Genomic DNA, 288,358 nt, shown 5'->3' with positions numbered 1-288,358 from the left:
GTTTTCATATATCTATATATGACTTGATTTCTTCATGTAAAGTTGTCTATATGTTTAGTCCATTTATTAATTGGGGGAATGGCTCTTATTCTTATAAATATGACAAAAATTTCAATATATTTTAGATTTGAGGGACTGCATATTTTATATGCATGTTTTCCCAATTTTCTGCTTTCCTTCTAATCTTGACAACATTTGTTTTATTTGTACAAAATCTTTTCAAATTGATGTACTCAAAATTATTCATTTTATATTTCACAATGCTCTCTATCTTTTCTTGATTCAAATTCCTCTCCTTTCCATAAATCTGAAAGGTAATATGTTTCACATCCCTAAAGGTCTTGAGCACAGGCTTAGTGGTCATGTGTCAGGGACATTGCTGAAGGAATTTCTCAATAAGATAGCCTCTGAGGGCCATTTAAGTTCTGAGATTCTATGAGGAGAAGGTCTCTCTTCCTTAAAGAGGAGGAAAGGCATCTGGGGAAGAGTCACACAGGATCATTCCAACCTTTCCTGAGTTGAAGTTAAAGCCTCCATTTTGTGAGATTCCCCACTTTCTTTGTCAGAATGTGACTAATGGTGATTTCATGCGCTGTTCTCACTATGACATTAGAGGATATTTATAAGTCACAAATGAACCTCAGCTCTGTGAGAAAATGGTGAGAGGGAGGCTCACAGGGTTACATCTTGTATAGTCCTGATTTCTACATACTCCAAGATCCCTAAGCTAGATGTTAGTGTATCCAAAATGGCACATCCACTCATTCATTGAAGAACTTAAGCCCCTTTCTTCAATCCCCTAAATGAAGACTGGGGAGGTGCTGTGTTGGTACTCTGATGACCCCATCCTTGATGATCTCTCCACCAGTGAGGAACCACATTCTCTGACCATCTCTAATAACACTTCTTTCTGCATGTTCTAGGCTAGACAAAGCATCAACATCTGTAGCTTCCCTGGGATCCACAAAGAGGGGAACTTCCACAGGTAGGAATATGGTACCTTTAATACCTTGAAGAGTGATCACTATGACACCTCCCTTAAGGAGCATCCTGCCCCAAAGCTGGGGAGAAAATGCTTTCTAAAAGAGGAAACCATCTCTAGATCTTTTACAAAATCCAATTGTTCAAAAAACTATTCACATACCAAGACAAGGGCAAGGTAAGTTGAGGCCATTTGATTTGTCACAGGAACTGGGGAAATTTCTATTCCCTGTCAATTAATTCAGTTAAACTCAGGAAGCATTTATTTGTCACCTCCTGTGTTCCAGACACTATTCTGAGTGCTCAAGACTCAAAGCCAAAAAGAAAAATTCTTGTCCTCCAGGGACTCGTGTTCTGCTTGGGTAAAGACAAAATAACTATATACAAAATAAAGAAAAAGTGAAAGCAAAGTAATTTCAAGGGGATAGTAATAAGAGAGAACAAACAACTAGAGAGATCAGGGAAGAGCTCAGAGCTGTGCTTTCAAAGAGGCTAAGGACTCTATGAAGCCAAAGGAAAGAGTTAAGAGAATGCCTAGTCAGAACAATATCTTTGGGAGCTTGTCCTCATATCCCTCTCTAAAGGTGAAGAATGTTACAGCCCAGAGCATCCCTGGCAGGAATCTACAGACCTGACAAACTATAGTAACAAGGACCCTTCCCCTCAAGCCCTACTCCCTCCTAAGGTGGCTGACTTTTACCTTTCATTGCTCCAGACTGAGTCCCCATCCAGTGACACTGCCTTTCACACTGTTGTTGGAACCCTTCCTGTGCCAATTAATTACATTCTGGTCTCCTCAGGAGTTTTCATTAATCATGATTTTTTTTTCACCAACTCCTGTGCGGAGCACATATGCCCCCATCAACTTCTCTGGATCCACAGTCATTCTCCAGCACCACACCTATAGGGCACCAGCATTTCTGATTGATTCCCTCAAGATTTTGGAGAAAAGATCTGGGGTTGGGAAGCCAAGAAAGGGGGAGTTAGGGAAAGGAAAAGGCATTAGTGGGACCATGGTGCTGAATTTTCCTTCCAGAAAGGAATAAAAATAGAATTCACATGATAGTCCTGGATATGCCTACTGATGTTCCAGAGGTTCCATCATGGAATTCCTCTCCTTCTCTTATTGGCCAGAACCTGGAGCCTTTCTCACTGAACTTCACCATCACCAAACTACTTCACATAGAAAACATGGGGCAAAACGTGGATCCCACAAATACAACACAGAAAGTCCCACAGAACTTGGTGAGTCTCCCCAATTCCTACCTGCACAGCTGCCTTCCCCTTTCCTTAAACTTTTCACCTGTGTAGACCTCCTTTCTTTGCCAGTTTACTCCCTTGTTCAAGTAAAGCAGAAATTGGCAACTTCTACTCTGGTACAAAGTGATTGCCTGGAGGTGAGACTCCAGAGCTATAGGAGGGAAATTGGAGTGTATCCCTTGACCATCCTTCAGGAGCACCTCCCCCCAACTCTCAACAAAGGTGGCTTCTTCTTGAGCACCATTCCCAAATTCCCAGATTGCTTTATTCCAGTCTCTTTTGGGCATGGCTTATCAAGTTCTTACCCTCATTTTACAATTGAAATATGATTTCCCTTCGTAATTATTCCTTAGAAGAAGAGATCTCTCTTAAATAAGCTGTTAGGGGCATCTAGGTGGCTCGGGGCATAGAGGGCCAGACCTAGAAATAAAAGAACCTGGACTCAAATCTGGTCTCAAACACTTCCTAGTTGTGTGACCCTGGACAAGTCACTTGGCCCCCATTGCTTAACTCTTACTGCTCTTCTGCCTTGGAACCAATACTTAGTATTGATTCTAAGACAAAAAGTAAAGGTTTAAAAATAATGATTTCCCCTATAAGGTTCTCTGACATCCAACCTTGTACTACAATTCTTATTAATATGTCTTTTCCCAAACCAAAGAAGGATCCTAAACCCTGGATAAGGCTAGTCTCTACCTCAATGGTGAGCAATAAATCAATAAGCATTTACTTATTAAGCAATTGCTATGTGCCAGGCACAGGGCTAGGCCATTTGGGATACAAACATAAAGAAGGTAACCAATTCTTAACTTATTTTTTAACCCTTACCTCCACTTTTATAGTCAATAGCATGCATTGGTTTCAAGACAAAGGAGCAGTGAGGGCTAGGTAATGGCAGTATAATGACTTGGCCAAGGTCACAATGTGTGACAAAGGTTTTGCACTCAAGGAAGAGTGGCAGGCTGAAGGGCTGCTGAATCTTTCTCTCCAATGGAGGTGCCCCAGGAGGTCTGGAATCTTGAGAAGCAAGAAGATTCTGACTGGGGTTCATTTAGGTCTCTCTATGTTGAGAAAACAAGGAGAGGGGGCTGGCCAAGGCACTCTCCTGAGGAGGTACTCACCTTTTTCCTCTCCTGGTGACTGGACATCCTCCCCCCCACCAATTCCCAACTGAAGCGACAGCTGAAGAAGACATTGAGCCTCTGTTGGTGCCCTGGGTCTGAACTGGGGCCAGTGGGCCAAGACCAGGGCCAGCCAAACCTGAATCTCTCTCAGGGAGCCCATGGCTGCCAAAGCCTGGATTCCCCAACTCGAGGGGCGGGGGGACAAAGGGTAGCTAGAGTAGGGACACCTCCCCCTCTTTCCTCACAAGCCCTTTCCTGCAAGTCATTCCTTAGTGTTTTCCCCAGCTGACTTAGTTCATAATAAAGTTGTCTTTTCCCCAAAGTGACTCAAGTGTGAGTGGGTCAGCTTGAGGAGGAGCGTAATCTCCCTGAGAAGAAACCTTTAGGCACTAGTAGTGGAGGAAGTCAAGGGCCAGTTTAGGGAAGCAGCCATAGCTGAGGAGGGAAGGCTGAAGGGGCAAACAATTCACTGCCTCTCTCCTCTCTCTGGACCAGCTGCCTTTCCTGGACCCTACTTTGAGGAGGAAGATATCCATTCCTCCTCTATCCCTTTTTTTTTTTTTAAACCCTTACCTTCCATCTTGGAGTCAATATTGTGTATTGGCTTCAAGGCAAAAGAATGGTAAGGACTAGGCAATGGGGATTAAATGACTTGCCCAGGGTCACACAGCTGGGAAGTGTCTGAGGCCAGATTTGAACCTAGGGCCTCCCGTCTCTGGACCTGGCTCTCAATCCACTGAGCCCCCCAGCTGTCCCCCTCTATCCCTTTTACCACCAATTAATTCCTCCATTAGAATAGCTAGGAAGTGTCTGAGGTCAGATTTGAACCCAGGACCTCCTGTCTCTAGCCCTGGCTTTTTAAATTTATTTATTTGGAATAGTTTTCCTTGGTTACATGATTCATATTGTTTCCCTCCCCCCTCCCTGAGCTGATGAACAATTCCACTGGGTTAATTCTTAACTCATGAGAAGCTCCCATTTGAAGGGAAAAGATAACAAAAAATATGTTTATGCACACATACCATAAATATAAAGTTCATAAATACAAATATGTTTAAGTAGTTTAAATATAAGATAGTTTGGGAGAAAAAGCTCTAGCAGTGGATCGTGAAAGACTTTTTACAGAAGATGATAAGTAGTTTAAATATAAGATAGTTTGGGAGACATGGAAATGGGAGATAGAATGTTGTATGGGAAAAAAGAAAAGGCTGGTTTGACCAAACTTTAGATTTCTTGAGTGGGGTTGAAAGAAAGCTTGGTGAAAGAGTATAAATAGCTTTAAAAGCTAAACTGAGTTGATATTTAATCCTAGAGGATAAACTAGGCAATTGGGACTATCACTGAAGTAGGGGAATTGCATGACCAGATCTGGGTTTAAGGAAAATGACTGGAGCAGTTAGGTATCACAGTGGGTAGAACACCAGACCTGGAGTCAGAAGGACCTGGGTTCAAATTTGACCTCAGACATTTTCTAGCTATGTGACTCTGGGCAAATCATTTAACCTCATTTTCCTAGACTGCCTTTCTGACTTAAAGTTGCTATTAAAACAGAAAATAAGGGGATTTTTAAAGAAAACTAAGAGCAGTGAATATAATGGAGTGGAGTGGGGAGAGACTGGATGTAGACAGACCAATTAGGAGGTCTTTGCAATAATAATCTAAGTGTGTGGGTATGGACTATGACAGAAGTTGGTGATTAGAGGGGACAAGGTTAGTTGAACACTGAAAAGACAGAAAAGAGAAGACGTACCAACTAATTGGATATGTAGGGCAAGGGAAAGTTAGGAGTCCAGGATGATGCATATATTACAAACTCAGGAGCCTGGAAAGATGCAATGCCTTTGATGGAAGCAAGGAAATTTGAAAGAGCATCACTTAAAGGTCAGAGCCCATTTTCTACCATCTCTCCTGTCACAATCCCTGAATTGGAATTTTTCTCCTGTCATTCCTATTCAGTTTCAGATCCTGACCACACCCAAATGCCTATCTTATTTTTTTATCCCTTGCTGGTCTAACAGCACCAGACAGGGTGTACCTGTACTGACTTCACAAGGGACCCTATGCCTCCTAGGCTTTAGTTTGCTGCCATCTAGTGGCCACCACAAAATTCTATCCTTGGTCCTGCACTGATCAACATGTTTAGCAATGACTTAGCTGCAGCATAAGATTAGATGACACCAGTTGGAAGGGATGTATACCTGATGTGTTGGACAGAATCCAGATCCAGAAATCAGTGAGCCCACTAAAGGTGACCAACCTTTAGACCAAGACTTGCAATATTCAAGTTGTCTGAAAGGGAAGGATTAGAATGGAAACGACCATTTATTAAGCACCTAATATGTGTCAAGCATTGTGCTAAGCTCTTTACAAATATTATCATGTCGGATCCTCACAACAACCCTGTGGAGTAAGCGCTTGTCTTCATTTTGCAGGTGAATATACAGAAGCTGATATAAGTTTAGTGACTTGTTCAGGGTCAAACAGCTGACAAGTATCTGAGGACAGATTTGGAATCATATCTTCTAGAACTGAGGGTCCAGTTATGTATCTGCTTGCTTCAGTTTCCTCATCTTTAAAATGAGCTGGAGAAGGAAATAGCAAACCACTCTAATATCTTTGCCAAGAAAATCTACACAGGGGTGGTCCATGGTGTCTGGAGTTGTCACTCACTTTAGTAAGTGACTTGGGAACTCCCTTAGTGTTAAGTAAGGGTGTTTAAGTTTTTGGTTGATTAATTTTTAAATTACTGATTGATAGACAAAGAAAATTTGATTCACTCTTCATAACTTCTCAGAGTCCAAGAAGGGAAGCTAGGAAGGATTCTGGATCTCACTTATCTTAGCTTTCTTCTTAGTGTGCTTATCTCTCCTTATAAACCACGAGGCTTCTAGGACAGACACTGAATGGGTTTGTCTTCCTGTTTCCAAGCATGGGAAAGAGGCAAGTGTAGGTTGATTCAGCTACCTCATCTCTTGTCCCCATCCTGAATTCCCATGTCACAAATTTACTCTTATCTACCAGAACTGTTCAAATCAGAGACTTAAGGGGTAAATGGGAGACGTTTCCTCAGTGAACAGCCCTCCCCCAACCCACAGGTGTTTAGGAAGGAAAAACCGACTCCTTATTCCAATTGTTCTCTTGAGGTCCTTGAGTTTTCTTTCTTTTCCTATTAAGATATTAGTTCCTAGATGTCAGAAACATCTCCGGCCCTCTCCTGTCCCAAACTCTTCATTTTTCTCCCTGTCCTCTTGCATGCAATGACCCCAGACTGTGACCTTTTACTCTGAACGTCATCATCACTAATCTACCCTACATGCAGATATGGGAAATACAGACTCCATCCAGTTTAACTACAGAGAAGAAGTCTTCCAATGACTGGTGATATTTTTCACTTCCTACTCCATATCTTCATTCCTTAACCATCCCTTACTTATCTGAACATTCTCTAATCATATTCTTCCTTTGTAAGCTGGGCCCTTGTTCAGTAATAGCAACACTGGATCATACTACACTGGACGTGGACTGATCTCTCTGAGGTAAGGACCCAGATCTGATAGTGGGGGATTTGGGAGACTTCTCCCCTGTGTTCCCCAGGAGATACTGGGACTTCCAATTAAGTTTTCTTCCCTCCCTGCTTCTCTTTGGGTTCCAGCTCCTCTATTGTCTAATTTCCAAAATGTTGTAATCTCCATCCTCTGGTCTAAGGTTTTCAGGAACATTATTTCTCTTGTAGGTTCCTGTGTAGAATAAGGTCCCTCTTGCCAGGAGAGTTCTCTGCTTTGGGAACCTGTGGTAACCCCCCCCCCCCCCCGCCCTCATAGCTAGTGAGAGTTTATCAGTCATCCTAATCAATTGCACTTTTTTAAGTTGTCTCAGGCATACCATCCAATCGTCTCTAGTTTTTATGACATGGTGTTATTTCATGGTTTGGTGACATAACAACAAGGGAAATATACTAGTGATGCACTGAAGCTTTCTTTTCTCCAGAAGAAAGGATTTCTGCCAGCTTTCTCCATACCAGTCTCAGTGCTGTGTCACCATCAACGTGCTTTTTCTGAGACCTGTAAAGGATGTGTTAGCAACTAGAGCGTATACAATATATACACAAAAGATAAGCCCTACAAGCCCAGTCTTGGACAGAGAGAGGATTTACCAGGAATTAAGGAACTAGATTCATGGCCTCATTTGGCTGGGACCTTATACTTTGGACCAAGACAGTCTCTGCTTCTATGGTAAACAGTCACTCATTCCAATGACCAAGTTTGGGCCATTTTTACTCAGAACTCAGATTTTTGTTATCACTCTGGGTCTTTCTTCCCTTTCAACCAATTCCAATGGTCCCTTATTATGGAGACTTGATGACAGTATTCTTGCTTCAGGTGGGGCTAGATCTGGATAACTAGGAGATTCTCAGAGGTTTTCAGTTGGATGGAGTTAGCAAACTGCTGTTCAGCTCTACTGAAGTGAGTCCTAGTTCTAATTAGGTGACACCCTCAGGCATATCTTCACTCCCCACTCTGGTGGAATCTTCAAATCAAAATTAATCCAAATTTGTTTTAATTCTTAAAACTAATCTTTGCTGTGCAGATATTTGGGGAAGAAAGCCTTTCTCAAGCAAAAGTATCATCACTTCCCAAAAGTGATGGGGAATTGATGCTCCATGCTTGGCTGGGATTGCTGCTTCCCTAGACCTGTATCCCCCCCCCCAAGAACAAAAAGCACATCCCCTACACATAATATATACTCTCTATCTCTTGGAATCTATTGAAGAATACTTGCTGGCAAGATAGATCAGCAAGGCCATACCACTGCTGGGTTTAAATAATAATGGAAAAGCCTTGAACAAAAATATTTATAGCCACGCTTTGTGGTGGCAAAAAAAAAATTGGACAATGATGCCCTTCGATAGGAGAATGGCTGAACAATTTGTGGTATGTGTTGGTGATGGAATACTATTGTGCTCAAAGGAATAATGAACTGGAGGGATTCCATGTGAACTGGAACAACCTCCAGGAATTAATTCAGAGTGAAAAGAGCAGAACCAGGAGAACATTATACACAGAGACGGATACACGGTGGTATAATTGAATGTAATGGACTTCTCTACTAGCAGCAATGCAATGATCCAGGACAATTCTGAGGGACTTATGAGAAAGAATGTGTCAACATGGATTTTTGGATGACTCAGTTTACCTCTGCACTTTGGGAAACCCCAGTACTAAGCACATCTATTTTGTTTGAAAGTTAAGCACCTGTTTGTGTTTTGAAAAGTTTCTCTATTGGGTTAGTTTCCTCTCAGGAAGCCCAGTTTGACCTTTGCTTTTAATTTCTTACAGCTGACCATTCCTTAATACCATAGCTATTGACTACAAAGAGATTTACACACCTATTTGTGGTTAATTTTTATAGGCTTCCCAAAAGGTATAAAGAGACTCTCAGGTTCAGTATCTCTTTGGAGATGACAATAAGCACAGTGTTCTCTCTCAGGATGGAGAAAGCATCTAGCATGGTGTCTTCTCCCAGGGAGGAGTTGGTACTTAGCACAGGACCTTTGGTTTTGTATGGTGTTTAGAGTTTGACTCTGTAATGACCAAATGATAAGCCTACCCTTTTTCCTGATTAAATAATGGGTTTTTCTAACTACTTGGAAGTTCTGTATTTATTTCCAAGTTAACAAATGCTACCCACATTCAGAGAAAGAACTGTGGGAGCAGAAACACAGAAGAAAAACAACTGCTTGATCACAGGGTCAATGGGGATATGACTGGGGATGTAGACTAAACAATCACCCTAGTGCAATTATCAATAATATGGAAATAGATCTTGATCAATGACACATAAAACCCAGTGGAATTGCTCGTTGGCTACCAGAGTGGGTTGGGAGGAGGGGAGGGAAAGAACATGAATCATGTAACCATGGAAAAATATTCTAAATTTAAAAAAAAAGATAAGTTGGCAAGTAATAAATGATCAGTGTGAAGAATTCAGAGACGTGTGAAGTTGTAAAAAACGGATGTTCAGTGAAATAAGCCGAACCAGAAAAATAATGTACACAATGACTGCAGCATTGTAAATGAAAAGAACAAAAAAGAAATTGACCACCATCAAATTGTAATGATCAAGATTTGCCCCAGAGGAGACTTGAGATGGGGGAATATTGAATATGCTTTCAGATGAGGTCACTATGCCAACTGGTTTTACTAAATGGATTTCTTTAATCCTTATTGTTACAAAGACTCTCTGGGAAGGGGAGGAGAAGGCTATATTCAGAAATAAATGTTATATAAAAATAAAAAGGCATGCAGAAAGTTTGAACAGAATCTTAAAACAATTTTTTTAATTAGTAAGCCAGAAGGACAAACTCCTATCTCCAGTCCTTCATCTCCAATATCTTGGTTTCTGAAGAGGCTGGTTAAGTACCCATTCTTCAGACTCAGGATGCAAGTGGGGTTTCTTTCTTTGACCACAATTTCCTAAAGAAAGCATGCTGAAGGGGAGTGTGCTAGATTTAGAATCAGAAGATTTCAGTTTAAATCCTGGTTCTGCCTCCAGTGGCATGATCTGAGAAAATGCCCTTCCATTGGCCTCAATTCCTTCATTGTAAAATGAGAAGGTTTGACCAGAAACTCTCTAAAGCCCAGCCTTTCTCTCAATCTGATGATCCTGTGAAATGTTCTTCCCTCCAATCAAACTCTAGGTTATTTTAGAGTACCCCTGGATAAGGGGAATACCAGCTTCACTTCAAGATCGTCAACCACTATCTTATCAAACTTGAACCCACATTCGCAGAGTACCAAGCACTGCAGAGCAAAATAGATTGCTATGACTATCCCCAACTCATTCAAGTTTCTGATTGGATAATCTTTAGTTGTCATCACTTAAGCAGAAAGAAAAGGAAGGGAAAATGGAACATAGTAGCTGGGAAATTAGAACTATGTGAATAGAATCATTATGTACAGGTTTAGCCACATTTCTTCTCTCCTTAAAACTCTCTAGTGCATTCCTATAAGAGTAAAGCTCAAGCCCTTTCACAATCTAGTACCACTCAACATTTCTGGTTTTCTCTAGACACTACACACCAGCCAAACTGGACTACTCTCTGACCCACTTTAATATATGTTCTCTTCCACCTCTAGTTTTTTGTTGTTGTTTTTTTTTATTCATGTTGATCCCTAAGTAATTCTAGTAATTCTCCTTCACATGCTGAATTCCTAACCCACCTTTAAACTCTTCTGTGGGTGTCAGGTTGGAGACTGAGAGTTAGCCTACTAGGGAGACTAGCAGTTAAAGAGAAAGAGTGATATAAGGAGGAGGACAGGAAAGGTGGGGAGGGCCAGCATGCCTGAGAAGGACCAAGCAGAAGAACCACAGCACCAAAACTGGAGGCTATGATCTTTGTTTATTGTGACAAAAGGAAAGACTTTTATAGAGAGTAGAACACTAAGCATAATAACATTCTTGGGGGGTGTTACTTTCCCACAGGATAATGTTTATAAAAATGATGTCACAGAAGAATATTGTCAGGGTTGCTATTACAGATGTAAGCAAGTTGAGCTAATTTATTCTATGTAACTTAGGGAAAAGAAGGTTTGGTATTTTCAGTCATATTACAAAGACTTATTTGCTCTTCAGAGTGAGGGAGGCTCAGGGTTTAATGATTACCTTTAGCTAAGAGTAGCAGTGCATTTGGGTGAGAGATGGGGACTTTGCAAGCAATCTCAGACAAGCATGACTACCTTGCTCAGTGGGCCTGATCTGTCCTGAGCTCCTCCACACTCTTCCTCAAATGCTACATCCTCCAGGAAGCTTTGTTGATTTCCCTACCCTGGACTGGTAGCTCTATCTCATAATAACAATAATCCCTGTGGGTATTCACATATCATTTTGCTGGTGCCTCTTCTATCATATAATAAAGTTTTAAGAGTCCTCTGTGTGTCTGACTTATTCTCTTACTCGACTGTAAGTATAATTAATTTTGTATTTTATTCAAACCCTGCATTTCTCCCAATCTAAATACAACTCTCCACAAGCTATAGATAATTAACACTGTTTGAATGGATATATATTTGACCATTATAAAAGAAGGTCTGTGGCCAAGAAAATGATATCTAATGTCCATACTTCCATTATCTGGACGAATATCTTTCCATCCTTTGCTCAAAACTTCTAGAAGGCATTACAAACCTGGAACTCTAGCTGGGGCCACATCTCCAATGCCATTGGAGATTTTTATGACTATCTACATTGTCTGGGCACCTGAGAAATCCTCTGAATCTCTGCACTGATACCTCCCCTCTCCCTCACACACACAAACACCCACACATGAATACAAGCAGTATGGGGTCAGGAGAGGTAGATGGGGGACAGAGAACCAGTCTCAGAAAGCCTCAGAAAAACCTTTGAGAAAGGAGGAGACAGAGACAGAATTATCAAGCTGTAATAAATCTTGAATCCTCAAAGGCCATCTATTTACCTCTAAAGGAATTGAGGCTGACTGAAATCAAGATACTTGCCCAAAGTTTTGCAGCTACTGTCAAGAGGCAAGATTTGAACCAGGTCTTCTGCCATGAAACCTAAAGCCAAGCCTGCCTTTCTGCTATGCCATCGTGGGACTAGATAATCAATGAGGGCCCTTTCAACTCAAAATCTGTGCTCCTACAATCCTAAATTATTCCGACCATGAGAATTTCAGAGTGGTGTGGGGCCAAGGAGACCTTGTTTGTATCAGTATTTAGATTATATCCCATAAAGAACTGCATCCTGGGCCAGATCTAGTACTTGTCCTGGCTGTGATAACTTCCCCTTAAGTAATTCTGCCCACTCCTTCTACCTACTCTGAGTTTTTGGACTGTCCTAGGGAAAAGAGAGAGCAGTCAGTATAGCTAGCATCATTTTAAGACCTTATGAATAGAAAACTAGTCCCTCAAACTAGGGGAGATAGAGATTTCTGTGCCCTCTGCCCCAGTTGGAACCCATCTGAAAAGCTGGGCCCAGTTCCAGTCACATTTTAGGACAGACAGAAGAAGGTCTAGGAAAAAGAAGGGAACTCTAAACATTGTTGTATGAGAACAAGTTGAAACAAGTCAATAGGTAATTTCCCTTATTGAGTTACATATGCATTGTGGGTCTTCAGACAAAGGCCAGATGACCTCTTGTTAGAGATGTTGTTGAAGGTAACAGGTTGGCCTAGATGGTCACTGAGTTTTCTGCCAATCCTGAGATTCTGTGATTCTGCAGCTTCAATATATAGGACAACAATCCCTCAGTGCTGAAATGTCATCATGGGACAAAGCAAGAAGCTTTGAACCATGGGATTCCAATAAAGAAAACTAGAATGAATGTGGAGCAATTGCACAGCAGATTTCCACTTAACGTGAGAATATTCTTAAAATCAGAGCTGCTGGTGGTTGAGCAGAAGAGAGGATAAACAACCTATCAGAGATACTATAGGAGAGTGTTTTCCTTGCTAGAGAGATTAGATTAGATGTATACATATCCCTTAGTGTCAAGCAGAGAACTTGGCACATAGTAGGTATCGAATAAATGCTAGTTGATTAATCAATTGATCTCTGAGGTTTTGTGGAATTCTTTCACTCTGCCTTCCTGAACTTCCTAGGCAGAAAACTTGCCTAACTCACCCCAAGACTGTTGACTTTGTAGACAAAGGCCACAGTGGAATAAGTCATTGGGTCTCTATCTTTACCAGGCCCCTGGACAAACATCTTATACTCTTGATCCACAGGAAAGGTTCTGTGTTGGTACCTACAACTGCAGCTTCTCCTTCAACTTAACACCATCAAACAAATGTTTCTGGACAGGACCCAGAATGTCACAAGATGAATGACCTCCAGGTGATGAGTAAGGGAGGATACCAATGGCTGAGTGATCTGGTAGGAAGGGGAAGGGACTAGAAAGGGAGGGGAAGATGCAAAAAGGATAGGAAAGAGTTTGGAAGGGGGCTCATGGTGAGCAGAAGCAGAAGAAAACACTTGGAGAGTTTATACCTTAGGAAGTTGGGGTAAAATTAAAAAATAGTGTTTAACTTGGAAGTTCCTTAAAATACAGGGCATAATATGGCTGAAATAAGAAGACACATAGGACCTAGAAATTTAAAACTGAGAGAGACTTTAGAACAGAGAATGTCAGAGGCAGTGGGGTGGGGGGAGGTATCGAATACCCCCATTTGGGTGTCTGCCATAATATCAGAAATAGGAGAGTCTTTAGAAAATAGAATATCAGAGCTAGGGTCAGGGGGGCCTTTTGAGCACAGAATGTCCAAGCTGCAAAAGCCCTTAGAATGCTGAATGTCAGAGCTGGGGGAGGATCTTTTATGAACAGAATATCAGAACTAGGAGGGCTTTTAACACAGAGAATGTCCAAGATTGAGTAGTCTTAGCACATAAAATGTAGAATGCTAGAATGGGAAAGAGCCTGTCTCAACCCTTTAATTTTGTAGTTGAGCAAACTGATTCAGCAAGAAGACAGAGCTTGTGCTTAGTCACAGTTAGTGTCAGAGTTCAGAAGAACCAGTTAGACTTCCAGACCACATTATTCAACTCCCCCAGGCCCAAACAAGGAACTGACCTGAATATCTGTTCAGGGCAAAACCTTATCACTTTTCCACACACCTGTTGAGAATGAGTCCCAGCAACAAAGGCTCCCCTGGAGCCAGTGGGGGCTCCCAAAGGGCCACAGACCACAATAACTAGTGATCATCTACACTTCAGGCTTTCCTCCACCCCAGTTTTATCTGTTCTTTTGTTGATGTTCATGCTAATGTATAACTGAAAATCTGTTACCCTAAAAAAGAATTACATTTCTCAAGGGCCCACTGACTTCCTGCCATTATGTACTTCCTGTAGACAGAGGATATTAGCAAGTGGGCAGTCCTCTTGGGTCTCTTTCTTGGGCTTGCAGCCAGCATGGTGGCAGTGGTAAACTAAGCTTAGGGATTTTGAAATGGCTAATCAGCTGTGGGCATGTGGTCTTTATTTTGTATCCCCTTTATTCCTTGATTTCTAATGATCATTAATAAATCTCCTAAAAATATAATACTTTTATTATTGTGACGAATTTTAATTTTTACAGTTTTTGGCAACCAGAAGGGGTGAGAAAAACTCCCAAATTTTAAAAAAAAATAGCCTAGATAAATTTTAAGTCACTTTTCTCCTGCAAAGGCTCTTTACCCACCCACCCACCCTCTCTTTGGAGGTGCTGCCTTTTTCTTTCCCTACTTTTTTCCAGGTTGCCCTCCCTACTGGCCAGGCTATTTTTAGCCAGGGGACTCTTGGCAAAGAAGAGATAAGCCACTTCTCTTGCCCATCTGCTTGAGCCCATGTTCCTCAGCTCCTCACTGCTGCCTCTGAGACATTGCTATTGCTGATACTGCCTGCTCCTGCTTCTGAATCCTCCTCCTCCTGATCTCTGGCCTCAGCCCAACCCAGCCCCAGTCCTATTGGGTTGCTGGTGTCTGCAGCTATGTCTTCAGAATCACAAACTAGCTGGTAAAAACTGGGGTGTATTTTCCTTAGGCAACGATTAGCCTCCTAACTCCCTCTCCACAGGGCTGGGGAAAGTAGCATTTTACTTCAGGGGGGTAGGGAAGAAGGGAGTTACTCTTTCAAACAGGAAGCAAATTACAAGCATTGTATATATACTCTTTGAAAGAGCAATACCTTGCCTATTTCAAACAGCTTCTACCATTCATGAATGCACTGATCTTTTCACTTATCTTGCCTGACATTCAGGGGAGAAATTCATCTCCCTACAACCCTTTGCCACTTGGGCCTGCCCAGTCTCTAAGATTCATCCAGTTTAAGATTCCTCAAACTCATGTTCTCCTTCAATATGAAAAATCCCACAGTTCTGACAAAAGGAATCTGGACGAATAGAGAAAGGAACTTTAAAGAGACTGGAGGTGGAAATTTTAAGCCCTTACAGACTCCATTTTTTTTAATGAAAGTCTCTGTATCTTATTGTATTTTGTTGATTGTCTGCTTTAAGATTTAATTTTGTTGTTTTAAGTTCATATATTAATGTATTCAATACTATTCTGTTACATTGAATCATTTTAATCTACTGTATTTTAACTACTGTTATTATAAGGACTGATTTGTGATCCATATATATTTTACCTGTGGGTGATAACCTGAGAAGGAGAAAGGAGACTGAAGGAAATAGGTGAATAATAAAGACTCAGACACAAAAAGTTAAAACACATGGGGAGTGGCATGAGACTATTTCCCATGGACAAGTACTTAATGGGAAATATGAGGAATAAGAAAACACGTGGGGAGTAACAACTCCTGAATGCCTCCTATGGACAAGAGTGTCCAAAGATTAATAGGAAGCATGGGAGCATCAGCATTGTGAGGAAAGAGAGGACAGGAGAAATAAGATAGGGCAGAGCAATCAGAAGATCCAGGGATGTAAGAGAGAGATTCGCACTTGTTCCCCAGTATTTATTGGAGGTTTTAGGAATGTGGATTGGGAGGTGATCAATGAATATGTAACATGGCATAGGTTTTAACATTGGTTGATTTGACAATGATGAGATCAAAGAGGTGGAGATTAACCTGACATGCGCCTTGTAAAGGAATGTGGTCTGACAAGATGTGAGCTAGGACCCTGTGGCCGCTCAGGAATTCTCTTGCCCTTTGGACTGTAACTTCTATACAATGATCATTAACTGATCTGACCATGTGTCTGGTAAATGAATATATAGGATACAATATCAATACATCAACCATACTTCTAAGATGCTAACATGCCTGGTATGCTGCAGTTATATACTGTTACCTTTCCCCTATAACTATACTGAACAAATATTATAGAATAAGTCCCTAAAAAATAGCTTTTTCTTCCATTTTGGCTTTGAAAATTGCCACATAGATGATGGATGGACTTCATCAAAACTGGTTACAACTGTATAGCAACCTTTGGAAAATTTAATGAGCTAAATATCTCAAATTGATTTTAAGGGGTCTTTAGACATGATTAGTTTGTTTGGTTTTTTCAACAACTCTGACTGATCATTTTGCCTGCCACTGAGTTATTTGTAAAAAGAGGTAAGGTACATTTTAGTAGCTGAAGTGAAGTACAATTATAATCCCCACCTCCTACATTTATAAAAATGCAAATGGATGGGAAATAACAGTCTCATATCAAAGAAGCTGGAAAGTTGATCCTAGGGCATGGTACCCCTAGATGACTCCCAAGAGGAAGCATCTCTCAATTGTAACTCTTCAGCTCACCTTCCACCAAATGATCTAGATTCTTGGTGACATTTTTAGACCCAACATAAACAGTATAGATGTTTGGGTTTTTCTAGACTCCTCTGCCACATTTTTGTAATGATGGCAGTAACAGATTTTTTAAAAAATATCTCAGTCAAGGTTGAAACATTTCCACACCTGAAAAAATTGTGACAAGTATCCATTAGCTTTAAATGTCATACAGCAGATTCATATAAAATATGATAGTGGGTTTGTTTGCTATTGTGATTATTATTGTGACTATTATAAATTTGGTGATAGTGATACTTTCTGAATGTTCATTACCTGTTGTATTACTGTTCTTTATTTTTTTTAAAATGTTACTGAGCAGCTGAGTGGCTCAGTGGTTTGAGAGTCAGGCCTAGAGATGGGAGGTCCTAGATTCAAATCTGGCCTCAGATACTTCCCAGCTCCATGACCCTGGGCAAGTCACTTAACCCCCATTGCCTAGCCCCTGCACAGCATTGACCCCAAGACAGAAGGTAAGGGCTTTAAAAAAATGTTACTTCATGAAAATCATTTGTTTGCACTCACAGTGGATTATGGCCAGGTTTGAAGGAGGACATGGATTTCATTTTTTGGGTGAGAAATCTTTGTATTATACCTTTCCTTAGCTGACAGTGTGTCAATGATTATAAGCTATATATTTTTTGATTTTTAAAACTTTAATTAGTGTTTTTACTTGCATTTGCAATATACTATTTCAGGGTTTTTTTCTCTTTTTGTATTTGAAGTACATGTCAACAGTATTGAGATTTTTCCTTAACTTTTTTGATTTTGTAGTAATATAAGTTTAAAATACATTTGCCCTAAAGTCAATACATACCCAAGAAGCTTTAAACTTGTAAAGATTAAAACTAATATTCAATACTCCAAGTATTATTTTAATTCTATTTATTAAAATCCACTTAGAGCAGAGAGAAATTAAAAACAACCAGAGAAATTTAAAAAAAAAACAGAAAAGGCAAATGCTATTCCCTCTTTCCTGCTGATACCAGCCCAAGAGACTGTGTGGGTGAAAATGGAAACTCCAAATTTCATCCATGTAAAAAGACACACAAATAGGAAAAGGAAAAGGAAATGTAGTCTCTAGGGTTCAAGATTCTAAATCAATACATTTTCCCCTGTGATCCTTTGGGAGACCAGTCTCCCCAATGGATCATGAAAACATAACTAACTTATAACTTTAACTAGAGATATATACAAATATTACAGTTTTTAAAGGGAAATTACAATAATTTAGGGAAGTAATGCAAATTTGGTAAAGCAAAGAGGGGTAGGAGTTAAGCTGGAGTGGTTAAAAGAGGGACAGGACCCTTCCAGCCAAGGCAAAGATCCTGGTGGAGCCTAGGAGGCAATCAGCTGTCCAGCGGGGAAAGGAATTTCCCTTCTACATTGACTGGGGAAAGGGAAGCTTATACTCACCAACCAGAACAGGGATCAGGGCAGCAGAAGCAGCACCGGGATGGGCCCAGAGTGCCACGGCTGAGGTAGCAATTTGAGGTGGGGGGGAGGAGTGGGCCTGGCACTTAGCCAGGGTTTGGCCAAGCTATGGGCAGGAATGGCCAATCAGGCTGATTGGGCTGCTCTCCAGACCGTGGACAGGGGAGTGGCTTCTCCACCAACTTCCGTAAATTAAGGCAGCTGGACCAATAGGAGAGCAACAGGCAGGCTGGAGTGTAAAATACTCACAGATCCCAGAGGCTCGGAAAGTGGAAAGAGGAATGAGCCACAGCTGGGCGCCTGGAGTGGGAGTTTGAAAACTCCCGGCAGAAAAGCAGCTTTTGGTTGCAAACCAGTAGCAGTTTTAAAGCACAGGGTTCCTTGGGTGCAGCTGGGCTGGCAGCTTTAAAAAAAAAAACAACAGTTCAGAGTTCTAAAGTCCCTTCATAGAGTTGCCAAAAATGTAAAGATTAAAATTAATATTCAATACTCCAGGTATTATTTAATACTATTTATTAAAATTCACTTAGAGCAGAGAGAAATTAAAAACAATAAGAGAATTTTTTTAAAAAACAGAAAAAAGCCAAAAGCCACTCCCTCCTTCACGCTAAAACCAGTCCAAGAGACCACGTGGGCTGAAATGGAAACTCCACACTCCATCCACATAAGGAGACTCACAAACAGGAAAAGGAAAAGGGGATTGTGGGAAATGCAATTTCTAGGGTTCACGGTTCTAAATCAATAGACTATAAAAATGATGCCATTGATTTTTTTAAATGGGACTTTGCTTAATGATTCTGTCTGATTCCAGAAGAAGAGAATATAAAAAGAGCCATTATATAGTGCCAAGGAGCACAAGGTCAAAAAGGACCAAACAAATTGTGGAAAGGAAACAAGAAATAAGTTCTGAACTTTCTGCCACTGTGTTGGAACAAACAACAGTGGGAATATCAAGAGAGAAGAAATTTCAAGACTGACAGTTGGTGGGGGAAGGGGCAACTAGGAGTGGCAATTGGGTCTTGTGACTAGTACTTCCTTCCTGCTGGCTTTACTTCCTTCCTAGTGTTGGAGGTGAGAGGAGTGTTGACTTTCCAGTCTGGATTAGGAGTGCCTCTACTCAGTTCAGCCAGAAGACACAGGCCCAACCAGCTCTGAAAGTTAGAACTGTTCTTGTTGCTTTCTGTCTACTGCTAAGATTCTGAAATTGACAAAACTAGCACAGAGGATGGGAGTGGGAGAAACCCTCCACCAGCCTGTGAGGCCTGACCTCAGCTCTGAAGCTGAGAGAAACTCTAATCTTATTTAGGGACATCCCTCACCCCTTTTTCCTGATATCTCTCCAATCCAAACTGGTTATCAAACTTTATCTTATTTTAATTCACAGTCAGATAAGTGGACTATCTTTTCTGGGGCATAGAGGGAGCTGAACATCAGTTCAGTCATTCAAAGACAAATGTTCCTTAGCAGACCCCTGCTGCTGCCTCTCGGTAGGGGGCATCACTCATCTTTGCCTCACCAGATGCAATATTCCCTCTCTCCCTTAAACTCCTCCATTCCCTGCTACAACCTTCCTTATCCCCTGTTTTTACAATTCCCCATCTTTCCCAATAAATATTACACAATCCAGGTAGGATTGATGAACTTCTAAGCCAATACAAAAGGACTTGAACCTAGTGTGAAACTCAAGGTTGCAACACTTGACATATGTTAAGATCTTATATCCACACTCTTTGTGAAATACTCATAGACAAGTACCAAAGTTTGGCTATCATTTGGGCTTCCCCTATCTCTGAGAATGACAAAAAAAATAAGACCAGGGAATGACACTTCCCTATCACACAAAAATTTAGTCCTTTTTTCTCTCTTATAATATGGCAACTTCCTGTAGTCTTGACTGCAAATGGGTAAGTGAAATATTACTGAATTTTGTCCTACAGACTTGTGGGACAGAAATCATTTTAATTGCGCCCTGATTCAAAGACCTGTTATAGGTTTATTTTCTTTTACTTAGGATGTTTACACATAAAAACTTTGATATTCTATAGTTCATCCACAAATTATTTTCTCTTTTATTTAGATTTTATGTTTTTTGATTTCTCTTGTCAATTGATTCATATACCTCATAACTCAGTCATTCATTCCTAAGTGATTCCTGTGTTTTTCAACACACTCTTCATGGTGGAATGTATTATTATTATTCTCAATTGTAAAGTTTAAATTCTTTTTGAGAACAATTTTAGGATAAGAAACATGCTACCTCTCCAAATCCAGAAAGTGAACTGTTTGGAGAAGGCACTACGAAGATGCCTCCACAGACCACACACTGAACCAGAAGATCCAGAGTGAACTTTGGGATGTGGTGATTTGAACTGTTTGGGGTTGAATGCATTTGTTTTGTATGTATACTCTTATGCCGAAGGGGACTGCCCCCTAACTGGCTTTTTGTCAATGCGCCTAGCAATTATTGGTTTTGTTCTCTTTTCCTCTAATCCTCAAATTATTGTAATTTAAAAGTTGATTATATTTACAAGATCCATTGGAGAGACTAGTCTTCCTTGGATTTCAGGGGGAGAAAGTATAATTGAAAATCTGTTACCCTAAAAAAAACTACATTTCCCAGGAGCCCATCTGTCATTGCATACTTCCTGTAGACAGAGGATATTAGCAACTGGGCGGTGCTCTTGGGTCTCTTTCTTGGACTTGAAGCCAGCATGGTGGCAGTGGTAAGCTAAGCTTGGGGATTTTGAAATGGCTAATCAGCCATGGGCATGTGGTCTTTATTTTGTATTCTCTTTATTCCTTAATTTCTAATGATCATTTAGTAAATCTCCTAAAAATAAAATACTTTTATTATTGAGACTAATTTTAATTTTTATACTTCCTTCAATTAGAAAACATTTACTAAGGGGGGCAGCTGGGTGGCTCAGTGGATTGAGAGTCAGGCCTAGAGATGGGAGGTCCTAGGTTCAAATCTGGCCTCAGACACTTCCCAGCTGTGTGACCCTGGGCAAATCACTTGACCCCCATTGCCTAGCCCTTACCACTCTTCTGCCTTGGAGCCAATACACAGTATTGACCCCAAGATGGAAGGTAAGGGTTAAAAAAAAAAACATTTACTAAGTATATTAAATGAGATTATATTTGTAAAGTACTTGGTACAGTGCCCAGCTCATAAAAGATATTTTAACAAATGCTCATTCTTTTCCTCCCCTTTCCTTTCCTCTGTCTCCTCTTCTCCCCTCTCTAATCTGATATAGGTTGACAGTGGGCAGTAAGGGGTCCAGGACCAGAACCCTTATGCTCTGAACTCTTACATTTCTCACTAGTTAGCACTGGTTAAACATCAACTGCAAAACCTGTAGTTTCAGCATTAAACAAGCATGAATTGTAGATATCCACACTGTGTACTGGATCTGTAATATTCAATTCTAGGTATCAGCTTTGTACCTACTCTGTTTTATCCATTGCTCATATTATTCTTAGAAATAATTAATTACCTATAGTGGTCCTCCAATGTACCGCATCCTCCCACCCCATGTTCCTACTCTAGAAGGTCAACAAGTCCTCTCCCATGTTGGCAAATGATGACAAGGTGGACAACGGAGGAACATGAAATCTGTGCACTGCAGACTCTGGCATTTCAGAAGAATCCCCCAACCTTTCACGTGTTTTTTACTCCCTGTGGCAACAAACCCCAAAACATACCTCCACCTGAATTTTGAAAGGGAGATGCTAAGCTACCAGACCCCAATAAATATGCCAAACCTGATCCATAGAGTGTGGAAGCTGCTACCTCATGGTGGAAGCTACCACTCTACAGAGAAGCTATTACTCCATTCTATCTGCTCCAAAGAGGCTACTCCACTACTCTCTGGGTTTGTCCATCAGCACTAAGGCTACCTGATTAGCCTCCAAACTATTCCACCAGCTATTAGGCTATTATACCACTAAAACATTTCTTAACCAAATGAAATTAATTTCTTACTTCTGGATTAAATGGAGTTTGAGTCTCCTATTCTTGGGGCAAGACCCTGCTATAAACTGGGATGTGCTTCTCCCCCATCAAATCCTCTCCTCTCTTCCCCTCTCCTCTCCTCCCCTCCCTTACCCTGCCCTTACCTCTCCTCTCCTCCAAACAACTGAGATGAGTTGAGGTTGGGTCTGTGATTTCATACATGAACTTACACTCAGTGAAAAAGCTCCTTCTTTCAATGCAGATCTGAAACCCTCTTAAAACTTATGGTCTTGAAGATTAGCCTGTGTATAATACAGACTATTTCATTATAAATGTTTTAGACTTGAGCATAATGAAGAGCTCTATAAGGTCCTGGGATAATGGCCATTCCTGGCCTGGGAAATTCAGAGGAAGCAGAAGTGATTAGGGCTTTGTAACCTTGTTTGCATGTTATATCTAGGGACTAATCCTGTTGCAAATTTCTATAGTTCATTCAAATACAGAAGGTATCCTGGGGGAAAAATCACCATAAGACAAGGCTTCAAAGGGATAGCAGAGTGGTCTCTAGGGCATATTTGATGAAGAATTCTTACTGCAACTTAGCTTTTCCACATGTAAAATGAGGGGAACTGAACTCTAAGTGACCTTCCACCTCTGGTTATCTGTGGTTCTAAATCACCAGAGTTTTCCTGGGAGTGGTTGAGTACTTCTTGGCCTCATGGAATGGACACTGGTGCCATCTATCTTAGAAGATCAGGATGGAGATAGGAGACTGGCCTATATGATGTCTCTCGAACCTTTCCCAACTCAGGCCTTTGTCATCATCATCTTTTTCTTTGTTCTTTCCCCAGAACTCAAACCAGTCCTCCCATTGTCCTCAGCCAAGCCACTGACTGACCTCGGGCCCCAACACTTCCAGTTGAACTTCACTATCACCAACCTACTCTTTTCCCAGGATTTGACATGTCCTGCCTCAGCCAAGAATCAGGAGAGCAAAGATGGAATTGAGGATGTAGTAAGGTTCTAGTCCTATCCATTGGACTTCTTAAGAGAATTATCATGACCCAAGTGGAGATCTCTAAGCATGTCCTTCACTATCCTTTTCCCTGGAGTGTGGACCACCACCAGGAGCTTTAGTGGAGTCTTGGACAGTCTCCAGCCACTATGTTTCCTGGAGAATAAATGGGAAAGTTTTCTGTCTAAAGACTCTTCAAGAGGATAGGGTCAGGAGAGCAATAGAAAAAGCCTATGCAGGGAGGAAGTAGGGAGGATTTCAAAACTGAGTTTATTTATTTTTGCTGACTCTATGGTTTCATTGTCATAAAACTATCTCAGTGAAGTTATTTCTTCAACCAAAGCAACTCAATTCTGAATCTGGAACTTATAGGGAGCTTATCTGTTAAGTGAAGCAGCTAGAGTAACCAGCAAGGTGGCATTGAGAATGCAGTGAGGTTCTAGTCCCTTCCACTTGACTTCTTATGGGAGTCATGGCCATCACCCTTAAGAAGTCCTAAGTTTGAATCCTGTCCAAGATACTTGCTACCTCTGTGATCCCTGGCAAACTGCATAAGCCCACTAGCTTCAGTTTTTTTCTTCTGTAGAATGAGGGAGTTTGATTTTGATGTCCTTGGAGGTCTCTTCCAGCTCTAAATTTAGGATATTATGACTAGCCTAGCACCACATAACCAGCACAGTCATAGAGGGGATTCAAACCCAGATCTTCCTGGAGCCAAGATATGCTATATTACCTCTAAGGAGATTACCTAAGTAGGCAAAAAGAGAGCAGAAAGGGGACTCAAGGAAAGAGATCGATTCAAAGGATAGGATGAAGACCTTGAAATAATGAGACCCTATTTAGACCAACATATGACAGAAGAAGGCACTAAGCCTCAAAAAGATAAAATATCAAAGGATACAAAAAAGGAGTTTTCAAAAGAAATCAAAGCTATTGAGTCACATAAAAATGCTTTAAGTCTACTGATTAGAGAAATGCATACTAGAACAACTTTTGAGATACCACTTCACACCTGTCAGATTGGTTAACATGACATGACAGAAAAGGAAAATGACAAATGTTGGAGGGGGTGTGCAAAAATTGGGCCACTACTGTACTGTTTATGGCATTGTGAATTAGTCCAACCATTCTGGAAAACAATTTGAAACTATCCCAAAGGACTATAGCTTCCCTTTGACCCAGCAATGCCACTACTAGGTCTTTATCTCAAAGAGACCAAAGAAAAAGGAAAAGGGACTATTTGTACAAAAATACTTATAGCAGTTCTTTTTGTGGTGGCAAAGAATTGGAAATTGAAGTGATGCTCATCAATTGGGGAATGGCTGAAAAAGTTGTGGTATGTGGTATGTGGTATGATTGTGATGGAATACTATTGTGCTTTAAGAAATGATAAGCAGGATGCTTTCAGAAAATCCTGGAAAGATTTATATGAACTCATACAAAGTGAAATGAGCAGAACCAGGAGAACATTATACATAGTAACAGCAATATTGAAAAGATAATCAACTGTGAATAACTTAGCTAATCTGACCATTACAATGATTCAAGACAATTCTGAAGAATTTATGATAAAAATATCCACCTCCAGAGAGAGAACTGATCAACACTAAATATAAATTGAATTATACTTTTAAAACTTTATTTTTCTTGTTTAACTTTGTGTTTTCTTTTGCAACCTAGCTAATATGAAAATATATTTTGCATAACTCCATATATAAAATCAATATCAAATTCCTTGCCTTCTCAAGGAATGGGAAGTGGCAGCAGGAAGGGAAAGAATTTGGAACTCAAAACATTTTTTAAATGATTGTTAAATTTTTGTACATATAATTGGGAAATCTTTAATGAAATAAACTAATTTTTTTAAAGATTATGTTCTCATTGGCAAGTTCCCTATAATACCCACAAATGAAGAAGCTGAGGCTCAGAAAGATTAAATGCCTTGCTCATGGTCACACAACTAGTATATGTTGGAGGCAATATTTAAACTCGGGACTCTCCTGGATCTATATAGTAGTAACTGGCTTTTCTATGACACTTTTAAGTTAGTAAAACACTTTATATATCTAGTCCTATTTAAACCTCTCAATAAAACTGTGAGATAGGCACAACAGGTATAATTGGCCCTCTTTTATGTATGAGAAAACTAAAACTCACATCATTATGTCTACCCTCTGCCAAGTCCTTTTATGATATATGATTAAAGAGTAGAACTGGTTCTGGGTCCTTGAAGGATATACTGTCAGAATTCCAAATCTATCAGGGTCTATCAGATTGGAAAGGTGTCAAACATGTCTGTGGAAATGAATTATGATTTCTTTCCAAGAACTACTTCATAAGGAAATACTCATTGCAGCCAGTAGGCTGGCTACTTGGCCATGAATTCTTCAGTCAGTGGCAACCCACTAAAACAAAAACAACAATAGCAATAATGTCTAACATTTATGTAATGTCTTAAGATTTGCAGAACACTTTACAAATATTATCTCATTTTATCCTTATAACAACTCTGAGAACTAAGGGCTAGTATTCTCTCCATTTTACCTAAGACGGGCAAAGTGTGACTTGCCCAGGATCACATAGCTACTGTCTGAGGCCAGATTTGAACTCAGGTTTTCCTGCCTCCAAGTCTGACACTCAATCCACTGCATTAGCTTCAGTCTTCTGAAATGGCTATAGTATTGTGTCAGAAAAGTGGACAGAGAATACTAAAAATCACAGCAATTTTTAGATAACCTATAAATATTAATTTTCTCATTTATTAGAGCTCTAAATATAGAATTCTTATACAGTAACCAAAGAGTAGATGTACAAATAGGAAAATGGACTCATATTAATCTTCCCATTTCTCCCTATAAATAAAACTTCAAAGGAAACTAAAACAAAAGGAGGTGGGAGTTAAATGGAAGATTGACTCATAGAATCTCCTTAGAGAAGAAAATCAAGAAGCTGGTGCAGTTGTTTTTGTTATGAGAGAGTGAACAGGAACTAAAAATATCATTCTGCAGGATTCTTGGTCATGTACTCTTGCAGTATCATGATGAGCATTTACAAGACCACCATGAAGGCAACTGCAATTTATAGGCCAATATCTATTATCAAGGGAGAGCAATTCTATGAAGAACACAATTTGGAAGAACAAAAGAGTGCCACAAAGACCTTCCTCCAACAGGTGTTTCTCTTGCATATGATAAGATCATAGAAGATTCTCAAAAGCTGTAACCATAGCAATAATTTTGCTCAATGACCCTGTGACTATTAATAAGTAAGACATAAATTGGCCAGAGATATTTGTGGGAACTTGTGCCTCTAGTAATGTAGCCTTTTGTGTTAATGGTTAAACATTTTCTGTTTTTCTTTTAAAATCTTTCCTAATCTGTCCCTTTCCTGCTTTTCTATGCTTACACCTTACTCCCTCCCCTCTGTGTACTCTGCAATATGGTGACACCAATGGTCTTGTTCTTTGAACAAGACATTCCATCTTCCGGTTCTGGATATTGTCACTGACTGTTCCTCATACATGGAATTCTCTCCCTCCTCACCTCTATTCTTGGCTTCCTTCAACAAATCTCAACTCCATTCCTTCCTTCCACAAGAAGCCTCCCCTAGTCCTCCTTAGCCTTCTGCCTTGCCTCTGAGATTCCTCCCAATTTCTACTCTCTTTCTTGTCTGAGCATAACTGTGTGTATGTAGTTCACACACACACACACACACACACACACACGCATGCGCGCTGAGCTTCTTGAGAGCAGGGACTGTCTTTTGCCTTTCCTTGTATCTTCCTTTTGCTTACGTAATGGAGGTTAATTGACCTGATTGATCCTTATGTCTCTAGTGCTTATCACAGTGCCCAGCACACAATAGGCAATTCGTAAGTGCTTGTTGGCTTGACATCTGCAATACTTTGTTCTGTTCTTGGCATCATATTTCAGGAAAGACAATGATAAATCTAGGACAGCCCAGAGGAAGACTACTAGATCATGAGGAAATTCACATCATGTACATAGGAATTATTAATTGAAGGAATTGGAGATGTTTAGCTTAGAGAAGACTAAGAAGAGAACCTGATAAACCATCTTTGAGTGTTTAAAGGATAGTCATGAAGGAAACTGAGGAAAAGAATAAGTATTTACACTGTGCTAAGCACTTTACATATATTATCTCATATGCTCCTCACAACAAACCTGGAAGGTAGGTGCTATTATTATACCCATTTTGTTGAGGAAATGGAGGGAAATGAGGTTAAATGACTTACCCAGGATCACACAGCTACTAGTAAGTGTGTGAGGGCAAATATGAACTGAGGTCTTTTGACTCCAGGCCCTATGTACTGTACCCCCAGCTGCCTCCTGGGAAATTAAATTCATTTTGATTGAGGCAGCTTTAGATTTGACACAAGAAAATGTTTCCAAACACCTAAAACTGACCTAAAGTGGAATAGTTTTCCTTGGAAGGCAATAAGTTCCCCGGAACTAGATATCTCCAAGGAACAGTCAGATGATCACATGTTGGGAATATTATACAAGAAATTCCCAGTTAGGTATAGGTTCTATCACTTTTCATAGCGCTCAGAACCTTTAGATTGTGTGATACTTCTACTGTGCCCAAAAAAGAGGATGGGAACATGCAATTAATCAGAAAAAGAAAGGAGGAAGAGGATTGATCAAAAAATTTAAATTAACAAACATTTATTTTAAGTACTTTTTCTGTGCCAAACACTAGATGGCCTCAGTCCTCTTGTCCTTTTTAGAATCGGAATCATTCTCTATACTGTGGTCGACAGCATCCACTTCCACTTGTTCATAGCTCTAATTATTTAGAGCTTTTCTTTTTTTTTTTTAATCCCTTGCCCTGTCTTAGTAACCACTCAATGACTATGCTATGCAATTGAGGTTAAGTGACTTGCCCAGGGTCACATGGCTAGGAAGTGGCTGAGGCTAGATTTGAATCCAGGTTCTTCTAGCTCCAGACTCTGATTCTCTATCCACTATGCTACCTAGCTTCCCCTAGAGTTTTTTTCTAATATTGAGTCTCAATCTGTTTCCCAATAACTTCCAATCATTGCTCCGTTCTAAAGCAAAAATAAATAAATTAATGAATAAATAAATAAAATTTAAATCACCTTCTGGCATATGACTACTTTTAAAATGTTTTTTAAAAGCTGTCCTTTTCCCTCACTTTCCACTCAAAAAAAAAAAAAATCCTCATCTTGTCTCCAAATTAACATCCTCAGTTCCTTCAAATGATCCTTGCATGGCATAGGCTTCAGTACCCTGCCATTTAGGTTACCCTCCTCTGGACCCGCTCAACCTTGACAGTGTCCTTCTTAAAATCTAAATTAGACAAAGTTCACCATATGGATTCCAACTAAGACAGACAATGACAGCAGGCACAATGTCAAAACTAGGTGGAAATGTTCCTTGGTTTTTATTAGAGAAATTTTGCTGTATTTTTTCCATTCTCATCCTGGGGACACCCAATGTCACTGTAGCCTTTCTAGTCCTGAATGCAATGACTGATGCCTTTATTGGCAACTGGGAGCCCTTCTGCTCTTAGGGCTCTTGAAGTCAATCTTGGAACTTATCTGCCCCTTTTCTGCCCACGACAAACAATCAATAATAATAATAATAATAATAGCTCACATTTACATAGTGCTTTTAAGCTTTGCAAAGTGCTTTAACTATTCTATCTCTATTGGACCTTGTAACAACCCTGTGAGGTAGATACTAATATTTCTTCCATTTTATATATAAGGAACCTGAGACAGATAGAGGTCAGTCAACCTAGTCAGGGTCCCCACACAGCTAGTAAATGTCTGGAGTTAGATTTGAATGCATGTAAGGCTTAAATTTAGATTTTTTACTAAATATGAGAGTTATAAAGTAACATTGTCATTGACGATTTTTAAATATTATAGTTTAAGTCAAAATTACTTTTAGCAGCTTTTATTTACAAAGAGGTAGAAGGAGCGAAAGTGTAAAATGTAGATAAAGAGACAGATTCCCAACAAGCCTACCAGCCCTTCTTCAATGAAGTCTGGCTCAGTCCTGGCAGGGATTTCCCCAAGTCGGATCGACAGGTAGATTTCCTGGTAATCCTTAGCCAGAAGTACAGGTAGTGTCTTCAGCCAGAGTTCCACCAACAAAGCCTCCTCCAAAGCCAAGGCAAGGATCTCAGGCACTCACTCTGACACACTGGGAAAGGAATCTCAGCCACTCAATCCAGATGCCAGGAAAGGAATGGTCCCCCAGACCATGTTGGTCTCTTTTTATACCCCTATTTCCACATCACTTCCTGTCTCTCCTCCTCTTCACAGAAACCAATTGCAGCCTTTCAATTTGTCTAGCACTGCACAATTGGGAGTGGGGGGATGCAGTAGTCTTTGGAGGTGTGAGCTTACTCTAATAAGTGGCTTGTGAACTCTCATACTCAATGGTAGGTAGGGGTACTTTAAGTTCTTGATTTGATTAGCTAGAAATAGACAAGGGGAGAATTAATCCTATCTCCACATGCATGTCTTCCTAACTCCAGGTCCAGAGCACACCATCTAGCTGCCTATAAAGATCTTTCTTCAATTCATTCATATATCTCTTCCACATCATTTATAAAAATATTAAGTAGAATCACAGACTCATACAACTGCATAGTTAGAAAGGATCTCAGAGGTCATCTAGTCCAAAAGCATCTCAGCATCCAGTCATGGCCTGAAAACTGTCAGTGATGGAAAAGTCACTCAAGCCTGAAGCAGTTCATTCCACATTTGGCCCTTTTAAATTGTTAGGAAGATTTTCCTTATTTTGAGATAAATTCTGCCTCTGTTCAACCTCCTCTAGATTATTACCTTATTGCTCCTAGTTCTGTTCTTTGGGACCAAGCAAAACTGTTAGATAGCATCCTATTGCTGGAAAAAAAAAACTTGGAAACACTATAATTCAATTTCCTTATTTTCTAGATCAACCAATTAACAAGTAGTTGAGTACTTCCTATTTTCCAGCACTGTGCTAAGCACTAGTAATAGAAATAAAAGAAAAGCAGTCACTAACCTCAAGTAGCTTATATTCTAATAGGTGAAATAACATAAAAGATATAGGTATGTACAAAATACATACAAAATAGATACAAAGAAGCCTTAGAGTAGAAAGCTCTAGCAACTGAGAGAGAGGGAGACCAGGAAAGACTCCTTGCAGATAACAGCATTTGAGTTGAGTCTTGAAGAAAGCCAGAGATTCTTTTTTTTTTCATTTTGCTAAGTTACTTTTATTTTTTTTATTTAAATTAATTAATTTACTTATTTAGTCAATTTAGAACATTATTCCTTGGTTACAAGAATCATATTCCTTCCCTTCCTTCCCACCCCCCCACCCTTCCTGGAACTGATGCGCAATTCCACTGTATATTACAAGTGTCCTTGATCAAAACCTATTTCCATGTTGTGATGTTTGCACTAGAATGTTCATTTAGTCTATATCCCCAATATATCCCCCTTGACCCTGTTACAAGGGAATCACTTTAAAAGACTGATATATATTAATTTAAGGTCGCCAAGGAATCAGCTATGTAATTCCTAAATGAAAAACTCAAGTCAGCCGTCAGCCTTTTTTGGAGTTTAATTACAATAGGAGCAAGAAAGGAATTAGAGATATATATAGAGAGAGAAAGGGGAGAGAAGGGAATAGGGCTTAAATACCCCTTCTGTTTAGGCTGGGCCAAAAGGCCCAAGCCCTTAGATAGCTGGGGCAAAGAAAAGAGATCAGTCCCTTTCACTCACGTGTCCAAAATGGAGAAACAGTCTCAGAGGCCCCCACCTTCAGCTTCCTTCAGAGCAAGCTTCCTCAGAGCCCAGGAACCACACCAACCAAAAAAAAAAATCCTCTCCCTGTCTCCAGACCCTCCTATCTTTAAGGACACCATCCAAGTTGCCTCCCCTCAGTCCTCACATCTACCAATCACTCTTCATCAATTTCCCTGTCAATGGAGGCTCTCGCTTAACCCAGGACCGCCCAGAGGTTTCTGGCTTTTGCACATGTCTGTTGAAGGTCATATTTTCAAATGATTAAATCTATACTCCTTTGCTACAGCCCTTTCTAAATCCTGTTAACTTGAGTATGGTAGAGATTGGAATAATTAAATTTTGATCTAGGCTGCAGCCCTTACTCAATCCTATTAGGACTGAATAGGGTGGAGTATCTCCATTGTATCAATTCTAAAATCAATCAAGACTCAAAGAAATTCCTGTTCTATGCTCAAGCATAGGTCAAAGTCCTTTCCATTGTTCAGCAAAGGGTTTCTGTCCTAAAGTAATCTTAAGAAGGGAAGAGAAGGAACCTCCCATGCCAATGGAGTTCCCATTCCAATAGACTATCAGTAAGAAATTTTCCAAGTATGAAATATCCCAATGGTGAAATTTCCAACATTTATAAGTCTAAGGAATTTTGAGGTTTACAATCCCCCCTGATGATCATTGGGAGACTAGTCTCCCCATTGATCATTTAATATAATCATTTTGTAGTTCTAAATTCACTTCTAACTAAAGATATACACAATATTCAATTTCTAAGAGAAATTAGAATAGTGAGAGAGGAAATAGAAAAGAAAAGAAAGCAAAACCAATGTTTGCTAGGCGCATTGACAGAAAGCCAAATTAGGGGCAGTCCCTTTTGGCATAAATGTTACAATAAATGTTCAATCAAAAGTTCAGTCCAATCAATCACATCCAAAGTTCATTCTTGATCTTCTTGATGAAGTGTAGGTTTTTGGCATCTTTCTGCAACAGTTCATTCTCTGGATATAAAAGTTTCAAGCTTCTTTCTTGAAGATCTTTTCTCGAACAAAATCAAAATCTTTGAAAATTTTTATAACAGTAAAATCTTAAACAAAAGTCTTGGATTTTTATAAAAATAAAATCTCAAACAAAAAAATTCAAAAATTCTTAGATTTTAAATTAAAATACAATCCCCCCTGAAGTAAGTATTTAAAAAAAAATTATCAAGTTTAGCTCAGAATGCAATGTTCAGTTATGGGGGTGTATGTGTCAATTATCAAAAGAATAGAAAAATAATCAAAAACATAAGAAAAATTCAAAATAGACCTTGTATAGGTCCAGTTTAAAGTAATTTCTATCCCACAAGTATGTAGGACAGAATGCAGTAATATTTCACTTAGCCATTTGTAGCCAAGACTACAGGAAGTTGCCATAATATAAGAAGAAAAGAATTAGAATTCTATTTTGATGGGGAAATGTCATTCCCTTGTCTGATTTTTTTCCTTCAGAGATATAGGGAGCCAGCATGATAGTCAAGCTTTGTACTTGTTTGAGTATTTCGAAAAGAGTGTAGATACAAGGAAGTCCTACGACTTAAACATAAGTTAAGCATCGCAACCTCGAGTCTCACTTTAATATTTCTTGTGTGCTCTATTGGCACTATTCAGGTTTAGTCTGTGCTCCTTGTTTTTATCCCTTTTCCTGGAATCAGACACAAACATAATCACAGTCCTATAATATTTTATCAATAAATGGCAGGTTCCCATAGTTTAAAGCTTTTAGGCATATATTGATATTATAGCAAGAGTATATATATTAACTTGTATTACTGCAGGGAAAAAATATTAATATTAATTATGTGTACCTTCAGTACAAAAAATGAGAAAAAAAATCAAATATTCTGATAAAAAATAAAAGAAAAGAAATAAGAAAAAATAAGGGAAAAAAATCAGTAATTCAATATATTCTTGAAAAAAAAACATCCATTTGTCTATGGATTATTATCTCCAATTCATATGATAAGATAGAGTCACAATTCATATGATAGGATAGAGTTAATCAGTCTCAGCAGAAGATGCTTTCTTCACATGTGAGCAGTGAATCCAAGAGTCTCTTTCTCCAATCTTTATAGATGTTGGAGTAGTTAATAATATTTGGAATGGTCCTTCCCATGAAGGTTGAGTTGCTCCAGTTCGCTTGAAATTCTTGATATAAACTTTATCTCCTGGGTTCAGGCCATGCAGAGAAAAGTCTAATGGTCCAGCTTGTACTGCAGCTCCGGATTCATGAAGTTCACGTAGTTTGTGCTGTAACTCCTGTATATAGGAAGCAATAGTAATATCTCCCCCTAATAGCGATGTATAAGCCGGGGAGAAAGGCTTAGCCTGTATAGGCGGATGTCCAAAAGGCATCTCAAATGGTGAAATATGTAAGTCTCCTCTAGGTCTGCTTCTAAGATAAAATAGGGCCAGAGGGAGAATTTCAGGCCATTTTAAATGGGTCTCAGTGCATAATTTGCCAATCATAGTCTTAAGTTCTTTATTCATCTTTCCTACTATTTGGAGAGGAGAAAAAAAACTGAAAAAGGTTAATTAATATCAACAAAATCAATACAATCTAAGAATCATCTTTATTATACTGGGAAGTTCCCTGGGCACCCTCCTGAAGGGCACCTCTCTGAGGATCATTAGCACCTCGAGTAATTTTTGGACGAGCGCCATTTCTCATATATTGTTGAGTATTATCATTAAAATTTTCTTCAATTTGAGCATTGTCATTAATTTCCCAATTCCTATTTCTATAATTCTGGTTTCTAAAGTTCTTATTTCTATATTCATTATAGTTATTTCCATAGTCATTATTATAATTTCTAGAATTCTGGTTTCTATAACCATTATCATCATTTCTATAGTTATTATTTCTAAAACCATTATTAAACTGTGTATTCCTTCCAAACATCTTAAGAAAGGTTCTACATTCCATCATTTTGTGGCCCTTCTTCTCACAGAAGTGGCAAGTAATGGATTGATAATTGGATTTCTGGAGAGGGGCAATTGTCGTTGGTTCATTATCATGCCCACTTTCTAATTTAGTTATCCTATCTATTACACATCTTATTTTTTTCTTCATTTCCTCCATGTCATCATTATTCTCTTTCTCCTTTTCTTCGTTTCCCTTAAAAACATATATAGCTGTTTTTCGCAATTCTTCAAGGTCCATATCTGACCATCTTGGGCATTGTGTTTTAAAATAATTTTTAATTACTTTGCAAGAATTATTTACAAAGATTCTTCTAACTTGTCTTAAACTATTCTCTTTATTTAAGTCCCAATCTAAGTATCTGTCCCCAAACTCGATAATTCTGTCCATAAATCTGGAGGGTGTTTCATTTTCCTTTTGCTTAATTTTTTCCAGTTCCATCCACTTATCTGTACTGTCCGCACATTCCTTCATGGCCGTGAGGATGGCCTCTCTACAACGGTATAGTTGTAGATAGTCCTCAGGATTATTATAGTCCCATTCGGGATCCTGAGATGGCCAATGTGCTGCATTACGCCCCCGGGTTTTGTTGACATGAGCAATTATTTTATTTTTTTCACGTTCACTTAAAAAAGCCTGTAGTAAGCTCTCAACGTCCTTGTAAGACGGATTATATTGAAAAAATATGTCTCCCATCTTTTTTGTTACTAGAAAAGGATCTTGTTCATATGTGGGGATATTTCGTGTAAATTCATTTATTTCTTGGGGAGTAAACGGTATCCTATGTCTTAAAGTCACCACATCCCCATTTCGTCCTATTTCAGGTACTTCTCTTAGAGGAAACAGGCCTCTAGTTGAATTTTGCACCTGTGGGTCAGTTTGACAAGGACAGGTTTCTCTAGGAGGACAAGATCTCCCTTGCATTGGAATTTGGTTTTCTGTAGGAGAAGGAACATGAGAAGCTGGGATTGCAGGGGAAGGGTTTTGGGGATTAAATTCAGACAAGATTTGCACTGCACGAGAGAAGCAGTCTGTTAACTGGGCTATAGGGAAGGTGTTTTCCATCTCTATTTCAGGGAAGGAAATTTCCTCATTCAAAGGTTCAGAAACAGGTCTGTTTCTGGTAGAGTGGGTGTTTGCCCATTGATCCTGTAAGAAACATTTTAGATCTTCTAATTGGGCTTGCATTTTTTCCTCAATTTTTCCTATTTTATCTTCCATATCTCCCATTTTATCCTCAATATTTCCTATTTTATTCTCAATATTTCCTATTTTATCCTCAAGTTTTTCTATTTTATTCTCAATATTTCCTATTTTATCCTCAATTTTTTCTATTGTATCCTCAATTTTTTCTATTGTATCCTCAATTTTTTCTATTTTATCCTCAATATTTTCTATTTTATCCTCAATATTTTCTATTTTATCCTCATTTTTTTCTATTTTATCCTCAACATTTTCTATTTTATCCTCATTTTGTTTTATTTTATCCTCATTTTGTTTTATTTTATCCTCATTTTGTTTTATTTTATCCTCATTTTGTTTTATTTTATCCTCAATATTTTTTATTTTTTCATCTCTAAATATAGTATTGAGGAGTACAAAAATGACAGTACCTATTAATATAAAAATTTGGAGGTATCCTTCATTCCTCAATGCCCCTACTTCTTCAGCTGCCATATAATTGTCAAAGAATGTAGTACTCATTTTTATATGTATATTTTGTAATTTCACAAAATACGTGGGGAGCAGGGCAAAGCAACAAACTTTCCACAGGGTTTTTTTTTTTTAATCCAGGAAGTTGTTCCTTAAGGGAAAGGATATTTAGAAACAGTTCTTCCAGCCAGGACTTTAGAGTCCTGTTGCTGAGATTTAAAAACAGCTGTTTTCTGTCTATCAGAGTCACACAGCTGGGAAGTATCTGAGGTCCGATTTGAACCCAGGACCTTCTGCCTCTAGGGCTGGCTCTCAATCCGCTGAGCTACCCAGCTGTCCCTTAAGATTAAAGGGAAGAAAAAGAAAAAACTGCTGATTCCAATTTAACTTAAGGAGAAAAGAGAAAAAGTTTTTTATAATCACGTGTTCTAGCAGCTGTGTCTTTAAGCCAAGTTTTTTTTTTTTTTTTTTAAAGGACTAAGTGGTGAAACAGTATAGTAAAAAGGCAAGGAAAAAGTTTTATTGAGAGGATTCTTTAGACTCCCGTGTGGTCAGCCACAATGTTACAAGGGAATCACTTTAAAAGACTGATATATATTAATTTAAGGTCGCCAAGGAATCAGCTATGTAATTCCTAAATGAAAAACTCAAGTCAGCCGTCAGCTTTTTTTGGAGTTTAATTACAATAGGAGCAAGAAAGGAATTAGAGATATATATAGAGAGAGAAAGGGGAGAGAAGGGAATAGGGCTTAAATACCCCTTCTGTTTAGGCTGGGCCAAAAGGCCCAAGCCCTTAGATAGCTGGGGCAAAGAAAAGAGATCAGTCCCTTTCACTCACGTGTCCAAAATGGAGAAACAGTCTCAGAGGCCCCCACCTTCAGCTTCCTTCAGAGCAAGCTTCCTCAGAGCCCAGGAACCACACCGACCAAAAAAAAAATCCTCTCCCTGTCTCCAGACCCTCCTATCTTTAAGGACACCATCCAAGTTGCCTCCCCTCAGTCCTCACATCTACCAATCACTCTTCATCAATTTCCCTGTCAATGGAGGCTCTCGCTTAACCCAGGACCGCCCAGAGGTTTCTGGCTTTTGCACATGTCTGTTGAAGGTCATATTTTCAAATGATTAAATCTATACTCCTTTGCTACAGCCCTTTCTAAATCCTGTTAACTTGAGTATGGTAGAGATTGGAATAATTAAATTTTGATCTAGGCTGCAGCCCTTACTCAATCCTATTAGGACTGAATAGGGTGGAGTATCTCCATTGTATCAATTCTAAAATCAATCAAGACTCAAAGAAATTCCTGTTCTATGCTCAAGCATAGGTCAAAGTCCTTTCCATTGTTCAGCAAAGGGTTTCTGTCCTAAAGTAATCTTAAGAAGGGAAGAGAAGGAACCTCCCATGCCAATGGAGTTCCCATTCCAATAGACTATCAGTAAGAAATTTTCCAAGTATGAAATATCCCAATGGTGAAATTTCCAACATTTATAAGTCTAAGGAATTTTGAGGTTTACAACCCACAGAATCAAGCAGTTATTTTTCTTTTGTGTTTCTATTCCCACTATTTTTCCTCTGAATGTGGATAGTGTTCTTTCTCATAGATCCCTCCAAGTTGTTCAGGATCACTGCATTGCCACTAATGGAGAAGTCCATTACATTCTATTGTACCACAGTGTATCAGTCTCTGTGTACAATGTTCTCCTGGTTCAGCTCCTTTCACCCTGCATCACTTCCTGGAGGTCGTTCCAGTCTCCATGGAATTCCTCCAGTTTATTATTCCTTTTAGCACAATAGTATTCCATCACCAACATATACCACATTTTGTTCAGCCAATCCCCAATCGAAGGGCATCCCATTTTCCAATTTTTTGCCACCATAAAGAGAGCAGTTATGAATATTCTTGTACAAGTCTTTTTCCTTATTATCTCTTTGGGGTACAAACCCAGCAGTGCTATGGCTGGATCAAAGGGCAGACAGTCTTTTAGTGCCCTTTGGGCAAAGCCAGAAATTCTAAAGGTGAAGATGACTAGAAAGGCCACTCCAGACATGAGGGATGGCTAGTACAAAGATATGGAGGCCCAGAGAGAAGAGATTTTTCTAAAGTTACATGATATTTTTCAAGTTTTATTAATTCAAATGAATTTTATTATATTTTAACAACTTCAAAAAGTAACTCCTTGGGCATTTGATTGGTTGGGCATTGAATAAATAAATTATTTAGGTAATACTATCCTTTCATATTGACATAGCCCAGTCATGAGCAATAAATTTCTCCCCAAATTAAAAAAATGTTTTCTATAATTTTATTCATATAATTCCTTTCTGTAAATATCTTTATTATTTATTCATAACATAATTTTCATTTTGAATTTTGAGTTCCAAATTTCATTCTCCCTCTCATATCTTCCCCTACCCCATGAGAAGGGAAGTAATATAATATCAATTATATATTTTAAATCATGCAAAACAAATGTCAATATTAGCCATATTTATTTTTTAAAAATAAAAAATAAAAAGAGAAAATTGTACTTCAATTTGTACTCAGATATTCTCAGTTCTTTCTCTGGAGAGGGATAGCATTTTTTTTCATTATGAGTTCTTCTGAACTGTCTTGGATCACTATCTCTGAGAATAGGGAAGCCTTTCATAGTTAGCCATTATTACAATATTGCTATTATTGTGCATAATGATCTCCCAATTATTCTTACTTCATTTTGCATTAGTTCATATGTCTTGCTATGTTTTCCTGAAATCACCTTCCCTTGTAATTTTCCATAGCTCAGTAGTACTCCATGACAATCCTATAACACAACTTCAGCCATTCCCCAACTGATGAACATCCCCTCAATTTCTAATTCTTTGTCCCTTCAAAAAGAGCTGTCATAAATATTTTTGTACAAATAGATCCTTTTCCTTCTCCTTTTATTTCCTTGGAATACAGACCTAGAAGTAGTATTGATAGGTCCAAGAGAATGAATAGTTTTATTGCTTTTGAAGAGTATAGTTCCAAATAGCTCTCCAGAATGGTTGGAATAGTTCACAATGCCACTGACAATATATTAGTGTCCCAATTTTTCCACATCCTCTCTAGCATTTATCATTTTCCTTTCCTATCAGTTGGCCTATCTAATATATGTGTGGTGGTATTTCAAAGTTGTTTTAATTTGTATTTCTCCAATAGTGATTTAGGGCATTTTTTCATGTGACTATCTATAGTTTTATTTCTTTTTCTTGTGTGAGGAAAGTTCTCCCCTCTGGGTAACACAACTGGCACACAGCTTCATGAGTGTACATGAGTCTACATAAGTTTGCATCACTTAGCATGGGTCATGGGACTGTGGTTGATCCCAGAAATTATTCTGAACTTTATCCAGATATAAAAAAAGAAATAAAAACAATGATCCAGGAAGTGTTATCTCTCTATCTCAGGTGCTAGGGCCAAGGAGCTGCTGTGTGACCAGGCAGAGACCACCCACATGGCTAGCTAGAATAGGCTTTCTCTCTCTCTCTCTCTCTCTCTCTCTCTCTCTCTCTCTCTCTCTCTCTCTCTATGCCTTTACCTTTCCAAGTGATATTAATAAAACCTTATGAAAAATAAGGACTAGAGTCCTAAATTTATTTCTTACATTCTGAAAACTTCCTGTTCATCTCCTTTGACTATTTATCAACTAGGAATGACTCTTACTTTTATGAATTTGACTCAATTCTATACTCAGTATGTATTTAAGAAATGAGAACTTTGTCAGAGAAACTCTATGTAAAACTCCATGATATTACTTCACTGACTATAGTACCTTTTAGTAAAAAATTAGTTTCTCTAATTCTTTCTCTTCATTTGGGTCTATTTTTGCTTTGTCTGAGATTATGATTCCTACCTCTGCATATTAGATTCTGCTTAACTTTTTATTTTGATGCTGTGTGTCTCTGTTTCAACTGTGTCTCTTATAAACAACATATTGTTGGATTTTGATTTCTAATCCATTCTTCTACCTGCTTCCATTTTATGAGTGATTTCATCCTGTTCACATTCAAAGTTATAATGATTAACTGTATATTTCCTCCATTCCATTTTTTTGTTTGTTTCTTCTCTCTCTCTTATCCTGTCCCTTCTCAAAAATCTATTTTACTTCTGGTCACTGCCTCCTTAATTTGTTCTCCTTTTTATCATTCCACCTAACACCCACCAATCTCTTATCCCCTTTCCCTACTATATCCCTATTGGGAAAGTTAAATTTCTATACACAATGGATATATACTCTTCCCTCTTTGCGCCAATTATGATAAGAGTGAGATTCAAGCATTGCCCAACTTTCTATACTCCTCTCTACTATAAAAGCTCTTCCTTGAGCATCACTTTTATGTGAGAAAATGTTCATCATTCTTCCTCTCCTTTCCCCTTCTTCCACCTAATCCTTTTTTCTCACCCTTTAATTTTTTTTATCATGATCATTCCAACATAATAGACTTGCACCTTTGCTCTCTGTATATGTAAACTCCTTTAACTGCCCTAATACTGATTAAGGTTTTAGGAGTTATATGTATCATCTTGCCATAAAGATACTTAAATAGTTGACTTCATTGAGATCCTTATGATTGCTCTTGGGGTTTTGTTTGAATGTCAGATTTTCTATTCAGCTCTGGTCTTTTCATCAGAAATTCTTGAAAGTCCTCTATTTCATTAAATATCCATTTTCCCCTGGAACAATTATACTCACTTTTGCTGTATAGATCATTCTTGATTATAATCCTTTTTCCTTTGCCTTCCACAGTGTCCAATTGTAAGCTATTTAGTCCTTTATTTTGGAAACTGCTAAATCTTTTGCGATCCTGACTCTGGTTCCACAATGTTTGGATTGTTGCTTCCTGGATGTTTGTGGTATTTTCTCCTTGATCTGAGAGCTCTGGAATTTGACTATAATATTGCTGAGAGTTTTCATTTTATAATCTCCTTTCTATTTCTATTTTGCCCTCTGAATCTAAGATATTGAGGCAGTTTCATGTGATAATTTCTTAAAGTATGCTATCAAGGTTCTTTTGTTGATCATGGCTCTCAGTCTAATAATTCTTAAATTCTCCCTCCTTGATCTATTTTCCATGTCAATTGTTTTTCTAATAAGTTATTTCACATTTTCTTTTATTTTTCTATTCTTTTGACTTTGTTTTATTATTTCTTGATGTCTCATGAAGTCATTAGCTTCCACTTGCCCATTTCTAATTTTTAAGAAGTTCATTTCTTCAGTGAATATTTGTGCCTCTATACCATTAGGCCAATTCTATTTTTATGGTGTTATTTTTTTTCAGTATATTTTTGTGCTTCTTTTACCAACCTGCTAATTCTCTTTGCATAGTTTTCTTGCACCACTCTCATTTCCTTTCCCAATATTTTCTCTACCATTCTTATCTCTTTAACTTTTCTAAGAATTCTTGTGGAGTTTGGATCCATTTTTCTTTGAGGCCTTACTTGTAACTTTTCACATTGTTATCTTCTTCTGAGTTTTCTTACCTGCTGTTAGAGTAGCTTTTATGGTCAAATTCTTTATTGTTGTTGTTTACTAAATTTTTCATCCTATTTCTTGTGTGTGTGTGTGTGTGTGTGTGTGTGTGTGTGTGTGTGTATGTGTGTGTGTGTGTGTGTGTGTCAAAGTTGGGTTCTACTCACCTGAGGGTGGGAAGGCAATGTACCAAGATTCAGGATTTTGTTTTTTGTGCTACTGTTCTCAAGGATGGTTCTAGAGGTCTACAAGTTTTTGGTATTTCCAAGATGGTGTGACACTGAAGGAAGTATAGTCAATGCTCTTCTGGTCTGCACTCTGATATTTACCCAAGAAGGGTCCCTTGCCCCTGGAGTCATGAATGCAAGTGCTTTGTTTACTCTGAAACTATGACCAGGGTCCTTGGTTCCTTGTAATCAACCCCAAGTTCTTCTCTCTGGCCTGGAACTGTGATTCAGAACTGCATATAAAGAAAAGAGTTGCCAATTAATATTAGCTGTACACAATGCCAAAAAAAAGTTCTCATAATCTCTTTCTGACCAATCATCCAACCCCTTACCATTTCTTGACTGATAGACTTCAAAGCTGCTACTGTTGCTATTGGCATTATTTCTGCTTCCACACATGTGAGCTCTGAACAGACTTACCCTGGTGTCACAAACTTCTTCTGCTGACCTCCTAAGTTTTATTGGGCCAAAAAATATCTTGCCCTGAATTTTTATTGGCTTTGTTGCTCCAATTTGAAGCATTATTTTAAAATTGTTTGGAGGGTAATATTGAGAGAGTACAGACAGCTTGCCTCTAATTCATTATCATGACTGTTGAGAAATACATAAATGACAATTATAACTGTGGGTGTGAATTAATACATGAAATGTAAGAAGACAGAAGAGTGGATTAGAAACAATAATTCAACAATATGTTTTTTATTATAAACATTCATAAAATGGAAAGATACATACAAAGTTAAAATAAGGGCCTAGTACCAAATCTGTTATTCTTCAGCTGAAGTAAAAATGGTTAGGTAGTAGTCATAATCTAAGGCAAAGCAATAGCAAAAATTAGACATAATTAAAATAAACAAGGAAACATATTTTGCTAAAAGGTACCATAGATTATGAATGAATATAAATACAAAAGATATATGTACCAAATGGCATAAAATATAAATGCTTTAAAGGAAAAGTTAAACGAATTAGATATAAATAGAAAGTGAATCTCTAATAATAGAACACTTTAATCTACCCCCTCAGGTCTTGATAAATCAAACCATAATGTCAACAATAACAACAAATGAATAAGATTTTTTAAAACATATATTACAGCTCTCTAGATATATATATATATATATATATATATATATATATATATATATATAACGAGAATTGAAAAGAATATGCCTATCTCATCTATGGATGGTACATTCATGAAAATGGCCCCATATTAGAGAATTAAAAACCTCACAAACAAATTCAGAAAAGGAGAAATATTAGATGCATCTTTTACAGACCATAATGTAATCAACAAAGATACAGGATATAAAATAAACTCATGTAAATCATCAGCATTTCTATGCCTTACCAACAAAAGATATGAATAGTGTTGTTACTTTTTTCTTCATGATTCCAAATTGATATCTAAAATGAATGTAAGAATTTATAGATCCACCAACAGTGTTTTAGCTTATATATTTTCCTACAACTTCTCCAAAATTGACTGTTCTGTCATTTTTGTCATTCATCTCTACTAATTGGCATTATATAAAGTGAAACCTCAAATTTGTTTTAATTCACATTTTTCTCACTATTGATGACTTTGTGACAAGGAAATCACTTTAAAAGACTGATATATATTAATTTAAGGTCGCCAAGGAATTCAGCTATGCAATTCCTAAATGAAAACTCAAGTCAGCCGTCAACCTTTTATAGAGTTTAATTACAAACAGGAGGAAGAAAGGAATTAGAGATAGAGAGAGAGGGGAAGAGAGAAAGGGGAGAGAAGGGAATAGGGCTTAAATACCCCTTCTGTTTAGGCTGGGCCAAAAGGCCCAAGCCCTTAGATAGCTGAGGCAAAGAAAAGAGATCAGTCCCTATCACTCACGTGACCAAAATGGAGAAACAGTCTCAGGGGCCTCCACCTCCAGCTTCCTTCAGAGCAAGCTTCTCAGAGCACCTCTCCAACCACTCAGAGCCAAAACTCTCCAACCAACCACCTTAGTCCTCAGACCCCTCTATCTTTAAGGAAACCATCCAATTTCCCTCCCCTCAGTTCTCACATCTACCAATCACTGTCCATGTCTTCCCTGTGCCAATGGTGGCTCTAGCTTAACCCAGGACCGCCCAGAGGTCTGTGGCTTTGCACATGTCTGTTGAAGGTCATATTCTCAAATAATTAAATTTTGATCTATGCTGCAGCCCTTCCTAAATCCTGTTAGGACTGAGTAGGGTGGAAATTGTATTTTCCAAAACCTGGTTCTGTCATTCCAAGTATCTCTATTGTATCAATTCTAAAATCAATCATGACTCAAAGAAATTCCTGTTCTATGCTTAAGCATAGGTCAAAGCCCTTTCCACTGTTTAGCAAAAGGTTTCTGTCCTAAAGTAATCTTAAGAAGGGAGGAGGAGGAACCTCCCATGCCAATGGGGTTCACATTCCAATACACTATCAGTAAGAAATTTTCCAAGTATGAAATTTCCCAATGGTGAAATTTCCAACATTTATAAGTCTAAGAAATTTTAAGGTTTACAACTTAGAACTGTTCTTTATATGGTAATTTATAGTTGGCTATTCATATTTTGAAAACCATTTCTTTACTTTGACCAACTTACAGATAATTACTATCCCCATTTTCTAGATGAGGAGCTTGGGTTCAGAAAGATAAAATGACTTGACCATAGTCACGGAGCTACTGAGTCTCTAAAGTATGTAGGCTTTACCTGAGATCAAGTTCAACAGTTTCCACTATACCACACTCTCTCCAATTTTTTAAAATAGCCTTTTATTTGGAAACTTTTTATTTTATTATTTATTTATTTTTAAATTGTTATTTTTAAAGTTTGGAGTTCCAAATTTTCTCCCCTCCTCTCACACTTCCTCCACCTATTCAGGAGACAAGAAGAGTGACATCAGTAATATAGGTGAAATTATGTAAAACATTTCCATGTTAGTTATGTTAACAAAAGATAAAAAAGCAAGTAAAAGAAAGTGATTGAATTATGCTTCAATTTGCATTCAGACAACATCAGATCATTCTCTGGAGGAGGAAAACATTTTTTATCATAAGTCCCTCAGAATTGTCTTAGACCTTTGTATTTTTCAGAGTAGCTAAGTTATTTGTGTTGACAATTATACAATTTTGATATTACTGTCTACAATGTTCTCCTGGTTCTACTCATTTCATTTTACATTAGTTCATATAAGTCCCCCTGGGTTTTTCCAAAAACATACTGCTTATGATTTTCTATAACACAATAATATTCCATCACAACCATATGTACCATAACATGTTCAGTCATTCCCTAGTTGATGGGCATCCCTTCAGTTTCCAATTCTTTGTCACCACAAAAAGATCTGCTATAAATATTTTTGAGCATATATATCCTTTTCTTTTTTCTTTTGCCTCTTTGGGGCATAGATCTAATAGTAGTATTTCCAGGTCAAAGAATAAGCAGAGCTTTATATTTCTTTAATTATAGTTCCAAATTGCTTCCCAGAATGGTAGATCAATTCATAATTTCACGAATAGTGCATTAGTATCCCAATTTTTCACATCCCTTTTAATGCTCATCATTTTCCTTATCTGTCTTATTAGCTAATCTGATTAGTATGAAGTTGTACCTCAAAGTTGTTTTCATTTCTGTAATCAATAGTGATTTAGAACATTTTTATATGGCCATAGTTTTTATTTCTTCTTTTGAAAGCTACCTGTCAAAGAATAGGTTAAGTTGAGAAAAGCCTGGAAAGACTTCTATAAACTGATGCAAAGTGAGGTGAACAGAACCAGAAGAACAATATATAAGATAACAAAAATATATGATGTTGACAACTTTGTTTTCTGGAGCCCCCAAATTTACTTTTGTCTCTTGGGAACTTGCCTTCAGGGAATTCTCAGACTGATCTTTGTCTTAGGCTAAACAATAGGCCATCAAGCATTCATTTAGCACCCTGAATAGGAGTGATAGAAATATTTAAACCATTAGTACCTTTTTTGCTTTCTTAGCCTATTCTAAGTCACTCCTGATTCAATTAACCCTTAAGATGTTGATAACTTAAAGACTTGCCTCAGGCTTGGTTGGGCATAAACTTTTGATTTCACTCTGAACTTCATCATATCAGGGGCTGATCAAACTCTATATATCCAGGCTTAGGCACAAGTTTTTGGTCTCACTGTGTACTTGATCCAATCAGGCACACAGTTGATTGCCCTGTCCTGGAGCCCTGCCCAAAACCCCTGGAAAAAAGATCCAGACCCCCTCCTTGGGTCAACCAAATACCCCAAGCTGGGGTCTATGTCCTCAGACTGGGATTCCTGCCCTCCTTTGAGCCCACACAGATGAGTCCACTTCAGCACAAACTGCCCTGGGATAGGGTTCCATATTTCACCAAAGGTTTAAAATCTGTGGGTATGGGTTGGTTTGGATCTCTATTTGCCAAGGCAGGGTCTCAGAGTCTGAATGCTGACTAGGATTTATATTCTGAACCTTGGAAAGCAGATGTGGGGTGGGGATGTGTGACTTACTCTTGACTTGGTCTTCACTCCTTGCTATAATCTTGCTCACTGTGCTCCCCTCTCATCCCAGTGCCCCCAAATATTCTCTGCCTTCCTTCTACATATTTCTTTTCTTGAAAGTTGTTTTTGTCTTTCTCTTTGTTGGTTCTTTCATTCCTGTATTCATGCTGTAGGAATTTTTTTAATATTGATTGGAAGAGATTCTGATGGTGACCTTGATCTGCTCTGCCTTACTCCATTATCTTGGCTCCCTAAGGCACTTATCTTAGCTCCCTAAGTCACTCCCTGGTATTTTAGCTTCTAGCTACCACCTCTTTCCCAGACCTCCTTATAACCAAGTCATTGGTATATAAGACCCCAAGTTCTTCAGGTCATTGGAAAATCTCCTTTCAAGGTTCTTTCTCTGAGAGACATTATTTTCCAGCGTGCCAGAGCTTAGCTCTGTGTGGTATCTTGAGCATTACTCTGTGTAGGGCTAATAGAGTATTGTCTTCCTTGTCCTGATTAAAGTCTTGTTCTTTCTAACTACTTTTGTGGTTCCATGTTTTTCAAGGTTGACAATAATCAATTGTAAAAGACTAAACATTATCAGTAAAGCAAGCCTCCAAAATAACCACAAGGGATTCATGATGAAAATTCTATCCACAGTCAAAAAGAAACTGTTGGAGTCTGAGTGCAGATCAAAGCATACCACCTTCCAGTATATTTCCTCCACGAGATTTCTATTATATGTGTAATGAGGTAGAAAGAGAAAAAATCTGAATTGTTTCTACATGCAACTGAAAGAGGAAAAAAATAAAGCACTGTTATAACCTATATCAGACTATTTACTACTTGGGGAAGGGAAGAAGGGAGAGAGAAAATCTGAATCTTAAAATGTCAGAAAACAATTGTCAACAATTGTTTCTACATATAACTGAAAAAAAAATTTCTGTTCATATCTTTTGATCATTGATCAAATGGAAAATGACTCACAGTCTTATGCATTTAACTCATTCTCTATATCTTTAAGAAATGAGTCCTTTATTAAATAATTTTGCTATAAATTTTTTCTCCATTTTCCTATTTCCTTTATAAAGGGTGAAATTATGGTAGAGACTGAAAAAAATCTAAATTTAAGTGGTTGCCAAGGGAAATCCCAAACAATAAAATACCCAAGTAAGCTGCCAAATTTTATGGTGATTTAATTACAACAGGAGGAAGAAAATATTAGAGGGAGAGAGAGAGAAGGAGAGAAGGAAAGGAGTTTAACTCAAAAACCACTCTGGTTCATGCTGAGCCAAAGCAGGAGTTTAAGGCCCTGGAGAGCCAAGGCAGAGAAAGAGGTCAGTCCTTATCACTCATGTGACCAGTCTGAAGGAAAGCTGTCTGTGGGGCTCCTCCAAGATCAAGCTCCAGGATCGAACTGAACTCTAGCCCTCTCCACAGGAAGTCAAGAGAACTCCAGAGGCTGTTCTCTACCTCACTTCCTGAATCTCACATGTGCCAATGGTGGCTCAAGCTTGACTTGGGACAGCCCAGAGGTCTGTCCTTTTTTTTTTTTTTTGCACATGTCTGTTGAAGGCCATTTTCTCAGATAATTAAATCTTGAGTTTGATGCAGATCTTTCTAATATTGTTAAACTAAGAAGGGAGGAGAAATGTAGTTTCCAAGACCTGATTCTGTTATTCTAAGTATCTCTATTGTTATTGATCAGGAAATAGCTAAATCAGATCTTCTAAAGAATGATCTGATTAGGGTGGAATAGTTTTGAAATTCACACCTTCTAATCTTGGTTGCATTGGTTTGTTTGTGCAAAACTTTTAACATTTAAAATAATCAAAATTATACATTTTACTTTCTGTGATCCTCTCTATTTCTTGTTTGGTTATAAATTATTCCATTATCCAAAGATCTGATGGGCAAAATTTTACATGTTCCTCTAATTTTCTTGTGATGTTACCTTTTTGTCTAAATCATGTACCTTATATTTGAATATAGTTGATACTGGTTTATCCCTAGTTTCTGCCAAGCTACTTTCCAGATTTCCTAGAAGTTTTTGTTAAAGAGCAAGAAACCTTGGATCCTTGGGTTTATTAAACACTAGATTGCTATGAGTATTTACTACTACTATGTATCATGTTCCTAATCTATTCCATTGCTCTGTTTCTTAGTTGATATCAGATTGTTTTGATGATTACCACTTTGTAATACAGTTTTGTAGCCCCCATTAATTAAAATAGGCCCCAATAAAATCAGAGCTATCAGCCAGCTAGAGCCAGGCATGCAGCCTTCTCCTCCACATGAGAAAACCCCCTCCAGAAACACTGTATGTGCATCCAAGATAATAAAAATACAGGAGTTCTACAAAAAGAACAGTATTGGGTCATACAAAGATATGTCAACATGTGATTTATTATCCTATAGAAAACACTGTTTAGACCCATTAAGGAAATCTACATCCATTGTTTCTTTCCATCTTATAAATCATTGCCAATCACTGTTCCTGCAAAAAGGCTTACCTAATCTCTTAGACTACATAATATTCCCTATAAATTGTGCATCCCACCTCATTAAAACTTCATCATTGCCCAGGAAGAGGATATCTGTGAATCTGATCTGTAAGTCTAGGGGGATGATCCTCCAATAATCCCAAAAATCATTTCTTTAACCCCAGTTCAAGGACCAACAAGCTGTTTGTAGAGCTGACCTTGACACAGTTTGAGATATGATACTGCTAAACTTACTTCCTTTACATTTTTTCCATTGATTCCTTCGGGATTTTTTAGTTTTTGTTCTTCCAAATTGATGTGGGTTCATGCAGAGAAAGAACTGTGGGAGTAGAAACACAAAAGAAAAACATATGATTGATCACATGGTTCAATGGGTATATGACTGGGGATTTTGACTTTAAATGATCACTCTATTGCAAATATTAATAGTATGGAAATAGGTTTTGAACAATGGTACAAGTATAACCTAGTAGAATTGCTCTATTAGGGTTTATTATGGTATCTTGTGGGGCAGAGTGTCCCGATGGAATCTCAACAGAGACAAGGGGTGAGAGTTAATGAAGAGTTGAAAGGATGCCACCTATCACCAGCATGCTTCCAACAATCTAGATTTATTCCACCATGCTTCCCCTCCAACAGGCTTGCTTCTTCCTAAACTAGAAGCAGACCCTATTTTATCTCTTTTTTTTTTTCCTGTGGAAATGGAGCTTAGCTCATTAAAGGAATCAAACAGTCAACAAATATAGTTTTGAATAGAGCCTGGCCTCTGGAGCCAGGGAGGAGATTTCTCTCTGCCTTCACATCATTATACTCAAGATTACTCTTTCTCACAGTTGTGCCCTTTTCATGACCTTTTACAAGAGAAGAGGGGAAAGTGTTTGAGGGAATTTAACCCCATTGGTCCCCACAGTCCCATTGCTCATCAGCTCAGGGAGGAGGGAGGGGATAGGGGAGGGAAAGAACATGAATCATGTAACCATTGAAAAATATTCCTAATTAATTAATTTTTTAAATTAACATGGGTTACCTTGTAGGCAAGTTGGTAGATGGATGTTGATAGTTTACTATAAGGATGTAGGCAGGAGCTTTGTAAGTGGCCAATCAGTGTAGACATGGCAAACTAGGGACATTGTCACTTTTGGAGTCTGTAGAGAATCAGGTAAAAGTAACCTAAAGTTACCCCAAGGTATTTTACATAATGTTATTATCCCATTTGTATTGCAATTGATGAAACAAGGTGAACCATGGGTAAGGCCATACAGATCAAGGTGAGTTATGGGTAAAGTCACATCAGTTCCTTTGGGATGGCAGGGAAACAACCTCCCAAATAAATGGACCTGGGTTTTTCTTCTCTCTCCCTCCCCTATCTCCCAAACTACTATTGGACTCGGAAAAAAAATAACAACTCAAATGGGTTGTTTTTTAACAAATGGCAATAAGTGAGATGAAAGTAGAAAGCCACAAGGTGGGAGACCAGCTCTGCTCCCTGCAGTCAGACTTAATTCTGGTCTATACTTAATTCAGCTGAAGATTCATTATAGCTAAATTTGGTTCTTTTTCATTATTGAAAATTGAAAAAATCAAGACTAGAAAGTATGTGATAATTGTTTTGGTTAATTTGGCTATATTGTTATTGTAGAAAAAATCTTTGTCTTGTATCCTTGAATTAGTGTTCATAGATTTTGTTACCATGAAAAGATTTCTAAAAGGGAAAATGCAGCCAGCCAGGAAAAAAAATGGCTAAAAATCTGCAGCCAAAGAGCTAATATGCTGGGAAAAAATAATGAAGTTTCATACTTAAGGGTTAGGGTTATCCTATTGAACAGACCTAACTCTCATCTAAGTCTTTCAGTTGTAGAGATTGATTGCCCCATTGTTTTAGCACAAAGAAGAAAAGCTAGTTTGGAATAATCCCAGAATAAGGAAAAAAAGATAGGTAATCACAGTGAAGAAAAAAAAAATACAAGCAGTTTGCAGTTGAAATTTATCTAGTGCTTAAGCCTTCCTTGACCATTGTAAAAAATTAAAATTGGTTTTGCCAATAGATGTAAGTATAAAAATGGGTTTTACAAATATGAGTTAAAAGATAAGATTGTGGTTGCAGTTTATAAAATTAACTCTTAATTTAGCCACTCTTAACAATTTAGTTTCATAAAAGTATAGTAAAAGAGAGAAATGTAGGAAGGAAGTATAAAGTATTGCCTAGCTAGATACCCTATAATTTCTGTCTGAAGAAGTCCAACTCATCACCTGGCAAGAGCTCCCTCGAGTCCCAATATCCACATGGAGTCATAGTAGTCTCTTAAGCCAAAGTCCTGGCAGTATCTTCAGCAAGGGTGTCTTCAGCAAGGGTTCCACCAATGCAAGCCTCTTCCTTTGGCTCCAGTCAGTCACCCAACAAGCCTCCAGCACATAAAGCTCCAGAATCCTCCTTCAGGAGAGTCTGCTCGACAAAAAGCCAAGGAATGAAGGAACGACCTCAATCTTCTCAGTCTCACCATTTATAGTCCTTTTCCCACATCACTTCTTGTCTCTCCCACTTCACAGGAACCAATTACAGCCCCCCAATTTGCCTAGCACTTCCCAAGGGGGAAGCAGTGCTTGAAGCCTTTCTAGTAAGTGATTTGTGAACTCTGTTACCTAGTGACCTAACAAGTGCGAAGTAGGAGCACTTCAAATTCTTGATTGATTAAATTAAAGGTTACTGTTTGATTACATCAAAAATAAACTAAGAGAATCTAATTCTCTCTTCACACCATGAAAAGAGAAAGGACTGTTACCTTAAAAATTGTAAAAATGTACAATATAAAGTAATTTAAAGATGTAACTTTACTTTATGTCAAGTATTGTATTGTATTGACTATATGTCAAGTATTGTAGCAATTCTAAGATGCAGTTAGTCTTAATTTATAAGCATGGAACTGAAGTCTGCCTTGCTCTCCTTGCCCTGCACCCAACCACACACCTTAATTCCACCTTTTTCTGGTATTAAAAGAGAGGGAATACACTGGAAACCTTGGTGTCTTGAATCTTGGAGTAAGAGAATAGAGACAATTTTCACCTGTTAGAAGTCTATAAGATATAACATAAATGTGAGAAGGCTACCAGGCCATCTCAGGGCTGCTGTAGCTGATCCCATCCAAAAAATGTCTGATTTTTGCAAGCCTGTTTCTGAACTACTAAGAGAGGAAAATAATATTTTTCCCGAAATAGAGACAGAAAACCCCTCTCCTATATCTTAGGTGCAGAACCACCTCTCTTGTGCTATGCAACTCTTTGCTAACTTTACCTCCCCTAATCCTTCTCCTGATGTCCCATCTTCTCCTGTCCCTTCTCCCACTCCATGACCAAACCCAGTCCTGAGGAAATCTCTTCCTCCTTCCAGACCTGTTCCTAACCATACTGCCTTGGTCTCCCCACAGTGAACTTCTAAGAAATCACAACCATTACCCAATTTCTATAAAGTCTTTTTGCCCTTTAGGCCAAAAATAGAGCACAACAGGGATGTGATAACCCTAAGACACCATATACCTTTCACTCCTCAAGATATAAAGAAATTTACATGCAATATTCCTAGTCATGAAGAGCCATTTTTGGTAACAAAAAGATGGCCAACATATTTTTTCAATATAATCCATCTTATAAAGATGTTGAAATTTTGCTCCAGGTTTTTCTAATGGAACATGAGAAAAATAAGATCATCTCTCATGTTAATAAAGTCTGAGGGTGCAATGCAGCACACTGGACATCTCAAGATCCTGAATGGAATTATAACAACACTGAGGACTATTTGCAATTATATTGTTGTAAGGAGGCCATTCTAACAGCAGTGCAAGAATGCTTCAAAAAGGGGGCAGCTGGGTAGCTCAGTGGATTGAGAACCAGGCCTAGAGAGGGGAGGTCCTAGGTTCAAATCTGGCCTCAGCCACTTCCTAGCTGTATGACCCTGGGCAAATCACTTGACCCCCACTGCCTAGCCCTTACCTCTCTTCTGCCTTGGAGACAATACACAGTATTGACTCCAAGACAGAAGGTAAGGGTTAAAAAAAAAAAGAATGCTCCAAAAATACAGATGCACGGACCAAATTTGAAAGCCTTAAACAATCCAATGATGAGACACGCTCAAAATTCATGGATAGGTTCATTGAGCTTAGGGGTTAATACCTAGACTTTGATCTTTCTAAAGAAAGGGATATTAGGCAAATAAGGCGACAAATTGTCAATAACTCTTGCAAAGTGGTCCAGGATTACTTTAAAATGTGTTGCAGAAGGTGGCCTGAGATGGATCTTGACAACTTGAGGAGAACTGCTGTTTATGTCTCTAAAGACCATAAAGAAAAACAGGAAGAGACTAATGATTTCATGGAAACAATTCAGAAGGAACTAAAATCTTTAAATGATTGGATTGATAAATAGGACAAAGGGCATGATACTCAACCAATAGCACTTTCCCCTCTCCAAGAATTTAACTATCAATCCCTTACCCACCACTTCTGTGAGAAGAAGGGCTACATAATGATAAACTGTAGGATTTGTTCCAGGCAATCAGAAATAAATAATAACTATAGAAACAATTATAGAAGTAATCATTATAATAATGATTTTATGAATCACAACTTTAGGACTAATAACAATTCTAGGAATATAAATCAGGCAAATTATAACTCAAACCAACTGACCCCAACAGTATATCCTAAGTGGACCTCGTCCACAAAATACTCAGGGGGCTACTGCCCCTCCATGTGGGGCAGAAGGTGGTGCCCCTTAGACTCTATTGTTTTTGTTGATGTTAACCCTTTTAAGTTTTGTCTCCCCTCCCAATAGTTGCAAAGAAGAAGAAATAGGTTTTGAATACAGAGCCTGTCTACCCTCTTACTATCTTTATTTGTACCATCCTACTTGTCACATTGCAAACTAATCCATAAACATGTACACAATCTTTAGAGACTTTAATAACCTAAATACTAATTGATTTTAAGAGGTTTTCATAGCCCCACTTCCTCTGACTGCTTGATTTGATTTACATGTAATAAGATATAAGGGTTCATTTGGTAACAGAAGTAAAGGACTGTAGCAATATTTGTACTCCCCACCTCTGATTTCATAAGAAATGTAATGGATGAGACATATAGAGTGTCAGTGTCATAGGGGGCATGATACCCCTGGATAACTCCCAAGAGGGAGCATTTCCCATGAAGTCTAATTGCTTCTGGATAATATTTTGGACCCAAAAGGGTGTTTTTATCAGCAGTACAGAGGTTTGTGTTTTGGAATTGATTGAAACCTATCTCCTCTAAGGTTGTAAGGTTTGCTAGATGTAAAAGAACTTGTAGCATGCATTTGTCATGCAGCAACTCATGTGAGTGATAGTACCTTCTCTTGATAATGAATAATTGCTTGTACTGATTGTATTTTACTATTGATTGTGATAAGACTTCCCTATTGATTGATCTGTAATATTTTGTTACACTTTATTTGGTTAATCCTTGTACTTGAACAAATTGCCCTTGTAGGACAACACATATACTACCTCAAAAAAAAAAAAGAAAGAAAATCTATATTAGTGACCTATATTGACCTGATGTACCTTTTGTGCCTTTTAGAATTTTTTTTTTATTTTCTTGAATGTACTATTGCTTTATCTACCTCATTTGCATTCACACTATGAGTTATGGCAAGTTAAAGAAGAAATGAATCTTTTTTTTTTTTGAAAGTAGCCTCTATACTTTACCTCTGTGATTGTGAAATATATACATATTTAACATTCTTGTTTTTCTTCCTACATATGCCATACAGTATGTGACTTTTTTCTCTCATTTTTTTGCATTTGAAGCACATGTGATCAGTATTGAAAATATTTTCTTTTAGTTATTTTTTAGTTTTGCAATATAATAAGCTAAGATGTCCATTTGCTTAGCCATTTATTGATAAATGTTATGGGACTGTGATTAATGTTTGTATCTGATTGTAGGAAATGAGATTTTAAAAGGAGATTAAAAAAAGACTTCAACTACAGTGCCATAGAAGTACATACTTAACATGAATAGTGTCAAAAAAGAGCACACAGGTGAAAAAAAGAAACCAATCCAGGACTTGAACCTAGTGTGAGACTCATGTTTTTCGGTACTTGACATATGTTAAGATGCAGGACTCCTTGTACCACACTCCTTGTGAAATACTTTCTATCAAAGTACCTAACAATTGGCTATTCTGGCTCCCCTATCCCTGAGAAATCACAAAAGATCAGCCCAGGGAATGACACTTTCCTTTTGCACAAAATCTAGTTCTTTTTTCGCTCTTATAGTATGAAAACTTCCTGTAGTCCTAGCTTATAATGGGTAAGTGCAATATTACTTCATTTTTGTCCTACAGATTTATGGGACAGAAATTTATTTTAATTGAACCCTAATCTAATACAAGGGTTGTGAATTTATTCTTGTTTATATACATAGACTTTTGATATTTTTATTCTAATTTCAAATTTTTTATTTCTCCCAAAGTTTAATTTTTTTTCTTCTATTTATTTTTCTTGTTATTTTCTTGTTATATTTTTGGTTTTTCTTTTGATAATTGACTCATACACCCCATAACTCAACCATATTTTCTGAGTTGATCTAGGTGTTGGTCAACACCCTCCTCAGGGGGGATGGTATATATTTTTATAAAATCCACAATTTAAATTTTTGTTTTAGAAAATTTTCAGGGAAAGAAGGTTGCTAACTCCTTGAATTCAGAGAATGAATTGTTTAGATAAATATGCCTGCAGAAATCTACACTGCATCAAGAAGATCCAGAATGAACTTCTAGGAGCAACTGATTGAACTGCAGGGGATTGAACATTTATTTTTAATGTACACTCTTATGCCAAAGGGGACTGCCCCCTAATTTTTTTTTTGTCAATGCACCTAGTGTAAAGGGTAAAATGTAGGGGTTATTGACTGAATATATTATACTAGTTGTCGCCAGGGATTAATTCAATTCCAATAAATTACTCAAGTCAGTTGGGGATTTTTATGGTGGTTTTAATTACAATAGAAGGGAAAAAATGAGAAGAGAGGAAAGGGAATTTGGACTTCTCTGGTAAGCCAGATAGGAGTTGGAGGTCAAGGCAAGGAGGAAAGGAGGAATCAGTCACCTCACCAAGGATGCTCAGGGAAGATGCTTCACCTAACCCACACTACAGAGCTTCTTCCAGTCACCTCACTGCAAGCTGCAAATGCCAAACCACCAAGACACCAAGCATATCGCCATGAGTTCCCAACATGGAAAAAAGACCAACGTCTCCACCAGAGAGCAAAAGCCAGCAAGAGAGATGCTGGAGAGAGGAAATAATGCGAAATATATAGACCATTCTTTACATCACTTCCTGCGTCTCACATGTACCAATGTTAGCTTAAGCTTGACTTAGGACAGCCCAGGGGATCTGTCAGTTGTTTCTTATTTGTCATTTGCTAGCACATGCAGTCATAGGCCATCCTCCTCAACACTTCACCCTTAAGTAGGGGTGTATACATTTCTGGTTACTAGAATTTCCAAACACTAAGCCAGGTTAAGTAAAACTAAAATCTACACTGGCAAGCATTGATTTTGCTTTCTCTCTCTTTTATTTCCCTCTCATCTCTAAGTATTATAGTTTCCACTTAGAAGGTACAATATTGTATACATCTGTAGTTAGAAAATGTTTAGGGGTACAAGATGATTATGTCAAATTATCATTTGGGGAGACTAATCTCCCCAAATGATCACAGGGGGAATTGTGAATATGGGATTAACTCTCCCCTGCCTATTGTTAGATTTAATCGCCAGAAGCATATACACCCCACTTACACTTGATCAGGGGAGGTCTGTGACCCACATGTGCAATAGTGGATGATGAATCAGAATCAACTGACTTCCCCCAGGGAAGTCCTAAGCAAAGCTTTAGCTGTAATTGGTATACATTAAATGGAAGGAAGTCACAAGAAGTAATGAAAAGGAATGATCTTTTAAAATGCCAAGAACTTCCTGTGAAGAGGTCTTTCACCTTGAACTTGATTTTGAAGGAGCTCCATCTTGGAACCTTGGATTGCTCTTGGATTTTTCCCTTAGAACTACCACATGGGAGAGTGAAAAAGCATGACTCCTTTCCTGGATTTTCTGAAGGGACTAGCCTCAGGAGAGACCTCCCCTCTTGAAAGAGGATTTATGCATCCCCAGGTCCTCAGCTCAAGGCTGAGGCCCCTCCAGCTAAGAACTAATTAGCCCTGCCGGAGCTGAGTCAGGGGTCAGAAGAAAATACTTAATATGTTAGGTTAAATATCTTACCCTATCCTCTCTGATTTTCTTACTTTCATTCTTTCTATATTTTATAAATAAATTGCTAAAAAAATAATTTAGAATTGGTCAAATTCCTGGCGACCTTACTCTTAAATAATCTAGTCCAGCTCTTTATATTCTGGCCCTTACACAAGGAATTCTGCTGGGTTATACATGTATCATTGTTCAAAACCTATCTCCATGTTATTCATATTTGCAATAGGGTGATTTAACATCAAAACCTTAATCATCTCCCCATCAAACTACATGATCAATCATGTTTTTCTTCTGCATTTCTATCCCCACTCTTCTTTCTCCGGATGTGGATAGCATTCTTTCTTATAAATTCCTCTGGATTGATTGGGTCATTGCATTGCTGCTAGTAGAGAAGTCCATTACATTCAATTGTGCCACAGTGTATCAGTCTCTGTGTACAATGTTCTCCTGGTTCTGCTCCTTTAACTCTGCATTAATTCCTAAAGGTCTTTCCAGTTCACATAGAAATCCTCCAGTTCATTATTCCTTTCAGCACAATAATATTCCATCACTACAAGATACCACAATTTATTCAACCATTCCACAATTGATAGACACCTCCTAATTTTCCAAATTTTTGCCACCATAAAGAGCACAGCTATAAATATTTTTGTATAAGTATTTTTCCTTATTGTCTCTTTGGGGTACAAATTCAGCAGTGGTATGGCTGGATCACAGGGCAGGCATTCTTTTAAAGTCCTTTGTGCATAATTCAAAATTGCCCTCCAGAATGGTTGGACCTATTTATAACTACACCAGCAGTGTATTGGTGTCCCAATTTTGCCACATCCCCTCCAACATTTATCATTTTCCTTTGCTGCCATATTAGCCAGTCTGCTATGCATAAGGTAGTACCTCAGAATTTTTTTAATTTGTATTTCTCTAATCAGGAGGGATTTAGAACACTTTTTCATATGCTTATTGATAGTTTTGATTTCTTCATGTGAAAATTGCCTATTCATGCTGTTATAATTTAGGAAAGGGGGGAAGGGTTTATACAAAAGGCAAAATCACATTGTTAGATTTAAAATGGTTGAGGTCTTAAACTGTAGTGATTAAAATAGTGGAAGATATAAATTGTGATAGATATAAGAGAGGGTAAGTAAATTTGACCGTAGAAATATGTTTCACTACAGTGTCTTGGTTTTTAAATCAAATATAAGGTGGTCGCCAGGGAAATATTCCCAATTATTCAAATACCCAAGTCAACTGGGTTTATAGAGATTTTAATTAATACAAATGTGGAATTAAAGAAAAGAGAGAAAGAGAGAAAAAGGAACTAAGTATTAAGGGCCTTAAGCCAACATGGCCTAGACCTGAGTCTTAAGAGAGAGAGATCAGTCAGTCAGTCTTTTAACACTTACCACAAGGTCTGCCTAAGCAAGGATTCTAGTGACACCAGGCCAGCATCATCTCAACTGCTTTCACCAGCTCCCTCCTCCATCTGAATGTTACAGAATCAGTCCTTCCTCAATCTGAATGTTTCAGAATGACCTCCTCAATCTGAATGTTTCAGAATGACTTCTTGCTCTTCTCTGAGCTCTTATTTTTAAGGGCAAAATCTCCTATGTCACCTCCCCTAAGTTCTTCCATCTACCAATCACTGTAGATGTTTTCCAAAAGATAGCCCATTTTGAATTCACAGCTGAGTAGATTAATCTCTTTAGTAAGTCAGAAAAAAAAAATGCTGCTGTGTCGACTAATTTCATTAAGAGAAAACCTCTGAGTAAGTTTTCACCTTTTAGGTCTAAGTAGTTTACAAGTTGCCCCACCTTTATAGGCACCTAGCATCCCATTGTATCAATTCCAAAAACAGGCATGGCTCAAAGAACTCCTTTCCTTTATAAGTATGGTTTTCAAGTACTTTCATTGTTTAGCAAGGAGTTTTCTGCCCTAAAGCAGTCTTAAGTATGGGTGGAATCGAGGTCCTCCCATAGCAAGGAGTTTTCTCCCCTAAAGCAGTCTTAAGTAGGGGTGGAGTAGGGATACTCCCATAGCAAGGAATTTTTACATTCAAGTAGAGTTCTCACTATCTGGTAGGGAATTATTTCAAGTAGGGAATTGGAGGATTCCTCAATGTGGAGTAAAATGTTTAACATTCATAAGTCTGTGAAATTTTAAGGTTTACAACATATAAATAAATGAGTTTGTTTACAAAGAAGGGAAAGGTAGGGGAGGATAATGGAAAAGGTTTGCAACTAACTGTTTACCCAAGATATTCAGTCCACTATAGTTAATTTCTAAGATTAATCCTTTTCTAAACTAAACTAAATTAAGATTACTAAGGGTTACTAAAGTTAAGTCCTAACAGGAAGCCCAGATTTTTAAAGTTCTTTTGTGGGTCAGGGAGCAGGAATCCAAGTTATGGTGAACTTAGATGATACAGGTAAGGTAAAGATTCTCTTCCCCAGCCAATCTGTCCACCAGGATGATTCAAGATTTCCTCTCCACCTCTTCTAGTTGTTCCTCACAGACAGGCTGCTTGATAATGATTTGTCCAGGGAAGTCTCAGGTCCACATCTTCAGTCTTAACCTCCAGCTCTAGATTGACTGTTGGAAACCTCTTCCTTCAACAGCTTAGAACTTTGATCCCTCCAGCTCTTGGAGAATTCTAGCCTGTCACTCAAACTCTTGCTACAATGTCCCTTGACCATTTGTTGATTGGGGAATGGCTTGATTTTTTGTCATTTTGACTTAGTTCCTTATACATCTGGGAAATTAAACCTTTTTCAGAATGTTTTGTTATAAAGATGTTTTCCCAGGTTGTTGCTTGCCTTCTAATTTTGTTTGCATTGGTTTTATTCGTACAAAACCTTTTTAATTTTATATAATCAAAGTCATTCATTTTCCATTTTGTAATATTCTCTATCTCTTGCTTGGTCTTAAATTTCTTTCTTTCCCCCAGATCTGACAGGTAGACTATTCTACGTTCACTTAATTTATTTATGATTTTACTATATCTGTCATTTATCCATTTTGAATTTATCTTGGTATAGGGTGATTTTAAGTTGAAAAAGCTGGAAACCTTATTTCTATCTTTATTTCTCTTTACTAATGAATACTTATAAAGGGGCAATGGGGTGGTTCAGTGGATTGAGAGCTAGGCCTAGAGATGTGAGGTCCTAGGTTTAAATTTGGCCTCAGACATTTCCTATCTATGTGACCCAGGGCAAATCACTTAACCCCCATTGCATAGCCCTTACCACTCTTCTTCCTTGGAACCAATACATAGTATTGATTCTAAGATGGAAAGTAAGGGTTTTAAAAAATAAAATAATAAAATAGATTTAGTATAAAGTCTCCTAGATTAATTTTTTATTCATAACACCCCTCCCCTCATGCAAGTCAGTCTAGTTTTTCCTAAAAAGTTATTGAGATATTCTTTGACACTTGATTGGCTCATCTTTTGATGCCACTTCCTCATTGCTTGAGTTCAAAGTGGCTATAGAAAAAGACCACAAAAAGAGCAATCTGCTGAATAGTTTAGGTTTATTGGGCCTACATCTTCCCTCTATCCCCTAGAGGGATTAATTTTCACAAAGCTGCACTAGAGGCACTTAATAAATGTTTATTGATTGATCATAAAAATTTACAAGTGGTTGGCCTGGTAAAAAGATTTAAGGAGTTCTTTCAAATAAAAGTCTATCAGATATGTTGTTGAGAGGAAGAAATTCTTGATCAGATATAGATTTGAATTAGCTGGCCACTGGGAATTCCTTCATTTAATCTGCCAACCAAACACATCCTCATTTGTCTGACTTCAATGGAGGGCAATTGTAGCATACCAGGCATGGAAGTATGGTTGATGTATTAAATACTTGATCAGAGCAGTTAATGATCAATGTATAGACAGTTCTAAGGGCAAGAGAATTCCTGGGCCTAAGCCACAAAGGCTTAGTCCTCACCTTGTCAAACCTCATTCCTCTGAAAAGTGCATGTCAGGTGTATCCCCACCTACTCTGATCTTGTCATTATCTATGCTACCAATGAGAATCAAGTATGCTTTGTTACGTATTCATTAATCCTCACAATCCACAATAAAGACTGGGATGAGCAGGTGATTCTTCCTCTTGTTTCCTGCAACCTTGAAGTTCTCCCTGCTCTCTTTATCTTTATCTTTCCTAAGACCACTCTTGGCCACTCTTGCTTTCTATCTCAGAATTCTTACTTCCACGTGTCAGCATACTTATCACATTTTCCTTCAATTATCTTTCCAAGGAAAATGTCATCAGGGATTCATACCTTCTCTTGTCAAAAATATTGACTTGTCTGTGTCTCTTATTTATCACCCATTTTCTCAGACTCCTTGCTCCTTCTCAAGCCCAAGCCCACAAAGGAAAATTCTTTTTTATAACAGCCACTGGACATCTATTATAGGAATCCTCTACCTCAAAGCAACATACTCCTCTTTTGTACCCTTCTAATTATTAGGCAGCTGTTCCTTTCATAGGGAGAAAATCTTGTTCTGGAGCTTCCACTGAGCTCAGGTTGAGTGATCTAAATAATTATCTCCTAATAGCTTTTCAAACTCCTGAAGGGCTGAGATGGGAAAGAGGGTTTAGACTTGTTTTTCTGGACCCCTTATAGGAGGGCTGGGACTAGTGGGTGTGGACAAAGAAAGGTAGATAGTATTTTAAGAGAATAAAGAACTTCACAATAGTGAGAAATTCTTGACCAAAAAAAAAAGTCCCATCAGCTAAAAAATATTAATGACAACATTATTTGAAATACTATATACTATATACACTACTGCTATATGCAAGGTGCCCAGCACATAGTAGGTGCTTAATTAATGTTTTTTGACTTACTTAAAAACTAGAAACAAAGTATATGGCTTTATATCATCATTATTGATTCAACCATTGGTTAAACATCTACTGTGTGCCAAATATCATGCTAAGTGCTGGAGACACAAAGGCAAAAATAAGGAAGTTGTGCCAAATTAAATGTAGGGACATTGAGGTTTTCCTACAGGCCAAAGTACTGTACAAAGCTCTTAGGTTTTGTTTCTTAGTGTTACATATAATAAAGATGAGGATTTTACCCAAGTGGGAGAGAAACACTGAGCATGCCTCCCTAACTTACATTTTCTTTAGCCTGACTTTTTAGCAGTAAAAGCAGAGTGGAATTTGGGGTTAGCTGAGAGTATTTAGCCCTTACTAAGATAATTATCTGTACCAGAAAGCTTTGATTTCCATAGAGACACCTGGATTAAAAAAAAGGAAAGAACTTCTCTTTACTATTTTTCTGGAGCTGTGCTAAATGGTGGAAAATCAAAGAAAGGCAAAAATCCTCCAGGATCTTCAAAGAGTTCATAATCTAATGTTTTGGGGTTTTTGGGAGAGGGTGGGTTATGGAAGAGAAATACTCTAAACCAATGATGGTGAACCTTTTAGAGATAGAGTGCCAGTCCACTCCCCACTCCCACCCCAGCCTGAGTGCCACACCTTACCACCCCTGGAAAAATTAAATGTATTCTCAAGTAATAAAAGTATTATATTTTATAAGGTTTAATAAGGATTATTAGAATTCAAGGAATAAAGAAAATACAAAATAAGAAAACCATGTGCCAATGGCTGATTAGCCCATTCAGAGTAGCCACGCTTAGCTTACTTACTACATCATTGCAATGGCTGAGCACGAAGTAGGCAAGTAGGCGTTGCTGCCAGTTAAATACTCCTTGTGATCTCTCCCAGGTGGAGACTTGGGTGAGATTATAGGGAATTCTGGGAAGTACCAAGGACTTCTGGAGATTGAAGTCTAGGGTTCAGATCTCCATTTTACACCCCCAGAGATGAAGTGGGTGTGCCCCACACCCCCAACCCTCTCACATGCCCCCTCTATAGTCCCCCCCTTATCCCAGACAGGGGAGGGAGGAGGTGTTCCCACTGGGCTGCTGGGCCAAGGGATGGGTAATGAGAGGCTCAGCTGGAGAGAGGGAGGAGATTGGCCCCAGCACTCTGCTCCCTTCCAGCTTGGGGCTATGCTGTGAACTATGTTCCCCTCCAACTGAGATTCTCTCCAACTCCACCACAGGAATCATCCTCACTACAGATTCAATAGGCTGTAGTCTGTGCTGTACCCTCACGCAGCATGTGAGCCCCCACCCTACCTCTAAAGCACCTTACCCCAGACAGGGGAGGGGGAAAGTGCTCCAATTGTCTAATGGGCAGAGGAGCAGGCGCAGTGAGTAATGTCCTCTGGTGAATGGAGAGAGGGAGGAAACAACTCTGCCCTGAGTCCCTCTGGCTTTCTAGTAATGAACTCTAGTGACCAGCTGCAGGTGTGCCCACAGAGAGAGCTCTGAATACCTTTTTTGGCACACATGCCATAGGTTCGCCATTATAGCTCTAAGCAAACAAGATGTATACAGGATAAACTGGTGTTAATTGCTAGTGATAGTGATAACTTTGTTTTATAAGAACCCCCAAATTTACCTTTGTCCATTAGGAACTTAACTTCAGGGAACTCCCAGACTGGCCTTTGTCTTAGACTGAAAAACGGATCATCAAGCATCCATTTTGCACCTTTTTTTTTTGTCTTCTTAGCCTCTCTTAAGCTACTCCCTGGTACCTCTGCTAAAGACTCTTGCCCAAACCTTTCATGTCAATGTCCTTCTTGTCCTATATTCCCCAAAACTGTATATATGACTCCAAGGTTTTTAGCTCATTAGAAAATCCCTTTGGGAGGGAGGTACCCAGAGATATCAAGAAGAAGAAATTTTAGTTCAAAATCTTGAACACAGGCAGATACATTAATAGGCAAGAGAAGGGGAAATGGCCAAGATTTCAGGAAAAATTTAAGCATTTAATTAATCATAAAGCCTGATAATACAGAAAATCCTGTGCATTCCCCCCCAAAAGTTTATGGAAGCAAAATAGAATGTTCCCAAATGGTTCAAGAGATAAATGAGAACTTAAAAAACAAAATTCATGACTTTTACAGCCAAAAAAAAAAAGAAGTCAGAAAAAAAAAACTTGATTTCACAATAGAAAATCTCACCAAAGAAAAAACTTGATTGGGAAAAATAAATATGCAGAGTTGAATGGCATTTTGAAAGAAGAGAAGCAAAAAGCAATAACCTGAAAAGAAAATATGATCTCCATACCAGTAAAAAATATTGATCTCAAAGACAGAACAAATAGAGATAATTTAAGGAGTATACATGTCCCTGAAGGCTACAAGTAAAAAACAAAATAAAACAAAATAAAAACAAGGATTCATAATAATACCAAAAAGAAAGGAACTAACTGAATAACAAAAACAAAGTACCAAGTGAAAAACTTCACAGATTGCATCCAAAAAGAAACTTTATGTAGCAAACTCCAGGACACACTGTGATTAAATTGAAACTAATAAACTAAACTGAAACTCATAAACTAGAGCATCATAAGGCTAGTTTGTAGCTACCAGAAACTTAAAAAAAAAAAAGAATGAAATAACAGATTCCAAAGAACAAAGAGTAGCCTAATGGATAGAGCACTGAAACCAGAGTCAGGAAGACCTGTGTTAAAATATAGCTTCAGACCTTACTAGCTATGTGATTCTGGGCAAGTCACTTAACTGTGCTTCAGTTACTTCAAGTGTAAAATGGGCATAATAAAAATACCAACCTTCCAGGGTTATTGGGTGGGTCAAATTAGGTAATATTTGTAAAGCACTTTGCAAACCTTTAAACATTACATAAATATTAACTTTTATTAGCAAAGGAACTCAAGATGAAACCCAAAGTGATAAATACTGAAAACTCAGGCTTAATCATCAATGAAATAAAAAAGAACTTCAATTAAAATGAGGCATTTGAAGCATTAAAAAAAAATCTAGATGGAAATAGATTATTCTCTCAGTAAATACCTCAGACAAGAAAAACATAAGAAAGGTAAATAAATACAGCTACACAGAGAAGCACAATTATAAATGACTCTACCTCCAGAGACTATTAAAAGGGGAAAAAACTAGAAAGAGTAAGACCTAAGATAGTGGTGGTGAATCTATGGCACTGGTGCCAAAGATGGCACACAGCACTCTCTGTGGGCACTTAGCTACCCTCCTTCCCCATCCTCCCATCTCCCTATCTCCCCCCCCCCCCATCAGAGTTCATTACTAGAAAGGCAGAAGGACTTTAGTGGAGCTTTTCCCCTCCCCCTCTTCACTATGCCTGATGACATTTTTTTATATCCCCCTCCCCTCTGCCTAGCAGCCCAATGGGAGCACATAGAGGGTAAGGTGGGTGGCTCACAGGTGGCACATATAAAGGGGATCAGAGAGGCCCCTTCCCTCTCCCTCTCTACACTCACTGAGGACATTCCTCACTTCATCCACTCCTCCATCCAGCAGTCCAATGGGAGCACTTCCTCCCTCCCCTGTGTGGGATAAGGAAGGGGCCATAGCATACCCAACATGTAATAAAGATGAGGGGCACAGCACATGGTCTCGGGTGGGTGGGGGGAGCAGGCATGGCACTCTGTCTGGGGAGGTGGCATGGGGGTAAGGCCCAGCAATCCATCTCTAAAAGGTTCACCATCACTGACCTATGAAGTTAAACATCAACAAATAAAAGCAGAGGAATCATTAAAAGATAGCTTTATAAAAGCATATACAAGGAGATAAAGATGAAAACAGAATCTACACAAAAGAGATGGTGGGAAAATGGATCTGAAACACCATGGACTCAATTGTACAAACCCCAAAATAGATGAAACTGTTTTGATCAGGACTAAACTGGAAAGTGGAAGGGCACTTGAGAAAGGGGAGAAGTAGTAGAAGATATTGGCAACATGTGATTTACTCTAGTCAAGTCAATGGTAAATTTTGAAGGGCAAATAACTCCTATAGTGTCTCATGTAACTGTGAAAATGTGATTTGCCAAGACTGTGAATTGCCAAAACTGTAAAGGTTTCGGCCAAACTATAAAGATAATTTTTAGTGTCTTGATTTAAAAATCTAAAATTAAGTGGTCGCCATGGGAAATTCCCAAATATGAAAATACCCAAGTCAGCTGGGTTTTATGGAGATTTTAATTAATATAAATGAAGGAATTAAGGGAAGGAGAGAGAGAGAGAGAGAAAGAGAAAATAGTAGAAAGGGCCTAGGCCTGAGCCTAAGGGAGAGTGAGTCAGTCTTTATCATTTACCACAAGATCATCTCAAGCAAGCTCCAGTCCTCCACTGAACTCCTGAACTGCACTGAGTTCAGAGTCCCAACTAAATTCAACTGACCTCCTTTTAAAGAGAATTTTCTCTTATGTCACCTCCCCTAAATTTTCACATCTACCTATCATAGTAGACGCTTTTTTCCAGGACTGCCCATTCTTAGTTCTCATCTTCTTTGGTTCTCACCTTCTCTGGTTAGATTAAAATTTCACACCTCTTTTGTTAAGCTTGCCTTTTGTAAGTTGCTTGACCTTTTAGTGATTAATTTAACTTTTATAGGTACTGGGCACCTTTTTTGTATTAGATCTAAAAATAGACCAAGCTTAAGGTTTTAGCTTCACTATAAGTATGAGTTAGGGACTTTCATTGTTCCATCAGGAGTTTACAACTTTATCTTCCCTGAAGGCACTGTCTGAGTAGGGTGAAGTAATTTTAAAAGTTCTCAATACATTCCTGATCAAGTACCTCCATTGTTACAATAGGGGAATTTGCTTAACCAAATCTTCTAAGGAACAATTTGAGTAGTTTTAAGATTCACACTCAGGAAGAAGATGGAATATGGGAGAATCAGTGAAATGGCAAAGGGATAACTGAAATAAGAAAAAAGAAAATAGGAAAGCTCAGTTCAATGGTAAGAAGGGGATAACACTGATGAGCACTAACCTTAGGTGTTGTTAGAAAAATATATTCTGTAATGAGATATGGAAGACCTTACAGATTATAATCCAGTGGATTATAATCAACATGGATTTTGTGTTCAGAGATCATTACTTTGGAAAGAGTGTTGTGCATTCCTATCTCAGGACAAGGGGAATCAAAAATCTTGGGAGCCACTGGCATTCAGAAAGATGGGAAGGTGTGGACTTAGAGAGGAGATGCCTTGGCAAATGACAACAACAAAATGATCATGGTGGCAACAATGGATGAAAATGGACTGCATGATGATGGACATAAGAAATTTCTACCATTGTGCAATAATAATCCTATCCTCTTTCTCTGGATAGGAGGTCAAAAGTGAGGTTTAACAGAAAAAGTGGGGAAGGGCAAATGTTTTTTAATCTTTATTTTATTCCAATAACAAATTTACACATGAATTTTCCAAAGTTATATGATTCATGTTGTCTCCCTCCTTTCTTCCCTCCCATCTCCCAGAGTTGACAAGCAATTCATTTAGGTTACACATATATTATAACTCAAAGCATATTTCCACATTATTCATTTTTATAAGAGAATAATCTTTTAAAACCAAAATCCCAAATCACATACCCAAATAAGCAAGTGATAAATCATATGCTTACAGCTGCATTCTTACTCTAACAGTTCATTTTCTAGAGGTGGATAGCATTCTGTATCTTAAGTCCCTCAGAATTGTCCTGGATCATTGAATTGCTGTTAGTAGCAAAGTCTATCACATTTGATCATCAAAGAGCAAAATTTGTAATTAACTTCTTAACTTAGAGGAAAATATGAAGACTGATAGAAATGAAAGAAAGAGGAATTTAAAAATTAAATCAAATTCCAAAAACTAGGAAAAGAAGTGGAAAGGAGGGGAGGATGACAGTGAAGAGAAAAGAGCCTGGGAAAATAGATTTGGATGTAAATAAGCAAAAATAATTTGAGACAAAGTAATATCTCTAAAGATAAAGAGAAAAAATCTCAATTCATAAAAAAGCAGTATTAGTGCAAATATATGAAAATATAGACCAGATTCTTATAACTTTAAATGTGAATGAATTAAACAGCCAAATAAACCAAGAGAATGACAAGTAAGTATGTAAAATTCCACAGTGTTTCTCTATAGAATAAAAAAACAAGGAGCTGAAACAGAATTACTATGCATCAGGTGGATAAAAAAAAGGCAGGAGTTGCAATCATGCTATTAGCCAAAACAAAAATAAAAACTCTCAATATAAACAAGGAAACTCTGTTATACTGAAATGGACTATAAACAGCAAATCAATATCAATATTAAACTTATATGCTCCAATTGCTTTAGCATCTAAATTAACAAGGGAAAATTACAATTATAAGACATAGAAACTAAAACAGTAAAGGAGTTTTAGTGTTCTTTTGGTTTTGAACAAATATAAAAGAAAGATAAGAAAAAGGGAAAATATAGAATTGAACAAATTGCTGGAGAAACTAGAGTTAAAAGACCTAATGGCATCTTTTAGATGGGTTTGCTAAAGAATACAAATGTATGTGTGTAGATATGTATTTATGTTTGTATATATCTTAGTACCACATTGACTATTCACAGAGATATTACAAATAAGTTTTTTTTTAAGATTTATAAAGGTGAACTGTGTGCATTATAATGGAAGAGAGGACATTAAAAGGGCTCTTTCAGAATCCTAATATCACAAGATGTCATAGAGGTAGTCAGTTGAGCCAAAAGAGCTATAAATAATTTTGTGAAAGGATACATTAGGGACAAATTGGAAGAAAAATAGGGAATTTGGTAACGTATAATCAGGTTATGCAAAAATAAAACTATATGCAAGCATGGTATACTAAGGGAGCTTGTATGACTTGAACTTCACTTTCATCTAGACTGATCAAAAGAAGTCAGAATACACACACTCAAAGATGCACACACACACACACAAAAAACTCATATAGGAATGCATTCAATTTAATAGTGATGCAGCTAGGAAGAGGAAGGGGGTAGATTTAGGAAGGGATTAAGCTGAACAAAGGAGAGTAAAGAAATGGTTTTAAAAAGGATAACAAAGAAATAAATGGGAGTGAAGAATACCGAGAAGAAAAAGTGTAGGTAGAATAAGATAGAAGGAAACATCATAACTATGAATGTAATTGAGATGAACTCATCCATAAAATGGAATATGTTAGCAGAATGGATTGAAAAGCAAAATATAATAATATATTATTTACAAGTAACATACTTCAAACACAAAGACTCACAAAGAGTTAAAGAGTTGGAGCAAAAGCTATTTTGCTGTAGCTGAACACGAAAAAGCAAGAGTAGTAATTATGCCTTTGGACAAGGCAATAGCAAAAATAGACTAAATTAAAGTAGATAAAAAGGAAAAGAACATTTTGATAAAAGGAACCACAGACAATGAAGAATTCTAATATTTAATGTATATATACCAAATGACAGAGCTTCTAAATACTTAAAGGAAAAGCTAATTGATTTACAAAGAGAAATAGATAATAAAAATGTAATAGTTGGGGACCTCAATTTATCCCTATGAACTCAAGATATAAACCTAATGAAAAAAATAAATAAGAAGTTAAGAAATTGAACAGAATTTTAGGAAAATTAGATATGATAGAGCTCTGGTGTTTATTGTAGGGAAATAGTAGTATTGTAGGTAAATAGCTTACAAAAATTGATAATTTATTAGAACATAAAAATCTCAAAAATTTGCAAGAAAACAAAAATTATATATACATATACATATATATATGTATACATATATATATATATATATATATATCTTTTACTCACTACAATGCAATAGGTTACATTAAAGGGCCATCGGAAAAAAGTATCAAAAATCAACTGAAAACTAAATAGCTTAATCCTAAAGAATTGGTAGGTCAAAGAATAAATCATAGAAATGATAAATAATTTCATTAAAGGTAATATAATCAATGAAACAACATACCAAAATGTTTGAAATACAACAAAAGCAAATCTTAAAGGAAAATGTATATCTCCGAACACTTCAATTAATATAAAAAAGAGATTATAGGAGATTGATGAATTGAGAATGCAACTAAAAATTCTAGAAAACCAACAAATTTTTAAAAACCCAATTAAGCACCAAAATAGAAATCCTGAAAAATCACATAAAATATTTATAAAATTAAAAACAAAAATTTATAATAAAACTAGGAACTATATAAAAATAGATAAATCATTTGCTATTTTGATTAAATAGAAGAAAGTAGAAAACCAAATTACCAGTACCAAAAATGAAAAAGTATTCCCCCAAAATAAGAATAAATAAAAGATAGCATTAGAAACTATTTTGCCCATCTGTATGCTAATAAAACTGGTGACTTAAATGAAACAAATAAATATTTATTAAAAAATACTCAAATTGACAGAACAAGAAGTAGAAAAGTTGAACAACCCAGTTTCAGAGGAAGAAATTGAATAAGTTATAGATGAACTTCCAAAGGAAAAAACTTCAAGACTAGATGGATTCACAAGAGAATTTTATTGAACATTCAGTTAATTCTAATGTTACATAAACTGTGAAGGTCCTTATTACCTCATACCAGTATTATTGTGATATCCTAAGGATGGATCTGCCAGTCTCTTGTTGACTGGGAAAAAACACAGAACTATTAAATAGTCAAAAATCACTCTTTAATCAAGGGAAAGGGGTTCATTCAATGCAATAGTAAGCCTCTAAACAGACCTATGTACCACACAACTGCACAGAGTCCGAGGATTGAACTCTGGCCGTTTTGGACACTGACCCCTGGGAAAGCCAACCATGCTAGATTGGACAATTCCAAGGAACAAAAGAATTTGGGGAACCTATATACCATCTGGGGTAAATCCAGGGGCAGATGATTGACATCACTATAGCTACAAAGAAAATGGGAGTGTTCAAACTACACTGACAGGATACAATCAAACTTGGGAAAAGAATCATAGCTAGAGACTAGGGCAGGGGTCCCCAAACTATGGCCTGCAGGACACATGCAGCCTCCTGAGGCCATGTATCCAGTCCCCACTGCACTTCTGGAAGGGGCACCTATTTCATTGGTGGTCAGTGAGAGTGGCATGGGCATTGTACCCCCAGAAACTCAGGCAAACTATTATCAGGGAAACTTCTTTGCTCCTTTACATCCTTGTGACTCCTGTCCTAAAACATCCAATGACCCCTATAGGACCCTGAGATGATTGTCCTCCTTTGATCCTCCATTAGGTTTAAGATGGATAGAGAGATGCACCTCCAGGCTACACCTCGATTCTATCAGGCTACATCTCAGACATCTGTCTGTTCCCTAAAACTAAGGAATCTTTTATGCGGGTCATTCCCTATGTCTCCAGGCAGACCCCGGTCAGATAACCAAACCCCTAACTGAATGCCTAAGGGTTTACCACTCTAGAGTCATGTTCACACCATGACACAGCATCTGTTGTAAAGAATATAAAATCCCCAGAAATGATGTCCTCTGGGGGACAGCTTTTCCATCCATGCTGTCCTCCCAAGGAGCAACCTTCCATCTTGCTGTTCCACCTGTACCATCCTCCTGGCCATTCTCAACATTACTCTCTAAATTAATAAATTTCTCTTTTTATTTTTAAGCTGTTTTGGAGTCTTGCATTCTTGCAAAAGGTATCCTTCCCAAACCCCAGGGGTGCACCTCTTCACCCCCACAACAAGAGTAGCACTGTATGTGGCAGTGCCACAAAGTGTGGCATCATTCACGTACAGTACTACTTCCAGTGACATAATCCTTTGCGTGGAGCCTTAGAAAGCGACACTGCACAAAGGTTTATGTGGCTGCACAATGGAATACATCAGCATGGTGAGCTGGGGGAGGGGATTCTGCACTATGTATACTGCTGCTTGGTTAGGGTTAGGGTTAGGGTTAGGTTTTTATAGTCTGGTCCTCCAACAGTCTGAGGGACAGTGAACTGGCCCCCTGTGTAAAAAGTTTGGGGACCTCTAGGCTAGGGTATAAGAGAAGGGGCTGCTTACAATGGATACTAAAAGATGGTGCCTGCCCAGGTGTGGATCTTCTTGGGAAAGGGTCTCTTATACAATAGGGGAGACTACCTAAGACAAAGAGGATACTTAGCATATGCTTAGTTCCACTAAACTAGAATTGTCATTCATCTTAGGGTCCATTCATTATTCAGTCCAAAACCTAGCCTGGGATTCCCTTCAGGGTAGATTCTCACAGGTGTGAAGATAATTTTAGGGTTGTGACTTATATCTGTATTTAATTGATCACCAAGGGGAATCTCAAATAAAATACCCAAGTCAGTCTGAAAATTTATGGTAATTTAATTAATATAGAGGGACAGAATTTAAGGAGAAGGGAAGAGGATGGAAGATTTCTCCTGCCTGGCCTGTGCCAGGGGGAGTTTAAAATTCCCACCTCTAGGTCTCTAAAGAAGATTAGAGACTTTTAAGGGGATAAAGTTGGAAAAGTAGAGGACGGAAACTCAGCCAGAAACTCACCACCAAACCAGACAATAGCTTGTAGCCACACTAAGATGCCAAAAGGCCCAGCATGCTTCTATTAGCCAATTCTCCACCGCAAAAAGGTGCCAGAGATAGGAAGTGATCCAGATATATAGATCTTTCACCCTTGTGTCTCCTCATCTAAATTTTCACCTCTACCAATCACATCAAAGGCTTTTCTCCAGAACTGCCCATACTTTTAGTTTTCATCTTCTTTTGATTAGATTATTTAGAGTTACTTAACACTTCTTTGTTAAGTTCACCTTTTGTTACTTGACCTTTTTGTGATTAATTTAACCTTTATAGTTACTTAACACCTTTTTGTATTAAGATCTTAAAATAGACTTAACTTAAAGTTCTAGCTTCACTATAAGGTAAGAGTTAAGTACCTTCGCTGTTCAATCAGGAGATTACAACTTTATATTCCCCTAAAGTACGGTCTAAGTAGGGTGGAGTAATTTTAAAGTTCCCAAGATATTCTTGATTTTGTTAAACTAAGTATCTTCATTGTTATAATCAGGAAATAGCTAAATCTAGTCTTCACACAGGAACAGAGAACAAGTACAAACTTTGGGGTCTCTAACTACAAACTAGTTCTGAAACCTGGGGTTCACCAGATCCCACTAGGCCACAAATTTGGGGTTTCTAAATTCCATGTTGACACTCCCACTCCAACCCATTCTTCATTCAGCCACTAAAATGAATTTACTAAAATGTAAGTCTGATCATGTCACCTCCCCCCCCCCCCAATTCAAAATACTCCACTGATTCCCCAATGCCTCTTGGAACATGGATATAATGCTTTAGTTCCCTCTTTACCTTGTTGGTGTTCTTACACCTGATTTCTCAATTCATATTATTTAATCTGGTGACACTGGCCTCCAGGTGGTTCTACCAACTAGATCTTCCATCTCCCAATTCCAAACATTTTCTCTGGCTATTTCCCATGCCTGGAAGCCTCTTCCTTCTCCATTTTGCCTACTGACTTCCTTGGCCTCATTTAAGTACCATTTAAAATGTCATATTTTACACAAAGCCTTTCCAAGTCTCTCAACTCTAGTATGTCTACTCTGTTAATTATAAGATGTTCAGGAAGAATTAGTACTTCTGGTATGAGGACTTGCTGATACCTTTTCAGGGCTGCTCATCCATCGTTGGTGTCTATCTCTCATCCAGCTCTTACCTGTGGCTCCAAGAAGTTGTAGCATTTGCACTGGCCATACCTGGGTAAAATTGTCTTGGCAGACTAAACCAGGTTTGAGGGTAACCGATAGGCTTCAAACTATTGATGAGTTAGGGGTGTCAACATGGAATCTAGAAACCCCAAACTTGTAGCCTAGTAAGATCTGATGAACCCCAAGTTTTAGGACTAGCTTCTAAGTTGAAGACCCCAAAGTTTGTACTAGTTCCCTGTTCCTGTGAGAATCTATCCTGAAGGGAATCTCAGGCTAGCAGTTTTGGACTGAATAATGGACCCTAAGGTGAATGACAATTCTAGTTTGGTGGAATGAAGTATATGCTAAGTACCCTCTTTGTCTTAGGTAGTCTCCCCTATTGTATCAGAGACCCTTTCCCAAGAAGATCCACACTTAGTCAGGGACCACCCTTGTAGTATCCATTGTAAGTAGCCCCTTCCCTTAAACCCTCACCTCCAGCTATGATTCTTTTCCCAAGTTTGATTGTATTCTTTTGACACGCCCATTTTCTTTGTAGTGAGGGAGGCCAAATTGACCAGCCTTGAAAGTTCAGGAAGGCCTGAACAGGGAGCTGGCTAGCCTTGGGAGTTTGTCAGAACCATAAATATGCCAAACCCCAGCTGCAGTGGGTACCAGATAAAGGCCAAGAAGACCCCAATAACATAAAATTGTCAAGGTCCCAAGAATAGTATGTAACTGATAAGGGCTGAGGGGAGCCATACATGCCGGCAACGTTCTAACAATGGTATGTAGCAGATAAGGGGCTGGAATCGGGGCCATACATGCTGAAAAGTACTTAAGGCCCAGCCTTTCAGAAGGAGATCGGAACTCTGAAGGTAGAGGTTCCCACTGGTGAGCGTACCAGTTCCATAATAAATGGCCTTTTTCCTTGCCTGATAGCATTGTCCTCGGTTTTCCTTAGTGGTGGGTGAAATCCCGGGCCTTAACAATAGCTACAGTGATGTCAATCATCTTTCCTTGCCCCTGAATTTCCCCCAAATGGTATATAGGTTCCCCAAATTCTTTTGTTCTTTGGAGTTGTCAATCTATCGAGGTTGGGTCTCCCCAGGGTCAGTGTCCAGAACATCCAGAGTATGATCCTCCGACTCTGTGTAGTTGTTGGGGCACAGCTCTGTGTAGAGGCCTACTATCACACTGAACCCCTTTTCCTTCATTAATAAGTGACTTTTCTGACTATTTAATAGTTCTGTGTTTTTTCCAAGTCAACAGGGGAATGTCTGCTTCAAATATGTGAAGTCTTCCAAAGAGGAATGGGCAAATGAGAACAATTTGTTCCATTTGTGGTCATGAAGTCAGCTAATACAGGTGCTATGAAGCTCTTAGAGACATGAAAAGATGCCAAGGTCATTTACTAAATCCTGGGCCATCACCAGTCATCCGAATTTTTGTCTTGCTTTGTTAACTCTGGAAGAGAGAGTAAAGCTAATGACTTTGTAATTCTGCCTCTCTTAAATCCAATTCATATGCAAAGCAAGACATTACTCTGTGATGCCATTGATCTTTTTCCAAAGGAAGAACACACAACATTTATCCTGTTTTGAACTTGTTGATACATATTTATTTGTTTTGTCTGCATTAGATTGTAAGCTCCTGGAGGGCAGAGGATCTCTTTTACGGCTGGCTTGTAGTAGGCTTAAAACAAACAAACAAATAAAAACCCAACCCTTCCTTTCCTTTCTGTTTTAGTAACTACTCTAGGACTGAAGGGTGAGGGCTAGATGAATTGGGTTAAGTGACCAGGGTTATAGCTTGGAAGTGTGTGAGGCCAGCCTTGATGGGAGGTCCTCCTGACTCCAGGTCTGGTGCTTTATCTACTGTGCCACCTAGCTGCAGTTAGTAGACTCTTACAAATGTTTATTGACAGACACTGTACAGTGCTAAAAATAGTGAGGAATTAAAGAAAAGAAACAGTTCCAGCCCTCAAGAAACTTAAAATGTAGTGGGGAAGATAGTCTGCAAACAACTACGTACAAACAAGCTATCAGGCAATGGGAAATCACTGAATATGGTAGAGAAATTGAGGGCAATGGCCAGCTCCTGGACTTGGAAAGAAAACATTTTCATGCGTTTGCGGAAGCTGTCTGCCTTTGCAAACATATATTTGCCAATTCCAGTGAAAGGGGATTCCAGGGCTTGAAGAAGTTATAGTCCAGATGTTGCACTAAATCTCGCGTTTTTAAATTAAAAAAAACTGGCATTTCAGTTCGGGAATGGCATTCCACACCCTAACGAAAACCACCAATGCAGACTCGTTGGCCCTTTTTGGATCGTAACAGCCACCGTAGTGGGTGTACCCGGAAGTGGCCGTTATATTAAAAGGCTCTAGGCGGCAGCTCCAGGTTCAGGCCGTCATGAAGCCCCCTCTTCGGCGGCGCGCGGCTCCTGCGCGGTACCGGGGGCTGGCTCCAGCCGCGGTCCGCACGGGATCGCTCTGGACCCCACGGGAGAAACAGCAACTCCTTCGTTTACTGCAGGCACTAGACGGAGAGACAGAACCAGCTGCTGCGGAGCTGAGGCAGGGGCTACCCCACAGGAGCGAGGCTGAGGTCTGGGGGGGCGGAGCTGAGGGGGAAGGGGCGGAGCACCGTTCGGGCCCGAAGGAGCGCTGCTGTTAGGAGCGGGACTCTAGGAAAAGGGGTAGAGAAGGGTGGGACCGTAGGGAAATTGCGGTTTGGGGGAGGGGCAAAGACTTGAAAGTCTATAAGTACCTATCGTGCGTGCCAGTCTCTTTGCTTAGCGCTAGGAATGCAAAAAGAGGCGAAAGACAGCCCCTGTTCTTAAGGGACTCTCGTCGGGGCTTAGCAGAGTACCTAGCATATAGATGCACTTAATAAATATTCTTTAAATGGGCGAATGAAATCTAAGGAGGGTGTAGAGAGAACAGGGAAATAAATCTATTCCAGCCAAGTTCTATACAGAATATGTAGGAGATAATTAACAAGAGGGGAGGCACTGGAATTTAGAGGGGTTGGAAAAGGCTTCCTGTACAGAGTGGGATTTTAGAACTTAAAAGAGAACAGGGAGGCTAGTAGGTGGAGTTGAGAAGGAAGAAAATGCCCAGAACTAAGGGATGAAGTGTCTTATTTGTGGAACAGCCAGGAGGCAGGATTAAAGAATTTGTGTTGAGGAATAAAATATAAGGCTGGAAAGGGGGGTGGGGTGGGGTAAGGGATTCGGTCCTAGGTTATGAAGGGCTTCGAATGTCACATGGAGCATTTTGTATTTATACCTGGAGGCAATAGGGAACCACTGGAGTTTTTTTTTGTTTTTTTTTAATGAGTGTGTGACATAATCAGACCTGTCCTTTAGGAATATCACTTTAGTGGCTGAATGGAGGATAGATTGGAGTAGGAAGAGACAAGATAGGCAGACTCACCAGTAGACCTTGTAATAATGGTCCAAGTATGTGCTGATGAGAACCTGCACTAGAAGGAGGGAGAGAGGAGCATGTTCAAGAGATATTGCAGAGGTAAAATCAACAGGTCTTGGCAACAGCTTGGATATGGGGGAGGGGAGTGGGAAATAGTGGGAAGTCCAGGGTGACTGCTGGATTGTGAGCCTGCGGGACTGGGAAGATGGGGTTGCTCTCTACAGTAATAGAGAAGGAATATGATAGGTTGAGTCTGGAGAGGAAAGGCAGTGAGTTCTGTTTTGGACATACTGAGTTAAGATGTTTACAGAATATCTAGTTTGAGAGGTCTGAAAAGTCCATTGGAAATGAAGAGTGGAAATCAGCAGTGAGTTTGGGGCAGGATAGGTATATTTGAGAATCATAAGCATAGAGATAACAATTAAATCCATGGGAACTGATGAAATCACTGAGTGAAGTAGTATAGCAGTAGAGAAGAGGTAGGAGGAGATCCTAAAAATTTTAGAGAAAAGAGTACCAAGGAGGAGAAAGTGATCTACAGTGTCAAAGGCTACAGAGAGGTTAAGGAGAGTGAGGATTGAGAAGAGGCCATTGGATTTGGTAACTAAGAGATCAGGGTAACTTTGGAAAGAGCATTTTCCGTGGAATGATAAGTCTACAAACTGCAGGGGAGAGGTCAAGGAATTGGAGTTCATGGGGATAGGAGAGGCTGAGGTTGGGGACCTGGCTGAAGAGAATAGGGCAATCCAGAGATGGGATAAGATTGAGGCTCAGGTGGGACAGGGCTATGAGGGAGGTGAGGTCAGGCTAGAGCTGATTGAGGTGATGAGGGTGGTGGAATTTAGATGGTCAAGAGTCAAGTTCACTTGCGGAGATGGAAATCTGAGGGGAATCTTAACAGAGCAGAGCAAGGGTTCCCAATTAAGTTTAGGAGAGGAGAGGACTTTGGGGGCCCAAGGGAGGATGAGGTAATGGGATTGAGCCAGAGTCTGAAGGCTTAAGTGTGGTGGCATGGACCGGAGCCTCTGAGTTTTAGGTGAGAGAGAGGCCAACTAGATAGTTCTAGACCTAGATATAGGAAAGCCTAAATTTGAATTCTGCCCCAGATACTAACTAGCTCTTAGGATCTTGGGCAAATTACTTAATAAATGCTTTCAGCCAGTTTCCTCACCAAGATAAGGAGAATAATAGCCTACCACTTGAGATTGTGGTGAGGATCAAACAAGATAACAAAAAGTGCTTTGCAAACCAGAACACACTATATATATATATATATATATATGTATATATATGCTGCTCTTGTTATTACTAATCTATGCTGTGAAGAATAAGATCCAGCTAAAACTAGATGGAGGCAGATTGAAGTTAGGATAGATCTCTGCTAGGATGGGAAAGATCTTGCTAGAGGAGGGAGACTTACTGGAGGAATCCTCTGAATGGAAGTGAAGTTTAGGCAACACAAAGGAGCTTGTGTTCCCCTGATACCTTAAGGATTTTGTGGATGGAGGTTCCTGGCCTCCTGCCTCTAATTTTGTGACTTTGGGCAGGCCAGTTCCCTTTTCTTTGCCTCAATTTTACCGTATTTAAAATGAGTACATTTGACTTTACAATCTCCATAAGCTCTCTCTGGAATAGCAGTCTGTGATCTGCGTCCTCAGGCTATACAAAGGAGTTGGGAATAAGCTCATGTTTTATCTACACCTTTGGGGGATGGTGAAAATCTGTGAGAGACAAAGACAACAGGCATTTATTAAACAACTATGGGGTGATCATTCAATATCTACTGAATGCCACATAGAAGAGTCCTGGGATTACTCAAAGAGAACAGGAAATAGAATCATTAAAAAAGAATCAGAAAAGGACCAGTTGAAGTAGCAAGAAGAGAGAAAAAGGGCAGGGGGCCTCTAGGAGAAGATTGATGGTATCAGCTTTGAGAGGAGAATGAGGCCAGCACAAAGGGGAAGAGAACTGTTAGGAAGGAGAGGTGATGCTCACTTCCCCTTCTTCAAGCAAGATAAAGTGGATAATCTCAGGGAAAAAAAAGATACTTTTCTCAATTTGTTTCAAGAAATTCAGCATAGGCAACAGCTGTGTGGTTTAGTGGACAGAAATATAAAGTACCTTCTATGAACAAGGCCCTGGGAGATTTAACAATTATATCAAAGAATCACAGCATTTTAGAGTTGAAATTCAATTCCAAGAGCATTTATTAAATACCTAGTGAGGGTGCCAGGGACTTAGGAGATGCTGGGGATCCAAAAATGAAAATAGGCCCTGCCCTCAAGGAGGGCATTACATTCTTGTGAAAGGGCCTTCAGTAGTCATGTAGTTTATATCAAACCTGGAAAAGAAGGCCTCCAGTGTGCCTTACCTTTGGAGATCCAGCTTCAGAAACCTCTAGTGAACAGGCCCTTCAGCTTCCCAAGACATCCTATTCTGCTTTGAGAGAGCCCCAATTGCGGCCAAATTTTTCCTTCTTTCAAACCTATTCTTCTTATATCTATTCTAAGAGAGAAGGGAAGAGTTTTTTTAAAAAATAAAGGAAGGGTTTGAATGCGGTGACCTATGAGCACTATATAAATGCCAGCATTCATTATAATTATTATCATGTGATTTATAGATGCTTATTTACTTGAATTTGGGCTTATCGGGTATCTGGGAGAATGTACTAGGGGAACAAGGGGAATGAAACAACTCTCAGGCTATCCCATATGAAGCTTTACCCAACTGATTCTTTCACTACCCGCTCCTGACATTTCTTCCTAGATCCAGGATTTTCTTCAGTCCTTGAAGCGTCGTGTGGCTCGGGAGGTCATTCAGCAGGAGCATCGATGCTGTCAGAAAGAGCAGAGGCTTCATAAGACCCAAGTTCCAGCCCCCATTGAGGTGAAGATGGGGTGGGAATACTAGAGAAGTCAAACAGGAGACCCAGAAGCAAGAGTTGGGGTTTCAGAGAAAAAACCCCAAATGTTATTGGCATAGCCATATGGCAGGATGGGAAGAACATTGGATTTGACCAAAGGACCTATGTAGAATCCTTGCTTAGTTTCTCATCACTCATGCTCAGAGCCAGTCATTTAGCGTCTATTACTTTGCCTCAGTTTCATGATCTGCAAAATGAGAGAATCTGACTATGGTCTTTAGAGTCCCTGTAATGCTGTGGTAATTGGCTGGGTATGAGAGGAGGGCCTTTGAGGGATACAAGCTGGGGCCAAGTGAGGGAAAAGCAAGACAGTTGACATCTTGCCAAGGAAGTATATGTCCATTTATAATCAGACTAATCCTATGTTCAATTCTAGGTTTGGACAGATTTGGCTGAAAAGGTGACCAGCCAGTTGGAAGAAGCAATGACCACTGCCTTTTCCCAGGTACCAGAGGCCCAGGAATTTTCTAACTCATTTCTATTTTTCAGGGATCTTTGATTTTATCAGGATAGATACTGCCTTTCAATCTCTTACATCCTGTCCATACCATAGTTCACCATCTTGAACTCCTACAGGAAAAAAAAAAGATCCCCTTCCAGCTGGGGATGAAGCTTTCCTGAGTATTAATAAACCTAAACTTTAAAGGACAGTTTGCACAGACTTTCACCAGATCAGACTTGAAGATTTTACAGTTTGGTAAACTGACCAAGAGCTACCTTCAAGAGTCCAGAATTTATGGGTAGCTCAGTGGATTGAGAGCCAGGCCTAGAGATGGGAGGTCCTGGGTTCAAATCTGTTCTCAGATACTTCCCAGCTGTGTGACCCTGGGCAAGTCACTTCACCCCCATTGTCTAGCCCTTACCACTCTTCTGCTTCAGAACCAATACACAGTATTGATTCCAAGATGGAAGGTAAGGGTTTAAAAAAAAAAGTCCAGGGCTTCCCCTTAGGCACAATAAGCCATCCGAAAAGGATGTCAGAAAATGGTCTTTCTAAGAAATCACTGCCTAGACATACATTTTGAGGGGAAGAGCTAGAACAGGGGTTCTTTCCAAGAGTTCCAAGAATGATTATCAGGAGAGTCTTTGAACTTTAATGAGAAAAAAAAATTACACCCCCTAGTCAGTAAATCCTGGAGATCCTTAAAATTTTAGAGAAAAGAGTACCAAGGAGGAGAGAGTGATCTACAGTGTGAAAGGCTACAGAGAGGTTAAGGAGAGTGAGGATTGCGAAGAGGCCATTGGATTTGGCAACTAAGAGATCAGGGTAACTTTGGAAAGAGCATTTTCCATGGAATGATAAGTCTCCAAACTGCAGGGGAGAGGTCAAGGAATTGGAGTTCATGGGGATAACATCCTGTTTGGCTTTCAAAGCTCTTCAGAACCTACCTTGTGATATTTCAGTCATCTTATGCCTTCTTCCCTTCCTTCCTTTGAGTCTCTTGCTGTTTCTTGAATGTGATTTCCTATTTCCTGATTCCAAGGGTTTTCACTGGCTGTCCCCCATGCCAGTCCCCCATATCACTCTCTAAGCCTATTGGCTTCTCATGCTTCCTTCAAGGCTCTACCATAGTCCCACCTTCAAGAGGTTTTTCTCCACTTCCCTTAATGCTAGTGCCTTCCCCTTACTGACTATGTACCAATTATCCTGTCTGTTGCTTGCTTGTTACCTAGTTGTTTACATGGTATCTCCCTCAGTAGACTATGAGCTCTTTGGGAGTAGGGGCTGCTTTTTTTTGGGGGGGGGGTCAATCTTTGTAGCCCCAGTGCTTAGCACAGGACTTGTTGTATAGTGTGTGCTTAATAAAACTTAAATTTATTAACTTTATTTTCACTAACTTCTAGTTCCCTTTAATGATTTAAAAATATGATTCTGAGAAGGGATTTGTAGATGTCACCAAACTGCCAAAAAGGGCCACAGCACAAGAAGAATTAAGACCCCTTTGGCTTACTACACCTGCTAGAGGGGGTGAACTTAAAATGCAGAAAATTATCCAGAGAGATCAGCCTGGCCAGTGTGAGGTTTTGCTTTGCTGGACTATGCATGGTAATGAGGAAGGTTTTATTTTTCTTGCACTGGAAGGTATGATAAATGTGTGAGAAAATTTATTTTGAAAATAAAGGAAGTAAAAGAGATGAGAGGCCCTGACCTAGAAGAATAAATACCTAGTTGTAGGCTGCTCTGGTCTGTTCCCATTTCCTTGAAGTGTTAGGCCACTGGCTAGGCCTGTCCCATGGGTTCTTTAAAAAAAAAAAACACCTCACTTTCCATCTTAGAATCAAAACTGTGTATTAGTTCCAAGGCAGAAGAGCAGTAAAGGCTAGGCAATGGGGGTTAAGTGACTTGCCCAGGGTCACACAGCTAGGAAGTGAGACCAGATTGAACCCAGGACCTCCCATCTCCCCCCTCTCTCTGCCCTTACAGATCCTGACTATTGCTGCAACAGAACCTGTAAGTCTGCTCCACTCCATTCCAGAGAAGCCAACCCAAGCCAGTGAGAGACAGCTTCTCTGCAAAGACTCTAATCCCCAGGAAGAACTCCCACCTGAAGCCCCAAAGCCCACACAAGAGGCCAGCTGTGGAGTCCCTGGGACCTGCGACACAGAAGTCAAGACTAGCCACTCCGAATGTAGCTCAGCCACAAACAGAAACTTTGTCATTGACTTTGAGAAGATATATAAATATCTGTCAAGTATATCCCGAAGTGGCAAAGGCCTTGAGCTTTCACCTGGAGGTGAGTGGGGACAGTGATGCCAGGGTGCTCTACCCAATGCAGCGTAGTAAGCTGATGGGGGGGGGGGGGGGGGGATGAGGCAGGCAGCGGGTTGGAGCAGTGACTAGTGTTGGATTTGGAATTAAGATCAAAGTTCAAATCCAGATCCAAATCCTTACTAGCTGTGTAACTCTAAGCAAGTCATTTCACCTCTGCTTGCTTCAGTTTCCTCAACTGTAAAATGCAGCTAATAATAGCACCTGCCTCCCAGAGCTGTCGTGAGGATGAGATGAGATTATATTTGTAAAGTGCTTTGCAAACCTTAAAGTGCTCTATCAGTGTTGTTGTGATCATCACCGCCCCCATCTTCACTGTGGCCACACTTATTCTCCCTTCTCTTTCATTCCCAGAGTCTGCTGTACTCCTTGATCTGCTCATGTCCCTGCCTGAGGAACTGAGCCACCTGCCCTGTGAAAAGCTGCAGACCCACATGGCTAGTTCCTACAGAAAACTGGTGCGCCCTCAAGCAGGCTCAAGTCCAGGCCACAGTGACCCCGGACAAGCCCCCACAGTAGAAGATGATGAAGATGGCACCTCAACCAGTAATGGCCCAGGAAGGATGGGGAGCCCCTCTCCAGAGAGTCCTGCTTCTTCTGGTCTAAATTGCCCCAGAGATACTCTGCCCTCCGGACAGCAACAGTTGTGGCAAGAATTGGAGTTCTGTCCTCTGAATCCATTCCTGATTCCCTTGGAGCTTCTGTCTCGGGCAGCACCTCCCGAGGGCCTACACTGAATATCTGGCCTTAAGGAAGGGGTGTGGGTGTGAGTGTGAAGGTGAGAGGAGGAGAGAAGAAATGCTTGTTATTTCTGAACTTGCTTTTATTTGAGATTTCTAGGCAGTTCTGTGACTGGGTTTATTTGAGCCCCCACTCTATCTGATCTGAACAAATATCCCAGAATTTGTGCTGAGTAGCAAGGTAAAGAGATTTCAGAGTTCAGAAGGCTGGGAATCCCATCTCTTCTGTTGAACCCAATTCCTTCCCTGGATTTGAAGAGGTGGGCACGTGTTTGAAAGAGATTTCAGAGAGATGGGGCTTGGGAGTTCTGGGGAACACACTTTTTAGCGCTTTCAGTACAATTTAAGTGTGATTTGAAACAAAAATGATTCATTTGCTTTTCAGCAGTATTTGTTGAATCTATTATATGCACACATCTTCCTCTCTTCCTTTTCTCCACTCTGCTGGTGTGCATGGCACAGCCCTTTGTCAGAATACCGCAATCTTTGCCACCCTCAATACTGTGATTCCTTTGAGTTGTGTATCATTGTGAAGGTTGGATTTCTGCCTCAGTCTTCTGGTTTGGTTGCTGATGGGTGCAGTTAAGTTTATTAATCTCAAAAATATGTAACTTAAATTCAGAAGGAATATAAGGCAGGACTCTGGATACTGGTTTTTATTTTCAAAATGTAATTTAAAACAATAAAGTTAGAAATTCCTCAACATCATTACAAATGGTTGCAAAACTATTATCATTCATGTTTTGTCTTTTAATTTTAAAATGAAACTATTTACTTTGTCTAGTTTGTTTAATGAATGCTGATGTGCTTCCTCAAAAATTTCTTTTCAGTAGTAGTAAATTCAAGCTCCCATCTTTCCTCCAGTGCTGACTACACTCACTGACTGTGTTAACACCATGTTAGTTTTGCTTCAGTTAATGCCTCAATTAAACAAAGAATTTACGTTTTTAACTTAAAATCAGAGGGCCTCTTCTCCCGGAAATACAGACTTGAGTTTATTGGTTTCTTTTTTCATTCCCACCTTCATTTATTTCATCAAACAGAATATTGAAGGATATCATGATCCCTGAAAAATAGGCCATGTATATATTCTCTTTACCTAAATATATGATATAGTAAATAAGCTACAAAATGATCATTTCTTGCTATGTACTCTGTCCCACTCCCTGTTGTTCCCTCCTTCCTTTCTGAGGTTCTGGGAAGTGTCAAGCCAGTGCCTACTTTTCCCACCTTTATGGGACCTCTGATCATTTCCTCTCAAATCTTTTTCTCAGACTTCACTTGGACCCTCTATCCACTCACTCATCCTTAGCTCAGCAGAGATGCCTGTCTCACAGTGCACCTGTTCTCATAATAGCATAACTCCCATTTCTACAGAACAAGAAGGTTTACAGCTACTCAGTGATTTATGCCACCATCACCTCTTCAACAAGTATTGGCCTAGGAAGCATGGGGAGCCCCACTCCTGAAAGTTCTGCTACTTCTGGTCCAGATCTGAATTCAAACAGGCATTTTGGGCCCCCAAGACCTACATTCTTTCCAATAAACCATTTTTCCAAGTCCTGCTTCTCAATGAGTTGGTCATTTAAGCCACTGAGTTTGTCCTTCCCACCTGGGATGCTCCAGGCCATGGGGAAGCTGATGATCCTTGCATCTGGGCCCTCTTTCCTCTCCGAGTCCAATCATAACATCAGATGAAACGACTTTAGCCATGAAGATCTCTGTAGATACTGGTCACTATGCCCAACTTTTACTCTTCTTGTGCTTTGTTGTTCACTGGACACCAAAGATGTTCACTACATTATCCCTCCCCCCCTCCTCCCCCCTTGCCTCTTAGATGTTATAGGCATGTCAGGAACCTTCTGGCACCCCAGAAGCAAAAAATGTCATTGCCCCTTGAACCTTAACCACAAGCTAGCTCCTCCTTCCAGCCTAAATATGTTAGAACAAGGCATGGGTGCAAAAGGCACCAGCTGGGGTAGAAATGGAGCCATAGCCTTCCAGGAGAGGAATGGGATCAGAGGCAGGGAACAGTGACCCAGAGAATGGCTTTATTCAATTCCCACTTCAGGTTATAATGCACTGCATCTCATGGAAAGATGGGTGCAAAGGTGTTTGTTGTAAGGGGGATGGGAAGCAGATGGGAATGGGAGTTTAAGGTGAATTTGAGAAGAAGCCATTGAAACACATGCTATCGGGAGTGGGCCAGGGTGGGTAAGAGGGCTGCAGAATGATGGCACTGATTGGCTGGGGCTGCCAGATCCCAAGACCCTCTGCAACAACATCCACAACTGGGGCTGGGGCAGAGGAATAGGGCTGTGTGACCCAGTCTTGGTTTTGGAAGGACACAGGGATGGGGAGGTGGGGAGGGAGGCTGGTGGTGGCGAGAGCAGCATGTGAAGTAGTTGATCAGCATGGCCAGGATCAGAATGTCAGAAATGGGATTATACCCTGGACCTTATTATATCGAGCCCAGCCCCTTGTTCTGCCCCATTTTACAGTGAAGCAAAGGGAAGGGCTAGGTTTATGCCCAAGGACACATTGTTAGAGGCAAAGCTGAGATCTGAACTTGGATCTCCCACCTGCTGGTTCAGGCTTCCCCACTCCCCTGTTCTGTCTCATTCACCTTGAAGCTCTTTTCCACCTCATCACAAAAACCACTCACACTCGGGACAGGATGATTTGTTATTTATTATTTGGGCCTGAGCAGCGGCTGCAGTGTTGTCTCTGTCCGCCATCCAGCTTTCCTCTCCTTCCCCTCTCCTAGATTTGGCTTGTCCTGTGCACATCTGCCAGCTTTAGCTCAGAGGTGACGTCTGGGTGAGCTGTTTAGGGCCCAGAGCCCAGCCAAGTTGGGTAGGGGCTCAGCACTTGTGGGAGCTCATTAATAAATCCCCCATGGTGGGGCAGGGGCAGGGTACTTGGGGAGCTGGCCAGGCAGCAGCCCTTAATGAAAAAACAACAACAAAAACCACCCTACAGTAATCGTGGGGGAAGAAGGCCCCAATCCTTTCATAGGCTTTCAGGCTTTGGGGGAAGACAGCAAAGCAACAGGAAGTGCAGGATAAGCATACAGGCTTGGTAAAAGATCAGGTGGCCAAGAAGTTGGGGAGGCCATTCTAGGCAGGGGAATGGAAGGAACGAAGGCACAGAGGTGGAAAACGAGTCAGCCTGTGGGGTCTGGGAGAGCAGAAGGCCCCTGATTGGGGGTGGGGAGACAAGTGTAGAGGTGACCACAGTGACAAGAGGGAGAGTGCAGTGGGGACCTAGAGGACAGGTAGGCTATACATGTGTCAGCATTCAGCTGATGTTCCCTCCACTCTGAGAGACTCAATAAGGGTTTGGGCTGACCTGCAGCTAGCTATAGCCTTGTCAAAGAAACCCACCCTTGTATGAGCCATCTTAGATCACCTGCTGCCCTTCCCACAGTAGGCATTCAAAATGTTTGTTGAGATGGTTCAACTGTAGTGCCCTGCACCACCCCTCCTGCCCCCATGGTGCCTTGATGATGCCCTTCTGTTCAGGGCTTCTTGACCAGGAAGCCAGCCATTGGCAAAGGTCAGGGAGAAGGGGCTGGTCTGGGCTGGCCTGGGGGCCCTGCACCTTGCATGTAGTAGGTGCTTACCAAATACTTGTTGAATTGAGGGGAGAGTCAGAGTGCTGGGGGGAAGGGGGAGCTTGCTGAGTTTCTTAATCTAGGAGATGGCCCCTAGGCCATGGGGGCTTGAGTAACTAGGTTGGGGGGGGGGGAGGCTTCAATCCTGAGTGCCCTGGGAGGATGGCCAGGCAGCTGTCATGAGAGAAGGGGGAGGCCTGTAGGTCAAATGGGCAGAGACTAGGGGAGAGGTTGCAGCATCCAGAGTTTTGATTATCCATCAACAGGTAGTGGGCAGGGTAGATGCAGGCCAGGAGGCAAAGAAGTGGCCACCAATCCTGGCCAGAGGGGCTCCCCAAAGCCCAGGAATGGGAGACCTGACTCCCAAAGCTTGCTCACTTCACTCTAATGCGTCCCTGCTGTAAGTGGATTGGAAGACTGGTCCACTTCACTTCCAAAAGCATCTAGTGTTAGGCCTTGGGCCTGCTCATCTCTGCCCTCAGGGTGGATGTGGAGGCTTAAGAGCAGGAGTCAAGGTTGGGAGAAGTGAAGCCTGGGCTTCTGGGCCCAGGCTAGGTCAGGACCGAGGTGGAATCTGGATTCGAGGAGAGACCTAGACCCAGGCTTGGGTCAGGGGATAGGATAGTCTTGGCCAAGCCAGGCTAGGTAGGGGTTTGGAGAAGGAGAAGAGCTTCTGTTTAGGCCAGCCTGGATTCATGGATGAGGTAAAGTGATGGGGGGTGAGTTTAGGGAGCCCTAGGCCAGGTGGGGGGGGGGGGGCAATAATGGAGGCAGTCCTAGGCCTTGGATTCTAGGCCAGTCTGGGGATGGGGCAGGATAGGGGAGGTGAGCGATAGAATCTCAAGGCATGGGTAGGGGTATGGGCATGGGCATGGGCATGGGCATGGGCAGGGGCAGGGATTGGTTGGGCAGGGGCAGAACTCTTTGGCCCTGCCCTGCCCTGCCCTGCCCTCACACCAACGCATAGTCGAACTGTCCCCTCTCTAGTGCCTCCTTGTGGTCGGTCCAGGACGAGGCGGGCATGCGGCTGTATGGGTCCAGGAGGATGCGGACGCAGCGCACCATGAGCAGCACCAGGAACAGCAGCAGAAAGAGAACAAAGGCGAAGACCGTGCGCTGCTCCGCGTCCAGACCCGCGGCCCCCCCGGTTCCCCCTTGCCCCGGAGCCCCTGCCGGGGACAGTGCCTCGTAGTCTGGAGTCCAGGCGGAGCTCATGGCTCCACTGACCGCTCACATCGCCTGTCTGCCCGCCTCCCCCTCTGGGTCCACGACCGGGATCGGACTGACACTGAGACCTGGGGGAGAGGGAGAGAAGCCACAAATGGCTGCCACGCCCCCAACGGCCCCCACCCCAGGCTGTTTTCCTTCCGCCCTTTCCGCCCTCCCTCCTCACTCCACCCACCTCACTTAGTCCCCAACACCACCGCTCTCTTCCTCTCCATCCCGCTACGCATCCTACACACCCATCCCCGCCCCCATACGCCTAATCTCACCTCCTTCCCACTCTGCTCCACAGTCTTCCACCCTCATCTCCGCCTCTCCTTTCCCCGTGCCCCCCCCCCCCCCCGCCTCCCCTCCCATGCCCCACCTCACCTAAACTGCTCCATCCCGCCCGGGTCCCGCCAATCCCCCAAGCATGCCCCGCCACCTAATCTCCATCCTCCCATCCCACCCGGAGTTATCTTTGTTTAGCCACACAGCGCACACCTCGTCCCCGCTGGGACCCCGTAAACCCGACCCACCTCGGTCCCCCTCAACACCCCCAGTCCCTGGAACGTCAACACATCTTCCTATCACACCATTTCCACACGCCTTCCCTCCCCACCCTCGTACACCCAATTTTATCTCGGTCCCATCCCCCTGTTCGCTCTTCCCACCTCCAGCCCCTACCCCTTACCAGATACACGACCCCACCCATCTCTCTTCACCCATTCCTCGTCCTCACGACCTCCCACCCCAGTCTACACCTACCCACCTCTTACTTGCTCACTCCCATGTCCTCCCTTCTCGACCCTCCCCGTCTGGCCCCCCACCTCCGCCCTCGGATTCAGTTCGTGTGAGGAAGGAGATGGAGAATCTGGAGAGCTGGGCACTCCGGTCCTCGTCTCACTCCACACCACACCCTACACCCGCGCGCCCCAGCCCCCAACCATCTCCATCTCCAGCCCCAGCCCAGTCTCACCTACCTGGGGGTGCTTTCCTTTCACTTGCCTGCCTCAGCTACCCCAGCCTGCACCCACTCTCCCGGGTGGCATAAGGGGTCGTCGCCAGTCTTTCTATCCACTCGCCCTCCAGCCCACGTGCCCCCGAGGCCCCAAACCCCGTTCTTTCCAACGTCGACCCCTGGCGCCTGCCCTTCCAGGTCACCCTCGCAGCCCCCTCCCTTGCTCGGGCTCGTCCCACCCTTTAAGCCCCCTCCCCATATGTGCTCGGCCCCAACCCTGTTTACCCTCCAGTGGGGGAAACCCCAGCCCCACCTCAGCCACCACTCCACAGCCTCCCCCCTCACCCGGGGCTGGGGTGACGGCGGCTCGGTGCGCTCCCTTAACCCCACTCCTCTCCGCTCCTCCTCTTCGCTCTCCCCGCGTCTTGGTGCGCTCAACCCCGGCTCAGCTCGCCCTGCCGGAGACGGAGGAGGCGCAGCCGGAGCCGCCGCGGATGTTCCCATAGAGACGGGGGCGGGGCCGCCGCCAAAAAAAACTCAAGAAGCGGGGGAGGGGGCGGGAGGGAAGGGAGGGCTCCGCACAGCACAACCCCTTAACTCTTTACGGGTCTGTAGCCTCCACCCCAACTCTAGAGGTCGACCAGTTACTTAGCCCTTCTCCTCGGCCACTCCTTCCCCAATATCTTCGTTTCCCCGGAGCGGCCCTTCTGCCCCACACCTCAAAGCCGTAGATACCAGTCATTCCTCGACTGAGCCCCCTCCCCCGCCTCCACTGCTCCCAGCCTTCCCAGACCAACCCACCACCCCCTCCATCCCCAGACAAGCCCTACAGTCCCTAGGCTAGACTGATGGCGCAGAACAGAGTGCGGGACACGGAGTCTGACGAGAAGACCCGAGTTCACAATTCCGACCTCAGTCCCGCCCTAGCTGTGCGACCCTGGGCAAGTCACTTCCCCTGTCTGTTTCCTCAGCTATAAAACAGGAATAACACTGCCCTCCCAGGATTGCTATGAGGATGAAATGAGATCATTGGATTTTTCTTAAAGCCGTGCTGGGTTCCGGCTCTAAAATTCACCCTCTCTCCATCCTCTGCGCCCGGATGGCTATCTCATGTAGGGTCTCGTGATGGGCAGAATGGGAATCCATACACATCTCATCTTTCAGGGCGCCCGCTCATCTCAAACTCTGCTCACCCCTTCCTCCCTAGCACGGGTCAGGTCAGCCCCCAAAGGCCATGATCAGGATCCTACGGTGGCTTCTCTTTCCTCAGGAACTGGGAAGAGAAGCATGGTTATTGCTCCACACCTCATTAATGGCTTCTGGAACCTTATGTGCCCAGGAACTAGCCTTCCCAAAAGAAATAGGGCTGCTTAGCCTGTGGGCATATATACTAAAACATTTCTCTGGGGAGGGTGACCCCCTCTGTAGCCTTCTCCCTCTGGATCCAAGAGGAGATTCCCACCCATACATCCATGGAGCTTTTTCGCATCTGGAGGCAGAATCCTATTCCCCGAGAGGGCAGGGAAAGGTCCAGGAAGGGTTTGGAGTCCTCTCCTTCTGCCCCTGGGTACAGGCCAGTGACTTCCTGTCCAACCTGGGTCTAATCTGGCTCCCTCTCCATGGCGCTTGGGCCATCCCATCCAGGGACCAGATTTTTTCCCAGGGCTGAGCCAGTCCAGCAGGGAGGGCCTGGCAGTCTCTCCATTGCCTGGCCCACTGACCCCATTCCTTTCTCAGCAAGGAGCTGGCTCATTGTAGGGAACTAGACAATGAGTCCCAAACCTCCAGCTGCTGTCTCTTCAACTGCCCTCAAGTCCTGGGAAGTTGGAGCAACTAACTGTCCAACACAGCCCACCTCTCCTCCCTTCCCTCTAAACCCCTAGATTGCAAGCTGACCCACCTATACCCCCAGAGCCTAAGTAAAATCAAACAAGAGCCATATTTGCTATGCATTTTGGTATTTTAATATATTCAAATCTTCAGGCAGTATGTACAGGAATGAAAGACATTCAGGTTTTTATTATTTTTTTTTAAAGGCCCTAGAATGACTTGGCAGATCTGATGCCAGAGATGGAGGCACCTGGGGGGGAAGTGCACCCCACCCACCAGAACACTTATTGCCCCTTCACCAGAGAAGACAAGGAGATAACTGAGGCTAGAGAGGAGGACTCAGTGCCAACCTCAGTCCCTCAAGGACCCTTGAAGGCAGGCTGCCAGAGATTGTATTATATATGTGTTCATGAAGTGAGGTGCCAGTCTTTCCCTTCGAATCCTCTGCCCACCCTCTGCACAGGACCAGGGAGGGATGGCTAAGGCTGCTCCTCTGCCTCCTCATAGAGGCTTGTGCTTCTCTTTCCTCAGCATCCCCAACAGGCCCCTCCCAACTGTCTTAGCAAGCAAGTTCAGCGAAATCAGTTCATTCCAGCATTTTGCTTTTGGGTGCTCAGCCCGAGCTTCTGCAGGACTTTTGGCACCTAGATTTGGCTTCTCTCAGCACTAACCAACCAGCCTGTGGCTGGGAAGGGGACAGGAGGAGGGGGAGGAGGAAAGGTCTCTAGGTCAAAGCAGAGGTGCTCCCTGGACCCACCTATTGGGTCAAATGTAGAAAGACAGAGGGAAGTGTATCAGGCTTCAAGCTTCTTGTGGGAGGGGGAGGCCTTCTGTGACAGTTTACCCTATAAACCTGAGACCCCATGAGTTACCCTGCTCATTGTCACCATGTCCCCAACACCCCCTCCCTAGCCAACTGCATTCCCTGAGGGGACTTTTTTTTTTATCTCATCCAGAGCCCAGTCTTCCCCGTCATGTCACACTGGATCCTGAAAAGGGGTGGAGGGATGTCTCAGAGTACCCAGCAGGAGCCAAATGGTCTTGCATCCTGAAACTTCTGACAGTAGGAGGGCCCTCACTGGGAGAGCGACAGAGCACAGTCCAGCAGGTCCCCAACAGTTGTCTTCAGAGAATCTGCTCTGTGCTTGAGGCAGAAATGTCCAGCAGCCTCCAAGCTGCATAGGGGTTGAGCTCAGTCTGGTCTCTACAGAGGGCCCACACATACAACATTCGCAACACTTTATCCTGGAGGAAAAGAAAACACACTGAGAACTGGAAGCTCTCCCAGGGAGGAAGATCAAATCCTGGACTATAAACACATAACGATCTGGGGAAGCCCAGCAGCACCACACCTAAAAGGCAGGTCTTGGGTCAAGAACTGGCTTGTTTGAGTGGACCAGTGAAAATTCTACTGCTGCAAAATCTAAGCCACCATGGGACTTGAAATACTGCTGTGACAGATCTTGGGAATTGAAAATAAATTCTAGAATATCCAGAAGGGTCCTCCAAAAGAACCTAGTCCAACCTGTAACCTAGTAGCAATCCTCTAAAATACTCTGAACAAATGCTTACTTTACAAACTCCTCCTATTTCTCTGCCTTTCAAGTACTTAAAAAGAGTGACTGTTCTCCCTTACTAAATTACTTATTCTCGAGGTTAAATATTCTCAGTTCCTTCACTTGATCTGGCTATCACCTAGGGCAGTGATGGTGAACCTTTTAGAGACCAAGTGCCCAAACTGCAATCCTCATGCTGCATGTGAGCCACCCCCCTTACTCCAGACAGGGGAGGGATAAAGTGCTCCCACTGGGCTGCTGGGCAGGGGGCAGGAGAAATATCCTCAAGTGTGTGTGGAGAAGGGGAGGGAAGCAGCCCCCTCCAGGACATGTGCCATAAATTTGCCAACAGGGGGCCTACGGAAACCCTCCCTCCTGGGGAATCAATGGAAGTGATAGCACCAGATGTGGAGGATAACTGCTCTTCCCAATTAATCAAAGAGTATCATGAGGAGAATAAAGGGGAAGATTCTGCTTTGTCTTGGGAGTGGGTATAAGGGTGGCATGTATCAATGTGAGTAAACATTAAGTTATGCATTTAGGTGAAAATGACCCAAAATATGCTGGATCTGAACTCCCAGAGTAACTAAGTTCTATAGTCCCAGGAATAATAAGCAAGCCCTAAAGGTCAGGAAACAATGGGTGTTCAATTTACAAAACTCACATTTGTCCACCAATAGATAGTCTAGCTAAAGTGAATAAAAGTTACAAAAAGATTGCCAGAGCCCAGAAGAGACTCTAACACAACTATGAGTTACCCTGCTCATAGTCACCATGTCCACAGCACCCTCTTCATAGCCAACTGCATTCCCTGAGGGGACAAATACTCTTAATCTCTATACATCATTTAAGTTATGGACAGAGTAAATGAACTCCAAAAATCAAACAAAAACAAAAAACAGCCTAGTCAGATCCAAAAAACACTAGAGCTACTGTAAGGAGTCTTGGACACCATTTAGTCCAACTCTCTCATTTTGGGAAGTGAATTAACCTACAAGAAAAGCCCAAAGTGCATCCAACTTGTCAGTAGGAGAATGCAGGGCTCCTGACTTTGGTCTTAACATTTGGGAACATGAGGCAAGCTCTCCTACCAGTTTCACGCCGACAGTGATAGAGTGACAGTCTGGTCTAACTTATGGTCTACAGTAAGGGACCACTTTGTATATAATTTATGTTTGACTTTCAAATACAGGCCAAGGCTCAGTGAATTCATGAGTTTGTTGATGACTTGGATCATAGGCTAAGAGCTAGAAGGGAACTCTGATGCCTTACAGTCCAGGATCTGAGGCTAAGTGACAAATTCATTCCATTATTCTATCCTACTTCTGGTTTCCAGAAGGCTTTCCTCAGTTATTCCACCTGGAAACACATGAGCTGACCAGCCAGGAACTGAACTCCCACTCCCAAGAAGGAAACACAGATGGCCCATGGGGTTACAAATGTCAAATATGAAGAACTGTAATTCAACCAGTGTTATCAAAGATAGGGTGGTAGTAAAAGTCAATCCTATTGTATCCAATCTGATAATTCTTGGTCCTTTAAGGCACTCCCTTTGGTTCTATATGGGAAAAAAGCTTCTCTTACATATACCTTCTCACAAACTCTGTGTTCCAGCCAAACTGTCTTTGCTGTCCCCTAAAAAGAGATATTTGATTTCCTGCCCCTGTGCTTTTAAACATGCTAATCACTCTCTCAAGCTCAGCCTCTGGGAAGCCCCACTTTCATGCAAGGTTAAGGTCCAGTCCCATTTTCTATACAATACCTCTCCTGATATCCTCCCCTTTATTTTTTACCCAGAACATATTTTGTATTTACTTGTCTATACATGTTGTTGTATTGTCTACTAGGATATGTAATCTCCTTGCAGGCAAAGACTGTTTCCTTTTTCATTTTTGTATTCCCTGCAACTGGTTTAAATGTTTGTTGAAATGAACTGAATTTTTGCTCAATCCTTCTAGGACTATGGCTCAGGTCAGGGTGGAATCACCTCAGGTGCTGTACATACAAAAAAGATAAAACATCCTAAAAGGAAAGACTTGAATCCCAGGATACTGAGTGAGGACAGAGGAGATGGTTCAGAGTCAGACACTAACCAGATGGAAGTCCACAGCCATGGCCTCTATGTGCTCATGGCCCTCCTTCTGTACAAAAAACAGGTATTTCAACAAGGAGACCAAAGGTCTTCTAGATCTCTGACATACCAGGGTCCTTGGCATCTATGAGATTAACCTGAGGATGGGACCATCCTGTGAAATGCTGCGGACAGAATTCTAGGCATCCAGAATAGTGGGGGCAGATGCCAGAGGAAACAGCCCACTTCAGGAAGCTGTTCTATTTTGTGGATTTAGGGACATTCTACCAAAAACCACTTGGAGCTGTTAACCTTCTCAAGGCCCCAGAGCTAAGCCTCCAATTCCTATTTCTTCACATCCTCCAAACACTTCTCAAGCAAGGACCTGAAGTAAGGGCAGGCTTTCTGCTTTTTCCTCTGCCTCTCAGTTGTCTCAGGCGCCAGACAGCAGAGAAATCACCCCACTAACAGAGTGTCTCTCCTAGAATGACTTCATGTGCCTTCCTCACAGGAATATGTTTCCAAGAACAGTGTCAGCCTCTACTATAGGACATTCTGAGCTCTCAGTAGATATTGATAAAGAAGGATGCTAGGTGGCCCAGTGAATATAGCAGTGAACATGGAAGCAGGAAAGCCTGAGTCTAAATCTTGCCTTAGTCATACCATATAACCCTAGAGAAATCACTAAATTCACGTGCTTGCCTCAGTTTCCGTACCTACAACAATGGGAATAAATAGCACTACCTCTCAGGTTTGTTGTGAAGATTAAATAGTATTTGTTGGGGGGGGGGGGGGCAGTTATGATATGGTAACAAAGAAAATAAGGCAGAGTCAAAAGAACAATAGAAAGACTATAACAATTTAAAGAAAAATCAGAAGATGAAACTCAAAATAAAACAACGGACAATCTCATCAAAGCTAAAGTACACATAAATTCTTTTTACAAACATAAAGTAGCAAGTGACATATACTGACATCATTCTATTAGGCACTTTTGTTAAACTGTTTTCAGGAAATGTGCTTTCAGAAGGGTCATGGGGAATAGGTTGAGCATTTGTTGGGAAGTGTCTGTAGTGTTGAAACAAAATGTATTGATGGAAAAAAAAGAAAGAAGCCAGGGCAGCTGCCAAAGCTCCCTCTCACGCCTGCTGGAAAACATTCCAGGCTCCTGAATAAAAGCCATCACTAAGGAGACAGACCAAGTGACTGCAGGAGCAGAAGAGGGGAAGGGAATCCAGTTGTTTCAATGCTAATGTAGGGTAAGGGGGCAGCAGCCACCCATCTGCAGGTGCCTGCCTATATTAGAACTTTCACTGCTCATGAAACAGGAGCAACTAACTACCTTCCTACTTTTGTGACTTTGAGAAAGTCAATTTCTCTAGACCTCAATTTCCTCATCTGTAAAATATGAGAGTAGCACCTTTAAACTCTTCTATAGACCTATTATGTCTTCTTTCCTCCACTTTAGGCCTCTGCCTTTGATCATCTCCAGCTCCATCTCTATCCATCTCTCCCTCCTCCACCAGGTGTTGTAAATGGATGAACCTAAGGCTAGAATTGGGCTCTTCTTCAGCAGGCCTAAGAAGAGGTATGATAATGGCTTAGATCACTAAACCTGGGTTTGAATTACCAGGTCTATTACTGACTCACTAGGTGAGGCCAGTCCTTGCACCAATAAATATATCAGGTTCAGTTTCAACTTTTGTAAAATGAGAAGATGGTACCTTTCAGCTCCCATAACTCCATGATTTATAAAACATTTGTTTCTAGAGGATATAGTCTGAGTTTTGTATAGTTAGTAATTATTATAGCACTTTGAGGCAACACTCCAAATATTATCCCCATTTTACAGATGAGGACAATGAGGGTACTCAACTTTATGGCCCCTGAGCCCCATTTCTGTTCTGCATCTAAGATCTCCTCATCATAAGGCTACTAAGTATTTGAACTAGGATTATGGATCTGCTACATGACACCCAAGATTAGGATTCTTGCCACACCACTACATACTGCTACAGAATTGAGCAAATGGGCCTGGGACGAGCACACTGCTCCCTAGATGCCAAATGCCCTGCTGACTCACTCATGAGGAGATGAACATCCACTGAAGCCACATTCTGAGAAAAGAGAAATATGAAGTTTGTGGAAATGGGATGCTTCCCTAAGGACAGGTCTCATATCTTTCTACAGCCAGGCCCTCTAGGCACCAAGGTCTGAACATAATTTCTGCTGCCTAAGATGATCCTATGTGCCTCTGAACTTTATCTGACCACCAGCTCCTGGAAACCAAACAATTCCATTTCAGTTACACTGCAAACAGCATGAAATGAGGTCAAGGGATGAAGGAAAATGATGGAGTCTGTAAACCTTAAAATTTCTTAGACTTATAAATGTTGGAAATTTCACCATTGGGAAATTTCATACTTGGAAAATTTCCTATTGAGAGTGGGAACTCTATTGGAATGTGAACCCCATTGGCATGGGAGGATCCTTCTCCTCCCTTCTTAAGATTACTTTAGGACAGAAATCTTTTGCTGAACAATGGAAAGGGCTTTGACCTATGCTTAAGCATAGAACAGGAATTTCTTTGAGTCATGATTGATTTTAGAATTGATACAATGGAGATACTTGGAATGACAGAACCAGGTCTTGGAAATTGCAATCTCCACCCTACTCAGTCCTAACAGGATTTAGGAAGGGCTGCAGCATAGATCAAAATTTAATTTTTCCAATCTCTACCCTACTCAGGGTAACAGGATTTAGGAAGGGCTGTAGCAAAAGATCAAGATTTAATTATTTGAGAATATGACCTTCAATAGACATGTGCAAAGCCACAGACCTCTGGGCGGTCCTGGGTTAAGCTAGAGCCACCATTGGCACAGGGAAAATGATGGACAGTGATTGGTAGATGTGAGAACTGAGGGGAGGGAACTTGGATGGTTTCCTTAAAGATAGAGGGGTCTGAGGACTGAAGGGTTGGTTGGAGAGTTTTGGCTCTGAGTGGTTGGAGAGGTGCTGCTCTGAAGGAAGCTGGAGGCGGAGGCCGCTGAGACTGTTTCTCCATTTTGGTCACTTGAGTAATAGGGACTGATCTCCTTTCTTTGCCCCAGCTATCTAAGGGCTTGGGCCTTTTGGCCCAGCCTAAATAGAGGGGGTATTTAAGCCCTATTCCCTTCTCTCCCCTTTCTCTCTCTATCTCTAATTCCTTTCTTCCTCCTGTTTGTAATTAAACTCTATAAAAGGTTGACGGCTGACTTGAGTTTTCATTTAGGAATTACATAGCTGAATTCCTTGGCGACCTTAAATTAATATATATCAGTCTTTTAAAGTGATTTCCTTGTCACAAGTCTGACACCAGGTTATGTGGGCAGAGATCATTAGATGCTACTGTTAATTCACTATAAAGTACTGTTTTAAATGGGCAAATTTTTGTTCTCTGGAACAGGACATCGAGATCCAGGCTTAAGTCTGAGACCTCACCAGGGAGGGTAGAATAATAGGGGCTGGGAGAATGGTCCCTGACTCAAAAGAACTACTGTTTATTGGACCATTCTCCTCAGGATCCTTGAGATAATGAGAGCCTCTGTATTCTGGGATGATGCCTAAATCAGCAACTGAGGTATGTAGTTAGGAATGGAAGGACGACAGGCAAGGGAGCAAGATAGGACTCTATGCAACCCGATGAGGTAGCTTTAAGCAAACCAGAAGAAGAAAATCCAATTCCCAAATCACTAAGGTCTAAGCACCCTGGATCAAAAGATGCTGACTAAGGGCTACTTGTTTCTAGCTTTAGGCTTCCATGTTGCCCAAGCTGGAATGCTCCTAAATCACATGCCTCTAAACCCTCTAAAACCACCTTCCTCTTGAGCTGCCCTTATCCCCCAACCTATATTTCCTAAAGTCCTTGACAAAGGCAGATGCCATCTAAGAAAAGCAACTGGGATTTTTCCAGAGATGAGAAGTCTAAAGAAGAACTTCATATTGTTCTGAAGAACCCTTTCCAAAGATCATCAAATAAGAAAGGGGGAGCTCCAATCACATTAGGTGGAGTTTGAGGCAGTTATAAAGAACAACTCAGGTAGTTAAAACATGATCAGGAATTAGTGATGAAGTATCACTATCACCTCTGGAAGTCAGAAAAATATAACCAGTGTTTAATGTGGAAAAGTGAATTTATAGTCTAAACAGCAGACAGGGGAACAGACTAACTCTACCTTCCCGATAACTGTTAAGATCCCCACTCTGTATTTTTCATGGGGCAGCTGATGGACAGAAGCTCATGAACACTGGAGATAGCTCCCCTCCTCTCAAGATCAGCCTCCCCATTGAAGCCTGAGCAGAGCCTATTGGGATGCTGTTCTAAACTGAGGAGTCCTTAAGAAAGGGGTGCTGAGTGAATGGTAAATCTGGCCCAAGAGGGCACAGCACACCTGAGTGTTGCTCATTCTTTCTATACCCAGCTAACCTGCACCAGAACAAGCCAAGAAACCATGATGCAAAAAGCCCACAGAGTCACCAGGCCTTCCTGGGTCATAAACATATCTAGTCAATTTTCTAGGAGGACATACTGACCTAATCTAATCTGAAAAGGTTACTGTTAAGGAACTGCACTGGGGTCAGCCTAGGCACCAGAAGATCACTGTAGCCCATAGGAACTCATCTATTGCCAGGAGGAAAGCAGTGGTAGAAAAAGCCTTGGATCTGGAAAATACCCCTTTAAGTCCTAATGTTCTTTCTATGCCTTCACTTACCGGGTCTCCTTCTACCACATCCCCCTTGGGGTTCTTGATCACCATCACCAGCTGTGCCTGGAACGTGATAATTAGTACCGGTCCTTGTTCCATCATCTTTCCCATTGCCAACTGCAGCAAAGGAAAACCAAAGGAAAAAACATAACAAAACACCAATCATTTTTTAGTAATAAGAAGGGCATACAGCCTTGCTACCAAAGCAAGAGATACAATGGGAAAATGAGTCAGTTAAAACTCTTCCTTGTATTCCTGCTCAGTTGCATGGAAATCAAGAGGGTCTTTGGTAAAAGGTCATGGAAACAGCCTGCCCCTTGACTGGCTTTTGCCACAAAGTCAAACTCAGAAAGCTTCCAGTAATGCTGCCATGATGCTCTCCTCCCAAGGTCTTACAGCTTCTTTCTTTTACATGCTTCATGGTAATAACTAAAAAAACCCTACATTACCCCTTGGTGGCTCAGCAGGGTTTTGTACTGTAAAGCCCTCCCCATTAATCTTTCTTATCTTGAGCTTCAGAACACCTCTCTCAGCACAATCCTTCCTGGAGTCCACAACTCCCAACCTGATCCTCAGTCTGAGCTCTGAAGCAGCTGGCACAAGCTATCTGTCTTGGCTGACAGGTTCAGGGAGAGGACAGAGTACAAAGCCTGACTCACACCCCCAAGCTTGGGGGGAGGGCACATCTATGGGACTTGCTCTGCTTCCCCCTCCAGTCACATCAGATGTCCCTATGTTTCACAGGCTGCCTCCACTCCAGGCCCACCTCTCATTCGCCTGTTGCAGACATCAATGCCAATGACTGCCAGCCCTTTTCAACCACCATTCATGAAAATGGATTTTCTGGGAGACCCTGGACAAGTTCCCTCAATTCCTGCAGTTAAAAGATTAATGAGAATGACTAATTTTCTAGTATGTTCCAAGGAGGTATGGATAGTTAAGGCAAACCATTCTTTAGTGTTCTACTTGCAGGCTTAGTGCCCAGGAAGCAGAATAAGAGGCCAGTGTACTGAGGCACCCTCTTCCTCTAGGCCCTTGAGCCTTAGATCAGTGAGGTTCTGGTCCTATATGCCTGAGATCTGAATTTGGTCAGGGCAAACATATCCAGGGTATATTATCTTCAAAAAATTAAAAAAAAAAAAATCTCCAAAGTTTCTGTCATTGAACTTCATCTACCAGACAGAATCCAAGATCATCACCCCCAAACTCCTTTAGAATAGGTGCTCTTAGCTTGGGGCTTAGGAACTTAAATAAATGTTTATTTATCTGGATAGGATATTAGAAGTAGAATTTGTTTCATTTGTAATTTTATTTTATGCATTTAAAACCACTTATGAATAGGGATGTATAGACTTCACTAGACTGGCTATCCAAGGGGTCAGGAACCTAATAATTAAGTACTCCAGCTTCAGAAGGATGCTTAGGGCTCAGTAACTAGGGGCTAAGTGACTACAGTTCTAGGGCGAAAATTAAAAGGCCTCTCTCTAGGGTCTTGGGTATCAAGATCCAGTTGAACTCAAGCCCTTGTGAAGAGGGAACACAAGCAGGTCTTGCTTTTTCTACTCAGTTTTTCTGACCAATTTTGAAGTGTTTCCTCTTACACTAAATGGCATACACCAAGGCAGGTATCAATACCAACAACCCCATGATGGCCTTGTTCCTGAAATGAGCAAGAGACCTTGCTATTTCCAACCCCATTTCTCTTCCTACTAGCTCATGACAGACATGGGAAAGGGGACAGGTACAGTTTCAACTGACATGTATGGCTTCAGAAAACAATAGAGCAAAAGCTGTATCTGTCAGTCATAAGCTTGTAAATCCTGGTTGTCTGCCTGCCCTTCTTCCCTACTAAGTATCATGGGAGAAGTCAGTAGCAGGACAGTCATAACTCCACTGGGTGGGCAAAGAATAAGTAATGTCCTGATGGGCCTCAGCATCTTTGTCCGGCTTGCCAGGTAGAACCAGGTCCATGAGGAGCCATAATGTCTCACAAAAAAGCCCTAGAGGATAGATACTTCCTTTTTATAAGAAATGGCCCCAGACACTCCTTGCCTAGCAGCTGTTATTCTGAAAGCCAAGCTATTCCTCTTTACAACACTGGGATCAGATTTGCTGGTTTAAGAGCTCCTAAGGGAGCAAAGGGGCTGAAGCTGTAATCGTTACAGAATTCTTAAAATATACATGCTCATACTAAGTTGGAGGTGGAATGTGAAGTAGCAGACAGAAAATCAGTATCATTGAAAGGGAAGGGACCTCTGAGAGCACCCAATCCAACTGCCATCTGAGCAAGAAGCCTTTCCATGACTTCCCTTTAGAAGTGAATCTAGAACTCTTTATTTCCCAAAGTAGTCAATTCAACATTGGATAGCTAATTTTGTGGAAACTTTTTCTTACATTGATACTAAATCTGCCTCTGTGCAACATCCACTCAATGCTCTGAATTCTTCCCCCCGGGGCCAAACAGAAGAAGAGACTAAGAGTTGGATCCCGCCAGGACCAGTAATTTGTTTTATGATCAAAGGCAAGTCATTGCCCCTCTCCAGGTGTCATCCTATCCATCTGTAAAACAAGAGGCCTGTCTTAGAATAGTTGTTCTTTAACCTTTTCTGTTTCATGACTCTTTTAGGAAGCCTGGTGAAATATACCAAGCCCTTTCTAAGACTTCTAAAATGAATAAAGTTAAAAAAAAAAAGAACCTAAAAGGGAGACAATTATATTGAAACACAGTTATCAAAATATAAAAAGACAAAAACAAAAAACTAAGCCCATGGATCCCAGGTGAAAAGTCCTGGGTTAGAAGATCTCTAAGGTCCCATAAAGTCTTATGAATCTAGCTGACTTTTATACAACAAGGAGAAAAATTAAAAGACTCACATCAACATTGCTGATATCCAGAATCCTGGAATGGAACTGCAGGCCCATGGATTTCGCTTGGTGGATGGGATGAGCCAACTGGCTGTAAGTCTGCATGAAAGGAGACACAAGTGAAACTGAAACAGGATCACCATCACTACAGAAAAGCTGAGATCAGGAGGAATGCATCAATAACTTAGTCAAATTGGGTATAGGAGAGGAAGGCACAGGACCGTCTCATTCAAGAAGTTAAAGTGAAATAGTCTTATCAGTAACAGACTACAATGAAGCAAAACTTGTGACACCCCGCACAAAAGTGACCAAATAAATTCATTCATGCCAAAAATAGTACCATTTATTTCTCATTCCCCATCTTATCTTCAGACCTATTGGTATTACATTTGCCTAGATAGCAGCCTGAGTTGCATGATTTAGGGTCAACTCCTCTAAGCAGTGAAAGCAGCTGTCATGAGTGAGAACAAGAATGTGTTGGGATACATTTTTCTCTAACAAGAATTCAGTCTGATAAGAAGGGCTCATCTTATATGCTACTTTAAAAACTTTCCCATAGCTGCCTCCATCCCAGCAGTAGCTTCATTGGCACAATTATCTTCTCTCATTTTAACAAGGTATTCAGCCATCTTAGCCATATAAAGCATCTTAGATTAGTCACAATGCAGAGGAGGGTTTAAAAGGTCTGACATTTCCTCATTTGTTTTTCCCCATTGTTTATGAAAGGAGTACAGAACAAAATTAGCCAAAAGAAATTTGCTTAATATGAAGAAGCTGAGAACCACAGAAGAGCAAGATGAACATAGGGGAGGGGGGGATAAAAGCAAATTCTAAAGGTTAAGGATAAATCGGGGACAATGAGCCTAAAAGACTGAGAGCATGGACCATGTTATAAGCCATCAAAGAACTGGAGGGAGATCAGTAAGTGGTAAATCTTGGGAAGCGGGAAGAGATAAGAACTAAGTTTTCTAAGATTTATCTTTATCAGGCCAAGAGTTTAAAAAAAAAAAAAAACTGGGTTCAAATTTGCCCTGTAATGGTTAGTATTGATCTTTATATCGATGGCCAGTTGATCTTGATTAATTACCAGAGTCAGGGAGCTTGCATTGATAGATAGTTGATGCACTTGCTGGACATAATTTAATCCAATAAATGTATTAAACTATAAGAAAGAGCAGGGACAGAAAAAGGAGGCAGAAATTAGGATGAGATATCTTAACCTAAAACTTATATTTGTATACTACAACTCAAGAACCCCTCTGTCCCACAAGGGACTTCCTTCTTATTCATGGGAATGAATCTATACTCATCTATTCTTACTATCTACCTAAAGATTAAATCTATCTTTCTAAACCTATTCTAGGAGATGATCTTAAAATTACATAAGCCTCCTTAATTCCAGCTATCTTCAACAAATTAACCTCGAATGGTCTAGGATTGATATCCTGTCAACTTCTCACAGCAGGGGTCCCTGAAACCCACACAACTTCCCCAGAGAGAACAGCACCACCTGCTGGCCACTGAGAGAAAAGTGTAATCTCACCAACAAATCTCTCTTCAGACCAAAAGATGAATTTCTGCTTCTTCAAAATCAATTCTCTCAAATTCCCTTAAAGAGTGATCAGAGGAAACTCCCCAAATACTTATTCTAAGAGAGCAAGCTTCAGAGGGTGATCAGTTATCCCAACTGTCTTTTCCTCGGGATTTCTGGAAATTCCTCTTAAGGAATCCACTGAAAATTCTTCTCTCCGCTTTAAGGGAGAGATTTAAAAGTGATAAACCTTTTTTTCAGGCTGGAAACCTTGCTTCTAAACTAGAGCCTGTTCTTTAACTAAAGCTAATTAAGTAATCAGCTAATTACAATTTACACCCCTAAGATACTTTCTAAGCTATAAGACCCTGGGGAAGATATGTCCCCTCTGCTTCAGTTTCCTCGTTTATAAAATGAGGACATTAACAGCATGCACCTTCCAGGATGATTGTGAGGATCAAATGAAATAATAATTGTAAAACACTTAGCACAGTGTCTGGCACATAGTCAATGCTATATAAATGCTAGCTATTATTATGTGGCTTTCCTACCACATCTCCTCCTTCCTACATTGTGTCTGCAATCTGGTACTGAAGATAAACTCATTATTTCCTCTTTCCCAGGGGAATTATTTTATACCTACTGAAATTTATTTGCACAGATTTTGAGTCAACTATATAATCACTTTATACTTAAGGAAGTGGATAAATTTTAGTTTGTTAACCTAAAGTGAGTGAGAGTCAGCTCTCAACAATCTGAGAACACCAGCACAGACCAGTGGGATGGACTTTTGGCCTGGGTAGACATCAAAACACCAGATTCACAGACCATGTGTATTAGGACCTAGACATCCTTGAATCTTGTACTGTATGGTACTGGCCTTTTCTTTATTCCTGTATATTTGTTCTCATTGAGTTTTCTTGTCTATGCTACTATGCTAATGCTTCATCATGGTATGCAGGTGAAGCTGTTCTGAAAGACTGGGCTGTCAAAATGTGAGGTCTACCAAACCCTAATAAGCTGGACAGGCTTTGAGCAGAGTCCTGCTGCTGTCTGAGAACCCAACAAGCTAAGTGCAGAGAGGCTGACTACAAAGGGAGGCAAAGAGGTGCCAAGTTGACTATATGGAGATAATACAGCATCTTTATCCAGATGATTGCCTGAGGTTCAAAAGGGCTCACAATCCCATGGACATAAACACCTAGGATCCCAGAAGCAGTTATTTCCCTTTTGGTTTTAGCCTTGTAAGTCCTCTCCTGAGTAGCCTCAGCAGATAGTGAAGGCCTGGATGTATTATGTCTGTACTCTGCTGGGCTGGTATTCACTTCATGTTCCTGCTGGTCTTCAAGGACACTGTCATCCCAAACTCCAGGGAGGAAGAGGAAGTTGTGTTCTGAAAACCCCTATAAACATTTTGTGGCCAAGAGATGAAGAAGGAAAGGCTTAAAGGCAGAGACTGGATGCAGAGGAGTAGCTCAATAGTAGTCACAGAATAAGGAAGGTACAGGAAGAGGCCCTCTATTGGTGGCACCTAGTGATGGCACCCATAGTTCAGGTGTATATAGCTCCAGAAACCTAGCAAGAGAAGGGCTCTCCTTTATGGGGTTTTTGCCTACCATGTGAAAATCCTTTCTCTTGCCAAGGGTATCTGCCCAGGAAATAAGGGTGCTTCGATGGTAAGGCATTATGCAGGTCAGAGAAGACTGGCAAGGGGAAAAATAGCTTCCACAAAACTAGGCTAGATTCAGAGAGACATGAAGCTGTCTGCTTGTTTTACATCTCACAAGCCCTTTCTAAAGCACTTATGTTCCAGACATGGTGCTAGGCATTGCTGACAAAAGTCTTATTAGAGACCCTGCCCATAAGTGCTTCACATTCTTGGAGGGCTGGAGGGAGACACTGACGCTGAGAATAGGATAGCTGAAGGAACAGGAATGGGGGAACGACGAAGAGGGCATCACAAAGGAGGCAGTGCTGAGCTGAGTCTGAAAGGGCCAAGAGGGGATTCTATGAAGTTGAGAGGAATGAGTACCTTGGCACTTGAAGTAGCCCAGGCAATAGCCCAGACAGGAGTCAGTTTGGCAGTGCTGCAAAGAGCAAGAAGGGAAGGGGTATAAAGGTAAGCAAGGGAGGTCAGGGACACAAGAGAGTAATGTGGTCAAAGCTGTGACTCAGAAGAGACTCGGCCTGGCAGCTCTAGAGGACTGGCTGGCAGTGGAGAGGGATGGTGAAGAGGGAACACTAATTAGATACCTGTTGCCACAGTCTAGGTGCAGGTGAGAGGTGAATTACGGGATGGTTTATTGAGCTGTGAGTAGGGTATAGAAAAGAGCTGGTGGTGGCAGAATGATAGGCTTTGGCAACTGTTGGGCAAAAAAGAGGAGTCAAGGAGTCACTGATGTTACAATCCTGAGAATCTAAGATGGATGTGCTCTCAAGAGAAATAAGCAAGTTCTGAGGAGGGGGAAAGCTAGAGGGGAAGATAACAAGCTCTGATCTGGAGAATGTCCTGGGTGAAATGTCCAAGAGGGATCAGGAAGTAGGAAGAGGATGATGGTAGAGAATGAGTGAGGACTGGACACAGAGGTGTGAGAACCAAGTAAGAGTGACCCAGAAGGTAAGAGGACAGTGTGAGGAGGAGAGGTGACAACGTTGAGAGCTGAAGAAAGGTCAAGAAGGATGAGGAGGGAGAAATTAAGAGATCTTCAGGAGCCTTGGAGAAAGAAGTTTCAGTTGCTAGACTGACAAAGCAGATGAGATGAAGTAAAGGGACTACATGTAGGCAGCTTTTAATAAGAGTCTGTGACTATTCTCTGATAAAAGTAATAAAGCTCTCACTACCCAAAAACATCTGGGAACAGTGGGATTTAATATACAGATCTGGTCAAAGAAAAACACCAATTTTTTTACCCACCATATATGGCAGTTCCTTTCTTTCAGACTACAAACATTCTCAATCTTTAAAATCCTTAATCCTTAAAAAAAAAAAAAATCTTCACTTGATGTAGCCATCCCCAAACTATCAAGTTATATCTCTCCCTAAATCCTAGAGTGCTCTACACATGCTGCCCTCATTCCCTCTTTTCTTGAAACCTGCCTTCTGACCCTATTTGACTGAAAGTATTCTCCAAGGTGACCAACAATCTCTTAATCACTTAATCTGACATATCTTTTTCTCTCATTTCACTGCAGCTCATTCAATGTTGAATACCTCATTCTCCATGACACTGCTCTCTCCTGATTTTCTCCTACTCATTTATCAATTCTTCTTACTTTCCTTCACTGGATCATTATGTTCTTCCCCTGCCATGATTCCTAGATCTGTATATCTGACCCTAATATCTTTCCCAAATGCCAATGCCACACCGTTGTTGTTTAGTCATTTCCATTGGTGTCTGACTCTTTGGGTGATCACATTTAGGGTATTCTTGGCAGAAATACTGGAGTGATTTACCATTTCCTTCTCCAGCTCATTTGCCAGATAAGGATATTGAGGCCAATAGGGTTAAGTGATGTGTTCAGGGATCACAGCTAAGATGTGTCTGAGACCAGATTTGAACCCAGGAAATAAAGTCTTCCTGATTCTAGGCCCAGGCTAAATCACTTGTACCTCCAATCCCATATTGCTTCCTGCTAAACCTTTACCCCTGGATATCAAAGAAGTACTTCAAAATCAACTAGTACCAAAGGGAAATCATTTCTACTCCAAAATCCTCCAAACTTTCCTATTTCTGTTGAGCATACCTCCATTTTTCAGTTACCCATGTTTTTGAACTTTGTGTCATCCCAAACTTTCCCCTGGTGCCTTGTTGATGCTACCTTCACATAATGTCTCTCTACCCCAATTCATGCCCTTACTACTCTTGACTAGGTTGGACTTCTGAAACAGCCTCTTAAATGGTCTCTGTTTCTATGGTTTCTCACTCCTAATCCATCCGTTATAATTGTCAAAATATTTCAAAAACATATCTATCCATGTCATTCTCAACTCCAAATTCTTTGCGAGTTAGCCCCCCATCACTTTCTAGCACAAAGTACAAAATTCTCAACTCGACATTTAAAATTCTCTACAATCGGACTTTAAACTACTTTCTGAAGCTTATTTTATATTATCCCTTCACATACTTTTCACTGCTATCAAACTTTCCTACTCATTGTTGCCTTTATACAACAATAAATGTCAAAGGATTTCAGGGCTGAAAGGGGTTTTGGGCCTTAATCCAACCTACATCCCCCCCCAAACCCCACTAAACAGAAATGATAAATGGTCACTTTCTACTTCTGAGCATTGGCACAGAATCTCCCCCATATGTGGGATGTGTGTCCTCCTTATCTCCATCTGTCTCTTGGAATTCCTAGCTTCTTTTAAGTCTTAACTAAGGCAACACCTCCTACAGAAGGCACTCACTGATCCTCTAAGTTGGCACTGCTATTTCCCTCTTAAAATTATTTTATATTAACTTAAAAAATACCCTATTTAATCATGTACTCATCATGTTCACCAACAGAATGTAAACTTCTTGAAAGGCTGTGTTAGCAGAATGTAAGGTCTGTTAAGATCTGAAACTGAACATGTGAGAGCCAAGAAAAGAGAGCTTATGTCCCCAGGCTGGCATCCATAAAGGCACAGAAAGGTTTATACAGACTGACATATTACACATCCTGAAGCAGTCATCCCTTTCCACTTCAGGCATGCAGGTCCTCTCCCCCAAGGATTCTCATATGATGGTGATGGGTCTGGCTGTATTTTGCTAGGTTGTTCCTCAGGCACATTGTCAGGTCAATTTTCAAAGCCTTTCTGCCTTCTCAGGAAAGACTGTAAGGGGAAGGACAACTTTGTTTTCCTTTGTAGCCTCAGCATCTAGCAGTGTCTTAAATACAGTGGGTGCTTATTATTTGAAACTAAATTATATAACACTGTTTTAGAAATCTCCTTTGTTTCTATCATGTTAAGTTCCTTGAAGGCATATCTTACCTAAAATGTGTACCTTCATCAGTGGTGGGAACACAGTCCTAGATACCAATGGGACTTAATTATGCCATGTGTGAATTAAACTAATGACTAAACTAATATTTGAGTACTGTGTGCCTACTGTCCAGACCACTTATGCAGTTGGAAAGGCAGGGCTAATGAGTTAGTCCCTCAATATATTTCGATGCGAACATAAGCACTAACTAATCTTAGCATGCATGATATGCCCAAACCGAGGCCTCATGGCAAAGGTCAAGATCCAATATAAAACAAGATATTGTTGCAAAAACAATTTTCTTGTTGTGGCCATATCAGAAACTCACAGGGTCAATAAGTGCTGAAATCTTCAATAGAAAAAATAATTAACCAAACTGATTAGGTTAATCTGGCATTGCTCAACAGACTATCTAGGAACCTTCACTTCTACAGTGACCATTCTGGTGCTTAAAATTTACATTTCAAAAGCTCCCCTCAAGATATATAATAGGGGGCTTGGCAAATCCTTCTATTCCAGATAACTTCTCTATCAAGAATCTTCTTACTTGGGAGTCAAGATGGCGGTGTAGAGGCAGCGAAAGTTCAGACCTTTGAAAACCCTTCCTCACCAATTAAAAACCAAATGCTCCTAGGGGACTGAAAACCAAATCTAACAACAGGACAGAGCCAAGGAACCTTCCTGCTGGACTCAACTTAAAAGGTACGCCCCCCCCCCAAAAGCCTGAATTCCAGAACATCCCGGTTTAAGCGGAAGGAAGAAGGAAGGTCCCAGGACCCTCCCCCACCCACAGTACTGAGCCTCCAGCAGTGGTTGGAATCTCTGGCCAGGCAAGGGCTCTAGCCTGGAGGGAGTACCTCGTGAGCAAAGCTGTGCCAAGCTCCGGGCTTTGAACACAGGCGGTAGGGAGGCAGCTGCTGAGACACTCCATATTGCCTACACATACACACACACTCCACCCTTTCCTGAGGTTTTGGCCTCAGGGCACATCCAGCTCAGCAAGTTCAACTCTTCTGGGCTTAATCTTATCAAGCCCTTCAGAGGGCAGGGAAGCTCAAGCTCCAGCACCTTTCCCCCACAGACTGCTCTGAGAGAAAAGCCCAAACTCACAGATCCAGCACAACTGGGAAAAGAACTTAAAAGCAAGATAAATCATCTGGAAACGGAGTCATTTGAACTTAAAATGAGAAAATAATGTCAAATTTTGCCTTTCAAAGCCAAAATTAATCAGCTTGAAAATGAGGCAAAGGAGATGAAAGATCATACAGAGGATGACCAAAAAGCCAGAGATGAAATTCATTCTTTAAAAACCAGAATACAACAATTAGAAGCAAACGACTTCACAGGACAGCAAGATACCATAAAACAAAATCAAAAGAATGAAAAAACTGAGGAAAATATGAAACACCTCATTCATAAAACAGAAGATTTAGAAAATTGGTCCAGGAGAGACAACTTAAGAAATCATTGGTCTACTGGAAGACCATGACAAAAGAAAAAGCCTGGACATCATCCTACAGGAAATTATCCAAGAAAACTGCCCCAACATTCTAGAACAACAGGGAAAACTGGAGATTAAAATAATCCACAGATCACCTCCTGTACTTAATCCTCAACTGACAACACCCAGGAATGTTATAGCCAAATTCAAGAACTTCCAGACCAAAGCAAAAATATTACAAGCTGCTAAGAAGAGATCATTCAGATACCATGGAACTACAGTGAGGATAACACAGGATCTGGCTGCATCTACACTGAAGGACTGAAAGACATGGAATATGATATTCTGGAAAGCAAGGGAACTAGGTCTACAACCAAGAATCAACTAACTACCCAGCAAAACTGACTATATTCTTAGAGGGGAAAGTATGGTAATTTAATAAAATAGAAGAATTCCAAGCATTTGTAAAGAAAAGTCCAGACCTGAACAGAAAAATTGATGCCCAAACACAGAACTTAAGAGAATCATCAAAAGTCACTGCTTGGACAACTCCTACAAGTCTCCCATCCAGGATCCTAGAGCACAAACCCTCAGCGATTTGGAAAAATTAAAAGGAACTGATGGAGAATGAAATAAGCAGAACCAGGAGAAAATTGTATACAATAACACAAATAGTGTAAAATGACCTAATGTGGAAACTTAGCTTTTCTCAAAAATGCAATGATCTGGGACAATCCTGAAAGAACTGTTGGAGTTAGATGAATGTGGATCAAAGCATACTATTATTCACATCAGTGTACTTATGTTTTAGTGTGCTCTTACAACAAAGAGCAATATTGAAATATGCTTTGCATGATAATATAAAAAATTTTTAAAAAGAATCTTCTTTCTTTCATCTTTTCTATTTCCTTAGCAAAAATTACAGACATAGTGTGAACTTTGACTGTAATAGAAATTTGTTATTAACCAAGTTATATTATATTACTTTGATGTAATTCCACTGTATAGTTCGCCCTATATGCCCATATCATCAATCATATAATAATGAGTGTTGATATGCTAATAAAAGCTCTAGTCAAAAGCCCATGGGGGTGGAGACAAGTGAGTTTTTCTCTGAACACAATACTGTGTTGTAGTCTTTTTTCTTTCTTTTCCTGTCTTCTCTATTTTCTCAAATTCCCTATTTCATGTTTGCAGTTCTTCCACAATTTAGGACTGTAAAAATTAAATGTAATCTCTAATAATAAAAATATTTTTACAGGTTTATTAAAGATCATTAGAAATCAAGGAATAAAAAGAAAACAAATTTAAAACTATGTGCCCATGGCTGGTTAGCCATTTTTAAAATCCCCACTCACCACCATCACTGCTAGGTGCAAGCCCAAGACTGACCTCGCATTATATCATCTGTCTACTTCCTAATCAATAACAATGGAGATACTTGGAATAACAGAATCAGGTCTTGGAAAACCCACATTCTCCACCCTACTCAGTTTAACAAGATTTTGAAAGGTCTACATCAAACTTAAGATTTAATTATCTGAGGAGCTGGCCTTCAACAGACGTGCAAAAAAAGGACAGACCTCTGGGCTGTCCTAAGTCAAGCTAAGTCCTCATTGGTACAGATGAGACTCAGAAAAGTGATGTAAAAACGTCCACATAAGGCACGTCACGGGCTGCCTCTCTGTCTTTCCCTGGAGAGACGACTCTGGCTGGCAGTGTGCTAAGGTTCCAACATCTTGGAGTGTTGGGTGGTGAGTTTGTCCTGGAGCTGATTTCAGGTTCGGGCATCTTAGCTAAGCCTCTTTGGAGGTCAAGCTCATTCTTTCCTCCTTCACACTCAAAACCTTACTTTCTAGATCTCCTATCTTCCTTCCTGGTACTAGCCCCTTCCTTCCTCCTTCTTCTTAAAATCTTCTCTACTATATCAATTAAATCACCATAAAATTTGGCAGCTGACTTGGGTATTTTATTATTTGGGATTTCCTTTGACAACCACTTAAATTTAGATTTTTTTCAGTCTCAACCATAATTTCACCCTTTACACTACAGGTAATGACAGGAAGTCAGTGGGCTCCTGGGAAATGTAGTTCTTTTTTTTAGGGTAACAGATTTTCAATTATACAGGACCCTGTCCTGACCTTTTATGTTATTCAGGTTGTAACATATTTAATGTTGAGTGACACCACGGACAATACACAGAGCCCAGAACTGAAGGGAGAAAGGGAATTGCTTGCATTTGGTAAACTGTATAGTCCTTTTAATAATCTCAACTTGGACATTATGACTTCAAATCTAGTTGTTTTGACACCAACATTTTTCTGGCATGTTAAATAGCTATATATCCTCATTAACACCATTATTCACAGTCAAAACACTGGATGATCTAATGAGAAGCCTGTGATAGGCCCAGAGAAATTAGCATATTTTGTAGGAGTTTCACAAACCAGGAAACTTACACTTAACCCATGCCTGATCCATGCACATAATTTTTTTTTTTTTAAGAATCTGGACAGGTGCCCAGCATGTTGGGTAGATATTCTATAAAGAAGGCAGGCACACATCAAGAAATCATAGATCTATGGAAGTTTTGTGGATGGCATTGCAGGAGAGATAGACATGAGAGTTCTTACACTCAAAGACTAGCTGTAAATTAATTACATTGTTACTGTTTTGTTAAATTTTGTCCAACTGCAAAAAGTCTAGAGGTCAAGGTTTCATTTGGTATTCGATGTCTCATTTGCTTCTTTGGTTTTGGTATTTGATAGGATGTTAGAGCTTGCTATTTTTAAAAACCTGATATAGAGGAAACCTAAAGATGCTGTGAATGGAAGGCACCATGAAAACCATCTAGTCCCATCCACATGGGCAGCAGCGTCCCCTCTATGATACTCTTGGACCAGCACACATCTACTTCTGCATGAAGATGTTCACTTCATTTGGTGCCCTTTTTTGAATAGCTCAGATGAACAGGAAGTTTTCCTTATAATGAGTTATATATCTGATTCTGTTAAAACTTCACATTGCTGCTCTTCATCTCACCCTCAGAGCCAATTAACTAGTCTAATCCTTGTCCTTGTCTACAAGACAGCACTCCAAATAAGTCGAACTCCTGTCTCCTCTAAGTCTTCACTTTTCCCATGCTAAATAACCTTAAGTCTCTTCATCTAACTTATCATGGGGTCTGCCTGCCAACTTGGCAGCTCTTCCTCAGACAGGCTCCATCCTGTCAGTGTATTCCCTTGTAAAGGATATCAGGCTTCTCTTAATGCAGCCTAAGATCATGTTAATTCTAAAAAAAAATCCCCAGCCAATAGTTCTTCACATTTATTTCAATTCCCAAAGTGTTCTCTAAGTCCAGAAACTAAAAATGTGAAAACTTACTGCTTCATAGCACCAGTCTTTGAGGATATCCAGTTCTCCAGTTATCATGGCCTAAAAAGGAAAATGAAAAGGATGAGCAGGAAGAAGAAACTTGTGCTCCCAGGAGCCAGCTGCTTAAGTGTGGTTTTTAACAACAATGCTGTTGCTGCTGCTTCCCCCAGCTCTTGAAGCCTCAGCTGAACGTCTAGAGTCCTAGAGAAGCTGTAGAATTACTAGAAAGAGTTTATATAACCAGGGAGGATTTAAGAGCTAGACAGAGAAGAAAGAGAACTGGAGTCAGGTAGCTACAGTTTAGGTATAAAACCCTTCTTCTCGGAATCTTTGTCACCAAAATATAGTCTGTTCTTCCTCACCCTCAGTTCTAGCCTCCACAAAAATCAAGATTTGAAGATGCCTCAATAATAACCCTTTTCATACAAAATTCAATATGGAAAACTACTTGGGAGAAGTTCTGGCCTTCTCATCAATGGGTCATATAGTAAATGAGTCTATAATCCCCAGAGACCTGAGAGTGGGGCAGTGCTGCCCAGATTATGGGTGGAAGTGGGCAGGAGACCATCTCAAGGGAAGCAAGGGACTATCCTCAAGGTGATCTTGATAAAGATATCTATATCTATTATCCCCCACCCCCACATCCTTGAACATCATGCGATACAGCCACATTCATCAGAAAGGGTTCAGAACACTAATGCATTGTTGGTGGAGTTGTGAACCGATCCAAACCTTCTGGAGGGCAATTTGGAACTATACCCAAAGGGCTATAAAACTATGCATACCCTTTGATTCAGTAATGCCACTACTGGGTCTGTATCCCAAAAAGATAATTAAAAAGGGGAAAGGGCCTACTTGCAAATAAATATTTGCAGCTGCTCTTTTTGTGGTGGCAAAGAATTGGAAATTGAGGGGATATCCATCAATTGGGTAATGACTGAATAAATTGTGGTCCACGTTGGTGATAGAATACTATTGCGCCATAAGAAATGATGAACCAGATGATTTAAAAAAGAATATGACCTGATGCTGAGTGAAATGAGCAGAACTGGGAGAACACTGTATATAATAATGGCAATAATGGACAACAATTACCCATTAAAACTTGGCTACTCTCAGCAATACACTAATCTGCGATAATCCTTTAAGACTATTATAATGGGGAATGCTATCCACTTCCAGAGAAACCTGTTGGGAGTTGTCTTTTACACCAGTGTATTTATGGTTTTATTTGGGGTTTTGTTTATGAATGAATTTGTTCTTACAACAATGACCAATATGGAATTGTTTTGCATGACAATAAGAAATGAAAATAGTGAAAGGTTCCCATAAATAAAAAATAAATTAAAAAAAATTTTTTTAAAGGAAGGGTCCAGAAAGTCATACATTCTGACATGACATATAACTCCATGTCACCTTTATCATTTCTATTTCTGGTTGCCCTTCATAAGTCACTGAAAATCCTGAGAAACAGAAATGCCAGTCAAGTTATTTCTTTTTTTTAACCCTTATATATATACTGTACCTAAACTGTATACCTAAACTGTAGCTACCTGACTCCAGTATATATATACAGAGGAGTATTGAGGGGATTCTACTTGAAACACCTACCTCTAAGACATTGGGGATGATATCACGCTCACATTGCTGCAGAAATCTATCTTTGTCAAAAGTTGGATCCACTTTGAGGATTTCAGTCAGAACTTCCGACATCTCCGTCTTTGAGAACAAGCCACCTGATGAACATGAGATTCTGTAATTGAGTCCCAGGGTCCCATTCCCAGTGGCTTTCTGTGCAGCCAATCTTGTCAACACTGGGCCCAGCACCCACACATTTCAGAAGCTTCTCTTCCCACCAGCATGGCAGTCTGCCATGAATATTTGCAGTGTGTAGTTCCCAGGACCTGGGGGAGGGCAGTCAACTTTGCTTACCTACTAAGTCAGTAATCTTGTCTGTCACTGCTCGAGATACCCGGATAAGTGTATTATCACTTTCATCATATTTCATTTTCATCTCAAAGAATCCTGAAAGCAAATTAGACAATAGGACCTATGAATAAGCAGCCTTTATTAAATTTCAAAAATTCATTTTAACTTTAGATACTGTCAACACAAGCATCTGAAGGAAAATTTAAAAAAACTTTCATAATTTCTAAATGTACATTAACTTGAACAAAATAGCACAAATATTTTACTTTTCTGAACGCTTTGTTCTATGCACTTCTTTCAGATTTCAATAGGTCTTCCTAAATAATGCTGTTAAACGGCAATCAAAACATGCTATAAAACACCCAAAGAATAGCTCAGGGGATAAGGTCCCTTCCTGTGAACAGCTTTATACAAAGGGCAGGACTTGACCATCACTAACCCCTCTCAAGTGGGTGCTTGAAATTCCAATCAAATATCTGAGGAAACTCTTTTAAATCTGCTCTAGGGACAGTACAACTTGTGAAGCTTCACTCAGTGTTTCCCCAAATACAGACAGATGACCTTTCTTCTGAATCCAAATCCTACATCTCCATTTGGCTGTCTCCCAATCCCAGGTCGTTTGCTAAAACTGCTCCCTTTATTAAAGGCAATCTCCCAATCAGTTAGATTTGAAAGCTCAGTTCCCCTAACTTCTCCTTCTCCCTAATGCCATATCTTATCAGAAAGTCCTGATGACCTGCCCAAGTTAATATTTCTCAGATCCCTTCCTCATCTCTATTCCCACTGCTCCCATTCTAGTTAAGGTCCATCTTACTTCTCATTTTATCTACTGTAATAGCCACTGTTGTAGACTCCTATTTTTTGCTAGAGAAGAATCAAATATCTATAGGATAAAAATCCTTAACTGGGCATTGAAGATCCTTTTCTAATATCGAGCTGCCTATTCAGTTGTGTTTCCCTCTATGCCTTATAAGAATATGATGACTTACATTGGCCAGTATCACCGCCTCCTGCACTCACTTCCTTGAATCGTATTAATCTCTTATTTATGCCCTAAAATATTCTGCCTTCTCCACAGAAGCTAGAAGGGATCCAAGAGGCCATCAAATCAAACTTATTACCAAACAAAAACTCCCTCAACATCATCCTCAAAAAGCTTTCTCTTAGTTGTTGCTGAATGCCATAGTGAGAAAGATCCCATTATCTTCCCAGCCAGTCCATCCCACTTCTGTATATGTTCCAATGAAGTCTATTGCTCTGCAACTTCCATACATTCCTCTGGACCCTTGCCCTCTAAGGCCATATAATCAACATTTATAAAGGGCTTCTTTTGTATTAAACTGTTGAACACTTCTGCCTGTGAGGATCTTTCAAAGCTAATTGGCCCATTCTTTTAGAAAGGTCCCAGACAAGTCATTTCACTTCCTGCTTCCCAATCACAAGAACCAGGATCAAATGGACTCTGCCACTGCTTATCAAAGAGCTATAACAGACTCCTCTATGTTTTTACTCACTAGGTCTAAGTGTCCATCTCTGGTCAACATAACGCTATGTGTGTGGTTTCTTCCATTTGAATGCTGTTTTCCAGTTGTCCTCCAGTACTTAGCATAGTATTAGGCACACTAAGCTTTTTCATTAATTTTCCATCATTTAAATCCCATCCAACTTCCAAGTGTAGGGTCTCGTACTCAATCAAATCTCTGGAGGATACTTCCAAATGATCTCTTCCCATTTATGAACTCAGACATGGTCACCTACAATAGGTGCTTCTACTTCTTTTTCTCTGAAGACTCTCCCTTTTACTCTCCAAAATCTGAATTTCTCACTGCCATGTCATAATGGAGGGTCTTGCATAGCTCAATAAAACTGATTCAGGTGATCATTACATATACTACTATGGGCAAGAATGCCTTAGAAGAAATGGAGCAGTCCTAACAATCAATAAAAAGTTGAGAAAATCAGTACTGGAGTATAATCTAAAAAATGACAGAATGATATCTGTTTGAATCCAAGACAAACCATTTGGCAACATAATAATACAAGTCTATGCTCCAACCAATAATGCCAAAGAAGCCAAAGCTGATTGGTTTTATAAAAACCCAGAATATCTTCTAGAAATAACAAAAAAGAAGAAAAGAAAAATGACATCACATTTATCACAGAAGATTAGAATGCTAAAGAAGGAAATGAAAAGATAATTGGAACAATAGACAAGCTTGGTCTTGGAGTACAAAATGAAGTGGAACAGAAACTAATTTGACTTTTGTCAAGATAACTTGCTAGTCATAGCAACTAATGTTTTTCAACAACCCAAGCAATGACTCTTACACATGGACACCACCAGATGATCAATATGAAAATCAGAGTAACTATTTATTTTGCAGCCAAAGGAATAAAAGCTCTATAACAGTAAGTCAAAACAAGACTTGTAGCTGACTGTGGTTCAGATCATGAGTTTCTTATAAAATTCAGACTGAAATTGAAGTAGGAAAACCACTAGGCCATATAAATATGACCTAAATAATATCCTTATGAATATGAAGTGGAGGTGATGAATATATTTAAGGGATTAGATCTGATTGTAAAGTACCTGATGAACTGTAGACAGGTTTGCAATATTGTACAGGAGGCAGCAAAAAAAAAAATATCCCAAAGATAAAGAGGAGCAAGAAAGCAAAATGGCTAACTTATGAGTCTTTACAAATAAGAATTCCAAAAATAGCAAGTAGAGATAAGATTTCTTAAATGAGCAATGCAAAGAAATAGAAGAAAACAGGAGAAAGACAAGAGATCTCGTCAAGAAAATTAGAGGTATCAAGGGATCATTTCATGCAAAAATGGACGTAAGACAAAAATGTTAGGGAATTAACAAAAATAGAAGATATTAAGAAGAGTTGGTAAGAATACACTGAAGAACCAAACAAGAAAGACATCACAGATAATTACAATGGTCTGGTTATTGATCTAGAGCCAGACATCCATTGAAATCAAGTAGGCCTTAGGAAGCACTGTTTACATTTGAACTAGTGGCGGTAATGAAATTTCAGCCAAACTATTTAAAGTCCTAAAAGATGATACTGTTAAATGCTGCACTCAATATCCCAGAAAATTTGGAAGTCGATAGTACCCACCGGATTGTAAAAGACCAGTTTACATACCAATCCTGAAGAAGGGCAATGCAAAAGAATATTCAAATTATGGAACAACTTCACTTATTTCACATGCTAGCAACGTTATACTTAAGATTCTTCAAGGCAGTCTTCAGCAAAATGAACTGGAACTGAGAATTACCAGAAGAGCATGCTGATTTTCAAAGAGGCAGTAGAACCATAGACCAAATTGCAAGCATTTGCTGGATTACAGAAAGAGCAAGAGAGTTCCAAAAAACATCTACTTAATTAACGCCTGTGTGGATCACAACAAAATGTAGCAAGCCTTAAGACATATAGGAGTGACAGGAAATGACAGATCATCTTACCTATTTCCTTGAAGAATCTGTATACAGGTCAAGAAGCAAGTTAGAACTGAACACAGAATAACTAATTGGAAAAGGAGTATGACATGGCTCTATATTATTACTTTATTTAATTTATATGCAGAGTAAATCATGTGAAAGTCAGGATGGAAGAATCAAAAGCCGGAATTAAGATTTCTTGGAGAAATGTCAACCATCTCAGAAATACAGAAGATATCACTGATGGCAGAAAGTGAAGAATTAAGAAGCCTTCTGATAAGGATACGAGAGGAGTAATGTAAAATGCTGGCTTTAAGATTTAAAAAAAAAAATCCCCCAAACCATAATATCTTAACTTATCCCATCACTTCCAGGCAAAGAGGGTGAAGAAATAGAAGCATTGACAGATGTTATATTCTTGGGCTCAAAGATCACTGCAGACAATAACGTGTAGCCATGAAATTAAAACACATTTGCTCTTTAGAAGGAAAGCCATGGCAAATCTAAACAGCATACTAAAAGGCAGATACCATCTTGCTGATGAAGGTCTGTTTTGGTCAAAATTATGGCTTTCCTATATCAATGTATGAGTGAGAGTTGGATTATAAGGAAAGCTGAGGACAGAGTCAAGATGGTGGCTTAGGAGCAGCAAAAGCTGAAACTACTGACTATACTTCCATACAAATCTTTAAAAAGCACTCCAAAAGACAGAAATCCAAACCTAACAACAAGGCATAGAGTCTTTCCACAGTATAGGGGAGAGCCCAGACACCTCTCCCCTACCTACTGTGCAAAGACCTGTGAAGAGATGCAGGCTGACTATGGGATTTGGGGTGGGGGTGAGGGGTTTGCAACCAAGACAGAGCACCTCAGATCTACCATGTAAGATCCAAGCTAATAGCTGCTGTTTGGGAGGAACTTGGTGGGAAGGGGAAGGCATCTGACTAGGACCCTAGGTCTCCTGGCAGCCAGCTCCAGTGAAGATTTGGCCTCAGGGCAGATTAGTGAAGCATGGCTGGTCAGCTCAACCAGTCTAACCCAGTATACCAGCAGAGGAGAGAGAAGATTGAAGATTCCCTCCAGGTCAGAATAGTTCAAAGGCCCTCATCCAGTAAACCAACAGAGGGGACTAGGTTATAGTTTATAGTCTAGGGGGTTAGGGAAAAATGAATTAAAAAAAAAAAAAGAGGCAGTAATGATTGAAAGCCTCTACCAAAAAAACAGAACCAATGGAGGATGATGTGATCCAAGGACCTTCAAGCAAAACCTCAAAAAAATCCAGGGAATTGGACTCAGGCTTGGAAAGAACGCAAAAAGGAACTAAAAAAATCAAATAAGACAGGTTAAAGAAAAATGGGAAAAAGAATTCCATAGCTTAAAAAGCAAAATAGGTCATCTGGAAACAGAGGTTCATCAATTAAAACAAGAAAATAGTGTCCTAAAAGCCAGAATTGACCAACTGGAAAATGAGGTAAAAAAGTCAAAGGATGAAAAGAAGAATAAACCAACTAGAAAAGGGGAACCAGAAGGCCACGGGAGAAATTTGGTCTTTAAAATTTAGAATTGGGCAATTAGAAGCAAATGGCTTTAAGAGACATCAAGAAACAACAAAACAAAATCAAAAGAATGAAAAAATAGAAGAAAATATGAAATACTTCATTGAAAAACAACTAAACTGGAAAATAGAATCAAGAGACAATTTAAGACTACCTAAAATTCAAGAAAACTGCTCTGATATTCTTGAACAATAAGGTAAAAATAAGAGATCGAAAGACTCTACAGATCTCCTGCATTAAATCCCCAAATGACAATTACCAAGAACATCACAGCCAAGTTCAAGAGCTCCCAGGTCAAGGAGAAAATACTATAATCAGCTAGAAAGAAACAATTTACATATCATGGAGTCAGGATCACACAGGTTCTGGCAGCTTCCACATTGAATGACCACAAGGCTTGGAATATGATATTCTGGAAGCCAAGGGAACTGGGTTTACAACCAAGAATCACCTACACAACAAAACTAACTATATTCTTTCAGGGAAAAGTATGGTCATTTAATAAAATAGGAGATTTCCAAGCATTCCTAAAGAAAACACCAGACTTAAAAAAAATTGATACCCAAATGCAAAATTCAAGAGAAGGATAAAAAATTAAGTAAGAAAAAAATTCAAGGGCTTCAATAAGGTCAAATTTTTTATATTTCTATATAGAAAGAGATCTGTAATTCTTAAAAATAGTTTTTATTATCATAGTAAATAGAAGAAGTATACATAGAGGGTATGGTAATAAGCTGTTTAGGATGATATGTAAAAAAATTACAAAACTAGGGATGAAAAAGAGGATAATACTAAGAGAAATAGGAAAAGAGAAGTAAAATGGGATAAAACATATATAGCCACATAAAGAAGGGAGAAGGCGGGAGGGGGCATGTGGGATCAATACAATGGAAGGAAGCAGTTGGTGATAGATGATACTTTAAACTTTACACTCACATTGGAATTGCCTGAGAGTCTAATGAACAGCCAGATTCATTGGGGTATAGAACTGTATCTTACCCTATAGAGAAATAGAAGGGGAATAGGAAATGGGGTGGTGGGAAGGGGAGGAATACAAGGGGGGGAGGGTGGGGGGGCAAGATCAAAAGGCCTTATAAGGAAAGCTGAGCAATATAAAATGATTTTTGATAGTCCCAGTGAGCAGCAAGGAGATTAAATCAGTCAATTCTTAAAAAAGAAATTAATGTAAACTATTCACTAGAAGGTCAAATACTGAAGCTAAAGCTTAAATATTTTGGACACAGAATGATAAGACAGGAATTATTGGGAAAGACTGAAGGCAAAAAGAGAAGAGGACAGCAGAGAATGAGATGGATATTATTATGGAAAAAAACAAATATGAGCTTGGGACAGACTTCAACAGAGGACAGAAGAGCTCAGTGTGCTATGGTTCAAAAGGTCACAAAGAGTAGGACATAGCTGAATAACATCAATCAGGATTCCAACCTCATACCAACTGAAACTGCTCTCTCCAAAGTTACCAATGATCTATTAATTTTTAAATTTCAATGGCCTTTGATCAGTTCTCTACACGAAGCCTTTCCCAACCAAGTTTTCATTCTAATGCCTTCCCTCTGTTAATTATTTTGTATTTATTCTGTATATGGTTTGTATGTACATTTTGTTTGCTTGCTGTCTCCATTAGATTGTGAGTTCCTCAAGGGTGGTAACTCTCGTTTACCTTTCTTTGTACCCCCTAGTCCTTGGCATAGTGAGCACTTAATAAATACTTACTGACCAACTTAACCTCTTTTATTTGACACTGGTTACATAGCCTTGCCATTGCAATCTGCTATTTGTGTGTATATATCCTCACCCCAACTAGACTAAACTCCTAGAAAGCAGGAGTCAAAAGCCCTATACCTCCTTCTCAGTGCCCAAGGGTGTCCAGTACATGGTAACAGGATCAATTATTTGTTTCAACAATTTGGTTATAATCTAAGCGAATAATGTTCTATTAATCTCTGGTTAGCATCCTGTTGCACTCAAGGGATTGTTATATATATATATATATAAATATCCGACTGTATAAATGGAGATTTTGAACCTTTGACTTCATTCCCCAGAAGTTCTTAGTATTTCCCAAAATTCCCTATAATCTCTCCTGCGTCTCCACGTTGGCGAGATCACATTATAGGTATTTAAGTGGATGTATGCTCCTCACATGCTCTTTTTCTGACCTGTGACCAGGCTGAATTCAGGCAGTTCTTTTGCTTTAGTTATTATTAATAAAACTTTATAAAATAGTTACTGTATTATTATTTTTAATCTTTATACTGACTCTAATATGGTTACAAGATTGTAAAATTTGGTTTCTGAATAAAACTGAAAAAGGGAAGGTGAAATCCAATAGCCTCCCCCAAAGTCCTGCCCCATCCTCAGCAGCCAAGGTACAGAGCAGCCTTTTGTCTTCTATTACTATTCTGTCAAATATGAAATGCTATGCTATATCATAGAAATTGTCATGCAGAAAATGTCAGAACTAGGAGAGCTCACAGAGACTATATAGTCCAACTTGTTCAAGGAACAGAGAAGCATAAGAGTAGCCAGCTAAGTTCAGTAATGGGTTCATGTTGTCTATGTCATAGATCAATGGAATAAATAATATAAAGAAAATCTATATTGCCTTCATTTCCAAACATAAGCCCCTCCCATTCCTTTATGCAATGAGCCATACAAAGAAAAGAGAAAGAAACTGAAGGTAGTTGAGCAAAATAAGCCAAGTCTGACAGAAGTATGACAGTTCTTGCTTTACAAAAGTGGACTGTTTTAAAGACCTTTACATAAAGCAATCTTGCTATAATGTGAATTTGCTTGTGAAATAATGTGAATAGAAGACATAGGGAAGGGAGGGAGGAACAGAGGCAGGAAATAGGCCAGCACAAGATTCAAGGACAAGCCCAACATAGGGCTGGGGCCAGAGAAGCAAGAACAGAAGAGGCCAGTGCCAACCTCAAGGACTAGAAGTGAGAGGAAGAAAACATAGGAGACAGACATGTGGGGAGCTGGACATGAAAACAAACAATAGAGGACAGGTGACACATGGGGTCAGGCAGAGAAACATGATACCCAATGTGAGAATTTATTTTTCATGTACTATATTATCAAATCAGGGCCTTAGCATAGAAAGACCCAGGCACCATTTAGTCTACTGTTTTTTATATTTTCTTTGTCCTTAGCAATGTGTTCCTTTCATAAATTCTGGCTAAATGTTTTTTACAATGATTCTTTTTCCAGCATATGTGAATAACCATCACCTGTCTACCAATTGGTATGGGGAAGGGCTGAGGGTTTGATGGACCACCTCCTACTCAGCTATTTACCAATTAGAGATGTCTTGGGATATTCAAGGGAGAAGCTGAATGAGTTCCCAAAAGTATATATAGGGGAATGTCTGAACAAACTGTGGTACATGCTGGTGATGAAATACTATTGTGCTCAAAGGAATAATAAATTGGAGGAATTCCATGTGAATTGGAATGACCTCCAGAAATTGAAACAGAGTGAAAGGAGCAGAACCAGGAGAACATGGTACACAGAGACTGATACACTGTGGTAAAATTGAATGTAATGGACTTCTCTACTAGTAGCAATGCAATGACCCAGAACTATTCAAAGGGATATATGAGAAAGAACACTATCCACATGCACAACTGTGAGAAAAGAAACACAGAAGAAAAACAACTCCTTGATCACAGGGGTCGAGGGGGATATGACTGAGGAAGTAGACTCTAAAAGATCACCCTAGTGCAAATATTAATAATATGGAAATAGGTCTTGATCAATGACACGTTAAACCCAATGGAATTGCGCATCAAATATGGGAAGGGTGTGGGAAGAGGGGAGGGGAAAAAAAGTATATATAGGTACCTAGGCCAAGAGTTTCTGTAGGTCTTTCCGAGAGAATCCTTTGACCATAATTAGGATGCCTTGTATGGTCAATTAATACATTATTTTAAAATTAAAAATATCGCCTCTTCAAGAATTTCAATTGTTACACCAAGCATGCATAAAAGGCGGACTTTGGGGCCAGACAAGCAGGTGGTTAGGTGAAGTAGGGGGAAAGGTTTCTCTATTGCTGGAAGTCTCAAGCCAAGGTCCTGACCATGGTGGCAACAATGTCTATATGCATCCATTCTACTTTTACTTGGAAGATTTTTTTGTTTGTTTCTTTTTGGTGGGTGAGAAGCTATGGAGTACTGATCCAAGGGGCAAGAGGGAGGAGGAGGAGAAGGGGAAAGCACAGAACTATATAGTAAAGTTAACATAAGTGTTTTCTTGGAATGCAAATTTCTTTCCGAATTCTTTATGTAAAATCGGATTTGCATAATATGAATTTAGGTAAGTCAAGAATTATCTGTAAACCCAACATACCATAGCCAACTGCTGCAAAGAATGTGGGAAGGTGCATTTTTCCATTCCTTCAGGGGAAAGTATGATGACCATTTTTGGGGGGTGAAGTGGGTGGTCACTTTATTATTTTAAATGATTTTTAATTGATATCTTCTATTTCTTACATTATAGTTAACCAAAGTATATCCCCCAAAGGGTCAATCCATATAACAAATAGTATTAAAAAACAAAACAAAACAAAACTCTTCTCTTCTCTTCTGTAATGGTGATTTGCCCAGGGTCTTAGCAAGGAAGTATCTAAGACCACATTTGAATCCAGGACCTTCCCGAGTCTAGGCCTGGTGCTCTATCCACAGTGTTACTTCTGGCTGTCCCCACACCCCAATCTTTTTCATGAGCTATTGTTTAATCAAGCCTTTTTCATCTTGAGTTTATAAATTTTATTTTGTTAACCCAAGAATAGTTAAGTTTATCCCATTCTTCATGCTATTGAGATCTGTCTCTATCCTGTCATCCAACATGTTAGCCATCCTTCCCAGCTCATTGTTTTCTTTTCTCAAATCCCTGATAAAATGTTAAACAGCATGGTGCCCCTGGACAGATCTCTGGAAATTGCTAGAGACCGCTCTCTAAGCTGACTTCAGACAGATTCCACATTTCAAAGTCAAGAAAGTTTTCTACCACTTACTGTTAAAGACGACATTATTGTCCTTGAAATCTTTCCACTGTTGATACCATTTTGAATCCTTGTGCAGTACAACTCCCATCGCTTCCCTGGGGAAAATCACAAGGCATTCATTTCATCAGTGACCTTGGTCTGAGGTCTGAAAAGGGAACACGACAGATGCTTCCAGGAAAACCATCGATGGTCAGAACTCCCCAGTCCAGCCCACACATATACCTACAGCTTGTCCATTTGCCTGTTACTAACCTTGTTTTCCAATCCAGTGCTCTAAAATCTTACATGTATGTGGCGGGGGAGGGGGGAGGGTGTAAATAAGTAAAACTCAATGTGTAAATGATATCCAAATAAAAAGCTTCCTTCATTTGTTGTTTCTGATTCCAAGAGGGATGTTTCATCATGGAGAAAAAACAACACTGAATTTAAAGCCAAAGTCAAATCCAGCTCTTCCTTGGGCAAGTTGTTCCCCTTTAATGGGCTCAATTAGGGGATGGATCAACTGACTTCTAGGAGTCCTTCCATCTCCCAGATCTCCTAATCTTGGCTCTTGAATCCATAGCAGATACACAAAACCTTTGGTAGAAAAACTGGGACCCTGGGGCTCCCTTCTGGAGTATCTCAAGAAGTTAAGTTAGAGACAGACAATTGAAAATACGCCCAAAATAACATGCAACACTCCAGGCCCCAGGTCAAAAGCATGGGATCAAGTTACTAAGTGATCTTATTTTCCTATCCACACAAAATTAAAAAAAAAAAGTTAAATCAAAGCCAGATAAAGTCAATAACTGAAAGGATTTAGATTGTCAAATACCTACTCATTGGGTTCAAATACTTTATCCTCTTTGATTTTCTCTCCAGCAAACTCAGTCCGTTTTCGAAGTCTCTCTGGCCTTCGGTAGGGGATGGTATGCCCCAGGACACTTTGATCTAATTCCTTCTTCACAGTTTCAACTCCCTAAAGAAAAACATAATCAACAAGGGAATCACAAAAACCTACTACCTGTTTCCAAGGCCCTACTGACTTCTGGATCCATAAGAGGTCAAACTAAATCCCTGCTGGGATTTGCTGAAGAAGACAATGCACAAAGTTCTTGAATGTGAATTCCAAGGAAGAGTGGGTGGGTAGCATTCTTACTCAAACATGAAATAATACTATTATGTCTGCACAATTTGACTTCAGCCTTTATTTTCTTATGTCCTTTTATGTTTCCCATTTTTTGGACAACAAAGCTTATTCAGCTTATAAAAAGACTCCATTCATTTTCTGGGAAGACTAATGGATCCCAAGGCCAATCAGTATGAATAAAAACAGTGGGCTCTTCCTTTACCTTTCAGCTTTGGTCAGTTTGGGCTAATTAAGAGGTGGGACATTCTATCAATATTAAGTTGCATGAGGCATCTCATCAGGCAAATTTTAAAAAACAATTAAAGACCAAAAAGACAAGCACAGAGGCATTCTAGCTCTAGCTAAATCTCATGCCCCAGGTAACACATACCCAATGTTAAACCCCTTTACTATTCTGGGCCCCCTTCTCTTCATCTCTAGGGTGAGGGTGTTGGATAAGCTGAACTCTGGGGCTTTTTTCAGCTACAAAACCTATGACTTATTACCATGTGATTAAGGTTCCTCTCAAAACTCACTTGGTCATTGGCTTACCTGAGAAATGGCTTTGAAAGCAGCTGTTTTGCCTAGCTTCTCCCCACCTCTGGATACTGACTCTGCAGACTGCTTGGCTGTTTTTGCTGCTTCTTCCATGCCTTCTAGAATTTTTCGGCCAAGGTCACTTTTACTTACTTCACCCAAACTCTAGAACAAGAGACAAAAGTGGTTAGGACCCTCAAAATAGCCTTCATTTCATGGCTCTGCCAACTCTCTTCTGGCAGACTAGAAGCTTCTTGCTACAAAAAAGTATGAGATGCTATCTCTTGCCACAAGCAGCCTAATTTCTAAAAAATTCATTTGGTCCAGCACCCATCTAGAGGATACTAGGGGAGTTCAGGCCAAACTGGGATTTCCCTATAAATCCATAAAGAACAACTCCCAGCAGTGGCCTTGTCCTCCCCCACCCTCAGGGATTCCCCTCAAATGAAAGGTAGCCTAGATGCAACGAGTATTCTGGCTCAGTTTTAACTTCTCAGAGTGCCCTCAGCCACCTAGGGATCCAGTACATAAATCAGGGAGCCCTCAGGTCAAAACATAACCTTGGGCTTAAGATAATTCAGCTTGCCCACACACACCAATAAATCAACAAGCATACCTACAGCACACAAGGCACTGTAGAAGGTGCTAGGGATATAAACATCAATGCGAGAACTTACATTTTACTTAAAGGATACACATTCACAGATAATTAATACAGCCCAAATACAAAATAAAGACAGATGGGGGACTCAGGAAAGGCTTCTTCATGAAGAAAGCACTAAAGGAGTTCCAAGGGAGAGGAAGGAGAAAGTAAATAAGAATGAAGGGGAAGAGGAAAAAGAAAACACTTGTACAAAAAAGAAATTCATAAAACAGCAACTGACTCTCAAAAGACTGATTTGTACTTTCCCAAATTAAATGATGCACTAATTTTTGGAAGATTTATGATTAGGAACCAAAGAAACTGGAGAGATGTCATTCATTTATTCATTTTATCAGCAAATAGTCATTAAATGCCTAATTAGTGCAAAACATTGTGCTCAATGCTAGAGAAAACACAAACATTAGATTAAATACGCAAGCTGCCCTCAGCAAGCTTACAGTATGCTACAAGCAAATGATATAGATGAATTCTAATACATAACAACAAGAGATACATGAAGAGACACAAATGTTAAGTCATAAGGTGGAAGGTGCTAATAATAGCAAATACTAGAGAAACCTTTATGGATATAGTTGTCTTTGAGCTGGACTTTACAGGACAAGGAGGAAATCAAGAAGGAGGTCATTCAGGGCATAAGGAACAGTGTGAGCAAAGGCAGAAAATAACACATTTAGGGAAAAGACTCATGTAGTTTAGCTGAAGCAAGGGAAAGAAGTGAGATTAAACATAGGAAGTTAGGATGGAAGCATCTTTGAGAAGGTCCTGATGACCAGGAGGTTTTAGTAAGCCAGTGAAGATGGCTGAAGTAGGAATCAGAAAGAGGCTTCAGTCAATATCATCCTCTAGTCTCTTACCTCTTTCACTGAACCAGTGAATGCTCCAAATTTTTTTCTAATTACTTCAGATGTTTTGACTGTTTCAGATTCAATAGTTTTCTATAATAGAGAAAATCAGTTTTGTTCATAGAGAAATTAGACATCAATTATAGTTCATTTTTAACCAGACTAAACCTAACCAACCAGAAAAGTCCATTAACTGACAGACTGTTGTCAATCTCTCTGCTGCTCTAAATTATGTGCTAATAAACCTGCCTTTCTTCTTTACCTAAGAGGGATCTATAAACTGCCCCAAGGCTACGTATAAAAAATTCATAATATAAGTAGACAATTCCTGGTCAATTCCCATTGCTATGCAAAGTGAATAACCATTTTAATGATGAGTCAATCAGATCTGAATATTTAACGATTTGTTATAGCTCTTGAGATATAAAAGACTTTGATTTAACTGGAAGCAATACATCAAAGATGTACTATAGAACTGTGCCCTGGGTTGCAGTATTGTGGGCAGAACTTTTAATTTGTATTTCTCAACTTTGTCCAGTGAAGGGTCTGCGTGTTGGATGACATTTTAAAACATGGAATTCTCAAGAGACAGTCAATTTGGATATGCCTTTGAAGTAGTTTGTGAGAGGATTTGAACAGTATAGGACATTAGATTTTATCATATGTAATATCAACAAATGGTACAGTTAGAGGAGAGCAAAAAAAATTTGTGTTGCATGGCTGATTGGTCATGAAGAAGTTGTGTCAGAGGAGGGTCAGCACATTTGTAGCTTGCTTTCACCTGCTATATATAGCTAAGAAACCTGGCAATGTGAGGCTTGCTCCCTCTCCATGCAGTCCTCTTGTACCTCTGACATTCTGTGACTTTATGAACCTCACTCTTCTCCCCCATTCTCAAAAACAAAGTGAACTAGTTGCAAGTTTTGTTAAATGACTTACATATTTCCTTCTTGCTTCCTGAAGGGCATCTGATTCTTCTAACTTCTTAGCTTCGTCTCTGAATTTTTTAATGCTTTCTTTCATTTCCTTGTTTTTTGCTAATTCTTGTTTGATATTTTCTATCAAGCCAGAGAAGAAGCTTTTCCTGTTTCCAGAAGAATAACACTTTGCCTAAAAAATTTTAAAGAAAATCATCACCTATAGGGGAAAAAATCAGAAGCATAGAACTTCCTCAACATGAAAAACATTGAGCGTGAATCAAACATTCAAATGATCAAGTTAAACCTAGTTTTTATTTTTAAAAAAATTTAAATGATAAATCACTTTCTTCTCTTTGGACTTTGGTTTGTTTCTATCCTAGTTCCTAAAGAGTGCTCAGAACTGACCACAATACACCAGATGGTGTTGGATCAAAAAGGAAAAGAGCAGGACCCAAAACTAACTTTCTTTATTCTAGAAACCAGATTTCTATTTATGTAGTTTTTTTAGGCTGAACTTGTAGTTACCTTCAAAACCTTTGGTCTTTTCACATCTTATCTCCCCCATACTATAATTGGACAATTTCCATTTCTTTTTTAAACCAGCCTAAATGCAGGATTTTACATTTACCCCTTAAATGTAAATCTAAATGCCATCTTCTCATCTGTGGCCCATTGTTCCAGCCTATGGTGATCTTTTGGTCTCTCGATTCCATTCTCCATCATAGTAACTATCCCTCCCAGCTTCATGTCATCCACAAAGCACAGTGTACTAGAAAAGGAAGGACATAATACAACATTGGAGCAAGGGCTAACATATCCAATCTAAAAGGCCCTACTATGGCTACTTCATTCCTTAAATGAGCCCTTACAGTGTCAACCACATGCTCAGTGCAGGGGAGATACAAAGAAATAAAACATGGTGCCTGCCCCCCCCCCCCCATGAGCTTAGCAAAAGCAGTAAAATGGGTACCAAAAAATGAAAGATATAATAATGCAACAACTAAGTTGGGCCTTGAAAGAAAGCTAGGATTTCAACAGATGGAAATAGTATCTATTTATGTGCATGTGTGTATGACTACATTCCCAGTGCACAGGGAACCAGCATAAATAAAAGCAAGTAGGCTAGAAAGCACAGGACAGGAATAAAAAGTTATTTTGTGTAAGCATGAATTGTGCTCAGTTTTTTTTCTGGCATGTCTGACTCTTCATAACCCCATTTGGAGTTTCCCTGGCAAAGATCCTAGTGTTTGCCATTTCTTCCTCCAGCTCATTTTAAAGATGAGGCAACTGAGGCAAAGAGAATAAAGTAACTTGCCCACTAGTAAGTGCTTGAGGACAGATTTGAACTTGGGAAGACGAGTCTTTCTTACTTCAAGCCTGGCACTCTCTTAATATACTGAGACCACTAGCTGTCCCTAAGTGTGGAAAGTAGTACTGTGAGCTATGGCTGAAAAGATAGTAGGCTGAATTATGGAGGGTCTTGAATGTCAGATTTCATCCACTAGGGATCAGACCATAATTATGCAATCAAAGTTAACCATGAGGTAGATGATTCTGGCAGCAGGGTAAAAGACAGACTGGGGATGCAAAGGTGAGGAGGAAGAGAGGCAGTACCCAGATACAGAGACTATGACAACAGGTAATGAGGAACTAAATGAGTGGTAGAAATGAAGCTGAAAGCTGGGATAAAAAAAAAACAATTGAAGATGGTTCTGAAGTCACAAGTATTGAATACAATTCACCAGGGTAAATGAGTAGCAGTTCCATTAATGGAAATATGAAAGTCAAGAAAAAGCTTTCAAAGAAGATGATTCTGATATCATACATATGGAGCTATATATAGGTAAGAGTGGGGTATGCAGGTGAAAAAGGAATACAATTGTTAGGGGTAAAACTTATGGTTGAATATATTTCTAGTTGGTCACCAGGGATTTAAATTCTAAATCCCAATGAAATACTCAAGTCAGAATGGAATTTTGTGGTGGTTTATTTACAATAGTGTAAAGATATTAAGGAAGAAAGAAAGAGAGGAAATAAGAGATACCAGGCAGGAATTCAGAGGCCCAGCCAAGTAGGGGGACTAGAGGATTAAATCTAGCACAATTTCCTGTCACAAGGCCTCCTCAGAGGCTGGTGCCTCCAGAAAAGTCAAGGAAAGGGGAGCCTTGCACTCACCAAGTGATAGTCTAAGGGAAGCAATCTGAGGGCTCATGCTCGAACTCTTCCACAGTCAAATTCCACTCCCAAGTCCCTCTCACAGGAAGTGATACAAAATATAAAGGCAGTTCTTTATGTCACTTCCTGTGTCTCACATGTACCAATGGTGGTTTAAACTTGGCTTTGGATGGTCCAGGGGGTCAGTCAATTGTTTCTATTTGTCATTTGCTAGCACATGCGGGTCATAGACCTTCCTTCCCACCACTTAATCCTTAAGTGTGGGTGTATACGTTCCTGGTCAATAAAATTCTAAAGACTAAGCAGGGTGGAGTAAATCTAAAATTCACAATCCCCCTGATGACGACTGGGGGACTAGTCTCCACAATTGATCACTTAATATAATCATCTTGTACCTCTAAATCTTCTTACTACAGGTGCATACAAAATTTCACCTTCTAAGAGGAAACTACAATAATTACAGATAAGAGGGAAACAGAATAGAGAGACAGAAAAACCAATGTTTTGCTGGGCACATTGACAAAAACCAATTAGGGGGCAGTCCCCTTTGGCATAAGATTCAGTTCAATCAACCACACCCAAAATTCATTCTGGATCTTTTTGATGTAGTGTAGGTTTTTCAGGCATCTTTCTGCAAACAGTTCACAATGTAATAGAAAGAAAGCTGAGTTTGTAGTTGGAAAATCTGGGTAGAACACCTACTGTTACTTATTAGTTGCATAATCTTCAGCAAGTTGCTTACCCTTTCTAGTTTTTCCTATAAAAAACGGTTAAAACTAGATGATCTGAAAGGTCCCTCCTATGATTCTACATTCTATTGATAGTTGGACCTGTAAGTCCAGAGCTCTAGAGAGGACTCTGACCTTTCAAGAGTTGGAAAGGATCTCAGAATTTATCTAGTTTAATCCCTCAGTAAGAATCTCTTCTTAAAAAAAAAAAGAAGAAAAAAGGAGTAGAAAATAATCCTTCATTTCAAGATTGAGGAAAGCCACTTACTTTCTGAGACACAGTGTTCTAACTTTTGAGATAGACCTAATTATCAGAAAGTCTTTTCCTTTCATTAAGCCTAAACTGCTTTTCAACTTCTACTCATTGCTCCTGGTTCTGACTTCCTGGACCCAGTAGAACAAATTTATTATTATCGTTATCTACACGAGAGCCCTTCATATTGTAAAAATGGAGATTTGAACCCTGGACATCAATTCCCACAAGTTCTTGGCTACTTCCTGAAATGCCTTGTAACCTCACCTGAATTCCCACCTGGGCTAAGAACAGAAATTGTATTTAGGCTGACTCTCCACCTACTTCAGGGCTCTCTCGGCTTCCACTTCTAGGGACACGCATCTCCCAAGATGTAGTGAGTGAAATTGAGCGGGCCTTTCGGCCCTCCTAGCCACGTGCTTTCTTATTTTGTATTTTCTTTAATTCTTAATCTTTAATAAACTTCATAAAAATATAATACTTTTATTACTAGAAACTAAAATTTTAATCTTAATAGTTGGCGACCTAATGGGACAAATAACTCTCAATTTAAAAAAAAAAGATAGCCTAGATAGTGATTTTTTAAGCCAAGTTCCTCCAGGAAAGCCGCTTGATCTGTACCTGTTTGATTAAAATCACTCACCTGGTCCCAGCCCTGCCCACCCTGGCTGCCTGCTCCTGCTCTGGCTGCTGCTCCTGGTCTTTCTCTTGCTCACCTGGCCTAGCTGATTCCCACACCTCTGGCCTCCAACCCAGATGGCTCATCGCCCCAGGCCCAGTCCCAGGTCCCAGGCTGCTGGTGGCAGACCCAATTTATTCAGGATCAAAAACCAGCTGGTAAAAAACAGGGATAATTTTCCCTTAGGCTATGATTAGTCTCCATGTGGACTGGGGGCAAGGGATCACAGGGAGGGAGTAAGTAAGAAAAGAAGGAAGAGGCTTTTCCAAAGAGGAAGTTACAAGCACGGGGCATTTAAGAGAATATCTTTTGACTATATTGATTCTTTCATTTACCTCACCTGAGTGCCAGGGGGAAAATTCAGCTCTCTGCAACTCTTTAGCCAAATTTGGGGAGGCAGCTGGGTGGCTCGGTGAATTGAGAGCCAGGCCTAGAGACGGGAGGTCTTTGGTTGAAATCTGGCCTCAAACACTTCCTGGCGGTGTGGCCCTGGACAGGTCATTTAACCCCCATTGCCTAGCCCTTACCGATCTTCTGCCTTCTGACAATAGGCATCTAAATGGATAAAAAAAAACCCAAGGAACTTTAAAGAGACTGGAGGTTATATTTTTAAGGCATTTCAGACTCCATGTTTTATAAAAATCTCTGTATTCTATTGCATTTTGCTGATTGTTTTGTTTAAGGTTTAACTTTGTGATTTTAAGTTCATATATTACTGCATTCAATACTATTCTGTTACACTGAATCATTTTACTATACTGGGTTTTAACTACTGTTATATTCTGTTGCTTTTCCCCTATAACTATACTGAACAAACATTATTGAGTAAGCCCATATAAAAAACAGCTATTCTATTTTTGACTTTGTAAATTGTCACATAGAGGATAGATGGACTCCATCAGAAAATTGCTACAACAACCTTTGGAAAATTTAATGAGCTAAATATCTCAAACTGACTTTAAGGGTTCTTAAGACATGATTTTTAAAAATTTTCTTAATAATCTCTAGTCATTTTGCCTGCCCCTACCATGAGGTAAGGTTCATTTTAGTAGCTGAAGTGAAATACAATTATAAACCCCAACTCCCGCATTAATAAGAATGTGAATGGAAGTTGGGCAGTTAATCCCAGGGCATTTGTACACCTAGAAGCCGCCCAAACAACAAAAAAAAAAAGGGGGGGGGAAGCATCTCTCATTTATACTCTTCAGCTCATTTTACTTCCACAAGAATGATATCTAGATTTCTTGATGATATTCTAAACCCAAAATAATTTTTACTTTTTTTAAAATATGTTTACCAAGGTTCAAAGATTTGCTACGTTTGTAAAAATTGTGACAAATATCCATCACCCAGACTTTTAAAATGCCATACAGTAACTTAAGTAAAAATGATAGTGTATTTGTTTGTTCTTATAATTAATTGGGCTATAGAGAATTTTGGGGATATTGATAACTACATATTTGTACTACTGTTCAATTCATTTGCTTGTACTCACAGTGGATCGTGGCCAGAGATGAAGAGGAAATGGATCTCATTTTTGGTGAGAAAGCCTTGTATTCTATGTTTTCTTAACTGACACAATGTGTCAATAATTATAAGCTACATTTTTATTTTTAAAACTCTTTTATTATATTTTTCTTGCATGTGCAATATGCTATTTCAGTTTTTTATTTTTTCTCTCCTTTTTATATTTGGAGCACGTCACCAGTATTAAGAATTTTCTTTAACTTTTTGATTTTGCAGTAATATAAGTTTAAAATAATATTTGCTATAATGTCAATGCATGCACCAAAAGCTTGAGACTGTAAAAATAATGCCACTAATTGTTTTAAAAAAATTATGGGACTTTGCTTAATCATTCTGTCTGATTCCAGGACAAGATATACACAAAAGAGCCATTTCACAGGGCCAATGAAGCACAAAGCTAAACCTGATTAGTGCCACAAAGAGCACGTAGGATATATTAGTGTGAAGAGTCAAGGTTGAGATGTTTAACATATGTTAAGATGTTGGCCTTCCTTGTATCCACACTCACTCTGAAAATACTTACAGATGAGTATCCCAAACTTGGCTCCTACTTGGCTTCTATAATCTAGTCCCTTTTCTGTCTTTCATAGTGTGGCAAACTTTCTGTAAGTCCTGGCTACTGACTGGGTAAATGCATCATTGCTTAGATCATTTTAATTGGGCCCTGATTCAAGGACCTGTTATAGATTTACTTTTCCTTTACTTGGAATTTTTACACTTTAGACTTTGATAGTCTATATTTTCATCCAGAAATTTTCTTTTTTTAATTTGGATTTTTTCTGATTTCTTTTTTTTTCTCTTGCCAATTGATTCATATACTTCATAACTCAGCCATGCATCCCTAAGTGATCCTGTGTTTTTCAATCACCCTCTTCACGAGGAAATGTAAAAAATATTATTTTAAAGTGCAAAGTTTAAATTCCTTTAAAGAAGAATTTTAGGTAAAGAAAGATGATACCTCTCTGAATCCAGAAACTGAACTGTTTGGAGAAGACTCCATGAAGATGCCTCCAGACCACAAGCTGCGCGAGAAGATCAAGAATGAACTTTGGGTGTGTTTGATTGAACATTTATTTTTATGTATACTTTTATGCCAAAGGGGACTGCCCCCTAAATGGTTTTCTGTCAATGAGTCTAGCAATTATTGGTTTTGTTCTTTTTTCCTCTTATCCTCAAATTATTGTAATCCTTAAGTTGATTATGTTTTCATGATCCTTTTGGGGAAAATCTTTTCCCAAATGATCAAACGGCAGGATGTAAAAATGGAGATTTGAACCCTGGACTTCAATTCCCAGAAGTCCTTGGCCACTTCCTGAAATGCCTTGTAACCTCACCTGAATTCCACCTGGGCCGAGAACATAAATTGTATTTAGGCTGACTCTCCGCCTACTTCAGGGCTCTCTCAGCTTCTGCTTCTAGGGACACGCGGCTCCCAAGATGTAGTGAGTGAAATTGAGTGGGCCTTTCGGCCCTCCGAGCCATGTGCTTTCTTATTTTGTATTTTCTTTAATTCTTAATCTTTAATAAACCTCATAAAAATAGAATACTTTTATTACTAGAAACTAAAATTTTAATCTTAACAGTATACATGAATATATAATTACGATCACATCCCACTTATGCATTCTCTATTCCAAGATAAACATCCTTTACTTCTTTGATTGATCCTCATTTCCTATAACTACTTCGGCTGCATTCCTCTAGACATTTTTGAACAAGCTAATCACTTTCTTTCCTAACTAAAAGATTATGCCCAGAAGTCAACAGAACACTCTAGATATGATAAGAACACAGCAGGGGTCAGAGGAATTGTCACCTCTAAGCTTCAGAAACTAAGAACTTTGTTAATGAAGACTGAAATTCTATTAGCTTTTCTGACGCCATATCCCAATTAGTTGTACTGAGCACAAGTTCCACCCTAAACGATCTCCAGATCATCTCAGACAATACTTTAGCTACTCCTCCACCATATTGCTGTAATAGGGAAAGTGATTTTTAAAAATCCAAATGTAAGAAGACTTGGCATTTATCTCTTGAGTCAGTCTAATGTTCTAGTCTGCCAAGACTATCATAGAATATGTTAGCTATTCTTTTCAGCTTTGTGTTGTCTGTAAATTAGATAAATATACCATCTATGTCATTACACAAGCCAATAAAAACAGTGAAGAATGAACAACCAAGCACAAATCCCTGAGGTACTCCATTGGAAATCTCCTTACAAACTGATGAAACCATTAACTCCTTTGGCCAGTCCATTTGACCAGTTCCAAATCTACTACATGTACAATCACTGAACTCACTAGACTGGAGATAAAGATTTGGAAATTAATTTGTCCAAAAAGAAATTATTGTTGAAGATCCACAGAGAATCATTGATATCTAAAAATTTCAAATAAAGGTCCTACCAAAATCATTAAGCCCTAATTGTTACATGGTAACAATGCTTCTACAGAACAGAACAAACACCTTTCCCCAGAAAGTCAACAGATACATTCTAGAACGGCAGCCTCCATAGGTAATAGGGTTTGACACAATGTACTGTTGTTGAAAAGAGTACAAACCAAAAGATGAGAAAATAGACTCAGCCTTCTTACTTCTTACCACGTCCATGATGTGATAGTAGAAAGACCTCCAGATTTAGTCACCAGACCTTAGTCTGAATCCCCCATCTCCTACTTGCTACCTCTGTGACCTTAGAGAAAGCCTCTTGTTCAGAATTTGGGCCAAACAAGGGCCTAGAACCCAGATTTTCCTAATGTCAAGATAAGATGTCTATTAATTTTGTACTATTCAACTCTCTCCTGGAACACAGTAGGTACTTAATGTTTGATGAAAATGTAAGAGGCTGAAACAGAATCTATTGGCCTTCAACTGAGACAAAGACAGCAGGAGTAGCAATTATGATATCAGACAAAGCTAAAGCAACAAGAATTAAACTCTCTTAGTTTAATGTAATCAACCAGCAACCTTTAATTTAATTAAATCAAGAACTTAAAGTACCTCTACTTAGTTAGCATTTAGCTAACCATTTAATGGGAGAGTTCAGTCACTAGAGAAAGCTCATACTTCCAAAGGCAATTAGCCCCCCCCTCCCCCCCAGCAGTGCTAGGCAAATTGGGAGGTTGTGATTGGTTCCCATAAAGTGGGGGAGCAACAAGAAGTGACGTCAAGAAAACTGCTATAATGAGGCCAGCCTGAGGATTGATTCATTCATTCTGCATTGATGAGCTGGACTCTTGGAGGCAATCACTTTTCCTGGACTTTTCCTGGGCTGGAGCATTCTGCACTGAAGAGGCATTCTGGGTGAGTGACTTGGACTGAAGGAAGAGGCTTGCATTGGTGGATTCCTGGCTGAAGACTCCACCAGGACTTCCACATAGAGATTGGGACTTGAAGGAGACCTTGCTGAGTGGTGAGCTGAATTTCTTTGGATCAGCAATTAGGGTGGTAAGCCAGACAATTACTTCCTTCCTATATTTCCCACTTTAATAGCTCTACTTTATTATAAATAAAAGCTGCTAACAGTTTTCCTGACTTAAGGATTAATATTTTATAAACAGCAAACACAATCTTACTTTTATAATTCTCTTTTAAAACTAACAGAAGTCAATTACGTCCTAATAAAAGGAAGTTTAGACAAAGAAAAAATATCAGTACCCAACATATATACACCAAATGGTAGAGCATCCAGATTTTTAAAGGAGAAACTGAAGTAGCTTAAAGAGGAAATAAATAGTAAAACTATACTAGTGAGGAACCTCAACATTCCCCTATAAGAAACAAGATAAACAAGAAAGAAGGGAAGTTAATGAAATTTTAGATAAATTAAAAGTTAAAAGAGATCTGGAAAAAATTGAATAGGGATAAAAAAAGGAATATACCTTCTTTTTAGCAGCATATGGTATATACACAAAGGTTGACTATGTACTGGGGCATAAAAACATCACAACCAAATGCAGAAAAGCAGAAATAATAAATGCAACATTTCCAGATCATAGTGCAATAAAAATTATAATCAATAAGGTTTCATGGAGAAGCAAATTAAAAACTGATTGGAGACTAAATAATTTAATTCTTCAAAACTGATGGGTCAAAGAACAAATCATAGAAATAATCAAATATTTCACTGAAGAGAATGACAATGAGGAAACAACATATCAAAATTTATGGGATACTGCCAAAGTGGTACTTGGGAAAATTTATATTGCTGAATGACTATATCAGTGATGGCAAACCTATAGTACACAGAGCTCCTCTCTCTGTGGGCACACAGCCTCAGCCTCTCTCCCTGCCTCCCTTCCCCACCCCCCACCCCCCGCCTCTCTCTCTCTAAAGGGGGGAGGTAAGGTGTTCCCGGCACTCGGTGTGGGGGAGGGAACATTACACTTGATCTGGGAGAGAGTGGGGACCTAGCACTCGGCTTCCAAAAGGTTCACCATCACTGGCTTATATCAACAAAATAGAGAAAAAGCAGATCAATGAATTGGTCATTCAACTAAAAAATACCTAGGGAAAAAAAATTTTAAAGCCCCAGTCAAAGACTAAATTGGAAATCCAAAAATCAAAGGAGAAATTAATAAATAGTAGAATATTTAAATAATGTCTCAGAAAAAAGAAATTGAACAAGTCATCAATAACTCCCCGAGAAAAAATCCCCAGGGCCAGATGATTCACAAGTGAATTCTATCAAACATTTAAAAGAACAATTAATCCTAATACCATATAAAATGTTTAACAAATAAGCAAAGGAGTCTTATGAAATTCTTTTTATGATACAAATATGATACTGATACCTAAAAGTCAGGAAAACCAAAAACAGGGGAAAAATTATAGAATAATCTCCTTAATAAAAATACTAACAAAGTGACTACAGCAATTTCTCACAAGGATTATTCACTATGACCAGGTGGGATTTACATCAGGAATGCAAAGCTGGTTTAATATTAGGAAATCCTTCAGCATAATTGACCATATCAATAATCAAACTAACAGAAATCACATGATTCTCTCAATAGATGCAGAAAAAGTCTATGACAAAATACAACATTTGAAAATACCAGAAAGCATAAGAATAAAAGAATCTTTCCTCAAAATAATAAGTAGTATTCATTTAGTACCATTGTTGGGGCCATCAAACCCACGCTGTCTGACATGGTCACAGGTAGAAACTGAGGACTGAAAAGCGGCCTCCAGAAAAGATGAGACACCCACTCAGCCCCCCTTTTATGTGACTTCTCCCACTAACATCCCTTACTATTGAAATTGCTATGCTTACTGTTCTCTCCCTAGTTTCAGGAAAAATAGTATAAGAGCAAAACACTTGAAGGATTAATACATATATCCCACTTTAATCGCCCCAGAATACCACCTCAAAGATATTTACAGAATTAAACCCAAAGATTCTTCTGTACCCACTAAGGTGAAAAACCCCCTCCTCTTTTCCTTCCCAGATATAAGCAGATTCCCCACCCCCCACTACAAGCCAGGGATGACAGGAATATTAATCATTTCTCAGGCACAAGCTGATATGACACACTTTACTGGTTTGTTGTGTTTACTAAAGCCACAGTAACATTAAACTTGGAAAATTAAAAAATTCCCAAATCTGGTTTCTGTTAAATTTACCCTTTAACCCTGCACGTAGCAGCATTGTTTTTGTTACCTATATCCTAAGTGTTTCTGATTATGTAAGTTGATTAAAAGCAGCAATGATTTTCTTAGCTGGTCATCCCACAGGTCAGTGGGAACTGATCCCTGGTTACCCAGCCTATGACATTTATCTCTAGCAAGCTCTGCTTTGTCGTAGCAACTTGGTATGCAAGATAATCATAGGATGTTAATTAAACAATTTGTTAAAAGTTAATGTGTGACATATCCAATTATCTGTAAGAGATCATGTATATTGAAAAATGAGACTGTGTGCTAGAGAAATATGTAACCACTGAGGTATAAAATAAAGACAAACCCTGTGCCTGGTGAAACAGCTCCCTGTCACGCCTGTGCAGCAGGTTTGAAACACTCAGCTATCTCCCATTCCTTATCCGCCTAAGTCGTCATACCTAGTCAGAAGGAACCCCCGACTTTGTAGACTGCTGGATAGCCCACAATAAACCATCAGCAAGTATCATCTGCAATGGGCGTAAGTTAAAAGCCTTACCAATACGATCAGGACTGAAGCAAGGATGCCCATTATTAACACTATTATTTAATATTGTACTAGAAATGCTAGTGGTAGCAATTTGAAAATATTAAATTTAAATTACTGTCCAATAACTCCAAGTATGTTTTATAAGGTTTATTATTAATCACTTGAAATAGAAGAAATTAAAGAAAAAAAATATAAAGCCTAAGAAAAAACCACGTGGGTAAAATTCTCCTGCCTGGCTCACACCCAACCTCCACAACTGCCTTCCTGGGAAAAGAGAGCTAGGGAGGAGCTACACCCACAACTTTATCTTCAAAGTTAAGCACTTAACATGAAAACAAAAATGAGAAACTGGGAAAGAGAGTTCTGGGGAGCAGATTCCAATTACACAAGAAAAAAAAGAAATTAAAGGGATTAAAGTAGGCAATAAGGAAACTAAACTATTACTCTTTGAGAATAATATGGTCTACTTAGAGAATCCAAGAAAATCAACTAAAAAGCTAGTAGAAATATTCAACAATTTTAGCAAAGTTGTAAGATACAAAATAAACCTACATAAATCATCAGTATTTCTATATATTTACAAGAAAAATCAGCAGCAAGAGTAAGAAAGAGAAACTCCATTTAAAATCACTCTAAACAATATAAAATATTTGGAAATCTATCTGCAAAGACAAATAGGAATTATATGAACACAATTACAAAACACTTTTCACACAAATAAAATTAGATCAAACAAATGGAAAAACATTAATTGCTCATGGGAGGGTTGAGCTAATATAATAAAAATAATACTACCTAAATTAATTTAATTATTCAGTGCCATACCTACCAAACTAACAAAAAACTATTTTACAGAACTAGAAAAAATAATAACAAATTTAACTGGAAGAGCAAAAGGTCAAGAATATCAAGGGAACTAATAGAAAGAAAGAAAGAAAGAAAGAAAGAAAGAAAGAAAGAAAGAAAGAAAGAAAGAAAGAAAGAAAGAAAGAAAGAAAGAAAGAAAGAAAGAAAGAAAGAAAGAAAGAAAGAAAGAAAGAAAGAAAGAAAAGAAAGAGAAAGAAAGAAAGAAAGAAAGAAAAGAAAGAAAGAGAAAGAAAGAAAGAGAAAGAAAGAAAGAGAAAGAAAGAAAGAAAGAAAGAAAGAAAGAAAGAAAGAAAGAAAGAAAGAAAGAAAGAAAGAAAGAAAGAAAGAAAGAAAGAAAAAGAAAGAAAGAAAGAAAGATGGTGGCCTAGCAGTACCAGATCTTAAACTGTACTATAAAGCAGTAATCACCAAAACAATCTGGTATTGGCTAAGAAATAGAAGGGTAAATCAATGGAATAGACTAGGGGTAAAAGACTTCAGCAATCTAGAGTTTGATAAACCCAAAGTTCTCAGCTCTTGGGATAAGAAATCACTATTTGACAAAAACTATTGGGAAAATTGGAAAAGAATATGGCAAAAATTAGGTTTAGATCAATATCTCACACTCTATTCCTAGATAAGATCAAAATGGGTATATGATTTAAACATAAAAGTGTGATATCATAAGTAAATTAGTTGAACACAGAAAAGTTTACCTGTCAGATCTGGAAAAGGGAAGAATTTAAGACCAGACATGAGATAGAGGACATTATAAGATGTAAAATGATTAATTTGATTCCATTAAATTAAAATTTTTCTACAAACAAAAGCAATGCAACCAAGATTAAAAGAGAAGCAATAAATAGGGAAAAATTTAATAACAAATTTCTCTGATAAAGTTCTAATTTCTCAAATATATAAGGAACTAAGTCAAATTTATAAGAAACCAAGCCATTCCCCAATTGATAAATGGTCAAAAGATATGAATCAGCAGTTTTCAGATGAAAAAATCAAAGATTTTTTTCAGAAGAAAAAATCAATAAAATAAAAATGTTCTAAATCTGTCTTGATTAGAGGAATGCAAATTAAAACTGTGAGGTATCACCTTATACCTAGCAGATTGGCCAACATGACAGTAAAGGAAAATAATAACTGTTGAAGGAGATTTGTGTAAACCTTAAAATTTCTTAGACTTATAAATGTTGGAAATTTCACCATTGGGAAATTTCATACTTGGAAAATTTCTTAGTGATAGTCTATTGGAATGTGAACCCCATTGGCATGGGAGGTTCCTCCTCCTCCCTTCTTAAGATTACTTTAGGACAGAAACCTTTTGCTGAACAATGGAAAGGGCTTTGACCTATGCTTAAGCATAGAACAGGAATTTCTTTGAGTCATGATTGATTTTAGAATTGATACAATGGAGATACTTGGAATCAATCTCCACCCTACTCAGTCCTAACAGGATTTAGGAAGGGCTGCAGCATAGATCAAAATTTAATTTTTCCAATCTCTACCCTACTCAGGGTAACAGGATTTAGGAAGGGCTGTAGCAAAAGATCAAGATTTAATTATTTGAGAATATGACCTTCAACAGACATGTGCAAAGCCACAGACCTCTGGGCGGTCCTGGGTTAAACTAGAGCCACCATTGGCACAGGGAAAATGATGGACAGTGATTGGTAGATGTGAGAACTGAGGGGAGGGAACTTGGATGGTTTCCTTAAAGATAGAGGGGTCTGAGGACTGGGGGGTTGGTTGGAGAGTTTTGGCTCTGAGTGGTTGGAGAGGTGCTCTGGGAAGCTTGCTCTGAAGGAAGCTGGAGGTGGAGGCCCCAGAGACTGTTTCTCCATTTTGGTCACTTGAGTAATAGGGACTGATCTCCTTTCTTTGCCCCAGCTATCTAAGGGCTTGGGCCTTTTGGCCCAGCCTAAACAGAGGGGGTATTTAAGCCCTATTCCCTTCTCTCCCCTTTCTCTCTCTCTCTCTCTCTCTCTCTCTCTCTCTCTCTCTCTCTCTCTCTCTCTCTCTCTAATTCCTTTCTTCCTCCTGTTTGTAATTAAACTCTATAAAAGGCTGACGGCTGACTTGAGTTTTCATTTAGGAATTACATAGCTGAATTCCTTGGCGACCTTAAATTAATATATATCAGTCTTTTAAAGTGATTTCCTTGTCACATTTGGCAAAATTGGGACACTAATGCATTGCTGGTGGAGTTGTGAATTGATCAAATCATTCTGGAAGGCAATTTGGAATGATTTCCAAAGGACTTTAAAAGAATGCATACCTTTTGATCCAGCAATACCAACACTACGTCTGTATCACAGAGATTTTTTTTTTTAATGGAAAAGAACATGTTTGTACAAAAATTTATAGCTGCCCTTTTTGTGGTGGCAAAGAATTAGAAACTAAGGTTGTCCCTCAAATGGGGAATGACTGAACAAGTTGTGGTATATGATGATGATGGAATACTATTGTGCTAGAAGAAATGATGAATCTGAGAATTATAGAAAGAACTGCAAAGAATAACACATGACCTGATGTGAAATGAAATAAGCAGAACCAGAAGAACATTATATACAGTAACTGAAATACTATGGGATGATCAAATGTGATAAGACTTTGCTACGAATGACAAATACAACGATCCAGGACAATTCTGAGCGACTTATGAAAGGAATTGTTGAAGTAGAAATGCAGATGAAAACATATGATTTATCACTTGTTTATTTGGTTATATGACTTGGGGTTTTGGTTTTATAAGATTATACTCTTACAAAAATGATTAATTTGGAAATGTTTTGAGTGATAATACATGTATAATGCAGTGGAATTGCTTGTCAACTCTGGGGGGGAGGAAGGAAAAAGGGGAGGGAGACTGAATCATGTAACTTTGGAAAACTTATGTGTAAATTTATTATTGGAATAAAATAAAGTTAAAAATAAAAAAACCTTTCCCAATTACAGCTACAATGCCACGACATTCAAGTCCCTTAGCTATGCATCTTTGGCCCTACATCATTTGGCTCTGACTTCTTATTCCAGATTTTCTTCCCTACAAATGAGATTCTTCCCCAAATTCAGGACACATTTCCTGTTTCTCATCCTACTCCTCTACTTGAACCCCTCCACAATCTCCATCTTTCCTTCAAGGCCCATCCCCAAGTCAGAATGGATTTCCTCAACCTGCACTTGATATGTATCCCTCTTACATAGATTCTTATTTCACACATGTAAGTCATGTGTGTTGTCCCACTTACTGGAATGTAAGCTCTGTAAGGGCAGGGACCAGGGCCTACTCACCTCTTTATCCACCCACCCGCCCCCCGCCCCCGCCCCAGCATCAAGGGCAGCACCCTGCAAATGAAAAGTGCTAAGTTAGAATGTACTGAATAAATTTTAAATATAGCATGATTACATACAAGGTCACACCATTCTGGGTGTGCAGAAATATACTGCTGCTGCATGAATACCCCACGCAGATACATGATAAGCATCCTCTAGGAACTTTAACTTCTGTGCGGGCAGTTTTCTCACTAACCCCACCACTACATACCACCAGAAGGGATCACTTTTTGATCTCTCCCAGGGTTGTTCTTCACCCTCCAAGGTGCTAGGAGAGCAGAGAAAACTGATTGACTTACCAGCGACAGCTCTAAGCCTGGACTGCATAATCGATAGACAGGGCCATTGGACACTGGCATGGGGCACCAGCCAGAGAGAAGCTGGGTCCCACTGCCAAGGCATCTCTAAAATCAGGGAGGAGAGAGTAAAAAAAGGACAGGAATTATTAGTTTACCTCCATGGGATGGAAGACTGGAGGGGAGGCTAAGGAAGAATCTTTTTATTAATCTGCCCTATCCCTAATAAAGAACAGGGATGAGATATCATGATTGGAAACTGTGTAAAATATACTCTGGCTCCTAAGACACAGGAGGAGTGGAAGCTATGGATGATCACTTGAGGCCAACAGAATTTGTTTAGCTTGGGTAAAAGGTGATGGCTTCCTTTGTGATTTATTTAAAACCTCATTTCCCGTTTTCCCCCACTCCACTTTGTCCCTTTCCTTTATTTCTACCCAGTTCCCTCCAACTGTTCCTCAAGTCTCCCTTTCCCATTATTTGCTGCTAACTAGTAGCCTAGTCAGAGTTAGAGAGAAAACCTTATTAAATGTATAGTCTATAAAAAACAACTCCCAGAATCACACCAAAAGTTATTTTTACCCACATTAAAGTAGATTTTGTGTGACCTTGAAAAGAAAAACACTACTTATTTAGACCTCATTTTCTTTATTTATAAAATGAAGGAGCTAGAGGAAATCATACCTAAAATACATACTAAACTCCTCCCATTCTAAATTCTTAGGTCCTTCAGCCTAAAGCAGACAAAAACCAGTCAATTAAAATCTTTAGCAAGAAACCTTTTTCTTCTGCTGCCTTCTCTCTTTATCCTCTCAAGTTCCTTCTATCTTTTTCTGCCTCTACTCGCAAATTATGACCATGATATGTCTACTAATTCCATCTCTCAAACCACTGCCTTCTGTTACTCTTTTCAGATTAATTTTCCTACTGTTTTTGAGTTGACAATGACTTTGCGTTCAATGAAACAAATAGGATACAGAATTCATTGTGCTTCCAGGTGTGTAGTTCTAATTTTCAATCTTGTCAGCCTCTGAAGTCATATAAGTTTTTGTTTAAGTAAGATACAAGGAGGCAGTGAGATGGGCCCTGATGGTCTCTGCTCTACCTATAATCTCATATGTGATCTAAGCAAGTCCCCTCCCTTTCTTGGGTCCCAGTCCTCACCCTCAACTCTTTTCTTTAACTAGTTGTAGAGAATTCTTGGTCTGTTTTCATTTAATGCGTTTTGATCAGGCTACTAACACCACTAGATCCACTCCCTCTGACTTTTTAAGTCTCTGGAAGCTCAGTGATATGATTTTATGACATTTTTATGTTGCATAACCAGCTACAGGAGAGACTAAATGAATCGTGTCAAGTTTAAGGTAAGCTAGTTCATGCTTAGTATGTTCAATTTTGCTGCTGAAGGACAAGGAGAGGGAGTGGGTATAGAGTCTGCTCCTATTCCATGATGCATTGTAGGACAATAATACAGCTCCCTCATTTAACAGAAATTCTGAGGCAGATGTAAACCTTCTCTCCCAGTGATATAGTATCCCCTCACAAAGAACAGAACAAAATTACGTAAATTTAGAATTAGAAGGAACCAGAATAACCATATAGTCCAATCCATACCTGAAAGAACTTCCAATTTAACACACATGGAAAATGGTCATTCTAGACTATGCAAGAAGACCTTCTATGAGAGGGAACTCAATTGCCTTTTGAGGCATACCATTCCATTTATGGATAACTATAATTGTAAGTCTTAACTCTTTGTGATTTCCATGTTTTGCTATTGGTTTTACCCTCTGAGTTCAATTTCTTTACCATATAATAATATTTCTGATATTTGAAGACAGGTATTGTGACTCTACACCTAGCCTGATCTTTCTCTTCTCCAGATGAAACATATTCAGTTCCTTCGATCAATCCTCTTAAAATGGACATGATAGGGAGCTGCTAGGTGGTTCAGTGGATTCAGAACCAGGCCTAGAGACAGGAAGTCCTAGATTCAAATCTGGCCTGAGATACTTCCTAGCTGTGTGAACCTGGGCAAGTCACTTGGCCCACATTTCTTAGCCCTTACAGTTCTTCTGCCTTGGAACCAATACTTAGCATTGATTCTAAGATGGAAGGCAAGTGTTAAAAAAAAAATGGACATGATACATCTTAACAAATATCCTTTCTTAAGATGAGGTGCCCAGAACTGAATAGAATACTTTAAATACAATCCTATAAAAACAAGGAGAAATCCTTAAGAAGCCCTGTCAGAACCAGGGAAGTAAGGCTGGCCTTGGACACAAAGAACTTCAGATACTATTTGATCTCTGTTTGCAAACTTCTAGTGAGGGGAAACCCAGCACTTCCTATGGCTATTCTTAAGCCTATTCCACTTAAGAGTATCTCCAACTTTTAGGAAGTTTTATTTATTCTAAGTTAAGTGTGCCTCCTTGGAACTTCTACCCAAAATGCTCCTAGCTCTGATCCAAAGTCAATCAATACAAGTCTAATCTGTCTTCATGATCAGATAATGATATATATGTATATATATAGATAGATAGATATAGATATCTCCCAAGGAGACTCTTCTCCAAGTTAAAGATTCCAGTTTTGAACTGGTCCTATGTTATGGACTCAAGGTCCTTCACCATCCTCTAAACATTCTTTAGCTGGACAATATACTTAAAATATAGTGTCAAGAACTGATCAGAAGACTAAGACAGATGGTTATCTTCTTTCATTCCAAGCCCTACTTCTCTCTCTTTAAAAAATCCTTACCTTAGAATCAACTGTATATTGGTTCCAAGGCAGAAGGGCAGTAAGGACTAGACAACTGGGATTAAATGACTTCCATCTGTGAACCCATGACCTCCTGTCTCTGGGCCTAGCTCTCAATCCATTGAGCCACCTAGCTACATCATCTTCCCCATTTATTGCAATCTGACAGTCTTTTTGGCTAACATGTGAAAGCACTGGGGCATGCTAAGCTAAATTAAGTCTCCAGTGAAATCCCCAAAAGTTTTACCCCACCAACAGTTGCCATCTTATCCTCATGAAAATGATATTTTTCCAACTCAAATTTAAGTTTTTATATTCTGACATCACCTTTCCCCTTATTTTCTCCTTGTTGGCTCTGGCCTGGGCTCTTGCTAAGGTAAAGACTGGCAGTAGCTGTTTGGGTTTACCCAAGTCTAAAATAAGACATTATAGCATAGGAGGAAAATAAGCTTGGATTCGAACCCCAGCCCTGTCAATTACTACTAGCTGTGTGACCTTGGACAAACCCCTTCCCCTGCAAAGGAATGGCTCTGGAGCCAAAAGCCTCGAGTTCCAATCCTGCCTTTGTTGGGTGACCTTGCCAAGTCCCTTCGCCTCTGTGGGCCTCAGTTTCCTCGTCTGTAGAAGAAGGCAGCTGGGTGGGATGGGTTCTGCGATGACCTCAGTTTCCTCGGTTGTCGTACCTGAGGGCGGCAGGCCCCACGACCTCGGCGGCCCCTTCCCGAAGGAGTCGTGTTGCTCCCCATCCAGGCCGCGAAAGGCGCTAGCCTCAGAGTGACCAAAAGCCCCATTCGCCCAAAGGTGACGGAGAAGGTCGGAGCCGGAGGGACCCAGGCCCGACACACCACAACTACAGCCTCGCCCCGAGCACTGGCCGGCTCACCCACCCCAAACCTTGCCAGAGCTGGTCGCTCGGCCCCGCCCCTTGGAAACCTCAGCGTACACAGGCCCGGCCCAGGACCGAAAGCGCGTCAAGCCCCTTCTTTCCTCTCCCATCCTTTTCCTTCCCCTCTCCGCTCGCCTGTAACCTCACCCGAGAACAGCGGCACCAGCCACCCCTTATTGCCGCCGCCATGTTGGAGAAGGCCGTGTGACCTTCCCGCGGCGCGACTGAATCACGTCACTACCCGTCGCCCCAAGGAGGTTGGCCCAGGGCGGGGCCTCGGGTGCTGGGCCACAAAAACTTCACCACCTGTGGAAGGCCGGTGCGCGCGTGCGCAAATGCGACCTCTGCTGGCGGAACAAATCAGTGAACTTGAGCTGATTGACAGAAGCGCTGACAGAAAAGCAAGCCGACAGAGCCGACTAGAGCAAGTAGAGAGGCATTGATTACACAGGTGGCGTGGTGATCGACCTAGAGGAAGACAGGCACGAAGAGGAGGACAGGTAGACGAGAAAATTGACAGATGAAATATGCAACAGTACTAACTAGCATTGTGTAAGCAGCGTGACAGACAAAAATGAAGAGACATGCAGGCAGGCAGTAAACTAAAAAATGCCAGACTGTGGACAGTCAAACTGAGGCATAAAACATTTGAGCAGTGGCGCAAGGGCATATTCCTCCTCACCCTCCAGGTCTCCAGGTCTCCCTAGAGGCCAGCCAGGTAGTCAGAAAATCGAGCTGGCACAGGTAAATGGTCAGATGGGGATCTGCCAAGACAAGCACAGTCCCAGTCAAGACAAGACTCTGGGAGCTGGTGCTGCTTTTTGTTCACCGTATCCAGTTGGTTGTCGTTAAGAACACAGAAAGGCAAAGAAGATCAAGAGCTTCACCCAGATTGCAGTAAATTGGGGAGGCATATTTCCTTCCATGCTTTGAAACTGAGGTATTTCTACCCAGTCTTTCAGAAAGTTCTGCTTATCATGATGTTTGTGTATCTCCCCTGAATTCCTGTGCTATTTACACTTGACCAAAACAGTCTGCAGTGTTCCTTTCATGTTCCTCTGCAGTGGAGAGGGAAGATTCCAGGAACTATTTGTAATCCATCAAGCTTTCAGTGGAAAACCAGCAATGATGGAATCTGATCCCAATCAGTAAGTCACATCTCAAAGTTTGTTTCTGGGCTGTGGAGAATCCATACCTGAGGAAGTGAGGGACACCATCACAACAGGGTGTTTGTCAAATTGTTTTCAAATGAGCTATGGGAGAAACCTGCTTCAAACCAGAATAGATTACTTGAAGATTAAGTCTAATTATTTTAAAATTTATTTTTTAATAGAAAAGGAAGCTAGACTGTTTCCTAATTAAAAAAGAAGAAAGTCAACCATATGGTGGGAAATGTCAGCATGGCACCCTAACATATAGTATACCTGAGTTGATTTGCCTACTGAAAGCAGAGGTGAGAAGGCTGACTCAGTCAAGAAGACTGTGATATCAACCAGAGAAGTGGCTGGCAGGTATGAGTAGGAATGAGCAAAATATGGCTGATAAACAACTCAGCATAGGATGAAAAACTAGGTTCTTAAAGTAGCATGACAGAGGTTATTATGTAGATTATTGTGGACAATTCAGAATTGTGTATACTGTCATTGTGAATTTTCTGTAGCTTTTTTCTTAGAAAAATGTTATTACAAAAAAAAGTAATAAAATGTTTAATTTGTGAACATGTAAGGTAAAAGGAATTGTCTATGTACTCTGTTTATAAAGACCTCAATGTATCCCTGGTAGTCATGAGTGGCTGCAGGGACCTGTCAACTCTACAACTAAACATGTAAGGAAAAAAAGAAGCACTTGGAAAAGCAAAAGCTAATACCTTGGTGAAACAGCAGCTGAAAAAGCCACTGAATGGAATTGACTAAAAGTAGTGACAGATATTTTGAAGGCATGACTTAAAATGAAAGCTGAGGATGAAGTAAGTTAAAAGATTCTCTTAGGAAAGAAAAATGAATGAAATGCAAAAGAGCCAGCCCTACCTCCCACCCACTTCCATGCTAATATCTCTGGATTCAGTTAGAGCCACTTTGTTCTTGGGACCAGAGTAGGAGATGAATAAGGAAAAAAAAGTCTCTTACCAGGAAATTTAATAGCTAGCTGTTTGCATTCCTTTGCCTTGCAAAGGCCTATATGGGAGACAGACTCAAAAATGTTGCAATATTAAGAGTTGGCCACTCTATGGAGAAATATGGAAAGCATGGGATGGGAAAAGGGTTTCTGCCTCCTCCATTATCTTGATCTTTAGTAGGAAGTCTGATGAACAAAACATGTCTAGCTTTTGCTGATTTAATTCCCTGATTTACTCAAAAAATAGAGGCAGTGTAGAGGTGGATACAGTGCAGCTGCTCTGAAAAATCACAAATTTTGTACTAAAGATTTTGAAAATAACCAAGGCTCATATTTCTCTACTGTATTTCTACTGGCCTTCATTGTGCAAAGGAATTGTTTTCTGGAGACTTCACACTCAGCAGTCATGGAATCTCCACAGCTTCCAAAGGCATTTTCAAGTTTGTGCTTGGGGAGAGGTGAGAAGAATTCCGATTTATGTTCCCTCAAATCCTTCTGAGAAAGAACATATTATGGGAAAAGAACAATGGGCTCCTATGTGCCCCATCTTTCACTTCAACAGTGACTGCCTTTCTCATCAGGCCACATCCTTTTCCCATGTCCTCCAGGTCCTTGACATCCTCTAGGTCAGTGGTTCTCAACCTTTCTAATGCCGTGACCCCGCAATACAGTTCCTCATGTTGCAATGACCCCAAACCAAAAAATTTATTTTGGTGGCTACTTCAAAACTAATTTTGCTAGTTATGATTCGGAATGTAAATACCTGATATGCATTATGTATTCTCATTGCTACAAATTGAGAGGTTGAGAACTGCTGCTCTAGGTCTTAGACCTGGCCTCTTATGGTTCCAAGGAGGAAGAAGAAGAGTGGATTCTGTAGTGATTACATGGCATGAAACCCCTTTTCTTTGGGCCAACTTCAACCTTCCATTTCTAATGGGGAGAAAGGTGAACTGATGACTCCCAAGAGGAATTAGCAAGAGCCATGCAGACAAGAAAATGTCATGTCGTTAAATAATACCAACTGTTTCAGTGCTTCTCATCAAAGATATATTTTATTTGATTCCTTGAATTTCCAATGTTTCTAATAATGTGAGTCACAGTTATTGCTGCAGTTATTAATTTCAGTGGAACAACTAGTCATGTTTTCTTTCCTACACTTAACACAACAGCATTCCCATTCTCTTTTTTAATTCATCATGAGAGGCAACCTCTGGTTCTCATAATCTTACTTATTTCAAGTATTATACCAACAAATATAAAGTCAATTCAAGCACCACTAAGATTAGAGCTCAATTTAGCTGGAAGGGGGAACTACAGAGAAAAGAAATTACATGTAACAAATCTTAATTCTTCTTCTACATGTTAGGCCTTCAGTCACTGGGAAAGTCATTCCTGACTCCCTCAATCCCTGCCTCATGTGTCTTCTGTCCTTAAAAATTAAATGTTCCCAATTCTTTGCACTGATCCTTTTATGATAGGATTTCCAGTTTTCTTTAACTCAGTCAAGTCCAGTAGTCGTGGCTTGCTTTAGCCACGACATAAAATGTGAATGTTAAATGTTACCTTGCTTCTGTCACTTACATCATGACTGAGAAATTACTGGCGATTGTTTAACTTATGTCATCACATTCATATGCTCTTTTATTCTCTTGGCTAACTAACTCCAGTTACTACAGTTGCAACTTGTAGGGTATCATTTTGAATCTCTCAGCTGGTAGTGCAGTAGATGGAGTGCCTGGCCTCAACTGTGAAGCAGGGGTAATAATAGTAACTCTCTCCCACAGTTGTGAAGATCAAATCAGATATGTGTAAGTGCTTAGTATAATAAATGCTATATAAATGTTTCTTCCCTTACCCATCTTGACTACAATTTCCTAGATATATTATGACCCATCAATGTCTTTCCTACCATGTGGTGCTAAGAGATTAGTGTCATAGAGGTAGTCTGATATGGGCTGAACTCAATGTAACTTTTTGTGTGGGGGAGTATCACATATGGTTAAAGTTGCTCAGTTCTTGACATTTCATCATAGGAAGGACACTACTGGCAAGGTGCAATATGTCCAGAGATAGCTAAGTGGCCCCATGACACACAAAGACAGATTTAAAAAAAGGGGGGACTTCTCCTTCTGGAATGATAAGGGATAAGAAGGGACATGGTCAAAATAAATATAGACTTGCCTGATGTATCCTTGAATACTACGTAGAGAGCATTCTTTGGACCTTAAACAAGGTATCAACATCAAGCACAATTTTCCATAATAAATAATTTGGCTCTTAAATTTAGGCCATTAAAAAAAGAAAGAGGCTTAAAAAATGCTGTCAGGAGGGACAACTTTACTACAGGACACTGCTTGGAGAGTCTGATAACAGGAAAATATATCCCTAGATGAACCATGGTTCCCATTTGTCACACTTGGCAATTTCTTGCCTCCTTACTACATCTTCAATTTCCACAGTCTCTGATTAGAGGGCTAGAGGCAAGAGAGTTGAAAAAAGAAATGGCAAAAAAAGCAGAATTGTAGGCTACGAAGTTGAAGGATAGTTACTCACTCTAGTCTTGAATGTTCTGCCACAAGCATACCAGTGTAATGCTCCTACAATATTCCCCAAAAGCATCATTTGGTCTCTGCTTGAATACTTCCAGTAACCCTTTACATTATTCCTGAATTCAACTCATATCAGACAATCTCTATAGCATTTAGTTCTCAACAACATATTTTCAGAAAAAACATTGGCAAGCAATAGAATGTCTAGGAAAGAGTAATCAGGATGGGTATGGGGAAGGGAAAGGAAAAGGAAAAGGGAAGAAACATATATAGAGTACATGCCATATTCTATGTACTGTGCTCTTCTCATCTCTCCCCACTCCCAGTCCTCCCTGCCTTTCCTCTTTTGGAGCTAGCAGAACAAGATTGATCCCTTTTCCACATGGGACTTATTCTGTGAATTCTCTTCTGTGGGCCAACCTTTCCCAGTTCCTTCAACTAATACTCATATGGTATGGTCTCCAAGATAATTTCCATTCTGTTGTGTTCCAATTTGTCAATAGCCATCCTAAAATGTGGTCGCAAGAATTGTAAATAATATTCCAGATGAGGCCTGCTCAGAGCAGAGAATAGTGACATTATAACTTTCCTGTTTTTCTTTAGCTTAACTGATACAAAGTAGTCGTTAATCTAAGGTGCTTAAGAAGACTTGCAAAGAAAGGCTCTTATTATGTATACTGTGTATTCTAACTGTTTATGCTGGGTCCTCTACCCTCTTAATAAACTGCAAAGACCTTAAGGGTCCCTGCCAGGTAAAGACGGTCTATGTGCCCCAGCACCTAACATAATACTCCAACACAGTAGGCAGGTAATGAATGTTTATGTTGTATCAAAAAAGGCCCCAGAAAAGGAGTACTTCCTTATCCTTCTTCCTTTCCCTTTTAATTGTAAAGGTCAAAGACCAACCAATTCCAAGGGAATCTCAATTCTCTTAAATATGACAGCAATAAATGAATGAATAAATAAATAAATAAATAAATAAATAAATAAATAAATAAATAGAAATAACAACAAAAGGATTTTAAAATTGATCAGGCACAGCAGTATTTTAGTTTTCTAATGTGTAAGTTTGGTGAACACAAGGTTTGATCTGTCTGTAATGACAGAATTTGGTTAAGATTTGAAGGGGTCCTTTATCTAAACCTATGCTCTCTTTCCTCTTGGCTATAAACAAATATTTACCGTGATTATTTCCCCTCTTATCTGCTTGTCTCTCTTCCTTTTGAACATGAGGACAATAAGAAGTTAGGTAGGAGTGACTCATTTTGCCTTCTTCCCCCAACTCTTACCTCATAAATCAGTTGTATAGTCAGAATTCTGTAGATTGCTATTCCCTGCCTCTATCTTCCATAAGAACTATGTGTTGGCTATATACATGAGAGCAAGTTTCCCTCATGTTTTTATTTTATTATATAAAATTTATCTTGCAAAAACTATACATAAATTGAGATTCATTAAGAAGAAGTGGATTGGTTTTTGATTTTTACTTCTCGTCCAGGAATCCCCTCAAGATGTTCTAAAAAAAACTAATAATTAAAAAAAAATAATAATTACAATTATACACCAGACACTGCTAATCTGAGAATGCCTGTAGAAGGAAAGACAGCAGATTCCACAGATGCCAACTGTCAAAAAGTGAAGACTGTCAAAAAAGAAAGCTGTGAAGAATATGAATTCTTTAAGTAGTTAGTGGCTTTGAAATATACCACAGGCTCCAAACCCTCAGGTAGTTAGCCTGGCCTCATCTGCGTGGCAATTCCCGATCAGACTTAGGCTCAGTGTTGAACCAGTTAAACTTCAAGTCAAGGGCTTTGCCAGAACAGGATGCCCATCAATCCTGAGGTAGATGAAGTTCAATAGAAAAGGCTCTGTAACAAAACTGCCAGGTTCAATTTTCTCTTAAAGGCATATTGATTAAATATGCACATTCAACAGACTCTCCTCATTTTATAGATAAGAGAAATAGAAACCAAGCCGGTGACTTGCCCAGGCCATACAGCAATCAACCACAGAGCTGAACACCAGTAGATTTACAAGCCTAGGCCAAGAAGTTGACAATATTTTGCAGTTTTGCTTGGAGACAAGTATCAAAAAAGACCAATTGGGGAGCCAAATGCTTTCCCCTAAGAGCTGAACATACAAAGGACATTCCTGGTGCAGGTTTCCCATCCAGGTGCATCCCTTTCCTCCCCGAGGCAGTGCAGGCCCCAGGCAGGTCCAACAGTGGTGGACACATTCTGGAAACATTTGGTACATCCTTTGAAGCAGTTGGACAGCTTCTCCATATCTGAAAAAGAGGGAAATAAACACAGAACTACAGCAAGACACACATAAAAGAGAAAGGAAAAACCAGTGACTTCAACATTCTACTAAAAATCTGGTCAAGAGAAATTTAACATGTTTCCAATGAACCTACTAAGTGCTTAGAAAGTGCTGGCTGATAAGAATATTTTCTTGGGGTGAATAAGTTATATTTTATTTCCCAAATTAAAAAAATTAGGAGTGGAAGAGTGGCATGTGCAATGAATAGTTGCAAAACGGTAAGGGGAAATCCAGTCAATTAAAAAGGAAAAATTAGTTTTGTTTTCTTTTTTTAATTTTAATTTTTTAAAACCCTTACCTTCCATCTTAGAATCAATATTGCATATTGATTCCAAAGCAGAAGGGAGGTAAGGGCTAGGCAATGGGGGTTAAGTGACTTGCCCAGGGTCACACAGCTAGGAAGTGTCTGAGGCCAAATTTGAACCTTGGACCTCTCATCTCTAGGCCTGACTCTTAATCCACTGAGCCACCCAGCTGCCCCCCCAAAATTAGTTTTGCTGAAGAGATAAGAGGGTCTATAATCTATAGAAATAAAGGGAAAATAACAGGAGCAGACTCAGAAATTCCCAAAGGCAGAGAGTTGACAGCCACAGGGTGCTAGATTCTAGGAGCCTGTGATAAAGATGGTATATTAGGGAATTCTTGAAGTTTCAGTACTTCTAAAACTGTTAAAGGGGCCTGAATGAAGAAAAATTGAATTGGGGGAAAAAATGTTCAAATCTACAAATGCATTTCCCCTGAAGAACAGAAATTTGATGAAGGGAATGTGAACACAATGCACATAAGACAACTTCACAAATGACATTGAAGACATAAGAGTATAATTCTTTCCTTCCCTCCCCTTCACAGTCTAAGACTTTGGTCTGGTAACCCTTTCCCCAAAGACATAGCACCATTTGGTGGGAGGAGGAAAGACATGCTTGCCTAAAAAGTATAAAGTAAACCAACTGTATTATTATTATTTTAATTCCATTTCTGCGGATTAAAAGTTACAAATGATCAATTCCTATCTATATAACATGTCAATTATCTTGTTTTGTTTACAACTAAAAATACCACAAAATTCCAACTATAAGTTAACACATGAAGCATAACACATCCCTGATGCCTGTGAAAAAAACCAAGTATTTGCACAAATAAGGTTGGATTCATAAAGAAAACCCCAAACCACAACATTGTACTTGAAAATAAGCATCAGCTTATCTTTGGAATTGAATTCAAATGTCTATATGACTGTGAACAAGTTTAATAAAACGTTTTGCATGTTTCTACTCCATGTAAAATCTATATAATACATGTATATATATATACATATATATCAACTTGGCATTTATAAAAACTCTGAAAAGGTTTCAAAAGTTTCATTCTTTTTGAGAAAGCCATCGACAAAAAAATAATATTCACATTCGGACTACATTTTTAAAAAATGTTTCTTCTTTCAAAGCTTCTTTATTAATCTGAAATCTTCTTGATTATCAAAACCTAAATCTGATTTTTCTCTTAAAAAACACTAAAGGTCTTTTAATCATATGAATAAAAAAGCAATGGGAAGATGGAGAACTCAGTAGTGCTTTTCTGAAAATCACAAAAACTAATTACAGAAGCATTCTCAAAAGAACACAATGGGATTCATTTTCTTTTAGACTTTTGGACAGCAATGTCATACTTTATTGAAAACAAACCCATGTAAAAACAAAGTTAAAATGAAAAAAAAATGGTACCTGAAAAATAAATTATTTTATATAAAACAAATCAATAACTTAAAACACACTAAATATACAAAATGTTTAACCATCTACTGTACAATATGGGAAACAATTGATAAAGCCTCCTGTCCCACAACAGATTACTTTGTAAGCAAAATGTTACATGTTAAAAGAGATGGAACCAATTTTTAAAAAAGACTTCAGGTCAAGATTTAAAGTACAGTACTATTCAAAGTTACTGGTCAAATCACCAATTATCCCAACTTATGTGCTCAAAACGTCAAAAGTCTTTTTTTTTTCAATGACCAAGCAAAATATTAACTATGTCACTGAAGGGTGGCTTGGAAATAAGAAACAATCATTACAAGTTAAAGGAAAATCAAAGTTTTGAAATGGAAACCCCATAGGATTTCAAAGATTCTGGTGGTAACTCACCTACTCTATCATTATTAAAATGGCTCATGAATTACAAACTCCACTCAACAGAAAACAAAACAAAAAACAAAACAAAACAAAACAAAAAAAAAGCTTCCTTCTGTGCTGCCTGTCAATCTTTAGGAAGTGTGGTGGCCTGTAGCCTGAAGGAGCCAGCAGTAGAGCCACAGGGAACACAGATGCTGTATCCTACAGGTCAAACCACACTGGGTGGGGCTGGTGTATTTCAAAGACCAGAACAGTTTTATCTAGTGCATTGGCATTTGGTTCATGGAAAAGGGATTGGGAGAGAAAAGAAGGATATCTGTACCATCTTACTCTCACATGAATGTTACAAAAGCATATAGAAACAAAATGATGCTGCACCTGATATGAAACCAAACAACTTGAATAATGTCCACTTCAATGTCCAAATCTGACAACTGTGCTGAATCTAAACCAAGCAATTTCAACATAGAATATGCAAATAACCACAGGTGCTTAGCCATAAGCAGACTCTACAGGTCTTTGGGTCCTAGGCTTTCCCAGCACTGATAGCAAGTGCAGACCTACAAACATTAAATAAGGCACCTGCCTTTAAAACAGGAAAAATCTCATTTTCTGGGAGCAGAGAAGGTTTAACCAGACCCAGTACCAACTACATAAAAGCAATCTAGATCTGCTTCAATAGTGTACTTGTTAGATGGTAGAAAGGACAATGATGCCCTTGGGTGGGAAATCAGAATGAAAGAACTTCCTATTAGAGGTAGAATTAGCACACAGAAAACCCTCTCTGGAGGGGACATGGTATTTTACAATGAGGAATCAATTTAAGGCAAAGCTGCAGGGGTAGAATCAACAATGACAACTTAATTTTTTAAAAATTACCACAAACTAAGTCTTGTTTAGCAGATAATTACCGGGAGGTCTAATTCATAAGCAATGGGGAAACCAAAAGCTAAAATATAACTAAATCAAATAAAATATCTCAAATATTTGAAAAATTATGCTTTCTAAATTAATACTGTCCACTCAATTCTTTTCTTCAAGTTATTTTAAATAAGGAAGCTTTCGAAAATAGGAACTTCCAAAAATAAGTAGTCTTCATCTTTTTTCAAGAGGAGTGGGATTAAACTGTTTAAGCAAAGTTTGGGAAAAGGATCCCTTTAGCAACATGACATTTTAAAAGTGAGCTCTCCCTTTTAGGAACAAACCTGACGGGCTGGTTCAGACTAAGCTAATCTACAAAATGTCTCTAGCAAAGCAGAGTGACTAGAACAACTGTCAGAACTGTGGATTGCTTTCCAGAAGTAATACATCAACGGCTAAAACTCTCCACACTCCTGCAAATGTTCCTGAAGAAAGGCCTGGGACCTGTGTTGACAAGTGTGTTCAAAACCACGGGGACCCCAAATACCACAAAAATGTCAGGTGACAGATGCAAGCCCAAGTACCTCCATATTTTGCCATTCTGAAGAGCCAAGCTGAATCAAAGGAAAAGAGAAAATAGATGCTGGCAAAGATGCCATCATCATTTGCAAAGTGTATGATTTAGAGTAGAATTCTCTTAAGACGTCAAGCACTAGTCAAAGCTGGTAGCAAACTGTATATATATGCTGGCTTTCAAAGTAAGATTCAGAACCACAAATCATGTCTTCATTCAGAAGACTTAAGAGAAAGGCTTTGAATGCTGCCATGACCAAAAAAGTATTATTTTCTCATAGAAGACACTGACTCAAAATATAAAAATTCTCCACAGCAAGACCACAGTGACTACCTTTCCATTTACTCCAGCAAATAGGCACTGTTTCTAGACCAGAATAGAAGCTACACTTTCCCCCCCTCCCCCTTCCCCCCATTTAAAGCAAAGTAAATGGAGCAGAGACCACAAACCCTTGTCATTAAAAGTGGCTACATTCCTCTGGAGTTTGTTACTTCTGAGAGTAAGATGGGTCCTGGGCAGTGTCCAGCTAGCTCTCAAGGCCAAGCCTTGGTACCAATCTTTTATCATGTGTAAAAAATTAAAAAAAAAAAAGGAAACCTTTTAGAAGTTGTGAAGCAAATACAAACAAGTGCTGAGGACTCAATATTTTGGAAGCGCTAGGTGAATGGAAAGCACTTATGAGGCCAACCATCCAGATGCTTCTGAAAATAGTGAACTATATTGGGAGAGGGTGATATCTATTGCCTAATTTATCCTTTAAAAAAAAAATAAATAAATCAGTAATTCCATTATATCAATAACTAAAAAAACATCATCTTTACATAGTTCCATCTCATGTCATAGTTATAAATTGCTGGTCCTAAGTCATCCCATTTTTTTTTTGTCTTTCTCTTTACATTAGTTATATAAAAATCAGATCAGGTTCTTGAAACAGCTTCTTGGAGTCCTCCTCCTTCATGCTACCAGCCTACCTACCTGATGTGGCCTCTTTCTAACTCTACCTACCAACACCTGTAGGTTTACAAAAGAATCAAGTCTGTGATGATACAGTTTATACTGCCACCACAGATATGTCAAGGCTTTTTCTTGAGGCCAGTAAACTCCTTAAGACCTGACAATTCTCCCTGAATGTTGGACTTTCTGTACAATACCTATCCAAAACAAAAGAAAATTGAAAATAAAAAACAAAACAAAATTTGAGCAAAACAAAATCAAATTTAATGGTCTTAAATGCAAAAGTAAAAACAAACAAAAAACACAAAAAAGCAAAAGAAAATTTAACAGAAACAGAACAACCCAAAATAGTCAAGGCAGCATGAAGAAAACTTTGGGGGTTAATCTTTAAAACTACAAATTAAAGTCTTCTTGTTAATAGATAACTGGCAAGAAATAAGTACTTTTCTGCTGAGTGTTCATATGAAAGCAAATTTTCAAAACAAAACTCTACTAAGATAGGATAAAAGAATCTAGCGCTCAAGAAGGGATGCGAGAAATACAATGCTCAAATGTTTATGTGTTATTACAAAATAGAACTATCCTTGTGAATTTAAACTATGTTGAATGATCTTTGAAACTGCAAAGTTCTCTCAAAAGATAATGTACCAGGATGTACTGCACCAGGCATATGCTATTTGGACAAAAGATTCAGGATGTCAAAGGAGCAACATATGTTCACACTGTTTTGGAGATTAAATTTGACTCTGGAATCTTCTTGGAGTTTCTTTGAAACTCTTTGGTCCATTCCTACTCAAACTTGGGCTTCTGAAAAATCTTTGTACTTTAATTTTGACAGTTTGGCCACGGCTCAGCGTGCAACTTACCTCCCCAATGGTGTTAAAAATCAGGCAGGCATGCTACTACTTACAAGACCACTTAAAAAAAAAACCAAAAAAATGAAGATTAAGTCAACAGAAAAGTGGCAATGAAAATTGCTTTGGAAAGCAATTTACTGTCAACTAAGGCGTCAATCATTTTAAATGCTTAAGCTATTGAGAAAAAGCACACTCAGCGTCAGTCTAACATCTTTAGTTTAACAACTAAGAAGAAAAAGAATTGTTTTTCCAGTTTGTGGAAACACTAAATAAAACAAATGTTAGACAGTCTTATAAGTTAAAGCATGCTTCAATTTTACCACCATCCAGAGGGGCTGGTTAGTTAATGCAGTCTACTAAGATTTCTGTTTCATATATATTTTAAAGGAAATAACTTAAGAAACTTAAAATTGGTCTAACATTGTGGGATCTCAAACATTTGAACATGTCAGTTGCATCCCAGAGTATAAAAAACCTTTTCACTTCTCATTTAGACTAAGACAAACACGTGAAAATTGGCGCAAATGAGTTTTACACTAACAAAAAAATGCTTCAACTGGTGTCACTCTGAGTGAGCTATTCCGTACCAAACAGCGGGAGCGAGTTATTTGTGGGCCTTGTTGGTTTTGAAGGAAACCTGCAAGATTTTGTCCCCCAGGCGGTAGCCATTGAGACTTGCTATGGCCATGGCGGCTTCTTCATAGTTTGTCATGGTCACAAAACCAAAACCTTTGCACTTGTTGGTGTTGAAATCGCGAATAACTTTCACATTGGTAACCGCACCAAAGGGGCCAAACATCTGCCAGAGGATTCCCTCATCAGCATCTTGACCAAGGTTGTAGATGAAGATGCACCAGCCAGAAGATGCGTTTCCTGGGACATTTACACCAGAAAGCCCAGTCATGTGATCTACACCCATAGGGGAGAACCTAGCAAATAAAAAGCACAATATTCATGTAAAATTTCAATTCAATCAAATGAATCAACATGGAAGAAAAAACAACTGAAGATAGATAACAAAAACTCTCAAACATGAATGCCAAACCACCAATGGAGGCAGTTTCTGGGCCCCTTTCCTCACATTCCCTCTTACCCCAAACAAAAAAAAAGTAACAGCAGTATGACTACTCAATACTACTGGTGGTGAAGATGGAAACTTAAGCATCATCAGGGCACAACAGCAACTCACATACTTAAACTAAGAAGTGTTAGGCAATGAGCAGGGGTCACAAAAGATGGTGAAATTGCTGACCTCGTTTATTCAAGACTGAGATGGAAAAACATAATTTGGAAAGGAAAATCTGGGGCCATAAAATGATTTCTCCTCCCAAAGTAAGTCATTTTTGCTTTCTCTAGTACTAGACTTTACCCTAGCTTTCCACATCATTAAGATGTTGGAACTTTTATCATTTCCCCTATGGGTTTCTTGAACCTAGCAGATCTTACTATTCTCTAGAAACTCTTTTCTGATACCATTAGGAACTCTCTTAATGGAAAGAAAGAATGGGGAGATCAGTTTACTTTTGCTCCTTTCCCCCTATTATAACTGTTCTTTCCTTTAGATTCTTTAGAAGATCACTGGAAAAGAGCTCTAGGGCATCTCTGCTGAAAGCACCCCTTCTCCTGAAGGATCTATGGCACCAGCCAGGATAACTGGATAACATAGCACAGGGCAATCTTCAATGAGCTGAAGTGATCAAGATGTACCTGCCTGTAAAATAGAACAACAGACCAGGTAATTCAACTGAGGGCTTTATGACTCAAATGATTTATCCCACTGGGACCTGAGATATAGTGAATAGCAATGGCACTGGTTGAGATCCCACATCATTAGTAGCTAGTCATCCTTTTCCAAAATGATACTTCTACAGATAATTACTTGCAGAAGTATAGATCATAGGATCCATTCTACCCAAGGGATGTCTTACAATTTTAAAAGATCCCGTCTTAGAAAAAGCTAAAGACTGCTGAAGCATGAAATAGAATTGGTATAAAACTTGAGATACACTCTGAAGAAGGTTATTATATCTGCTTGTCTAAATGAGTTCAAAGACTAGATCCAGACTTTAATGAGTAGTAATAAGCAGATCCCATCTGCTTGTCCAGGTATGGAACATGATATGCCTTGAAAGGCCATTAAACATTATTGACTGATATGGGTGGATAAGACAGAAGAGGAATGAAATGTCTTTTACTGATCAAAGGGCCATTATTATCTTTATGCTACTTCTAGGCAGTACATTTTTCAAAGAGGTCTATTTTTTAATAGATGGAGAATATAAGAGATATGTAAAATGGCCATAAGCTTTAAGACAGTTGTTTAGCCGGGCATACCTAAACATTTCAGTTGATAACTTACTAGAACTCTCCCTTAAGGAATTTCAAGGCTATCTGGGACAGCAATTAACTAATGCCAATCATGATTGGGAATACGTGTTCAAGTACCAGATACACAAACTTTGCTAAGATGCTTTTTAAAAAAAAAAACAAAACTAAAAACTAAAAATAGGGTCCTATATTTCAGAAAAACTTCTGCTTTGTAAAATATTCCCATAAGCCCTGCTTCCCCACTCAACCTGGGGATAACTCCTAATATGAATAAAATAAAATGGATCTAGCATTTTATATCACTTTTGCCACACTGAAAAATACCTCTGAGCTGCTATTTCAGTCATATTTTATTTACATTTTTGTGATCTGAAATTCTGGTCAGTGGATTTCTATTTTACCAATTACAGCTGATTAATTTTCCCTCAACAGTCATAAACAAATGACCTATTTCCTATTTTTTCCCTATGTAAACATGAAGATTCAGATACACTTCTTACTTATGAGGGCTTTTTCCTAGAGCAATCACCACACTGAATTTTGCTATTTCATGCCCTCTTCCGTCTGTTTTCATATGTTCCTCAGTAACTAACCCCTTCCTCTTTATCTTTGCTTATCTCCCTCTTTTCCCTTTCCATTCTTACATTTTAGGGTTTTTTTTGCTATTCTTTCTAGCTACTTTAGGTTTTTGCGTCTCTATGAAATCTTAGTTCTTCTCTATCTTCCTTCTATTCTTTCCTTCTATCTCCTAGGATAAAAGTCCCCATTCTTCTCTTATTCTTTAGCTCCATTACCTGATTGTTTAATCTATTTAGCAGTCACTCCACACTCACCACCAATCAAGAGAGGTAATATGACTTAGTGGAAAGAATACTGTTGCCCTTGGAGCCAGAAGTCCTGGGTTTAATTTCTACTTCTGACACTGCTTAGCTATGAGACCATGGACAAAATCTATTCATTTGTAAAATGGGGATAATAATCCATCTAACTCTCTATATTCCTTATACAAGATGGATGTGAGGAAAGCACTTTGCAAATCTGAAAAGTGCCAGAGAACTGGGAGCTTTAAGAGCTGCATTATGATTTTCAAAGAGTATCCAGTTCACTTTTCAATAAGAAAAAAAAACAAAAACAAAAAACAAACCCTTCAGTGATCTGCCTTCAAATTAGCAAAGCCATATATAAGAGAAGTCAGATAATTCATTTGCAGCATAGGATAATTAATGGGAGGTATGGAGTACTAAACTTTCATCAGGCCTTGGAAAACAAATTTCACCTGTGGGATTGAACAAGTCCTTCTGACCTGATTTCTCAAACACAAAGATGAGGATATCTGATGAGAAACGTACTTCTGGTATTTACAGTCATGAAGAAAAATCCTCAGCCCGCTAGGGAGATCAGTCAACATGCCATTTCTGTTTAACAGAAAAACAGGCTCAGAAAGTTGTGACCCGCCTCAGGGTGGGCAGCAAGGCAGCAGCAGCAAAGCCAACTTTGAAATTCCAAGTCAGTGACTCCCAGTTCTGCATCTACTCCATTGTAGACTACCTTACAGGGACAGCCTCCTAACATGTGGGACCAATATTATGGGGTATTTTCAAGCTGGAAAAAACCAGGGTCCCTGTATCCATTATTGCTCACTTTTGGAAAAGGAGTTTTAGACTAGAGCATATAAAAGACAGGTTTGCCCTAGAACTGCTGGTCAAATATCTAGAGGTTTGTTTGGAAAATACAATCCCATCCAACTGCGCCTGCTGATTTCCCTGTGGGTGGGCTGCTTCAGCTTATTCTTTGAGTCTCATTTAACTAGAGACCCCGAGTTCAAGTACTTAACAGTTCACTCTATGTAGCAGGGATCTTGCCTGTTTCACACCCCTCCCCCCAACCCCCACCCTTTAATTCCAGCTCAAGAAGACACCACTATGGAAATCAGCATTTTCATAAAGATACATTTGGGGGGGGGGGGGGGAGGGGGAAGGGAAGGATTCCAAAACAACATATTAGTTTTGAACAGTTTCATCTTAGCAATAGTTCTCATATAACTGATGCACACACCAGGACAAAGCTATTTATAGCTTTAAAAATGCAGCTCTGGTCCTAAATGGAAATGGATTGGGTAAGAGTGACAGCAGAGACCTGAAGTGAATTAGTCCTCCTGACCCACCTGAATCTTTGTGCCTGATGATGAACTGGCCCTCCAAATCGTCTAGCTGGTGAGTGATACAGCTGAGAGAGCAGCGCCACATTTTTATTCTGGTTAGGATTGGCTGCAAACTTCACTGTTATGGGTTCGGAAGAACCTGGGGGTTTATGGCCATTGAAACTGGTAATTGCCTCTTCTGCTTCTGATCTTTTGTCAAACCGGATAAATGCAACCCCTCTCGACAAACCTTTTTAACAAATCAATAAAAATGCAGTTAGGGAAAAAATGCATTGAAAAACAAAAATTAAACTCTTCCACAACCTAACTCAATTATATTGCTAATTTAGTAAATGGAACAAATTAACATTAGACCTAAATATAAAAACAAAATAACTCATTTTTCTCAAACAACACACGAAATGACTAAATTTGCCTTAAAAATAGAACAGAATGTTGGCATTCAGTCTAAATGACTACCCTAAAGTCGAGGAAGTATAGTGCCAAATCACATTTCTTAGGAATAATAAATATTACAAACTACTTGACAAAATGTCTTATTCAATTCAAAAGTAGTATGAAAAAGGATAAACTAAGACATTGCTTATCCTAAGACAAAGCCCACAAGCAGCTTTAAAGCCCAAAGAGTATCTTAAAAGAAATTTTAAATTAAAACATTTAACACCTATTGGTGCATACACATACAATTGAACACATGCTCAATCAATACCCAAGAGATAACTGCAAATGAAAAAAAATATATATTTATACCTGTTGATAGGCTTTGTAGACTCCATAAATCAAGTCAACAAAGTATCTCCCGCTATTCCCCAGTCTCCCCAGTCCAAATAAAAAACATATTGCACAAGTAAGGACAAAACAGCTTTCTGGAGGCAAACCCCTTGCTTGTGGTTACCTGAAAATGGACCCTACGAGAGAAGATGGGCTAATGTTCACAATCTGGCCCATGCAAGATGGCTTTTTTGCCTCCTCAATTTAAAGGGAGGCTTTTTTGCCCCCACACCCCAACAATTAAAATAGGTTACCACTACTTTGAATTATGCTTTAATTTGGAGCTGCTTCCAAATTACAACTGTATTCTCTGCTTTTGAACATAGATTTCCACTAACCATCACCCTCAATCCTGTCTGCTTTTTAAAGTCTTTTTGTCTTCTCCTTAGCTATCAATTACCTCTTTCATGCTTCTTTCACTAGGTGCTTCTGGCAGCAGTAGTTTATTCCCTCTACCCTCTCACATATACTCCAAACATAACCCATCTCTCAACCCTCTATGGGCCAAAAAATTAGATCACCAATCTAATCAGAACTGCCTTTCTTGAGGTAATCACTAAAATCAATGCCATCTGTTTGGTGAGTTATTCAATCCATGATTATTGTGACTTAATTTATCCACATCAATGTGAACATATCAAAGGATACTAATCTACTTCACATCTCTAGGCTAGTGGTAGTCCCAGACTAATCTGTTCCTAAAACTACCCAAATCCACCTCCTTTCAAGAATCATCAGAATTCCTTCCATACTTCCCCAAAGACCACTTGCCCTATTCCTATAATTAAACAGCTTCTGAAACCTAGCTCTCCCTACAGTTTTCCAGGATTGATCAGAAAAGAGTTTTTAGCTTCGTTTTGCCTAATAAGGAGTCAATTGTCCCTGACTTCTACTGTCATGCATTTTTTTACCTTCCACTCCTAAACTGCCTTCATATTTGACATTTAACTTAAATGCCTTATAGTCCATCCATAGTTTTAAGAGTTCTGTTCAATCATCTACATGTCCTATAAATGAGTGTCTAGGATTTTAAATTCCTAAAGGGCAAGAAGTAGCACAAAGTCAAGCTTAGCATGATGAAAACAGGTACTTAGGACTGTGATGATGGCAAGATAGAGTATTCTAAGTGAGGAAATAGTAAATGTAAAGACAATAAGTGTCAGAGAGAAAACAGACAAAATTAAGAATCCAGGCAGAGGAATAATGTATTTACTGAGATACAGAGTCAAGGTAAAAGAAAATGAGTAAGATTATTAAAGTATAAGCGAGAAAGGAGAGTTTTAATTTGATAGTGAGCTTCTGCAGCACATTCTTAAACTGGGAATTCTGGTCATCTTTTAGTTTAGGGTAGATTAGAGTAGATTGAGGAGCAGATTAGACCAAAGGGCTGTGATCTAAAAATATCACCAGTCTGGAGATCTGAGGCTCAGTAGCATCCTTTGATAAGAAGTCAAGAGGGGGAGGTAGGTAGCTCAGTGAATAAACATCAGTCTTAGAGATGGGTCTCAAACACTTCCCAGCTGTATGACCCTGGACACATGACAACCCCAATTGCCTAGTCGTACTGATTTGGAACCCACACTTAATAAAAATTCTAACACAGAAAATAAGACTTTATTAAAAAAAAAGTCAAAGGCATTTTCCTTTTAAAGTATGGCTGATATGGTGGATAACCTTACACATATATATGCTGAAATCCAAAAGGAGAAACCCAACATTTAAGTGTGAAGACAGTAGCTAATAATTTTTTATTGCTCCCTCTGGGCATCCTCTCTCACCTCCAGAAAGGCAGTGAAGAATAAGTCTTTTCCATTGAATAATTCTTAGTACAATTTGCCTCATGTTAAGGAGTACTTAAATGGAGACTTTTTAATTATGCCCTCAATTTTCTTTTAAACAATTCTATCTTCCAGAGAAAAAACAGCTTTCTTAAGTATTGAGGAATGGATAGGAATGAAGACTTAGTTTCACTATTAGTATACTATTCTAGCTAATAAATGCATGCATACATGAAAAGGAAAGTCTACAAACTTTAGGGGAATATTCCGTTTCCTCATTCTAACTTCTACTGCTCCAATTCCCTACAAAAGATTCTGAAAGAGGAATATAAATAAATCAAAACAAATTCCTTGGCTATATACAAAAATATCTGTGTCTCATATTCCCCCTATATCTATTGCCTTTCTGTTAGGAGGTATAGAGCATATGTTTCATCATCAGTTCTCTGGAATCTTGGATAGTCAGTATATTTATCATAGTTCTTATGGTTTTCAAAGTTGTTTGTCTTTAGTGTTGTTGCTATTGTATTTGTTCCTCATTCTGCTTATTTTTCATCAGTTTATAAAAGAATTCACAATTGCTAGTTTTTATAGATTATATTATAAACTGTCTTGATTCTTATTTCCCTTTGTTATCAATTCATACAAATCTTTATATAATTTGAAACAATTTTTTCATTCCTTACAATAGTAAATAGTCCATCATATTCATTTGCTACAATTTACTCAAATTCTTCCTGAATAGATAGGAATCCCCTTAATTTCAAGTTTTTTGTTATTACAAAAATAGTTTCTATTTATAGGCCCTTTTCCTTTAGTTTCTTTGATCCCTATTGAGTACAGGCCTAGCAGTGGTATAGCTGGATCAAGAGGCATATACTCTTTTAGTAACTTGGGTTGGATCCCAAATTGCTTTCCAGATAGGTTGTAGCCTATAACAGGTCCAATAATAGAGTATCAAAATGTCCCTGTTTTCCCACAACCCCATAATTTTTATCATGTTTTTTCCTTTTTTGTCATCTTGCCAATTTGACAGATTTAAAATAGAATCTCAAAGTACTTTAACTTGTACTTCTCTAATTACCAGTGATTTGAAGCAGTTTTTCATTTGGATATTGATAACCTGAGTTTCTTCCCAAGAGAAATGCATACACATATCTTTAAACCAGTTTTTATCAATTAGGAAATGGCTCTTATTCTTATAAATTTGAATCAGTTCTTTATATATCTTGGAAATAAGCCCTTTGTCAGAGAAACTTTGCTGCATTTTTATTATAAGGAATTTTATTTTTTCTTTTCCCTTTTTTCAGCAGGATGGGGATAAGAGAGAGAAAATAGGTTTCTTTAATTTTTTTTAAAAACTTTTTGTTTGGCAGTGCTACAGAATGTTCCATACAATTTCAGATGACATCATTGTATTATCAGTTTTACTTAAGAACAAGATATCTCTCTAAGACTGGAGATAATCTGAAAATGTAATGTAAAAACAAAATACATCAATAAAACTGAAAAAAAAATGAGATCAAACTTTAAATGAGCCTATGAAAGATTTTTCATATAGCCACTCAGAGAAAACTCTCTCACCAAAGTACAAATTAGATTTCCTTTGAAACTCAGTCACAATACATGAAATAGATAGAACGAAGAGATGCCTCACTCTTCTCAGAAAATATTTCCAAACTTCCCTAGCCAGAATATTCATTTCTCCACAGAACATTAAAAGTACCAAAGAGGGCTGCCAGGAGATACTCACCTTGTACTGGAAACTTTTCTCATTAGATTCATGACTATTTAAGCAGAAGTAAAAACTATCCAAATATTCAAAATCACTCATCCCACAGACCAACACCAACTGCATGAGAACTCTTCTAATTTTGAAAACTTTGTTAATAATTACAAAGTTAAAGCCAATGCCATTAATGTGTCCCTGGAAAAAATATCAGGGAACAAACTCATTCTCTAAGATAAATATTAGGGAACAAATCTTTTAATACAAAAAGATCATTAAAAACATACATGTAGTTTTTCAACCTATTTGTATTGTTTGAAATTACATCACAAATCATGATTATATTAGTTTTTTTTACAATTTGGAAGAAAACTTTAACTGAAGATGAAAAAAATTCTGGAAAGACGAATTTTACATTATTTCTTTAGAATAAAACTCTAGTAGTTTAGAAGTAAAAATGCCAAATTGCATGAATCTGTAAATTATATGTTGTATACATTACTGTAAAGGACTATACAGTGAAAATTCCAAAAAGTTCTGGCTATCAGGATTTCTCAAGATAATTTCCCAAATTATAAATCTTTTAATATTAAGAAGCATTTTACACAAAAGCATGCAAGACAAAACTTTATTTTCCAAGTGAAATGTTTTTAAACATTCAACATTCACTTTCTCCACTACCGTTCTCCCTCACTTAATCTATGATAGAGAACAAACATTCTCTCCATTTATCAGTAGTAAGATTTCTGGACACTTCAATAGCAAAAGGTCCTACAATGTATCATTTGCAATTTACAGGGACAACCAGTAAGGCTCAATTTCCCCTCCAACCACAATCTCCTTCAGAGTTACAAGGGGTAAAAGTAGGTTCAAAAATGACCAATTCTGCCCTGCCCACCACCTCTTAAGTTTTATGTACATGGTTGTTTCCTTTAAAAAAGAAATTATTAGAGTGAAAAAGGGGAAAAAAGGAGATAAGGAAGAACTAGAACAAAGAGAATAGGAGGCACTGATGATGCCTTCTGGTACTATAGCATGGCTATGATATTATTCATGTATGGATTATGGATATGGATTATTCACCAGAAACTCTTTCTGCCCTTCCTCTCTTTCCATCTATTATTCCAATTAAACTTTTTCATTTTCCTACTATCTTTTTGATCCATCCAATATTCTCTTTTTAAAAATGTTCATTCCCAACCCCAAAGACTAAAATGAGAATATTTTATGTCACCTTGCTAGCAATTGCTGTCTTCACTGCCTTTACTCACTTAAGTAGCAAAGAGGCTAAAAAGAAGCTTTTGACCTTATCATTCCACCAAAACTTCTCTCTCAGTACCAGTGATCTCTTACTTATTTATCAGTTGTTATATCCAATGGCCTTTTCTCAATCCTCATTCTCCTCAACCTCTCTGAACTCTTTGACACTGTGGCTCACTACTTCCTCCTTGATATTCTCTTGGTTCTAATTCTTTTGGGACACCAATCTCTCCTGATTCTCCTTCTACCCATCTGGCCACTTTTCCTTCTTTGCTAAATCTTCTTCCAACTCATTCCCCCTAACCCTAGGTTCTGACCTGGGTTACCTTCTCTTCTCTCTCTATTCAACTTCACTTGCTTATCTCGTTAGTTCCCAGATTTAATTACTATCTCATGATTCTTAAATCTACTCTATTATGTTGAATTTCTCTGCTAACCTTGAATCCTGAATTTCTATCTCCCTATCAGACATCCTGAACTGGATATCCAGGAGACATCTTAAAGTGATTATGTCCAAAATGGAACTCTATCTTTCCTCCAAACTTCCCCCACCGAGCTAGTCAAGCAGGTCATCCTCTTCCTAAGCATTTCTAAGACAGACACTTGATGGCCCAACCCTTCTTTCCTAAACAGATCTGATAGGGGAAATTAACTATGTTTCTTCTATGCCTTCAATATTGAATGGCAGTGAAAAACTGAGGCTCCTGTTCTTTGTACTTCTTTATCCAGCCCCATGTACTTAAGAAGTCTTAAGCCTAGGCATCATCATCCAATAAGTTAACTGTCCATCCTACAAAGGAATTAAACATTCATATCATATTTGAAATTTCTGTTTCCTTTAAAAAACTGCCAGGCTTAAGGGGAAAAAAAGCATCTGTCATCATAAACTTTAGCAAGCAGTGATTTAGATATCATGTGTTGCCTGGCATACCTGTTGTCTGATCCACAAGTACACGGGAGTTGATGATGCGTCCAAATCGTGAAAACATGTCCTCCACATCTTTCTGTGTCATTGTCCTTGGGAGTCCACTAATATACAAATTGGCATCTTTGATAACTTCTGAGCTTGGTCGAGCATAGGATACCTTTAAAACAAAATTATTCTCTTATACTATGGCAGATACATTTATAAATCATTGAATTAATGAGTATCTGGTAGTCAGTTTTCTAGATTTAAAAACAACAACCTTATACAAGGTATTTAATCATTATATGATAAAATCTTTGGGAATGAAATTATTTGGTTGAGAAATGACTGTTATTATTTAGCACCTTAAAAGTACAAAAGTGATTAGGTAAAGTCCTGTCATTAGATTTCTGATACTTCACAGTCAAATACATGAGCATTTTGTCCAGCTCAACATAGATAATATATAGTATACACAGTTATTTATCAGGCAAAATTATAACCATTTAATATCCTAATTATTTGTGTGCAACAAAAGGTACCACATGCTTTTTAAAGGTTGAGGAAGGGTCTACTTTGACTCTTGTTCAGAGGCACTGCCCCCTTAGAAAAAAAGGGCAGAACATCTCAACTGAGTGATTCTGTGCAGGTTCATGCTCAGGATGGAGCCAGATTATGAATAGAGAGGAGGGCAAGGGAGTTTTGCAGGCCATATCCTCTCCCTTCTTTATCTTTCTTTCATCCCCTCTGCTAGATGCCTAGATTCTTTATGACAGCAAAACAATGGTGTTGCTCTACTTCTTACACATATGACCTCTCATCTCTGGGTCTGGTTCTCAATCCACTGAGCCACCCAGCTGCCCCTCCCCCCATATAGTTTTACTCTCTGTTTTCTCCTATAACCTATTTAACTTTTCCTTTAAGAATTTGGATGTTATACCACTTAGTGCAGATGTTTAGTACTAATATTACTTCATTGTTAATGGTGCCTTTTCGCAAAATTTAGTTTCTTCACTTATCTCTTTTAATTAGATCTATTTTTACTTTTCCTTTATCTGAGATCATGATAGCTAATCCTTTTTTTCACTTCATCTGAAGCATAAAAGATTCTGCCCCAGACCTCTTATCTTTGCTCTGTTAATCTCTCTTTTTCAAGTGTGTTCTTATAAACAATTTATTGTAAGATTCTGCTTTTTAATATACTCTGATATCTATTTCTGTTTTATGGGTTATTATTATTGCATGGTTCCCTCCATTTTGCTTTTTTTGCCCATTTATTCTGCCCCCCCCCCGGTTTCCTCCAGCATAAGATAAAAATCCAACTGTAACTCTCTGAGTCAATTCTAATGAGACAAAAATTCAAGCACTGACCACCTCCAACTGCCATTTCCCCTTCCATTGTAAAAGATCTTAGGCAGAGAAAAACAGAACCACTGATGAGTTGAACAGTATTGCCTTCTCCATAAGTTGCTGCTATAAAGTATTAGTCTTATTCTATCCTTTGATCCTCCTTGTTCCTTAGCTTATTTTTTTACTAGACTCAACTCCTTGTGAGTTTTCCAATTCTTGATACTATTCTTATATGATGCCAAGAATTTGTGTTCATCCTTAATTACCTTTCCTTCCTTCCATCTCCCAGATACATTAAAAAGGTGCTTGGTGAAATTATCATATATCCATTTTGGTCTTTGGACAACACCTAGCTTTCTTCCTCTTCAGAATTTCTACTTGGTCTTTGAAATTTGGCTTGAGAGCTTCTCATTTCTCTTGGGCTACATTCCTCAAAGAATTTTAGGCCACGATGTCCTATCTATACTTCCTCTGAACTTTTAGAAACTGGCTCTTTCCAAGTTTAGAATGAATATAATTTTATCTGTGGCTTTCCTTTCTGTCTCAAATTACAAATTTGAAAATTATCTGGTCCCTTCCCTTCATTGTTCCTATTATCTGCACCCCAAGGAACATTTCTTGTTAGTGAGAGAATCAGATACAGAAATAGAAGTTTCCCTTGTTGGTTCCTCTACCTCTTGAAAGAATGAAATAATAAATAATTAAGAAAAGTCCACAAAATATTAGCCTCTCCAAATGTAGCTGAGAGCTCCACCAGATTTCCAGATAGAGTTCCCTGTCACTACTACATTATACCATTATTCCAGGCTTGTGAGAGTTCCCAAAATGCTCACTTAGTTCATCTTTCAGTCAAGGTAGGCTACAGAAAAACTGCACTTTTTAAATACAAGAACATCTTTCTTATATGGGCATTTTGGATCTTGCTAACTTTTAAGTATCTCTATTGCTACTCTTTCAATGCTATAGCTCCTCTCCAGATGTCTAGTTGGGTAGATATAAAGGCATCATTCTGCCTCCCTTTCTTATTCTTTTAAAGAGCCTTTTAATTAGATTTACAAGATGTCAGACAAGTACATTGCCCAAATTAGATGTATTCCATCGCTGTTTTTCCTAAGTTTTAAAACATGGTTCTAAATTCCATTCTCAGACACTACTATTTTTTTCACCTCCCAAATCTGCCTTTCTTCTGAAGTTCTTTGCCTTCAATTGCCAACAAGAATGAAAACACTATGTCCCATCTTCAGTTTCTTCCCTGAGACTTTGTAATCTTTATCAATGTTTTCTAGGTTCTTTCTAGAAAAATTATTTGTGCCCATATGAGGCACTCAAAAATAGGTAACAATCTGCTGATTTGACAATTTCTTAGAGGTTCTCAGCTATGTCCTAGATGGTCCAGGAAGAAAGCAAAATTTTCTATTATTGTTGTCAGGTAGACAGTTTCATTCAGCAGGGAGTCATTAACCACCACTTAGTCTTCTTGATCTCATATTTATTACAACAGATGATCTCTTTTCTGACAGCAACTGGGGATCCATATCATCATATTATTTCTTGGAATGTAATCAGTAATAGCTTCTTCTTTAGCACATCTAGAACCTTCCTTTTTATACATATATATTTATTTTTTATTTTATATATTTATTTCCACTTTATAAATATATTTCCTTTTATATTTTTAATTTTTCCATCCCCCAACTTCCTAATGGATTAGGATTTCCCCCTGGCCCTTCAAATATCCTTCTTTTTTGTTTTAACACTGAAAACTTTCTTTGTTTTTGTTTCTGTTTTTCAGGCATACTCATTTTCCTAATTGATAATTAGCACTTAAATCTTTTTTCCTAGAAGACATTAGTCTGTACTATAGTCATTAGGATATGTAAGAAATACAAATATTGCATACTATAATGAAATCCACTGAAAAATTGTCCATACTTGCTAGATAGAAGATCCTTAGTTGCTAATCATTTTTGCTTATAGTTCCTGAGAAAACTGTTAAAAAGTATCCATACTTTTAGCTCTGAAATTGTCACTCACTTCATCTTCTGAACTCACTATCACCATAATAATCACACCCAACATGTTTTCCTTTCTCTTGACAAACTTTGACCCCTTTTGATAAACATTTATTAAGCATCTACTGTAATATGCCTGTCACTGTGCTAAATGGTGAAAATACAATAAGAAAAAGAAAGATACATGTCCTCAAGGAGTTTATAATCTAAAGGAGGAAAACAATATCCTAAAAGATGCTGAAGGAAGTGAGAAGAGGGGAAGAAAACATGATCTTAGACTTGAAACCAAGCAGAGCAGTTGGTGTTATATGAAGAGATGGCTCGCATTTTGAGCCTTAAAGGGAGACTACAGGAGCTTTTTTGCTCCACCTTCTAGGCCTCCAATCAGAGATGCAGAAGCAAATGTTGAATACTGATGATATGTGAGTAGCAAAGCTGAAGCAATTCCTACGATGAGTTTCCTGGTCATGAGATGGTGATGTGTTTATTCTGGGCAGGACATGAAGATGATGACAGATCTGAAACCAACCAGAGCAAATGATGGCAAATGAAGAAACAGCTTATTCTCAGATTCTTCCTGATTGATTAAATCTTTTGTCTACTTCTCAAGTGCTTCTCCTGCTTGTCTACCTTCAGCTCTTCAGTCTTTTTATTTCTTCCTCTTGCTCCTCTTCCAATTATGCTTGAGTCCTTCTTAAATCCTTTCTTCAGTTATAGTTCTTCCTCCTAAAGTTTCCCTTACATAAATGTGTAAGTCAATGAGATAAAGACTAGGAAGTACTAGATATAATTGTCTTTAGGAGAGCCACTCCTCTTCCAGTTCTATTCTTGACTCTCTAGACTTTACCATGCCCAAAACTGGGAGTAACTTTCTCCCTCCTCCTTTTCATGTTCCTTTTATGTGTTATCTTTCCCATTAGAATGTAATGCTTATATTTATATTCTTGGAACTAAGCATGGTGCCTAGCACACAGTGTTTAATAAATGTTTGTTGACTTGATCTACCCCTATAGATAAATGAATAAATCCTTGTAGAATCTAGACCTCTAGAAAAAGACAAAGCAGGGCATAAGCTAATAAGTTCTTTTTTCTAGATAAATCTTTCATTAAAATATTTATTTGGATATCTGTTCTACCTGACCAAATGGAAAGGAGTGGGAGGGGCTGTACTTTTATTTAGCTGCCATTACTCAGACAGTTTATAATTTCACTCCAACTGGAAAAAGAAGTAAAGGAATTAAAAGTCAGTAGTTATCACATCGCTAACTTTCTTGGTACCAGATCTAGCTATAATTTTGGGCTAAATGGACGGATGAATAGGGTAGATGAAGATTCAGTAAAAATCCATTTCCCCAGGCTCTTCCCCCAAAAGCTTATGGTAAAAGAAATAAGAGGACAGAAGGAGGAAAGAGAGTATAAAGAATTAAGGTTCAGAGAACAAGTAATACTCAATTATGTATTAAATTGCTCAGGAATAATTTAAATTTGCATAAGCCACAGGAACATAACAAGATACATATGCCATCTACTAACAAACACAAGGGCAATTAATTTCTACACAGGGATTTCAAAGTATAAAGCCAAAATAGAATAGTTCCAAATGCAATACAGGAAACAAGAGACCCAAAAGATGTGAGACACATGGAGTTACCACAGAGATTCCTGAGAGGGATAACCAAGAAAATGGCAACCCTAATTGGCTACCAATGAGGAAAATAAATAACAACAACAATAGCAGCAATTCCCATCTTTCTAACATTTCAAAGTTCACAAAGCATTCAGGATTGAGACACTCTAGTCAAGTGAAGAAAAGGAACTGTCTTGAAATCAAGATGAACTGATTTCCAACATGACTCCCTGAATCATGCTAGCTATCTGAACTCACTTAAACTTTCAGTGTCCCAAGCAGCTCTGTAAGACTATAATTTACAGAAAAATCCTTAATCTACATTAGTAAAATTACTTCTTCCACAAGGAATAAACACAACTGATGAAATCACAGATTTCTCTAAAGAAAAATTGATATGCACTGAGTGAAATGCTGAAAGAATAACAGAAATGATCTGTTAGCTGGAAGTACTGTCAGAGACAGAAATGTCAAAGGGAAAAGATAAGGAAGAGCAGGAATCAAAGTGAGAAGCAAAATCTCATCCAATGCAGAATGGCATAAAAAAGTCCAGGTCTCTACAACTAAAAAAAAAACAACAAAAAAAACTGAACTCTTTATATTATACCCTAATCTGTTGTCGTCCCCCCCCCCCCCCAAAAAAAAAACAGGTTTCTAAGAAATATAGAAACCCTGGAAAGTCTCCTTTATCCCACTCACACAAGGCATTACAATGTAAAAATGGAGATTTTGAACTCCAGACTTCAATCCCCAGAAGTCCCTGGTATTTCTCAGATTTCCGTATAATCTCACCCAAGTCCCCAGGTTGGCAAGATCACAATTAGTATTTAACTGGCAGTAATGCCTCCCCCTCTCTCTTCCATTCCATTGCAATGATGTAGTAAGTAAGCTAAGCGGCAGGGATTCTGAATTGGCTAATCAGCCATGGCACGTGGTTATTATTGTGTATTTTCTTTATTCCTTGATTTCTGATAATCCTTAATAAATCTCATAAAATATAATATTTTTATTACTAGATACTAATTTAATTTTTACCACCCTCCATTTGGGATTCTACCTTGAAGCCACACTAGATAGACAGTTATCTAGTTTAGCTTTGGAAGTACCTCCAGAAAAGATCTTCCCTAGCACTAAACATTTTAAGCAATTAATATTTGTTGAAGAAATATACTCAGGAGTGGGACTGGAGATAAAAGAACATATAAGAGATATCCTAAAAGAAAAAAAAAAGGCCTTATGACAAAATATCCCAGATAAGAGAAAGTGGATAGGTTCCTAGCCTGGGAAACTGGAAAAGCAGTGGAACTTTACACAGAAATGGAATAGTTGCTAAGAAAAATCATTTTGGAAGGAAATTAGATCATTTGTTAGTTTAGTTTTGGTCATCTTGGGATTAAACTGATAGATAACATAATATCAAAATGAAAATACTTTGTAAGCAAATGAAAAGAGGAAAGATCAAGACTTGGGGGTTATCTGAAACATTTAAGTCATAAGAAAGAATGGCCGCCTTAAGGCAGTGAATGAGGGCAGAGGCCTAAAAAAAAGAGCTTTAAGGGCCACCCTCCATTAGGGGTAAGGAACAAGAAGAGGAGGTAACAAAGGGAACAAAGATTTAGCCTGAGCTAGGTGAATTCGAAAAATGCAGCATAAAAGAAACTAAAGAAGGGTTTCAAAATGTGAGTGTCCAAATGACACAGAAAAATCAAGGACACTGAGAAATGACCAGTAGAAGTAATTAGCCATCTGATGGTTTAGAAGTCAGTTTATAATGAGTTAAGACAGGATTATTAAGGGAGAAAGAGGAAGTAACAGTCATGGACCAAATAATCAAGGAAGCTGGGTGGCAGCTGGGTGGCAGCGTGGACTGAGAGCTAGGTCTAGAGATGGGAGGTCCTAGATTCAAATCTGGCCTCAGACACTTCCTGGTTATATGACTCTGGGCAAGTCACTTAACCCCCATTGCCTAGCCCTTATGTAAAAATGGAGATTTGAACCCCAGACTTCGATCCCCAGAAGTCATCAGTACTTCCCAGAATTCCCTATAATCTCACCTGAGTCCCCACCTTGGCGAGAACACAATTTGTATTTAAACTGGCTGCAATGCCTTCTTCGGCCTCTCTCTCTCTTCCTCTACTCAGAGACTGCAACATGTTTTAAGTAGGTTGTGAATGGGCTAATCATGCTCTTGGAACATGGCTTATTGTTTTGTATCCTTGGTTTCTAATAATCGTTAATAAACCTCATAAAATATAATACTTTTATTACAAGAGACTAATTACAGTCTGTTGACCAAACGGGACGAGAGAAAAACTCTCAAATTTTTTTAAAAAAAGAGCCTAGATAAATTTCTTTTAAGCCACGTTTCTCCTAGGCTTTTCAGAAAAGCCTCTTGATCAGCTCGAGCCTGCTTGCCTACTTCTGCGCTCCTGCAATCCGGATCTGTTTGACCCAGATCCACTCTCCTAGTCCCGACCCGCATGGCCCCAGCAACTCATTGCCCCAGGCCCAGGACTCACTTCCACCAGCTGGTAAAAACGGGGGTGTTCTTTCTTTGGGCTACAATTAGCCTCTACTTGGCAGAGGGAAAGGGGCAGGGGATCACAGGGGGGAAGAACAAAGAGAAGGAAGAGACTTTTCCAAACAGGAAGTTACAAGCATGGCTTATTTAAGAGGATATCTTTTGAGTGCACTGGTCCTTTTATTTATATCACCTGAGATTCTGGGGAGAAATTCATCTCCCTCTTTGGCCCAATTTGAGATTCCAAAAACCCACCCTCACTATGGGGGAGCAGTTCAGTGGCTCAGTGGATTGAGAGCCAGGCCTACAGATGGGAGGTCCTGGGTTAAAATCTGGCCTCAGACACTTCCTAGCTGTGTGACCCTGGGGGGGTCACTTGACCCCCTTTGCCTATCCCTTATCAATTTTCTGCCTTCTGACAATAGGTATCTAAATGGGCAATTAAAAAAAAAAAACGAACTTTAAAGAGAATGGAGGTTATATTTTTAAGGCTTTTTGGACTCTAATGCTTTATAAAAATCTCTGTATTTTATTGCATTTTACTGATTGTTTTGTTTAAGATTTAATTTTGTTGGTTTTAAGTTCATATATTAATGCATTCAATACTATTCTGTTATACTGAATCATTTTAATGTACTGGGTTTTAACTACTGTTATATTCTGTTGCTTTCCCCCATAACTACACTGAACAAACATTATTGAATAAGCCCATATAAAAACAGTTTTTCTGTTTTGACTTTGTAAATTGTCACATAGAGGATAGATGGGCTCCATCAGAACATTGCTACAATTGTATAACAACCTTTGGAAAATTTAATGAGCTAAATATCTCAAATTGATTTTAAGGGGTCTTTAGACATGATTTTTAGAATTTTTTTTAACAATCTCTGGTCATTTTTCCTGCCTTTAACAGGAGGTAAGGTCCATGTTAGTAGCTGAAGTGAAATACAAATTTAATCCCCACCTCCCACATTTATAAAAATGTGAATGGATGGGACATCACAGTCTCATACCAAGGAGCTGGGAAGTTAATCCCAGGGCATTGTACCCCTAGAAGCACTCTCAAAAGAGGAGCATCTCTCATTTATAACTCTTCAGCTCACTTTACCCAACATCAGCAGTACAGGGGTTTGGGTTTTTCCTAGACTTCTCTGCCACATTTTTTGTTATGATATCTAGATTTCTTGATGTTCTAGACCCAAAATGAGTTTAACATTGTTTAAATAGGTTTACCAAGGTTGAAAGATTTGCTATGTCTGTAAAAACTTGTGACAAGTATCCATTTCTTTAAATGTCATACAGCAGACTCATGTAAAAAATGATAGTGGGTTTGTTTGCTGTTGTAATTAACTGGAATATTGAGAATTTTGGGTATATTGATACCTACATATCTGTACTACTGTTCTTTATTTAAAAAAAAAAAACTTTTACTTTGTGAAATTCATTTGCTTGTACTCACAGTGGATCATGGCCAGATATGAAGAAGAAATGGATCTCATTTTTGGTGAGAAAGACTCATATTCTATATTTTCTTAGCTGACACAGTGTGTCAATGATAAGCTAAATTTTTGAATTTTTAAAACTCTTTTATTATATTTTTCTTGCATGTCCAATATACTATTTCAGTTTTTTATTTTTTCTCTCCTTTTTATATTTGAAACACATGTCACCAGTATTAAGATTTTCTTTAACCTTTTTGATTTTGCAGTAATATAAGTTTAAAATATATTTGCTATAATGTCAATGCATGCCCCCAAAGCTTGAGAGTATAAAAATGATGCCATTGATTATTTTAAAAATTATGGGACTTAGCTTAATGATTCTGTCTGATTCCAGGACAAGATATACAAAAGAGCCATTGCACAGGGCCAAAGAAGCACAAAGCTAAACCTGAATTGTGCCAAGAGCACACAGGTCAAAAAAAAGAAAGAAAGAAAGAAAGAAAGAAACCAATCCAGGAAGGATTAATGCACTTCTAAGCCAATACAAAGGACTTGAACCTAGTGTGAAGACTCGAGGTTGTGACACTTAACATACGTTAAGACATAGGCCTTCCTTGAATCCACACTCTGTGAAAATACTTATAGATGAGTATCCCTAATTTTGTTCCTACTTGGTTCCTATAGTCTAGTCCCTTTTCTAGTGTGGCAACTTTCTGTAGTCCTAGCTACTGACTGGGTAAATGCGTACTTGCTTAAAGGGCCCTGATTCAAGGACCTGTTATAGATTTATTTTTCCTTTACTTAGAATTTTTACATGGGAGGGGAGGGGAGGGGGGAGGGAAGGGGAGGGGAGGAAGTATCAAAGAAGGCTTAAGTCAAACCTTGAAGCAAGCTAAGTATTCTAAGAGGTTGAGACAAGGATGTTCATTTTAGGCACACAGGACAGCTATGCAAAGAAAGGGAAGTAGAAAATAGGTCAAGATAAAGGAAATACAACAATGTAGCTGAACAGTAGAGGGTATGAAGAAGAGTGATATGAAATAATTGTGGAAGGGTAAGCCAGAGTCACAAGATACAAAGTTCAGACTGGGACTTCATTTGTACCTAGTTCAGGTACATAAATATTGGTAAAAAGCTCAGCAGACCTGGCTAACTAACTTTAAAGCATTACCTTCAGTAGCAGAAACATAAAAAGAAAAATCCAGGTATCATAGCAACTAATAAAATGTCTCCTAGAATTATGGAATTACAAAGGAACTTAAATCTGGATCAGCCTACTGTATCTAAGCAGGTGAAAACTCTCAGTGACAACCATCTCTGCCACTCCTGAACATATATATGTAAATATTTGTAAATATATCTATATTTGTTATTGTTCAGTTGTATCTGACTCTTTGTGACCCCACTGAACATAGCACACCAGCACTGTCCATGACGTTTTCTTGGTAAAGATAATGTAGTGATATGTCATTTGCTTCTCCGTTGGATTAATGCAAACAGAGGTTAAGGGACTTGCCCAGGGTCACAGAGCTAGTAACATATCTGAAGCAAGATTTGAATTCAAGTCTTCCTGACTCTAGGCCTAGCATTCTCTCCAGTGTGCCACCTAGTTGCTTAATATACATATCTATCTATCTATCTATCTATCTATCTATCTATCTATCTATCTATCTATCTATCTATCTATCTATCTATCGATCTATCTAATTATACATATTTACACATATGTCCCCCTTTGCTCTATTTTTTGTTCAATTTAAAGATGAACTTTGTAAATATTAATCTATGATAAAACAGATAAGTAATCATGAAACCTAGCAAAAAGATGAGAAAAGATAAGGATATAAGGAGTGTGAACAAGAAAAAAAGCAAAAGTGAATTAGATATGAGATAGAAATTTAGATTTATATGAATTTATCAACTAAAATCAAATGCAAAGTATTTAATTATCACCTCATTTGTGCCAAACACAATGCAGGATGCCTAAGACAGTTAGGTGATGTAGTAACTAGAGTCCTGGACTTGAAATCAGGAAGATCTGAATTCAAATCCAGCCTCAGAAACTAGTTGTGTGATCTTGAGCAAGTCACTTAACTTTTGCCTGCATCAGTTTCAGCATCTGTAAAATGGAGATAGTAATAGTACCTACCTCACAAGGTTGTTGTGAGAATCAAATAAAATAATATTTGTAAAATGCTTAGCACATTGCCTAGTACATAACAGATAATGAGCAAATGCTTGCTTCCTATCTATTATATAATCTGTCCTCAAGAAATTTACACACAAGTAGTTAATGGCCTTGAATTCAATGACTTCATGAGGTACTTATATTTACTACTGTGATTATAGTTTCTGCCAAAAGAGGTTATTAAAAATCCTATCTGGCATATTATGTCTTGGGTGGTTATGAAAGCTGTGAGAATATTTCTTTATGGGGTAACAGTCTTGCTAATACCCTCTAAAATAGGTGATGCAATGTAGGAACCTTGGGAAAGATCACGCGTGTGTGTGTGTGTGTGTGTGTGTGTGTGTGTGTGTGTAATTTGAGCCACCTGGAATAAGATTCTATCACACATTATTTACTTATTTCTCAAATAGAAAAAGAATGGAGATAAAACATTCTTCTGAAATAACAAAACTCTGAAGAGTATATCTATTAATTGTACACTAACACATCTAACACATTAGGAAGGTTGATGTGTCAATGGCACACTTTTTAAAGTGGCAGCATTCAATACCACTCTGCTGAATGAAGGGAAGTTGTAATAAAACCTCTTTACCTTAATGGTTTTTGACTGGAGTCTCAGGCCATTCAGTGTGTTTATTGCTCTTTCGGCATCTTTTGCAGTCACGTAATTCACAAAGCCATAGCCTAAGCTGTGTCCTGCATGGAAGAACATATATAATGTTTTAAATGAACCACCACCACCAAGACATTCCAATGTTTGTCTATTTTTTTTTTTTGCAAATATGCTGGTAATCTATTATAGAAATCACCCTCAACAGCTAAAAACCACACCCAAACATTAAAGAATTAGTCACCTTTTTCATTAGTTATATGCCCAGTAAGCCTGGGTAAGTAACATGAAGTAAGAATTGAGTAGAGGACTATGGGATATCTGAAACCAGGATCCCACTTCCAGCATGAAATGACTTAAATGCTTCATCTTTTTAAACTGGATTAACTTGGACAATTGTAAGTAGAAAAACTGTAAGACCACAGGGATAAGAACATTATTAATAACCAGAGGCTATATCTATGCCTTTCATGAAGAATGGAAGTCAGGACATGGAGTAAGCACTATTCCATGGCATCATTCTCATCACATGATGATAAAGGGAGTTGTGAACTCTGATTCACTTTTAATAGGCAGTGTAATCTAGCTCACTCTTCTTGAGTCAGTATTCATGAACAGACTGGATCCTTTGGTGTAAGAAGCTGGCTTTCTTTTTTCATTTGATCCATACAGTGACCTCAAGGCATTAACTCTCAGTAACTAAGGAAGATGAAGTTACTTACCTGAGGCTCCATTTCTATTCATATAAAAACAATAAGTGTCCAATGATTTAACAGAACTATCTCTAAAAAAAAAAAAGCTACTTTTCACTGCCTTACAAGTTATTTTCATTATGTTGGATATGGGCTCTCCTTAACTGCTGCTCCTGCAGGGGGCAATCTCAGTTTCCCAAGCCTCAGGAAAGCTAACAAGAGCTGATTAACCAGACAGCAGCAACCAATTATGGTCTACTACAGAATAAGAGTCAAGAAAACACCAACCTCTCAGCCAAATTTCTCCTTTATGACCCTAACAAGTGACTCATCCCCTAGATGCAAAAGACAAGCCTAGAGGCCAAGCAAATAGGGTGCTGGACTCAAGAGTCAGTTCACCTGATTTGCCCCAAATACTTAGCCAGATGACACTGGACTACTCAACTTAATTAAGCCTCACTTCCTTGTCTGTGAAATAATAATATCAGAACTTGCGACCTTTCTAAGGCGTCTTCCAAATGCAAATTTATGATCCTTCATTCTCACATTCAAGGAAATGGGTAAATTAACTCCCTCTCATAGAATGGATTACACATTAGATTTAGCAAAAAGTGATATATCTGTACCAAACATGAGAAGGGAGAATCCTGGGCATCAATTTTGTAGGACAGTGGCTAGATAGAAAACTTCATCTTCCAAGTGTTAAGGAAGTCCACATTACTGACCCTGTCCTTCACAACTCAGTAGCCTTCTCTGAAACCATATTGGAAATGGCATTTTCCCTACTCAAATAAGTCCCAATGAAAGCAAGGCAATAGAATAAGACTCTCCTCCAATTTGCAAAAATCCTAGAAACTCCTTAATATAGCTTCCCATGTAATATAAGGATCTCTTCTTTAGTATCCCTCAAAGATAGGCAGCTCTAGTTGCCAAAGCACTGACAAAATTTAGAATTGATATAGAACTTAAAGGTTACTTAATCTGTCCTTCCAAACCCTGACACATATTACAGTTCTTTCTTAAGCTAAACCCAAAACTAATTCCTTAAAACTTTGACCAACTGATTTTGATCCTGTGGGGTTTTTGTTTCCAAAAAAAAAAAAAAAGGCCAAATAATCCAAAAACAAATTCACAGCTTTCCAGTAGTCCCAGAACTTATTCATGCATTAGCAGTAGATCATCCTAAGATTACCCAAGATTTTAAAGGTTATTTTTATCCCTATGGTTCAAATGAAGCTGGAAGTGAAAGGTAAGGAATAATGTTGGAAGAACAGAAGTAAAGAAGATGATGTCATGATGGATAAGGAATTAAGAGATCATTTTACACAAAAATTGTGCGATGGCCTTTATAATGGTTCTTTACCACCCGTTCCCCCGAATATGAGGTGGAGGGGAAGAGAGGGAGAAAATATGCTGACAATAGTCTGAAATCAGTGTAGAGATAAAGATACCATTCTCCTTTCTCTAATAATGAGAATTGTGGTGGTGATGGAAGATTCCCCATGATCTACAAGGTCAAACTTTTCAAACACTGAGGAACTCCTCCTCTATACTGGGGGATTGATCCATTTCCTTTTTGTAAAAATCTTTCATTTCCATGAAAACTTAAGGTCTTAAGAGGGGGATTGGTTAGAACAACTAAGAGTGAAATTCTTGAAGGAGTAAGTGAGCAAATATGACTGTGTAGAGAGACAATAAAATCTTTGAGCAGAGTTAAAGTTGGGGAACCACAGCTGGCCAAGTTCTTCATGCTGAAAATTCTGGTAAACCCTCCCAAAAAGGGACATGATAATGAAAAATTACATCTTGGGGATCTACCAGCAAAATAATATAAAGGTGGAGATTCATAGTCAACACATTTCTTCCAGTATCCAAGTCCAAACCCTCAGTTACTTCAATCATCCTCATGAAAGGAGAACTGACAAAGCACAATTTTTAGTTTTAATACCTTTCCCTTCTCAAAACTCAAAGGTAAATGAATATAGGCCAGGATAATTGACAGTGTCTTAACCTTGGAAAAGGAGTTTCTCCAAAACACCTATTTCAAAGATGATATTCTTTCTCTGGGGAAACCTAGTGATCAAAGGGACATGGAAAGAAGCTCAAAGTCAGAGCCTCAACCACTATATAATTAAAATGACATTTTAGACCAATAGTGTCAAATTCAGATAGAAACAGGTGCCACTAAATCAGTTCATAAGGATCCCTGGGGGCTACAAATTGACTTAATTTTAAAATTCCATCTACGTTTTATTGTGCTTTTACTAATTTTGCTAAGTATTTCCAAATCATAATTTAATCTGGTTTGGACCTTACTAGGGAGTGTTGCCCTGGGCAAGTCACAATCCTTCCTGCATAAAACTAGAGGAGGAAATGGCAAACCACTCTAGTATCTTTGCCAAGAAAACCTCATGGACAGTTGTTGGTCCACAAGGTCACAAAGAATCATACATGACTGAACAACAAAGGAGTGTTGCAGATGGGGTGCATATTGGACATTTTGCTTTAGACCACAGGAAGACATTCCTCTTTGACTATAGGAAAAAAAGGACTAAGAGGTTTCTTGATTTCATTTCATGTAAATGCCTACAATATAAAGAGCCATTCATTGCCTGGGAACCTGCTCTGTCTGGTAAGTGGGTAGGCATCTGTACAAAGAGAGCTCATTCACTTAAGTCTATTAATTTATTTTTAGAATTTCAGAATTTTTTTGGTGGCAAAGAATTGGAAATTGGGGCAACGGCCAACAACTGGGGAATGGTTGAACAAATTGCAGTATATGATTGTAATGGAATACTATTGTGCTATGAGAAATGATGAGAAAATTTAGAATTTTAACAACACAATTTAGCACTTTATTATCTTGGGCTATTTCATGTGGGTTTCTTTTCCTATTTAAACTGTAATCTTGAGAGCAGGAACCTATATATGGTGAGGAATTTAGTAGAGGCAGTCTCCTTCCTAAATATAAATAAATAAATAAAGTTGTAACCAAAAATTCATTTCTAAGTGAATTCTTTGGCACTCAGAATACATCTTTGAATAGAAACAACAGAAATTTAGGCTTCAATAAAGTAGACAATTTAATAATTTAGCTGATCTTTTTGTGGTTGGCAAAGAATTGGAAACTGAGGGGATTTTCCTTAATTGGGGAATGGCTGAACAAGTTATGCTCTATAGTTGTGATGGTACCCTATTATGCCAGAGGAAATGATGAGCAGGATACTTTCAGAAAAACTTAGGAAGTCTTAGATAAATTGTGAATATAATCAAAGTGAAATGAGATGAAACAGAACATTGTACACAGTAATAGCAAGTTTAAGTATTAGTAAGGCTAATCAATTGTGAATGACTCGATTCTTCTCAGCAATACAATGATCCAAGAAAATTCTGAAGGACTTTTGATGAAAACCGCTAACTCCAGAGAAAGAACTGACAGAAAGATGTATGATAACACATGTATAAAACTCATATTACCTGCTGTTTTGGAGAAGGAGGAGGGATAGAAGGTACAGAGAGGATATATGAATCACAAAGTGTCAGAAAATGATTATTAAAAATTGCATTGATATGTAAACTTGGAAAAATTAAAATTAAATACAGAACTGATAGAGTCTTAAGGAAGATTGAAGCTTTTTTTTATACTTGTTATTTTTTTTTGTCTGTTTTCTTTTTCAACATTGCTATATGGAAATATTTTGCATGAAGGGATGGGTATAAAATTTATCAAATCACTTGCCATTTCAAGGAGGGGAGTAGAGAAGGAAAGGAGAAAATATGGAATTGAACATTTCTCTTAAAATTTTTTAATATTTCATTTTTTTCCCATTATATGAAAAAAACAATTTTTAACTTTTCTTTAGTTCAGTTAAATTCGCTCGCCCTCCCTTCTCCCTGAGATGGCAAGCAATCTGATATAGATACTCACTCTCTCTCTCTCTCTCTCTCTCTCTCTCTCTCTCTCTCTCTCTCTCTGTCTCTCTCTCTGTCTCTCTCTGTCTGTCTCTGTCTCTCTCTGTCTCTTCTCTCTCAACCAACTAAAATTATATTCAGTCTCAACCCTGAATTTACCCTTAACAAAAGAGAACTTGAATAAACAAAAGGAAAGAAATCAAATAAAATATAGTATGTCTTGGTCTGCATTCAGAATCCATCCTTCTTTCTCTGAAGTGGATGGTGGTGTTCATCATGAGTCCTTGAGAATTGTCTTGGATCACTGTATTGCTAAGAATAGGTAAGTCATTCATGAATGTTCATTCATGTGTTATTGTGCACAATGTTCTTCTCTGCTTCTATTCACTTCACTTTGTCTCAGTTCATGTATATCTTTCCAGGATTTTCTTAAATCATTCTTCTCATCATTTCTTATAGCACAGTAGTATACCATTACAATCATATACCACAACTTGTTCAGCCATTCCCCAATTGATGGACATCCTCTCAGTTTCCAACTCTTTGCCACCAGAAAAAACTGTTATAAATATTTTTGTACAAATAGGTCCTTTCCCATTAAAAAAAAAAATCTCTTTTGTGATAAAGACCAAGTAAGTTTTATTATTGGATCAAAGGGTATATGCACAAAGCCCTTTATGTCGGTTCCAAATAACACTCCAGAATGGTTGGATCTGTTCACAATTCTACCAGCAGTGCATTAGTGTCCTAATTTTCTCACATCCCCTCCAGGATTTATTATTTTCTTTTTCTGTCATATTAGCCAATCTGATGGGTGTGAGGTGGTACCTCAGGTATGTTTCCATTTCTCAATTATCTCCACAAGAAGGCATGCCCAATCACAACTTGGCATGAAGAAGAAAAAAGTCTCTGCAAGGTAAATTAGGTACATACATATAAACAGATAACTTAAGCACGGAGAATTCATGGCAAATTTAACCTACTGATGAAACACAAAATTTTATAAAAATTGAAATTTTATGACTAAAAAAAGTGAGATGGAGTTGAATTTACTGAGATACTTCAAATAGAGTCTACTTAAGAAGCATTTTCCTATTTCTTTATCCAAAGCTATATTACAATTTTTTTCTCATAAATTAAAATTTACAGAAACACTTCCAAAAATAATTTGTAAATTTCAGGTAATGTAGAATACAATTATTATGCTACATAATAAACTCCACTACCTAATTACAAACTCATAATTCTCTCCTGAAAATCCTAAAGTTGCAGCTTCTTGGAAGCTATGTAGGGCTAGGCAACTAGGCAGAATAATGGATTGGGTGCTTGGCCCAGTGTCAGGAAGATCAGAGTTGAAATCCAGTCTTAGATATTTACTAGCTAAACTAATGACCCTGGACAAGTCATTTAAACCTCTCTACTTCAGTTTCCTCAACTGTAAAATGGAGTAAATTATAGCAACCACCTTGCAATGGCTGTAAGGAACAGATAAGATAATTGCAAAGTACTTAGCACAATGCATAGCACATTGTAGGATCTACACAAATGTTTATTCTTTTCTCTCTTTCTAGAACTGGTATGATCACTCTTCAATTTGAATTTCCTGGAAAACAGTTCTTTTCTTCCTCAGTACCCATTAAACACTGTGGATCACTTTCAATATACTTATTATTTTAGTGAGCTATATAAGTGTTTATGTGTATTTGTACACAATATACATATATACATATAATTTACATGTGTGTACAAACACATACACATATATATTTATGTGTATATGTATAAGTATCAAGACTATATAGTAGAATCATAGACTATTAAACTAGGAGGACCATTAGTAGCAATCACCTACTTTGAGTACTATGTTTTACAAAAGGGAAAATTGAGGCCTTGAAAGCAGAAGCAACTCGCTTAAGATCACAGAGTGTGTTAGTGACAGAGCCAAGATTAGAGCCCAAATCTCAACTCCCAGGTCCAATGCTATTCCCTACTATGCTACAGAATAATGTCATACTCAGTTGTTGAAGATAAAAAGTTGGCAACATATTTTTAATAATTTTTTAATTAAGCAGAATCATAGATTTAGAGAGAAGTTATCTATAAAAGCAATCTTATTTACCCCTTATTTTGTAGATGAGGAATCTGAGGCTCTGAGAAGTGAAGGGACTAAGTGACACAGGCATCCAACTCAGTGGGAGAGAGAAGATTCAAAGGCAGAACTTCTGTTCCATGATATCATGCTTCTCTACTTACAATTTGAGACCCAAAGGACATTTCTTATACCTGATATCACGAAGGATAAGCCAACCATGGCATTTAGATCAACCTGAATTTCTATTAAAATTTTAGCTAAAAATGTATATAGTCAAATGCCAAAAGTCTTGGCTTCAGATCAACCTTTACTCAGGGAAAGCAGACAAACAGGAAATAAGGACTGTGCAGATGCTGCCTGGCCAGAAGGGAAGTACAGCCACAGTGACAGTGAGCCAGTGTGCTCTAAACAACTCCTGTGTACATGTTTCAAATACCATTTCAGACATCTGATAGACTCTTTGTGTGGGTTTGGGCAGCTTTGGATTCTTTTTTGCAAAGCCAATGAAAACAGAACAGAGCAGTTCAGGAGGGAGAGGGCAGCCATGGCCTTCTCTTTCTCCAGTCTTCTCTGTGGACACAGACATAGAACTAAGACTGCATTGGCTGTGTACTGAGTAGTTGAATTGCAGGTGCTTAATAAATATCTGCTAATGTCTTGTCAATGGTCCAAGTCATGGATGTTGGTGCTTCCCTTTGGGTATAAAGTAGTTTTACCTTCCTCTGTCTCCTCACTTCAAGTGATCCCAATTTTCTTTTCACTAATCTCTAAGCAAAATTTATCATTCCCTTCAATTACTTAAAAATATCCTGTGAGGGGGGTTCCTATTTAACCAGACTACCAAAGGGGTCTAAGATACATACACCCATGCTCCAGAGCTATGGCACAAAACCAAATGCCTATATGACTAAGTAAAGAAATCTTTGCAGCAGCATCATTTTGAAGTATTTCTTGACCACAAGATGATTTAGGCCATTGAGATGCAAGATACATACAAAGCTCCCATTAGTGAATTTTATTGAACTATGAGTCAAGGCCTGACTAGGACACAATTTTATGGTCTGTCGATATATAATAATAATGATGATGATAATAATAATAATAATTCTAACAATAAGATATTTACATTGTAAATTTTAGCCTCCATAGATGGGGGGTGGGGGGGGCAAGGTAGGAAGGTTGAAGGAAATTAGCTATAAAGAGAAAGTCCATCCTGGATAGGATTATATTATTTTTATTAGAGTAAGCTATTGAATGTCTGTGTACATGCATGCATATACATCTGTGAGTGTATAGATTGCTAGATATATATATATATATATGTATATGTATATATACACACACACATATAAAATATTATATGGACACGTATGTATATATTTATCTGGTTGATGCAATGGAATCATAAATTACTAGAACTAGGTATTTCATTAAAGATCATTTATAACTACCACATTTTACAGATAAGAGTCCATGGTTGAAGCTCAACCTAACCAGATAGAAGACTAACTAAAAAAATAATCAAAAAGTAAAGGTACATATCTTTATTGTATATGTTTATATATGTATACATTAAGTGTATATACACACACATATTTCCATAAAGCACAATATCAAGAAGATAAATATATTGTAAATTTTGTTTTCCCTCAATGTTTTTGTGTAAGGGGAAGGCAATTAGTCTAAAAGCATAGCAAAGTAACTCCCAAATAGTCGCGAGGAATTGGAGGTGTTTCATCTCCTAATTACTTCATAAATATGTTTTAATTAGCTTTGGTATAAATAAAATAACTAAAGCAATATTAAACTTTTGGGTCTAGAAAATTAATCTTAAATTTATCAACATGAAAAACAGCTTTCAAATGTATTAACTACATTTTCTCAAATGTTTGTAACATTGTTAGATTTGGGGTCAGCAATCAAATCTAGCTAAGAAACTAGTTATATGATTGGACATGGCAGTTAATAATTCTCAGCCTTCTTCATCTATAAAATGAGGGTAATTTTTGTATTATCTATCACAGAAAGTTGCTATAAGGAAAGTATTTTATGAACTTTAAAGTTGAAATTGTGGAAAATATATATTAAGGTTATAGCAAAGAAGAATGGAACTTGGGTAGGAAATATCACTTTTAAACACTATTAAATAATTCTACTGATTACCTACGTACAATCAAACCCCAAATTACACTAACATTTTTGGGACTGAGCCCTCTGGCTACTGGTCCTGGCATATATGAACCCTATGAAAATTTTAATCATCAGAATCTCAGAACTATTCCTTGAGGATATATATTCTACATGATACGTGAAAACATACCACTAAGTATTAAGGATGCTGATGTCCAAATTGTTTTTGGTTTAGTGAGCTGCTTAATGATAGCATACTCTTTTTTTGTTGTTGTTTAAACCCTTACCTTCCATCTTGGAGTCAATACTGTGTATTGGCTCCAAGGCAGAAGAGTGGTAAGGGCTAGGCAATGGGGGTCAAGTGGCTTGTCCAGGGTCACACAGTTGGGAAGTGTCTGAGGCCAGATTTGAACCTAGGATCTCCCATCTCTAGGCCTGACTCTCAATCCACTGAACTACCCAGCTGCCCCCAGACAGCATACTCTTTTAAAAAATCAAATCTAGCTCTTGCTGCTTTCAATGACTCTGTGCAAATCCTGCAGAATCGCTTCCTTATGAGACTGACCTCATATAAGCTTCAAGTTCATATTCCTTTGTCCACTAGAGTGAATGAATTCACCAAAATGCTAATTACAGGTAAATCCAGTAAAATAAGGCTTTAAAATTCATTAATACAAGTAAGAACTGAATATTCTCTACTGAAATAAAAAGGCTGATATGTGAAGAGTAAAGAACAAATACTGGAATTTTCCTCCATACTGCCAACTCAGAAGTAGCAACTGCTTTTAGCAGAGGATGACCTATTGGAATAGGAGAAAACACAGACTTCTGACACTTTTTACTTGTAAGAAATATTAAATTTCATAGTCATAAATCCCGAGTTTCTAGGAACCAGGAACCTCTAGACAATGCATCTATCTAACAGTAGAAACTAATCTGTTCCATTCTAAACCACAAATAAACTAGGAGAGCTAGGAAAGATGAAAAGCAAAACCCAGACACACTACCACCTAATATGCATAGGCTGCTTAAAAGACATGCTAGCAAAGTTATTATTTTAATAATTATTCATTATTTTTATTTATTATACATTAACATATTTTTTTAATTTAAATAAGACATGTCACTTAGGAGGAACAAGTAGGTGTCACAAAGGACAGAGTTGTAAAAATGGAGATTTTGAACCCCAGACTTCAATCCCCAGAAGTCCTTGGTATTTCCCAGAATTCCCTATAATCTCACCTGAGTCTTCACCTGGGCAAGATCACAATTGGTATTTAACTGGCAGTAACGTCTCTTACACTTCTCTACCATTGCAATGATGTAGGAAGTATAGTGGTAAACTAAGCTAAGCGAGGGGATTTTGAATGGGCTAATCAGCCATGGGCATGGTTTTTTTTTTAATTTATATCTTCTTTATGCCTTGATTTCTAATAATCCTTAATAAACCTCAAAATATAATATATTTTATATTTAATTTTTACAGAGTATAGTGCCTGGAATCAGAAAGGCTCTCCAAATTCTCCAAATTTGGCCTCAGATATTTACTAGCTATGCGAACCCAGATCAAGTCATTTGACCCTATTTGCTTCAATTTCCTCATCTATAAAATGAGCCAAAGAAGGAAATGATAAACCACTCTAGGATCTTTGCCAAGAAAACCTAAAATGGGGTCATGAAGAGTCAGACACAACTGAAAATGACCAGACAACATCATTTAGAGCAATATTAAGAAATACGTAAACCTATATACAAATTAAAACTAAATCTATATAGTTTTTTACTATATATTCATGTCACACTTTCCTCACTCCCTTAAGACCCGACCCCTCTTACCTAGCAAACGTGGATCTCAGGACCACAAACATGACCGAAAACTTTAGTGTTCCCAGTAGCAACATAAATAACAGCCAAAGCAAGTCAGAGGCAATAGGTTCAAATCCAATCTCTGTCATTTATTACTCCAAATGACCTTGGGTAAGTCACAACCTTTTTGAAACTTTTTTCACTGTAAATGGGAAGAGTTGGATCCAATGACCTGAGCAGTCTGTTCCAGAAGCCCATTCTACTTTTCAACAGCTCAAATTATTCTTTATTCCAAGATTAAATATGACTACTTGCAACTTATACTCTCTGTTTTCAGAGGCTAAATTGATCCTATGTCTCATGTCCTCAGAGTCCATTCTTATCCAGGTTCCTTCAACAGAATCTGACATGACATGTATACAAACTGCTATAAGGCTAGTCTGGGATTACCCATTTAAAAAAAAAAGCTATCCTAGTTCGTTGTAATCATCACTTCATTTTCTGGATATTCACCAACCGTCTCTTTAAAGATCCATTCTAGAATTTTCCCCAAAATAAAAGTCAGTCTCAGTGGTCAACAGTTTTCAGACTCAATTCCCTTCCCTTTTCTGCATTATCTCTCCTATTCTTCAAAATCTTTCAACTATCACCAACAGTTACTTAGCAATAACAATAGCCAATTCTTCCAGGACCCAAGGATGCAGTTTATTAGGACCAAGTGACAAGAATTCATTCAGGACAGCTAGAAGCACTCTTACTATCTCACTTATTAGGCATTATCCCTTCAGTTAGCTAGTTTTATTCTTTCATTCTCATTACAAAGGTCACATTCTTTATAAGAGAAAATAGAAACAAAACAAGAAGTACATAGCTCTGACTTTCTGTTGCTAGGTACCATTCACCATCCCATCCACCCCAAACCAGTGACCCACTTCTCCCTCTGATACAACTTCCTCAGAGGTTTTCTCTGGTCTCAGCTCACTCTCCCTTATAGTACTCCTGATATTTTTATAAGACCCTCTTGACACTCATGGCTACACTCTTTTTTTTTACCTTGACTCCACTCTTTTAACAAATATTTTTAAAAATCAAAGTTTATTGGTGACATCTATGTGCATCCATCCATATCACCCTCTTTAGATGACTTCCACTTCCCCTCCTCAATGGAATCTGTGTCTTCTAAAAGGATCTTTTTTTTTCAACCCTTAACTTTTCTTTTAGAATCAATACTAAGTATTGGTTCCAAGGCAAAAGAGCGATAAGGGCGAGACAAAAGGGGTTAAGTGACTTGCCCAGGGTCACACAGCTATAAAGTGTCTGAGGCCAGATTTGAACCCAGAACCTCCAAGTCTCTAGGCCTGGCTCTTAACCCACTGAGCCACCCAGCTGCCCCCTTTCTCAATGGATCTTTGAGATTTCCCTCTTAAGAGTTTCCCATTCCTCCTGGGTTGGCTTAATCCTGTAGAATGGGGAATGTCATGGGATCCTGTCTGACATGTTGGAAGCTTTTGAAATCTGATTTCCCAAAATCTAAGACATATATCAGATAATTCCCAGTTTCCTTCTTCTTTACCACCAAATTTAGGAGAGAGTTGTCATTTTCTGGCAAAGTTCCCACTATTTCTAACCCCAACAATCAGGTCTATTCTATTAGTAGGAATTAGATCCAGAAACAATTTCTCCCTTGTTTTCTCCTCAACTTTTTGAAGGATTAAATTGTGAATGTTAATATTAGTCAACCTATGTAGTAAACACAAATAAAGGTAAAATATATGAAAATTCCAAGTCTAATGCCAGAGAAAGGTGAGACAACACATATGAATGATTGCCAAGGTAAGGCAAGATGCTATTAGTTGGTTTTCTTTTGGAAGTGAAAGCACTTCAGAAGACAACAGAATAAATGAAACACCACTCATGTCCGATCATGTCTCTGTGCAAGGCTTCTGATTTGTTTACCAAATTATCTTCTCCTCTTTTTGTCCATGTAGTCTATAGGATACACTTCAATGGCAAAACTGCTTCTACTTCTATTTCTATTATTCAATCAAATGTTGCCTACAGTGATTTTCTCTCCAGTTCCTGGATTTCCTCACATGAATATATCTTATTATAAAATGGTGCTGCACCCATTCTTTTTACCTATCCTGTTTCTTCTGATAATATATTCAATATGATCTAGCCAGAGCCATAATGCAGCTAAATGTTTCAACCTAATAAGTTTTAGTAATAACTATAAAATTAAATTTGCCTCTAGGAATTAGGCTTGCTGATTTTCATTCTTGTTACCTAAATTTGGAGCATTGGTGAGAAGATATATGAGAGTATGGCTACTTGTTACTTTGTTGGATTTTTTTTTCCTCCTATGAACTTCTGGGTGTCTTAACTACTCTTCATTTATTGTAGCTACTCTCTATGTAATCTAGCTTAGGGAATATCCATAAGCAATCTTTTTCCTTCCTCATCCTTTTCATTTTATAATCTCACCTCCCTTTTATTAAAATTTTCATTTCCATTTTCTCTCCCTTCCTTCACTCCTATCCCACTCATTGAGAAAATAAATGGGATGTCCATTATACGTATGAAGTCGTGAAAAATATGCTTCTGCATTAACTACATTAAAACCCTTATGATTAGATTGATTAGAGATCTATCTAAAAAAACATTAAATAAGAGCCAGAGAGGTCTCCTCATCTCTAAAAAGGGAGGGTTTGACTTAGCTTATAAGGTCCCTTCCAACTCAGTCCCATGATCCATATATAAGCTTGCTGAGCCTGTGTCAGACACCTCTTTAAACTGGTGATTCCAGATAAGAGAGAAAGCATTTTGTATTTTCCAAGTTCCAAATTTTCCATTTTGTATTTGTACATTCCAAGTTACCATCTATATTGTTACCTGAATCTCTCTTCTATTGTTCCCCTTTACCACATTCCCAAGCCTGGAGAAGACTACTATGGATGAGTGTTATAAATGAATGTCTAAAGAATTTTATACTTTTTCCACAATTTGGGTTTTACTTTCTACCTAAAGATAAAAGTTTCTAGAACTGTTACTCATAGCTACAGAGGTGATTCTATGAGCATGAAAGCAGAGGGGCAAGAGAGGACAGACACTAGGGTAATATGGTTTCCAAGCCTTACATTAGAACTGGCACTAGCTCCTGAGGAAGATAACTGGGAGAAGATAAATAGTTATTAGCCTTTTCCTTAGCTAAAGAAAGTCTAACGTTCTAAGATCCTACAAATAAACTGATATTTTATAAAAATGTCTAAATTTTATTTGTTCCTTTATTATAAGTAAGTTCTACAGATTCAACTTCACTAATAAACTGGCTACTCTGCTTCCAAAAGAACAGTTCTTTTTCAGTGTATGACTATCTGTTTTTTTTTTTTCAGAGAGGGTACTTTAGGGGGATAGCCTATATTGAAGAGAGAATCCATATGCAAGCTAATAATAGGTCTAATGTTTTCAGTCTAATGTTTAATATAATCATGATTTTCCTCCAGGTTTGAGAATTATTTTCATCACGTCTTTTTTTTTAGAGCCACCATGTTTCTAGGAGCATGTGTACATTTCCAGTTTGCTATGGGGATTGAGTCTGGGACAAGAAATCAACAAAAGCAGTATCTACAGTCATGTTCAGGGTGCTGTATATAGTTTTCTCAGCTCCCAGAGCAGGACTGAAGAAAAGGGTGTAGGACACTAAAGCTTATCAACTTTCTTCCAAAAGAACAGAGAAGGAAGTAAAATGTTTCTAGGAAGTTGTAGTCTTCTCTTCTCTCTTCTTTCCTATCCTTGTTTTAACCATTTTCTCCTTCACCTTCACTGCTCTCAAAAAAAACCCTATCTTTTGTTGTGACATCCTTATTTTTGCTCTGCATTCTACACACTTTGTTTCTGAATGATTATGTGATTTTGCTATGTCAGGGAACTAATTTTTAAATCTTACAAAAATTAATGGGAAATACAACTTGTTATTGATAGAAATTTTACTTTATAGCCAACATTCAGGAATGTACCTGTCATGTATATGAGGGAGAATGGAATATATACATAAGGAATACATTCAAAATCTCTCTGATGGGAACTGCTTAGTATGACTAATACATTGTTTTTTCCCCACAAAACGTCTCATTTTTACCTGCTACTTTATCACGAATAAGTTTTGCAGATTCAACTTCACCAATACTGCTAAACAAACTTCGCAATTCATCCTGTGTCATATTCTGAGGGAGGTAGTTGACAATTAAATTCGTTCTACCGATATCATCCCTGCAATCTTCAGCCATGTGATCTTCATAACCATTAGACATTTTATAAAATATCTGCAAAGAAAAAAATAAAATCGGTATGTTCACATTGTAATACATTACAACAGAACCAATTTGTACATTTTCACTTAGAAACATTTAAAACCATAAACCCAATACTACCCTCTAAGATCCTCTATAAAATATAAATACCTTTCTAACACCAAGTCACATGAAAAGAAATACGCTCTGTTTTCGAAGAACTTTCCATATTTCTAACTATTTTTCAATTCCTATTATTGTCACTGGCTAAAAATGTCAGTAGCATGTACCCAGACCCAAACCTGATCCATTACATATATCCCTGCATCATCCTTCTAGTTCTTGGGGGGACAGAAGATAAAAATTACACTAAATTGCAATACTTCGGGCAAGAATATCTTCTCTCTCTTTATTCTTAGAAATCTACTTGAAAATGCACAAATTCTTAATGATGAAACTGTTGTTGCCAAAATCTATGGACTCTGCCTGGTTTTTGTTTGTTTGCTTTTTAAACCCGTACCTACCTTCTGCCTTAGAATCAATACTGTTTATTGGTTCCAAGGCAGAGGAATGGTAAGGACTAGGCAATGGTTGTTAAATGACTTGCCTAGGGTCACACAGCTAGGATGTGTCTGAAGCCATATTTGAACCCAGGACCTCCCGTCCAAAGCCTCTAGGCCTGGCTCTCAATCCACTGAGCCACCCAGCTGCTCCCAACCTTACATTCTTCCCAATCAAAAGTAAATCTTATAGAGTTTGAATATAATCAGCTCAATTCTATTTAGATGGATTTAAAAGGATAGTTTAAGACATACTGAATGACCGAACTGGGATTTAAAATACTTCAACAAGGTGAAGCCACAATCAAAATGAAACTATATATAAAAATCCACAAGGGGGAAATAATGTAAAATTAGCCTGGAAAAACAGGCTAGAACCACAATTGTGAAAACTAAGAAGAATTTAAGCAGGAATAAAAATAAGATTATTTATTAACATTTTTAAAAAGTCAAACATAAAAGTAGAGAATGGTGGTGACCTACTTTGTCAAAAATTAGTATGAAAAAGAATTTCTATTTTAGATGTCTAGAAAGTTAACATGGAAAGAGGAAGATGAATGTCTCAGGTTTATATTTCAATTTAATACTCTTAATCAATGGTTTTGATAATGTGTAGATGGCACATTCATAGCCAAGATGGAAAAAGATCCAATAGGTAACAACGTTGGACCAAAATCCAAGATGAAATCTTGGAAAGATATAGTCTTGTACTAGATTTGAAAAATCAACTTCACAAGTGGCAGAAGCATTGCTAGATAGCAGTTTGAAAAAGATATGGGGATGTAAGCTATTAAATTACAAACTAAATCTAATTCCATACTATAATATAGCAGCAAAAAAGGTCATTTATCAAGGGCTTAGACTATATTGAGAGGCAGAGAGTCTAGGTGATAGTCCCTCTGTTCTCAGTCTACATTTGGAACACAGTTAATTTTGGAAATCACATTTTAGAAAAGGTCCCAATAAACTGCAATGGCCAAAAGCAGGTGACTAGAGTGATAAAGAATGTCAGGTTCATTCATTAATTCAACATTTATCAAGCACCTACTCTAAGCTAAGCCCTGGAGATACAAAGATATTTATTCCCTGCTCTTAAGGAGAATACATTCTATTTGGGGGGAATATATAAATTAGTAAACACAATATGTATACAAACTAAATAAAACAAATTCTTGTGGGAGTAGTAGAGAGGAAACCACAAACCGGGAAGAGCAGCAAAAGCTTAATGTAGGGGATGGTACTGAGCAAAGGAATCTAAAAAATAAAGGTCATGATTGCATAAAGGCACAGGGGAGGGGAAGGAGCATGCTGGAAGCCAGCTAGGCTGGAATATGAATTGCCCAAGGGAAAGTGTGAAATCACTCAGGAAAAGATAAGCTAGAGTCAAATTGTTATGATTTCTAAATGTCAGAAGAGTGTGTATTTTATCCACTGAAGTTTCTTGAGCAAGGAAGTGATACCATCTCCAACTTTTGTTTAGGAAGATTAAATGGGCAGCCATGTCCAGGATGTACTGAAGAGGAGATATTGAAGGCAAAGAAGATCATTGCAGTAGCCCAGGAGAGAAATGATAAGGGAATTAAGGCAACAACAATATGAGTAGAAAGAAGGGGGTGATATGGGAGATGTTGTGAATGTAGAATTGATCAAATTTAATAATTGTGATTAAATAGAGAAGATGAAGGAGAGGTAAGAGTTGAGGATGATTAAGGCTGCCTGCCCTCAAAAGAAATAGTCAAGTTAAGAAGAGGGGTGGGTTTTGAAGAAAGATAATGATTTCTGTTTCAAACATGTTAATGTTGAGATGCTGATGAAACATTCTGTTGGAGTTACCTAACAGGTCATCAGTGATGCAGGATTACAGCAAAGGAGATTCCAGGGCTCAACACATAAATCTGAGAGTTATGGGCATAGAAATGATAAAGTGAGCCCTCCCCAAAACTTATAAGATCACTAACAGTGTGGTGGAGAAAGGAGGCCTGAATAGAGCCTTAGTGGATATCTGTAATTAGGGAATGGTAATTAGGGAATAAGAGAAAATGATTCAACAAGAGAGACTGAAGCCAGAGACATAAGAAAAGAACCAGAAAAAAAGCAAAGTCGCAAAAAATTCAGCAAAGATAGCTAGCCCAGGAAAAAGTAGGGAATGTGTCAAAAGCAGAAAGAGGAAGAAAAATGAGAACAGCAACTCCTCACTGCCTAGTGAATAAAATCCATTCTCTTTAATTTAGTATATAAGGCCCTCTACAACCTGGGATTGATTTACCTTTCAGGATTTTTGTTAACCCCTTTCATGAACTTTATATTCCCAAAATGAACAATTTTTTGCTTTCTAAACTTATCCTGCCTTCCTCTACCTACATGTCTTTGCTAATGCCACTTTCCATGCCTGAAATACTCATCCATTTATCCCCTGTTCTTGTCTCTTTCCCTGCCAACTTCTTCCTGTTCTCTTATGACAATTCTGAGCATTCTTCAACACACAACTCAGATGCTATTTTCTTTATGAAGCATTTGTTCTTCATCCCAAGTAGAAGAGAGTTCCCTTTTTCTCAAATCTTTAAAGAGTATTCAACATATTTTACTATGTAATAGAGTTATTTGTCTCAGTCACATCTACCCTACTAGATTATAAGCTCCCTGAGGGCAAAGACTTCTATTTCATAATTTTAGCCCTAGTAGGATATTAAAAAAAAACAAACCCATACCACTTTCCATCTTAGAATCAATACTGTATATTGGTGGCTAGGCAATGGAGATTAAGTGACTTGCCCAGGGTCACACAGCTGGGAAGTGTCTGAGGCCAGATTTGAACCTAGGACCTCCTGTCTCTAGTCTCTTTGCCTCTCAGTCCATTGAGCAACCCAGCTACCCCATCCCCTTCCCCCCTGTAGTAACTAGAACATAGAAAGTGTTTAATAAATTAAAATATCACCTCCTTACAGGTAAAACCCACATATTCTATTTCTTCATATCCTCCCAAGGGCCTAGTTTATTCAATGAAGGTATGAATTCATACCTGTAGAGGAAAGGAAGAAGTGTCTTAGAACATATCTTTAAAAAAAAAAAAGAATATCTTGCCTTTTCAATGGGTAAGGGAAGGAATAGAAGGGAGAGAGGATAGAACTGAAAATAAAATTGAATTAAAATAAATGAATTTAAAAAAAGAAACACAAGACTATGGTACCTATGTTCCTACTCTGGGACATCTGTCAAATTTGCCCCTTGAGTTGTCTGGGCTATAATTTGCCTGTGGACCAAAGGAGTCCAAAGAATACCTTCAGGACGGCTTACCATAAGTGTGTGCTGCTATCATAACCAATTCAACCTTCCTCACCCTCCTTCACTTCCAGCCCAGCAAAAAATGACTCAAATTCCTATTCCTCTCTAAGGCACCATCAATCTACTGGTCAAAATACCAGTCAAGAAAAACATTTCATAATCTCCAAATATCCCATCTAATCTATTTAATCTATCAATAAATGTTTAGAATTAGCAAATAAATAATGTACATTGATTAGAAATTATTCCCATCTATTCATTAAAGCACTTCAGATTCACTAAACAGAAATCCCAGAAAAAAAAAACAAACTCTTTTTTCCTGAAAGACAACAGTGTGACTTAAGACATGGTAGATCAACTAGGCAAGTTTATTAAGCACCCATTAGGTCCAAGTACTTATCTAAGGTATTCAAAAGAGAAAAATGAAAACAAAAGTTCTCCTTCGATTAATCATTCAGGAAATTTGTACCAAGTACCTATCATAAGCCAGGCAAGGAATTCACAATTAGAAAGAAAACAACATGTACTCAGATGAGCAAATGCAAAATATTCACAAAAATTGCAGAGTACTTGGGGATAGTGAAAACAACTGGAGGAAGAAGCCCTTTGAAAGAGTACTTGGGCTGAGCCTTGAATGAAGTAAGAAAAGATGAATCATTCCATAAATGAGGATTAACCATTGCAAAGCAAAAAAAAAATGCAGATAGAATATCATGTATGAGGTACAGCAAGTAGTCTTAATTTATCTAGAACATGAAACATGTAGAAGAGTAATATGAAATCAGTTTGGATAGATTGGAGCTAGATAGCTATCTACCTAACAATCTACCTAGAGACAATAATTTTGTTATTATATTAAAATCTGTACAAAGAAATCTGTGTGACCTAGTCAGTTTGGTATCCTGCAGGGAAAGCCCAGTCCATTATAGATGTTTCTAGCCTGCCACAAAATTAACAGATTCCCTATTCTGCCACTCCATCCAAGGAACATGGGGCCCATAGTTCCACTGTTTCCAGCAGCAGACTGGAAACTTCTGCTTCATGCTTCATATATTTCTTTTTTTTTTTTAAACATTATTTTATTTGGTCATTTTCAAATGTTATTCATGAGAAACAAAGATCACCTTTACTTTTCCCTCCCCCCCTCCCTCCACCCCTCCCATTGGCGATGCATGATTCCTCTGGGTATCACAAAGGTCCTCAACCCGAGCCCATTTCCATGCTATTGGTTTCCATAGTAGGGTGTTCATTCAGAGTCTCTCCTCAATCATATCCCCTCCAGCCCTATAGTCAAGCTGTTGTCCTTCCTTGGTGTTCTTACTCCCACCGTTTGTACTCTGCTTGTGGGTAGTGTTTTTTTTCTCCTTGATCCCTGCAGGTTATTGAGGGACAATGCATTGACACTAATGGAGAAGTCCATTACTTTTGATTGTACCACATTGTATCAGTCTCTGTGTACAATGTCCTCCTGGCTCTGCTCCTCGCACTCTGCATCACTTCCTAAAGGTCGTTCCAGTCTCCAAGGAATTCCTCTACTTTATTATTCCTTTCAGCACAATAGTATTCCATCACCAAAATATATCATAATTTGTTCAGCCATTCCCCAACTGAAGGACATCCCTTCATTTTCCAATTTCTTGCCACCATAAAGCGCAGCTATGAATATTCTTGTACAGGTCTTTTTACTTATTGTCTCTTTGGGGTACAAACCCAGCAGTGCTATGGCTGGATCAAACGGTAGACATTCTTTTATCACCCTTTGGGCATAGTTCCAAATTGCCCTCCAGAATGGTTGGATCAATTCACAACTCCACCAGCAATGAATTAATGTCCCCACTTTGCCATATCCCCTCCAGCATTCATTACTTTCCTTTGCTGTCATGTTAGCCAATCTGCTAGGCGTGAAGTGATACCTCAGAGTTGTTTTGATTTGCATCTCTCTGATTATCAGAGATTTAGAACACTTTTTCATGTGCTTATTGTTTAGATTTCTTTGGCTGAAAACTGCCTATTCATGTCCCTTGCCCGTTTATCGATTGGAGAATGGCTTGATTTTTTGTACAATTGATTTAGCTCTTTATAAATTTGAGTAATTTGACCTTTGTCAGGGTTTTTGTTATGAAGATTGTTTCCCAATTTGTTGCTTCCCTTCAAATTTTGGTTATATTGGTTTTGTCTGTACAAAACCTTTTTAATTTGATGTAATCAAAATTATTTATTTTACATTTTGTGACTCTTTCTAAGTCTTGCTTGGTTTTAAAGTCTTTCCCTTCCCACAGGTCTGACATGTATACTATTCTGTGTTCACCTAATTTACTTATAATTTCCTTCTTTATGTTCAGGTCATTCACCAATTCTGAGTTTATCTTGGTGTAGGGTGTGAGGTGTTGATCCAGACCTAATCTCTCCCACACCATCTTCTAGTTTTCCCAATAGTTTTTGTCAAATATTGGATTTTTGTCCCAAAAGTTGGGTAATTTGGGTTTGTCATAGACTGTCTTACTGAGGTCATTTATGCCAAGTCTACTCCACTGATCCTCCTTTCTGTCTCTTAGCCAGTACCAAATTGTTTTGATGACCACTGCTTTATAGTATAGTTTGAGACCTGGGAATGCAAGGCCACCTTCCTTTGTATTTTTTTTTTAATGATTTCCCTGGATATCCTTGATCCTTTGTCCTTCCAAATGAACTTTGTTATTGTTTTTTCTAATTCAGTGAAAATTTTTTTTGGAAGTTCAATGGGTATGGCACTAAATAGATAAGTTTGGGTAGGATGTTCATTTTTATTATATTGGCTCATCCTACCCATGAGCAGTTAATGTTTTTCCAATTGCTCAAGTCTAGTTTTAATTGTTTGGAGAATGTTTTGTAGTTGTGTTCATATAGTTGCTGTGTTTGTCTTGGGAGAGGATTCCTAAGTATTTTGTTTAGTCTAAGGTGATTTTGAATGGGATTTCTCTTTTTAATTCTTGCTGCTGAGATGTGTTGGAAATATATAGGAATGCTGATGACTTATGTGGGTTTATTTTGTATCCTACAACTTTGCTAAAGTTGTTGATTATTTCGATTAGCTTTTTTGTTGATTCTCTAGGATTCTTTAAGTAGACCATCATATCATCTGCAAAGAGTGATATGATAACTTGGTCTCCTCACTGCCTATTTTAATGCCTTCAATTTCTTTTTCTTCTCTAATTGCTACTGCTAGTGTTTCTAGTACAATGTTAAATAATAGAGGTGATAATGGGCATCCTTGTTTCATTCCTGATCTTATTGGGAATGCATCTAGTTTATCCCCATTGCAGAAGATGTTAACGATTGGTTTTAGATATATACTGTTTATTATTTTTAGGAAAGACCCTTCTATTCCTATACTTTCTAGTGTTTTTAATAGGAATAGGTGTTGTATTTTATCAAAAGCTTTTTCTGCATGTATTGAAATAATCATGTGGTTTTTTTTTGGTTTGCTTATTGATATGGTCAATTATGTGGATGGTTTTCCTGATATTGAACCAGCCCTGAATTCCTGATATGAATACTACTTGATCATAGTGAATGACCCTCCTGATCACTTGCTGAAGTCTTTTTGCTAGTATCCTGTTTATGATTTTTGCATCTATGTTCATTAGGGAGATTGGTCTGTAGTTTTCTTTCTCTGTTTTTGATCTACCTGGCTTTGGAATCAGGACCATATTTATGTCATAAAAGGGGTTTGGTAGCACTCCCTCTTTGTTTATTATGTCAAATAGTTTGTATAGTATTGGGGTTAGCTGTTCTTTGAATGTTTGATAGAATTCACTAGTAAATCCATCAGGCCCTGGGGATTTTTTCTTAGGGAGTTCTTTAATGGCCTGTTGGATTTCTTTTTCTGATATGGGATTATTTAAGAATTCTATTTCTTCTTCTGTTAGTCTAGGCCATTTATATTTTTGTAAATATTCATCCATATCACCTAGATTGGCATATTTATTGCCATATAATTGGGCAAAGAAGTTCCTAATGATTTTCTTAATTTCCTCTTCATTGGAAGTAAGGTCCCCCTTTTCATCTATGATACTGTTAATTTTCTTTTCTTCTCTCTCCTTTTTTTAAATTAGGTTGACCAGTACCTTGTCTATTTGATTTGTTTTTTCAAAGTATCAGCTTCTTGTCTTATTAATTCAATAGTTCTATCACTTTTAATTTTATTAATTTCTCCCTTAATTTTTAGGATTTCTAATTTGGTTTTCTTCTGGGAGTTATTAATCTGTTCGCTTTCAAGTTTTTTGATTTGCATGTCCAATTCATTGATCACTGCTCTCCCTAATTTGTTAATATATGCACTCAGGAATATGAATTTTCCTCTGAGTACTGCTTTGGCTGCATCCCAAAAGGTTTGAAAGGATGTCTCACCATTGTCATTTTCTTCAATGAAATTATTGTTTCTATGATCTGTTCTCTAACTAACCGATTTTGGAGCATCATATTATTTAATTTCCAATTGATGTTTTATTTTGCTCTCGTCGTACCCTTACTGATCATTATTTTTATTGCCTTATGATCTGAAAAGGTTGCATTATTTCTGCTTTTCTACATTTGTATGCCATGTTTTTATGACCTAGTGTATGGTCAATCTTTGTGAATGTGCCATGTGGTGCTGAAAAGGTGTATTCCTTTTTATCCCTATTTATTTTTCTCCATATATCTATCAACTCTAATTTTTCTAAGATTTCATTCACCTCTTTTACCTCTTATTGATTTATTTTTTTATTTTATTTATCTAAATTTGATAATGGTTGGTTCAGATCTCCCACTAGTATAGTTTTATTATCTATTTCTTCCTTCAATTCTCCTAGTTTCTCCATTAGAAATTTGGGTGCTATACCATTTGGTTGGTTATCTAATCAACATTATCTATCTATCTATCTATCTATCTATCTATCTATCTATCTAATCTAATCAACAACCATGTTGATTAGTGATATTTCCTCGTTGTCTATACTCCCTTTTATCAGGATGTATTTACCTTCCCTATCCCTTTTAATCAGGTCTATTTTTGCTTTGGCTTTGTCAGATATGATTGCTACTCTTGCCTTCTTTCTGTCAGTTGAGGCCCAATAGGTCTTACTCCAACCTTTAATTCTGACCTTGTGAGTTTCTACCCACCTCATGTGTGTTTCCTGAAGACAATATATGGTAGGGTTGGGGTTCTAATCCATTCTATTTGTCTACGTTTTATGGGTGAGTTCATCCTATTCACATTCAATGTTATGATTGTCATTTGTGAGTTCCCCAGCATTTTGATATCCTCCCCTAATTCTGACCTTTCTTCTTTTGCTATTACCTTTTAAACCCATGGTTTATTTTAAATCAGTCCCCCTAGTCCCCTCCCTTGTTGTGCTTCCCTTTCTAGCCCCTCCCTTTTTGTTCCCTTCCCCTCCCTTTTGTGTTCCCTCCCCCCCATCCCCCTTGGTTTTCCCTTCTCCCTCACCCTGTTGGATAAGATAGAATTCAAGACCCCAATGGATCTGTATGCTCTTCCCTCTCAGAGTTGGTTTCACTGAGAGTAAGGTTTTAGTAATACCAATTAGCACTCTTTTCCTCTCCTTCTAAGAGAATTCTTCCCCTCCCCTTCTCGTGTGTATCTTTGTGTGAGAAAGATTGTTCTATTTAATTTATTTCTATTTCTTCAAGTATATCTTAGTACCTTCATTGATTCTCCCCTTCCTTTTTATTTCTTTTTTTTCCCTTCCTCCCCTCCAAATCACGTTAATGCCCCAATCTTTCCCTATGAGTGATTCTTCTGATTACTCTATTAATGTATACAATTTTTGAAAGCCGCACATAACATTTCCCTCATATGTTAGTATATATAATTTGATCTAATTGTGGTCCTTATAGAAGAGAGTTTGAATAAAAGGAAAAAAAAGCACTTTTCTCCTTTTCCCTTTCTTTCATATTTACCTGGTCATGTTTCTCTTGCTCTTTGTGTTTGGATGTCAAACTTTCCACTGAGTTCTGGTCTTTTCCTTATGAATATTTTGAAATCTTCTATTTTGTTGAATGCCCATACTTTCCCCTGGAAGTATATAGTTAGTTTTGATGGGCAGCTGATTCTTGGTTGAAGACCCAGTTCTCTTGCCTTTCTGAATATCATGTTCCAGGCTTTACGGTCTTTTAGTGTGTTCACTGCTAGGTCATGTGTGATCCTTACTGACGCACCTCTGTATCTGAAGTTTCTCTTCCCAGCTTCTTGTAATATTTTCTCCTTAGCTTGGAAGCTCTTGAATTTGGCGATTACATTCCTGGGGGTTGTCTTTTGGGGATTTAGTATAGAGGGTGTTCTATGAACTCTTTGGATTTCTATTTTGCCCCCTTGTTTGAGAACATCAGGGCAATTCTCTTCGATGATTTCTTGTAGTATGGCATCAATATTTTTGTTAATCTCTGGTTTTTCAGGTAGACCAATGATTCTCAAATTGTCTCTCCTTCCTCTGTTTTCCTGGTCTGTCACCTTGTCAGTGAGATATTTTATGTTTTCTTCTAATTCATTAATTTTTTTACTTTGCTTTATTAATTCTTGCTATTTTGCAAGATCACTGTCTTCCAGTTGCTTACTTCTGCTCTTTAAGGACTGGTTTTGCTTTTCAGTTTGGTCTGCCCTTCTGTTAGAGGCTTCCAGCTGTTTCTCCAATTGTGAGATTTTGTCTGTCAGGCTGAAGACCTTTTTCTAAATTTGTTCCCATTTTTCTAGCCAGAAGGTTTCCATCTTTTAGATAAGCTCCATTTTGAGTTCTTCCAGAGCTTGTGGATAATTTCCATTTGGGGGGGGCGTGTTTTGATTTTGTTTGCATTTCATCCTTTTTTTCGTCTGTAGCCTGCATTTTCCCTCCATAAAAGTTTTCAATAGTCACTTTTTTTCCCATTCCTCTTGAAGGGTTGATCTTGGGCACTCTGAGTCATCCCTTTGGTGGTTTTCCCTTTCCTTTTCAGTCAGAAATCTGAGTGAAATGGGCAGATTTTGATGTTTTTGCCTCAGGACGTTTCTAGACACTCCACAGCGTTTGCAGTTTGCAGGAGCCCCGGAGGTCTGAGTGCTCTCCTGTGAAACAGCTCTGAGGGGTAGTTCCCTGGGAGTCCTCGTTAGATCCCAAGTACACTGGAGTGCTCCCCACTCACTGCAGAGACGTTCCTCGCTCACTCGCTGTCTCCAATGAGTGTGCTGGCATAGGTGGGGTGGGGGAGGGCAGCTCAGCTCAGCTCACACTTGGCAGCAAGCTTTCTCTCTCTCTTATAGTGTGGAAGTGTTCAAACCCCACGTACCTTTGTTGCTGTGGAATGCTGGAGAGTCCCTCCGATCTTCCAAAGATGATTTTTATGCTCTTTTGAGGTAGTTGATTTCATTCGGTACGGGGGAGAGGAAGCAATTCACGTCTAGTTTGCTGCCATGTTTACCCAGAAGTCCCTGCTTCATATATTTCTGCACAGACTTCTTATGGAAGGAGCTGAGTTTGTCCTGAGTTTGACTGTGAGAACAGATGATGTGGGAGATCAAGTTTTTCCCTAGTACTTGGGCAGGAGGCCCAGCATTCACAATCTGCCCAGATGTTTTATCTGAACCCAGAAGATTGGAGTTCTATCGAGCCACATCACGCAATAGTCAGGGAAATGCTGAATGCAAGGCTCAGTGAACCTCAGGCTTCTCTCATTCCTTTAAAAGAGACTGCTTAACTAATGAGATATGGGTGATGTCTGGGGAAAACATGTTGAATTACCTCTGGGTTAATGTCTATTTTGTGTGTTTTTGGTTTTAATATCACTTATTCATATTTAGTTCAGAAAGTGTAAATCTATATTCAGTGTTCTAGAAATCATTTAGAGGCTATGATTTGTCATTTTGATCTAACCCTGTGATGGCGCACCTATGGCACACATGCCAGACATGGCATGCATAGACTTCTCTATGGGCACACATGCCAAGGATACAGTGCCCCAAGGATCCAGTGAGCTTGACCCTGAAGCACAAGGTTCACCAGAGTTCCTAACTAGAAAGCTGGATCAGGGCTCCCCTTCCCCTTTCCTTCTCCCCAGTAGGAGTTAGTAAGCAGGACTCTTCAAAGACAGCATCCCTTGTAAGACAAGACTGCCCCGCTCCATTCAGAATACAATGGTCTTTTTAATTATCTCTGGCAAGAGTGAGACAGGAACAACTTATTTCTTTACTATCAGAAGCAACCAGTATCTTTACTATACAAAGAACTTTGGGGATTTGGGGGTATCTTTTGAGTTTGTACTTTAAAATGTTCAAAACTGTAGTTTAGTGATTTAGGAATAAATTTTATGAGGCTAGGCTAATAGCCTCTTCAGCTATTCTCCAGTTTCTTTCACAAGCAAACTTGAGCTTTAATTTGCATTCTTAAGCCCCCTCCCCAGTCTGTTCAATTTGCAATCAAAAAGGTGCCTGCCAGAGCCTGAGGAAGAAAGGTGGGCTAGAAGCTTTGGAAGGTAACTATTTCCCAATCAGCTCTACATTCAGATTAAAACTGGGCTTCAACCCTATACCATTTGCTAAAAAAGTTCATTTGGAAGATACTTCTAGAAGACTGGAACATGATGGGATGAATGTGCCAGGATGAAGTAATTTAAACTGAGGGTTATATCCAATAGGCAATTGCCTGGATATGTAGATTTGGAAGTAGTCTGCATAGTGATACCTGAACCCACAGAAACTAATGGAGATAAGATCACCAAAAAGGCTCAAAACAGTTCTCAAGTAAAACCACAGTTGGGGAGAGAAGGCAGTCTCAAGAAAAGGAGACTGAGAAAGAATATCAGACAAGAGACAAGAAATAGTAGAAAACAGTATATGAAATGCCAGAGAAGAGAAGGTATCTAAGAAGAGTATATGATCAACAATGCCAAATATTAAAGAAGTCAAGAACCTAAGAACTCAGAAAAGGATAATAGATTTAGCAATCAGATTTAAGAGTTCTGGGCTGTGAGACCTGAAAATTCTTAAAGATCATTAAGTGCTGTGTGACCTTAGGAAAGTTATTTCCCCTTTCAAAGGTACTGTTAGTCAGGAATAGGATTAGGAGGCAAAAACAGGTGAAGTAACTTGCTAATAAATACCTGAGGTTAGATTTGACCTCAGCAATTCCTGACTCCATGACCAGCAATCTGTCTACTAAGCCACTAGCTATCATAGAATATTTAAGGAAACATGCAACCAGTCTAAAAGAATAATTGTTCTCTTGGATAACAAGAGGCAGAGTGATGAGGCATAAGAAAAGCATTCTGGCATAGTAGATATGGTGTTGAACTTGGTCATGAAAGGTCTGTGTTCAAATCCTTCCTCTGACTTAATAAATTCTAAGAGAACCTGAGCAACTTACTTAACACAAGGCAATTTCCTAGACTTATACTAAATCGCAGAGTTGTTATAGTTGAGAGTTCCACAATGAATATCTCACCATGACAAAATACTTATGTGACACAAGAGAAAACACAAGTTAGAATTTTCTTCTCTAGAAAAAATAAGGTTGATATTAACAATGCCCTTACTCATAAAGAGGACATGTTCAATTTTACTGTGAGCATCACTAATTTTCTCATATCTTTGGCCCTGCTGGAAGATAAGAGTTTCATTTCATTCAGAGTCTATGCTAAGATGCAGACTGTGTAATAAGACCTTCAAAATTCAAACACAGTCTAGCTCACCAATAGGCAGTCATGATTAGGAAACTTCAGTTCATACAAACATATTTAATGAACAGAAATGTAAAGTATTTTCCTACCTAGCAAATTAGTTTAAAAAAAAAAAAGCTACCATGAGTATGTATACCAAAAAGATCATAAAAAAGGGAAAAGGACCTTACCAATGCAGCAAAACTGAGCATAATCCTTCAGAGGAAGAAAAAGGCACTGAATGAAATAGAAGACTTTCAAACATTCCTGATGAAAAAACCAGAGCTAAATGAAAAATCAAGACTCTCAAATATAAGACTCAATAGAAGCATAAGAAGGTAAACAGGAAAGAGAAATAAAAAAAAAAACTTTCAATAAGTTTAAACTGTTTTAATGCATACTCTTTGATCTAGTAATATCACTACTAGGCCTGTATCCCAAAGAGAGAGTTAAAAAAAGGGAAAGGATGCATTTGTACAAAAATATTTCTAGCTGCTTTTTTTGTGGTGGCAAAGAATTGGAAATTGAGGGGCTGTACATTAATTAGAGAATGGCTGAACAAATTGTGGTACATGATGGTGATGGAATACTCTTGTACTATAAGAAATGATGAACAGGTTAATTTCAAAAAGATCCACATGAACTGATAGTCAAATATGCAGAACCAAGAGAACATTGTACAAAGTAACAGCAATACTGTACAAAGATCAACTGTGGAAGACTTTAGCTACTCTCAGCAATACAATGATCTGGAACAATTCTGAAGGACTTCCAACAAAGAATGCTATCCACCTTCAAAGAAAGAACTGTAGGAGTCAGATGCAGATCAAAGTATACTACCCTTCAGAATAGTTTATTTAGTTTTATTTTGAGGTTTTGGTTTTACATGAGTATTCTCTTACAACAATGACTAATATGGAAGTATGCTTTGCTTTATACATGTATAACCCAGCTTAAACGGCTTATAATCTCCCAGAGGTGGGAGAGAAGGGAGGGAGGGAGACAATTTGGATCTTATAATTTCAGAAGATGTATGTTGAAAATTATTATTACATGTAATTGGGAAAATAAAATATTTTAATTTTTTTTAACCCCAGTGAAGATTATAACAAACTGAAAAAGAATTTCTAATATCTTAGAAAACCATTATGAAAGAATGAGCTGGAAGCTTATCCAGGATAAGAAGAAATCCTAAGGAAGCTCCCAGCTAATTAAAAATAGCCCCAGCTGTGGAGCTCATCAGATCCACCTCTTAGCCAAAGATGTCACCGTCAGTGCCACAGAAAGAAAGGCTGATATTGTCTAAACTGCAATGTTTCCAACAACCACACTTCAGCTCTGGAAAAAAAAGGAAGGAAAAAACCAATCTCCCACAAGTCTTGCCACAGAACTCAGTAAAGGAATGTTTGGAGGCATTATCAAGGACTGTTTGTTATAATGGTCATTTGGGTTATAATGTGTCAAAGTGAGCGGAAGGTGTCACAAAAGTTCCCCAGTATTCAGCTTAAAGGATGTATGCTGACCACTTCTGCAGCTTGATTAAAATGCAGGGAAAATTAGTTTCATTGATGATGTTGCAAAAATTAAGAATAAATCAAGCAACCACTAGAGACATATATATCACTTTACATGATCAAAATCCCATCTGGCTTAAGGAAATCTATTTAATCCATAAGGATATTTGTTAAGTTTCTCAACTATGCTCAGGGTCTCCAGCATAAAAAGGATTTGAAAAAATATTATGAAATTCAAGTAGATTCACTGAGGTTATTTCCATGTTCATGGGGTAAAAAAAATATGTTAATGAATGGGAAATCCTGTATAACAATTGGTAACTAGCTTCTAGAAGTCTGGACTAAAGTTGAACCTTGAAACAGACCCAAGGAAACAGTAGATTTAGTGTCAGAGAAGTTTTCAAGTCTTGACTAGCTCCTACTCATCCAATACGTGAACTCAGTTTCTAAAGTTTGATGTTTCTGTCTATATTATCTCTAATGTCTCTCCTTCTCTCCACTTATATAATCACCCCGCTATTTTAAGCCCTTATCACTTTCACCTAGACTAATGTAACCACTTCCTAATTTGTCTCATTGTTTCAAATTTCTCTTCATTTCAATCCATCTTTCACGTTGAACTCATTTTTCCAAAGTACAAATCTCACCAGCAATAACCCTATTCAGTAAACTTTGGTATTAACTCTAGGATAATATGTAAATACATTGTTTGGCATTTAAAATTCTTCCCAATCTGGGCCCAACCAAACTTTCTAGCATTATGCACACTGCCCCTCCATACACATTGTAGTCCAGATAAATTGGCTTCTTGCTGTCCCCATACACAACATATCACCTCCTACCTTGGCATCAACTGTGCCTCATGCCTAGGAGCCCTAGTTTCCTTCAAGATTCAACTCAATGACCATCTATCTTCCCCATAAGGTTTTTCCTGATCCCCCCAGCCACAAACTCCATTCCCTGAAAAAGTACATTCTGATATGTCTCCCCTACAACTGTATCCCTAGCACCTGGCACACAGTAGGTGCTTAACAAATGATTACTGATTACTACCCATGTAAGTCTGTACAGTTTCCTCACCTGTAAAAGTGATGAAATATAGATTAGATGACCTTGAAGTCCTCTTCTACCTCTAAATACATAACATTAATAAACTATTTTAAAGTTTGTAAAGCACTTTGTGTATATGATCTCATTATAGCTTCACCACCTGTATTGAGGCTAGAAGCAACTGGAAGCAGCTAGGTCACCCAGTGGATAGAGTGCTGAGTCTGGATTGAGACTCATCTTCCTGAATTCAAATCTGGCCTTAAACATTTACTAGCTGTGTGAACCTGGTAAAATCACTTCATTTCTACCTCTTTCAAATGAGTTGTAAAAGGTAATGGCAAAACCACTCCAGTATCTTTGCCAGGAAAGAGGTCATGAAGAGTCAGACATGACTGAAATGACTGAGCTATTTCCATAACACAAGCAATAACTATTTTACAAATAAAGACATTGAGGTTCTGAGAGGTTGTGACTTGCCCATCATCACAAATTAGTAAATATTACAATTTGGGATGTGAACCTAGAATTTACTGAACTAAAGTCGAGAAAATGGCACAGAGGAAAGAATGTTTATTCGCTAGTCAGAGAATGTGGTTTCAGATCCTACCCAGATACTACTTTTATGACCTTGGGCCAGGCACTTACAATCACTGAGCCTCAGTTTCTTCATCTGTAAAATGAGGAGGGTAGATTAGATGGCTTCTGAAGTCCTATGAGGCCACAACTAGCCACTATGCAAAAGGGTGGCTTGGCCTGGAAATGCAAAAGAGTTCCCCATTAGGAAGGATCAAGAAGGGCACCTTTCAGGTGCTAAAATATGCTTCATGGAGTAGATGTTTAGCTCCTGTGCTGGTGACAACTTCAGATCTAAACTTGAGAGAACTTAATACTCATTGCAGAGGAAAAACTATTAAAAGTAAAAGACATGGGTCCAAAGTACTTCTCATTTTACTTCTGTTTAGCTATATAATGACATAGTCTTAAATTTCCTTCTATAAAATGAAAGCACTGGCTTAATTAATTCCCAAGGCGATTTCCAACTCTAAATCTTATAATCTTATGAACTCCAGAGTTCTAAATCTTGGCAAAATCCTAACTTTAATCTTCTTGTGAGATTGCTAACTGTTGGGCAGAAGAGACTAGAACTTATGGGTTCTTCACTCATCAGTTGCCTGGGCAGCCATGTAAGTATTTTTTTCTGAAATCTGGCTGAGCCAAACCTCCTCGGAAACTACATTTTTAAAAAATTTTATTTCATTTCATTTTAAGAACGACTTCTTGTTGGTTGTTGAGTCCTTCAGTAGTGTCCAACTCTTTGTGACTCTGTGGACCACAGCACAATACTATCCATGGGGTTTTCTTGGCAAAAATACTGGACTGGTTTGCCATTTCCTACTCCAGTGAATTAAGGCAAACAGAGGTGAAGTGATTTGCCCAGAATCACAAAGCTAGTTAAGTATCTGAGGCTAGATTTGAACTCAGCTCTTTCTAACTTCAGGCCCAGCACTCCTCTGAGCAACCTTACTACCTCAATTCAGTTTTATTGAAATCATCTAAGCATTATATTTCACAAGAAACTCCCTGTATCAACAACTAAATGAAGAGAATGGTATGGTGTAAAAAGACCTGGGCTCTAAATGTTGAAGACTTGGCTTCAGATTCTAATATAAACACTTACTAGCTATGTGAATTTAAGCAAATTACCTTTTGAGTCTCAGCTTCCTCAATAATAGTGATAATATTGTTTATACTACCTGCCTCAAAAGATTGTCCTGAGGAAAGTGTCTTGTGACCCTAGAGTACTATCTATCACAGTCCCTACAGAGCACATTCTGTTTTCAAGATGGGGAAAGAGGATGAGAAGATGAGAAGATAGCAGTATAGTGGAAAAGGTTTGTAATCAGAGGACCTAGGCTTGAACTCTGGCTCCTCAGCTTCTTCCTCTACAAAATGAAAGAGGTTGGACTAGATCAGGAATTCTTAACCTGGAATCCATGGATAGATTCATAAACTTGAATAGGAAAAAAAATTACATCTTTCTTTCAATATTATGGATTTCTTTTGTAATTCTATGTATTTTATTTTATACACTTGAAAATATTCTTCTGAGAAGTCCACAGGTTTCACCAGAATGCCAGAGGTCCATGAGACAAAAAAAAAAGGCTTAGAACTCTTCTTCAGTCATACAGTGGTCACCCTAAAGCAGACCCTATCACCTCACATCTAGACTACTTAAATAGTCTTCTGGCAAATTTCTCTAATTCAAGTCTCTCTCCACTCTAGTCCATCCTTCTCTCAGCTGTTAAACTGATCTTCCTAATGTGCAACTCTGACCATGTTACTTCCCAACACAATAAACCCTAGTGGCTCCTTATAATCTCCATAATAAAATATAAAATCCTGTTTGGCTATTAAAGTCCTTCAAAACCTGACCCCTTCCAACATTTCTAGTCTTCTTACACTTTAAACAATTCTATCTACTTCAAAATCTAGCAACATATGCTTTCTTTCAACTCCTCAAACACAACTTTCCATTTTCTGACTCTGTCTCTTTTAATAAACATCTTCCAAACCTATGCACTCCTTCCTTAACTCTACCTCCTGGCTTTTTTCAAGCTTCAGCTCAAATCCTACCTTCTGCAGGAGACCTTTCCTAGTTCCCTGAGCTGTGGTTAAGTGCTTCTCTTCAAGATTACAACTCACCCTATATATATAGCTTGTATGTTCATAGTTGCTTGAATATTGTCTCCCTCATTAGAATATGAATTCCTTCAGGGTAGGCATCATGTTTTTGCCTTTGTGTCCCCACAGAGCCTTATATAAAATAAGGGCTTAATAAATGTTAACTAATTGACTGAACTCCTAAACTGAATGAATTCTCTAAGAGTTCTATAGAAATATAAGGTACACTCTCAACTTCTTAAGCTACCTTAAGATATGAACAACTTTACATTGTCATGTGTACTGACATAAAGGAGATGTGATTTCAATAGGTATACTCCCAACTGACAAAGTTCATAATCTTTCCCCTGCTCCACTCCCACTCTCATCACCCCTCACACTTATTCACTTTCATGAATTGCTATGGTCAAAAAATATATTACCCGGTGGCCCATCCTCTGGAGATGAGCCCCTTCATACTGAGTAGGCACAAAACCAGACACCATTCCATATTTGGAGCCTTTCTAGCTTAGTAACACCAGCCAGAACTCTTTTTGCAACAGCAAAGCATTCTTCAAAAATGCAAGGTCAAGCTCCACATGAAAATAGTGAGCCCCAAGGAAAAGTTGCCTCCATTTAGTAGCCAAATTCCTGAAGAAGGCTATCTATAATTGGTAGCTTCACTTTCTCTTTCATTCTTTTCTTAGTTCTCTTCAATAGTTTCTGACCTCAACTTTCAAATGAAAAGGGATCTCTCCAGTTATCAATGATCTTTTTTTACTTTTATTTTTAATGATTTCTTTTTAAAAATATTTTGTTTTAATTAACTAAAATCTACCTTCTTACCCTCCAACTGTAGACTCTCCAACACCCCCACACACACACACACACATATAACTGTAAACAAAACCCATTACAAACATATAGCCAATCAAAACATTTCTACATTGACTAATCCAAAAACAAAAATTGTCTCATTCTGCACTGAGTTCTTCACCTTTCCATCAGAAGGCAAATAGCATGTTTCATCATTAGTCCTATGGAATTGTGATTAATCATTATGTTAGGCACAAGAATATTCTATCACATTTATATGCCATAACATATTTATTCATTCCCCAATTTATGGGTATCCCTTAATATTCCCATTCTTTACCACCTCAAAAAAAGAGGCACAATTATTTTTGCATATCCTGTTTGTTTTGCTTAGGGCTAATCCATAACAGCCTCTCTCAAATTCCTCCTCCCCTTTCTCTACTGAATGAAATATATTTCTGTAACCAACTCTGTCCTTCTTTTGAATTGATCAGTGAGATTGAAGTGTCAGCAGCTTCCCATCCCCTCATCATCATTTGTATAGATGTCTACTTACACACCCTGATCATGTGAGATAATTTTCCCTAATCTTCTTTCCTTCTCTTCCTCCCTTCCTTCCCCTCCTCATTATTTATTTCCTTTTCCCTCTCTTTCTAGTCTTCTGTTAATATCAACACATAATAGAACCACTGCCAGGTCTTATCCAATTGAACTCTATGGCCCTGATGATGTTAGGGTTCAGAAGGAACACATCTCCCTATATTTGAAGGTAAGCAGCTTATCTTTGTTTAATACTTAGTCATTGTTAATTCATGTTTAACATTTAATGTTTCCATTCACTGCTATGATTGAACTTCAGTTTCTGCACAGCTCTGGTTTTTTCAACAGGAATGCTTAATAGTCTTTTTCATTACAGATTCATTTCTTCCAATGCAGCACTAACATTATATTCAGTTCTGCTGGGGAAGTTATTCTTAGCTTCTGAAACACTAAATTCTGAGTTCTTTGTTCCTTTATAGTGGCGGGTGCTAGATCATGCATGAATCTCACTGTGACTCCTCAGTATTTGAATTCTTTCTTTTTTGGCTGTTGGCAGTATTTTTTTCTTTTACATATAAACACTGGATTGTAGTAATGATATTTCTAGGTCTTTTCATTTTAGTTTCTTTTAAGACTTAAAGAGTTTTTTTCAATTTCTACTTTGTCCTCTGATTCTAAGTTAGGCAGGTCTCTTTTAAGATTTCTTGAAATATGAGGTCTAGTATTTTGTCACATGGTATTTATGTAATACACTGATTCTTAAAATTTTTTCTTCTCAATCTGTTTTCCAGGTCAGTTGTTTTTGCTGTGAGAGATCTTAGATTTCTTTTTCTTAATCATTTAACTTTGTTTTAATATTTCTTGTTGTCTCAGATTCATTTGCCTCTATTTGATAAAACCTAATTTTCAGGGATTTACTGCTTGAACAAAGTTTTATAACTCTTGTTCTAAGCAGCTAATGCCAATTTCCCCTCTTCCCGACTCCTTTCCTTCCTTCCTTCCTTCCTTTCCCTTATCTCTGTTTTAGAATCACTACTAAGTATCCAACAGTGAAGGCTAGGCAATTGGGGTAGCTCTCATTTCTTTTCTTATTTTTTCTTCAAGTGCTTTCATTCTCTCTGTAAAAAAAAAAACACATTTTAACTTGAAAAAATACTTGCGGGGCAGTTAGATGGCTCAGTGGATTGAGAGCAAGGCCTAGAGAGGAGAGGTCCTTGCTTCAAATCTGGCCTCAGATACTTCCTAGTTGTGTGACCCTGGGCAAGTCACTAAACCCCCATTGCCTATGAGAAGGTAAGGGTTTAAAAAAACAAAGTTGCTTTGTCTCTTCCAGGCATTCTAGCTGAGGTTACCTTTAAGCTCTGTTTTTCACTGAGACCTTCATAGATATTTTGGAGACATTCTCTTCTGGTCTTGAATCTTGAGCTTCTCTGCCACCATAATAGCTCTTTTTTGGTGGAATTTTTTTTCCTCATTCTTCCAGCCTACTTCCTGACTTTGAACTTCATGTTAGTAGTAAACTATAGCACTTCTGGACTGTTTCTTGGGGTATAGACTATTGTGTTATTTCAGGGTCTCAAGGAAAGTTAAGGCTGGGAATATGCAAGCTTTCAGTGCTCTCTAAATGGTCTGATCCAAAGAAAGATTTGATTGCTTCCTTCCAGGTCTGAGCTCTGCAAGTTCCTGGGTTAGGTTTGGGTCTGTGATACAAATGTTTTAAGAGAATGAATCACTCAACTTTCTATAGGCTTCCCCATCAGGTTTAGGTCTGGTGCATTTTCTAGATCTGTATGGAGAAGTTTTGGGGAGGAAATCTCACTTTATTTCTTCCTACTATCCAACCTCTTCCTCAATGAACTTTTTTTTAAACCCTTACCTTCCATCTTGGAATTAAATTGGTTTGAAGGCAGAAGATCAGTAAGGACTAGACAATAGGACAATGACTTGCTCAGAGTCATACAGCTAGGAAGTGTCAGAGGCCATTTTTTAACCAACCCATCCCCCACCCCATCTCTAGGCCTGGCTCTCAATCCACTGAGCTATCCCAGCTGCCCCCTCTCAATGAACTTTTAGTCATCAAATCTAATGGCCCTTTCTCAGACTATACCATTTATCATTCTTGACCTCTTTATAGCATCTAATGCTATCAATTACATTCCTCTCATTGATATTCTCTTCTTTCAAGGTTTTCATGACACTGCTCTCACCTTTTTGTCTTTTTTTGACTTTCTTTTTGCCTGACCATTCTTTCTCAATCTTCTTTGTAAGATCTTCATTTAGATTGCATATGGTGACTGTCCCTTTTGGGTCTTTCCTATGCCCTCTTCTCCCTTCATACTATATGATTTGGTGGTTTCACCAGCTCTAGTGGATTAAATTATCATCTCCATATAGATTATTCTCCAATCTTTATCTAATCCTAACTTCTCTCCTAACCTCAAATCTCCAACTTCCTTTTAGATAGCTTGAAATGGATGTCCCATCGATGTCATAAACTCAACATATCCAAAATGGAACTCATTATCTTTCCCTTCAAAATCTATACTCTTCTTAACCTCCCCATTATATCAAGTTACCACCATCCTCCAAGTTACCTAGGCTTATACTGGATTCCAGACATTTTTATTAATTGTCTCCCAAGTCTGGAACTTTCCTCTCATATTTATACTTCATAGATTCCCTGGATTTCTTCAAGCCTCAGCTAAAATCTCACCTTCTTCAAGAAGCCTTCCTGATCCTCCTTAACCCAAGACTGTTCTTCCTTCTGAGATTATCCCCAATTTATTCTGTACATAAGTTGTTTATATGCAGTTGTTTGCATGGTGTTTCCCCCATTACACTGTAATCTCTTCAAGAGAAAAGGCTATTTTTTGTCTTTGTTTCCCCAAAGTTTAGCACAGTGTCTGACATATTGTAAGCAATGAATAAATGCTTATTGCATTGACCAAGGAAGAGTGAACTGGCCCAGTGGAGAAACACAGTCAAACAAAATGGAACCAAACCTGAGTAGCCCATAAACTTCCAACCTGGGCAAGATAGGGAAGATTTATACTTAAAAATTTAAATAAATAAATAAATACACACACACACACACACACACACACACACACACACACACACACACAAACATGTATACCTCAACTACATAAAAATTAGTGGTTTAGAAAAAAATACTTCCAAAAGTAACAAATACTTGATTTATCCAAGGCATGCTAACCATCTAAACAATATATTAAAGTCATATTCTCTTTTTTAAAAAAGACATTCTTCAGTAAGGTTTATTGGATTTAATTTTTAGTTTAAAAAATATATAAATCAGAGGAAGATTCCCTTTAGAAATGGTCTAACCAATTAAATTAAGTGAGTCTTTCTAATATTTGAGAAGAATTCTTATGACAAGAAGAAATAGTCACTTTGTATAGACTTCAAGTAGAACACAGGATAATAGATTTAGAACTATAAAGGACACAAAAGTCCTCTAGACTTTCACTATCCTTTCACAGCAAATTGAAATGCAGAGAGTTAAGTGACTTGCCCAGAGTTATCCTGATAGTCAACAGCAAAGCCACGATATAAACTCAGGTCCCCTGACTCCCACTATGTCAGGTAGCCTTAATTAGATGATCACATAATAAAGTAAAGTAAGTATTTATCTGCCTTGACTCTCTACTCCCTCAAAAACTATAGGCTCCTAGAAGCAGAGAAGCATCTTTTGTGTGCCCTACCCAGCAACTACAAATGGCAGGCATATAAGATATACTCATTAGATACCTGCTGTATTCAAGTGAGAAGGTAAGCAAGTTGTGCTGTCACAGTTCATTAACTTGTTTATTTCTGTTCTGTAACAGTAAATTCTATTCTTCAAAAGGCATTTGCTCTCATCCATTATACCAGGGAAGGTGCAAACTCAGAAATATTAAAATATCTTGGGGGCAATTGGGTAGCTCAGTAGATTGAAAGCCAGGCCTAGAGATGGGAGATCCTAGGTTCAAATCTGGCCTCAGACACTTCCTAACTGTGTGACCCTGGGCAAGTCACTTAACCCCCATTGTCTAGCCCTTACCACTCTTCTGCCTTAGAACCAATACACAGTATTGCATATGGGTCAGTTGAGGAAGTTAAATCTTAATTCATACTGACTCTGAAGGAATACATTTTTGTTCTTTTTCAGCACAAGAAAAGGCCCTGTATAACTAGCATTAGCAGAATTTGTAATGTCTATGGGGCATTACTGCTGATTATAAGGGAGAAATGGATCATCTATAATATTTTATTTTATATATTTATTTTTAAACGCTTGCCTTCCATCTTAGAATCAATACTGGGTATAGGTTCTAAGGCAGAAGAGTAATGACGGCTACACAATGAGGGTTAAGTGATTTGCCCAGGGTCACACAGCTGGGAAATGTCTGAGGTCACATTTGAACCTAGGACCTCCTGTCTCTAGGCCTGGCTCTCAATCCACAAAACTACCCAGCTACCTCTAACTGCAATATTTTATTGTGAAATACTTTGGATGCCTTCATATTAAAAAAAAAAGTAAAAAAGTACATTCCCAAGCTAAGCTTTTTTTTCAAGTTTCACTATAATCTCTTCCTGTGCCTTCTTCAATCCTTCTAAAGCAGTTCTTGTCTTTTCTATCCTGGACCCTTTTGGCAATCAATCTGATGAAGACTACAGTTTCCTTTGCATAAGAATACTTTCAAAAGAATAAATAAAAATAAAAAAATAAAGTACACAGTATTGATATAGAAATGTAATTTGTCAGGGACTTTCACTCTTGCCTTTGTATCCCCCGCACCTTGAAGTACTTGGTACACAACAGGTATTTAATTAATGCTTGCCAACTGACTGATCTAAAATATGGGACCTGGTACTAACCATATCAGCTAATTCAGAGGAAAAAAAAAGAAAGGAAAAGATTATTGAAAACATCTGAAGCATCTACAACCTGACAATATGCTGCTTTTCCAGCCTTATCTGACTTTTTCTCAGACATTCTATACTCTAACTCAGGTGTTAACTTAGTGTCCAGACTTCCCTGGGAAACCATGACAGATTTCAGGGCGTCCATGAACTTGTACAGGAAAAAAATTACATGTTTGTTTTCACTAAATTCTAACTGAAATTTAGTATTTCCTTCAAATATAAAAGTAGACAACAAATTGCAGTAACATTAGCTGTAGTTGTGCCTTTGTCTTCAGTAGAAATCATACTGTCACATTCATACGATATCATAAATGAAAATGTAGCTCTGTCAAAAATCACTCTAGTTTAATATTCCTAATTAATGTAAACAACAACCTTTCACACTGATAACTGTAGAAAATAAAATTTAACTTTTAACAGGTCTATATTTTATATATTTTGAAGATTGGATTTAGCTATCTCCTGATTGTAACAATGAAGATACTTAGCTCTTCCTTGATTGGGAAGATTGAATTGTAATCCACAATCTATTTTTAGATTTTAATCCCCAAAAAGGTGATAACTCAGTATTTTAAGTAGATCTACCCATTTTAACTACAAAAAGGTGGTAAGTAACTACAAAAGGTGAACTAACCAAAAAAGGTGTTAAGTAACCCAAAAGGTATAATCTAACCTAAGAAGGTGTGAACTAAAGAGTGGGCAGTCCTGGAGAAAAGTGTCTGCTGTGATTGGTAGACGTGAAATTTAGGGGAGCTGACACAAGGGGAAAAGATCTTTAAAAAGAGAGCAGAGGCCAGAAGAAGATATTCAAGAGCTCTCTTGGAAGACACACCCAGACTTCACCGTTGGTGAGTGAAAGGCTGACTAGTGACCCTGCCTTTCTCCGAGAAAGGCCCATCATCTTGAGACTCTTTCCCCTGATTAGGGCCTTAGTATTTCTACCTGGCTCAGAGGAAGCCAGAGGTTCATCTCTCTCTCATTCCTTAATATCTTCCCTCTACTGTAAATAAAACTACCAAAAATTCCATGTACTTAGTAATTCATTTGGGGATTTAGAAGTTAAATCCCTGGTGACTACCTATATAAATATTCAGAGTCCAACCACAAAAAAAAATTAACAATATATCCATATATACACAAAAATACATATATACACAAAAATATTAATCCCTGTTCTAACTATTGTCTGGCATGCCTTTGTTCAATGTTATCCTTTTGCCTGGAATGTCTTTTCTTCCCCCTATTGAGTATTAAATTCCTATCCAAACTTTTAAAAAATAGCTCAAATACTATATTCTCAATGAAGCTTCTCCTGATCCCCTGAGTCAGAATTATCTATCAGACCTCACATAGTACTTAATTTTTCAATGTGACATCCATTACAGTTATATGTATTTTTGCATTTTATCTCCTTACTAGACTGGGAACATCATGAGAAGGATCATGTATCAACCAGACACCATCTTTCCCAGTGCTGAACAAAGAAGTCTGTATACTCTAAACACCTAAGTGTTAATTGAATAGAAAATCATACAATAGGAACTATTAAAGAAAAGGGAAGCATGGGAGCACAATTAGAGAAATAGGAAGATCTAGGAAAGTGTTTCAGGCAAAGTGGCAGGTGAAAAAGATGATGCTGCACAGCCATAGATATGGATCAGTTACAAAAGTAAAGATAAGGAAACCATACCCTAAAACTCTACTACCTCCATCTCATACCTTCTTTATTATTACATATCAGTGTTCTACTAGAAACACACAACCATCCAGACTAAGTCCACTACAAACCATGATCTACTCTCAAATAAGTTCTCATAGCTCTAAGGTAATATTATTCTTCCCTTCTTGACTCTATTCCCCACAGTAACTATTCTAAATCTCTTCTCTCCCACATTCTCCCTATTCTTTTACTCTCAGCTGAGGATCTATGATCCTATGCCCTTATCTCCTACTTTGCTCCTATTAGGAAGATAGGTTAAACAGTGGATAGAACACTGACCTAAGGTCAGGAAGACCTGAGTTCAAATGGGCCTCACACATTTACTAGCTAAGTGATCCTGGACAAGTCACAGCCTCTGTCTAACTCACTTTCCTTATCTGTAAAACGGAGATAATATAGCACCTATCCTGGTAAGTTGTTAAGCTAAAGCAGGATAGTATTTGTGAGGTGCTTTGTAAACTCTAAAGCACTATACAAATGCTATTATTATTATTATTTCACAGAGGAAACAAGAAGCCAACCATTGTGAGCTGTCTCCCCTTCTCCACACCTTGAAATCCCTCTATATCATTCCCCATTCTCACCTGCTTTGCTTCAAACTCTGGGGAAGAAGTAGTCCTTCCTGTCAAGATCAACCTCTCTACTTGTGCCCTTGATCCCATCCCCTTTTTCTTCTGAGATCTTGTTCTCTCAATTATGCCTTCATTGTCTTTCATCTTCAATTTCCTTATCCATTGAGGGGGTGGGGAGGTGGGGGTAAAAGGGAAAGGGAACAAGCATTTATTAAGCACTGACTACATGCCAGGCACCATGCTAAGTGTTATACAAATAATTTTTTTGATCCTCATAATGACCCTTATAGATAGGTGCTATTATTATTCCTGTTTAAAGTTGAGGAAAGCAAGTCAGAAAAAGGTTAAGTGACTTGCCCAAGGTCACACTACTAGTTTGTGAGGATACATTTGAACTCAGGTCTTCCTGACTCCAGGTCCAGCACTATATCCACATTTCACTCTAGCTGACTCTAGCTCTTCCCCGTTTCCTACAAACATCCCTAAATCTCCCTATCCTTAAAGAACCTTCAACTAGTCCTGCCATGCCCTCAAACTATCATATTATACCTCTCCTCCCACCCTCAAAGTTCTAGGAAAAGTCAGCTGGTCTGGATTGCCTTACTTCTCAACTCCTAGAAATCTGGCTGAAACTACTTTCTTCAAGCTTCACAATGATCTCTTCAATGCTAAATTCAATGGCCTTTTTCAGTTCCCATTTTACTAAATGTCTCCATAGCTTTTGACAATTCTGACCATCCCCTCCCTCACTAGATACTTTATTCTTCCTTTAGATTCCTTTTTTTTTTAACCCTTATCTTCCATCTTAGAATCAATACTGGGTATTGGTTCCAGGGCAGAAGAGTGGTAAGGGCTAGGTAATGGGGGTTAAGTGACTTGCCCAGAGTCACACAGCTAGGAAGTATCTGAGGCCAGATTTGAACCTAGGGCCTCCCATCTCTAGCCACCCATTTCCCCCCCTTTTAGATTTCTTAACACTGATCTCTCTTAGTTCTCTTCCTTACCTGCCTAACAGCTTCTTTTTTCTTTTTCTTTTTTTTTAAACCCTTACCTTCTACCTTGGAATCAATACTGTGTATTGGTTCCAAGGCAGAAGAGTGGTAAGGGCTAGGTAATGAGGGTTAAGTGACTTGCCCAGGGTCACACAGCTAGAAAGTGTCTGAGGCCAGATTTGAACATAGGACCTCCCATCTCTAGGCCTGGCTCTCAAGCCACTGAGCAACCCAGCTGCCCCCCTAACAGCCTCTTCTTAGTCTCTTTGATTAGCTCAGAAAAGACAATGTAGTACAGTAGGAAAAACAAATGCTAAATCTGGAGTCCCAGAGCCTGGGTTCAAATTCCAACTCTGCTACTTACCATCTATATAGCCTTATACAAAACATTTAACCAACCCCTCTGGGCTTAAGTTTTCTCATCTGTAAAATAAAGAAGTTGGACCAGCTGACTTCTAAGGTCTCTTTGAACTCTAAATACCATGATCATCAATACAATAACCAATTATGATTCTCTAAAAGAACATGAGGGAGCATTCTGTTACTTACCTGACAGAGCAGTGATGGCTTCAAGATCTAGAATAAGACTTTTTTTTAAAATATGGTCAATCGGAGGAATTTATTTTGCTTGACTATGCATATTTGCTATAAGGATTTTGTTTTTCTTTTTCTAATGGAAGGCATAAAAAGGGAAATTTAGAAAATAAAAATTTTTAATTGAAAAATGTTTCAAGAAATTTTTAAAATCCCATGATCATCATCTCTACCAACTTCATTACTCACCTCAAGATACCTCAGCCTTGGGACCTGTTCTCATGATTAGAGAATTGTTGGGCAAGATTGCCATTTCTTAAACATATATTAAGCATTTAATTATCAATCTGTCCATCCACCTTCTATCTCCTATTAATTAAATGTGGGTATCTTCAAGGCTTTATTATGGGTCTTTTTTTCTCTTCTCTCAGTGATTTTAGCAATTCAATAGATTGAATTATTTCTACACACGTCTCCCACAATTCTATATCAAGCCCTATTTTTTCCCCTGAACTTCAGTTCTACCTTAACAACTGCCTGCTAAACAGCTTTACCTATGTGTCCCAACAGCATCTCAAATTCAACACATACAAGGCAGAATGTATCATCTTTTCCCCCAAAATGTATCCCTTATCAAACTTACCTCTATCTACTGAAAGCATAATCATTCTTCTAATAATTCAGCCAGGTTCAACACTTTTGATTCTTCTCATTTTCTCACCTTATCATATTGAATCTACTGCCACTGTATTTCTCAAAAATTCCATCAAGATGATGACAAAAGTCATCTTGTCTCCCTACTTTCAAACTCTCTCCTCATCGATCAGTCCTCCCCAGAGCTGTCAAATTTGCATTTCAAGGCACAGAACTAAATATGGTACTCAAAATCTTCAATGGTTCCCTACTGACTCTAGGATAAACTCTAAAGTTTGGAATTAACCCCTCACCTCTATCAGCTCTCATTTAACTTTCTAGATTTATTTTATATTCTTTCCTTTCACATAATCTATCCAAACTGATCTACTACCTGTTTCCCAATTTTCCATTCTATTTCCTGTCTTCATGATTTTGCATATAGTACCCCTTCCCCTTCCCTCACCTTGCAATGTTCTGCCTCCTCCCCTATAACTCTGATTTCCTTCCACGCTAGCCTTATATATCACCTGCACAGTGAAGCTTTTTAAATTTCTGATTCCCCCTCCTCTTCCCAGCTATATTCTCTTTCTCTAACAATTACTTTGCACTGTTACATACAGCCTCTCCCTATTAAACAAAGTCCTTTGAGAACGAAAGCTTATTTCATTTTTTTCTTTCTTTCCTCCAACACCTAGCATAGTGGCTTTAAAATAGAATGTACTTAACAAATGGGGATACAAAAGGAAAGAAAGACTCTGACAAAGCTCCTGAGGATAAAGTAAGAGTAAGAGCATTTGAATGGTTAAAGAATAGCTCAATAAGATACTAAAAAGAGTTTGGATAAAGGTGGAAAAGGCTAGTGGGTCCTTTTTCACAATGTATACAATATTGGATAAATAAAAGCAAAAAGGATAATGGGCATAAATATGAGAATGAGGGCTTGATCAGTTTGCTTTGGGTTTATAAGCCAGGTGAAAAGCTGGAGGTAAAATTTTCAATTCTGCAGGGAACTGGTTATAAATCTTAGGTCTGAATTCATCTGATTATAAGTTACATGAATGAAAATAATTTCATTTTTAATTTATCTCTTATTCCCGTACCTAGAAAAATACCTACAGAAAAAAAAATTTGAGTATTCAATAAATGTTTGATGAATGGATTATATTAGAATCACTATGTTGTAGGCTCCTTGAGAGCAGTGTCTGAGTTCTCGCTATTTTGTATCCACAGTACCTGGGATGGTAAATTCACACAGAATAGGCATTAAATAAATGTGTGCTGATTTAAAAACCTAAAATAGGGCTGCAGAAGTTCTATTAAAAAGTCTTCAAGGACCCTCCGAAAAGGCTCAAAGAGGGAGTTAAACACAAATGTCCATTGTGTTTTCTGAGCCAGTGGTCAATTGTCTTCCATTCATGGAAGGAGCAAAGCCAAAAGCCTGAATCATTGAGAAAACTCCACCCTGGTCCTCACTGCCTCCAACCCAACCAAATGCTGCTGTCCTGGTGCTGAAGCTTTCATTTCAAATAATAGTGAACTTGAATGTATATATAAGCATAAAGTATACTTCCATGATTTCTAATAAGATTTTTACTGAAAATATTAGGCACCCAGGGCAGTTAGGTGGCTCAGTGGATAGAGAGATGGATAACCTAAAGATGGGAAATCTTGGGTTCAAATCTGATCCCAGACACTTCCTAGCTATGTGATCCTGGAGAAGTCAATTAATTTCTGCTTGCCTCAATTTCCTTATCTGTAAAACGAAAATAATAATAGCATCTACCTATCTCAGGGATATTCCGAGGATAATATGAGATGTTTGTAAAGCACTTTGCAAAACTTAATGCACTTTTCAAGTTTTGGTTATAATGATTGTTGGCAGCCACCTTTCCCTATAAATCCTATATCTTAATAGTCTCAGAAACTCAAAAAGAACTATGATCTCATTGATTTGTAGGTTGATTTCAATAATACAGATCACAATTAACCCATGCCTGCCCATCCTACTTAACTCTTGTCAATGCCTTCCTGTAAGTTGCCACCATGGATCTGTCCTTCCTCAGTTTCTCTTGACATGGTAAAGATATAAAAGTACTGTAGTTGTCCACCTGTCATGTTTCACCCTTTCCACATGTTCAGCCCATCTTCTCTTCCATTTATATATTTCCCCAATGACATTTTTTATTCCTGTTCTCCAATTCCACGTTGCTGATATCATGCAGCCTTCTCAAACTCACCATGTACCTTTCCAGAGTCCTCTGTGTGATAGTCATTTTAAATTCTACAGAAATTATGCTCAAGATTTATGCCATACAAAAACACTGGTAAAATAAAGACACTAAAATTGTTTCTGAGAGAAACTTGAAGTCATTAAAGAGGTTTTACAACTTTCTGAAGACAATTCAACCCTACTGTTTAATTCTGAGTCCATATTGCTCATTTGTTCTGTCTGAACCAGACATACATATTGCTAGATAACAGTGGTTGCACAATTAACACCTAGATTATAACAACTTAAAATATTTTTTCACTTTTTACTTTTTACCCTCTTATCTTCTCTAGCTACTGTTCTAACTTCTGTCTTTTGCTAATTTCTCAAATCCTACCACCAGGCTTCATTTCTTCACTTCATACTCTCTCTTTAAGCCCCTTTAACTAGGTGCCTATCTCTTGCAAGCTCTATAAATTCACCTCATGGCCATCACTAACTTCCTAATTGTCTTTTCAAATAGCCTCTTCTTCACAGGTAATCTCCTTGACTTCTCTCCTCTACAACATACCAATGACCACCTCTCATTCTTTAAACTTCCTCTCTTGTCTTCCTTGATATTACAGTATGCTCATTTTCTTCTTATTTTTCTGACTATGCATCAGTTCCTTTTCCTCTTCCCATCCCATAAGTTAGGGACCCTCCCCAAAGTTTTCCCCTACTCCTATATATACTCTCTTGAAAATTCTCCTTCTCATGTAGCTTTGACTTCCAAGAAGGTGCTCCTCAAATTGGTATTTCCAGCTTTGAGCTCACTCCTTCTTGAACTCTAGCTATATATCTCCTAAACATCCTACCATTATCACAGACTTAACTAATAAAATGGAACTCCTTTTATTCTCATCTACTATTTGACTACCCTGCCCTATTTCTGCTAATGATCTTACTCTTCCTCAGACTCCCAGAAGGCTTAAAAAAATATTGGAATCCATCTTTATTCCTTCCTTGGCCAGACAATCTCCAAGTCTTAATCCTGTCTTCACAATGTTTGTTATATCAGTCCTTACTTTGCCTTGTATCCACCAGGCCCATGCTCAGACCCTTACCATTTTATGCATTAAAGCACTGCTATGATAGTGCCCCAGCTTGCATAAAGTTCCAATGATTCCCTGAAGTCCAAAGGATGAAGTTCAAATCCTCTCCTGATAATACATACCTAACAGAGAATATTTCATTCAACCATCACAACAACTCTTTGAAATAAATAGTTATTATCCCTATTTTACAAATGAAAAAACTAAGGATCACTGACAATTAAATAATTTGCCCAGGGCTGCACAGCTAGTAAGTACCTGTAAGATATGAACCAGTCTTCCTGAATCCAGGTCCAACACTCTATCCACAATCTGGCCCTAATCTCCTTTTCCAATCATTTCCAAATATTCCTAGAGGCATACTGGCAAAGGAAATCAGATTTGAAGTCATAGGATCTGAGTTGAAATACAAGTTCTACTAACTATCAGTAATCTTATAAGGAAAGCCATTTTTATCATTCTAGGCCTCAACTAATTTCAAAAGGTTTCTTCCAGCTCTAAATCCTATAATCTGAATCATTTCTGAATCTTATCCTCCATCCCCAAGCACCCCACATCTATGCTTTTATTCAGTTTTATTGACTGAAGTACCCTATTCATCCCTCAAGAGTTTATTCAAATTCCACTCCCTCCAGAATGCCTTCCTTAATACTCCTCTGAACAAGTAAAATAATTATTTTATATAAATCCACCAATGACTAATGTACAGTACTGCCTGTTTAAGTCAATAATAATAAATATTTATTAAGTATCTACTAGGTACAAAGCACTGTGCTAGGGAGTAGAGACTAACTGGATAAGATCCAGACTCTGTCCTTACAGTATAAAAAGCTCGAAGTGTTATTTAAATCCTGGGTTGTCATTTAACTTGTCACTTGCAGGTCTGATCTCCCCAAACAGATTCCTTGCGAAGAAAAACAGAGTATCAAAAATTTAGAGCCAGAAGGAACCAAAGAGTCCAACTACTTCAATTTATGAGGCCCAAAATGGTGAAGTAACTTTCTCAAGGTCACACAGTGAGTCAGTGGCAGAGGCTAGATTGAAACCCAGGTCCTCTGGTTTTAAATCCAGGGCTCTTTCAACTCTAGTATGCCTCTTCCTTCACTACTCCCTAAGATACTGCCTTTCACACAGTAAGGCTTCAATAAATATTTGTTGAATTAAATAGCAAACGCTCAATAAATATTTGCTGGTCTGATTTTCTTTATTAGTAATGAAGTCCTAAGACCTATATAACCACATAATGAACTGATCCTCTTCTAAAATATTTAGAGTGGAAATATCAGAAGGCAAAGCAAAATGAAAACCGAACAAGCACATGAAGTGGTAATAGTAAGAACAGAAATGTCACATGGAAAATGAGGAAAAACAGATGAGGAGTTAGAAAACTTGGGCTCTAGCATCAGCTCCACCATTTATATCCTTATTATCATGAGCAAGTCACATTGTCACTTCTCTATGCTTCAGTTTCCTCATCTACAAACATGGATAAATTACCTTTCTATGTAATAGGGTTGCTATGAGGATCTAATTCAATAAAATGTGCAAGGCAATATACAAATGTAAGAGGTGGTGCTAACAGCAGAAAATAGTACAGTCTCTGCTTTGGGATCATCAGTATTTTGCCAATCTCAGCATTTTATATTGTTCAAAACATCATTTTAACTTCTCCCCACTGTATAGTTCTCATTCTCTGATTTCTCTGGCCTCCTTACATGGCACTAAAAGCTTAATATACATTTACTAATGCATCCATGACACCTAGTGGAAAAAAAAGGTTAGCCAACAGCTTCACCCACAAAACAGCATGTGAGGAAAACATTGGTCCATTTTCCCTCCTTCTGCATTGCAGGGAACTGAATATATTTTCATAATCCTTTGCTAAGGTTTCCAAGTGGATGCCTGGCCATCACTTCAAATTCAATATTCTTAAAATTAAATTTCTATTCTCTACCTACCTGCTCCCAAACCTACCAATGTCATTCTGCCTCAATATTCAGATTTAAACTTCAGATTTACCTTTGACTCCTCCCTGTCCCTTGCTACAAATATCCAATCCAATTCAACAAACACTTATTAACTGTGAAAGAGAAAGCATAACTTAATGGAGAGAAGATCAGCCTGGGAATCAGGAAGAACATATATACTAGATGCATGACAATGGATAAGTAACAAACTATCAGTGGCCCAGACATTGATTGTTACAGAAAATGTGGTTATCAGCTTTGGTGGTAGGAGTTTCCACACCAATGAAATCTCAGGTCCAGCCTCTACTCCAAAAATATCCAGACACAAAAGTCTTGTTAGTTCTTTAGAAATGTCCCTCTTTAATTTTGACTCCTTTTTTATTCCATTTGTCACTGCCCTGTCTAGTTTCCTAATACCTGACCTTTGTTAACCAATTCAACCTGCATTCTGTCCCTGTTAATTCTACATATTTATCATGCACCTATGGGCAAGGTACAGTTTTAAGTGCTCACTGATGAGATGAGCATCTCCTATTTCCCAAACAACTTGTATATCAGTCCCAGCAGTGAATCCCCTTCAAGCAATTAGCACAGTACCCTACACAGAGTAAGTACTCATAACTATTTGATTGGCAGTCTAACAGTAGACATGCTTTCCTTTTTTTTAAAGAACACTCCATAAGAATTCATGTACATGGTAGAATGTGTATATACATGTTTGTAAAACAGAACCACATTCCTTTTCTATAGCTAGGTATATAGAAATATCTAGATATTATGTAAAAATCTTCACGTATAAATCACTTCATGTATCTCTCTCTTTTTTTTTTTCCAGGTTGCCCAAGATAGTTCACAACTCTGTACTCTATAAGTTGCTATGACTGAAAAAAAAATATCATTATCCTATGGCCAACCTTCTGGTGATAAACCAGACATAAACAGATGCACAGATTTTATAACATGTTCCCAAATTTGCCAACATTCTCTAACAGTTCTTCAAAAGAACTGGTAAAATGCCATTAACCAGGAATTTTGTGCCCTTTAACCTTTATAAGTACTAAGAAATAAGCATTATTTCCCCGTTTTCTCAATAGAGAAAAAGGATTAAAAAATTTCAAAAGGCAGCATGCTAATACTAGAGAAGACTGTGGATTTGAATAAAAGGAGCCTGTGTTTGAATTGTGGTTCTAGTTCTCAGTTTCTTCCTTCGTAAAGTCAAAAGGTCCTTTCTAGTCCTAAATCTACCATGGCAGAGTGAAATGCATATCTAGATTCAAGTTCTAGAAATACAGATTTAGAGCTGGAAAGGACTTCAGGGTCCATGTAGGCCAACTTTCTTATTTTACAGATAAGGAAATTGAGGCCCAGAGAGGTTACATGGCTTACTAAGGGTCACACAAGTAATAAATATCAGATTATGAACCCAGATTTTTATAACTCTGCATCCAGCACGCTACCCACTATGCCATGCTGCCTCCCACTGCTGTAGAATTGGACAGGACCAAAGCTCTGCTATCAGTCGAATCTTTTCACCTATTTCAATTCCAGTTAAAATGTTGTAATTTTATCGTAGAATCATTTGTAAAATGGAAAAAAATAAGTGGCAGCATGATATATTAAAAAGAAAACTGGACTAGGAATCATCAAAAGCCTGGGTTCCAATTCTGCCTCTGACACTTCATAGCTGTGTAATCAACCATGGGTAAATCAGTGGTCTTCAGTGAGCCTCAGTTTTCTTTTCTATAAAATGTGGATAACAGTTGTAATACCCACTCCCCTAAGGGTTACTATGAAAATCAAATGAAGTAACAGAGATAAATTATGTCCTGTCAATCAACAAATATTTATTAAGTGCTCACTAATGTGCATTTGCATATACACACACACACACACACACACATATATATATAGGCATTATGCTAGGCACTGGGGATACAAATACAAAAGGAAACAGAGGCAACAAATGGCTCAGTAGATTGAGCAATGGAACTGGATTAAAGAAAACTTAAATTTAAATCCTGCAGCACACACTTAATAGCAGAGTTGTGTGACTATCCAAGTCTCTGTCTGCCTCACTTTCCTCATCTGTAAAATAATGGCATCTACCCCCCAGGGTTGGTGTAAAGATAAAAAACAAAAACAATGAGATAGAGCTTTGCAAACCTAAAATCACTATGAAAATCCTAGCTGTTATCATCATCATCATCTTCATTATTATTAACAGGCAGGAAACCAGCATTTATTAAGAGCACTGTGCTAATGGTAACTGCTATCCTTATTTTTTGCAGTCCCCACCTCAAAGGGTTGCTTCGAAGGGAATGAAGATGCTTTCCCAATCTCAAATGCGGCTTGCTTTTATTAAGATCCTATAGGAGACGATCTTCAATTCTCACCAACCCAAACCCTGAGTGCCTGACTGCTGACTGGAGCCTAGGAAAAGGAGGGGAGCTGTGAGTTCTTGGATCCCTTAAGTCCCCATGAAGGAAGGGGAAGGCAGCTTTTGGTCTGTTGGCCGAGGCTGGATTGGATGACCTCTGAGTCCTTTCCAGTTCTGAGACCAGGTGAATTCTAAGACTCAACAGGGAAAAGAAGTCTTCCCCTTTGCTTGGAGGGGCCGTTTCCATCTTTTTTCTCTTGGCCCTTCTATGGGCCTCGGTTTCCTCTCTGGAAGGATTCTGGCATCCTGCAGCTCTGAGATCCTAAGGAATCCAGGGCTCGGGGCCCTTTGCCTGCGGTGCTGGCCCTGGAAGGCTGCGCCCAGAGAGATGACCATCTCCGTCCCCTCCCCCGGGGCTGCCGCTATTCCTTCCTTCCTTCTTTCCTTCCTTCCTCGCTTCCTCCCGCCCTCGCTCGCTCGCAGCATCCCGGCCCCCGCCTACCCCGCGGTCAACTTCCCCGGGAACCGCCCCCAGGCGCTCAGGCTCCCGAGCGGCCCTCGGCCAGGGCCGAGCCTGCCGTGGGGCGCGGGCCCCGCGGGCCCCTACGTCTGAGCGGCAGCGCGGTCAAGCGAGCCCCAGGCTTCCCTCGCGGCCTAGCCCCAGTCCCGGCCCGGCTCCGGCCCAGGCTATGGCCTCACCTGTGTGCCGGCGGGCGGGCCCGGGACTCCTCCGGAGGCTGGGGGCGGGGGCGGGCGGGACAGTAACGGCTCCGCTCGGCCTCGGTAGCGGCGGCGGCGGCGACGGCGGCAGCGGCGGCGGCTCCTCCTCAGCGCGCACAACCCCGCTCCGGCCCAGCGCAGCCCGGGACCGCCCCCTCCGCTTCGACCGCCCATTGGCCCCTCTCCGCCACGGCGCTCTTCTCATTGGGCGATGCGTGTGTCACAGGACCTCGCGGGCCGCGGTGAGGCGGGACTTCCTGTCGCCAGCCCGGTGGAAGGAGGCGCGGCCTCGGGGCTAGCGGCCAGCGGCGGGCGAAAGCAACCTGGGTCGTCTCCCAGCCAAGTGTCAGCGCATTGGAGGCGGGTCTCCCTCCTTTCGTCCCTTACTCCCAAGGCTGGGAAGCGGAGGAGGCCCAAGCCAGCCTGTATCTCTCGCCTCTGACTCCATCCCCCACCCTGCCCCGCGTTTGGGGTTGCGTGAGCTCCCACAGCGGGTGCCCGGCTGCGTGTGCATGGGAGGGAAGGGAGGGAGCAGGTTGGGGGGAAAGGGGAAAGTGCGTCCCTATGTGCATGAGGGTGCATCCTTCATCCCCCATTCTGAGTGTGGAGGTGGGTGCGCTAGTACTGGGACACTCGGTGGTGGGTGCCTGCCCACTCTCTCTGCCCCCATCCTAGGAATGTGAGTCCTCTATCTCCCATAGTTTCAGATAGGGAAGGAACCTTAGAGGGCATCAGATCCTACTTCCTCACTTAACAGAGTAAGGAACTTAAGTCCCAGAAAGGTTAATGGATTTGCCTAAGTTCACCCAGGTAGTAAAGAGCCATCCCCACAAAGGTGGGATAAGGGGATGGGGCAGAGGACTGTAACCTGAACTAGAAATGAAGGGGATTTTTGGCAGGACCCCACTAGTTTCCGACTCACTTTCTGGAAGGCTTAGATAATCAGAGAAAGGAGCTACTTAGGTCTTAAAGAAATGCCACTTTAATCTTCGCACGGAGGAAATTTAAGGCAGACTTGTAGGAGGATACAGTTAGAGCCTTTGGACTAGAGTTCTTAGACCTGACTCATTCTTATGCTAGCTTAAGTCAACTCCTGGAGGTCAGGAAGACTATTCAGGTATTTTTATCTTTCTCCAGCACCAAGAACAGCACCTCACTCATTATTATTATTATTATTATTATCATCATCATAATCATCAAAATCATCAGTCATCACCATCATTTACATTTAAGATTAACGTAGTGCTTTCCTCACAACAACTTTGTGAAAAAGTTCATAATTACTAAAAGGACCAGGTGGGTCAACTGACTCAAAACCAGATGGATCCTTCCGAAGTCATTCTTAAATTCCAGTCCAAGGAAACTGAGAGGAACCACAAAAATTATCTCTGGCGGGTGTCTGAGTGTCACACTCTTAATTTTCGGGGTAGATCAGAGAAGTGAATTCTTTAAGATCATTGAGCTCTTGGGTGTTAGGGCCAGGTCTCATCACTTGCATTTAATAAATGTTCATTTGAATTGAATTAGCTTAAGGCTAGTACTGTAGGAATTGGAAGACTGGACCTACCTCTAATTAGCTGGCACTTCATCCTTAGTTTCCTCCTCGGTAAAATGGAGTAATAATACCTACCCTGCCTGGGGAATTGTGAAAACAAAATGAGATAATGAAATCTTTACAAAACAGTGCCCTAAGGGTATAAGTGTAGCAAAACAAAAAGTCAGTAAGTGAAAGTAAAGAGATGGCATCTTGTCCTCTGCCACTAGTGGGCACCTGAAGTTCACCAAGGGATTTTAACTCCTTACCTCTATTTTTTGTCAACTGTTCCTCACAAATCTGGCATGAACACTATGAACTAATCACTCAGTACTTTTTTTTTTAAACTCTTACCTTCTCTCTTAGAATAGGCAAAAGAGAAGGAACTGCTAGGCAAATGGTTAAGTGACTTGCCCAGAGTCTCATGTAGCAAGTGTCTAAGGCCACCTTTGAACCCAGGCCCTCCTGGTCCACTGACTCCAGGCCAGATGTTTGATCCACTGTGCTACTTGCTCAATGTCCCCTGCTCAATGCCCCCTGCTCAATCCCTTCTAAAGGAAAGAGCCATATTTGAAGTTAGGAGGACCTGGGTTCAAATCCTATCACTGGTATTTACTGGCTATCTGGCTGTGAGAAAATCATTTAGCCTCTGGGCTAATAGCTTCCATATCTGGGTACTTCAGTTTTCTAATCTACAAAATAGGAATGCTAACAGCAGCACTGATGTCTCAGGCTGTTAAAATCAAAATGAATTATAGTATAAGAAGTGTTTTGCAAACTTTTAACAATAAACAATCATTTAATTAGGATTCAAGATTTGGAAAAGGAAATGACTTTTAGAGGCCACTGAGTCCAAGCCTCAAATTTTATAGCAGAGAAAACAGGCTGAGAGAGGTTAATTGACATGCCTAGGATCTTACTACTTGTAGTTGACACTATATTTACACTCAGGTCTCCCAGACTCCAAGTCCAACACCCTATCCCTGTTATATAACAAACATTTATCCTCAAAAATGGCAACACACTTTACATAGGATTACAAATGCAGATCTGGAAAGGAACCTCAAAGATCATCTAGTCCAACCCCTTCAGTTTATAAATGAGAAAACTGAGGCCTAGAGAAATCAAGTTACTTGCTCAAGGTCACAGTATTAGATATAGATTTGAGCTCAAATCTTCTGACAGCACCATCCTATGCTGCCTTCTACATCCATGGCATTATTATTATTGTAACATTACTTGGAGGTAATTACCACAAATATTATTTTTTAAGTGTGAGAAAACTGAAGCTCAGAGATGACATGCCCAGTGTCACATTACTGGTGTCTACGGGAGTTAGGATCTGAACCTAGGTCTTTCTAAATGCTAAACCCAACACAGTCCACTAATCCAATATATATATATATATTGGAATATATAATAATATATAATATTATATATTATTATATAATATATATATATAATATAATAATAATATAACAATAATATAATGTAAATAATTAAATGTCAACTATTATTCCTAGTAAAAGAACTACATTCTGTTTTATTTTAAAGACTTGTTTCTAATTACCAGTCTTTTTACATAATATAATGTACCCAAAGTATTTCCCCCTTAAAACAACAAATATTTTGAGTGATTACTATTACTAACAATAGGCACTTGGAGGAGATCCAAGGTATGAAAGTTGGGCCATGCCCTGGAGGAACTTTATTAGGGAAAGAAGTCATATGTGGGAGAAAAATGAACAATGGCATGAGGGAATTAAGCTAGCTCTAAGGATAAACTTCATGATAATGAGGGTTGTCAGACTCTGAATTGGGTAGCAGAGGAGAAACTGAGTGACTCAGTAGATAGAGAGAACAGCCTAGAGATGGGAGACCCAGGGTTCAAATTTGGCCTCAGATGCTTCCTAGTTATAGGCAGTCCCTGGGCAAGTCACTTAACTCCCATTGCCTCGCTCTTACCACTCTTCTGTATTGGAGCCAATACTAAGAGAAGATAAGGGAAGGAAGGATTTTAAATACCTAATATTAGATCTAAGACAAGATAAAGGTTTTAAATTTTGACAGAAAGTAGATATGTAACTTCCTGGAAGTCCTTAAAAAGAAAAGATTTTTACTTGTGTGTTCTAGTTCCTGCTTTGCTTCAAATTCCTGTCTTCAGAAGGGGCAAACAAAGGTATATCAATTAGTCTTGGTCTTCCTATTTCCCTCTTTGTATTCACTTGGATTGGTTTAGGGAGAGGCCTTCAAAGAGATGGGCTGGAGTAGCAGTCCTCAAACTTTTTGATCTCAGGGCCCTTTTTTACTTCTAAAAATTATTAAAGACTCTTCCCTAAAACCTTTTGTTTCTGTGAATTATACCAGAATTTACCATATTTAGAATTAAAATTGATAAAATGTTTAAAATTTATCAATTCATTTCAAATAAACCCATCACCTGTTAACATAAGTGGCATACATTTAAAGAAAAATTACTATTTTTCAAAAAAATTAGTGAGAATACGTTTTTGTTAATTTTCTTACATATTTTTACAAATCTGTTTAAAATGCTGGGCTTAATAAAAGGCAGCTGGATACTCCTATCTGTTTCTGTATTCAATCTGTTTCAATTTGTCAATTTGGGATGAAGTATATGAAGAAAATGGAGCCTCACATAGATATGTAGTTGGAAAAGGGTGAATTATATAAAACAGTTAATTTCTTAGTGTTATTATGAAAAGTTTTAACTTTGTGGATCTGTCCGTGAACTTTGAGAACTACTGGGCTAGATGATCTTTTTAGTGACCCAGCAGTTGGATTCTACTTTCATCTAACTTATCATTATTTAAAAATTTTAGTAGACAATATGCTGCCTAGTAGATTTGGGGAACATGATAGCCAGCTTCAAGTACTTGAAAAGCTATGGTGTAGAAAGGAGAATTGACCTATTTTCTTTGGCCACAAAAGGTAAACCTAGAAATGATGGCTTAAAGTAGTAGAGGGACAAATTTAGGACACATGAGATCATATTATAGAACTAGTATTCCTTTTGGATGTGGATTAGATTAGATGGTCTTTGAGATTCTTTTTAACTGAAAAACTCTGTGAAGTATATGACTAATTACTAAATAAATGTTACAGGCTAGAAATTCAGTGGAAAAAGAGATGACCATATGTTAAAGTTATTTGGCATATCTTCACACAAAAAGCAGGAATAATGATAGGCTTTGAAGTTTGGGTGTAATTTAAGCAGAAAATAAAGAAAGAGACTGTACCTTCTTCAAGGTGGGGAGATACATCATAAACAGAAATATAGAAGTGCAAAAAATAAGGCTTGTTTAGGGAAGTAGTCTGGCCCGAGTGGCAAGTTCATGTTAAGAAGTGGTAAGAGAGAAGATTTGAAAGGTGAAATAGAAATTCTTGAATGACAAAACTATAGAGTTTAATAATAAAAGAATTATTGTTCAATGAATAACTTAAAAAAAAAAACCTTACCTTCTGCCTTGGCAGAAGAGCAGTAAGGACTAGGTAATGGGGGTTAAGTGACTTGCCCAGGGTCACCCAGCTAGGAAGTGTGTGATGCCAGATTTTAACCCAGGACCTCCTATCTCTAGGCCTGGTTCTCTATCCACTGAGCCACCTTGCTGGCCCCTTACTTCATTTGATTTTGACAACAATCCTGTGAGCTAAACTACTACACCTGTAGTGTGGTAGTTCCACTTTACAGATGTGGTTTAAAAAGCTTTACATGCCCAGGGTCACAGAACTTGTTGGTAATAGAACTCACTTCCACTGTTCTTTTTACACTATCACCAAGCCTCTATCACACATTACTGTGCCTCTCTATGAAAAAAAAAAGTATTTTAAAGGAATATTCATCTGATTTAAAATCTTAAGCAAGGCTGCTTGGTGGTAGAAGGGTGGGAATAGAACAAAGATCTTACCTGAGAATCAGGAAGACTTGAGTTCAAGCCCTGCCCCTAGCACATACTGTCTCTGTACCCCTGGATGAATCATTTAATTTCATTTTGGAATTCTGAGAACATAAATTGCAGTACAGCTAGCTGCCTGTTTGAAATGGTAGGGGGAATTTCCTTATGAAAAATAGCCTATACCTGTGAAGTCACAGATCTGGACCCAAAAAAATTCTTTATAAATTTTTCTTTTAAATAGGCTAACCACAATTATCTTATTTCTTTTACCCTTTTAATTTTGCTTAGAATCAGTGGTAAAACTACAGTTGCTTTTGTGGTCAGAAAACAGATGCCCCAAACATCATTTTAGTTAGCCAGTCAACCAGAATTAATTGTTTGCTATGAGATAGACATTGCTAAGTGCTGAGAATACAGAGAAAAAAAAAAAGCAAAATCAGACCTGCCCTTAAAGAGCTTATATTCTATGTGCAGTAATCTGAACATAGTTAGTGCTTAATCTTTTTTTTTTTTAAGTAAGTGGAAAATGAATTGAAGGCCACTAGGATGCTTATTAGCTTTCAAATAGAGCTGAGGCTTCTAAGTACTTTGTTTTCTTGGAAACAAGCCAAAGGAAAACTCTCAGCAGAATTCTTCAGGACTGAACCTAGGGGAACTGATCTTCTATTTGGGCCAAATAGTCATATGGACAAGCATCATGGACAAGTAAAGGAGTGGCTTTGTTATATATTTCAGTTCACCAGGACAGAGGAATCAATTCTCCTGTTAGTTGAGCCCAGAGAGGAACAAGTATCAATCAGCTAAGAAAGAGTAACAATGCTTCTTCCTAAAGAAGCTAATTTCTAGACAAGTTGTTTCACTTAACGGGAAGATTGCAAACATTAATAAAATATCTCTACAATATCTAGCCTCTAGAAACATACTACAAATCTCTTGGATTACAAGGGGACAAGAGAAAGCTTGTAATGAAAAATGCTGCACTTGGGAACGAGAAGATACAAAGTTCAAGCTGTACTGATATGGGCAAGTCATTTAGACTCTAAACCTCAGTTTCCTTGGGTAAGAGTGAGGCCTAAATCATTTTAACCATTTTGATCTTGAAACCTTTTTTTCTTTTAAATAGTTACCCTCCATCTTAGATAAGGCAGAAGAGTGGTAAAGGGCCAGGCAATAGGGATTAAGGAACTTGCCCAGGGTCACATAGCTAGGAAGTATCTGAAGCTAAATTTGAACCCAGGACCTCCCAGCTCTCAAATCACTGAGCCACCCAATTGCCCCTTCTTGAAGCCTTTTAACTGGGTGACAACTTGACTCAAATACTGATTTGTAGACCCTCAAATTAAAAGCTAAAAGACCATTGAATTTTAATGACATTACACCAGAATAGTATTCAGATAGACTAAGAAAACTTGATCATACTCCAAAAATCATCTATAAATTATCAAGTAAATTGAAGAAGGATTAATCTCCAGAAAAGTTCTAAGACACTCCTGAGGGAGAGGGAGGGAATCCGGAAAGGTCTCAGCTTTGGCCTTGACCTTGGTTGTCTCCTCCTCTCACCCCTTCCAACCCCACCCTCCCTTTGCCAAAAAAGAGGACTGTGCAATTTTAAAGGGTCCAGTGGATTTTGTTGTAGTTATTTTCACGTTGTCCCCCAGAACAATTGCTAATGGCAATGCCTGCATAGGGAACCAAAAACCGACTGGACTCCGGTTTATGTGGAACCCAGGAAAGAAACTACATCACTCATACAAGGAACTTCTTGAGCACCTCACAGATGATAGAAATGAAATTTCAGCAGTTACCTATTTACTATATGTAGTTTCTAAGCCTAAGACCCATTTCCCCAGGACTCTATCCTTGTGGGAGAATGTGTCACAGACATCTGAGAAAATGTTTTGTACACATTCTTTTAAAAATTATTTTAAACCCTTACCTCCCATCTTGGAATCAATACTAATGAGTATTGGTTCCAAGGTAGAAGAGCACTAAGGATTAGGCAATTGGGCTTCAGTGACTCACCCAGGATCACACAGTTAGGAAGTGTCTGACACCAGATTTGAACCCAGAAACTCCCACTCCAGGTCTGGCTCTCTATCGAACTGCCTTGCTGCCTCACTCTCTTAAATTTGATATTCATTTTGCTGCTTCTACCACCAACTAAAACTATCTCTGGACATTGTAAAACATATTTGAATGGAATAGCTAAAACGGATCCCAGGGGATATACAATATTGAAAGTAATTTGTGGTATTTGGGTTTTTCTAACCTTCTGTTATCGTGAAAAAGATTCTTAGCCTCCCTCAGAAAAGTCGCTTTTCAGACAAAATATTTAACCAAATGCCCATGGGTCTTTCTCTAGTATTATGACTTTTTTTTTTTAATTCAATGACCTCTAAGGGCCCTCCCAGGTCCAAATTTATGCTCTTTGGACTAGTATTCTTATCATTTAGGTGGTAAAGTAGTAATTAGAATAATGAAAGTCTAGCATCTACTTAACACTTTAAGGTTTGTGAAGTGTTTTCCAAATATCATCTGAACCTCACAATAACCCTTGAAGGTTAGGTATTATTATATTCTATTTAATAAATGAGGAGACTGAGGCACAGGTGAAGTAAATTTGGGCAGTCACAGTTAATAAGTTTCTGAGGTTGGTTTTGAACCTACATCTTCCTGATTCCAATATCCACTGGACCACCTATTACAAGTCTTGGTTTCCTATATTGTGTTACAACTTGTGCAAATGTTTTATTTCCCTTACCAAGCTGAGCTCCTAGAAGGTAGAGGCAGCCTTGCTTTATTCATCACTATAGTCATTCACATCCTCTAAAAAAAATAGGAGCCACTGAATTTAGAATTCAAAGCCTTGGATTTCAATGGTTCTGCCACTTATCAATCAACTTTTATGATCCTCAGTTTCCCATATGTAAAATGAGAAGGTTGAGCTAGATGATCTCTGCAGTTGCTTCCACCTCTAAATCTCTCAATCTTATGGATGCTTGATAAATTACTAAATTCAAATGAATTAACTCCAATGCATCTGTAGATGGTGGTTGTGCCATGCTTTGGGAACCAATCTTTTCTCCATTCATACCTTTAGTAGTCTTACAAAACTAAAACTATATTCTCTTAACTATTCTTTAGCAATCAAAAACATAGACTGGAGTAAATGTCTTATTTTTGTATTTGTATCCCTCATACTTAGCACACTGCTTAGCACATGCTATAGTAAACACTTCATAAATGCCCTCTCCCTTATTTCCTCCCTCAACCCTCCTTTTCTTCCTTTACAATAATATTCCAGTTTCATTCATACATCACAACTTGTTTAGCTATTCCCTAATCAATGAGCATCAACTTGGTTTCAGCAAGCATTTATTAATCACCTACTATATGTCAAACCAAGTACTGGGGACATGAAAAATAAAACCCCACCAAAATAAAATAAAAACAACCCCCTCCTCCCCACAAAAAAAAAAAAAAACAATCCTTGCACTCAGGAATTTAAATTTCTCACAACTCTTTGGGTGTAGCTATTCTGGCTATTTAATCCATTATAATCCATCTGAGTTACTATCATCTTGACCACTCTCCATCTTGCCCTTCAGATATGGCATCGTAGACTTTGTCTAGATTCTAGAAAAACTGAATCTGCAGTATTCCCTAACAGAAAATCTAGAGACATTGGCTGAAAAAAATGGAAATGAAAGTTAGGTCTGGACTATCCATGACATAGTAATTAGTGCTTCTTTTTCTAACTGTACTTTGGCAATAGTTTTTTGAATTCTGCCAGAAAAGAGAAGTCAAGTTCACTGGCATATAGCTTTCAGACTCCACTTCTTCCTTTTAAAAACTGGCATAACATCTGCCCCTTCTCCAAACCATCAACATCTCCTCTTCCATTTCCCCTGATTTTTATTTATTTATTTATGAATAAACCCTTACCTTCCATTTTAGGATCAATACTATGTACTGGTTCCAAGGCAGAAGAGTGGTAAGGGCTAGGCAATGGGGATGAAGTGACTTGCCCAGGGTCACATAGCTAGGAAGTGTCTGAGGCTAGATTTGAACCCAGGACCTCCCATCTCTGGACCTGGATCTCAATCCACTGAGCCACCCAGCTATACTCCTCCCCTCCCCATCATCTTTAAAAGATCACTAACCAGCAGCTTAGCGATCAGTTTCAGAACTCTCATACATAGTTTTTAGCTGGGCCTGAAGATTTGAACTCATCAAAAGCAGCCAGGCAGGTTTGGGTTTTTTGGTTTTGTTTTGTTTTACTATCTCTTCACTTATCCTGGGTATCAACTCCCTATTAGCCATGTTTGTCGTTTCTAGTCCAAGGGTCATACTTCTTGGCCAAAAAAAAGAGAAGCAAAATAAGAAATAAAAATTTCTCTATCATCCACTGACCTATCCCCCCTTTTAAAACCACCTCTTTTCCCCAATATAGCCACACACACACATTTTTTTCTTTGTCCTTCATAAATTTTAGCACTTCTGACACTTCTTATAGGACCAAGATATACTTTTGTATTAATTCTCACTTGACTGCTCTTATTTCCATCTTCTGTGCATTTCTTTTAAAAGTATAGGTTGGTAGAGGGGGGAGTGTTGGGAGGAAAGGGAGGGGCAGCTGGGTAGCTCAGTGGAACATGAGCCAGGCCTAGAGATGGGAAGTCCTGGGTTCAAACCTAGTCTCAGATACTTCCTAGCTGTGCAACCCTGGGCAAGTCACTTAACCCCCACTGCCTAGCCTTTACCACTCTTCTGCCTTAGAACCAATACACAATATTGATTCTAAGATGGAAGGTGAGGGTTTTTTTTAAAAAAGTATAAGTTGGTTAATGAATTCCTTACATTGTCAATGCCACCCTCTTTAGGTAACTCTCCCTTTTCCTCTCTTTCCCTCCAAAATTATTTCTCTTTTAAATTTTATTCTTAATAGATTCTACTATTGTCTGGGCTAACTAAAATCCTCATGGAATTTTAGTCCATTGAGAGTCTACCTGTATTTTTTCTTAAACCTTTGAAATCTGTTCAGTCAAAATTGAGGGTGCAAGTCAGATTATGTCTGGATTTCTCTATCCCCAATTCTAAAATAGATTGGGCATTTCATCTCATAGTTCCCATCATTCCCACTCCAGCAACCACCTCCCTCTTTCTTAGTGCAAATCAGATTCAGAATAGGAGTCCTCCTTGTTGGTTCCTTTACCTTTTGAAGGATGAATTTAATAAAGATCAAGAAATTTTTAGCTGCCCTGCTTTGGGTAGGAGGAAAGAGAGCTCAAACAGGCAGACCAAGTACAAAGGGGAAAATGTGAGTTCTTCCCTCAAGGAAATTACATTCTGTCAGGGGAAATGGCATGTTCCCATATAAATTAATGCAAATTTAACAAAAGATGTGGAGAGGAAGGGACACTAGTAGCTGAGGGAGGATCAGGAAAGATCACACATTAAACAATTTTTTTAAAAAGCCCAACCAATACAGTAACTATTTCTGACAATATATATAACATTCTACCTTTGTAGATTCCCACCTTTCTGCTAAGAAGAGGAAGATGTGGCTCATTACTTGTTCTCTGGGATTAAAGATTAGTCATTACACTTACTTAGAGTTTAGCTTCCTTTGGGTGTATTTTCTACACATATTATTGTTGTCATTATGTATATTTTTCCAGTTCTGTTAATTGCATTCTCATCAGTTCATGTAAATCTTCCCATACTTCTCTGAATCACTTCCATTTGTCATTTCTTAATGCACTAGAATATTCTATTATATGCAGGCACTGAAATTTACTCGGCATTTTCCACATCAGTATCATCTCCATCAGCTATTCACTCTCTGAAAGCTGCCTCTCTCTCTTCTGAAGCCTTTGCTTTTGATCAGCAGAGGTGACAAAAAACATATATATCACCCGTGCTCCCAAGGTCTTCAGCTTCTGGATCAAAATACTGTGAGCTTCAGCAGAGCTTCAAGTCTTTTAGCATCTCTTTTATGAATCACCACAAGGAGGCAGCAGTCATCTGGCTTGACAAATCTTTAGAAGGTTCTCTCGAGTCCTGAATATATGACCCCCCCAGGAGGTAAAGTGAATAGACTCATCTTTGTGCGTTCAAAAATGGCCTCAGACACTTACAAACTGTGTTATCCTGGGCAAGTCACTTAACCTTTTTGGCCTCAGTTCCTCATCTGTGGAAAGAGCTGGAGAATGAAATGGCAAACCACTCTAGTATCCTTGCCAAGAAAACTCCAAATGGAGTCACAAAGAGTAAGACACACCAAACACACCAAAAGAGAGATTTGCTAACCTGCTAACAAAGCTGAGTTCCCTTTGGCTAGGAGTCACAAACAACCACTATTCTTCTCTTCTTCCTCTATCTAACCTTTTATTGAATAATCTTTCGCGTGACAGGATCCCTTCCACATGTACTCTTGGGACCACAGTCAGAAGGCTAGAAGGGACCTTCGAGGTCATATAGCTTTAACCCCCACACAAACTAAGGCACTATGTGTAATGTCAGTGAAATAATGCTGGACTTGCAGTCAGGAAAGGTTTGGATTTTAAACCCACCTTCAGCTCAAGATACCTTTGAAGTTTAACATTTAACAAGCTCCCAGTTCATTTTTAACCAGCTGAGTGTCCATAAGCAGTGAATCAATCATCGAAAAGATATTAAGTACCTCTAGGTGCTATTAAATTTAAAATTATATCTCTAATCAAAATATTTTATAAGGTTTATTAAGGATTATTAGAAATCAAGGAATAAAGAAAATACACAATAATAACCACGTGCCCATGGCTGATTAGCAAATTCAGAGTCCCTGCCGCCGAGTTTACTTACTACATCATTGCAATGGAATGGAAGAAGCGAGAGGTAGGTGGTACTGCCACTTAAATACCAATTGTGATCTCACCCAGGTGGAGACTCAGGTGAGATTATAGGGAATTCTGAAAAATACCAAGGATTTCTGGGGATTGAAGTCTGGGGTTCAAAATCTCCATTTTTACAGTGCCAAGCACCATGCTAGGTACTAGATACAAAAACAAAAATGGCAGTCCTCACTCTCAAGGGGCTTACACTCAACTAGGGAATCACAAAATTCCTCAGCCTGTTTTCTCATCTATAAAATGGTACTAATACTACAACTGTAATAACTCCCTCTCCAGGTTGTTGTAAAGATTGGATAACAACAATAACAATAGCTACTATTTTAAAATTGATTTAAAGCTTGCAAAGTGATTTTAAAAAAAGACACAAAAACATTTTAACTTTCATCTTAGAATCAATATTGTGTATTCGTCCCAAAGCAGAAGAGTGGTAAAGACTAGGTAGTGTGAGTTCAGTGACTTGCCCAGGGTTACATAGCTAGGAAGTTTCTGGGGCCAAATTTGAATCCAGGACCTCCTGTCTCCAGACCTGGCTCTCAATTCACAGAGCCACCAAGCTGCCCCTGAAGAGTACTTCAAAATATTATCTTATTTTATCCTCACAAAAGCCCTGAGAGGTGTTATCATTATCTCTCTTTTACAAATGACAAAACTGAGGCTGAGAAAGGTGTCTGAGGCTGGATTTGTTTTCAGGTCTTCCTGACGATCTATCCACTACACCACCAAGCTGCCCTGAGATAACAGTGCTTTGGAAACCTTATAGTGCCACATAAATAGCAGCAACCATTATGATTAAGTGATTTTCTCCTTGGTTACAGAGCTAGTAAATGGCAGAACTTGGATTCAATCCCAGGCCCTATTCCAGAATGCTCCTTTATCAACCATCCCAATGTATTTCAGCATCTTTAGTCTCTGCTTAGGTTCCCCATTATTTAATATTAGAATATTTGACATCTCCAAGCCCTCCTATTTAATACCCACAGGCTCAGTTTTGCCTCTTCCCTTGGACTGGAGCCTCTGACTCAGTTCAGGTGAGCTTTTAGAAAATTCCCACACACTATAGCTGAGAATGTGGTACAGTCTAACTTACCTCCATTAGAAAGGTTTAGAGTTTAAATGACTTGTCTAGGGTCACACAAGGAATGTCTGAGACAGGTTTCAAACCTAAGTCTTCCTGACTCTTAATTCCAGTCTCTCCTCTTAGCTTCTTCTATAATTTCACTCTCATCTGTCTCACCTGAATCTCTCTCTGCTTGGGCTAGCAGCAAGCAGCCTACTGCTCCTATAGAGCATAAGTCATCAACTGCCAAGATGACTTGGACTTTTAGCTTTGTGAAAGCCTTGCTGCCTTTTTTCTCTTTCCTATTTTCAGAAACCGTTCTCCTCGTTTCCATTTTCTTAATTTTTGACTTCTATTTCTCTGTTTCTTTCCTGCCATCCTCCTCCTTCAAGATAGCTAGCTACTCTTGCCACAATTCTGCTACCATCTGTTCTTTGGCCTCTATCTGGGTCCACAAACTGATTAAATTAGGAGAATCCAGTGTCAGAGTGTGCTCCGGAGATATTCAGATTTTCTTCTGATGTCTGTTTCACCACCACCACACTGCCTCTCATATTGGAAGTTTCTTTCTCAGTAAGAACTCATCTTTTTTTTTAATCCTTACCTTCTGTCTTAGAATTAATAATGTGCATTGACTAAGAGCAGTAAGGGCTAGGCAATGGGGGTTAAGTGACTAGCTCAAGGTCACCCTGCTAAAAAATGTCTGAGGCCAGATCTCAACCCATCTTGGCCTAGTTCTTAATCTGTTGGATCACTTAGCTGCCCCTGAAACCCATCTTCTTTAAACTTAACAAGACTGGAACTTGCTTTTGAGAATCCATGCCTGAGGAAACAATTCTAGTCTATTTGTTCAGTGAACTATTTCATTATGTATCAGAGCTTACATACTATAACTGGACAGTAACAGGAAAAGCTTGAGATCAAGGTTCTGAGACCACACTCAGTATATAGAAAGTATTAACAACTTGGTCTAGACTTGCTATACATTGTTAAACGTTAACTTACTTAACTTGGTATATTTGTTTTATTTGGATTTTGGTATAAAAGGAGCAAGTAGAAGGAGTAACCAGGAAAGGGAAGGAGGGGGAGAAGAATGCATCTCTCCTTTAAACAAGAATTCGACTGCACATCTTATTGGCATGTCTTTCTACCACTCCCTACCCAATGTTCTGTCAATTCTACCAGTCTGGTTTGGTCCTGACACCAGGCAACTGGGCTGAATTTCTGCCCACTGGGGGCTCTCTTCAGGAGGGGGCTCACCATCAGCAACGTTCAAGACTCAACGTCCTGAATAGCCCAAAACAAACAGCAAAAAAGACCTGAGTTCCATTGCTCATCCTGTGTTGTGATTGCGAAGTAACAGTGGTCTCTCTCACTTCCATGAACACTCTCTTCTAGGAAAACATGCCTGACTCCAGGATGCGATAATCTGGAAGTGTTGATTGTTCCATGAAGAATCCAATGATGAGTGCAGCGAGTAGCTGGAAAACAAGGAGAAACTAACGTTTACCTCTCCCTCCTCCAACCTGGGGAGGATAGGGGAGAAGACAGTAGAGTGTTAGCAAGGGAGTAACACTACCCCAACTTCCTCATTCTATACACAGTGAAAGAAACCTGCCATCTTATCTAGAGACTCAATATGGGGGCTACTCATGCAAATGAGGCAAAGACAGTCTGGTAGAGTGACAAAAATGTACTATGTATGGGATCAGAAGACCAAGATTCAAAGTCTTGCTGTGGGACACTAGTGCATTGTTGGTGGAGTTGTGAACTGAACCAACTATTCTGGAGGGCAATTTGGAACTATGCCCAAAGGGCTATACTGCATACTCTTTGACCAGAAATACCACTGTATCCCAAAGAGATTTTTAAGAAAGGGAAGGAAGGACCTACTTGTACAAAAAAAATATTTATAGCTGCTCTTTTGGGGAATGGCTTAACAAATTGAGGTGTATGTTGGTAATGGAATACTATTGTGCTGTAAGAAACAATGAACAGGATGATTTCAGAAAGAGTCAGAAGACTTACATGAATTGATGCAGAGTGAAATAAACAGAATCAGGGGAACACTGTATACTGTAACAACAATATTGTGGCACGATCAACTGTGAAAGACTTAACTACTCTAAACAATACAATAATCCAAGACAATTCTGAGGGATTTATGGCAAAGAATGCTCTCCACCTCCAGAGAAAGACCTGTTGGAGTCAGAATACAGATCAAAGCATACAATTTCTCACATTAGTTTATTTGGGTTTTATTTTGGGGTTTTGGTTTTATATGATTTTCCTCTTACAAAAATGAATAATATATAAATGTTTTGTTTGGCTATTCCAGGAGGTAGGGAAGGAAGGGAGGGAGGAAGATAATTTGGATCACATAACTTCGGAAAACTTATATGGAAATGTGTTATTTAAATGTAATTGGTAAAATAAAATATCTTTTAAAAAATAAAATGTAAGTTGAACATTAAAAAAAAAAAAGATTTGCTGTGCTATGTACTACCTGTGTAACCTAGGGCAAGTGAGTTAACCTCAAAGTCACCATCTATAAAAGGAGTCTTTGGTAATCTCCAAGGTCTCTTCTAGCTCTGTGCTCTGATTTCTGAATTAACAGACCTAGGTATGAACACCAGATTAACTGGTGTAAAAACTAGTTAGAAACCCAACTTTTGGGCAAGTTGCCAATTACAAATTAGTATCATTATTTAATAACTAACATTTTTATGGCATCTTAAGGTTTGCAGGACCTCGTTTTTTGTAATCAATATGTTCTAAGACCCTTTTGCATTAGTTGAACATTGCGCAAAATAGTGAACCCCATTCTTTCTTATACAAACATAACTAGGCACTTTACAGCTTTTCTTAGGCTTATCAGAGCTACCAGCACTACTACTCTTGTGCTTTAGGTACTAAATAGTGTTAATGAAACAAAGGGAAGCTCTGCTCTGATTCAGGCATGACTTGTTACAAATGACAACTCTGGACAAAGACTGATGGCAGTGCTAATTTTTGCTACAAAACACTGTAATGACTCACTCTAACACTTCTCAGAGAGAGAATGAGTGTGATTGGTCAAACTGCAGCGATACTTTATTTTATCCCGCTTGGGGAAATGGTGTGGTTTTAGCTCAGAGTAAACAAATTTTTGTTTAATGTAGTTTTCTTTATTATTTTTTCAATTGCCAATCACATATTAATGTGTGTTGTTTGCACAAAACAAAGTCCTACAGTATATATATGTACATAGAGTGAGACAGACAAGGAGTGAGATAGCTATCTGTTCATATGTATATACAAAGAAAACAAGCTACATTTATATAGAGATGGATTGGATGGATGGAGAGAGAGAGAGAGAGAGAGAGAGAGAGAGAGAGAGAGAGAGAGAGAGAGAGAGAGAAAGGAGAAAAGATGAAAGAAGAAGAGACAGCTCAAAAAAGGACACTGAAAGTCCATGCCAAAAATTCTCTGAGCTCTATCTCAAAGTTTCCCTCTATGGCCATAACCCTTATCTTTCCTTCAGCTCAAGGGATCTAAAGTCACCTTATCCATCTCTCCTCTCAATCTCATCTCTTCTTGGCTTCTCTGAGAACTCATATTGTTGCTGTTGTTGTTACTGTTAATATTCCTATCTAGAGCAGATGTTTATACAATACTTTCCCCACAATAATCCTAAAAGGTGGGGAGTGCAAGCTTTATTATCTCCATTTTACTGACAAGGAAACTGAGATCTAGAGTGTCTTACCTAAAATCATGCATCTGAGTGAAATGCAGGACTGATATCTGAACCCACTTTTGGCACCAAGTCTAGTCTTCTTTCTTTAAACTACTTTGCCTCCTTTGAGTCCTTATATCTCTCTTCAATTGCTCTTCTCCCCACCCCTAGCCCCCATCAGACATACTTTGATCATCCCCCTCCCTTCCTTAAAAAAACAATCCTTTTGGGACAGATAGGTGGCTCAATGGATAGAGCTCCAGGCCTGCAGTCAGGAGAATCAGGGTTCAAATATGGCCTCAGATATCTCCTAGCTGTATGACCCTGGGCAAGTTTGCTCAGCCCTTGCTTACTATTCTTCTGCTATGGAACCAGTACACAGTATTGATTCTACGACAGAAGGCAAGTCCTTCTAATTATCCTTAAATTCGCCTTTTTTCTCATTCGCATTGTTTCTGACCTCTAAGCCAGCACTCTTAATCCCAAATTGCAGATGAAGAAACTGAGGCAAACAGACTTCAAAGTTATTTGCCCAAGGTCACACAGCTAGTGTCTGAAGTCAAATTGAAGTTGAGTCTTCCTGACTCCAAGCCTAATGCTCTACCTACTGAACCCATTAAGTAAATTGCCCATTAAGAAACTTGCCCAGGTTCAAACTGCCAATAAGTGTCCAAGGCAGGATTTGAACTCTTCCTGACTCCCAACCCATTGCTCTAACCAATGTACCTATTAAATATCTTGTCTTATAAGTGGCCTGCCCAGTGTCACACAGTATATAGAAGCACAACTCAAAAGCAGGTCTTCCTGGTTCCCAGGCCAATTGTCTTTATCATGTTGCCTCCCATTGAAGAGGATTTAATTGAACTGGAGAAGATAGAATAAGGCTGCTCAGGGGCAGCTAGGTGGTGTAGTGGACAGAGTCCTGAGTTTGGAGTCAGGAAGGCCTGAATTCAAATCCAGTCTCAGCCACATACCTGAGCAAGTCACTTAACCCTGTTTGCCTAAAAAGAAGGAGGGGCCTAGTCAGAGAAGGAAGAAGAAAACCTGTATAACGTAATGTCAAAAGACTCAAAAAAGGAGGGGAATGTAGCCATCGATGCTGGTTGAGAGGTCAGAAACAATGGTGAAGGAGAAGAAAGATGGATTTAAGAACGGTGAAGGGAAATGATTCAGGGGATGGGTAAGGGTAGAAGCCAGACTGAAAGAGGCCATGAATCAAGCACCTCTCTCCCAAGGTGGTTGTGAGGATCAAATGAGATAATAATTATCAAGCACTTAACAGGGTACATGCCATAATAGGCAATTACTAAATTCCTCACCTTTTATAACATATAAACAAATATTCTTGAGGTTTATGTAATGTCTTCACTTTCTCATCTCTGCCCCTAAATATAGACACTTACTCTGTGTTTATCATTGTTTTTGTTTTTTTAAACCCTGACCTTCCGTCTTGGAGTCAATACTGTGTATTGGCTCCAAGGCAGAAGAGTGGTAAGGGCCAGGCAATGGGGGTCAAGTGACTTGCCCAGGGTCATACAGCTGGGAAGTGTCTGAGGCCAGATTTGAACCCAGGACTTCCCATCTCTAGGCCTGGCTCTCCATCCACTGAGCTACCCAGCTGCCCCTGGCTACCATTGTTTTGGTAGGCACTTGACTTAGAGGGCCAGGGGAAGAAGGAAAAACCAAGAAGTAAATTACCTCATCTTTCAAGAAACTTATAGCCTGATCAAAAACACATGTTGGAGTCTGAAGGAGTCATAAAATTCAAAACAGCCAAAACCAGAGGAGAAGGTAACATAAATGCCTCAGTCCTCATCTCTGATGGGTCCCGCCTCAGGCACTCACCTCCAGAGCCAGTGCCCCAACACAGCACCACAACACACGGTCAAGGACAACCTTCTGAAGCTGCTCCAGCTTTGGCAGGCACCCCTAATCAAACAATAAGAACAGCAACAGCTCACAAATCTCCAAACTTGAATGGTTTCCATAAGACTTTTCTCATGAGTGGAAGAAATATTATTAGCCCATTTTTAGTTGAATCAAGAGTGGAAGAGTGGTCAGATTGTGGGACTTGGAGGGCAGAAGACCTAGATTCAAATCTCATCTAATACAAGGTATTAGCCCTGAGCAAGTCACTGAACCACTTCAGTTTTTTCATCTGTAAAAAGAAGAATTTGGTCCAGATTGGTGAGGTCAGATTCAAATAAAACTGTTCTCTTTGAGCTGCATGTTGACTCAGAAAACCACAAAGTAACTATCTATATTGTAGTTTTATTTCATTCAAATACTTACTAGCTCTGTGACCCTAGACAAGTCACTTAACCTGTTTCTTCAACTATAAAATGGGGAAAATAAGAGCACCCACCTCACAAGATTAGTGTGAGAATAAAAGGAGACATTTGTAAAAGAAAAAAGTGCTTAGCACATGGTAGGGGAATATAAATGCTTATTCCCTCCCCTATTATGTGGTAGAGATAAGATAAGATTCAATCCCAGGTCACCAATGAAAGGACTGGACATAGGTTGGATGTTAAAGAGACAAATATGCTATGGAACTCTGGACTCAGAATTAGGAGAGACCCAAGTTCAAGTCTTGCTTCTTATACTTGTGAATCAGTGTAACATTGACATTAACAGAGTTCATGACATCTAGGTATTATTACCCTCATTTTATAGATGAGGAAACCTAGCAAGGCTTGAATAAGTTAAGAGGCCACATGGCTAGTAAGATCAAAATCTAGAGTCAAACCAAGTTCCTTCCATCCTTCCACTATAATATGCTATGCTCACCAAGTGTTATACCCATAGGCCTCAGTTTGCTCTTCTGTAATATGGAAATAAAACCTATAGTAACTCCTCCATGAGCTATTGTAAAGGTTTCAAATTCAAAGTACTTTGCAAACCCTGAAGCACTGTATAGATCCTCTTCCCCCCCCCTCCCACCCCCTTGCAGTTACCTCCTGATACAGTAACTGAGAGGGGCCCAAAGCACCAGTACAATTCCAGAAAATCTTCTGACAGCAGCTTGTTGGAGCAGAGAAGTGGCCAGTCACCTTCCAGTCTGTATAATTGTGAATCCCACAGCACTGCAGCTGGGGGAGGCAAAGGGATCACAGAGAGCTTGAGAAAGACTCCTCAAAACGAGGTTCTCAGGGGATGGGACTCGGGGAGGTACAACTTCTCTCTGATGCCCCTCTCCACCAATGACTGTTCTCCTCCCTCCCCATACCTGCACATCCCATCCATATATACAAAGCCACACACACACACACATCTCTTGCCCTCTTTCTTCCCCTTCCAACCACCATCAGAGGCTCTCTGTGTGACTCTCTCCTTCCTCACTCCCAGGCAGAAACATCATATAGATATTGCTTTGCTCTGTGGCCTGTGGCAGGAGTGATGATGGGCAAACTGAGGACAAGATAGTAACGGACCCATCGGTCCTTTCAGCAGAAGAAGCTGGGATGCCAATCTCTTTTCTGGTCTCACCTCTTCTTGGAGTCTATCAACCGCCTTGGTCTTGGAGTCAGACTGGTTTCCATACTGATGAAGATCATCCAGCATGTGTGTCTCCCACTCTCTCTGACAATAACAGAGGTATCCTCATTATACAAAGAGAGGCAGTGCCAGCCTTGCCAATAGTCTGTCCTTACCCGGGTGCCCTTTCTTCCTCCTCTTGGGGGTCCTGATCAATGGGCTTTCCTTTCCTAGGGGCCTTTTCTGTATTCTGTCCAGCTTATCGATGACTTTCCTATAATGTGGCACTCAGAACTAGACACACAATGCACAGGAGGTGGTCAGAGCAGAGCACAAAAGCTCCATCATTTCCCTCGTCTTAGACACTGATCCTCTCTTAGGAGAGTATTAGCTTTGGGGATTGTTGTGTCACATCTCTGACTCATGTTGGACCTACTATCCATTAAAGCTCTTAGACTTATTTTCATACAAATTCTTATCTAATCATACCACCATCTTACTAATATGAATTTTAGAACCCCAGCATAGGATTTCACATTTATCTCTATTAAGTTCAGTCTTACTGGATTCAACCTATTGTTTCTTGTTTGAGAAAAATGCATTTTAAAAAATATAATACAAAATAAAGGGTGTTTAGCAGTCCCACCGGGCTTCTACCCCTGAAGAATGGTACAGACAGCAGGAAAAGGCCTACTAATACAAAAATGCACACAGCAACACAATTCATAATAAAGGCTGGAAAAAATCTCCTGATGCTGGCATTCAAGGCTCTCTATACATTAATAGCATTTTTTTTTCAGACTTATGGCATAGTATTCCCAATCACATACTCTACATTGCAGACAAACTGAAGTCCCTCTCTCTATGCATTTGTACCCTCAGATCTGGAACACCCACACAAGACCATACATTTTGAGCTGGAAGGGTCCTCAGAGGCCATTTAGTCAAATCCCCTCAAGGTCAAGAAAGGCAGAAAAGACATATCCAAAGTCACCCAAGGAGTAAATGGTACAGACAGGATTGAACCCAGCTTTCTGGATTTGAGTTCCAGAATACTTTTCGCTGTACCAGAGTGACTCTTGGTACCCTTGTAAAAATGGAAATTTGAACCCCAGACTTAAATCCCCAGAAGTCCTTGGCACTTCCCAGAATGCCCTATAATATCACGAGTGTCCTCACCTGGGCCAAGAACAAAATGGGTATTTAAACTGACTGTAACGCCTACTTGCTCTCTCTGCTTCCGCTTCTGAGCACACGCAGGCAAGATGTAAGTGGTTGTGAATGGGCTCTGGGCCTAGGCACGTGCTTTTCTTATTTTGTATTTTCTTTATTTCTTAATTCTAATAATCTTTAATAAAACCTCTAAAAATATAATATTTTTAGTAGAGAAACTAAATTTTAAATGTTACACCCTCTTCTGCAAACTGAAGCTTATAGCATCACGAAACAAAAGACTCTGCTGAAAGTAGGAACACTTGACTGCAACCCTCTCATTTAACTAAGAACCAGAAATGAGAAGCAATTTGCCCAGTTACATAGTACATAAGTGAAAGAACTAGGATTAGAACCAGGTGAAGCATTAGAGCCAGCTCAGCATGATTGTTAAATCTTCGGGATGAGCATTTCTACTTCTGAAATTGGCAAACATTACAAATCAGGACTTGACTTATTGTTTTGCTGATTTTTGCTAGACTTAAGAAAGTAATGGAGAATATTCTAATAATGTAGATTAAACTAAAAAGTAGCATACATTCTTTTTTTTTTTTTTGGAAAGTCATTTGTTAAATATTTACCAGCACATCCCTGATTAGAATCCAAGTCTCCTCACTGCCTTATCCATGGATTTTCCTAATAGATCAGGAAATGAACTTTATGAAATATATGAAACACTCTCCTTATGCTTGATGGTACCTTAGGGTCATCTAGTTCAACTCCATCATTTTACAAATGAGGAAACAAATCCAAAGAGATTAAACAGTTCAAAAAGGTCAAGCCCAGGGTCTCTGATTCTTACTCCAAATCTAGCATCCTTTCTAATGTTTTGAGCTACTTCCTCTTCTCCTCTTTCAAGTTCTAGCTTGGGCTTTACCTCCTCCATCGAGCTATTGCTGTTCCTTGAATTTGAAAGTCATTTCTCTCTCCTCAAACATTCCTAGAGCACTTGACCAAGCTCTCCTCATCTTCACCAGGACTGACCTTTCCACCATCTCCCTGTAATTTTTTTTTTCAGTTTCAGCAACAGTTAACACCACACTAAGCAGATGGTTCTCCCAAGAACTGATTCCATGGAGAGTCAGTGTGATAGAGAGCCTTCTGGGTCTTGAAATTTGAGGAAGGATAGTACACACTAAGTTGTAGGGATGGAGGAAGGCATAGGTCTGACCATTTTTGTTCCTCTGCCCAAGAAGCTCTGGTAACTTCCCAATGCCTTTAAGTTAAAATGCAAACTTCTCTGTTTAGCAATTATTAAATAAAGAGGATCAGAGGAGATGGTCTTTAAGGTTCTATCCAACTCTAAATCCTTGTGCCTATTAGCCTATTGTTATTCATAGAGAGTCTATGCTGCCAGCTTGATACAATGGAAGGAACACTGGCTCTGGAGTCAGAGGACATGGGTTCATATCCTACCTCTGCCACTTATAAGCTATGGGATCCTGGGCAAGTCCCTCAACTGTTCTTTGCCTCAGTTCTACATTTTATAAAATGGGGGCTGTGAGTTGAACTAGATGGCCTCTGAGTGCCCTTCTATTTTTTAACCCAAGATCTAATGGGCCTCAAAACCCACCAAGATGCCTAACTCACTTTCATGATCACTTGGGGAATAGACTCTTCTCGGCTTCTTTAGGCCTAAACCCAAATAGGAGTTGTCTAAAATGAAAGCTACAGGAGGCTTGGTCCTTTCTATAGGAGACTTACTTGGCAGGATGAGGTGCATGCCAGGACAGCAGAGGAAGCTTCCATACAAAATAGAACCAGGACCCCATATAGAAACTGAAAGAGAAGGTAGGAGAGAGAGTATGAAGCTATTCATGGAAATTTGGGGGCACTACCCTTGAGCAAGACACAGCACACAGGTTGTTCTAAGAGGCAGAGAGAGGGACACAAAGAGCAATGGAATGAGAGTTAAGAAACCTATATTCAGATCTCAGTCTTACTATCTACACAGCTCTATGACTCTGAGCAAAACTTTTTTTCCCTTCTCTTGGCCTCAGTTTAAATGAGAATAATGATCTCTGCACTCCCTAACTAACAAGAATTTTGAGAGGAAAGTGCCATAAAAACTGGAGTATCAGTATTGAAACACCATTATTTTTATCCTAAAATCTCAATTAAAAACAAATATTAATCAGTTTTAATATGCAATTACAGGATGACAAAAGAAATGGGAAAAAACAAGAACTTTAGACTAACAGCATTGTCATTACCTCTTATATAATCATAGTTCCTATTTCTATGAGTTCTATGGTAAAAGTTAACATATTCATAACAAATACTCTATAAAAGAAGTATCCAAGTTTAAATTATCTCTGTTTTAAAGATGAGGAAACAGGCTGTGAGGGAAGGAAAGGTATTTCTCCAAGATCACATAGCTAGTAAACATCAGTCAAGAATCGGCACTGTTTCCATTAGAACTGAAGCTCCTTGAAGGCAGGAATTGTTTTTCCATTCGACTATGTAGCCTTAGCCCCAGCACCTAATCCATCATAAGCTTGACAAAGACTTCTTGGGGACACTAATACACTTCTTGGAGTTATGAATTAATCCAACCATTCTGGAGGGCAATTTGGAACTATGTGCAAAGTACTTTAAAAGAATGTCTGCCCTTTGATCCAGCCATAGCACTGTTGAGTTTATACCCCAAAGAGCTAATAAGGAAAAAGACTTGTACAAAAATATTCATAGCTGTGCTCTTTGTGGTGTCAAAAAATTGGAAAATGAGAAGATGCCTTTCAATTGGGGAATGGCTGAACAAATTGTAGTATCTGTTGGTGATGGAATATTATTGTGCTGAAAGGAATAAAGAAATGGAGGATTTCTATATGAACAACCTCCTATGAGAAAAACCTCCAGGGATTGATGCAGAGTGAAATGAGCAGAACCAGGAGAACATTGTACACAGAGACTGATACACTATGGCACAATCAAGTGTAACAGTCTTTTCTACTAGTAACAATACAATGACCCAGGACAATCCAGAGGAATTTATGAGAAAGAATGCTATCCATACCCAAAGAAAGAACTGTGGGAGTAGAAATGCAGAAGAACATATGATCGATTACATGGTTCAATGGGGATATGACTAGAGTTTTGGTATTAAAAGATCACTCTCTTGCAAATATAAATAATATGGAAAGAGGTTTTGAATAACGATACCTGTATAACCCAGTGGAATTGCTTGTCAGATCCAGGAGGGGGGAGAGAAAGAACATGAATCATGTAACCATGAAAAAATATTCTAAATAAATAAATTTTTTAATGAAAAAAAAAAACAAAGGCTTCTTGGGAGGAGGAGGGAAGAAGGAAGAGGAGAAAAATGAAATATATGTTTCAATTTGCATTCAGGTTCCATCAGTTCCAGATTGCTTGCCATCTCAGTGAGGGTCTCTCTCAGGGAGAGAATTGGAAACTCAAAACTTTAAAAAGATAATATTAAAAATTATTTTTACTTCTAATAGGGGAAGAACTAAAATATTATTATTTTTAATATTTCTGCTATCTCAGAAAGTGAGACTGTTATTTACTCAGGAGTTGGAGAGGAGTGTTTGCTTTTCCAGGACTAGGGAGAAGCAAATAAAGAATGGGAAGCTTCCTAGGCAAAAAGTCATGTGAAAAATGATCTGTGAGTAGGCTCAACGAGAGTCAGCAGAGCAGTCAAGAAGCTAATGCAGTCTTTTTGGGGGGGGAGGTCGTACATGACATGGTCAGGTGTATGTTTGAGAGAGGTGAGAGTCTTGAGACAGGGAAACCAGTTAGGAGGCTATTGCAAAAGGTAAGGTCGGAGATGACAAAGGTTTGAATTAGGGCGGTGGCCATCCCTCATTCTTTCAACCTGCTCTTATATGCTACAATTTCCAGTCTCCTTTTCATCTTGGTTGCCTTCTTGTGGGTGCACTCTGACTTTCCATAAGTGGATCTAATATGCCCTAAATGCTCATGAGGGCAAAGTACAGGGGAACACTCTAAGCCCTGGACACTAGTATCTCTAGGGTCAAATGACAAATTCCTCACCTTCTAGTGACTCCCTGTCAACATTACCTTGTATCTGCTTCATTTTACATCCATGCATACCTGTTGTCTCCCTGATACAATGTAAGCTCCTTCGGGGCAGACACGGTTACATTTGAGTAGGTATTTACAGAATGCTTGGTGTCTTATCCATGGAGAAGGTACAACTTCGGGGAAAGTTAAATAAGGCAGGATTTTAATTCAGCATAAGGAAAAACATCCTAACATTGACAGTAATCCTCTAATAGAATGGACTGTTCTGGAGGGAAAATGAGTGGCCCATCACTAATAATCTACAGTAAAATATCCATGACCACTTTTTAGGGAAGATGTTAAGGAATTCATGATCAGGTGGATTTGGATCCAACCAGAGAACTGGGGAACTATCTCCTACCTCATTCTGGATTTTTTTTCTGAGCTAGAATTATGATTCTATTCATATAGGAAACTCTTAGTTAAGAAACTCCTCCCAATGCAAATTGGCAACTAGTGTAGGATCTTGTTTTATGTGGAAAATATATTGCAAGACCCTTTGGGTTAAGTTGAAAATCATGAATAATGGTGATCCATTCTTTAATAAATATTTCTTATACAAGCATACTTGGGTACTATACAACTTTTGAGGGCATATCAGAGCAACCAGTATACTTTGGGGACATTGTGAATAACTAAACAGTGTTAATGAAACAAAGAGCTCTGCTCTGACTCAGAAAACAACTTGTCACAAGTAATAACTCTGGGCAAAGCCTGAGGCCAAAGCTAATATTTGGCAAAAAATAAAATGGTGACTCGTACTAACACTTCTCAGAGAGAGAATGAGTATGATTGAGTGAACTGTTGCAAGACTTTATACTACTTGGGGAAATGGTGCAGATTTAGCATATGATTAAAACAATTTTTAATTTTTTTTTATTTGGAAGATTTTATTTAATTATTTTATTTATTTGTTTATTTAGTTTTGCCATGGTTACCAGATTCATGTTCTTTCCCTCCTCTTCTCCCATCCCCTCCCACTAGATAAAACAATTTTTTAACTTATTTTTCTTTTTTTTTTGATTGTCAATCACATGCACCTGAATTTGTGTGGGTTGTGTTTTCATAAAACAGGGTCCTACTGTACTCTGCAACTTAGAGTCTTAATGAGTCGAGAGAGGGGCACTGAATCCTCAATGACTTGTCCAGGCCCACAAAGCCTATAGATGTAAAAGGCAGAACTTAAAGGCTGGCTTTTGAGCCCCTGTGCCAGGATAGTTTTGGAGCTAGGAGCTAGGAAGGGACCTTAGAGATTATCTAGTCCACCTTCCTTATTTTACATGAGGAAGGTGAGGCCCAGAGTATTTAATCACTTGCCTAAGGTTACACAAGTAATAAATACCAGAGGCAGGATTTGAAGCAATATCTTAAGATACCAACCCAGCACTTCCCTACTGTACTTTGTTGCCTCTGTGTTGGCCATACCATGTCACATCTCTACTCCTCCTGACTCCCTAAGGTGGGAAAAGGTCATTCCATCACTTTAGCATGACATAGTAAGTAAGAACTGGTCTCCCAAAGCCAGAAGATTTAAGTTCAAATCTCAGTCCCCAACAATCTAGAGTAAATCACACTTTCTCTCTGAGCCTTGGTTTCCTCATGGTTTCCTGTGAAATGGTAATAAAACATATACTACCTTGTGGTACTTTGGTAGGGAAAGGCCTTTGTGTGCACACACTAACATAATGTTGCTGGACCTAAGATTTTGCCCAATTGTTCTGGGAAACAATTTGGAATTACAATTTTTTAAAAAGTCAGGTTAGTTCATATGTTTTGACCTAGTCATCTCACCACTGGGCATAAACCCCCAAAGAGGTTCAATACAAGAAAACAAAGTCGCATGTTGAACAACAGAATCATAGCAGCACTTGTAGTAGCAAAAATGCAGCAAGCAGATGCCCATCAATTAGAGAATGGCTAAACAAACTGTGACCAATGAATGTAATAGGATGCTGTGTTTCAAGAAAAGCCAAATGGGAAATCCATTCTTTAAGACCCTTGGGAGGATTCTTGCCAAGTGAAGAAAGCATAACCTGGAGAATATTAACAATGGCTTTTGTTGTTGTTATGGTTTGGTTGCTTCAGTCACATCTGACTCTTCATTACCCCATTTGGAGTTTTCTTGTTGAAGATTCTGGAGTGGTTTGCCACTTCCTTTTCTAGCTCATTTTTTCAGATGAGGAACTGAAGGGTGATTTTCTCAGGGTCTTTACACAGCTAGTAAACATCTGAGGCCAGATTTGAATTGAGAAAAATGGGTTTTCCTGACTCCAGGCTCTACATTCTGTCTACTGTCACTGTCTGCCACCCTTTAATAAATGGCTACAATCATGTAAATGAAAACAATAGTCCTAGGCAACTGAACTTGGATTGATTTCCATGACTAGTCTTGCTTCCTCAGGGAAGATGATGGAATATGTGTCCCTCTTCTCAGGAAAGAGTAGAAAGACTACAGGAGTGGAATACTGTCAGAGTTTTGTCTTGTTTTTTTTCTAAAACCCTTACTTTTTGTCTAAATAATAACTCTAAGATGGAAGGGCAAAGGCTAAGCAATGGGGCTTAAGTGACTTGCCCAGAGACACACGGCTAGACAGTGTGTGAGGCAGAATTTAAACCTAGGTCCTCCTGACTCTAGGCCTGGCAGGCACTCTATCTACTGTGCCACCTAGCTGCCCCATCAGAGTTTTGCATAACTCTTTTTCTTTGTCAAAAGGGAGGGTTCTTGTGGAGGGTAGGCATTGGAAAATTGACAATAAGTTTTTAAAAATCACTAATAAAACAAAAAAGAGAAAAAAAATATAAGCCCAAAAAAGCTCTAGAATGGACTTGAATGGACTAGAATGGACAGAATGGAAGGCAGTAAAATGTCATCATACATTAGCAATGAGGAAAGATAATCCTGAGTAATATGAATTGATGCAGAGTGAAGTGAGCAGAACCAGGTATAACCAGCAACTCTGTAAAGAAAAACAACTTGAGAACTTTCATCAAAGCAATGCCCACCCATAATTCCATAGGCCAATGATGAAGCATGCTATCTACCTGACAGAGAGGCAAAAATGAAGAAACATGGTTTTTAAATTAATTTATTTTGCTTGACTATGCTTATGTGGTTTTTTCCCTCTCTCAGTTAATGGTACTACATAGAGGAAACAGTCAGCAATAGTGATGTCCAAAAAAAAAAAGAAAAGAAAGAAAAAAGGGGCTCACTAGTTGTTGTTTTTTTTAAATAGAGGGGGAAAGAAGGAATTGAATTTCTGAACTGAACTGAATTTGTAGCTGGGCAGAAGATGACTTGGAGTGACTAAGTCATTTCTGAAGAAAGGTCAGAAAGAAGCACAGATAAATAGGGCAATTTTGAAGTAGCATCTAAAATTTATTACATATTAGCAAATTACTTATGTTATGCTATGTGCATGGAAATGTTCTTTTTTATGTCTAAGTGCATAATAAAAATAAAATTATAAAAAAAGAATAGTCTATAAAGTCCTTATTCTACCTTAAGAATAGGAATTATTTCCCTTCTTATTGTATTTATAGCCCCTGCACCCATCAGAGAGTCTGGCACTAAGCAGATACTTAATAAATGTTTGTCAGTTGAACAATCTGACAAGGTACCAGGCTTCCAGGAAACAGATAAGGCAAGAGGCAGCTTCCAGGATTGATTCTGCAAGGGCTGGTGTGAGAGGAAGAAAGCCAAAGCCAAAGCATACTCACCATGCCTTGCCAGGGACCAGTGTTCCAATTCGAGATGCCTATAGCCAGGCCCCCAGTAAACAGCAGCAGTGGGGCTGTGGACATGACCAAATAGCCCAGCACCTCCAAGAAAGGATTGTCACAGAAATCCTGATAGCTCCTGTGGGTTTTGAGGGCTGAGACCCCAGCCCAAGCCATGGCGACTGCAGCTCCCTAAACATAAGTGCCATATATCAGTTAGAGAGTCAATAAATATTGTTAAGTGCCTACTGTGTGCCACCCATGTGCTAGGGATATAAAAAGGCAAAATATGGTCCCTGCCCTTAAGGAGCTCACAGTCTAATGGGGAAGACAACATGCAAACATCTATGTATGAGATATACACAGGTTAAGGTGGAAATAATCCATAGATAAAGCATATAAAATGTAAGGAAAGGCATTCTGTAGAAGGTGGGATTTTAGCTGAGTCTTGAAAGATAGTAGAGTTGAGAAGGTAAAGAATACCAGGCATGGGACTAAGGAAAGAAAGGGAATCAAGAAAGGAGGAAGGTTCCTAAATCATGTTCATGCTTCATGAATAGATAGAACTATCCCTCTCTACGGAAAAGTGTCTCTATTCTTATTTCTGAGTTCTTGGAAAGGCTGCTCTGCTAGTCAGTAAAATAAATACTTATTGAGTACAAGAATCCATGCTAGTTACTAAGGATATCAAAAGGAAAATTTACCCATCCCCCAAAATTATAGTGTTTGGGGGTTCTGAGAGGGTGGGGATGGTGTAATCTGATACAGATGAAAATATGATAGACTGTTGTGTGTCTGTAGCATAGCAGTAGACAAAGGAGGAAACCAGATATACCAAAAAAACTCAATTGATAAATGAGCAAAATACATGGACAGTTTATGGATGAAGAAATCAAAGCGATACATCTGTGTATGAAAAAATGCTCTAAGTCACTATTGATTAGGGAAATGTAAACCAAAACAACTCTGAGGTATCATCTCATACCCACCAAATTGGTTAAAATGATAAAAGGGCAAAATGACAAATGTTGTGGAAGGGATGTGGAAAAGTGGGACACTAATACAATGTTGGTAGAACTGCAAACTGATCCAACTATTTTGAAAAGCAATTTGGAATTACTACCAAAGAGACCTAAAACTGTGTATCTCTATTTCCCAAGGAGATCAAGGGAAAAGGAAAAGAAGCTATATGTTCCAAAATATTTTTAAAAGCTTTCTTTGTGGTGGCAAAGAACTGGAAATCAAGGAGACAGTCTATTAATTGGGGAATGGCTAAACAAATTGTGGTGTATGATTATGATGGAATACTTCTGAACTGTAAGAAATAATGAGCAGATTAACTTTTATAAACTTGGAAAGAACTACATGAGGTAAAGAAGAAAGAAATTAGTAGAACCAAGAGAAATTATAGACAGCTACAGATTTGATATTTAAAAAATAATTTGTGAATGTTCACCTCCAGAAAATGAACTGAAAGATGGAAACATGAAAGACATAACCTATATATACATATCCGTTTGCTGGATGATGGCTTCTATGGTGTGTGTAGAGAAGGGAGGGGTCAGATGACTGGAAGTAAATTCTATTAACAAAAAAAAAATTTTAAAGAAGAAAAAAATGGAAAAAATTGTTAAATATCTCATTGGAAAATCCACTGACCTGGAAAATAGATCCAAGAGAGAATTTAAGAATTATTGGACTACCTGAAAGTCACCATCAAAAAAAGAGCCTATATTTGTGGCGGTAAAAAATTTGAAAAATGAGGGGGGTGTCCATTGATTTGGGAAATGGCTAAACACATTGTGGTATCTGATGGTGATGGAATATTATTGTGCTGAAAGGATGAAATGGAACTGGAAAGCCCTTCAGAAATTGATGCAGAATGAAAGGAGCAGAACCAGGAACACATTGTACACAGAGATTGATACAATATGGCATAATTTAATGTAATGAACTTTTCTATAAGGAGCAATGCAATGACCCAGAATAATCTAGAAGAACTTATGAGAAAGAACACTATCCACATTCAGGGAAAGAACTGTGGGAACAGAAACACAGAAGAAAAACATATCAATCACGTGGTTCAACAGGGATGTGATTAGGGTTTTGATGTTAAAAGATCACTCTACTACTGCAAATATGAATAACATGGAAATAGGTTTTAAACAATGATACACGTACAATCCAGTGGAATTGCTTGTCAACTGGGGGGGGGGGTGAGATTATGAATCATGTAACCATGGAAAAAATATTCTAAATAAAAAAAGAATACTATCCTGCAAAAAAAAAAAGGGCTATAAGGGGCAGCTAGCTGGCTCCATGGATTGACAGCCAGGCCTAGAGCCTGGAAGACCTGGGTTCAAATCTGGCCTCAGGTACTTTCTAGCTCTGTGATACTGGGCAAGTCACTTAACCCTCATTACCCAGCCCTTGCCATTGTTCTGTTTGGAATCTATACCCAAAATTGACTCTAAGATGGAAAGCAAGAGGTGTTTGTTTGTTTGTTTTAAACATTATTTTATTTGGTCATTTACAAACATTATTCATTGGAAACAATGATCATTTTCTTTTCCTCCCCCCCACCCCCTCCTCCCCTCCCACCACCTCTCCCATAGCCCACGCATGATTCTACTGGGTATCACATGTGTTCTTGATTCGAACCCATTTCCATGTTGTTAGTATTTGCACTAGAGTGTTCATTTAGAGTCTCTCCTCAGTCATTTCTGTTTGTTTTTTTAAAGAGCCTGGATATCATCCTTCAAGAAATTATCAAGGCAAACTGCCCCAGTATCCTAGAAGCAGACGGTAAATTAGAAATTGAAAAAATCTACCAACTGCCACTTGAAAGAGATCCCAAAATGAAAACTCTCAGGAATAATATAGTCAAATTCCAGAGCTCCCAGGTCAAGGAGCAAATATTGCAAGCACCCAAAAAGAAACAATTCAAAAATCATGGAGCCATAGTCAGGATCACCCAAGAATTTAGCAGCTTCTACTTTAAAGGACTGGAGGGTTTGGAATATGATATTCTCATAGGCAAAGGAGCTAAGATTGCAACCAAGGATCATCTACCTAGCAATGCTGAGTGTAATCCTGGGCAAGGGGGAAGGTAGAGGAATGGATATTTAATATGGAAATATATTTTTCATGATATCATGTATATAATTGATATCGTGTATATAATTAATATCATTTCCTTGCCTCCTCAATGGGTGGGATAGGGGTGGGAGGGAGAGGAAATTTGGAATTCAAAATTTTAAGAGAATGTTTAAAATAAATAATAATTTAAAAAAAAAGAAGCTTAAGGGACTCCCCATTGTTTGTTAAAAACAGATTCCCATTTGGCTTTTAAAGTACTTTAGAATCTGGCTCCAGCCTTTCTTTCCAAGTTGATTATACATTACTTACCCTCATTCACTCCATGCCCCAGCCATCTTGGCCTGCTTGTTGTTTCCTCTTTATAAAATTGCAAACCTTGTCTCCAAGCCTTTGCAAAAGCTATCCTTAATCCCAAGAATACTCTCCTTCACCTCCACATATTAGAATTCTTTTTCCCTTCAAGGCTACCTCCTTCAAGTATCTATGTTTGATTTCCCCAGAGTGCTAGGACCTACCTTCCCTTGTGTGACTTTTGGGTCCATTCCCCTTATTTATCTGTGATCATGTTGTCTTTCCCAAGCAGAATGTAGGCTCCTTGAGGGTAGGCGTTGTTTCACTTTGGTATTTGTATCTACAGCACCAAATTCAGAACAGGGCCTGGGGTGGCACTTAATAAATGTTTATTGATTAAGGAAGTGGTAGCTGAGCTGAGAAGAAAGAAAAGGATGTAGATGATGAAGAGGGAAATCATTCCAGGCACAGGGGAAGGCTTGTCCCAAAGCAGGAGGGCATGACAGACTCAGAAAACAGCTATGTTCTGGTATGGCTGGAACATGAACTATGTGCAGGGGAATAAAGGAAAATCATGGACAAATCCAGAAACATATGTTAGGGCCACATTTCAGGGGATCTTGAATGTCAGACTAAGGAATCTGTGCTTTATTCTAGTGGCAAAAGGGAGATATTGAAGGTTCCTCAGATGGGAAGCCACATGGTTAGAACCAGGCTTTAGAAAGATGGTATGTACTTTACATTAGCTGTATTTAAGAATCAAGAGAATGTTTTTAACTGTGAGTAATCAGAGAAAGCTTCAAGGAGGAAGAAAAGGCATCATGTTGTTTGCCTCCCAAATATTATATTCTTATTTTTATTTTTTGGTCCCAGCCAGTGCCTGGCACAGGATGGACCTTCAATAAAGGTTCAATGAATTGGAGTAAATTAGCAAGCTGCATGGAAGATAGCTTGAGAGCCAGGTGGGCCATTATGAAACCATTAGTCCAAGTGATGGGCAAAGGGACTAAATGAAGATGTTGGCCACCTGAATGGAGATGTGTAACAAGGCACAAATGGTGACTAAAAGTTAGCTTCATCCTTACTACATAACCATGAGCTTTAACAAACTTAGGACACAGACTTGGCAAGGAGATTTCTTGATGCTGTAGAGTTTATAAATTATTTCAAGAAAAGAACAAAATGATCATCAAAAAAAATTTGTGTCTTTTTCATGCCTGGCAATGTGCTAGGTGCTATCTGGAATATAAAACAGTCCCTGCCTTCAAAAAACGCACATTCTATTGGTGAGAAACCAGTCATTATTAGCCAACTCAGGATTGAGTACTCCTACTGAAAGGACCACCTAGCCCATGACTTTCTCATGTAGCAGGTAGGGGGGGCCCCTGCAGCCAGAACAGAGTCCAAGGCTCAGGGGGTTTGGAACAATTAGAGAATTCTACTGTGATCAGTAGGAGTTGCTTTGCCTGGAAGTAAAGATAGAATAATAAGAAAGGGGAAGGAAGGAGATACAAAAAGCAGGGTTAGAGAGAGGAAGCCAGCCAGGGGGACGGGATCAGAGAAGGAATCTCCCTCCCAGCTCAGTAGAATCAAAGTAAAAAACTTTGTTCCTCAAATGAAGTGAGGAACTGATTTTGGAGGTAGGAAGTCCTACACTTGCACTTACAAGTATATTATCTGTAAAATGGGACTAACAACAATTTGTACCACCTCCCCCAAGCTACATAGAAAGCCAGCTTTGAGGTCTGGAAGACTTGGGTTCAAGTCTTATCACTGACACATACTATCTTTTTGAACACAAAGCTCTGTGTCCCCAAGGTTCAGAATTCACCTCTTCCCGCCCTCCCACCCCCAAGTCAGATCTACACCTTCAATAATGTCAATCCAATTCTCCTTGAAGACTTCCAGTGAGAGGTGGAACTCACCACCCCCTGCCAGCAGTTTGCTATGCTTTTGGAACGCTGCAATGCCTACCCAGGAAGCTTTTCTTTTATTTGGAACTCATCTCCCTCCCTGTTAACTGCCTCACTCTAGTCCCAACCTCAAAACCCGTATTTCTACCCTCTGAGCCCAAGCAGAATTAAGTACAATCCCTCTTCCTCATAGCGGTGATCGTCCATTCCCATCCCCTCTTGCCCCGCCCCAAATGGCTGCTCTACTTTGTGGATTAAAGATCCGTAACAATAATTAGCTCCGCGTCAGTAACCTTTCTTAGGAACACCTTCCCCAGTTGTTCACTTACCGAAACACACAAAAAAAAACAAGAGTCAGAGACCAATCTCCGCCACTTTACTGACGAAGAAACTGAGTCCCGGAGAAGGGATGGGACTTGGATAAGGTCACACAGTGAACTAACAGAGGAGCTGGGACTAGACTCCAGGTCTCCCGACTCGCAGACCAGGGTTTCCCATCACAGTACAGGCCACGGGGGAAGAGGGGGGGGGGGGGGAAATGGGACGGAGGAAAACTGGTGAGTTGCAACCGAAATTGTCCAGTCCTGCGTCCCAACCCCCACCCCGAACCCCCTGGCCACACCCAACCCAGCCCGAAGCTCCCGGAGTTCCAGGAGAGGCCCGCCGGCGGCGCGTACCCAGAACAGGAGGCCCAGGAAGCGGAAAGTCCTCCGAAAGGAAGAGAAATCCATGGCCAACAAGGAGAGAACGACGTCCCAGCCCCAGCAATAACTCTAGCTTCTCAGGACCGGTAGTTCTTCTCCGGACCGCCGGCAGCTACTGGAGGAGTCTGGCTGCCTAGCCAGGCCCTGCCCCCAACCCCTTAGCCCCTCCCAGAGCCTCAGCCCCCAGGCCCAGCTCCAGGCCCGCCCCACCCCCAGCCCTAAATTAATCCTTGTGGGTTTTAGTTGGGAGCCTCAGTTTTCCGGAGTATAAAATGAAGGAATTGGACTACTAGTTCAGGAGTTCTTAACCTGGGGTCCCTGAATATATCGGGGGGGGGGGGGGTAAATATAAGTACTTTCTTTTATAATCCCATATATTTTCTTTTCCGTACTTAAAAAAAAACCTTATTATGAGGGAGGTTATATAGGCTTCCCCAGACAGCCAAAGAGGTCCGGGAGTCAAAAAATACTAATGATTTCTAAGGTCTTATCCACCCCAAGGGCCCTCACAACTCTGATCTTCTGTATTTGAAGGTTCCTTCCAGCTCAGACACTTTGTATGAATAGAAGGACCATCCCAACTCCGATGTCTTATGTTCTAAGGACCTGTCCAGCTATGACATTCTTTATTTCAAGGCCTTTTCTAGTCTCGACATTGACTCTTCTGTCTTCTAAGCTTCTTTCAAACTCTGACATTCTAAATTTGAATGTAAACCCCTCCCAAGTTCTGACACTGTCTTCAAAGGTCTTTCCTAGCTCTGAAGCTCCAGGGCCCTTCCCTGCTGGCTCTGACATTCTCTTCTTAGGTCCCTTTTAAATGTTCTGAGGTCCATTATTGCACTTTCATTCCGTGTCCTAAGGGGTGTCCCAACTATGACAGTTTATATCCTTTTTTAAAGTGTTTTTTTTTAATGTGCTTTTCTTTTTTCCAGTCACTGCTACTTTAAAAAAAAAAAAAAACTTACCTTCTGCCTTAGTATCAATATTTGTTCCAAGGCAGAAGAGTGGTAAGAGAGAGGCAACGAGGGTTAAGTGATTGTCCAGATCAAACAACTAGGAAGTGCCTGAAAATTTAAAATTAAATCTCAAATAATACAAATATTATATTTTAGGAGGTCATAGTGACAGGAAGTCAGTGGGCTCTCAGGATATGTAGTTCTTTTTTAGGGTAACAGATTTTCAATTATGCATGCCTGAGGCCAGATTTGACCCCAGGACCTCCAGGCTCCAGGCCTGGCTCTCTATTCACTGAGCCACCCAGCTGTCCCCATAATAACCACTGACTCTCCCTGGCCACAAATATCATCAAGTGAAATGAATCCATACTTTGGTCTCCTCTGAAAATATATACCTCATTCCACTTCGCTGTCCAGAGCCTGCAGGGGGGCTTTACCTCCTCCCACAGTCAGTTTTCCAACTCATGATTGGTCACTACTTTGGTCAGAGTTTCAAAAAATTTCAGTATCATAGAGAGGTCATCTAAATAGTTCTTCTAGTTCTGTTCATTTTGCTGTGCCTCAAATCAAGTCTTTCTGAGTTTCCATGGATGATTTCTATAGAATCCATAATTTCTTTAAAAAATATATTTTTATGGCTATCTGATAGCTTCTTTTTACATCATCTACATTTCCTAATATATCTCTTCCTCTTGACTCTTACTCCAAGAGCAATCTCTTATGACAAAGAATTAAAAAAGGGTAAAACCAAAGCAGATGCATTTGAATGACTAAAAGAAGGTTGTGGGTCACAGATATGATAGAATATGACTATGTTGTAAAGAGAATATCTCAGAGTCATATGAACTGATGAAATAAGCAGAACCAAGGAAACAAAAGAAACAATGACCATAACAATGCCAAAGGAATAAGCAACAACAAAAGAATCAAAACTAGTACTGTGAAATTGTAGTAACCAAACTTGGCCCCCAGATGAGATATGAGAATGCAACTTCCTCTCATTGAAGGTCAGAGGGACCTGTGGCTGGGGAACACTACACACTGGGTGAATATGTAGATTGGTTTGGGTGACATTTTTTAAATCTTTTTTTTAATAAAAAACTTTAAAAACATTTATTCTATAACCGCATACTCCTCCCAACTCTGACACTTCATATGTTCAAAAGACCCTCTCAGTTATAACAGTATATGTCCTTGGGTCCTGCCTGTAGATTCCATATGCTCTAAAATTCCATGGGCTGATCACATACTGCACCCCCACCCCCAGGTCTGAGATTCTGGGTTCTGGGGGCCCTCCCAGCTCTGAGATTCTATGGTTCTAGGATGATGAAGACTCTGAGATCAGTTTTTGACAACTTGATTTTCAACAGACTCCTCAGTTCTCACATACTCTCTGAACATTGTCAGATGGAATGTAATCTGATTTGGAGTCCTAAAAGCATGGGATTCAATCAAATCAACTTACCTGGACCTTGGTTCTAGAAGAACACTGGGAATGAACAACAGTAGAAAGAACAGCTAGGAAACCTACTTTAAGCTCTCCTTCTATCAGAGTCTCAAATCCCAGAATACCAGAGTATAGAAGGGACCTTAGAGACCTGTAGTATAAGGTCTTTTTTTAAACCTTTACCTTCTGCCTTAGAAGCAAAACTGTATATTGGTTCTGTCTTAGACAATACTTTATGTTGGTTCTATCTTAGAATAAATACTCTGTATTTGTTCTAAGGCAGAAGAATGATAAGGACTAAGCAATTGGGGTTAAGTGACTTGCCCAAGGTCACATAGCTAGGAAGTATCTTTGGACACATTTGAACCCAGGACCTCCCATCTCTAAGCCTGACTCAATCATCTGAGCCACTTAACTGGCCCACTCTAGTTTAACCTTTTAAATTTCCAGATGAGACCAAGGCCAAGAGAGAAGAAATGATACAACCAGCCAATGGAAGTAAGGAATAGAACCCAAATCTCCTGATTCCTAGTCAATGGCTCACTTCATCATTGCCCAGTGCTGTCATTTCCCAAGTCCAATAAGCAAACCTAGGGTTTGATCAGAAGAGCTAATGTATACAGTGGAAAGAGTGCTGGTTTTAGTGTTGGAGGTCTAGGTATAAATCCTACCTCTGCCATTTACTACTTAGGGGACTTGGGACAAGTTATTTTACTTCCCAGGGTATCATTTTCCACATCTGTAAAGGGAAGGGTTCCATCTCCACAGCATCCATAGTCTCTTCCAAACAATAAGCATTTAATCAATAAACATTCCTGCTGTCAAGCTATGATTCTTTGATCCTATAAAAGTGTTTCCTGAATCTCATGACCCAACTTGTATAATGCATTGTTTTTGAATTCCTGATCTAGTCTTTACTAACTAGTATGAACATGGGCAAATGATTTCTTGTCTCTGTGCCTCCTTTTCCCCATCTGTAAACTGAAGGGCTGGGAATAGATGTTAGAGGAGATGTGGCAAAACTGAGACATTAACACTAGTGGAGTTGTAAATTGATCCAACCATTCTGGAGGGCAATTTGGAACTATGCCCAAAGGACACTAAAAGACTGTCTGCCCTTTGATTCAGCCATAGCACTGCTGGGTCTGTAACCCAAAGAGATAATAAGGGAAAAGACTTGTACAAGAATATTCATAGCTGCACTCTTTGTGGTGGCCAAAAATTGGAAAATGAGGGGATGCCCTTCAATTGGGGAATGGCTGAACAAATTGTGGTATATGTTGGTGATGGAATACTATTGTGCTAAAAGGAATAATAAATTGGAGGGATTCCATGTGAACTGTAACAACCTCCAGGAAGTGATGCAGAGTGAAAGGAGCAGAACCAGGAGAACACTGTACACAGAGACTGATACACTGTGACACAATCGAATGTAATGGACTTCTCTATTAGCAGCAATGCAATGATCCAGGACAATTCAGAGGGATTTATGAGATAAAAAAAAACAGTATCTATATTCAGAAGAAAAACTGTGGGAGCAGAAACACAGAAGAAAAACAATGGGGATGTGATTGGGGATGTGGACTCTAAGTGATCACCCTAGTGCAAATATCAATAATATGGAAATAGGTCTTGATCAATGACACCTGTAAAACCCAGTAGAATTGTGTGCTGGTTATGGGAAAGGGGGTGGGGGATGGAAGGGAAAGAACATGAATCATGTAACCATGGAAAAAATATTCTAAATTAACTAAATAAAATTTTCCAAAAATCAAAATAAAATGGGAGTAATAATACTTGTTCATTCTTTCTTTTTTCTTTCTTTCATATGGTTATTGCAAAGAATATGCTTTTTAAACCTTAAAACACTATAAAAATGTAAAGCAGTTAGGTAGTAAAATGGATAGAGTGTCAGACTTGGAGTTGGAGGACCTGAATTCAAATCTGGCCTCAGATACTTCCTAAATGTGACCCTGGGCAAATCATTTAATCCCTATTGCTTAGCCCTGGCCAACCTACAGTCTTAGAACTAATACTAAGACAGAAAGAAAGAGTAAAAAAATCATAGATGTGACCTGTTAATAATAAATTATAACACCTTTGGGAGATAGACACTTTTATCTCAGTCAGTTGACATTTTTAAAGAACTTGCCACATGCCAGGCGCTGTGATTAAGTTATAGAGATAAAAGAAAAGTAAAAGACAGTCATTGTTCTCTAGTAATGGGAGTAGACAATATGCAAAATACTATGTATAAACTATATGAAGGACAAATTAAAGATTACCAACAAAGTTCAGTTTTGAAGAAGTCGAGTTTGAGATGTCGAGAGATTGGGATCATGGGACATTAGGGATCAGAAGAAAGATTAGGGCTGGAAAGGTAGATTTGAGAATGATCAGCAGTGGGGAGGATGGAATCACCATGGGAAATAGTATAAAGAAAAGAAAAGGGCCCAGGACAGTTGTAGGTCACCCCAATTAGCAGCACGATCCTTTGTGTGGAAATAAAACAGAAACCAGAGTTAACTGAGCCCTGACAATAAAGCCAAAGGCATGTCCTGGCTTCTTAGGAAATCAGGAAGCATTCATCCATTCATTCCCTAAACAGTTGTGGACGCCTGCCACACTGGCAAGGCCACTCGGGGATTCTGGGAGAGCAGACGACACGGCAGAACAAGAATAGAATGTATAGTGTATAGTCTTGAGCAATATTCCAGGAAAATGAAGAGTCGGTGAAGCTGACTAGAAGAGAAAGCTGCAGGCTGGCTCAGGTGGAGTCAGGGTTCACTGCTAAGCAGAGGTCAGGATTCAGAACTCGATTCTTAGCTGAGGTTAGGGCTCTGCTTTGGGTGAGAGTTCAGTTCTTAGTTAGGGTCACAGCTCAGGTTTGGGGAAACCCAAGTCTTTGCCAGGGATTGGGATCTAGAACTAGGACCTAGTCTAGGGGTTAGGGCTCATTCTGGGAATGGGGAAACAGAACTAAAGAGAGCTGGATAACTTAACTACCTGGCTTCCTTTAAGTCCCAACTAAATTCCCACCTTCTACAGGAAGTTTTTCCTTTTGTCCTTTCATGCCAGTGCCTCCCCTTTATAAATTATATTCTATTTTCCCTATATAAAGCTTGTTTGGACATATCTGTCTGCTTGTTGTCATTCCCCCCCCCCCCCAGATTATAACCTCCTGGAGGGCAGGGACTACTTTTTGCCTCTTTTTGTATCCCCAGGGCTTAGTACAATGCCTGGTACATAGTAGGCACTTAATAAATGTTTGTTGACTAACTGGCAGGAGGAAGATATGAATCCAGGTACTTTGCTTCTAAATTCAACGCTGTTTCCACTGTAGCAAGCCACATTAAAAGTTCTTTGCAAACTCTAAAAAAATTCTGTAGAGGGGGCAGCTGGGTAGCTCAGTGGATTAAGAGCCAGGCCTAGAGACTTGGAGGTTCTGGGTTCAAATTTGACCTCAGATACTTCCTAGCTGTGTGACCCTGGGCAAGCCACTTGACCCCCATTGCCTAGCCCTTGCCACTCTTCTGCTTTGGAACCAATCCACAGTATTGACTCCAAGATGGAAGGTGAGGGATTAAACAAACAAGCAACTTTTCTGTAGAAGGTAGAATTTTAGTTGGGGTTTAAAGGAAGCTAGGAAGTTAAGGAGACAGAGATGAGACAGGAGAATATTCTAGAAATGACCCTGTCACTCCCTGTGTTAGCTCAGACAATTCCCTCAGGCTCTCTGGGCTTCAATTCCTTCATCTGTCAATGAAAGGATTGTCCTAGATAACCTCCCTTCCTCCTCTAAACCCAAGATTCTGCTATCTCATTTGATCATGTACATGATAGCCTGATGTCCGTTACTTCATGGATGTCATTCCGTGTTTCAGGTTTAATGTCCTTCCTAGTTCTGATAATAGAGTAGAACAAAATCCCTGATCAGTTGGTAACGGTAGTCATCAATAGAATATACTTTCCCTTATAGAAAGCAGGCTTAAGGAATGCACTTTCCCAGGCTGTAACAACAGATGGTCAGGGGAACTAGGAGATTCCCCCTTAAGGACGAGATAGGGATAAACCAGGTGCAGGACAAGCTATATGAGGGAAGGTCCATCCTCCCAAGTTATGGTACATCTGGCCTGTGTCCGATAAGACTTGATTTCCCTGGTCAGTCTGCCCCAGACCACATTTCACTTTTTTTTAAACTTAAAGTCAAATATCCTTCATTAGCTTTGTATGAGCTCATTTTACCTTTTCACCTCTCTCCCATATGTAAACCTATAAAAACTGTCTGTAACTTTGTCTTGGTGTGGCTTTCACTAGGAAGTCTGCCCTGGCCAGTTAGGTACGTATTATTGATCAATAGATTAATAAACAAATATTGGTTCTATTCATTGAACTTCTGGGCATCCGGACTCACTTTCTGAAATGCACCACTTCGCCACGTGCCAATCAAGTAAGTGTATGTACAGCATTTTAGAAATCTCTAAGTGTTTCGTAAATACCAGCGAGTATTATTCTTTTATTGGGATTTTCTAGGTGCTAGGGTCCTCCTAGCTCTGACATCCTGTGTTCTCAGAGCCCTCTTGGGCCTGCCATTCCATGCCTTCTCTCTCTGACATTTCCTGTCCTTAAGGCCCTCTCAGCTCTGATGGTCTGTAATTCTGTGAGGCCTTTGTTCTGATTGAGAAAGGAAGGGGGGAAGTTTCTTTTCCTTGTGGGGGAGCCAGAGTCCATGAAAAGCAGGCAGTTTCACCTTTCCAGGACTGCTCACACCCCTGCAGTCGCCTTCGCCTTAGGTGTACAGGTTTACAGGTGGCTGGTACAAAGTCTCTTTTCATCAAAATCCTGCTTCTTGGAAGAGAAGAGGTGAGCTGCTGAGGTTTACTGTTTTATTGCCTTTGATTACTGGGGCCTGTTAGAACAGAGTCCATGGCTGAAGTGGGGGGGGGTGTTGGAAATTGGGGGGAAGGCAGGAGGGAAGCTCTGCTTAAAAGGAGGCAGCGTCAGACAGAACCAGCCACAGTCAACATCCTGGTACAACAGCTAGAAATCACAAGGTCCCAGAGAGCTCAGAACATTTTGGTGAGTATAGTGGCAACACAGAACTCTAGGTCCAGAGGAGGTAATTTGGCATAATGAGAAAAAAAAAAGGATGGATTTGGAGTTAGAAAACCTGACCTCAAATATTGATCGCAACTTACTAGCTATGTGACTTGGGAAAATCTTTTCCCCCTTCCTGAGCCTCAGTTTCCTTCATTTATTTTATTTTTTTAAAACCCTCACCTTCCGATTTGGAGTCAATACTGTGTATTGGAGTCAATACTGTGTATTGGCTCCAAGGCAGAAGAGTGGTAAAGGCTAGGCAATGGGGGTCAAGTGACTTGCCCAGGGTCACATAGCTGGGAAGTGTCTGTGGTCATATTTGAACCCAGGACCTCCCATCTCTAGGACTGGTTCTCAATCCACTGAGCTACCCAGCCGCCCCCAGTTTCCTTCATTTATAAAAACAAGATGTTTGGACAAGATCGTCTTTAGGATTTCTTCCAGCTCTAAATCCTGGTATCTCAAGGATTTGTAGCATGACTGTCCAGGAGTTTCTGTTGCATGCCATGTATGCGAAAAGCCCCAAACCAAGTGAGTGTGAAGTTCAGGGTGAGTAATATACAGGGATACAGAACAGAGGAACCAATTCTCATTTATCTAGCAAGATTCCAGGCCAGGAAGATTTCCAGGATTAGTATGGTGGTGGGAGGGAGGATAGGACAGGGGATTCAACCTTACTGGTTCTCTCTCCCCCTTCTCTTTGTACAGGTCTGTGAATCCTTCTCCAGGTATCCATCATAATGAATCTCCAGCTGCTAACCTGCCTTCTTGTGGCACTGACCCCTGCTGTCAGCAGTCAAGGTACCCATCAGTGCTTAGGTCATGAAACTGGGGAACCTAGCTTCCTCCCACCTTTTCCGGGGATAGCCAAGTCTTTCTGAATCCACCTTAGCTATTACTCCAGTGTATTCCTGGAGTATTCCATACCTGACAGAGCCACCAGATTTGGAGTTGGAGGAAGGGAAGCTCAAAGGGCATCTAGTCCATCTTGTATCTATATAGGACTCCCTCAGCCCCCTCCCCAACTCCTGCACACACACACACACACACACACACACACACACACACACACACACACATCAGGGATGGATCTAGTGCAGTATAGTGGATAGGGAGACTGGAGTTCACATCAGGAGGCATGGCAATTCAATGTCGCTCTACGCAAACCATTTATCTTCTCTGTACTGATTCAGTTTCCTCATCGGTTGAATGAGGGGTTTAGACTTGCCAGCCTCCCACCTCAAGATCTGTGATCTCATGAACAAAAAACAACATGGAAATAGCTGATATTTAGGTAGCACTTTAGATGACAAGAAATCATTACGCCTCGGACTGAAGACCACCCCCCACCCTTTTCAAACCCAATGGCTGGAAGTGTTTTTGCTCTGACATTGAGCCTAAATCTGCCCCTTTGCATCTTCTATCAGCTGATTCTTGTCGCACTATTTTTATAATTGTTTAATATATTGTTTAAAAAAACAAACAACAAAACCTTTCCTTCCATTTCAGAAAAACAAAACAAAACAATAACTGTGTATTGGTTTCAGGGCAGAAGAGTGGTAAGGTCTAGGCAATGGGGGTTAAGTGACTTGCTCAGAGTCACACAGCCAGGAAGTGTCTGAGGCCAGATTTGAATTTAGGGGCTCCCGTGTCCAGGTCTAGCTCTTAAGTCACCGAGCTGCCCCCTCTTTCTGTCTTTTTGACTCTGCTCTTTTCCTCTGCTTTTTCTCAATCCAGCTGATCAAAACTCATCGACCTCCTTTTGGAAGCTTCTCCTATTTGTCACTTTACCCTAATTACCCCTCTTTGGGCTTTGGACACTGTAACACAACAGGATATTTGGTGCAGTTTGATGGGGGATACCCAGCTCTTTCCTTCTTTCCCGCATCTCATTCTACACCTGAAAAAACTTTCATACCCTCTGATTCTTTTTCAATCAAATGGACTATGAGCATTGAGACAAACAAAAGGATGAGAGGGCACTGTGATGGAGTGGCCCCAGAGGCTATTTAGTCCAATGCCTTCATGCTGTAGGTGAGGAAATTGAGATATGGGGCATTGACTTACCCAAGGTAATTAACCCAGGTTAATTGACCAGCTCAAAGCTGCACTGCTAGTAATTAACAGAAACAAGATTTAAATCCCAATTCCCTGACTCCAAAACTCCAAAAAAATGGTCTTTCTATTATACCGTGCTGCCTCTCAAGTTAAGAGACCTAAGTTCTAGACTTTGGACAAACCTGTTTTTTCTCTTTAAAAAAAAAAACAAAAACGTTAGTATACAGCTTTAGTATCATTTTTAAGAAAGAAGGGCAAGAGTTAGGTAATCAGGGTTAAGTAACATGCTCAGAGTTACACAGCTTAGGAAATGTCCGAGGTCAAATTTGAACTCAGGTCCTTCTGACTCCAGGCCTTGGTGCTCTATCCACTGTGCTACCTAAATGCCCCTTCTATTATTTTTTTTAATCCATGTCTTCCATCTTAGAATTATGTATTGGTTCCAAGGCAGAAGAATGGCAAGGGCTAGGCAATGGGGGGTTAAGTGATTTATTCAGGGCTCACACAGCTAAGAAGTTCTCTTTTATTTTTAATATGCCTTTTCATTTAACTGTCTTTCATTTTCTCTATACCTTCCCTGGGGCGGGCGGGGGGGGGGGGGGTGACAAGGAAAAATCCTTTCTCCATTGACCTCCTCATCTGTAAAATGAAGGATTGATAAAGCAGTAAAATGGAGCAGATAGAGTGTTGCATATATTTTAGATTCCATTTTCCACGTCCAGAAGAACATAAGCTTTTCAAGGTCAGAGATTTTTTTTTTTATTTTAAAACTTTTTAAATTCTTTGTATCCCTAGCGTCTAGCCCAAGGCCGGACACACAATCAGTGCTTAATAAGTGCTTGTTCAAGTGAACTGAATTGGATTTGGGGTCAGAGGACCCTAGCTCAAATCCGAGCTGTGATGCGTACTACCTCTGGGACTCTGGGTAAACTGACAACTTTTTAGGCCTCAGTTCCTTCATCTGTAAAACCAGGCTGTTGGATTATAAGTTTCTGGCTCTAAATCGAAAATATTCATTGATTTCTATCACCCTTTCTGCTTCTCTCCAATTATTCACCTGGAACTCTATGAGCTCTGGCCTTGGGGGGGAGAGATACTGTAGCTAGGAGGTTAAATGAAGTGTGAAATCCACTGCTAAGATACAGGCCACCATCTTTGAGAAACTGCTTGGGGTGGTGGTGGTGAAAGAGTTCTAGATTTCAATTCAGAAGAGTGAAATTTAGAAGCTCAGCTCTGCTCCTTACTGATTATGTGAAACTGGGCAATTCTCTCTCTGGGCTTCCTGTTCCTCATCTACAAAACTCGAGGTGGTAGCCTGTAGACCAGGAGATCTCTGAGGCCCCTTCCAACTGTGAAGCTCTCTCTCACTGCTTGTGATCGCCTCGTACAAGTCTTTTTAACCTCCCTGGGCCTCAGTTTCCCTAGTTCCATAGCCTGGAGGATTCTTCTACCAACTAAGAGTAGCTTGTCCAATGAAATCTCTGAGAGGCAGAAGGAGTGCCCAGTAGAGTTCAAAAGGGACCTGCAAACCTAATGCCCTCTTGCTATATTTCCTCAGAGTTGTAACCTTAGGAAAAGCCAGGGAGTGCCTTTCCATTTTATGTAATGAATCCTAGAACCTCAATGTAGGGCAGGGAAGTTCTCATTTAGGGAACAGCGCTGAGGAGTTCTTAGGTCCTTGGCTAACTGGTCTCTCAGCCTTTGGTCAGGGCAGGGACAGGAGCTCCTTATCAGGTCCAGGCTCCCCTGTTCTCTCCCCTACTTATCACCTAGACTTGCTGATTAGAGGAGTAAGGACCCAGAGAATAACTCTCGATGCCTTTGATCCTCCTGAAGGAGGGAGGGGATGGTCCCTTGAACCCAACACACCCCTCACTGTCTTGGAGTAGAAGCAAGAGCTCTTTTATATTATGAGCCTTATAGAATGCTTACTGGGTGCTTGTTCAGAGGTCATGAAACTGGTGGAGTTTCAGTCTGCCAGGAGTTTACAGTCTGAAATGGAGACCTGGCTCATATGCAGGGGGAAAGCTAGCCACCAATACTTCAGCTCATAGGAGAGGCAGTTCTGTATAGAGTGAAAAAGCAGGAGGTCTGCAGGCAGAGGCCTTAGGTTCAAATCTTGTCTCTGAAAATGGCTATCAGTGTCTCCTTGAGTGAGTCACCTTACATCTCTGGGTCTCAATTTCTTCACCTGTAAAATGAGCTGGTTAGACTAGTCCAGAGGTTCTCACAGACTCTTTAGAGGTCTGATAAAGCCCTTCTCAAAACTATTTTTGCTAAACCCTTACCTTCTGTCTTAGTATGTTCCCAGAAAATAAATGGTAAGGGCTAGGCAGTTTGGTTAAAGTGAATAGCCAGGAAGCATCGGGGGACAGATCTGAACCTATCTCTAGTTGGCTCTTAATGCATCGAGCCACTTAGCTGCCCAGAAAATTTTTTTTGGAAAGAATTAAAATGTTGCATTCTGGCTCCAAAACACAATATCTACCATTCACCCTTAACTGAACTTTGTCTAGGATCATAGACTTCAAGGTGGCTGGTCCATTAGAGGCTATAGAGCAGCAGTTCTCAACCTCTCAATTTGTAGCAATGAGAATCCATAATGCATTTCAGGTATTTACATTCTGAATCATAACTGTAGCAAAATTACAGTTTTGAAGTAGCCACCAAAATCATTTTTTTGGTTTGGGGTCACTGCAACATGAGGAGCTGTATTGCGGGGTCATGACATTAGAAAGGTGGAGAACCACTGCTATAGAATTTTTAACTTCCTTTATACGAAGGAGGAAACTGAGGCAGACAGAAATTAAATGACTTACCCAGGGTTACATATTTTGTTAGTGTCTGAAGCAAGATTTGAACTCCATTTCTGATTTTAGAGTCAGGACTGTATCTACTATCCCTCTAGCTGCCCTTGTAGGTCAGAGGGAAGTCAGAGCTAGGGGAAGGGGTTAGTGGAGAGCTCCAGGGAGGCTTGTAACTAAGGAGTTAATTCAAGAGAAAGCAGTTTGTATAGTGAAAAGACTCCTGGATTGAAATCAGAATACTTGGCTTTGAATTTTGGCTCAGTCACCTATTTGTAGGATGGCGATTTAGGTCCTTTTCCTTTCTAGTCCTTCACTTCCTTGTGTATTTATTTTTTTAAGTAGTAAATTTCCTCATGTATCCATCAGTATTCCCAGTATTCTAATTCTTTGAACTAAGGAGGACCTGAATTCAACCCAGTGTCAGACATTTAGTAGCTATGTGATACCAGACAAGTCACTTAATCCAGTTTGCCTCAGTTTCCTCATCTGTAAAATGAGCTGGAGAAGAAAATGGCAAACTACTCCAGCATCTTTGCCAAGAAAACCCCAAATGGGGTCATGAAGAGTCTGAAACAGCTGCAACAACTGAACAACATTGTGCAAGGAAGCAGGAATTACTTCATAGGTATCACCAAGACATGGTGGTTTGGGACATTGTCTGGAGTGTGATGCTGGAAGGATGTATCTTAATATAAAAGAACAGAAGAGAGATAAAGGGATAGCGTGGATAGTAGAGAAATATACATATGGAATTTGGAACTGAAAATCCAATCAAATGGCATTTTTAAAAGTTTAAATAAAAGATATATTCATGTAGGGAATTCAGAAAGTAGAGTAGGAAAGCCTGGAGGAGAGCCCTGGGACAAAGCTTAATGGAGGGAGAAACAGAAGCTATATTGTTTTTAAAGCACAACGGACTACTTGGATGGAAAGAAGAAATGCATGAATTCAGGAAACAGGTCATAAGCCTGGCACTTCGTAGCTGTAGGAGGGGGACTTCAACTATCTAGGTATCTGCAAAACAGCTGACCATTTACTGGCTTGCTTTAACAATAATTTCATTCTTTAGAAGCTAGAGGAAGTAGGGGAACTGGTGTCCTAAAGCTAACGCTGACCCAAAAGGAAGAACTGGTTGCTGAAGACAAAGCAAGAGGAACCTTGGAGAGGGAAATGAACATTTCTTCTTAGAATTTGTGGTAGAGGAGGAAAGGCAGAAACATCCCTAGATCTGGGAATAGCAAGTGTTAAAGAGTTGAGAGAAAGGTTAGCGAGGATTCCATGATAAGATTAGACTGGTAGGGTAGAGGCAGTCCAAGAGAGGAGGGACGCCGTCAAGACTGAAATTCTTAAGACATACACACACAACCCCCTACCCCTACCCCAGGCCAATGTGGATACAGAGACAACTAACTCGTTGACTAACTGGGATTTTTAAAATTATTTTTTTAAACCCTCACCTTCCATCTTGGAATCAATACTGTATATTGGTTCCAAAGCAGAAGAGTGGCAAGGGCTAGTTGGGGTTAAGTGACTTGCCCAGGGTCACACAGTTGGGAAGTGTCTGAGGTCAAATTTGAACCCAGGACCTTCCATCTCACAGCCAAGCTCTCAAAACACTGAGCCACCCAGCTGCCCCCACTAATTGAGATTTTAAAGATATCATTCAGAAGACTGATAGAAGGGCAAGTAACTAAGGATGAATAAAAAAATCAGTTTGGTATGGTCCTTTCAGAATAGCATTGAGTGCTACAATTTAGAATGAGCAAAGGCTGTCGAAGAATGCTAACTACAGTCCCAAAAGGAGTGATGAATGAGGGGAAGAGGATTTAGCTATATTAGGGCAGGGGCAGCTAGAAAGCAGAGTGGATAGAACGCCAGTTCTGGAGTTGGGAAGGCCTGGGTTCAAATTTGGACTGACACTTCCTAGCTATATAACCCTGAGCAATCCTTCTGCCTTAGAATGAATACTAAGATAGGAGGTTAAAGCACTAAACAAACAAACAACAACCTTTTAAAATTAGCTGAATTGGGGAAAGGAAGATGAAAGAAAAATTGTTGCTCAGGTGAGATGGGCTAAGGATAAGGAATAATGAAGAATTTGCTTCTGTTTTCTCTGCCAAATGGAATGAGGCGTGTTCTGGAAAGGATAGAACATAAAGGGTGAATAAAGAGCTGAACTCCAAGACAAGGAAGGAAACAGTAAGAGGGCCCCTAGAGTTGTCCTTGATGAGTTCAAGTCACATGGCTCAGGAAATGAAAAAGATTGGTAGATGAGATTGTTGAACTATTATTGATATCAGACCATAAAAAAAAAAAAAGAACAGATGAAGAAGCTAGAGATTTAACATGAAAAAGCAAAGACTTGGCAAGGTGGTGTGGCCAGGCAGATGATAAATTTAGAGCTAGAAGGGAATTAAGTATTAATTAATTAAGGGTATAAGTCCAAGTCCCTTATTTGGCAGATAAGGAAACTGAGATACAGAGATGCCAACTTGTTCAGACTCACAGTCTTTGAAGATTGATCTTCAGGTGCTCTGCCCACTACGTCATGCTACCTTGCCAGGGGGATATTGCTAGGATCCTAGAGTTAGATCCAGAAAGAGATTTTGGAGGCCATTGAGTCAAAACTCCTCATTCTACAGGTGAGGAAACTGTGGCACAGAGATGGTAGAAATGACTTACCAGGGTCACATGGCTAGTAAGCGGTGGATTTTGAATAGGAGTCTTCCATCTTTATTCTATCAGCATTATACAATGCTGACTCTGTCATCAAACATTGCAAAGGTTCTCATGGGGAAGAGTTTGGGCTTGTTCTGTTTGGCCCCAGAGGATAGAACAAGTCAAAACAGATAGAAATTACAGAGGCAACTCTGAGTTCCTGCAGAAATCTTGTGATGTATAGACAGAATGCTGAACTTGGACTTAGGAAGACCAAGGCTCAAATCCTGCTGCTGAAACCTGTCATGCCTGAGCTTCAGTTTCTTCACCTGCAAAATGGGGCCTTAAAGGGGGCAGCTGGGTAGCTCAGTGGATTGAGAGACAGGCATAGAGATGGGAGGTCCTAGGTTCAAATCTGGCCTCAGACACTTCCCAGCTGTGTGACCCTGGACAAGTCACTTGACCCCCATTGCCTAGCCCTTACCACTCTTCTGCCTTGGAGCCAATACAGTATTGATTCCAAGACAGAAGGTAAGGGTTTAAAAAGAAATGGGGCCTTAAAATGCCATTCTTACTTTGTTGTGTTATGAGGCTTAAAAAACTTTGTAACCTTTAGAGTGCTTGATAAGTGGTAGTTATTATAACAAATAAATAGATTTCCTAATCATAAGAGACCCTCAGAAACAGAATGGCAATGGACTACCTCAAGGGGTAGTGAGTTACCTACTGTTGGAGGTCTTCACTTGAGGACTGAATGACAATTTGTTGGGAATAATATAATAGATCCATTATAGGTTGGCCCAGATAAACCTACAGCCTGGCTACTTCTACATTCCCTGAAACATTTTCCCTTCCCCTTTCTGAATCTCATTTCCCTTTCTGCAAAAGGAGATTGTCAGACTAGGTAGTATCTGATGTAATGTCCCTTCTGCCTTCCAGGAGCTGACAGTCAGAAGTCTTGGCCCAGAAATCAGGAGACCTGGGTTTTCATCCCAGTTCCTCTAACTTACTATCTGAGCCTAGGCAAGTCCCTTTCCATCTCAGGGACTCAGTTTCCCCATCTGTAAAATGAGTGTAGGCAACTAGCTATTCTGACTGTGGTTCCATGGCTCCAACCAATGGACTGGGGGGCTGTGTTGTCCATAGGCACCTACGAAGACTGCTGTCTGAAATATATTAAGTACAAGAAACAGGCCTTTTTACGACATATCAAGACATACATTATTCAAGAGGTGAATGGGAGCTGCAATCGGCCTGCTATCA

The 288,358-nt window shown here is 39.1% G+C and overlaps 5 protein-coding genes, 1 long non-coding RNA gene and 1 other non-coding gene across 14 annotated transcripts in view; 3 read left to right on the top strand and 4 right to left on the bottom strand.

Moving 5' to 3' along the window:
- Positions 1–9,191, top strand: part of LOC130458243 (uncharacterized) — a 10,541-nt gene extending 1,350 nt beyond the window's left edge. The window contains exons 2-3 of the long non-coding RNA XR_008917352.1: positions 924–985; positions 2,116–9,191. This is a non-coding gene — a long non-coding RNA (uncharacterized LOC130458243). The remainder of the gene's footprint in view (positions 1–923; positions 986–2,115) is intronic.
- Positions 9,192–75,317: 66,126 nt separating this feature from the next.
- SNAPC2 (small nuclear RNA activating complex polypeptide 2) lies at positions 75,318–83,557 on the top strand. Of its 2 annotated transcripts, none has more exons than XM_001376816.4 (5): positions 75,318–75,585; positions 79,176–79,295; positions 79,709–79,777; positions 81,758–82,067; positions 82,457–83,557. In XM_001376816.4, the coding sequence occupies exons 1-5, from the start codon at positions 75,391–75,393 to the stop codon at positions 82,837–82,839; spliced, it is 1,077 nt and encodes a 358-aa protein (XP_001376853.1). In that variant the 5' UTR covers positions 75,318–75,390; the 3' UTR covers positions 82,840–83,557. The 2 variants fall into 2 exon arrangements, with proteins under 2 accessions (XP_001376853.1, XP_056678048.1); XM_056822070.1 differs by lacking the exon at positions 75,318–75,585 and adding an exon at positions 76,263–76,508.
- Positions 83,558–85,515: 1,958 nt separating this feature from the next.
- Positions 85,516–89,127, bottom strand: CTXN1 (cortexin 1). Its single transcript, XM_056822071.1, has 2 exons — positions 88,968–89,127; positions 85,516–87,753 (listed from the first exon to the last, which is right to left on the bottom strand). The coding sequence occupies exon 2, from the start codon at positions 87,671–87,673 to the stop codon at positions 87,410–87,412; it is 264 nt and encodes an 87-aa protein (XP_056678049.1). The 5' UTR covers positions 87,674–87,753; positions 88,968–89,127; the 3' UTR covers positions 85,516–87,409.
- Positions 89,128–90,563: 1,436 nt separating this feature from the next.
- Positions 90,564–148,987, bottom strand: TIMM44 (translocase of inner mitochondrial membrane 44). 3 transcript variants are annotated; one of them, XM_016432276.2, is made up of 13 exons: positions 148,836–148,987; positions 145,046–145,150; positions 129,065–129,235; positions 128,138–128,218; positions 126,635–126,784; positions 125,793–125,932; positions 124,984–125,069; positions 114,936–115,028; positions 114,615–114,739; positions 113,013–113,063; positions 101,699–101,788; positions 98,831–98,941; positions 90,564–91,697 (listed from the first exon to the last, which is right to left on the bottom strand). In XM_016432276.2, the coding sequence occupies exons 1-13, from the start codon at positions 148,875–148,877 to the stop codon at positions 91,578–91,580; spliced, it is 1,365 nt and encodes a 454-aa protein (XP_016287762.2). In that variant the 5' UTR covers positions 148,878–148,987; the 3' UTR covers positions 90,564–91,577. The 3 variants fall into 3 exon arrangements, with proteins under 3 accessions (XP_016287762.2, XP_056678044.1, XP_056678045.1); XM_056822066.1 differs by having other exon boundaries at positions 148,486–148,884; XM_056822067.1 differs by lacking the exon at positions 148,836–148,987 and adding an exon at positions 129,674–129,814.
- Positions 148,988–157,309: 8,322 nt separating this feature from the next.
- Positions 157,310–236,661, bottom strand: ELAVL1 (ELAV like RNA binding protein 1). Of its 3 annotated transcripts, none has more exons than XM_016432275.2 (7): positions 236,473–236,661; positions 198,507–198,690; positions 183,719–183,822; positions 172,011–172,164; positions 165,545–165,770; positions 164,657–164,795; positions 157,310–161,981 (listed from the first exon to the last, which is right to left on the bottom strand). In XM_016432275.2, exons 2-7 carry the CDS (start codon positions 198,676–198,678, stop codon positions 161,871–161,873), a joined length of 906 nt encoding a protein of 301 aa, XP_016287761.1. In that variant the 5' UTR covers positions 198,679–198,690; positions 236,473–236,661; the 3' UTR covers positions 157,310–161,870. The 3 variants fall into 3 exon arrangements, with proteins under 3 accessions (XP_016287761.1, XP_007489558.1, XP_016287760.1); XM_007489496.3 differs by having other exon boundaries at positions 164,730–164,795; XM_016432274.2 differs by lacking the exon at positions 164,657–164,795.
- Positions 236,662–250,899: 14,238 nt separating this feature from the next.
- On the bottom strand, positions 250,900–272,224 carry LOC103103009 (tetraspanin-3-like). Of its 3 annotated transcripts, XM_007489494.2 has the most exons (8): positions 272,043–272,207; positions 269,677–269,868; positions 266,063–266,254; positions 260,003–260,077; positions 257,099–257,191; positions 256,567–256,701; positions 255,455–255,538; positions 250,900–251,375 (listed from the first exon to the last, which is right to left on the bottom strand). In XM_007489494.2, the coding sequence occupies exons 2-8, from the start codon at positions 269,701–269,703 to the stop codon at positions 251,289–251,291; spliced, it is 693 nt and encodes a 230-aa protein (XP_007489556.2). In that variant the 5' UTR covers positions 269,704–269,868; positions 272,043–272,207; the 3' UTR covers positions 250,900–251,288. The 3 variants fall into 3 exon arrangements, with proteins under 3 accessions (XP_007489556.2, XP_007489555.2, XP_056678047.1); XM_007489493.2 differs by lacking the exon at positions 269,677–269,868 and having other exon boundaries at positions 272,043–272,224; XM_056822069.1 differs by lacking the exons at positions 266,063–266,254; positions 269,677–269,868 and having other exon boundaries at positions 272,043–272,224.
- A 16,021-nt stretch (positions 272,225–288,245) lies between these two features.
- LOC103102658 (uncharacterized) overlaps positions 288,246–288,358 on the top strand; it is a 5,120-nt gene continuing 5,007 nt past the window's right edge. Inside the window, exon 1 of the transcript XR_008917195.1 lies at positions 288,246–288,358. This exon is cut by the window's right edge and continues 1 nt beyond it. This is a non-coding gene — a transcript (uncharacterized LOC103102658).

This window comes from Monodelphis domestica, chromosome 3, assembly GCF_027887165.1.
Source record: "Monodelphis domestica isolate mMonDom1 chromosome 3, mMonDom1.pri, whole genome shotgun sequence".
In the NCBI taxonomy this organism is placed as follows: Eukaryota; Metazoa; Chordata; class Mammalia; order Didelphimorphia; family Didelphidae; genus Monodelphis; species Monodelphis domestica.
The sequence above is the reverse complement of the archived record's forward strand: the minus strand, read 5'-3'. Positions and strand labels throughout refer to the sequence as shown.

Bases quoted from the DNA above. Each gene is read 5' to 3' on its own strand.
- ELAVL1 (XM_007489496.3), bottom strand. From the start codon at position 198,678: ATGTCTAATGGTTATGAAGATCACATGGCTGAAGATTGCAGGGATGAT. The intron at 183,823-198,506 runs GTAAAAATGAGA...TCTTCCATGCAG, and splicing joins TATTCGTGATAAAGTAGCAG to GACACAGCTTAGGCTATGGC. The intron at 161,982-164,729 runs GTACGTTTCTCA...TTTATTTGCTAG, and splicing joins CATGACTGTAAATACCAGAA to GTTCTCCCCTATGGGTGTAG.
- SNAPC2 (XM_001376816.4), top strand. From the start codon at position 75,391: ATGAAGCCCCCTCTTCGGCGGCGCGCGGCTCCTGCGCGGTACCGGGGG. The intron at 79,778-81,757 runs GTACCAGAGGCC...CTGCCCTTACAG, and splicing joins TGACCACTGCCTTTTCCCAG to ATCCTGACTATTGCTGCAAC. The intron at 82,068-82,456 runs GTGAGTGGGGAC...TTTCATTCCCAG, and splicing joins CCTTGAGCTTTCACCTGGAG to AGTCTGCTGTACTCCTTGAT.
- TIMM44 (XM_056822066.1), bottom strand. From the start codon at position 148,593: ATGGGGCTTTTGGTCACTCTGAGGCTAGCGCCTTTCGCGGCCTGGATG. The intron at 114,740-114,935 runs GTAAGCAAAGTT...CATGTTCATCAG, and splicing joins CAAGATTACTGACTTAGTAG to GTGGCTTGTTCTCAAAGACG. The intron at 98,942-101,698 runs GTGAGTCTTTTA...CCTTTGCTGCAG, and splicing joins TGGATATCAGCAATGTTGAT to TTGGCAATGGGAAAGATGAT.
- LOC103103009 (XM_007489493.2), bottom strand. From the start codon at position 272,096: ATGGATTTCTCTTCCTTTCGGAGGACTTTCCGCTTCCTGGGCCTCCTG. The intron at 266,255-272,042 runs GTACGCGCCGCC...ACTTATGTTTAG, and splicing joins TCCTGGGCCTCCTGTTCTGG to GGAGCTGCAGTCGCCATGGC. The intron at 257,192-260,002 runs GTAAGTCTCCTA...TGTTATTGTCAG, and splicing joins CATGCACCTCATCCTGCCAA to AGAGAGTGGGAGACACACAT.
- CTXN1 (XM_056822071.1), bottom strand. From the start codon at position 87,673: ATGAGCTCCGCCTGGACTCCAGACTACGAGGCACTGTCCCCGGCAGGG.